The 279,034-nt window shown below is 49.5% G+C and overlaps 13 protein-coding genes and 2 non-coding genes across 29 annotated transcripts; 7 read left to right on the top strand and 8 right to left on the bottom strand.

Annotated features, from left to right (window-relative positions):
- Positions 1-439: 439 nt before the first annotated feature.
- On the top strand, positions 440-8,553 carry SLC29A2 (solute carrier family 29 member 2). 4 transcript variants are annotated; one of them, XM_044259748.1, is made up of 12 exons: positions 440-597; positions 843-924; positions 2,435-2,595; positions 2,836-2,975; positions 3,381-3,515; positions 4,154-4,251; positions 4,465-4,549; positions 5,122-5,258; positions 5,521-5,626; positions 5,747-5,832; positions 6,577-6,776; positions 7,469-8,553. In XM_044259748.1, the coding sequence occupies exons 1-12, from the start codon at positions 569-571 to the stop codon at positions 7,578-7,580; spliced, it is 1,371 nt and encodes a 456-aa protein (XP_044115683.1). In that variant the 5' UTR covers positions 440-568; the 3' UTR covers positions 7,581-8,553. The 4 variants fall into 4 exon arrangements, with proteins under 4 accessions (XP_044115683.1, XP_044115685.1, XP_044115682.1 ...); XM_044259750.1 differs by lacking the exon at positions 440-597 and having other exon boundaries at positions 761-924; positions 6,694-6,776; XM_044259747.1 differs by lacking the exon at positions 440-597 and having other exon boundaries at positions 761-924.
- Positions 8,554-15,547: 6,994 nt separating this feature from the next.
- On the bottom strand, positions 15,548-15,629 carry TRNAS-GCU. The gene has a single exon. It is a non-coding gene; the product is annotated as a tRNA-Ser (tRNA).
- A 468-nt stretch (positions 15,630-16,097) lies between these two features.
- Positions 16,098-18,358, top strand: B4GAT1 (beta-1,4-glucuronyltransferase 1). Its single transcript, XM_044259745.1, has 2 exons — positions 16,098-17,256; positions 17,498-18,358. Exons 1-2 carry the CDS (start codon positions 16,201-16,203, stop codon positions 17,687-17,689), a joined length of 1,248 nt encoding a protein of 415 aa, XP_044115680.1. The 5' UTR covers positions 16,098-16,200; the 3' UTR covers positions 17,690-18,358.
- Positions 18,359-18,664: 306 nt separating this feature from the next.
- Positions 18,665-25,814, top strand: BRMS1 (BRMS1 transcriptional repressor and anoikis regulator). 4 transcript variants are annotated; one of them, XM_044259742.1, is made up of 12 exons: positions 18,665-18,766; positions 21,456-21,601; positions 21,675-21,765; positions 21,917-22,044; positions 22,232-22,311; positions 22,405-22,501; positions 23,098-23,190; positions 23,343-23,379; positions 23,718-23,863; positions 24,286-24,350; positions 24,890-24,929; positions 25,269-25,814. In XM_044259742.1, the coding sequence occupies exons 2-12, from the start codon at positions 21,463-21,465 to the stop codon at positions 25,274-25,276; spliced, it is 924 nt and encodes a 307-aa protein (XP_044115677.1). In that variant the 5' UTR covers positions 18,665-18,766; positions 21,456-21,462; the 3' UTR covers positions 25,277-25,814. The 4 variants fall into 4 exon arrangements, with proteins under 4 accessions (XP_044115677.1, XP_044115676.1, XP_044115679.1 ...); XM_044259741.1 differs by having other exon boundaries at positions 23,325-23,379; XM_044259744.1 differs by lacking the exons at positions 23,343-23,379; positions 23,718-23,863.
- Positions 25,815-26,721: 907 nt separating this feature from the next.
- RIN1 (Ras and Rab interactor 1) lies at positions 26,722-33,029 on the top strand. Its single transcript, XM_044259740.1, has 10 exons — positions 26,722-26,918; positions 27,059-27,239; positions 27,359-27,473; positions 27,568-27,640; positions 27,787-27,878; positions 28,015-28,752; positions 28,929-29,234; positions 29,552-29,683; positions 29,828-29,979; positions 30,885-33,029. The coding sequence occupies exons 1-10, from the start codon at positions 26,833-26,835 to the stop codon at positions 31,377-31,379; spliced, it is 2,370 nt and encodes a 789-aa protein (XP_044115675.1). The 5' UTR covers positions 26,722-26,832; the 3' UTR covers positions 31,380-33,029.
- A 9,340-nt stretch (positions 33,030-42,369) lies between these two features.
- CD248 (CD248 molecule) lies at positions 42,370-44,967 on the top strand. The gene has a single exon (XM_044259739.1). The coding sequence runs from the start codon at positions 42,370-42,372 to the stop codon at positions 44,683-44,685; it is 2,316 nt and encodes a 771-aa protein (XP_044115674.1). The 3' UTR covers positions 44,686-44,967.
- Positions 44,968-49,934: 4,967 nt separating this feature from the next.
- LOC122914888 lies at positions 49,935-50,070 on the bottom strand. Its single transcript, XR_006385951.1, has one exon. It is a non-coding gene; the product is annotated as a small nucleolar RNA SNORA18 (small nucleolar RNA).
- A 6,990-nt stretch (positions 50,071-57,060) lies between these two features.
- TMEM151A (transmembrane protein 151A) lies at positions 57,061-61,799 on the bottom strand. 2 transcript variants are annotated; one of them, XM_044261192.1, is made up of 2 exons: positions 61,722-61,799; positions 57,061-59,511 (listed from the first exon to the last, which is right to left on the bottom strand). In XM_044261192.1, the coding sequence occupies exons 1-2, from the start codon at positions 61,794-61,796 to the stop codon at positions 58,180-58,182; spliced, it is 1,407 nt and encodes a 468-aa protein (XP_044117127.1). In that variant the 5' UTR covers positions 61,797-61,799; the 3' UTR covers positions 57,061-58,179. The 2 variants fall into 2 exon arrangements, 1 of the variants encoding a protein (XP_044117127.1); XR_006385797.1 differs by lacking the exon at positions 61,722-61,799 and adding an exon at positions 60,673-61,075 and having other exon boundaries at positions 59,435-59,511.
- Positions 61,800-64,230: 2,431 nt separating this feature from the next.
- YIF1A (Yip1 interacting factor homolog A, membrane trafficking protein) lies at positions 64,231-68,561 on the top strand. Its single transcript, XM_044259737.1, has 8 exons — positions 64,231-64,441; positions 65,139-65,350; positions 65,515-65,619; positions 65,759-65,837; positions 67,339-67,396; positions 67,564-67,719; positions 68,166-68,259; positions 68,357-68,561. The coding sequence occupies exons 1-8, from the start codon at positions 64,411-64,413 to the stop codon at positions 68,501-68,503; spliced, it is 882 nt and encodes a 293-aa protein (XP_044115672.1). The 5' UTR covers positions 64,231-64,410; the 3' UTR covers positions 68,504-68,561.
- A 369-nt stretch (positions 68,562-68,930) lies between these two features.
- Positions 68,931-74,706, bottom strand: CNIH2 (cornichon family AMPA receptor auxiliary protein 2). Its single transcript, XM_044259738.1, has 6 exons — positions 74,599-74,706; positions 70,857-70,925; positions 70,391-70,438; positions 70,029-70,141; positions 69,755-69,898; positions 68,931-69,573 (listed from the first exon to the last, which is right to left on the bottom strand). The coding sequence occupies exons 1-6, from the start codon at positions 74,677-74,679 to the stop codon at positions 69,546-69,548; spliced, it is 483 nt and encodes a 160-aa protein (XP_044115673.1). The 5' UTR covers positions 74,680-74,706; the 3' UTR covers positions 68,931-69,545.
- Positions 74,707-75,664: 958 nt separating this feature from the next.
- Positions 75,665-83,262, bottom strand: RAB1B (RAB1B, member RAS oncogene family). The gene is made up of 6 exons (XM_044259736.1): positions 83,158-83,262; positions 81,425-81,497; positions 81,044-81,139; positions 80,842-80,937; positions 77,244-77,375; positions 75,665-77,148 (listed from the first exon to the last, which is right to left on the bottom strand). Exons 1-6 carry the CDS (start codon positions 83,169-83,171, stop codon positions 76,954-76,956), a joined length of 606 nt encoding a protein of 201 aa, XP_044115671.1. The 5' UTR covers positions 83,172-83,262; the 3' UTR covers positions 75,665-76,953.
- Positions 83,263-83,985: 723 nt separating this feature from the next.
- On the bottom strand, positions 83,986-93,860 carry KLC2 (kinesin light chain 2). Of its 4 annotated transcripts, none has more exons than XM_044259734.1 (16): positions 93,811-93,860; positions 92,706-92,980; positions 89,990-90,220; positions 89,776-89,845; positions 88,967-89,189; positions 88,167-88,254; positions 87,966-88,067; positions 87,701-87,874; positions 87,494-87,593; positions 86,800-86,849; positions 86,626-86,693; positions 86,034-86,142; positions 85,772-85,930; positions 85,570-85,694; positions 85,303-85,360; positions 83,986-84,995 (listed from the first exon to the last, which is right to left on the bottom strand). In XM_044259734.1, exons 2-16 carry the CDS (start codon positions 92,931-92,933, stop codon positions 84,912-84,914), a joined length of 1,869 nt encoding a protein of 622 aa, XP_044115669.1. In that variant the 5' UTR covers positions 92,934-92,980; positions 93,811-93,860; the 3' UTR covers positions 83,986-84,911. The 4 variants fall into 4 exon arrangements, with proteins under 4 accessions (XP_044115669.1, XP_044115667.1, XP_044115670.1 ...); XM_044259732.1 differs by lacking the exon at positions 93,811-93,860 and adding an exon at positions 93,644-93,793; XM_044259735.1 differs by lacking the exon at positions 93,811-93,860 and adding an exon at positions 93,644-93,793 and having other exon boundaries at positions 92,706-92,943.
- An 11,564-nt stretch (positions 93,861-105,424) lies between these two features.
- Positions 105,425-247,308, bottom strand: PACS1 (phosphofurin acidic cluster sorting protein 1). 2 transcript variants are annotated; one of them, XM_044259730.1, is made up of 24 exons: positions 246,801-247,308; positions 144,098-144,185; positions 135,957-136,046; positions 134,668-134,793; positions 130,410-130,554; positions 130,042-130,133; positions 129,866-129,946; positions 126,921-126,980; positions 125,908-126,068; positions 125,451-125,544; positions 120,314-120,394; positions 118,858-118,973; positions 118,552-118,687; positions 117,239-117,343; positions 116,430-116,536; positions 115,569-115,723; positions 115,322-115,432; positions 114,454-114,556; positions 113,977-114,019; positions 112,044-112,086; positions 111,652-111,787; positions 108,768-108,994; positions 107,044-107,163; positions 105,425-106,893 (listed from the first exon to the last, which is right to left on the bottom strand). In XM_044259730.1, exons 1-24 carry the CDS (start codon positions 247,148-247,150, stop codon positions 106,778-106,780), a joined length of 2,886 nt encoding a protein of 961 aa, XP_044115665.1. In that variant the 5' UTR covers positions 247,151-247,308; the 3' UTR covers positions 105,425-106,777. The 2 variants fall into 2 exon arrangements, with proteins under 2 accessions (XP_044115665.1, XP_044115666.1); XM_044259731.1 differs by having other exon boundaries at positions 118,552-118,684.
- A 1,535-nt stretch (positions 247,309-248,843) lies between these two features.
- On the bottom strand, positions 248,844-263,225 carry SF3B2 (splicing factor 3b subunit 2). Of its 4 annotated transcripts, none has more exons than XM_044259728.1 (22): positions 263,048-263,225; positions 262,839-262,888; positions 262,458-262,535; positions 261,479-261,727; positions 261,014-261,064; positions 259,932-260,049; positions 259,538-259,638; positions 259,129-259,225; positions 258,830-258,921; positions 258,232-258,447; positions 257,941-258,078; positions 257,691-257,771; positions 257,248-257,475; positions 256,059-256,208; positions 255,297-255,386; positions 255,078-255,185; positions 254,218-254,325; positions 253,804-253,946; positions 253,619-253,720; positions 249,698-249,797; positions 249,422-249,607; positions 248,844-249,078 (listed from the first exon to the last, which is right to left on the bottom strand). In XM_044259728.1, the coding sequence occupies exons 1-22, from the start codon at positions 263,178-263,180 to the stop codon at positions 249,007-249,009; spliced, it is 2,691 nt and encodes an 896-aa protein (XP_044115663.1). In that variant the 5' UTR covers positions 263,181-263,225; the 3' UTR covers positions 248,844-249,006. The 4 variants fall into 4 exon arrangements, with proteins under 4 accessions (XP_044115663.1, XP_044115664.1, XP_044115662.1 ...); XM_044259729.1 differs by having other exon boundaries at positions 261,014-261,061; positions 262,839-262,885; XM_044259727.1 differs by having other exon boundaries at positions 261,014-261,061; positions 263,048-263,224.
- A 2,901-nt stretch (positions 263,226-266,126) lies between these two features.
- GAL3ST3 (galactose-3-O-sulfotransferase 3) lies at positions 266,127-274,769 on the top strand. The gene is made up of 3 exons (XM_044261190.1): positions 266,127-266,290; positions 269,800-270,036; positions 272,346-274,769. The coding sequence occupies exons 2-3, from the start codon at positions 269,912-269,914 to the stop codon at positions 273,514-273,516; spliced, it is 1,296 nt and encodes a 431-aa protein (XP_044117125.1). The 5' UTR covers positions 266,127-266,290; positions 269,800-269,911; the 3' UTR covers positions 273,517-274,769.
- Positions 274,770-279,034: the final 4,265 nt, after the last annotated feature.

Genomic DNA, 279,034 nt, shown 5'->3' with positions numbered 1-279,034 from the left:
CCGCGGGCTCCCGAGTTACCCGGCGCTGCGCGGGTCCCACACCACCTCGGAACTGGCGGAGGGACCGGGGCCGCTCGCCAGCTCGGGGCGGGGGCGGGGCGGGGCGGGGTACCTCCCCTACCGCCTCCCCCATCCCTCCCCCCGAGGTCCGTGACCCGCGCCCGCGCGGCGGGGAGGCCCCGGGGACCTTCTCAGGTCAGCTGCCTCTCAGCCGCCCGGGACCACGAGGGCAGTCCTGGGTCCTCGAGCTCCCGCGGGTCCAAAGCGGGAGTCCAGAGTCCGCGCTAGGAGGAGGTGGGGAGGGGTGGTGCGACCCTCTGTCCCCGCCCCGGAGGCGGAGCGAGGTCCGAGCCTGAGGAGCCTGACACCGTTGGAAATCGGTCCCGGCCTTCCTCCCCCGCTCCCGCCTCGCCCCCGCCCCCGCCCCTTTCGGGGAGACCCGACCCCCTCCCTCTGTCCGCCGCCCACAAGACCCAGTATTCCCGATCCTCCGACCCTCGGGCCCCGGCGTCTGTGCAGGTGCAGCGCGCCACCTCCCTCCCACCCCGGCGCATCCCTCTGGGCGGCCATGGCGCGAGGAGACGCCCCACAAGACAGGCGAGTTGGGGACCCGGTGGGGTGCGGACGGGGATCCGGGTGGCCGTGGCCAGCGCAGACCCGCTGCCTTCGGGCGCTCCGAGGCTCAAAGCAGACTGGATGGAACTACAATTCCCATCAGTCTCCTCCCTCAGCTACCTGAGCCAGGGTGATGGGGGTTGTAGTCCGCTCTGCGGAGGGGGCGGCCTGGCGGGGGGCGGGGAGGCGATGCGTCCTCGGGGTGACCTTCTGACTGATCCCCACAGCTACCACCTGGTCGGGATCAGCTTCTTTATCCTGGGCCTGGGCACGCTCCTTCCCTGGAACTTCTTCATTACGGCCATCCCGGTGAGACTCGGCTAGAGTGCCCAGCCTCATGGCCACAACCACCATCGCCTTGGACTCGAGGAGTACCAGGCGCTTTCCCACCGCGCCGCCTTTGACTCCTCATTATGCCTGTTTGCGCGTTTGTCCGCTGAAGCAAAGAGCCTCAGAGAGGGGAGGTGCCCCGCTCACAGATAGGAAACGTCAAGGTCAAGGGACGCCCAGCTCCTAGAGGGGCAAGGCCACCAACGGGGGCGGGAGCTGTGGGACTAGCCAAGAACTACCCACCCACCACCCCCATTTGTCATTATTCCCTGGCTAGTCATTCCTGGGCTAATCCACTCCCAAAGTGGGTTATCCAAGCCTTTGGTTTTCATTGAATAAAAACAAATTATATTCATTCATCCAACAAACAGTTAATAATGTGCATCTACTGTGAACCAGGCCCTGTTCTTGGCACTGGGGCTATAGGGGGAAACACAACAGAGGAAACCTCCACCCTCTTGGAACCCACATTCTCTCAAGGGAAGGCAGAAACGTGGGGTTTGTATTCTCTTTAGCACTGAGTTATGCATACATATTCAGTGCAGCAACTTTCCAGATGCCTTTTCAGCGTCTGGCTCTCTGCTGGGCCCTGGAGACCCAAAGTTAAATCAGCCCCTGGTCTTGAGAAAGACTTGGGTGCCAAAGAGCTATTAATAATTTAATAGGGCACCTGCCACTCCAGGCTTGGAGCAAAGTCCTTTGGGTCCCCGGCGGGGGTGGGGGAGGGAGTAATTCCTTCTGCTTCATAGAAGAGGTGATTTGTAACTTGGGAGAAGGGTAGGTAAAGCATGGGTGTTTGGGGGTTGGGAAGTAGCAGGAGGAAAGGGAGAAGGCATTCCAGGTGGAGAAGACAGCCTTGTAAAGGCACTCAGGCAGGGGAATGCCAACCTGTTCGGAGAAAGGGCCAGAGCCTGGGGTACTAGAGCTTAGCAGCATGGAGCAGGAGATGCAACCCAAAAGGGAGGCCAGGGTCTGGTTCTGAAGGGCTCCCACTGCTGTATCAATATCTTGGGGCTTTGCCCTGAAGGCAACAGGTGGGAACCATGAGGGCGGGGGGGGGGGGTGGAAGTTAAGCAGAAGCTTAAAGAATGTGTGTTCCAGAGGGAATACGGTTGGTCAGCACTTAGGCCGGGCCTGGCTTACAGTAGGCACTCAGTAAATCTTCAGGAGTCTGGAAGCTGCTGCAGGAATGGGGGTAGAGGCTGGAACCAGGGCTCTGCAGAGGAGGGGTGATTCAAAGATGGAGTAAGGCCCAAGTTGGGGGTTCGTAGGGCTTGGGCTCTGTCCCAGACATCAGCTGTTCAATTCAGGGAACATTCATCAAGCTCTGACTGTGTGCCAGGCGCTAGGATCAGTACAAGGACAGACAGCTCCCGCAGACGTTAACTGAGCAATGGCAAGCATGGGAGCAGACAGAGAGGAAAAGCTGGCGGGTTCCTCAGGGTAAGTTGGAGGGTGACCTGTACCCCCTCCCCTGGCATCCTGGCAGTACTTCCAGGGCCGGCTGGCAGGGGCCAACACCACCACCGGCACCCTGGACAGCAACCACACCGGCCCCGCAGACACCTTCAACTTCAACAACTGGGTGACGCTGCTCTCCCAGCTGCCCCTGCTGCTCTTCACTCTCCTCAACTCCTTCCTGTACCAGTGGTGAGAGGCCCCGCCCCTTGGGCTCCCCGCAGGCCGCCCCTCTGTGGTCCCTCTGCCGCTGCCCCTGCTAAGGAAGTTCCATCCATCCCTGGGCCCAGGGAAGACCTCCCATCCTTCCTCCACTGCCCCTGCATGCCCCCTCCAGCTCCCGCTGTCCAACCCTGGGCTCCATCTCTTGCCTGCCTCCCCCGCCGGGCTGAGGGTCCAGCCAATGCCCACTCCGCCCCTACCTATGAGCAGCGTCCCTGAGACGGTGCGGATTCTGGGCAGTCTGCTGGCCATCCTGCTGCTCTTTGCCCTGACGGCGGCGTTGGTCAAGGTGGACATGAGCCCTGGGCCCTTCTTCTCCATCACCATGGCATCTGTTTGGTTCATCAACTGTGAGCACCGCCTCCCCTCCCCACCTCCCCACCTCCCCACCCCTTGCACCCAGGGCTTCAGCCGAGCCTCTTCTTTGTAACTGAAAAGGCCCAACATATCCCAGAAGGAAAGACAGCAGCGGCTGCACTCCTATCCCTGAGGAGAAACTGAGCCCCAGAGGGAAGAGAAAAGTCACTTGTCCCAAACCCACAGTGACCTAAGATCAGGTCTCCTGGCCCCTAGTCCCTCAGACCTATGGCTGCACCTGAGAAGAATGAATGGGACGGTGTTACACCAGGATGCCCAGAGTCTGATGCCTGCCCGACCCAGTCCAGGGTCTCCTGTGTACCCTGCCACCGCCTCTTCCAGGGCGCCGCTAAGGCCTGCCTCATTGAGCGACAGCCCCCACTCTTCTCCCTCCACAGCCTTCTGTGCAGTTCTGCAGGGCAGCCTCTTCGGGCAGCTGGGCACCATGCCTTCCACCTACAGCACCCTCTTCCTCAGTGGCCAGGGCCTGGCTGGGATCTTCGCTGCCCTGGCCATGCTCATGTCCATGGCCAGTGAGTGGACTTGGGTGGTTGGGGGGGCGGAAGTGGCCTCTGGGATTCTGGGGAGCAGACAGAGTGTGCTAGGAGCGAGATGCCTTGGGTTCTGGGTAGAGATGGAGGTGATGGGAAGCTGGGGTTGGGTTTGGGGGTAGGGAGTGGGGCTCTTGGGCTCTATAGTGAGAGAATGATCCGGTGAGGGCTGGGTTAACTTGGGGCCTGGGGCAGGATTCCTGAGGCTGACGCTGGTAAGTGGCAGCAGCCTGGGGTTCAGGGTTAAGAGTCAGGTAAATTTGGTTGGAATCCTAATCCCACTGCTCCCCAGCCAGGGGCACTGGACACCTGTGTCAGTGTTCCCACCGAAATGCTTCTGTCCTCAGACTGTAGGGAGCATGCAGTAAAAATGAGCACACAATAAGTGCTCAACAAAAGTGACAGGAAGGAATGAAAGAAGCAAAGGGCTGGGCTAGGGTCCTGCATGGGCTCCTGAGTTTTGTCAGCCAGCAGAGCGGAAGAGGCCAGGAGGTGAATCTGAGAAGTGCATGATGGGAAGTGGGACAAGAGTCATTAGCCCCGCCCTTACCCCCCCCCCCCCGCCCATGGGAGCCAGCGGGACCAGCCCCCTCCACTCTGCAGCTGAAGTTTCTGCACAGGTGGCGTGGATGCCCAGACCTCCGCCCTGGGGTACTTCATCACACCCTGCGTGGGCATCTTCATGTCCATCGTGTGTTACCTGAGCCTGCCCCACCTGGTGAGCCTGGTACTGGGCTCGAGGCCCCACTTCAGAGCATCTCAGATACAGCTCTGAGTCTGAGGCCCTGCGAGAGGCCAGGGGAGGAGGAGGAAGGGACCTGATCCCCAGAGGAGTCAGCCACTGGGGGACTCCAGCCTCGCAGTCCACAGGGTGGAGAGGGAGCCAGACGCCTCCGCCACGCCAGGCAGGGCCAACGCTTTCCTTCTGCAGGAGTTTGCCCGCTACTACCTAGCCAAGAAACCGTCACAGGTGCCAGGGCAGGAGCTGGAGACCAAAGCTGAGCTCCTCCAGTCTGGTGAGTTCAGGACCCCCCTGAGTGGCAGTGCACGGCTCGGGGGGGGGGGGGGTTGTTGGGGGGAACCCAAGGGAGGCCGAAGCTACCTCCGCAGGGAAGCGTTTCCCCTCTGGGACACCTCCCCAGCTGGAGTCCTCAACCCTAGTAGACTCGTGTGAGCAGACCCAGAAGGAATCCAGTGGGAGCAGAGCCATCCTGTTGGTTTAGAGCGCCGTTTCCCCCCCTGTAACATGGGAAGACAGTGGAGCGCCAACACGCTAGTCCAAATGCATTTATTCGAATCCCGGCCTCGCGGCATCCAAGCTGGGTGACCTTAGGCAAGTCCCTTAACCCCTCTGAGCCTCCGTTTCTTTATCTGGAAAGGAGTAGCCAGGAGATAATCTGTTTAAGGTGCTTAACTCTGCCCGACACACGTATGTGCTTCATAAGAAGTAGCTTAGCATATTTCCCTGGTTAATTCTCTTTGCCTACATCCCGGGCTGGAGGAGAGCCACTTGTTTTAACTGCTGGGAATCCCTCTCCATGGAGCCTGGCTGCCACAGGCATGACCCTGACCTCCCCTCTTGCCCCAGATGAGAAGAACGGTATTCCCAACAGTCCCCAGAAGGTAGCCCTGACTCTGGATCTGGACGCTGAGAAGGAGCCAGAACTGGAGCCTGAGGAGCCCCAGAAGCCAGGAAAACCTTCAGTTTTCATTGTCTTCCAAAAGGTTTGGCTTGGATGTGGCCTCCAACCACCAGCCCTGGGGAAGAGAGAGCTGCTCTCTCCAGTCCTCTCTAAAGACCCTTAAAATGGAGTGGGACCTTCATGCTCCCCTGGTCCACTTCAAGGTGCCAGAGTCATAGTGGGTCAGGAACACAGCGAGGCCAGGCCTCGGGTGTCTTGCCTCCGGGGCCAGGGCTTGGAGGCTGGGGCTGCGTTTGGGGCCCTAGTTGGTCCCGCCCACTTACACCCCTGCCTCTGGCTCTCAGATCTGGTTGATGGCGCTGTGCCTTGTGCTTGTCTTCACTGTCACTCTGTCTGTGTTCCCTGCAATCACCGCCATGGTGACCAGCTCCACCAGTCCTGGGAAGTGGAGTGAGTGCTGGGAAGCAGAAGAGGGCAGGGCAGGGGAGAGGGAGGGAGGAGGGCAGAGGAATTAAGGGAGGAGGAGGGGGGAGGGAGGAGGGACCAGGATGAGCCCTGTTTCTCTCCCAGGTCGGTTCTTCAACCCCATCTGCTGCTTCCTTCTCTTCAACATCATGGACTGGGTAGGACGGAGCCTGACCTCCTACTTCCTGTGGGTGAGCATACCTGGGCTGGGGGCACCTGACTCTTCCAGGAAACAGCTGGGGATCAGAGGGTGTGAAAGAGCCCAGAAGGATGATCTCCCCAAAGTCGGACCAATCTAGGTCTGGCAACAGAACAGCTGGCCAAGAGGTAGTGAGCTCCTGGCCCCTGGAGGTATGCAAGTCAGGGCTTGGACAATGAGCTCCTTGAAAGCAGAAGTCATGTCCAGTTGACGTGTGTCCCCAGCATTCAGCCCAGAGATCCTTACCTGGAGGTTCCTGTCCCATGTGAAAGGTTGGACAAGATTCCGAGTGTCCGGATTGCTTTTAGCCAAGGTGCTACTTCTCTAAATGAAGTCTTCCAAGGAGATAGAATGAGGCAGACCAAAGAGGAGCTGCTCTGATCCCGGCTGGGCTGGGGTCTGGATCCCCAGCCTCCAATCTCATTCAGCAACCCCACCTGCCCTAGAGGGGTCCGTGGAACCCCCAGGCATCCTTGGAGGAGCCTAGCTGGGAAACCAAAGATGCCGTGTAAGGTCTCCCCCAGTTCTGCCACAGAGAGAGGAGCTCAGAAGGGACGGAGGGGGTTAGCCCCGGCCAGTCCTTGATTGCTGGGTGGCCTCGGCCCAGCCCTTCACCCTCCAGAGGCCTCCGTGCTGGGCCCTCCCCGGCACATGCAGAGTAGGAGGTCAGGGCAAGTGACAGAGTCCAGCCGGGGCGGGCTCCCAGGGACAGCCCTCAGCCCAGCTTCTGCCACAGCCGGACGAGGACAGCCGGCTGCTGCCTCTGCTTGTCGGCCTGCGAATCCTGTTCGTGCCACTCTTCATGCTGTGCCACGTGCCCGAGAGGTCCCGGCTGCCCATCCTCTTCCCACAGGATGCCTACTTCATCACTTTCATGCTGCTCTTCGCTGTATCCAACGGCTATCTGATGTCCCTCACCATGTGCCTGGCGCCCAGGTCTGGGGGCAGGAGGGAGGGCCTGGGGCTGGGGAGGTGGGCCGGCGGAGAGGGGGCCCATTCGGCTTCTAGGCAGCCCGGCCCTAGCTGTCTCTAGGCCTCACTGGTGCCCCCCTCCCCCACCACACTGTGCCACACTGAGCCTGCCTGGGGCAGGAGCTGGGGAGATGGAGCCTGAGAAGGTGGGGCCGGAGCGGGGAGCGGGGAGGGGGGGCGCATGGGGAGACACATTCCTGCCAATGAAATAGCCCGGGGACAACTTCCAGAGCCTCCCCTCTGGGCCTAGGCCCCAAAGCCTCTCCAAATTCTCAGTTGAACATGGAGCTAATGTCTTGATCCAGTGGGGGATCGTGGGCTATTTACTTTAGGGACAATAGAGTTGAGAATCCAGAGAGAGTAAAGGTGACAGGGAGGACAAGGCTGGGACGTTTTGTGGCGCTCGAAGGCAGTGGAATCTAGAATCCTCTAAAACTGGGCCTGCAGGGGCCCGAGAGATGTCCTTGGCAGGGACCTGGCTTGATAGATTGGGAAACTAAAGTCCAGAGAGAAGGGCCTAGTTACGGTGACCCCAGAGGTGGGGTCAGCTTAGACTAGAGTTCAGGTGCCCTGTTGTAAGGGGAGCAGAGGGCACTGGCGTTGGGTCAAGACTTGGCCTGGTGTCCCCTAAGAGTTCCTCCTCTTGTGTGTCCTAGGCAGGTGCTACCACACGAGAGGGAGGTGGCTGGCACGCTCATGACCTTCTTCTTGGCCCTGGGGCTCTCCTGTGGAGCCGCCTTTTCCTTCCTCTTCAAGGCTCTGCTCTGAAGTGTTCCGTCCAGGGCTCGCCCATAGCTCTCTCCTCGCTGCCCCTTCGGAGCTAAGACCCCAACGCAGGGGGAATGGCGAGCCAGGTTCAAGCCTCTGCTGGGCGGGGGCCCCTTGGTCTGGAGGTGCCAGGAGGAGGTGGGGTGCTGCTCTCCTTCCCCGGCTTGGGAGCTGCAAGGAAAAATTCACCAGCGGTCATTCTGACCCTCACCCAGGAATGGAGCCGACACACAGAGACGGACTGTTTAGAGATGCACAAGACCTCATCCCAAGGGCGCCAATCAGGGAAAAGAGGGCCAAGAGTATATCTGTTAATTTCAAGAAATGCACTTGCCAATCTGTGGGGATCGGAGGCCACCAGTGGGGTCTTGCCAAGGGTGTGGCTGGTGGGGCCCAGCCTCTGGCTGAGAGTGGAAGTGGGGAGTTCCTCGTCTCCCCAGGCTGCAGTAACCCCAGGATCAAATCTCTCAGACCCCAGGGCAGAGGATGCCAGGGAAGCTGAGGGCAGCAGGGAGAAGGAACAGACATTAGGGATCGGAGGGTACTCACGGGACCCTGTGGGCCCTAAACAGTGTTTTCATTGCCAACACCTAACTGTCTCCACTCCCCAGAGCCTGGCTGGGCCTCGGTCTCGGAGCTGCAGTGGGCTTTCACGGGTGCACGTCTCTTTACAGTGTGCAAAGCTCTTCTGTCCCCGAGTCACACTGAGACCTTTGGGGGGAGCCAGGCAGGGATCGTGCGCTCCCCGTGTGCAGGTGAGGAAACCAAGTCTCAGGGGGAAACGACTGGTCCGAGGCAGAGCCGGGACCCAGCCCCCACCCCTCCTCCCTGTAGGTGCTGTTCTTCTGCCCACTACCTGCTTCTCTTTCCTTCAAGAGGCTCAAGGCAGGAGTCCTAAGCACTTACTCCACATTTTGGCTGTTCCTCCCTCCAATCCTGCTCCTGGGTCTAATAACAACCTTCTTCATTTGTATAATTGGTTCACTGAGTCTTTATTTCCAAACGGCTTTCAGCTCTATTGGCTTTGATGAGCTGGGTTGGGTAGGGCTGATTGTACCCATCTGACAGATGGGATAACTGAGGCCCTGAGAGGGTGGAGATTCATGGGCATCCCTGTGCTGGGCCTTCTTGACCACATAGTGGCCTGTGCTCCTGGGCAGAGCACCTGGCTGCGTGAACTGCTACCGCTCTCCCCCTCCACTGGGGTCCTCGGCCTCCCCAGCCCTACCCCTTCTCAAAAATGGAGCCTCGGGGAGGTAGTCAGTGAATTTTCCGGAGGGATGGACAAGAGTCCTGCCTCATCACACGCCTGTACCATCCTGCCCGGCCCAGAGAAAAGCGAAACCATCAGAGGCACCAGCCTTTCTGCGCACATGCCCTCCCACCTGCCAGGAACGTTCACTGAGCAGCTATTAAATACCCGGCCCTGAGCCAGCACGGGTTCCCTGCTCAGAGGTGAGATAGGACCTTGGGGGCTGAACTGAAGCCACAGGGCAGAACCCGCAAGGGAGGGTTCATTCCTTTGACTACTGTTCACTGTGCCAGACTCTGGTGAGCCTGACACAAAGAGACAGGTCCCCGCCCCAAGGCCATGGGAAGTAGAATGTAACATGTAACGCGGGATGGGGTCTGTGAGGGCCCTTCAGAAGTATGGAGTGTAAGAGTCCAAAAACCGATGCCCTGGAAAGTCAAGGCGGCAGCTCTGAGGAAGTGTCCCCTCAGCGGGGCCTCAAAGGAAGGAAAAAACGAGTCGTAGTCTTTGTTGTGTCCCTCCCCCACTCCGCAAACGCACACAAGGCCCAGGTGGGGGAGGGGCGTCCCAGGCAGAGACAGCAGGGCGGTGGCATGGACACAGCATATTCAGGAAACTCAGGGAACAGTGGGGACTTCTGGTGGGGGGGAATTGGGGAGCCCCTAAGATGTGAGAGAGCCAGAGGGGAGAGGATGAGGCTGGAGCAGTGGGTGGAGGACCAATGATGAAGGACCTTAGCGATGAGGCGTAAATTGGGGGTTAGACAGAGGAGGGATCCAGGAGAGAAAAGGGTGGTTGCCTCTTCAGAGGCCGCTTAACCTAGGGATTAAGTGCGGGTGAGCTGACCCAGCATTCTTTTCTTTCTTTCTTTTTTTTTTAATAGAAACTATTTTGGGGGGTATTTTTTTTTTAATTTTTAGATTATTTATTTATTTATTTGACAGACAGACATCACAAGTAGGCAGAGAGGCAGGCAGAGAGAGAGGGAGATGCAGGCTCCGCTCCCCGCTGAGCAGAGAGCCTGATGTGGGACTCGATCCCAGGACCCTGAGATCATGACCTGAGCCCAAGGCAGAGGCTTAACCCACTGAGCCACCGGTTGTCCCGATGCATCATTTTTAAATCTATCTGACAACCTCTGCCTTTTCTTTTTTTTTTTTTAATTTTATTTATTTATTTGACAGATCACAAGTAGGCAGAGAGGCAGGCAGAGAGAGAGAGGGGGAAGCAGGCTCCCCCGCTGAGCAGAGAGCCCGACGCGGGGCTCGATCCTAGGACCCTGGGATCATGACCTGAGCAGAAGGCAGAGGCCTTAACCCACTGAGCCACCCAGGCGCCCCAACCTCTGCCTTTTCATTGGAAAGTTGAATCAATTCACAAACCAGGCCTCGTCCTCATAAAAGGGTGAGAATCTAGAGGGCAAGGATTGGCCTTTGAATGTTTGGGTCTCTCCACCAGCCCTATCTCAGGGCTTGCCACATAGCGCCCTCTACAGGTGTTTGCTGATGGCAGCAGGCTGCTTCTGAGGGCGAGCAGGCAGGACTGTCAGGCTGCGGATGTGGCGGGGACTGGGCATCAGGAGAGGAAGGGACAGACGCAGCCCATCGGCCTCAGTATGTTTCTGGCACCGAAAGCCGGCTGCATACTGACTGAATGGGCAGGTTGGGCTGAGTCTACCAGGAAGGAGGATGGGAAGAAGGAATTCCAATGTGACATCAAAAGGACATCTGAGGGATGAGTGTCCTCCCTCCACCACTCAGCCCAGCGTGGGCTTGCTCTCGAAGACTGTAGACCAGCACCGGTGGGTTCCCTGGGACTGTTGCCCGGCCTGCGAGGGTGGGTCTGGCAGGTCTGGGGACCTTTGAGTTCAAAAGGCAACAGTCTGGGGGCGCCTGCCTGGCTCAGTGGGTTGGGCCTCTGCCTTCAGCTCGGGTCATGATCCCAGGGTCCTAGAATCGAGCCCCGCGTCAGGCTCTCCGCTTGGCGGGGAGCCTGCTTCCTCCTCTCTCTCTGCCTGCCTCTCTGCCTACTGGTGATCTCTGTCTGTCAAATAAATAAAGAAAAAAAAAAAAAAAAGGCATCAGTCTGTGAAGGTGGAGAAGAAGGGGGCCCAGGACGTGAGTGGTCCTGTTCTCACCATTCCCAGACAGGCGGTCCGGCGCGGCCTCGTGGTCTGCACAAGATTCCTTTAGGACTACAAGCCCCGTTTGGTAGACGTCTGTCTGTACTCCATCCCCAACCTCTCCCCAGGACTCCACACACTGACGGGCAAGTCCCCATTCCCAGTGCTTGTCAGTGAAAGGACCTGGCTTTGAACCCAGAATGCTGGATCAGGGGCGCCTGGGGCACTCAGTGGTTTAAGCCTCTGCCTTCAGCTCAGGTCATGATCCCAGCGTCCTGGGATCGAGTCCCACATCAGGCTCTCTGCTCAGCGGGGAGCGGAGCCTGCATCTCCCTCTCTCTCTGCCTGCCTCTCTGCCTACTTGTGATGTCTGTCTGTCAAATAAATAAATAAATAATCTAAAAAATTTAAAAAAAATAGAAAAAAAAAAAGTCCCACATCAGGCTCTCTGCTCAGCAGGGAGCCTGCTTCCTCCTCTCTCTCTCTCTGCCTGCCTCTCTACTTACTTGTGGTCTCTGTCAAATAAATAAATAAATCTTTTTAAAAAAATGATGCAACCGTATGCTGTTTACCAGAAACTCACTTTAGAGCAAAAATCACAAATGAATTGAAAAATGAAAGAATGAGAAAAGGTATTCCATGCCAATAGTCATCAAAAGATAGCCAGAATGAATATACTAATATCAGATGAAGGAGAGTTCATGTCAAGAATTATTTAAGATGGGGCACCTGGGCGGCTCAGTGGGTTGAGCCTCTGCCTCGGACTCAGGTCATGATCCCAGTGTCCTCGGATAGAGCCCCACATCAGGCTCTCTGCTCAGCAGGGAGCCTGCTTCCCACCCCCCTTTGCCTGCCTCTCTGCCTACTTGTGATCTCTGCCTGTCAAATAAATAAATTAAATCTTTTTAAAAAAGAATTATTTAAGAGACAAAGGAGGATGTTATATATTCATAAAAGGGTATAATAATTATAAACATATGCACACCTAACAACAAAATCCCAAAAAGCATATGAAGCAAAAATGGATGAATTTGAAGGAAAAATACACATTTCTGTAAGAATAGTTGGACACACCAATGCCCCACCTTCAATGAGGGACACAACAACAGACAGAAGATCAAGGATGCAGAGGACCTGAGCCACCATCACTCCAACCACACACACCCAGAGCACTCACCTACAAACAGCAGAACATATGTACCTCCTTGAGCGCCCAAGAAAAATCTCCCAGAATAGATCGCCAAGTAGGACACCAAGCAAAACTGTGCTACGTTTTAAAAAATTGAAATCCTACAAAGTATCTTTTCTAATCACGATAGAATAAAACTAGAAACCAATAACAAAAAGAGAACAATTCCCAAATATGAACCAATTAACATATTTGGAACTAATGGGTTAAAAAAGAAGTTAAGGATATGGAAACAGCCCAAGAGTCCATTGATGGATGAACAGATAAAGAAGATGTGATACACACACACACACGGAGGAACATTACTCAGTCATAAAAAAGAATTTTTTTTTCTCTCATGAAAGAACCTAGAGCGTATTATGCTAAGTGAAATAAGTCAGAGAAAGACAAACACCGTATGATTTCACTCTTTTGTGGAATCTGAAAAACAAAACAAGCGAAAAAAACAAAAAGCAGACCCATAACAGAGACCAAAGAAGAAGGGGACGAGAGGATGAATGAAACAGGCAGAAGGGATGAAGAGGTACAAACTTCCACCTGCAGACAAATAAGTCATGGAGATGAAAAGTATGGCATAGGAAGTACAGTTAAGAACATTGTATAACAGGGCAACTGTGTGGCTCAGTGGGTTAAAGCCTCTGCCTTTGGCTCAGGTCATGATCCCAGGGTCCTGGGATCGAGCCCCGAATCTGGCTCTCTGCTCAGCAGGGAGCCTGCTTCCCCCTCTCTCTCTGCCTGCCTCTCTGCCTACTTGTGATCTCTCTCTCTCTCTCACTCTGTTAAATAAATAAATAAATAAATAAATCTCCCCTCGAAAGAAAGATAATCAAAAGAGCAATTGGAAAATGCCTTGACACAAAAGAAAATGAAAACACCACACACTGAAAGTTATGGGATGCAGCCCGAACAGTGCTGAAGGAAGTCTGTCAGTGTAAATGTCTACATGGAAGAGGAAGAAGGGGTCACCTGGCTGGCTCAGTCGATTGAGCCTGAAACGCTTGATCTCAGGGTCCTGAGTTCAAGCCCCACTGGGCAGAAGTTACTTTAAAAAAAAAAAAAAGAAAGAAAGAAAGAAGGAAGGAAAGAAAGATCTCAAATCAGTAATCTGACTTTATACCTCAAGCAAATAGAAAAGGAAAAGCAAATAACTATCAGAAGGAAAGAGACAATAAATATTAGGGTGAAGGGAAACACAGTGCGGGATAGAAAACAGAAAATCAATGAAACTAAAAGTTAGTTATTTGTCAACAAAATTGACAAATTTTTGACTAGACTAAGAAAAACAGAGGAACTTAAAATTATTAAAATCAGAAACAAAGGTGGGGTCATTACTACTGTTTATACAGAAATAAAAAGGATTATAAGAGAATACTATGGACAGTTGTATGCCAACAAGTGAGAAACCTAGATGAAATTAATAAGTCCTAGAAATACACAAACTACCAAAACTGATTCAAGAAGAAATAAGACATCTGAACATACAAGAAATAACAAGATGTGGGGCACCTGGGGGGTTCAGTCGGTTGAGCCGCTGTCTTCAGCTTGGGTCGTGATCCCGGGCTCCTGCGATTGGGGTCCCCTGTGGGCCTCCTTGCTCGGCGGGGAGCCTGCTTCTCCCTCCACCTCTGATCCTGGGTTCCTGGGATCAAGCCCTGCATCGGGATTTCTGATCAGTGGGGAGCCTGCTTCCCCCTCTCTCTCTACCTGCCTCTCTGCCTACTTGAGATCTCTGTCAAATAAATAAAATCTTAAAAAACAAAACAAAACACTCAGTGAACCAGGAATAGATGGGAACGTCCTCAATCTGATGACACACATTTATGAAAAATCCACAACTAATGTCATATTCGATGATAAAAGACTCACAGCCTCTCCCTAAGATAGGAAAAGGCCCACTTTTACCATTTCATCTGCTTAATTCTGCACTGGAAGTCCTAACTACGACAATTCAGCAAGAAAGAGAAATCAAAAGCATCTAAATTGGAAAGGAGGAAGTAAAACCATCCATGTTCACAAATGATAAAATACACATACAGAAAAAAAAAGTCCTAAAGAATACACATACACACACTTAGAGCTAATAACCAAATTCAGCAAAATTGGAGGTTCAAGATCAACACACAAAATTCCATTGTATTTCTTTCTTTTTTTATTTTTAAAGATTTTATTTATTTATTTGACAGACAGATCACAAGTAGGCAGAGAGGCAGGTAGAGAGAGAGGAAGGGAAGTAGGCTCCCTGCTGAGCAGAGCACCTGGACCCTGGGATCATGACCTGAGCTGAAAGCAGAGGCCTTAACCCACTGAGCCACCCATTGTATTTCTATACACACAATTCTGACACTAATTCTGATGTGCGGGCTTCCCCCTCACACCAAGCAACTCCCCACACTACCCAAGCGCCCTCCAACGCAACTCAATTCTGACACCATCTACCTAGAGACAGCAGCAGGTCCCACGGCTTGCTGGCGCAGTCCCACAAGACAGCAACCCCCACCCCCTCAGATGCCCATCGCAAGTTCTGGTTGTCACCTGTGCTCCTGATGGACTGGCAATACCTCAGAGGTTCCAGCCGCCACCCCCTCACTGGATTCGATCGATTTGCCTCCGCAAATCACAGCACTCAGGAAACTGTTTTACTGGCTGGGTTACAGATTTAACACAAAAGGGTATTAATCAGGAATGGCCAGATAGAAGAGATACATAGGAAATGTATGTGGAAAGCAGACCCCTTATTAATGGTTTTCCACTCTGGTCTTTTTTTTTTTTTTTAAGATTTTATTTATTTATTTATTTGAGAGAGATAGAGAGAGCACAAGCACAGGGAGCAGCAGGCAGAGAGCGGGAGAAGCAGGCTCCCCGCTGAGCTGAGCAGGGACCTGATGCGGGGCTCGATCCCAGGATCCCCCGATCATGACCCAAAGGCGGATGCTTCATGCCCCCAGCGCTGGTTTTTGAATCTCTCATGCTTCACTCCATCACACTGGGGAGCCAGGGTCGCTCCCTGGCCAGGCCCTCCTATCCAGATAGCCTGCTGGACCTTCCATGTAGCTTTCCTTGACCTTGACACTTCAGTGAGAGGGTCACTACTTTTCAGTCTCTCCTCAAGCTCCGGCCACTCGGGACACTGCAGAAGCTTCTTGCTCACTCATTCAACAAGCACGTAGTGATGGCGGCTGCGTGGCCAGCAACCCCGCCACTACCAAATGCCAAATTCCACCAATTTACACAGAACGGTGGCACCTTGTAAGGGGCTGCTCTAATCACCGCAGCTAATACATTGGCTCGCAATTTGGCATCCACCAGAATTCCAGTCCGGGTCTTCTACGTGCACCTGAACCCCGGGCCCTCTTCCCAGGAGTCAGAAAAGTACACCCCCTCATCTGCTGTAAAACGCGACCGACCGACGAGGATGGGATTCGAACCCACGCGTGCAAAGCACAATGGATTAGCAGTCCATCGCCTTAACCACTCGGCCACCTCGTCCCGCGTGAAGCGTACTTTTCCACATACTCTTATCTCTCATCTTCTCCGCAGTTTCCGCCCCACCCCCAGCCCCCATCTTCGGTGTGGATTTCCTAGGACCTGGCGGAGGGAGAGACAGCGGAAGGAAAACGACTTTGTGTGTTTCTTCCCGCCGGCCGCAGCCGCGAACCCGCGCCATCCTTCACCAAGCCGCGACCGAGAGCTCTGCCACGGTTTCCCGGCCCTAAGGCGTGGGCGAGTGCACGGGTGTTTCAGAAAGCGCCTGGTCCGGGGGGTCGCACACTGATCGGGAGGGAGGGGTGAGTATCCCTGGGAACCCGGCAGGCGCGGCCGCGGGCACGTTCAGGGTTCGCAGACCGCGGCGTGCGGGGGATGCAGTAGCTCCTCCCCGCGCGCAGGGGGCGAGCTGGCGCGCCCCAAGGCCCTCTCCGGCGGGGAAGCTGCGCGGGGCTCGGCTCGGCTCGGCTCGCTTCGGCTGCGCTCGGCAGGCTGCGGTAAATCCGGGCTTGCGGCGGCTGGCAAAGGCTGCGGCCCGGTGGTCCCCGCTGCGCGCCCTGGAGCCCCGAGAGCCATGCAGATGTCCTACGCCATCCGGTGCGCCTTCTACCAGCTGCTTCTGGCCGCGCTGATGCTGGTGGCGATGCTGCAGCTGCTCTACCTGTCGCTGTTGTCCGGGCTACATGGGCAGGAGGAGCAAGACCAGTATTTTGAGTTCTTTCCCCCGTCCCCGCGGTCCGTGGACCAGGTCAAGGCGCAGCTCCGCACCGCTCTGGCCTCTGGGGGCGTCCTGGACGCCAGTGGCGACTACCGCGTCTACAGGGGCCTACTGAAGACCACCATGGACCCCAATGATGTGATCCTGGCCACGCACGCCAGCGTGGACAACCTGCTGCACCTGTCGGGCCTTTTGGAGCGCTGGGAGGGCCCGCTCTCCGTGTCGGTGTTCGCGGCCACCAAGGAGGAGGCGCAGCTAGCCACGGTGCTGACCTACGCGCTGAGCAGCCACTGCCCCGATATGCGCGCCCGGGTCGCCATGCACCTTGTGTGCCCCTCGCGCTATGAGGCCGCTGTGCCTGATCCCCGGGAGCCGGGGGAGTTTGCCCTGCTGCGGTCCTGCCAGGAGGTCTTTGACAAGCTAGCCAGGGTGGCCCAGCCCGGGATCAACTATGCGCTGGGCACCAATGTCTCCTATCCCAATAACCTGCTGAGGAATCTGGCTCGGGAAGGGGCCAACTATGCCCTGGTAATCGATGTGGACATGGTGCCCAGTGAGGGGCTGTGGAGGGGCCTTCGGGAAATGCTGGATCAGAGCAAGCAGTGGGCGGGCACAGCACTGGTGGTGCCCGCCTTCGAGATCCGCCGAGCCCGCCGCATGCCCACGAACAAGAACGAGCTGTTGCAGCTCTACCAAGTGGGCGAGGTGCGGCCCTTCTATTATGGGCTGTGCACGCCCTGCCAAGCGCCCACCAACTACTCCCGCTGGGTCAACCTGCCAGAAGAGAGCTTGCTGAGGCCTGCCTATGTGGTGCCCTGGCAGGACCCCTGGGAACCATTCTACGTGGCCGGAGGCAAGGTGCCCACTTTCGACGAGCGCTTTCGCCAGTATGGCTTCAATCGGATCAGCCAGGTGCCCAAAGGGAGAGGGCAGGGGACATGGGGCAGGAGGAGTGGTGGGCTCTGGGAGCTATGAGTGGTCCTGGATGGAAAGGAGGCAATGAGGCGGGACACTCGTAGTTCACGAAGTGGTTGGATGGTGTGGAGGACCCAGGATGTCTCCGGAGGAGCGGGAATGCTGGAGAGGGGCTTTAGGGAGGTCAGTGGCGGCCCCAGCAGCCTCCAGCTTCACTGACCTGTCTCTCCCCCAACAGGCCTGTGAGCTGCACGTGGCAGGATTTGATTTCGAGGTGCTCAACGAAGGTTTCCTGGTTCATAAGGGCTTCAAGGAAGCTTTGAAGTTCCATCCCCAAAAGGAGGCCGAAAATCAGCACAATAAGATCCTTTACCGCCAGTTCAAACAGGAGTTGAAGGCCAAGTACCCCGACTCCCCTCGTCACTGCTGAGCCTTTCTCTCCCCTAGTCAGAGAAGTCTCAGCCTCTTCCCTCCTTAGGCTGTCCCTCAGGCCTGACAGGGGGAAGAAATGTCACTCCACTTTACAGTGGTAGCTGTGATGTTGGAACACTGGACTTGAATACGGGGTGCTGGGATCAAGTCCTGGCTTTACCACTAACTAGCTGTGTGGCCTTGAGCAAATCCCATTTCCTCTCTGAGCCTCAGTTATCCCGTCTGTAAAAAGGGAGGTGAACATACCTACCTCACAGAACTGCCGGGAGGCTCAGATGAGATGCTATATGTGAACCATTCTGTAAGCTTCGTACAAATGTGAAGTATTATTAATATTATTACAGTATTATTGTTATTATTATTATTAACAATCTGGGGTGGGTGGGCAGTAGGAGAGTGAAAAGTATGAATGGGGCAGAACTCAGAAGTCTGAGTACTTAACAACATGGACTTTTGGGGGAAGAAATCAGGTGAAGGCACTGAATTTAGTTCTTAGCTTTTGGGCAGAATCCTAAACTTCCTGATTCTTCCAGCCGCCTCCGCCCTCGGGACCTCTGGAGAAAGGAAGGGTCTGCAGGTTCTCTGCCCGACCTGTGCCCTCCAATAGGCTGGGCTGGGTTATTTGCCTACCACCGACCATGTGTAAATAAACGAGTGTTCACACCTACGGCTGCCTCCATGACTCTCCTGAACCCGGCGGGCAGGGGGTGGGGTCGTGGCTTCTTCCCTTCCACGCGAGGGATGGGGGGGGACCGGAGTGGGGGGGGGGAGGAGCTGCGGCCCAAGGGGCGCCGACCGCAAAGCAAGGAAACCACAAGGGTCTCGCGCGGCTGCTGAAGGCCTGCTTGAATGTCGGCCGGTTGCTATGGAGACCGACCCCGCGGTATCCCAGCATGCCTCGCCCCAGCTGTCCAATTGTGAGCTCGGCGACGGGCGCCTCCTGATAACGTATGCGGAAGTGCGGCGGGCCCCGCCTCCCGGAGTAGAGAGAAGGGCGCGACGTTTCCGGGAGCCCGGCGGCCGCGGGCACCTCTCAGGGAGTTTCAGACGTCAGCCCGGAGGCCCCTTCCCCGCGGTGCGTAATGCTCCTCAGGGCACCTAGTTCGGCGTCTCTGGCCAGTCGGTCGGAGCTGGCCCAGTGAGGGCCGAAGCGGAGACTTAACCGGCCGGACGCGTGCGGCGCCGCGGGCCCGCTGCTGGCCGCCGAAGAGCCAGTGACTCCCCCGCCCGCGGCGCCGGCGCGGACGGGAATGGAACGGGGCGGGAGGGTCCTGCCGCGCGGCCCCGCGGCGCGTAGGGGTCTGGATTGGCTTTCTCTAGGGAGAAGAAGCGGCCTTCCGTGGAGGTCTGCCCTGGAAATGCTCACTTTCTAAAAACATAAATTGCCTATGTTCGGCGCCTTACAATTTCCTTTTCCATCCTTTACCCCTTGCGATCTTGACAACACTCAGAGTAGCGGTGTTTATCCTCTTTTTGTGCCCGGGGTGAGGAGGGGAGGTTGTGATTTAATTTTGCTCACTCAGTAGAGTTAGAGACATCTGGAGACAAAAGTAAATATATATTTAACAATAAATATATATTTAACAATGAAGAGGAATTGCAAATTGGCCAAACTGCAGGAACTCAGCCTTGAGAACGGGGGAAAATGAGGCTGGTTTGGAGAACTGAGGTTTTCAGGTCAGATTCAGATCAGTTGTGAAACCCTTGAGGAATGCGACTAAGCCGCGCCTTGAGCCAGTTATTTTACATAAGTCGAATTGTGTTAAGAAAAGTTAACAGAATACTTCAGGTTTGCAACCACTGCAGGGTCCTGGGGCAACCAAGAAGTAAAAAGCCTGCCTGAAAAAGTGCTTTGTTTCGTTTGTATTTGTGGCAGCGGCATCGGCAGGAGAGGCCTACAGCCTGGTTAGGCAGACAAATGTGAAAATGGGCAATTGGAGAGGAAATGTAAACGCATAGGGCTTCCTGGAGGAAGTGGCATTTACACTGATCTAAAGGTCTACAGAACTGGACCCAGAGAGGTTGGAAGAACATCGCAGTGAAATCAAGCCTCCAGTAGGTGGAGAGATTAACTATTGGGAGGACCATTTAGTCTTCCTCTTAAATGATCTATTGGCAGCATTTGGCATAGTCACCGGCCTTCCGTCTGAAGTTATTTCTCCCCACGACTGAGTTTCTCTTCTTCCGCCTCTTGCTAATTTCCTTCTTTGCTGGGCTTTCATCACCTGCCCCTTTGGTGGCCCTGGGAGTCCATCCTGGACCTCTTCTCACTCCACACATTCTGCCCTGCTGGTTCCACTGGCTCTCCCATAGCCTGAAGAACTCTCTATATGCCAGTGACAGATATCTGCAGCCCACATTTCTCTCTGAGGCTTAGACTCATGTGCCCCTTCTCTCATTTTGGAGTCTGTGCACACACTGTTCATTCTTCTTGGAATGTTCCCTCCCCAGCCATCTCCAGTCCTCTGTCTGAGTTCTCCATGCTGATGCTGCGGCAAGAATCTCCCTCTGCAAACCTTCACTGTTGGAGCAAGCTCCGGGTTCCAGTTAGATGCCTCTCCCATATACCCCCCGCCCCCGTCTTAGCCCTTCTCACACCACAGTACTGTCCGCTGCTTTGCCTCGCCCAGGAAGCTGTAAATTCCTTGAAGTCAGAGACTGTCTCTGCCCTGTCATGCCCCATCGTGCCCAGCATCTCCTGTACTGTCTGAAGGAACCTGGCATGTGTTAGGTCTTTAATAAATCTTAGATGAGTATATAAAAGAAAGAATGACTAATAGAGGTGCCTGGGTGGCTCCGTGGGTTAAAGCCTCTGCCTTCGGCTCAGGTCATGATCCCAGGGTCCTGGGATCGAGCCCCGAAACGGGCTCTCTGCTCAGCAGGGAGCCTGCTTCCTCCTCTCTCTCTCTCTCTCTCTCTGCCTGCCTCTCTGCCTGCTTGTGATCTCTCTCTCTGTCAAGTAAATAAATAAAATCTATTAAAAGAAAGAAAGAAAGAAAGACTAATAGTGTTAAACTAAGGGAAGCAGGAAAAAATACTGGCATTGGGCACCAGAAGGTTATCTGCTGCCACAGGACTCACATCAGCCGAGGGTGACGATAGAGAAATGCAATGGAACATCTGGGAGATGAAAGGGTGGGAACAGCCAGAGCCTTGAAAAGCGTAGCTGTGAGGTAGGAAATGGGGAGTAGTTAAATGGAATGGGGCAAGGTTTTGCGTTTCTGCTATTTCTAAATATCTCTAAAGTTTCGTGGGCAGGAGCTGTCAAAAGGGGGCATTGGAGAAACAGTGGAGGTGGGGGTGCTGGTAGCCTGAGGCTCCAGAGAAAAGAGAAGAACATGGGGGGTGACCCAGAGCACAGGGAGACAGGAAGGGAATGGCAGGATGTTCTCAGGAAGAGAAGTGGAGGGCCTTTCCTGGGGGATGACCAACAGGAAGGGGCGGAGAGGAGGTTGGAAGGTTCTACTTGAGGATTGACTATGAGATGGTGGAGTCAAGGAGCTGCCCCAGTCCTAAATTCTGTGTGGGGCCTAAAACGCCCCAATCACAAGTGTGTGTCCAGTCCCCGAGGCAGTGGGGACCCCACCCTTGGTGTTTCCCATCTTAAAGACCATCGCCTTGGCGAGCATTCCCCACACTGGGATCAGCAATAATGTCCCAGGATGTGAGCATTTCCATGGTTCCGGGGCCTCAGGGAGATGTGCGCATGGGGCTTGGCTTGACTCCCCGCATGGCCACTTCGATGGCTCCCCTCCTTCTCCCAGAGCCCAGATGCCCGTCCAGCCTCCGAGCAAAGACACAGAAGAGATGGAAGCAGAGGGTGATTCGGCCGCCGAGATGAACGGGGAGGAGGAGGAGAGCGAGGAGGAGCGCAGCGGCAGCCAGACAGAGTCCGACGAGGAGAGCTCAGGTGAGTCCCCCAGTGTGCCCCCGCGTGCCCGCCCGCTGCGCAGCAGCCAGCGCTGACTGGCCTCTTGTCCCAGAGATGGACGAGGAGGACTACGAGCGGCGTCGCAGCGAGTGCGTCAACGAGATGCTGGACCTGGAGAAGCAGTTCTCGGAGCTAAAGGAGAAGTGAGCGTGGGGTGTCTGGGGCTGTGTCTCCACCCTGGGCGCGGGGGCGCGGAGGCAGCGGGCCGGCGCGGGGCAGGGGCGTCTGAGGACCTGCCGAGCGGGACCGGCCACGTGCTTGAGGGACACACATGCTCTGCCTTTTCCCTCCCAGGTTGTTCAGGGAACGGCTGAGTCAGCTGAGGGCGCGGCTGGAGGAAGTGGGGGCTGAGCGGGCTCCTGAGTACACAGAGCCTCTGGGGGGCCTGCAGCGGAGCCTCAAGATCCGCATTCAGGTGGCAGGTCTGTGGGCTGTCCTGTGCGCTGGGGCGGTCCCCGGGCCTCCCCTCTCTGCCTCTGCCTCTGCCCGAGCCCAAGGCTCTCTGCTCCCCGCTCTTCCCTTCCCTGCCAGGCCCGGCTCCTGGCTCCCTGTCTGGGACACCCAGGTCCCTGACCAAGCGGGACTTCCTGTCTCCCTTCCCCGCTGTAGGGATCTACAAGGGCTTCTGTCTGGACGTGATCCGGAACAAGTACGAGTGTGAGCTGCAGGGAGCCAGACAGCACCTGGAGGTGAATGTGCCGGGGTGGAGGGGGGGGTGGAGGACAGCGGCTGTGGCTTGTCCCCACCACCCCGCTGAGCCGGAGCGGCCCCACCCCTTCCAGAGTGAGAAGCTGCTGCTGTACGACACCCTGCAGGGGGAGCTGCAGGAGCGGATCCAGAGGCTGGAGGAGGACCGCCAGAGCCTGGACATCAGCTCCGGTGAGGCTGCCCTCGGCGCTGCTCTCTCTGTGCCATCTGCCCCCCGCACCCCTGCTCTGCCTGCCCAGGGAGCGGGGAGCATGCCAGAGAACTTGCTTCATGGGCTCACCGTGTGGCCCGAACGGAACCAGGCACAGAAAGGACCCTGCCCAGTGCCTGTTGCACCAGGGAGGCTCAGCAAGAGTGCCCCCCCCCACGCCTGCCTCGGCCCTGCTCTCTTTCTAGAACAGGAGGTGTCGTTCTGACACCTCCACACCTACAACAGCCACAGGGTCCCCCTATGTCCGCAGCGCCTCTGTTCATGGTGGGGGGGTCCTAGGGAGGCCGCAATGGTCATTGGGCAGCGCCCACTAAACAGATGAAGAAACTGGTCGGACAGAAGTACAGGGCCCCCCGGCCCCCCAGGCTCGCACAGCCATGCTGTCCTCGGGCCCTGACTCCGCTTCTAAGCCCCCCTGTCCCTAGCTCTCTCCACCAACCTGGGAGGGAGAGGAAGGGGAGGGGCTGGCCTGGCTCTTAGGAGGGACCCAGCTCCAAGGCCAGGGTGTGCTGGGCGGACCAGCACCTTGATCCTGACTCTGGCTTTGGGGGCGCAGAGTGGTGGGACGACAGACTGCACGCCCGCAGCAGCACCAAGACCTGGGACCCCCTGGCGGCCGGCAAGAGGAAGAAGGCTCCTCTCGTCTCCGGTATCCTTCCCCCGACGGCGGCCTGAATCCGACATCACTGGGGTTAGCTCCAGCCCGGGGAGGGGGTGGAGGCTCGCGGAAGGCGGAGTCACGCCTGGCACGTGAGCTGACTCCCGCTGTGGGAATTTTCTAAGGCCCTGGGTCTCTGCCAGGCTGTGCGGACCATCGAGAAAGAGCAGTGCCCCCTCCGTGAGTCCCTTAGCTTCCCGGGCGAAGTCTCCTTTGAGGCTCTTCTGGCTTTCCCACAACAGCCCGGGCAGGTCGCAGACTTTCCCATTGCCACGTGCCTCCCCCGCCTGCTCTCACTTTCCACCCGCTTCTCAGAAAGTCAGTGCTGCCTGCCTGTGCCTGGTCATGGCTTGCCTCACCTCCTCTGTGAAGCCTCTCCTGGTTTCCTCGCAATGGCGATAGCTTCTCTGTCTTCTGCACCCCTGCGTCCCAACCCGGGACACCCTCATCCCATACACAGTTGCCCCCTGCCCGCCCCTTCAGCCCAGGGCCTGCTGAGCCCTCATCCCTCCTGGCAGCGTCCGGCACATGCAGAACAGAATCTGCACGCCCTCCACCCCCACGCCCGGGTACTCCGGCCATCAGACGCTCGGGACCCGGCCGCCTGGTGATGGCTGTTGCATCAGGCAGGGAGGGAAGCATCCAGGCTGCAAGAACTTGAGGGGTGAATGGGGGGCAAGGGCGTGGGGACATCAGGTACAGAGCCCGGGAGGAGTGGGAGTGGGGGGGTGGGAGAGCACAGGAGGGTTGATTCCTGGATGGAAGGGACTGAGGTTTGTGTGTGTAGAAGGGACAGGAAGGGGACAGGGAATCGAGGGAGCAAGCTCCCTGCATGGCTGGGCTGGGTTTTCACCTCCTGACCTTTACACTGGAGGGACGATGAAGGGGGAGCAGAGGGGAGGTAGGGGTGAGGCTTAGTACCCCCCCACAGACTTGTGAAGAGGCCACAACAGGCCCAGCCTTAGGAACCTGGGAGCCAGGAGGTGGGAGGCAGAACCTGAGCTCTCACCAGGGTCCTCAGCCCCCTCCCCCCTGTGACACCTGTTCCCTCCACTGGGCTTCTTGCTTCCTTGACCCCTGTCACAGGTCCTTACATTGTGTACATGCTGCAGGAGATCGACATCCTGGAGGACTGGACGGCTATCAAAAAGGTGCGGCCAGGGCCCCTGCTTCCCCGCACGGGCCTCCATCCCTGACACCAGCTTTGGTCTCTGCGGTCTCACGACACCTGGGCTTCCTGAGGGCCTGGGAGCCCTGCTCGCCCTCAGCACCTCCTGCCTTCAGCCCAGGTTCCCTGGCATTGGCCTTTTTTAGAGAGAGAAGGAGAGAATGTGTTTGCACGTGCGAATGGTGTGGTGGGGGGAGCGGGGAGTGCAGAGGGAGAGCGAGAGAATCCCGAGCAGGCGACATGCCTAACAGAGCCCGATGTGGGCCTCGAGTTCTTGACCCTACTGAGCTGAAACCATGAGGCTGAACCGACTGACGGCTTAACCCAGGCGCTGGCCTGAGACTTCCCACAGGAGGGACCTTTCAATCTGTGTCAGCCCCTTTCTCCTTCCGGGGCAGGTTTTGATGGGATGGGAGGCACCGACCCGGCAGCGCCGCTACCCCAGAGAGACTAATGTGAAAGAAGGTGCTTGCCAAGCTGGAGGCAGGCTCTCAGGGGGCGCTTTTTTTCTTACCCACCCAGGCTAGAGCAGCTGTGTCCCCTCAGAAGAGAAAAGCAGATGGTAAGACCCACAGGAGTTATTCCGCCTCCTGCCCCCGCCCCCAGCCCAGCATCCTCGGAAAGAGCCCAGAGAGAGACAAGGGTTATGTCCGATCAGTGGCCCCCGTTAGAATGGTTGGCGTTTGGGGGTTTGGGCAGCCAGAGTCGGTAGGGCTGGGGGATGAAGCTTCCCCCCCAACCAGGCCTGGGTAGGGGGCGCAGGAATGCTGGGCCCATGCTGAGGGCTGTGGAGCTGCCCTGGGCCACCCCGAGGCCGGCCTCTCAGCCCCGACAGGCAGTGGCGACCCCTCTTGGTTCAGTTTATCACCTGCAGTGCTCTCCGCTTCTGGCATTCCCTCAGGACCGTGACCTTGCCATTCAGAGCCAGGGGGCCCCTCGGAGCAACTGGCCGCAAAGCCAGGATCCACATTTTCCTGCTGTGAGAAGGCAGACTGACAGGGTCTGTCCAGCCAGCTCCCCAGTACTGCTGGTGGATCTTCCCCTCCAGCCATCACTGGTCCGGACTCCTCTGCCCTCCTCGGGGGGCCTGCACAGCTGTGGCCCAGAGCTGCCCTAGCCAGGCAAGACTGTCTCCTCTGTCCCCAGCGAATGCACCGGCGCCCCCTCCCAGAGGGCAGCCTCCTCCTCGGTGCTCTCCCAGACAGAGGAGGTGGGGCTCCTCTTACACCAAAGCAGCATCCTTCCTGCTGACCTTGGACCAGTCACTGAGCCAGTGAGCTGGGCCCCATCTCATGGGAACTCTGAGCCAGACATCGTATTTTGGGGGGGCCTGTCTTTTCTGGCTGCTGTTGGAGGTGAGAAGGCATGTTCCCCAGGTCTTCTCAAGGAGGTTCTTGGTGTCTCCCAGATTTCAGGGACTGGAATTAAAACCTTTCCTGGGACCGCAGTGTGAGCTGTGTGTGTGTCTGATTTACCTTGCAAGAGAATCAGGGCTCCCCCAGGGAGTGCCTGAGTCAGGCGGGCTCTTCCTGGAGTCCCCGGTAGCTCCCCTCACTAGCAGGCAGGAGCCAACCTACTCTTGAGTTGGGGCAGAGGGAGGGAAAGCGGGGACTCGCCCACCACACCTCCCAGGGGTCTGGGAGTGAGGCCTGGCTGAACGGGACTCCTGAGCAAAGTTTGAAGCAACATGTGGCACAGGCAGACCATGTGTCCCCGCCTGTGCTTGGAGACTGGGTCATGTCTGCGCCTGCCCCAGTCACTTGGCAGGTCGGTAAGGCAGGCTGGGGGGGCCTGCACGTGTACGAGGCAGCTGGCAGCGGCACGGGGCGCTGACGACCTCACAGCCAAGCTCCCCCCCCCCCTTGAGCACCGAGTGTTAGAACCACCCCCAGAACCTCAGTTAAGCAAGGGGGTTAGTTTCCATGGAGACACAGCATCCTCTCTCCATGGCAACCTGAAGTCCCAACACCCAAGGTAGGCTCAGGAATGAGTCATCCGGGGCCAGTAGGGGGTGCCCCCCCCCACCCCCGCTGACCCAGGGCCTCGCACAGTTGAGCAATTGACCAGCAGACTTAAAGGTGCAGGGGTGTGGGGGGGTAAACTTGGGCCTGTGGGGGCCCAGATGGGCCCTGCTTAACCCCTTCCCGCCTGCTTGTGTGCTATGAGGAGGCCGGTAAGGCTTCCGGGCGCACCGTGGGGTGGGGGCTGGCCCCGCAGCTGGGGCTCTCGGAGTGGCGCTTGCACGGATGGGATCCCTGGCCCCTGAGACGGGGCCCAGAACTGAGGATTCCGGGCTTGGCCCAGGCCGAGTGGACACCCAAGAGTTAACTGGCGGGGCGTGACAGGGCGAACCGCCCTCAGGAAGTGTTACTCACCGCCGGGAATGTGAGCGCTCCTGCCTCGGGGGCTGGAATCTCTTCCTGAGTCCTGGGAGAAACGGCGAGAGACCCAAGGCGCGCTCAGCCATGGAAAGCCCCGGGGAGCCAGGAGCTGGGCCTCTCGGAGCCCCCGGCCTGTCCAACTTCGCACCTGCGCGCCCGGAGAGAGAAAAGTTAGTGAAGTTGGAGGGGCAGCCTGGTGGGGCAGGGGAGGGGTGGCAGAGCAGGGCCTGCCCCAGGGCCGAGGAGGGGGAGAGGGCGGAGCAAGGGTCCCACCGCCCGCCACCCCCTCAAGTCTGCCGCCCACCCCTAGGCCCGCGGAGGACCCCCCCTACGACGTGCCTGGAGCCGGCGGGCGGCCGGCGGGCGGGCCCCCGCGGCCGGGGCGCAGCGTGAGCCTGCGGGAGCGCCTGCTGCTCACGCGGCCCGTGTGGCTGCAGCTGCGGGCCAACGCCGCGGCCGCGCTGCACGTGCTGAGGACCGAGCCCCCCGGGGTGAGTCATGGCCCTGAACCCGGACTGGCCGGCGGGGGGCGGCGGCGGCGGCGGTTGTGGGGGAGAGAGAGAGAGGCCAGAGGCAGAGGTTCCGAGCCCCGGACCCCTGTCCCTTGCAGACGTTTCTGGTGCGGAAATCCAGCACTCGCGGCTGCCAAGCCCTGTGCGTGCGGCTGCCCGAAGCCGGCGGCCCCTCCTTTGTCTCCAGCCACTACATCCAGGAGAGCCCGGAGGGTGAGCGGGACTGGCCTGGGGGGAAGGGGCTGGAGCAGTCCGGGCCGGGCGCAGGGGTGTTGCCCAGAGAACAACCGCACTTCCCATCTCTCAGGCGTCTCCTTGGAGGGCTCAGAGCTCATGTTCCCAGACCTGGTCCAGCTCATCTGCGCCTACTGCCACAGCCGGTGAGCCTGGCCGCAGGGTGCCTTGGTGTCCTCTGGTCCCGGCTCCCTGGGACAGTCTGTTTTCCCAACCCCTGCAGGTCCTGTCAGCCTCCAGAGCCCTGAGCATCCCCTCACCCCTGGCTTTCTGTTTCCCTCTCTGGCCTCAGGGACATCCTCCTCCTCCCGCTCCAGCTCCCCAGAGCCATCTGCCAGGCAGCCACCCACAAGGAACTGGAAGCCATCTCCCATCTGGGCATTGGTAAGGGCTCTCCAGCTACCCATTGCACCGATGGACAAGCTGAGGGCAAGAAACAAAGTGAAGGCACGCGGGCACATGGCCTGAGCCTGTGCCTTCTTTTGGGCACCTGACGCCCCAACTGGTTTCTCCTCCCTAGAGTTCTGGAGCTCCTCCCTCAACACCAAGGCCCAGGCGGGCCCGTCTGAAGGCCAGCTACTGCCCCGGCTGAAGCCCCGGTCCCCACAAGAGCTGGACCAGGGCACGGGAGCCGCCCTGTGCTTCTTCAATCCCCTGTTCCCAGGGGACCTGGGCCCCACCAAGCGGGAAAAATTCAAGAGGAGCTTCAAAGTGCGTGTGTCCACAGAGACCTCCAGCCCTCTGTCACCGCCTGCTGTGCCACCTCCCCCGGTCCCCGTGCTGCCAGGTGCAGCCCCCAGCCAGACAGAAAGCTTCCCCCCTCACCAGCTTCTGCAAAGGGAGAGCTCAGTGGGGTACCGTGTGCCAGGGGGCCCCAGGCCCAGCCTCCCACCTCTGCCCTCCCTCCAGGAGGTAGACTGCGGCTCCCCCAGCAGTTCAGAAGAGGAGGGGGCGCCGGGGTCCCAGGGAAGCCCAGCGACCTCCCCTGGCCTGGGCCGCCGGCGGCCCCTGCTTCGGTCCATGAGCGCGGCCTTCTGCTCCCTGCTGGCGCCCGAGCGGCAGGTGGGCCGGGCCGCCGCGGCCCTGGTGCAGGACCGACACACGGCTGTGGGCCAGCTGGTACAGGACCTACTGACCCAGGTGCGGGCTGGCCCTGCACCCCGGGAGCTGCAGGGGGTCCGAGAGGCACTAAGCCGGGCACGGGCCATGCTGAGCGCGGAGCTGGGCCCTGAGAAGCTGCTGCCTCCTGAGAGACTGGGTGAGACCCGGGGCTCTCCGCTGGGCTCTCCGGAGCGCTCGTTCTTTCGGCGCCCCGCCTCTCTCCCACTCTTCTCCTGTCTCACGGAGATTACCCCAACTTGCATCCCTCCCTGCCTACAGCCCCCCTCCACGGGCATCCCAGTTCCCCTGACCCTGCCCGCCTCTTCCCTGCAGAACATGCCTTGGAGAAGTCGCTGCATCGCTCCGTGCTCAAGCCTCTCCGGCCCATCCTGGCGGCCCGCCTGCGGCGTCGGCTCTCCGCCAATGGCTCCCTGGGCCGCCTGGCTGAAGGCCTGCGCCTGGCCCGGGCCCAGGGCTCCGGAGCCTTTGGGGCCCACGTGAGCCTGCCCTCCCCGGCCGAGGTGGAGCAGGTTCGCCACAAGCTGCTGCAGCTGCTCCGAGCCTACTCGCCCAGCGCCCAGGTCAAGCGGCTCCTGCAGGCCTGCAAGCTGCTCTACACAGCGCTGAGGACCGAAGCGGGTACGCCCCCTCCTTTCGCTGCCCAGCGGCCCCTGCCCGGTCAGAGGCAGGCCCCCCAGAGATCCCATACTGGCACAGCAGACTGGGAAATGGGCCCAACCTCCCACAAACGGTGCAACTGAGGCCCAGAGAGTACAGAGTGTCCTCCACCCCAGACTCTCCGCTCCCCCACCCCGCCCCCGTCTGTGGTCACCGTAGAGACCGCCTCCCCCAAGGCCCAGCAGGTGGAGGGGAGGGTCACTGCCCGAGATACGGGGTGGACACCTAACCCCGGGGCCCGAGCAGAGTCTGAAGCTTCCTTCTCTACTGCCCCACAGGGGAGGCCGCGGGGGCAGATGAGTTCCTCCCTCTGCTGAGCCTTGTCCTGGCCCAGTGCGACCTTCCTGAGCTGCTGCTGGAAGCTGAGTACATGTGGGAGCTGCTGGAGCCCGCCCAGCTCACCGGAGAGGGTGAGGGAGCACCTCCGCGCGCCACCGCCCTGTGTCGGGGGGACTGGGCCGCTCAGGGGCTGCATAGCCCCCAGGAAGGGGGGGGGGCATGGCGAAGCCTCACCTGTCCTCAGCCCGAGCTGCATTCTTCCCCTTGTGTCCCAGGTGGTTACTACCTGACCAGCCTCTCCGCCAGCCTGGCCCTGCTGAGTGGCCTGGAGCAGGCCCACACCGCGCCCTTGAGCCCCTCCCAGGAGCTGCAGCGCTCCCTCAGCCTCTGGGAGCAGCGCCGCCTGCCGGCCGCCCACAGCCTCCAGGTACGGGGCCTCCCCGGCGGTCGCCTGAACTGCCCCGGCCCAGACACGGGGGGGGGGGGGGGGGGGGGGGCGGGGTTCTGGCGTCATCCTGCGCAGTCCCCTCTTCCTAGAGGGACCCAGCAGGGGAGAGGAGCAGCCCCCTGTGTGGACATCCACGCCTCGCCTTCCTCGAGAGGGCACGTTCCGTGTGCTCTAGGGGCTCAGCCCTGCAGCTTCAAAGAAACTCGGTCTTAGGACCGTATTATCCCATTTTACAGATGAGGAAACAGAGACGTGACATGGAGGGGGAAAGGGACGCAGGTGGCAAACTCACGCCCCAAATCCTGGCTTCTAGCGCCGCCCCCCCAACTCCGTGGGGCTCTGCCCTCCCCTGGAGTGAGGCTCCCCGCCCATGCTCCCCGCAGCCTCCTCTCCATCCAGCTCAGGGACCCTCCCCAGCCTCGAAGAGGACTTTAGACCCTGCAGCCAGATGCCGGCTTCACATCCTGCCTCAGCTACTTTCTGTTTGCAGGCGTGGGGCACCTTACAGAGCCGCTTTGTGCCTGGCTATCCTCCCCTATAAGCGGAGGCAACGGGAAGTGGCTCCTGGGGCCGATGTGTGGATGAGATGAGCGAATGCACGACGGGCGCTTGGGCCCGGGGAGGCTCCCAGGAGGGCTGGCAGGCTCTGGACAGCTGCTGGGGCCATCCTTGCTGCTGCCAGCGTGCAGCTCTAACCCACTAGCCAAGGCAGACCTCACCTTTCCGCAGCTCCATTTATCCAAAAAGCTTTCGTCACTCGGTTCTACCCCCGGATTTATACCCCGCGCCCCGTCCTTGCAGAGCCTACCCCGGGACCTCAAGCTTTATAGCCAGAGACGGAGCAGGCAGGACTGAGCTCTGGTTTCGCTTGTCTTCCTGCACAGTGCCTCCTCCGAGTAGCCCACCAGGACCCCAGCAGTGGCTGCACCTCCAAGACCCTGGCTGTGCCTCCAGGGGCCTCGATTGCCACCCTGAACCAGCTCTGTGCCACCAAGTTCCGAGTGACCCAGCCCGACACGTTTGGCCTGTTCCTGTACAAGGAGCAGGGCTACCACCGCCTGCCCCCCGGAGCCCTGGCCCACAGGCTCCCCGCAACCAGTTACCTTGTCTACCGAAGGGCAGAGCGGCCTGAGACCCAGGGGGCCTCGCCTGGGGCTACACCAGAGTTTGGCAGCGGGGAGCCAGAGGCGGGAGGCGGGGAGTTGGAGAAAGGGGGCCAGGGAGATGGGGACTTGGGGGTCGAAGCCGGTCCTGGGGATAGGCAGGGAGAGTCTGACACCAGTGCTGAGAGGGCCAAGGCAGGGATGGACCAGGCCAGGGGGGCCCCTGCTCAGCCGGGGGGGCCAGAGGCTGCGGGAAGCCAGGCAGCAGAGGAGTAGCCGGAAGTGATCAGAAGGGTCATTTGAGACAGAAAGCTGAGCCTGCTGGGAAGGCCTCTCCGAGCCGTCAGCCCCACCCCTGCAGGCTTCCCCACCCCAGCCACTCCTGAGTCGGCCACCGCCCCGTCCGATACTTCCCTCCTTGATCACACCTGCTGGGGTGGCGCCTGGCCTGGCCGCTACAGAACACTGGAATCAAGTTGAGTGGGTTTGAGGGATCCCAGACCCAGGGCTCAGGCCCCCTGCCTCTCGCCCTGCCCTCCCAGCTGGAGGCCAGCCAGCCTTCAGTGCCATATGTCCAACGGGGGACAAACCCAACAGGTGCCCGGCCACTGGCAGCCCCTCCCAGCTGCTGTCTTCAGGGCCGCGGAAGGCTTCACCTGTTCCTGGTGTGTCAGGAGAATACAGGGAGCCAGCCCGGGCCCAGAGCCCAGGCCAGCCGTAGCCCAGCTGGAGGACCAGCAGCTCCAGACTTCAATGTCCTGGAAAGAGAGGGTGCCCTGCCTTCTCCCACAAGTACCCCAGAGGCCAAATGGACGGTTTTGCTGCAAAGCAGAGCTCCGGCTAGAAGGAAGGAGAGAGTAGGAGGGGAGATGTTAGCGGACCGCTCCTCCCAGGGTCTGCTGTGTGCATCCCCTGAAGGCTCTCGCCCCGCCCCTCGGGGGACATCCGAGAGATCAGGTCTGGCCCAGGGAGCACCCAGGCCCCAGTCTTTCTTCAAGGTGGGATTTTCTGCCATGCAGTCTGGCATCCCAGGGGACTTGGACAGGGGAGTTGGGCTTCCGAAACAGAAGGGGTGCTTGGAAACCATTTTCTCTGCACTTAACTCTTCTGGACCTCACAAGAGCTCCGCGGAAGGCTGGGCATGGCTTATTACACACTGTTTGAGAAAGTGACTCCTAAGATACCCATCGCATAGCCGGCCATTACAGCCTCCCCGCCCAAACCAGGGTGTCAGGCTCCAACTACGTGCCCTCTCTTCTAAGCCACCAATAAATTAAACCTAAAGGTCCTACAACTCCAAGTGGGGGCCCAGGGCAGGGAGCCAACGGGAGCAAAGGAAATGCCAGTGACGACCACAGGGGGGTGCGCGTGGCCCAGGAAGTGGCCAGGCGGTAATTGCCAGGGGCGAGTGTGTCTCCAGGGCCAAAGCCCGAAGCGAGTTAGGCGGCCAGAGACCCTGGACTCCTGCAGCCACCAGGCAACCTGGGGTCAGCACAGGGCCCAGCGCTGCCAGCCTTCAGCTCCCAGGTTTCAGGCAGACTCCGGAGGAATCACTCCCTGGGAAAGAACTGTCCCCTGGTGGAAGGAGGACCCCAGCCAGGCTCTGGGGTCCTCCCTCAGGTGCTGACCACAAAGGGACATCATACCCCACGTGAGACAGACATGACAAGTGGAAGATAGAAATCCCGGACATTGGGATTTCCGACAGTCCAGAGACAGATGCACCAAATTTGGGCGTATCGCTCTCCGGCGTGTCACTAGAGCCACCAGCAGCTCTTGCCGCCCCACTTCCACCCCCCACTCCAAGCTTCCTGCTGGCAGGGAGTCTCCCCCTTTGTATGCCCCCCTCCCTATCTCACCCCCACCCCCCAGTGCCTTGCCGTGCGCTGGGCACTGCACCGGTGATCAATAAATGTTGTCCCCTGATTGGAGTTTGAGAAAAAAGAGTGAAGGGCAGTGAGGTGGGAAGCTGGGAGGTTAAGAGGGGGGCCTGGGTTTCTGGGAACCAAACAGGATGTCTTGAGTTCAGTTCCAGAGGAAAACCTAGAACAACTGGTTGCCAGGGGCGCTCAGAAAAACCTGGATGTGGAGCTGGCCTCACGGGAACTGGGTCTGACAGAAGCTTCTGAGCCCCTTCCTTTCGGCCCTCTGCAAACCCCTCCTAACCCCCCCCTTTTTTTTAAGATTTTATTTATTTACTTGACACAGAGAGAGAGAGATCACAAGTAGGCAGAGAGGCAGGCAGAGAAGGAGGGGAGGAAGCAGGCTCCCTGCAGAGCAGAGAGCCCTATGCAGGGCTCGATCCCAGGACCCTGAGACCGTGACCTGAGCCGAAGGCAGAGGCTTTAACCCACTGAGCCACCCAGGCGCCCCCTCCTAACCCCTTACTGTGCTCAGTCCCACTTCCAGGCTCTGGGAATTCAGTAACCCCCTCCCCTGCTCAGAGCACTACGGGGCCCTTCCCGCTACAGAGCCTTTTGAGTTTTCGTCTCAAGACATCGTGCTTGATCAGGGGCTGAAGCCAGGTAACAGTACGGTCAAGGGTCACCGTCCGGAGGTGGGGACTCCGAGCAGGGCAGGAAAGGATAGGCAGGTCTAAGACTGATCTCATTCCCATTTTACAGATGAGGAAATAGGCTTGCTCAGGGTAAGTGATTTAGTACAGGGCAAAGGGCTGGAACCCGGCTTCCGTGGAGCTTCGGGATTCTGCCCTCCTCCAAGACAGAAGCACGCATTTACTTATCCTCTCAGCAATAATTAACTGCGCCCGACGGACCAAGCATCAAGCACTCCCAGCCCCCGGTGGATGGAAAACAGCGTGATTGACAGGAAGAGCGCGCCCTGGGTGCCTCGGTATCTAACTCTGCCCCGCCCTCACGCCGCCTTCCACCTTGGCCTTCAGGAAGACGACGTCGGCGAGACGAGCCGCACCTGGCCAGCAGGCACCGCTGCAGAGCAGGGCGCGAAGGCCGGCGTTTGGCTCGCAAGCAGCCGCCAAGTCTTTTCCTCGGCCAGAAACGTTGCTCTTAGCGGCCCTAGAGTCGCAGCGTCTCTCTGTGTGAGTTTATGGTCTGTCTTCCCCACCAGAGCGGAGCCAAGTCAGCCTTGTTCGCCTCTAAATCTCGGGGGGCCAGAACAGTGCCTGGCCCGGAACTGGCACTTAGGAGATGGACGTGGAATGATTGATTCGTAAGACGCCGCCCGCCCGAACAGTTCCTCCGAGTTTGTGCGGCTGGGGCGGCGCAACCTCCATCGCGGCCGCCAGGGGGCGAGCACGCCCGTTCCCAGGCACATGGCCGGCCCCGTTCTTGCGGGAGGCCACCCAGGGACCCTGGGCACTCCGACCGCCTGCACCCGGCCTGGTGCCAGCGTGGGGAAGCCTCCCCTCAGTGGGGCCCTGGGCCCGTCCTGCCAGCAGAGGTTGGGATGGGGATGCGGGGAGCCAGGGCCTCTGGAGTGGCCCAAGAGGGGCCCTGGGAGGGGTGGGGAGAAGGCGGTCATTGAGACCCACACCATCACCCTCCCTCAGGTCCACACAGAACATTCGGTACCCAGCTGGAGTCTTGTGACCCATGCCCCCCACCCCCCCGCGGCACGCAGTTTAACACACACAAGCATCCTGACTCGCGTTTGCACTTGGAATTTGTGACACCCTGCGGGCCACGGTCTTGTACAGAGAACCTGGGTACCCCCAGCTGTAACAGGAACACTCAGAGTGTTGGAAACACCTGGAGACTTAGCCACTCCTGCCCTGCATGGCGGGACCCCGTCACATACACACACACACACAGGCCCCTCCTCTGAGCCGCACCCTGACAGCCATCCCTAGATCTGCCAGCTCAGAGACATTCCCTCGTCACCCTCCCAGCCTCTCAGGTTGAGAATGCGACTTGGTGACACACATCCACGGGCACAGGCTGACACGGAGACATGGTGAGTGCTACATATTAGGTGACACACACCCGCCCAGCTAGCACTGCCAAGTGCTCTGCTTAGTCGCGGCACGTGGGCTTGCTTCTCACGCTGCACAGGCATAGGAAGTGTCCACGCGCGCACACACGTGCACACACACGCACACACACACATTCTTTCACACTTCTGATCATGCTGAAGAGGTCCAAGTCCTGATCCCGACGAATCTCACTCCAGCCCGGGCCTATCCCTGCCACACTCAGTCATTCCAGGCCATGGTGGACCCGGTGGGGGCTGGAAGTTGCTGAGGAGACCCCCGTGGGGGGTGTGGCACCCCCACTGGCCTGGAGGGAAGCAGAGGTCCGGGGCGGGGCAGCCTGAGCTCATCAGATTCCAGCCTGAGTGATTCACGGGAAGCGCCCGGGAAGGATCTGCGAGGGTGGGGGGAATGACCCAGGGACTGGGGCTTTGGGGGCCCGGGTTGGCTTCAGACTGGAAAGGATCTTGGGTCCAAAGCAAGCCTCTAGTGCGGGAGGGGGCTTCCTGAAGGGTGGCCCAGCCTGAGGGGTGTCTGCAGGGTCTGGCCCCTGGGAGGGGCTCAGGACACGGAGCTGAGCCCGCAGGATGAGACAATCGGCCACTCCCTCCCTCCCCACCCCGGGGCCTGGGCCCCTGACCCTAAGCCTTCCCAGCCCCAGCAGCTGGGTGTCTTTAGCCTGGGTTAGGCCAAGGGTGGGGGGCAGGGATGGGGTGACCTTCACAGCCATCTTGGCCCCTGGGGCCTTCAGACCGGCAGCCGTATTGGACCCCAGAGACCCTGAAGGGCGGGAGCCGGCTGGCCCTGTCGGGGCTGACAGGGTTACAGACCCTCGCTGCCCTGCCAGGCGAGGCTTCTGCCAGAGAGCCGAGAACACAGTGCCAGGGATGTTTTCCTGCTGAGATGGAGCCCTCTGCTCCTGCCACCTCCTGAGCCCCCTGCCTCCCCGGAGGGGCTGATGCTCAGAGGACCCGCTCCTGCAGGGTGACAGGAAGACAGGATAGGGCTGGAGGCAGGACCGGGGTTGCAGGAAGTGCCTTTCTTGGAACTTGGTACCAAAATAGCCTGTTCTGTCCCTACTCTAGATCTCAGTGTCCCACGGGGGAGATAAGTGTCACCAAGGAGACCCTCACCAGGGAGGGGCCTGAGCTGACCTTAATCAGGCTTTGGCTCACCACCCCTCCCCTCTCCTACCCAGACCAGCCCCCACCAAGCCTGCCTCAGGCTCTGCTCTGCTTTGAAGTCCTAACATAAATATCATGTCTGCTTGGGTTCCCCTTCCCGGCCTGGTCACAGCCCCCAGACCTGGCTCCCACCCCAGCCAGCCCTGGGGGTGCGTACGGGGGGGCGGGGAGGGGAGGGAGGCCTGGACCACCCAGGGAAGGGGGCGAGCCAGAGACACTGGAACAGCAATGGGGAGACAGGGCAGGCACCAGAGGCAGAGAGGGAAGGTGCGGAAGTAGGCAGACAACAGAGAGACAGACCCGAAAAACCAACAAGGTGGCCATCCTGGGGACAGGAGAGGAGACAGAGAGACCCCAGAGGGTGACAGGAGCGCAGGGGGTGCCTGGCTGCAGAGAGGGAAGAGAGGATGAGAAATAGTGCCAAGGCCGGTGAGACTCCAGAGATCCCTGGGGCAGGGAGGGGGCAGGAAGAGAAGGGAAGCTTCCAGGGTGCGGGGGTGCAGACTGGGTGCAGACGCTGACACTGGGGTAGCAGAGGGAAGGACACGATGGAAAAAGAAACATCCTGGCAACAGAGTGAGGGAGCATCCTCACTTGTTGGGGCGCGAACGGGGTCCCCACTAGACAGGATTTGCAATGCTGAGGCCAGAACGCTCCCCAGCAAACTGTGACAGGTTGGTCACCCTCGGCAGCAGGCTTCTGCCAGATGCCCCAAGGACCACAGAGTTCCCACCCCCACAGCCAGAGAGCAGCAGAGGAAGGACAGGCACAGCAGAGGCCAGGGGAGCAGCCGTCCCTCCTGGGAACCCCAGGCTCGGGCAGGCCCTGCTCTGCCTCCACCCTGTGACCCAGGATCAGCCTTGTCCCTCTCCGCGCTGGGAGGACACTGAACAGAGGGCAGGGCTGGGCCCTTCCAGCTCTGCGCTGGGCTCCAAGATGCCCATCCTTGCGGGCAGATGTGGCCAGATGTTCAGGCCAGGCATCTGGCGGGAGAGGGACTGGGGCCCCAGCTGTGCCCAGGTTGGGCGATCCAGAGGAACCATACGTTGCTCCCCTCACAGCTGTGGGAGCAGGTGTGGGCCCGTGGGGACACGCACACATCACCCAGCTGCATGGGCCTCCAGCAAAGCCAGCCCCGGGCAGGCACATACACTCATGGACACACTGCCATGTACAGACACCCAGGTACACCCACGAGCACACCCAGTATCTTTCTGTGGGGGACGCCACCCTCCAGCCCCCTCCAGCTGACAGAATCCCGTACCCCCAGGGACCAGGCCTGGGCACACCACTTCTTCCTGGGCCCCACCTTCCCCAAGCCTCTCCCTCCCACCCTGTCCAGTCCCCAGCACCACCCCCCTTCCCGCCCCCGCTCTCCCATCCAGAAGCACAGAGGGTGCGGCCCCAGCACGTGGGGAGGGAAAGGCGGCCAAAATCGCTGCCCTCCCCCAAGACAGCCCTCCCTCCCCACTTCTGCCCTGGGACCTCGCCCACCTCCCGTCCATCCGTCCAGCAGCTCCCACTGGAGACCAGGCGCCTCCTGCCCACCAGTTGCCTGAAGGCTGGGGCGGTTTGGGAAGAATTTGGAAATGGAGGGAGGTGGGGGGATGGGGACCAAAGAAAAAGGAGGAAAGGAGGTGATTTGTACACAAAGCAATGTGCTGGCTCGGCAGCAGGCCGTGCCAAGGCTCCAGGACGCCCGCCCAGGGGGCGCCCCCCAATCCGATCAACACCCCCATCCTGGCTGCTCCACTGGGCTCTCTTCAGGCCAACCCCTCTGCAGGCCGCCTTCATCCCCACCCCCACGGGCCCACACATTGCGTCCAAAACCACTGTCTGGCTCGTCCCAGTAGCTGGAAGACCAGGCTCCTCCTGGGGAAGTGGGCTTCTGTTTTCAAGGGCGTCTGGAGGTGCGCTCTTGCCCTAAGGGCCACGGTCAGAGCCGAGAACTGCAGCCTCCGAAGCCACACTGGGACCCAAACTTGGTGTCCGGAGCTGTCTCCACCTCTGGGAGGGAGACGCAGCGGCCTTGGGCCCCCACCGAGAAGACAGACTATGGTACCAAGGGAGCATCACACGTGATCCCTGCCAGTGGTAATTCCCAGCGGTCCTGCCATCCTACAGATTCCGAGTCGCATTCTGAGACCGCCATCCATCGTGGTGTGGCTCACTGCGAATCAGCCGTTCTGCCTGAATCCCTGTGGCCAGCCATGCCTCTCCACATCTTCTCTCGTCCGCACACACATACACTTAGCCATCTGTCGGGCCAGCCCCTTCCTCCTTCCCCACCCAGCCATTATCCGTCTGTCCGCCCATCCGGGCTCCCACCCGTTCCCCACCTCCCCGTCCGTCCGTCCGTCCGTCCACGTGCGCGTTCCTGCGTTCCCGCACGCGGGCACCCTCTATCCGCCCACCCACCCATCCTCCAAGTGTTTACTGCATCCGTTAGCATTTCTCTGTGCTGGCGGGAAGCAGGAGGAGGCAGGCTGGACGCTACTGGCGGAAAGAGTAAGAGCCCCGCAACCAGCCCCTCTCTGTCCGCTCAGCCCGGGGTCCCCGATGTTGTGCCCACTGCCTGCCCGTCCCGACTAGGGTAGGAAGTTCCTAGGCTGCTCGACTCCAACTCTCCCAATCCGGACAGGGGAGCAGGGGAATGCCGGGCACCCAGGTGCGGCTCCAAGCCTCAACCTCTACCCACGAAGTGAACATTCTTCACTTTGTTGGGGTCGGAGGTGCCCCGCTCGTTTCCACTTCTGCCCCCTCCTGGCTCAGCCATCGTCAGCCCAGACAAACCATCTGGAATTTGGCCTTTGACCCTCTTCCTCCTGCTTCTCTTGCCTGCCCCCCAACCCCTCACCCCAACCGAGGCTGCAGTCCTGACCTCTGATCTGACCTGCCCACTCGCCAGCCAGACGGCTCGCAGCCTCCCCTCAGACGCCCCAGCACGGGCCACTGCCCGAATCATGACTGGGCCCGCCACACCCTTGGATCCGGCTCTGGCCAGCCCCTGAGGAGCCTCCAGAGGCTGCCTCCCCCAGCCCGGCCCGCCCTGCGGCCGGGTTCTCCAGCCAGCTCCCGCCCCTCTCCCAGACTATTGCAACAACCTCCAGTCCCCCCCTCCACCCACCACACACGAGCCCCAGGGAACTCCCATCATGCCTCCTTCCCTGGGTCCCCGCGACAGAGGCAAGTGCTTTAGGGGTAGCTGATTGCCTTCCAAGCTGGGCTGCTCCCCGCTTTCTGACATTCCCTCCTTGCTACCGATGGTCCCTCCAGAAGTCCCTCACTCCAGTGGGGTCCTTTGTAGTCTCCAAAGGCATCTGGAGCTGCCCACCCCAGCGCGCTGTCTAGGCTGTGCCTTCTTGCTGTCCTGCCTTCCTCGGTCCTCACCTCCCGGTGCCGTGCCCAGCTCTCCGACCACGCTTGAGAGCTCCTCAGAGCACCGCAGCCAAAAGAGAATTGGAACGAGAGTCAGATAGCCTCGGTTCTAGTCCCAGCCCTGCCACAGATGAGCTTGGAGACTCCCTGGGCCTCAGTGGCCCTACCCGCAAAAAGGTTTGCTGCTTTCCAGGGATCTCCCTGCTCTGAAATGGTCCGACTTCTGGGGAATGCTGGGGAGGCGTGGGGAGTAGGTGGGCTTTGGCTCCGGAGAGCATCCTGGATTCCCCCAGCAGGGCCCTGGGCCAGGTTCTTCATTTATCTGAGTCTCATTCATTCATTCACTCATTCATTCGTTTGACAAACCCTACTGAGCAGCATCGATGGGCCAGGAACTTTCCAGGCTCTGGGGATACAGTAGGGGACGAGACAATGATGATGCCCTCATGGAGCCCACAGTCTCCTAGGGCAAGAGTCTCCACGGAGGGCATAACTAACATTCAGCAAGGTCTTGAGACACTTTTGATTGTCACAACTGGAGGGATGCTACTGGCCTCTAGGAGGAAACCAGGCTTTCTGCTAAACATCTTACAATGCACAAGGCAGTCCCTACAAGAGGTGGGCTTGGACCTGGTGAGTTTCACATGCAGCCTTGAGGCCAGAGTAGTTGGAGCAGAGGGGTGAGTGAGAGTGGGGTAAGAAATCTGGGGGGGCAGACCACATCATCCTGAAGGCCATGGCCAAGATGTTGGCCTGTCTTCTCAGTGAGATGGAGGCCCAGAGGTTCTGAGCAGGGGAGTAACCAGATCTGTCTTGGGTTTTAAAGGGATCCCTCTTGGCAGGATGGAGAAGGCAAGACAGAGACCAGAGGAGAGGCTGTTGCAAGAATCTGGATGGAAGGGAACTGTGGCGCGGGCCAGAGGTGGGGGGCAAAAAAGGTGGCAAGAAGCAGTCAGATTGTGGCTCTATCCTGAAGGTGAAGTCAACAGGATATGCTGAGAGATTGGATGTGGGGTGTGGGAGAAAGAGGAGTCAAGGATGATCTCAAGGCTCTGGGCCTGAGCCAAGGGCAGGATGCACTGCCCCATAATGACCTTCCTCTCACGAGAAGGGGGATAATTCTATACATTTCACAGATGTAGACCTTAAAAGAAGGAACTGCCAGGGATGTAGCAAGCATTTCAAGAGCCCTGGTTCGCAGGGGGTAAGGTGATTAGCAAAACTGCTCTGGTCCCCACCCCCAGCCCAGAAGATTTGCTCAGAAGACTAAGGAACATTAGCCTCATGCCTTGCTGCTGACAAAGCACATTTTCAAACACCGTGAACTGTGATACAACAGCCTTGCTCAGCTGAAAGGCCCTGACCCATTACCCCATTTTGTAGATAAGACAAACGGAGACCCAGAGAGGGCCGGCGACTTCCCAGCAGTCACACAGCACAGCAGGGGCAGAGCACTGAGGGGCAGATCCTCTCTTCCACGTCCCCACCCCCGGATCAAACTTCTGCTAAGAGTGGAGAGGGTGTTCATGGGTTAATCTGACAGCCCGATCCCCAGGGACCATCCTGGATGATGGGCTCAGGGCACATGCCTCCAGAGGCCTCCAAGAGGGAAGGGCGGAGGGACCCTGGCCAGGCCCACGCAGCAGCCTCTGGGGGCAGGGAAGGCTCCACACATGTGACGCCTGTGTCACATACACATGTATGTGACATTGTGAGCTTCACGGCCGTACATGGCTTCTCGCCGGTCGTTCCCCTCCCAGGCAGCTCTGCTCCCCCACCCCGCAGTGCAGCCTGGCTCTAGCCTGCCCCCTCCCCCGCCCCTCTCCCCCGCCCCCCTCCCCCACGCACCCTGCCCTTGTGCAGCAGGAGCCCAGAGAAGCATTTCCTGTTTGGGGGCTGCCTCCTCCCCCTCGAAGCCCAGGTTCCCAGGGCCCCAGGCTGAGCAGAGGTGAAGGGAGGGCAGCCCCCTGCCCCTCCTCCTCCCCCCCAACCCGGTCCAGCTGGAGCCAGGAAGCTTGGGGGTGGGGGGAGGTTGAGGCAGGAGTTTCGTTCATGAATGAGGGTTTATGATGCCCCCGTGCGGCGCCTGCGTGATCAAGACGGGTTCCGTGCATGGGCCGCCCATGAACGTAAGGGGTGTCTCGTGCGAGGGCACGGAGAACCCCACAAGGACCCCACACCACTTGAGGATGTGCATCCACGGGGGGTTAGCGTGTCAGAGCGTGTACGAGTCTGGGACGACCGGATAGGATCAAGAGAGTGCCCTTACGTGGGGAGTCGAGCGTTCACACGCACACACACGTGTGTGATGTGAAGGCCATGAGTCAGAGCACGTTTCCACATGTATGACGAGCCGCTGGGCCCCGAGACAGTTCACAAGTACGATGAGGTTGGTGTGTCCAGACAGGATCTCGGGTGAGTCTCTGGGAAGGGACCTCAGCCCACCGCCAAGAGCCCCGACTGCTGGCACCTTCTGAAGGTCTACCAGCCTCCTCTCCCCAACTCCCAGCGGGCTAGCGGTGCCTCCCCCCGCCCGCCCCTCCGGCACCCCCCACCTCTGCCCCCCGCCCGACTGCTTCCTGCTCCAGCGGCCCCGGGGGAGCGGGAGCAGGGAGCTGGCAGCGGCCCCAACCCACTCCTTACAAGGCCTGAGCCCGGCCCCGGCCCGCCCCCGGCCCGCCTGCCAGAGGCCCTGGTCCCTCCCCCTGTCAAGAGCAGCCGCGAGCCGGCCCCGGGCCAGTCGGGGGGCATCGCGATGCTGCTGCGCCTGCTGCTGGCCTGGGCGGCCGCAGTGCCCACGCTGGGCCAGGCCCCCTGGGCGGCCGAGCCCCGGGCCATCTGCGGCCCCGGCAGCTGCTACGCGCTCTTCCCTCGGCGCCGCACCTTCTTGGAGGCTTGGCGGGCCTGCCGCGAGCTGGGGGGTGACCTGGCCACGCCGCGGACCCCCGAGGAGGCCCAGCGTGTGGACAGCCTGGTGGGCTCGGGCCCGGCCAGCCAGCTGCTGTGGATCGGCCTGCAGCGGCAGGCCCGCCAGTGCCAACCCCAGCGCCCGCTGCGTGGCTTCACGTGGACCACAGGAGACCAGGACACGGCCTTCACCAACTGGGCCCAGCCGGCCACAGGGGGGCCCTGCCCGGCCCAGCGCTGCGCCGCCCTTGAGGCAAGCGGCGAGCATCGCTGGCTCGAGGGGTCGTGCACGCTGGCCGTCGACGGCTACCTGTGCCAGTTCGGCTTCGAGGGCTCCTGCCGCGCGCTGCCGGACGAGGCGGGCCAGGCAGGCCCGGTGGTCTACACCACACCCTTCCACCTGGTGTCCACCGAGTTTGAGTGGCTGCCCTTCGGCTCCGTGGCGGCCGTGCCGTGCCAGGCTGGCAGAGAAACGTCCCTGCTCTGCGTGAAGCAGCCCGATGGTGGCGTGGGCTGGTCTCGGGCCGGGCCCTTGTGCCCCGCGCCCGGCTGCGGCCCGGACAACGGGGGCTGCGAACACGAATGCGTGGAGGAGGTGGACGGCCGCGTGTCCTGTCGCTGCCCCGAGGGCTTCCGGCTGGCGGCGGACGGGCAGAGCTGCGAGGACCCCTGTGCCCAGGCTCCGTGTGAACAGCAGTGTGAGCCCGGCGGGCCGCAGGGCTATAGCTGTCATTGTCGCCTGGGTTTCCGGCCGGCCGAGGACGAACCGCACCGCTGCGTGGACACAGATGAGTGCCAGATCGCTGGCGTGTGCCAGCAAATGTGCGTCAACTACGTCGGCGGTTTTGAGTGCTACTGCAGGGAGGGCCACGAGCTCGAGGCCGACGGCATCAGCTGCAGCCCGGCTGGGGCCAGGGGAGCCCACACGGCCCAGGACCTAGGGGACGAGCTGCTTGATGATGGGGAGGACGAAGAGGATGAACATGAGGCCTGGGATACCTTTGATGGCAGCTGGACGGAGGTGCCTGGGATCCCGTGGATGGAGGCCACGCAGCCGCCTGACTTCGGCCTGGCCTACAGACCTAGTTTCCCAGAGGAGGGAGAGCATCCGATGCCCTACCTGGACCCCACCTGGCCACCCCCGCTTAGTGCTCCCAGGGTCCCCTACCACTCCTCGGTGCTCTCTGTCACCCGACCCGTGGTGGTCTCTGCCACACGCCCCACACTGCCTTCTGCCCAGCGGCCCCCTATCATCTCTGCCACACGCCCACCCTGGGCCCCTGCCCCCGAGCCCCCCATGATCCCTGCCAGGCATCCAGTTTTGCCTCCTAACCACCAGTTCCCCATGATCTCAGCCAACCATCCAGATTTGCCCTCTGCCTACCAACCCCCCATTATCTCTGCCACTCGCCCAGCACAGCCCCCGGCTCACCAGCCCCCAATTATCTCAGCCAAATATCCTGAACTGTCCCCTGTGTTTCCAGACACCCCAGTCACTGATACCCAGACCACCGCTCATGTGCTTCAGATCCCTGCTAACCACACTCCTCTGGGCACCACTTCCAGGGGCCGTCAATCCCTTGTCACCCCAGATGTCCCGGTCCTCCAAGCCCAGGCCACCCACCTTCCCATTATCTCGACTGTCCAGCCCCCTCTGACCACTACCTCCAGATCCCCTTTGCTCCCTGCCCATCAAGTTCCTGGGTCTCCTGCCCCCGAGCCTCCAGCCCCCCACACTACCCTCACCTCAGAGCCCCCCCAGAGCCCCACTAACCAGACCTCATTCACCAGCCCTACACACCCCCATTCCAAACCCCCACAAGTCCCAAGGGAGGGTGCCTGGGACGCTAAGGTGGCCCCATGGCTGCCCTCAGCAGCCCCCACAGCAGCCCCGACAGCCCTGGGGGACTCCAGTCCGGCAGGCCACAGCCGGAGGGATGACCGGTGGCTGCTGGTGGCACTCCTAGTACCCACATGTGTCTTCTTGGTGGTCCTACTCGCATTGGGCATCGTGTACTGCACCCGCTGTGGTCCCCACGCACCCAACAAGCGAGTTACCGACTGCTATCGCTGGGTCACCCACGCCGGGAGCAAGGGCCCAACAGAACCAGTGCCCCACCGGGGCAGCCTCACAGGGGTGCAGACCTGCAGAACCAGCGTGTGATGGGGCGCAGCCCCCCCTCTGCGGGATGGGGGGAAGGTGCGTGCTTTGGACACATGGCCCAGGCTGCACCAGGGACCCACGGGGGCTGCCCAGCCGGACAGAGGGCTTCCTGCTCCCCCAGGCCCAGCCAGGCTCCTCTCTCGGTCAACTACCAGACTAGACTCTTGGGGATTCCGCTCCCCGACCCAGCACTCACGGCAGAGGAGATGCCAAGGCTCCCAGGACCTCAGGGGGTGGGTGCTGGGGTCTTCTTCAATAAACGGGGTGCCAACCTCACCCAAAGTTCCTGACCCCCATTGATGTCTGAGGGGAGGGCCTGGGAGGACTCAGCAAAAAAGAGGGGACCTTCCTTCAGCTTGTGTGAGCCCCAAGGAAATAAGGTAAGACACCTTAAAGGAGGGTATGCTTCAGAGATTCTCTGGTAAACAGGAGCCCAGAGAGGGCAGAGCCTTGCCCAAGTTCACACAGCTAGCCTGGGAGTGGGAGTTTTGGCAGGGAGAGAGTTTCATATTTGTTTTTCTTTTTAGCAAAACTCCAAGAAACTGGGGCTAAAAATGGGGGAGCGTTCTAGAACGAGGGCTTCTGATCAACGGCAGCCAAACTGGGATTTAGGAGTCAAAGTTAAGCTCTGGGTCTGGCAATTCTGGGGAGTGAAGGGTGAGCTTCTAACTGTCTTCTGGTACTTGCCATCCCATCCCCACAGGCTGCCCAGAAGTTGGCAGCTGGGGTCCAGCTGCCCACTCCGCTGGGTTATAGGTGCTCTGAAGGTGCCCGTCGTGGGAGTCACTGCCTAGCAGGCTGGGACGTGGAGAGCGCAGAACGTGGGGGAGACATCCTGTATCCAGCTCCCCTGGCAGGCTTCTGAGCAAGGCTTTAGCTGCATTTTGCCCTTCTCCATGCGGGTGATGCTGCTGGGACAGAGACCAGAGCTCGGGCAAGTTGCTCAATGCTGAGGTGTCCCACGAAACCAGAAGGGGATGGTCAAAGATCACAGCCTGCAGGAACCTGGCAAACTCTTTTCATCCTGGGCTCACTGCCTTGGGGATGGGGAGAGGTGGGACCTGCGCTGTGGCAGGGGGTGGGGGGGTGGGGGGAGGTTAAGGCTCCGGTTCCCACTGCCTCTGTAATTTTTTCAGTTGCAGTCTCGAAGGGGCCTCTAATTAGGACGGAGCAGAACCACCACGACCACCCAGACAGGAGAGGAGGGGTGGCCTAGAGGCCCCTTCCCTACTGGGTGCCTTATGCCACCCTCTAGCCCCAGGGCCTGGACCTGCGCCGGGCCGCAGGGGACCGGTAGAGGAGGGGTCAGAACTGGGGACGAACCGGGCGCTGTGGAGGGGGTGGAGGGAACGCTCTGCACCGCCCCCGGCCCCCGCTCTCATGTTCCCCTAACTCAAACCAGACGCCCCCGCCAGATCCTGCCCAAGCGTTTAACCTCAGCGAGGCCGCTGGAGAGATTCGATGCAGGAGAGTGGAGTCGCGGGCTGGCCTAGAGGCCTGAGTCTAAGAAGGAGGTGTGGAAGCAGCCTGGGGCGGGTAACAAAGCCTGCCAGGATGGCACAGACTGGAGCTCCCTCCTGGGACCCTGAGCAGGGTATCCAGAGCGCCGTCAGGGCAGGAAGGAGTTAAATGCACTGCTGTCGGAGGGAGGGGATGGGCGTGGAGAAGGGGGCCCAGAGCCGGCTCTTTGTCATCCCGTAATGAGCAACAGATGCGGAGCTGCGTGCGGGCCTAAACATACTGCCTCCCAAGGCAGAACCCCCGCCTGCGCCCAGGCTCTGCCCAGACCCGGAGCTGTGTCTTGGGCTCCGCCCACCGACCCTCAGACCCCTCCTCATCCAGGCGCGAACGTCGCCTGCAGGCAGATGCCGACACTGTCCGACAGATCCCTCCTAGCTACGAGCCACGCCCACCCACTACTGTCAACGCTAACCCTCGGGAGTTCTTCCGAAGCACCGCCCACCAAAGCCGCCAGCCACGCCCCCTGCCAGCTCAGAGATTCTCCAAGAACTATTGCCCCGCCCCTCCTCTCTATCAGCTCCGCCCACCAGGGGGGTCATAAGTCCCGCCTCCTTAGGGCGGCTAGCACAGACTGGCAGTTATTGGTTCCCGCTTCCAGAAACTATGAACACTTTCCTCTCACGCCGCGCTGTGTGCCCCGCCTAACAGAACCACAAGGTCCGCCCCTCCTCGGAGCCGGAGACTCAGCTCACGAGTGCAGGGGATCGCGCAGAGACCCTTTCTCCGTCCAGGAGAGCTGCGAACTCCGTCTTCCAGGAGCTAACGGGTTCCCCTTTAGCTCCTCTTCAGGCTCCGCCCCCGGGTACAAGTCCCGCCCATTCATAGCGGCTCAAATCGTAGGGCCGGCTCCAGGCCCGCCTCTCTTGGGAAAAGAGCTCCGCCCACGTCCGGCTAACACTTTCCCTTCTCACCGAGGTGATGGCCCACCTACAGAGTCCTCGGGTCCGCCCACTGAGAATACCCACAAGCTCCACCCCTGACGATCCCTTAAGTCCCGCCTACCCAGAGCGCCCCCGGTCGGGGGCGTGGCACAAAGGCATCCGCCCACGCGGAGAGCGTAACCCAACCTCTTCTCTCAGGCTCCACCTACTGTGAATGCATAGCCACGCCTACCTGTGGGTTCCGCCTTCTCGGCTTTCCTGGGCCCGGGACTCCCAAAGTCGCTGACCGCCTTCTGAATTTGCTCAGAACAGTGTGGATCCGAACTCCTTGTCCCTGACCGGGATGCCGCTGAACCCGGTCCTGGCACCCCGTCTCCTTCCCTGCTCACGGTTTCCGGTCGTCTAGATTGCAGGTTCTCCGGAGGGAGCTCTGGGATGAGGTCGAGAGCCCGACGGGCGACGTGAAGGAATGGGCCTTTGGCGCCACCTGCCTTCGGCGCCCGGGCTTGCAGCCACCGGCCCGTCTCCCAAAGCACATTAGGGCTCAATAAATACTTGCTTAATTCATTAAATGTTTGTATTATTCCGATTTTGGCTGCTTCGGCAAATATTTGCTCGCAGGAAAAACAGAAGATCCACTCGCATGGGCCCTCTGTCGTATTTGGAAGACCCCAAGGGGGCCTCTGTGAGCTGAAGCGGCCCCCCACCAGTCTTTACAGCAGCTGGGGGGGGGGGACTTTCGCTGTCCCCTACCCACGAATCCTGTTTCCCAGGGCTGAAAGCACAGACTCTTACCTGAATCCTTAAGGCTGGATCCTCCCCTCCCCCAGCTAGTGCTCCAAAGTGTGGACATCTTCCTTAGAGGGGTGCCTTTAGCAGGAGGGAGTGGGTTTGGGCTCACAGACCCTCCTGTCGAAGCTGACGCAGTGTCATCACTACGTTTGAAAATATTCCCCTGCTCACTCCCACACTAGACGGGGGTTCCATGAGTCAAGGACACTCCAGAGTTCAGTGTCAGGGGCGCAATGGAATGTTTTCAAACATTACTGGTGCAGCCTGGGGAGCTAAGGTTGAAGACGGGCAGCACTAACATCTACTGAGCTCCAGTAGGTACCAGCACCGCGCTGGACACCCTTCACTTCCTGCTTTAGACATTTGGTGGTGGAGTGCCCATCCCCATTCCCCCACCATACCCTCCTCCCCTTCCCCCAACTCAAAGCCTGGGGAATGAGATGCTTTCCAGATGAGATTTCCAGTTCTGGCATCCTGGGGACTATGAACAACGGGAGTAGGGTTCGGTGCTAAATCGTAATGAAAATAATCGTCTGCCTCATCCTGTTCTAAGGGCTTTGCATATCTTTACCCACTTGAGGTCAAGAAGGACCTTGCAGTGAGGGCCACTCTCACCATGATTTGCAAATGAGGAAGCTGAAGGCGCTTGCCTGAGTGCCTTGTGTCAACCCACCCACCCCACTTGATCAAGTTAGTAAGTGGAGGTTTGAACCCAGATGGATTCCATGATCTTCACCCCTAGAGCAGAGCCAGTCCATAATAATAGCCACGTCTCAGATTAGGAAATGCCCACCTTCCAGGGAACTTGGCTTTTGTTTGTTTGTTTGTTTGTTTGTTTTGGTCAATACTTTTTTTTTAAAGATTTTATTTATTTATTTGACAGACAGAGATCACAAGTAGGCAGAGAGAGAGAGGAGGAAGCAGGCTCCCTGCTGAGCAGAGAGACCGATGCGGGGCTCGATCCCAGGACCCTGAGCTGAGCTGAAGACAGAGGCTTTAACCCACTGAGCCACCCAGGCGCCCTGGTCAATACATTTTTATATAAGGAATTTTATGTGATTCCTTCCACACCTAATCACTTTAGTTCCTCCCAAGTCAGAATCATAATCTTCAAAATAATCCTTTAAAAAGAACTGTTTAATCCACAGTTGTCGGTCCACAATCCTTTTTAAATGGTTTTATTTATTTATTTATTTATTTGAGAGCGAGAGCATGAGAGGGGGGATGGTCAGAGGGAGAAGGGAGCCTGATGTGGGACTTGATCCTGGGACTCCAGGGTTATGACCTGACCCAAAGACAGTGGCTTCACCAACTGAGCCACCCAGGGGCCCCAGTCCACAATCCTTCATGGCGGGCTTCTTTGATCTCCACTTGAATATGGACATACTTAAGAAATTCTGTACCTGTAATCTGGTTCTCAATTCCAGACACTCTCTAAACATGAATAATGTCAATCACATTCATCCCTGAACTATCACACTCTGGAATTGTACAGATTATTGGGATATGCCAATAACTAAGATTGAAGGTATTTGACTGCAGGGCACCTAGGTGGCTCTGTCCGCTAAGTGTTGAGCTCTTGGTTCCAGCTTAAGGTCAGAGTCTCAGGTGTTGTGGGATCCAGCCCCCTGGGGAGGTCCCTGTCCCCCCTCTCCGCCTCTCTGCCTGTCCCCCCTCTCCGCCTGTGCCAGTTCTGGGCTCTCCTGGAAGTCTGCTAGAAGATTCTTTCCCTTTGCCCCTCCCCCTACTCATGCATGCATGCTCTCTCTGTCTCTTAAATAAAAAATGTGTGTGTGTTTTTTTTTTAAGATTTTATTTATTTATTTGGCAGACAGAGATCACAAGTAGGCAGAGAGGCAGGCAGAGAGAGAGGAAGGGAAGCAGGCTCCCTGCTGAGCAGAGAGCCAGATGTGGGGCTCGATCCCAGGACCCTGGGATCATGACCCAGCTGAAGGCAGAGGCTTTAACCCACTGAACCACCCAGGCGCCCCAAATAAAAAATATTTTTAAAAATATAATAAAATATTTGACAGGCCTTTCGCACAGCTTCTAGATAGATGTCTTGTTGTTCTTTCCCATAGATCTAACACATAGTTCTGTGAATAAAGGAAGCCACACATCTACATCTATTCTATGAGGCATTTCCAGCTATATAGGTCTACAGAAAAAGCCCCATGGGGTCGACCTCAACACGGGGAGCTTGCTTTCACTGAGGAGCCTGCAAGTCATACACTCCCCTTGTGCTTTGATAATGCTGGTTACACAAGGCATTACCTGTGACTTTATGAGATCCGGGTGAGGGGTCCAGATGAGGGGTCCAGGCGAGGCTCAGCTTTAGGGCATCCAGCTGTGACCAGCCTTTAGCATGGTTTTGGTGAGTTCAAGGATTTCTCCCTGGGAAGCCCCAGTGTGGTGCTCGATCTCCTGACTCAGATCAGGACCTGACCCCAAAATCAAGAGTCCAACGCTTAACAGACTGACCCACCCAGGCATCCCAAAGAGGTACTTCTAGTTTAATACCTCAGTAGTTATTTGAAAGAATAATACACATACACTGAAAGATGGAAGAATATTTTTATTCTTAAGTAATCACAATCACTTGCTAGTGGGATATGTGTGCATGTTGCGTACTGCACAATTTCTCAAAACTTGGAACCGGATTGGACAGCGCCACATTCATTTCCTGTTACACACTGACTCTCCCAATAGTACTTGCTTTTGCTGGTGGCAGCTGCCAAAAACCCAGATTCACAGAGATATTATGTTATCAAAAGGAACGCGTGCAATACAGTGGTGAAACTGTGAACTGCCTCCAGCTAGCCGTCTGAGAGATGTCCAGTATTTCTCTCAAAGTTTTATAGTATTTTGTGGCCTCCTGGGAGTTTGCTGCAGTGTGGCAGGCCCTACGTCGAAGGAAGGGTCTTGTTAGACAGCTGGATCCACTTGGAGAGCAGGGAGGAAGGTTCGGGATTGGCGATGTCTACACCCCTTCCCCTCTCTCCTTTCTTTACTTCACTGCGAGGTTGACCCCACGGTGGCTGATGATAGGGTGAAAACTGAACCTGATATGGGCCTGTGGGAGGCATGCAAAAGTCAGATTGGGAAGACGACGTCACATCTAGGATGGGTGATGGAAGCCAGGGAGGCAAAGAGCACGCAAACCTGAAATTTGGGGCTGCACTACCAGGCGGCCGAAAGGAACTATTCAGATCTTTTTTTTTTTAAAGATTTTATTTATTTATTTGACAGAGATCACAAGTAATCAGAGAGGCAGGCGAGAGAGCGGAGGAAGCAGGCTCCCTGCTGAGCAGAGAGCCCGATGCAGGGCTCGATCCCAGGACCCTGAGACCATGACCTGAGCCAAAGGCAAAGGCTTTAACCCACTGAGCCACCCAGGCACCCCGGAACTATTCAGATCTTGACAGATGGATTGTCTTAGGGGTGCTCAGGGAAAGGTCGGTTTTCTTGCTCTAACACAGACATCTGGTGGCAGCTTTTTCCAGAGGGTTCACTCTAGCCTGGACCGAACACTGACCCAAACTACGAAGAGTTAGACTTCCTTTGGAATACTACATGGGGAAGAATTGTAAGGGTTGGAGGAAAAAATCTATCCCACCTATGAGCTGCCGGGTCCACAGACTGGTGCTTCGCCAGCCCCCAGCGATTCTCCACTCTCTGTGGCCCCTGAAAACAGGCTGATCAAAGGAGCCCCCAAAAGGTTGCTTGAAATCGATGCTGCACCTGGATATTTTACAATTATCTTCACACTTCAAGGTCCTTACCTTTGTTATTTTTTAAAAAATATTTCATTTATTTGACAGAGCATGAGAGAGTACAAGCAGGGGGAGCTGCAGAGGGAGAGGGAGAAGCAGGCTCTCTCCACGAGCAGGGAGCCCATCATGGGGCTCAATCCCAGGACCCTAGGATCACAATCTGAGTTGAAGGCAGGCATTTAACCAACTAAGCCACCTGGGCACCCAAGTTTACTTTTTATTTTTTTTGAAGATTTTATTTATTTATTTATTCGTGAGAGAGCAAGAGTGAGTGAGCATGAGCAGGGGGAGGGGAAGAGGGAGAAGCATGTTGTGCTTTTATTTTTTTTAATATTTTATTTATTTAGTTGACAGACAGAGATCACAAGTAGGCAGAGAGGCAGGCAGAGAGAGAAAGGAGGAAGCAGGCTCCCCGCCGAGCAGAGAGCCTGATGCAGGGCTCGATCCCAAGACCCTGAGATCATGACCTGAGCCAAAGGCAGAGGCTTAAACCACTAAAACACCCAGGCGCCCTGCATGTTGTGCTTTTACAACACATACATTGAAATTCTTCCACTGAGGGGTGCCTGGGTGGCTCAGTCGGTTGAGCGTCTGCCTTTGATTTAGGTCATGATCTTAGGCTCCTGGGATTGAGCCCTGCATTAGACTCCCTGCTCATCGGGAACCTGCTTCTCCCTCACCCTTTGGCTGCCACTCTGCCTGCTTGTGCTCGCTCTCTCTCTGTGAAATAAAAAAAAAAAAAATTTTTTTTAAATCTTTGAAATTCTTCTCCTGAAAGAATTCAGTATTTTTATTTTGGTCTCTTTCATCTTACAAGTTTCAAAAATAGCAGTCAAAGAGAAGAAAAACACGCCTGTCTTTCAGAGTAGGACCCCGGGTTACTGAAAAACATTTGATCTGGGCCTCAGCTGACGTTCCGGACAGAAACTCCTCTTTGGAGCAGATGCCAGACATACGGCCTCTGGCCCATTGTGTGCCCTTATCAAGTTGGCCGGTCTGGCTTTCTTTCTTTCTGTGGAATCTGACTTCTAGGAGCCTTCACCCAGCAGGGCAATAGCGCTCCGTGCCCTCCCTGACGCAGGGATGTGTCCAGTTTCGGGCTGGATGCCTGACCCTCCTCACACGCTTTCTAGAAACACTCCGGCCACCTCAGCGATGACTTCTCTTGGGAGCTTCGGAGAAGAGATTGGCAGCATGGGTGACATAAGAGAGAGGATAAAACTCATGGAAAAGGCAGGGGCCAGCGAGCTGGGGGGAGCTCTTTGAAGGCCAGGGGTCCTGGGCCTCAATTCATGGGGGAGACACAAATCTTCAGGTGTGCTCTGGCTGGGAAGGCTGCTTGCGTTTCCCCAGGGGCCCTTCTTGGGTCCATTCATGTCCTTGGGATTGTAAGTCTCTACCTCAAACGAGGCCGAATAAGGCAAAGGCTCCTGTGGCTGGTTTGGGCTCTGGGCTAAGTGGGTCTATGACTCCGGCCTCAGGACACAGTAACCCCGGATGTCGGGGGTGTCAGTAGGAGCTCAGCAGTCATTCACTTAGCACATACCGCCTGGACGTCCATCGTGTGGCAGGCGCTGTGCCTTTAATTTTGTGCTGGCTATTGGCGAAACATGTGTCTGTCATTTGGAGTGTCTGTTCATAGTTAGTAATGATACTAATAATACTAGTACTAATGACGATTACAGCTAAAGGTATTGACCGGTGACTATAGTGGGGCCCTGTGTTAGGCATGGTATTATATGATCTTACTCAGTCCTTAGGACAACCCTCTGAAGTCAGTAGATTCGATTATTATCCCCCATTTGAGCTGAGAAGACTGAGACAGAGAGAGGGTAAGTGACTTGCCCAGGGCCACTCAGTTCATACTGGCAGTCTTTGTCCAACTCAAAGGTCTACATCTGCGACCACCTGCCTCCCAGAGCTTTAGTGCTAATAGAAGAGCAAATAATGCACTTGTACACACTTACGTAGAAATTAGTGCAAGGATAGCAGTGGGGTTGGTGGGGGATGGATTTAGACCATCAGGACTCACACACAAGCCAAGCCCCCAGGGGTGAGAGGAGCAAGGGAAGAGTGAGGGGAAGGAAGGGAGCTCCAGGAGGTGGGACAGTATGTGCCAAGGCTTTGAGGCAGGAAGGAGCTGGCCCTGTTCTAGGATCCGGCACCAGGTCCCTGTGGCTGGGGCTTTGTTAGGAAAGAGGGGCCTTGCGTCAGCTCTCCAGTGCCCGCATCTCACTGCCTCTAAGCTCAGTGTCATAAAATGACAAGGATTTCTTATTTCTCACCAATCTGTAGGTCAGCAATTTGGTCTGGGAACAGCCCGGTGATTCTTCTGCTAGTTGCACCCAGGGTGGGTTCTTGTGGATGTCTATGGTGATCTGTGATTCAGTTGGGTCGAACATATCCAAGATGGCCCCATTACCATATCTGGAAGCTGATGCTAATAACTAGCTCTTGACTGGGGGCCCTAGTCTTCCTGCGCACAAACTGTCATCCACCAGGAGGCGAGGCTGACCACAGCGAGGTGCTCTCGGGGCTCCAAGACACCAAGGGTAGAAGTTGCGAGGCCTCTCAAGACCCAACCTCTCCAGGTGCAAACATCACATCCACCATGTTCTATTGGTCAAAGCAAGTCACGAGGCTGGCCTGGATTTAAAGAGTGGCGAGATAGATGCCATCTCTTGAGGGAAGGCTGTGAAGAATTTGGAGCCATATTTAAGCTATCCTGGGTCAGAGGGCCCCAGTAAATGACCTGAGCAGGTCGTTCTGTCCACAGCTGGCTCACATCTGTCATGTCACCACCTGCTCTCAAACCAACATCATGAAGGGGTTGGTGTTCATATTGTAGACCGCTCTGTAGATGTCTATCAGTTAGGTGTGGCATTTGGCTCAGTGGCTGATTGCCTTTTTTTTTTTTTAAGATTTTATTTATTTATTTGACAGACAAAGATCACAAGTAGGCAGAGAAGGAGGCAGAGAGAGAGGAGGAAGCAGGCTCCCCGCTGAGCAGAGAGCCCGATGCGGGGCTTGACCCCAGGACACTGGGATCATGACCTGAGCCGAAGGCAGAGCTTTAACCCACTGAGCCACCCAGGTGCCCCTGATTGCCTTTCTGAAGATAATCACCAGGGTATCTCCTATCTGGCATCCCAATTGTACAATGTGATGTTGACAAGCTCCCGCTGTGATGTGGGTCTTCTATTTCCTCCCCTAGAAACTGAGTAGATTTTCTTAATAAACTTGACCAACAGAAAGGGGTAGAAGTGGCGTGTGTGGCTTCTAAGACTAGTTCATAATGAACAATAACAGCTTTTACCCTCATGATACACTTGTCCTTGGAACCAGCCACCATGTTACGAGGGAGCCCAAGCCACATGAGGACAGGTCTCTTTGGGTGTCCCAGTCAACAGACTTAGTTAGGCCCTCAGCCATCAGCCAGCACCAACTGCCCAACATATGAATTAATAAGACTTCAGATGATTCTGCTCCTGGCTTTAGAACCTTCCAGCAGAGGCCCTAGATGTCCCAAAGCAGAGTTTAAACCATCCCTGTTTGCCCTGTCTGAATTCTTGACCCACAGAAACCAGGAGGGATAATCATGATTATTAATGTTTTAAGCCACTAAGTTTGGGGGTTATTTGTTATGTGGTAGTAGATAATTAACATAGGATGCCAGTAACAGAAACAAGGGGGGGGGCGGAAACAGTAGCTTAAAACAAACTAGAAGTTTATTTCTCCCTTTTATTGAGAATCTGGAAGTAGGCAACCCAAGGATGATATGGAACCTCCTATGATGTCATCAGAAGCCCAGGGTCTTTTATCTTGTTGTTCTGCTAGCCTCAGCACAGGAGTACAGTTCTCAAGGTCACATCCTGACCCAACATTGCTACTGGAGTTCCAACCATCACATCTGCATTCAGGCTGAATACAGGATGAAACAAGAGGACAGAACTAGCCTTCACGGATACTATTTCTATTTTATGGAGCTGTCTTAAAAATCCTTTCCAACACCTTCTTCTTGTATCTCATATCCTAAAATTGAGTCACACTGTCACACTATATATGCAGGGGAGGCTAGAAATGTTGCCTATTAGCTGGGCTCATTGCCATCTGAAGTAAAACTGGGGTTCTGCTGTTAAGAAGGAGAGCATAGTGGATCATAGCTAGCAGGTAGTTCGTGACTGTGCGGTTAGTGCAGGAATATGGAAAAAGGAGACCTTCTCCATGGGCAGAAGTTGGATCCAGCTAACCACGTCCCCCCAGCCCCCAACACACACACACACACACACACACACACACACACACACACTGTCCCTGCAGCCTCCTTAAATGCTTGGGTACCATAGTTTTTTCAAGTTGCTTCTGAACAAAGAGCCAGCTTCACTTCCAAAGAAGCGAGGCAGCGATGTCCAGGGAAAGATTTGGTCTAACACCTCCCTCCCCACATGGCCAGCAGGCAGCTGGACTTTGCCTAAAATTCTAAGAGGTGGTCCTGACCTCGTCACTTACCTGCACAACCACATTTGTGGATCCAGATTGCCCCAGCTTACAGACAATTTCTGAGGTCTGGTATTGAAGGTCTTATCAACTGTTTCATGGCTGTTGGCTTCTCCCTCCTCTTCACGCCTTACTTCATGCCTTGCATCCAGGCCTTTGTGCGGGCAGCTCTCATGGCCCAGAAACCCCTCTGCCCTGTCTCTGTCCGGGCGAATCCCACCCCTTCCCAGGACCCTTCTAGAGCCACTAGTCCTTCTGGTGCTTTTGCACAGATTAGAGAAGGGTGCCTTGGTGCAGGAGGGTGCAGCTCCAAGCCGGGGCTGGAGGAGCCACCCACAGGTTGGCTTCCACCCACACTTGCCCTTCAGCCGGGTGCCCTGGCACAGTGAACATCCTGCACAGCCGTACATGGGAAGATGCCATTGCCAAGAGTAAGCGAGGCCCTTCCTTCGCCCTTGTTCTCGGTCTTCAGATCCCATGTGCTGGCGTGCGGCTGGCTGCTTCCCACCCTGTGTCCTCCCCCTGGCTCAGCACCCCCTCCCCCGAACACCAGTAGCCATCAGGGGCTCTGAACTGGCACCACAGACCATATCTCTTTCCTTCCACTCTGATCTGCCCAGCTGTGGAATGAAAACCCCCTCCGGGCTGGAAGATGGACCACTTAGACAATGCGTGACCCAGATACCAGTTGGCCTGTGGGAGTCAGCTGCTCAGAGCAACTCAAACCTGGGTCTTGGACCCTCAGCTGCGCAGGGTTGGGGGTTCCCTCTCAGCTTACCCTGTTCCTGGGAGCACTGGAGCGCAACCCGGCATCCCCTTCCAGAACCAAGCATTGAATCACTGACCCTGGGTGACCCATTGCACATGTAGTGTCCTTGGACACACCCCTTAGGAATGCACGTGAGAAGACCTTCCATTTCATACCTTTTTATTTTATCTGCATCTTCTCCGCCTCCTCCCTCCCCCACTGGCCCCTGAGAGGTGGTGGAAAGCCCAGTTGGAAGGGGACTCCTCTCTCCTCCCTGGAGGAGGGCTGGTGTCCACTGGGCTGGGCCCCACCGGTGGGAGAAGCAGGGGCCCCCGTGGCAGAGCAGGTGCATCGTCCAAGAGGCTGTGGCCAAGGCCGAAGTCCCTCAGATGCCCTGTGGCCCGGGCCCCGTGGGTCATCAGGAAGGTGAAAAGCGGAGAAGTCTGGGGGCGCAACGAGAGGGCAAAGCCTGGGGGAGCGTGTGGGTGGCTGATGGAGGCAGAGGTGACCTTGGGGGTCACAAGAGCAGAGACCAGGAGTTGTGGGATCAAGGTGGGGCCCTGAGAAGGAACCCCAGGTCATAGGGGAGCTGGATGTTGGGGGAGGGCACACCGGGGGAAAAACAGGAGGCCACGGGGGACAAGGCTGTGCTCCAAGAACCTGGCTCCCAGTACAGGGGCTGTGCCGCAGGGTCTGACTGGGGACTGGCCCTGAGCAAAGACCAGGGGGCAGGCAGGGGGGGGCGTGTCAGGGGAGGAGGACGGGGACTTGGGGCCAGTAGCCACAGCCAGCTCCTCAGCTTCGTGGAGGCTGGCCCGGCCAGGCATGGCCCCAAACCACCAATTTGTGCTTCTGGGTTGCTCGAGGGCTCCCAGTGTGGCCTCAGCCGTGCAGGGAAGAGCCTAGAGGCAGCCCTCGGCTGCATGCAACAGCTGTCCCCAGGACTCTTCCCCCGTCAGGCTTTCTGGAAGCATCCCCGCCACCCACTGCCCAACCTGAGAGGGGCCTAAGCTGGATCACCAGCCACTGCAGGGGGTGGAACGTCATGGCGGTGGCAGGGGCGGTGTTGGGACAGTCCACGGACTCCACTTCAGTGCTGTCCATTCACCCCCAAAATGACCCTGGGTCACTGCGCTTCAGTCTGTTTAAGGACTTTACCCACCCCACCCCCCGCCTCATGTGCTGGTCTGTTTTCCCCTCCGTCTCGGACAACAGCTGTTCAGGCATTGAAGGCCGTGGCAGGGTGGTGGGGAGGAGGCTGCTCCGGGAGGCCACGTGGGTCTCAGAGTGCCCCCTGCCCATCCCCCTGGCAGCCGCTGTCACCGTGGACGATGAGCACCGGGAAGTAAAGGGCGTCCTCGTAGCACGGGGGGCTTTCCAGGGGCTCTGTGTCCTCTCCACGGCGCCCCAGTGGCCCCCCGCTCAGGCTTCGGAAGACCCCTGGTGTGGCCCGACCCCCAGCTCCCAGGGAGAGGCGGCTGCGGCTGAAAGGCAGGCGGGGCCCGCTGGGCCGGGCCGGGGGCAGCGAGTTGCTGCTGAGGGAGCGGCGGCAGCGCTGGCAGCCCCGGAGGTAGGCGCCCGAGCCGGCGCCCATGACCACGGCCTCCGAGTAGCTGGGCACCAGCTGCCGGTTGGAGCAGATGTGCCACTCCAGCTCGGTGAAGTCCACCGTGGCCACGCGGGAGAGCGGGGGCCCGCTGGGCACCGCGCCGGGGGGCGGCGAGCTGGCCCCGAACAGCTTCTCCACCTGGTAGTGCACGTGGGCCGTGCCGTAGGCCGCCACGACGCGCAGCGGCCAGGACAGCGTGGCCGCCGACACCAGCCAGAAGACCCAGGCGCGGGCGTACCAGGGCGGGCTGCGGGGGTCCGCGAAGACCATGAGGGACTCGCGGAAGTCCACGTCCTTCAGGTGCATGCCCTCGCGGGCCTCCAGGTAGTCGTCCAGGCCCTCGTTGGCGCTGAAGAAGCGGGCCCTCTGGGTGAGGTACGAGGCCTCGGCCTCGGCGCTGCCGAAGCTGAAGCACTTGGTGAAGCGCAGCCGCGTGGCCGCGTGCTCGGCCAGGCCCACCAGCTCCTTGGAGACGTCGCGGACGCCGTGGGCCGAGTAGTCGAACTCGCCGCGCGCCGTTCGGCTGTCGGCCCGCTCGTGGTAGACCTGCGTGGTGGTGTAGGCGTCGCCGTTCCGGTAGCGGGTGATCTGGCGCGTGCGGCGCACGTAGTGGTAGCTGGTGGCCTTCCACCAGACGCACGGCGGCGCCTGCTGCAGCCGGCGGATCAGCGCCAGCACCGTGCCCGCGTCGGTGCGCGGGGCCTGGCAGGAGCGCACGTGGCAGTGCCAGCACTCGGCCAGGTAGAGGAGGTAGAGGAGGGAGACGAAGGCCAGCGGGATGTACAGGTAGCCGTCGGAGCAGGGGCTGGCCGGGTAGGTGGGGGGGGGGACCCCGGCCCCTCGGGCCAGAGCTGCCTCAGGCCCCAGGACCAGCCTGGGCACGGTGGCCAGGCGACACCAGGCCACCACGGCGCCGCAGGCATGGATGAGCAGCGTGAGGAGCAGGCACTTCCAGTGCGACTCTCGGCACAGGGAGCTTCCCAGGGACTGTTTCAAGGGCCGCTGCTGCAGGGCGGGCAGAGAGGGGAGAGGCGCGGGTCAGGACAGGTCATCGGTAACAACTGCCCCTCTGCCTGAGCCCTGGGAAGGAGCTGGGGCAGGTTCCCCACTCCATGGAGGGGGAAACAGAGGGTCTGAGGGACAGAGCCTCTTGCCCCAAACCTCACCCTTCCGGCTCTCCTGCAGTAGGGCTGCAGGATTCAAACTGGGGCCTCTCTCCCCGGAACTTGTCCTCTACTGTGCCCCATCATCTCTCGGTCAAGGCCACCCAGGACAAAACAGACCCATCTCTGCCAAGAGGAAGGAAGGGCCCCCTGACTGGCCATTGAGAAAATGGAGCTCTGGTCCCAGCTCTGCCCCTAATTTGCTGTGTGGTCTTGGCCATATTGCTCCCCTCTCTGGGCCTTGATTCCTGGACCTGTTAGTACAGGAGGCCAGAGTGGCAGGGGGCCTAAGGATGAAGAGCATGGGCTTTAGAGCTCCACAGCCCAGGACTCGGTGCTGGCTCTCCCACTTACTGGGCGACTTAGACAGCTCCCCCATCCTGTCTGGACCTCAGTCTCCTCATCTGTAAACTGGGGCTTTTGTGAGGTTTCAACAAGATCTTATGTGTAGCCATCTCGGCACGGGGTCTGGCCATGACAATAAATATTATTGCTGTTGCCCTGAGACTCCCTCTCTTCCCTTGGTTCCACTTAGAGACTTGGGAGAAGCTTTCAAGTAAGCGAGAAAGAGGAAGAGCTGGGAACGGAGGAGGTGTGAGTCGGGGGAGCAGATGGAGCGGCGTCCTCCGCTCCCCATCTGTGCTGTGACGGCGGGGGCGGAACACAGCTGCTGGGCAGCAGGGGCCACTCTTGGCCCGGAGGGTTTGGCCTCCCCTCCAGCCTGGCCCCCATCTCACCTCTAGCGTCCCGACAGAGACAGAAATGGGGGAAGGAGTGGGGAAGAGATGGAGAAGGAAAAGTTAAGGGGCCACCTCTTCAACCCCAGGACCACCAGGTCTTGAGAGACCCCAGAGGAGAGGAAATGCCCCCAGCCCAGCCCAGGGCAGTGTACCCTATCCCTGGTCACCCACCACATGAAAACATCCCCACCATGACCCGCAGGTCCAGTCAGAGGCACACACCCACACACCCACCCTCCAGCCCCTGTTAATCACAGACCTACCTACCACCGATGTGCACACGGCCGGCTCAGCCCAGATCCCGGACCTTCACGGGTGCCCACTCAATCATAACATGGCGCACAGGTGCCTGCACCCGCAACCCCCACCACCACGCACACGCGCACACAGACCCGCCCAGCACAGGACGCACACACGCGCATATACCCGTTACAAATTCACTGAAGCCCAGGTCCACACCAGAGCCTCGCCTGAGCGCGTGCACAGCCTCCAACCCCACCCCTACTGCAACCTGAAATCACACCCTAGACTCTACAGGAGAGACCCACCCACGACAGAACACGCTCACACATCCCTACATCACCCAGGCGAAGCACCCACCAGACCATCACCTGACTTTGGCTCACCCAAGGTGTGGGGAGCATGGACAAGCATTCACACACCCACAAGCACACTACATCCATCCAAACACATACACAGACCCACTGGCCACCTATCACCCCCACGACGGGCGCAGGGCCCCACACTTCTGCAGACCCTTTCCTTGGCTAGGTCTGGTGAGAGGCCAGTCTGGGGGGGTCCCACCCTGAAGGATGGGCCCTCGGGCCTCATCGCGGGGAGAGGGAGAAGGGGTACCAGAGGCCGCATCCTTTCCTCTTTCCCCTCCTCCCTCCGCTCCCTCCCCCCAACTCCCGGCTACTGCTGCTGCATTGCAGGCGTAGCCCGGGCACCTCGTGAGCCGCTTGGCTGGGCTGGGCGGGGGGCCTGACCCCCCGGGCCTTGGGGGTGAGGGGCAGCGCTGCGGAATGAGGGCGCGCAAGGGCCAGGCGCTGACGTCACAGGAGGGCGAGGAGGGACGAAGGGGCGTCCGGGGCGGTAGTCGCCCCCTCCTCCCTTCCCAGCCACCCCCCCCACCTCAACCCCTCCGCGAGCCCCTCCGCTCGCCAGACGCCAGCTACCCCAATGACGTCATTGGCAACTGGGGTTTGGGGACTTCCCTCCTCACCCCCTGTCCCGGTGTTTGCCCCTTCCGTAGTCCCCCTCACCCCCGCTCTAGCCCTGGCTCCGGCCCCCTAGCACACAGCGCCGGTACCTCCTCCCGCAGCGGCTCGCCGTCCGGGATGAACGCGGGCACCTCCCCGCTGTCGCCTCCGCCGCCCTCGGGCATGGTGTCCTGGGTGCTTGCGCGGCCCGGGCCCGGGCCCGGGGCATGATAGGGGGGAGCGCAGAGGGCTGCGGCGCGGCCCCGAGGGCGTCCGCTCGGCTCGGCTGCCGCGCAGGGAGTGCGCGGAGCTCTAGCCCGAGCGCGGCGGCGGCGGCGGTGGCGGCGGCGGCGGCAGCGTTGGCGGCCGCGGTGCCCGGCGCCCCGCCCTCCGCTGACCCCGCCCCCGCGGCACCCGCGGCGCCGCCGGCAGCGCCTGGTACCACGGGCACTGCCCGCCCCCCACCCAAGAACCCCAGGCGGGCCGACCCAAGCTTGGGTTCTCCTCCCGCCGCGCTTGCGCTTGCGACCTTGGCTGAGTCCTTGCTCTTGGGGCCTGTTTCCCCTGCTGTAAAATGAAAGGGGATGGATCCCAAAGGTGGGTAATACCTCCGGCGTCCTGTCTCTGAGGAATGGGCCTAGGCCTAAGCCCACCCAGATTCCACTCCGGAAGCCTTGATGGTAGGGAAAAAAACAGTTACAACTCAGAAAGGTGTGATATGCCTCACTCACTGGACAGAGGTGCTGGGTTCTGCTTGAGAGCAGGCAGGACACCCAGGGTCCTAAGCTCCATGACCTTGGGCCTGCACTCTCTACCCCAACCTCAGTTTTCTCATCTAAGAAATGGGAATAGAAAGGTGCAAACCGTCCATCGTGAGGTACGGGGGAGTGGGATATGTCCTTGGGAGGATGCCCTCCCAAGTAGTGGTGGACGCAGGGCTGCTCCCTGGCCCTTAGGGGTCTCAGACCTTCACACCTGCCCCTGGGTCTGGGCTACCCCCAAACTAAACAATTATTTGGTGGGATATAGGTGAGTTTGGGGTTGCTTTGTCACTTTTTCCCCCCAAAGGGCAACTCAAAAACCATTCAGTTCAACACTCCTACCCGTTTAAAGATGAGGTGATTGAAATGATAGAGTAAAGGAGTGACCCAGGGCTTCATCCGTTCATTTTTTATTTATTGGGCACAGAGGTTTGTTGGGTATCTTCTATATCCAAGTATTGTGTTTGGCACTCTGAAGACAAGGGGAGGAATGGAGAATGACACAGGTCCAGTCCTAATGGAATTTATATCCAGGACAGACTAGTGTACCCAGAGGGAGCCTGGAACCCAGCTTCTGGTCTCAACCCCCAGCCAGGTAAGTCCTCTGTTCCTTCTGTCTCTCTGAGAGGCACAAGTTAAACTGATTCTTAAAGAATAGGCTTTGGACAAATGGATATGTGGGGGAAGGGCATCCCAGGTAGAGGGGATTTCTGAGCAAAGACACTGCGATTAGATCACGTGGGCTGTGTTTAGAAAGCAGGAAAGTCACCTGGTGTAACTGGACACTGGGTTAGCTAGAGGCAGGTTGCAGAGGACCTGATTTTGCTCTCTAGAAAGTGGTGGCTGAAGGTGTGTGAGAGAAGAGGCCCCTGAAGGCCACTCTCACTCTGAGGAGGGTGAGAGTGGTCACAAACTGGGCAGAGAGAAAGGAACACACCCGGCCTCAGGAGGGAGGTTTGGTGTTGGGGGTGGGTAATCTCGCTTTAAGATGGACCGCAGGGCCAGCAATGACTCAGGAGTTTCAAGTGCAGCTTCAGGAGGTGGACCAGCGCACCTCCACACCCAAATTGGCTGGATCACGGGAAAATTGGGCCTGGTGCAGGGTTCTGTCCTGACTATACCGCCCAATCTCTGGGACTTCAGATCTTTTGGAGTTTTCAGTATGTGTAATGCGTGTGTGTGTGTGGGGGGGGGGCGGTCTTTCTGTCTGTCTTAAGAGGTCAGACCCTCCCAGCAGCAGGCCCCTAGGCTGTGCAGGGTAGCGGCAGCGGCCATAGGGCATTTCAGCACCGGATAAGGGACAGCGCCCGCGCGGGAAGGAGGGGCGGGAGGTAGGAGGAGGAGTCCCCTTCCTAGGTTCGCTGGGCCGCGCCGTCACTGCCCCGCCCGGCCTCCTACTAACACCTCGCGGGCTGCCCGGGCTCCGTGCCAGGACTTGGGGGGTAGCGTGGAGGATGGGAGAGGAAAGCTGGCATTGAGAGGGAGGGACAGGAGACCCAAGGGGCGGGACTTGGTAGAGCCCCACGGACCCATTCCGTCCTGGGGCAAGTCCCGCGAGCGAAACTCCGTTCCTGGACTCACGCCTCCGCCAGGTCTCCACCTGGTGTAGTCGTGGCACGGCGAGCGTCATGCGCCCCACTACGCAGGCGCGGAAATAATTCTCAACCCCCTCCTACCTTAACCCATCCATTGGCTGCTCTGGCCCCGAACTAGCAAACCCACCATCCAATCCGAGAGCGCCTTGAATTGCTCCGCCTCTCTCCCTCCCGGAAGTTGACTACTGCTGAAATCCAATTCGGCGAGGTCGGGTCAGCAGCCAATTGGGAGAGGGGAGGAACGAGCTAGCGCCGCCGAGGAGCCAATGGTAGGCGACGGAGGATAACGCTGAGGACATGGCGGCTGCGGTCGGAGAGTTCGCGGACGTGTCGGTCTGTTCCGTAACCCGGGCCGGCGCCCAGGCAGCAGAGCAGCTGGCTTATTAGTATTCGTACCCACGAGGCGGCGCAGCGGGCCCTTGGGGAGCGCCAGCATCGCGGCCATGGCTTATCACTCGGGCTACGGAGCCCACGGTGCGTGGGGCGCGGGGCGGGCGGGACGCGGCCCGACCGGCCGGAGGAGGGTCGGCGGCGCGGCCCGCTCACCCTAAGGGAGAGGGCCAGTCGTGACCGCTCCCCAGGGCGGCGGGTGTCTTTCGGGTTTCCGCCCTGCGGGACTCCACATCGCGTCCCGGACTTCGCCCTTTGGGTCCGATCCTGAGATCGGGCGGTGACAGCACAGCTGGGATTCCCTTGCCCGACCCAGGCACGAACGGGGTCTGCCTTCGGAACTTTCTTTACCTGTCATGGCCCTGTTGGGGCTCTCACCACAGCCCAGGGCCTTTGGGTACCCAGCTATCGCTTTTCCCACCCTTGTTCCTGCGGGGTGCCCTCGCAGTTAGTTATCTTCACCTAGGAACTTTCTCTCTCCCCCAAGGCTCAGTTCAGAGATCACTTCCCTCGAGAAGCCCGCCCCCCCAAACCTATAGGTGGGCAGCCGCTTCCAGGCGCTGCCTCAGCTCTTTCTTTGCCTACATTTAGTACCTCTGGAAAAGGAGCCCTCATCAAAGTTCTTTCTGGGTTACCTACCCCTATGCAGCCCGGATTTCACTAACCGATTGCTGGGTGGCCCCAGGACCCATACAGGGCTTCCCAGCCTGGGGATAGGGGTGGTGGTTTGGGCTCATGCTTGATATTCCTGTCACCTACTCCAGTACCTACAAACCCACAGGCTCCAAGCACAGGGCCCGGGCAGCTCCAGACCCCCCTCCCCTCTTCGATGACACAAGCGGTGCTTACTCCAGCCAGCCAGGGGAATATCCAGCTCCAGGAGCCGACGTGGCCTTCAATGTCAACCACTTGCTTGGGGACCCAATGGCCAACGTGGCTATGGCCTATGGCAGCTCCATCGCATCCCATGGGAAGGACATGGTGCACAAGGAGGTGTGGCCCGCCCCCAGGGCAAGGGTGGCAAGATTTGTGGCCAGGGATGGGGCATCACGGGATCCCGCCTAATTCTCCCAGCAGCCCTCAGGGAAGGAGCACACCGAGGAGCACCCTGAGGTTTGGTGTGCGGCTTGCCCACAGCCTCCTCTCTCCTCTCCCAGCTGCACCGTTTTGTGTCTGTGAACAAACTCAAGTATTTTTTTGCTGTGGACACAGCCTATGTGGCCAAGAAGCTGGGGCTACTGGTCTTCCCCTACACACACCAGGTGAGCTGCCTACCAGGTGAGCTGGTGGGGCCCTGCGCCTCCCTCTGCCCGTCCCAGGGTTTGGCCCCCAGATCTCAACCCCCTTCTTTCTTTTCTTTTTATCTTTTTCTCGTGCCCTGGCTGCTGCTGCCACCGCCAGAACTGGGAGGTGCAGTATAGTCGCGATGTGCCTCTGCCCCCGCGGCAAGATCTCAACGCCCCTGACCTCTATATCCCCAGTGAGTCTTTCTTTGACCTGGGCTGGGGGACCGTGGGGGACTTGTGCCTTGAGGCCCCAACAAGGAGAGAGACGCTCGTGCATTGATTCAGCATCTGCTCGGTGCTTTTGTGTGTGGTGGTTGCTAGACACCTAGTAGACAGAGCAGCAAGACCAGTAAGGAGCTTCCCGCGAGTGCCCTCAGGGCCTTCGGAGTTTTCCCTTTTGCGATCTTCTTGCCTTTTAACTGGGATCGTGTCCTTCCACAGCCTGGAGCTCAGGGCTTAGACCTGATCCTGCGGCTTCTGGGAATGGGACCTCAGGCTGGCTGCTTTTACTCTTACGTACCCAGGAATGACAACAGACTCCACCACAAAGGACTGTTGTGGAGATTCAGGGAGGTGATGTGCACTCAGCAGGGGGCACACTGAAAATAATAGTCAGTGTCACAGCGATTACTGGTCCCCCAAGTCCTCCAACATTGCCTTCTCAGAGGAAGCGGTCACTCCCTTCTGGGTTCCCATAACTGCCCATCCACGTGGCATGGGGTCAGGCTGCCCACCTTGGACAGTGGCTGGCAGGCTGGCCCTCTGACTCCTCTCTGTCCTGGGGCCTGCAAGAGGCGAAGCCCATGGTGGACATCCCGGAGGAGGGGTGAGTGGCCCCGCGCGGCCTGCAGGCGGGTTGCCCGGGCAGCCAGTTGGCTCAGTTGCTCCGGGCTGGCCCCGGTTCTTCTGTCCTCCAGTCCACTTCCTCCCAGAGCCACGTTGTAATGCAGGACTTGCCATCCCCATTTTACGTGTGGAAGTCAGGGCTCAGGGAGACAACTGTCTTTGAAGCCACATAGCTTATAGGTGGTAGAGCTCGTTTCCTGACTTCAGACCCTGTGCTTTCTGGTGGGTGTGTCAGTTCTGGTGCTTCGAGGGGGCAGAGAAGAGGGCCGAGGAGTTCCAGGCTGTGAAAGCCCAGCTCCCCCGGGCTCTGAGCTTTTGTGGAAACAGCAGAGGTAAACTGGGTGGGAGCCCTCTACATTGGTGGGACGGCCAAAGCCAGCGCCAGTGGCCAGACCCAAAATTACTGGCTGAGGTGAAGTCTTCCCCATGGCCGGACTCTGGGGAGAGTCTGGGTTGTCTCCAAGTCTGTATTTTAGTCCAGACTAAAGATCAGTCTGGCTCCTGCCAGTTGGTCTAGGATTAGTAATAGCCTTGGCCCATGATACGGTGTGATCCAAGCAGGAAACTTGAGTTAGTGAGTTTCCTAACACAGGGACAGGGAAGGAGGTGGCTTGGCGGTCCTGAGAGAAGGGTCAGGTAGCATTTACACAGGGAGAGAGGGCTGAGCAGGGAAAGGCATCCCAGGCAGGGTAGTAGGAGTGACTGTGGAGGCTGGGCCTATGCATATGTGGGGGCACGCAGGAAGGGATGTATGGGGAGGAGGTAGGGAGTGTAAATGGCCCCAAATACCTAGCCCGGGGGCTCTGATTGAGGAAACCAGGCGAATGACATCTTTCTGGCTCTTGGCAGCAATGGCCTTCATCACCTACGTGCTGTTGGCTGGGATGGCACTGGGCATTCAGAAAAGGTTAGTCCCCGACGCCCTCCCCATTCCCATCAGCTCCCCTTCCTGCTCTCCTCACCTCCCTAGGGGACCTGTGTGGCCGGTCCCAAGGCCAGCCCGTGTCCTCAGTCTCACACCTGCCACAGGACGGCTGGTTTCCAAACAGCCCTTTTCCCTGCACACGGTCACAGGTTCTCCCCGGAGGTGCTGGGTCTGTGTGCGAGCACAGCGCTGGTGTGGGTCGCGATGGAGGTGCTTGCCCTGCTCCTGGGCGTCTACCTGGCCACCGTCCGCAGTGACCTGAGCACCTTCCACCTGCTAGCCTACAGCGGCTACAAATACGTGGGGTGAGTGCCTACAGGCCAGGCCAGAAGCAGGCCTGGGAGAGGGGCCTGCTGCCGTGGGTCCCCAGCTGGTGTAGCTGTCGCCTTGAATTGTGTCTGCCCTCTCTGGGCCCTGGCTCTTCTGTTAGAGGAACCAGCTGCTTTTGGCATTGTGCTCGGGACCCGTGTACAGTTGCTCAGGTCAGGAGTGTAGGCGAGTCACCCTGGGAACACAGGGGAGAAGGGCCTTGTGCTGGGGGAGTGAAGGGGGTTTCACGTCCACATTCTACACTGAGTCCTAGGCCTTCTAGGTTCATTTTGAGTCCAGGAGCCTCGGGGGGATAGACTGGAGATAAAGGGCCCCAGTGGTGGTGGGTGGGGTCTAGGTGGGCGGTGGGGCCCGTCTGAGGCCCGGACCCTTCTCTTTCTCCTCTCCCCCTCCCCCATCCGCCCCCCCCCCGCCCCCACAGGATGATTCTCAGCGTGCTCACTGGGCTGCTCTTCGGCAGTGACGGCTACTACGTGGCCCTGGCCTGGAACTCGTCCGCGCTCATGTACTTCATCGTGAGTCTGGGGCTGCCCCTCGCGCTTCACCCCGGGGTCGGAACTGGGAACGAGCCTACCCCGCCCGGCCCGGCCTCAGCGCCCTCCTTTCTCTCAGGTGCGCTCTCTTCGAACAGCGGCCCTGGGCCCCGACACCGTGGGGGGCCCAGCTCCCCGGCAGCGCCTCCAGCTCTACCTGACCCTGGGAGCTGCGGCCTTCCAGCCCCTCATCATATACTGGCTGACCTTCCACCTGGTCCGGTGACCCCTGACCCCCACTGGCACTGATTTTTTTCCATATATTGAAGATTTGATTTCCTTGATTGTATTTGACCCTTGTTCCTGGGGACGGGGCTTGGGCGGGGGCTCGCCATTGCCCGGGTTTACCAGGCTCAGGGCACCCAGGGGAGGGCTTCCTGGAGTTGGTGGCCTTGGTACCAATTTGAGAGGGAGGTGGAAGGGTTTCAGCAGGAATGGCTCTTTGGCTGTGGCCAGGAAAGGGAGGAGAGAAGGGAGCGGCTGCTGACGACACCGTGAAGGCCTCTGATCCATCGGAGGGGTTTCCTAGAGGGTCCCGTGGGCGGGTGGTTTGAGCCTCTTTGTACTGGGGATTCAGCTGAGGGCCGCTCCCTCTAGAGTCCCTGTGCCCCATGTCCTCTTCAAGCCTTTCCGGAGCAGAACCGGGGCCCACGTGTTTGCAGTAGTTTATTCATATTTTCTCACAAATGGCCGGGGAGGGGGTGCCGGACTCCTCCAGGCAACATAGAAAATGGGTCCAAGAGACAGGACAGGCTGGGATTGGGGAGAGTGGGGATGGGGAAGGGGGAGGTCTGGAGAGAGAGCCTGGGGGAGGGGAGAGGGCAGACTAGGGGTGGGACTGCCCCCCTGCTGAGCCTGCTCATTCCCGGTGCGGGTACCCCCCCACCTGCAGGGGGAGCCTCAGGGTGGAGGTGGAGGGGGGCGGCCCAGAACTTCCAGGGTCAAGCCCTGCCCTTTGGCAGGGTCCATGTTCCCCCCCAGAAGTGGACAAGGCCGGAGGTTCCGCCCCTTCCAAGACTGACTGCCATGCCTACAGGCTGGCAGAGGAGCCCCTGCCCCATTTAGAGCTCTGCCCAGCCCTGGTCCAAGGGGAGGGGGCTCTGAAGGCGGGAAGTCCCCGCAGCAGCAGTTTGGAGGGGTGGAGAGGAGGCTGGGGGCACCAGTGCCCCCTCCCTCCCCAGGGATGAGGCCTCTGCGGCCTAGGGGTAGGGCTGGGGGTGCACAGGCGTCCGGTCCATTCTGGGCTTGCTCCCTGGCCGGCTTCCCCCTTAGAAACTCACCAACGTATAAACCATACTGCAGGAAGAGGAGGCAGTGAGCCGAATCCCGAGTAGGCCCGGGTACTGGCCGCCCACCCCCCCATACCCTGGGCTGCCCTCAGTCCTTAGGGGAAAAAGGCGGCAACTTGGGGCCCGGCCATTCCTGGAATTGGAGGCACATCCCTTCCCTGGCTTCTGACTGGCGGGCAGGGCCTCACCTGTACAGGTAATAGAAGAAGGAGAGCAGGTAGAAGGCGAGTTTGCACCAGGACTCCTTCTGGCAGTAGTTGAGGATGTCCGCATTCATGATGGAGACCGCATCATACATGACCTCAGAGCCGTCCGCCGGGCGGTGGAAGTACCTGGCGTGAGGGAGGGGCCTGAGCTCAGGCCACCTCAGAGCTCCCCCCATCTCTCCCCTGCTCTCCCGTCCCCCCCCTCCCCAAGGCAGCTTCCAGAGGCGGCCAAGCCTGGGGAGGCTGAGGCCCTCACCTCCAGAGGTGGTAGAAGAGGAGTGGGATGTTGAGGCCCAGGGTCACCCACTCTGCCGCGCACAGAAACATCAGACAGAAGAGGCCGTGGATGGAGTATTCCGGGACCACCAGCTGGGGAGGGAGGGTGAGAGGTCAGCTGCCCGGTGGGAGGGTACCCCGCACCTTCAAGGGCACAGAGGGGAGCCGGGGTTTGGGAGGTGCCCCCCACCGTAACCTCTGGGGACTAAAGAGGCCTCGAGCCTCCCACTCCCTCCCGGTGGCAGACCAGAGGGGCCCAGAGGGGCAAGGCCGCACTCCGGGGTCGCAGAGAGAAGGGCCAACCTGGGATAGGAGCCTCCTGCTACTGGCCCTGACACTGACCTTCCTCAGGAGGCAGCAGATGCGTTCGATGTTTTTTAAACGCTCGCGCTGTAGGGGGAGGAAAAGGTTGGCATGGGGGAGGCGGAGGAGCGGGCACTGGGGGTGCCCCCGCTGCCCTCCCTACATCCCCCGCCGACCCTCAAGTGGCCGCCAGGGGGCGCCAGAGCAGTCGCTGCGGCAGGGAAGCAGCCGCGCCGTCCCCATGGCAACCGTCACCATGGAGGGACCTTCACCCGCGTCTCCACGGCAACGGCCCAGAGCCTGGCAACGGCCGCCCCGCCAGGAGGAACCCGAGCCCTGAGCCCGCGCCAGGTGTTTGCTGGGGGCGGGGGCAGACAGGAAGGGCCACGGCCGGCGCCGGTCCCACCACGCAACCCTTTCTTCCCGTCCCCCATCCCCCTTCTCCTGGGACAGATGGAAAGACAGATGGACGGACACACCTCGGCACAGCACATGTATCACTTACTGCCCGCGCTGGGTTCCCCTGGTCGATGGGGTTCTTGAAGTCGGTCCGCAGCTCGTCAAAGGCTATGATCTGGGGGAGGAGTGTGTGCCTGTCAGGGTTGGGGCAGCAGCTGATGGCCCCCCACCCGTCCTTCCGTGACTCAGGAATTCATGCATGGGCACTGGACCAGATGGAACTTGATGCAAAGGTGGAGAAACTGAGGTTGAGGGAGGGGCGGGGCCTGGCCCAAGGTCACCCAACAATGGGGAATGGCATCCTGGTGTGCTATCGCCCAAGTCAAGCCATATTCACGACGCTTCCGTCCAAAACATCCCAAGAGATGGTGTCTTTTTCTGCCCTTTGCGGGCCACCGGGGCCCCAGAGGCCTCAGGCACAGCCCTCGCCTGGGTAGGCTCCCTTGTTTGGGAGAGCTGTGAAGAATGTTCCAGGGTGATGGGACTACTGGGGTGCCTGGTCCAGCACTGGGCGTGATGGGGGGCAGAGTTCAGGCTGGACTCTGAGTGGGTGACTGGTGAACAAGCGGGGGGAGGGCAGTCCGAGCAGCAGGAACAGCAGGTACAAAGACAGAAGGTTGAAAGAACAAGGAACATTGAGGAAGCTGCAGCTTCCATGGGGTCGAGTGACGGTGTGAGGTGAGCGGGAAGAAGGAAGGAATGTGAGAGATGGGCGGAGATGCTGTGACCCGGGCCCGATGTTTGGACTTTAACCCAAAATAAAGGGGAGCCATTGAGGGCTATAAGCAGCAGAGTAGGACGGTCAGGCTAACACTTGAGGTTGGATGGAGCGGGAAGCACACATTGGCGAACAGTCCCAGCGAAGACCTGTATGACAGCAGGCTTTACGCTTACTACCTCATTTACTGCTTGCAACAACCTGACGGTGTAGGTCCTGGTATTATCCTATCCGTCTTGCAGATAAGGAAACTGACACAGACAGGCTAAGTCACTTGTCCAAGGCCACACAGCTAGTCAGTGGTAAGCCAGGATTCTAACCCAGGTAGACTCCAGCATTAAAATTCTTAATGGCTTTATCCTAGGAAGGCCAGGCCAGTGAGGAAGTGGGGGAAGGGTGGCAGGTGCTGCTCATCGATGATGATAGGCATGGGGACAGCGGCAGTGAGAGTGGAGAGGTGTGGAGGGATTGCAGAGCTGTTTAGAAGCCAGACTCCAGTGGGCTGAATGGCAGGAGTCGAGGCACAGGGGCCCAAGTTGCCTTTGGGTGTTGGGGCACTTGGGAGATGGCAGTGTACTCCTTGGGATGGGGAACTCTTGGGAGGTACAGGTGTTCGGAGGGATGATAAGACAGACCTGGGTGGGGGGCAGTGGGAGCTGACATGGAAGGAGGTCTGGAAGAAGAGTCTTCTGGGGTCCCCTCCCCTCAGCACCAGACCAGACACAGGGCCCATCACCCCCACGTATCCCGGACCCCAGACGGCTTGGAAGGAGAGAACATGGGCTTCCTGGAGGGAGCCGGGGCCATCTGGAGCAGCACCCCCCTCCCCATGGACTCTGGGCAGCCACCTGCCTGCCAGGCACAGCAACAGGGTCCAGCAGGGAGCGGAAGGGTGCCGTCTGTCTGCCCCAGAGCTGGCACCACCAGCAGGCAGCGGGTGTCGCGCCTCCCACCCCCCAGGCTGCCTGGCTCTGACTCAGCCCCCTGGAACAAACAATCCCCCACGATGACAGCTGACACGCGTCACTCACCACCAGGGTTGCCTAGCGACTATTGGGGACTGGGCTCAGGGTCTGGGGTGGGATCTGGGGTCCTGCCCTGGAAGGTTCTGATTCTTACTAATTCGGATTGAGGACCACACCTCCTATACCTATGCCTATCCCACCCCCCTTAGTAGGTCATGCTCTGGGCACTCTGATGTATCTACAACAAACCCACTTTATCCACAAGGAAACAGACTCAGCATGAGTGACTTGCTAAGATCACCGAACTAAATAGCTTAGCTGAGTGAACACCAGACTTGACGCATAATACGTGCTCAATAAATATTTGCTGGGCCCTTTCCCGCAGCCTAGGAGCCTTACAAGGGCAAAGCCTGAGTCCTACTCATCCTTGACTCTCCTTCAGCTGCCCAGACCCCGGTTCTCAGGAAGCATTGACACTGGTGTGTTGGATGGAGGACTGCTCTGAGTAGCCCTTAAGAATAGGGACCCCCAGAGGGGCTGTGGGAGGTCTTTGGGTGGGGAGAGGCCTGAAAAGGGGCTACTAGATTTCCAGGAACTTTCTCCCAGGAACTGGTTAGGTCTGTGTTCCCAGCCTGTGACCCTCAATTTCTCCTGATTTTTGGGACCCCAGCTCTCCTGCCCCCAGGATTGTCCACAACTCTGGGATGAGACAGGAAGCTCAGAGAGATCAAGAGATCAAGATAAAGGGGGAGAAAAGAAAAAGCAACTAAGAGACCCACAGAGAGAGAGGGAGGGAGGGAGGGAGAGGCAAAACCAGGGAGAGGGCTGGAGACGGGAGGGGGGAATGTGTTGGAAGGAGCCTGCAGGGGCTCACTCCTTATGCAGGAGGGGTGCAGTGAGAGCCCATGGAACCCTGAGGTTGAGGAGGGGGTTGGGGGATGGAGAAGGGAGAGATTGGTCAAGAGCCAGACAGGCTCATGGGGGCAGGCAGCAGGTCCCAGGAAAAAGAGAGGAAGTGGGGAGACCAGGTGATAGCAGGTGAGGTAATGAGGAGGAAGGAAAGAGTGGGTTACAGGGGGGAGAGACTGCAGAGGGGTAAGGGAACCCCCCTAGAGGGCATGAAGATCAGGAAGATGTCCTGGAGCACAGGGTGCTGAAACGGACAGACCAGGCCGACCAAGACGACCAAGACGGGCAGTCCTCACTGAGGGGAGAGAGGTGGAGGGAGGGCAGTCAAGGGGGGGGGGCAAGCGTCCCAAACAATGAGCTGGAAGCTGAGTGATATAGCTCTTGGTGAGAGGAAGGGAGCCAGGCAGAGGGGACCACTGAGGAGAAGACCCCAGAGAGAATGAGGGAGAGGGACTCTAAGGGGAGTCGATTAGGATGAAGGATGAGAAATGGACACAGAAAGAGCAGGTGTGAAGCCAGGCCAGAGTGAGAGACAGACCAAAGGGGATACCAGACAAAGGGGGAAGTGGGAAGGAAGAGGAGGGAAAATGGGAAGTGGGGAGGAAACCTGATGAGGGGAAGCCCAGAAAGGAGGGGGCAGGGAAGCCCAAGGTGAGCTGGCGGTGGGGACGAGGTCTCTGGTCTGCTTAAGAGCCGATCGCTGCTGGGTCAGGGAGGTGAGTGAGAGGGAAGGGGTTAATGGACTCTGCGATCTGTGGGTCCTGTAAACAGATGCAGTTGCCATGGCAACCGGCTCCATCACTCCGGCTGGAAAAACCCACAGAGGGGGGGCAAGCAGACAGACAAACTGCCCGACAGACAAACGGGGGCGACTGGATTGGGGGGTGGTAGGAGGAAAGGAACAAGAATCCCAGAATTCTGCCCCACACCCCAAGGCGGCGTGGGGCAGGGGCAGGGGGTCAGAGACCAACTGACATACCCACAGACAGGCGGGGGCGGCGGAGGAAGGGGGCCCCAGGAAGGAAGCCGACAACGGGAGGGGGTATTCATGGGGGCGAACAGAAGCTGACCGAAGGGGTATAGCGGAGAGGAGGCTCCAAGTTTCCGCGGACCCCGAGCCCATCTGCTCGGCCCCCTCCCGCTCCGTGTGCCCCCGGCACCCCCCTACCCCGCCCCCAGCCCCAGCCCGGCCTTACGTGCCAGATGACAAAGAAGATGAGGGAGGCGCACAGCACCAGGGTGAGCATGTAGCAGAACGCGGCGAAGGTGAACGCCATGGCCCCCGCGCCGGGCGGCGGCCCGGGGGGCGCCAGCGCGGGGCCCGGGCGCAAGGGGACGCCCCCCGGTCCGCGTTCAGGGCCGGCCGGGCATGGCCCGCAGGCCTCGGGGGACGCGGGCGGCGCGGCCGGGACCGGGGCCGCGGGGCCGTGGGGCGCGCGGGGCGCGGGCCGGTGGGCTCGGGGGGCGCGTCCGCTGCCGGCTGCCCGGGCCGCGATCGCTCATCCTGCGATCCCTCGCCCGCGGCTCCCTCGCTCTCCAGCCCGCGAAGCCGGCGGGGCGGAGCCGGGGGCGGGGCCGCCGTGCGAGCGGCCTCGGGCGGGGCTGGGTCTCTGCGCGCCCCTCCGCCTGCACCGCCCGGCCGGGGCGCCACCCCCGCCCCAACCTCGGGGACACGTCGGCATGGACGCACATCTCTGGCATGCGCCCGCCCCCGCCCCCCGCGTCACACGAGTTGGGTCCACTCGGAGGAGCGCGCGACCGAGCGCGCGCACACACACCCCTACCCTCACATACAGTATTTTGCACACTAGCCTCCCTGGGAGGCCAGGCTGAGGTCCGAAGTGGGAGGAACTTGGGACCGTCCCGGGGGGGCGAGACACCTGGCTTGAACCCAGAGCAAAGACGGGAGAGGGGGCAGAAGGGGATGCGGGCCGGGCATGATGGGGCACGTCTGCAGCGCAACCTTACAGGCGGGACAGCCGTGCACCTGTGTGGGTGTCCGCGGCTGCTCACCAGGTACTCGCCCATGGCCGCCTGCCTCCCCTGCTGCTGGAACCGTGCTGGGCCCGTGGGGACACACCACAGAAGCGAAAGCAGGCAGCACTCCTGGCTTTAAGAAGTGGGTCAAGGACTTTCAACAGCAACCCTAGGACACACAGCCCAATCCAGGGACCCCTGTACCGCCAGCCAAGCCCAGGGCCCCAGTCCCACTCCCCCACCCCAAGACAGCTCCCACCACAGACCACACTCAGCCACCACAACTTCCTTGCAAAAACCCTCGGCTCACCCGAGGGCCAGTGGAAATTTATTTATTTTTTGTCCTTTCTGTCTTTCCCCAAGTGGCTTTTCCTTGCAAAATGCCTGACATAACACCAGAGGGGAACCTGGGAGTGGGGGCACCCCAGGGACTTAAATAGAAGCTGGAGGGCAGGGCACAGGTGGGACAGGCGAGAGACAGCACAAGGGACATGGCTTCTCAGGTAGAGACCAAAGGTTTGTTTTTTCTGCAGGAAGAAGCTGTGCCAGACGGCGGCGGTGGGGGTGGGGGTGGGGGGAGGCTAGGATCCTGGGTGGGAGGGGGTGAGGGGAGAGGCCCCGGACCCTGGGTCTGCACCGACATTCCCCGGAGGAGAAGCAGTGACAGGGTATGAGGACCTGCCCTCACAGGCTCCAAAGAACAGAAGGGGGAGAATAAGCCAGATGTGCTGCCTCAGAGAAAGGGAAGAGGTGCTGGCAGAGTAAGGGTTAAGGCTGGCGCCCAGCCTCTGGCACGGTGGGCCTTCCGCCTCTGCCTGCCATGGGGACAAAGGGGCTCGGTGGGCAGGCAGCACATGGCCCGGCTCTGGCAGGGCAGGCGGTGGCAGGAGCAGGACCCCTCTGGGCTCAAAGCACAGGCCCAGCATGGCTGTCCGCCCACCTGCTCTAGATGTGCTCAGACCCCACCGCGGCCGGTCGGCTGGAGCTGTGAGTATGGAAGGGGCGGGGAAGAGGCACGGGGAGGAGAGGAAAGGGTGGGCTGCTGGGCCCCTATGGCCCCCATGCCCTTCCTGAGGTCCAGCCCAGGGCCCTGGATCCCGGGTCCTGGATCCCCTGGTCCCATTCCTGGTCCCTAGCGCTCTCACTGCGGCCAGGGACTGTACAGGCCAGGGAGGCTCCCAGCTCTTGGAAAAGGGAGTGGGGAGAGAAGGAAAAAGGGTAAAGGAAAGAAACCCACTGCAGCATACATGGGTCGGGGGGACAAGGGAGGGAAACAGAGGAGCCCTCATCCCGAAGAAAGGTGTGTGGTGGGGTAGCTTTTGAAGTTACCTAGAGGCAGCAGCAGAGCAAGCCCACTTCCCCACCCCAGCCAAAGGTCCTGGGTATCCTCCTTGGGGGCTTTGACAAAACCAGGGCTCAGGGCAGCAGGCAGATGGGCCAGAGGGAGATGGGGAGCCCAGGACACCCCAAAGCCACAGACTCAAATGCCCCAGGAGAGGGAGGCCACCTCCTATCCCCTCCAGGGGCATCATCTGGAGAAGGTGCCCCCTCCTGTCCCACCCCACGTGCCCCTCCTAGCAACAGCCGCCACCAGCCGGCTTCACAGGGGTGCTGTCGATCTTGAGGTTGGGCCGCTCACCCCCCGAAGCTGCCCCAGGCCCCATCCGCTTTTTGATCTCAGCAGCCATGGTCATGAATGCCTGCTCGACATTGGTAGCGTTCTTGGCACTTGTCTCCAGGAAGGGGATGCCCAGAGAATCCGCAAACTCCTGACAAGGAGAGAAGAGAGAAGAAGAGGGGAGGGAGGCGTGAGGGGCAGCAGACCCCAGCCCACCCTGGGTGGCCCGACCCAGGCCCCACCCACCTTGGCCGTGGTGTTGTCCACCACTTTCTTGGTGGTGAGGTCGCTCTTGTTGCCCACCAGGAGCTTGTTGACGTTCTCGCTGGCATAGCGGTCGATCTCCTGCAGCCACTGCTTCACGTTGGCATAGGATTCCTAGAGGAGCCAGAATCAAAACACAGTTATTTTGCTCCCTACACCCACCCCTACTCAAGGCCGGGAGAGCAGGGGCTTCTGAAGGGGGCTTCCCTGGGCTCCCAAGAGAGACAGAACCCCAGAGCTCAGGGACCCAAAGGAAGCTGTCCCCTCTCCTCTAGGCTTGTATCTCCTTCCTGACCTGCTCCCTCTGAGACCCCCAAAGCCAAACCTGGCACAGCACCAGCTGTCTGCCAACAGCTGCGACACCGAACAGACTGGGCCTAAGGGCCAGCCAGCTCTGCTTCCTGCAGCCGGTCTCCCCGAGACACAAAAGGCCAAAAATACGGGGGGGAGCAAGTGACAACAGGAGAGACACCAGAGAGGACACAGAAAAGGAGGGGAACAAAATTCCCCACAGTGGCCTTAAAATCCCTGTAAGGTGTGAAGGCTTTCAGCCCAGTGGTAGGTGGAGGGTCCTTGCAGAGGAGACCCTGGCCCATGAGGGACAGGTGCATCCTGGGAACAGAGCCCCAGATGTTCATCCTGCTTCCGGCACTAACAGCCTCCTTGCTCAGACAGGCTCTCCTGACAGCTGGCCGCTCCCCACCCCCTACCCCGGCTCAGAGACAAAAACAGAACTTTTAGGAACGTGGTTGAGCTAGAGCCACACTTTCCCTTCTCAGGAGTCAAAAGCGTGGTTGACACCCACTGGGTTCAAATGTACACGTGCTGCCACGTCCCAGGCCGGGCCCTGTGGACAACGAAGGGACAAATACCTGGATCCTGCCCCAATGCACTCAGCGGACAGTGGAGGACTAGACAGGGACACACATACACAACGGCGAGACAGGGTGATGAGCGCTGCCGGAGCTCCAGGACCAGCTCCGCCTGGAGACTCCGGCTGACCTGTGTCCGAAGCGACGAACTGGCCTTGTGCGGAAGCAAGCGGAAGGGTGGCAAAGTGCAAGGCGAGGAGAGGACATACACCAGGTCGCGCTTCGGGACTGGTGCGGCACCTCTGGGGAGCAAGGAGAAGCTGAAGGCTGCTGAGACACAGGTCCTGAGCACAGAAGGAGGGGGAAAGGAGGCAGGCCCGAGAACGGAAGGTCTTAGCCGGGCTAAATCTGGACAACCAGGAGCCCCCAAAGGTTTTCTTAAGAAGAGAGCCGGAGAAGTACACCTGAGGCCTGGGAAGACAGGCGGGACAGGAGTGTAGAGGCCAGATCAGACTGGCAAGAAGATGGCGACCAGCTGGGAGGTGGCTGGGACGATCCAGGGAAGAGATATGCCCCGGGCCAGGCAGCGACGCCAGGAAGAGCACGGGATTTAGAGTCCGACCACGCTGGATGAGCCCCAGCTCTGCCACTTGCTGTGTGACCCTACACTGGTCACCTGACCCCTCCGAGCTCCAGCTTCCTCATTTTGATAAAACAGTAGCTCTCCCTGGGGCTGTTGTGCACCAGAGATAATGAATGCAGGCCTGTCTCGTAACAAGGGCTTAATTAGCAGGAGCTGCTCTCATCCTCATCACGGCTATTGTTACAAGGGAAAGGCCTTGAAAGAGAAGGTGGAGGGGGGAGAACACAGGGAAGGGAGGGGCAGGGAAGAGTTTTCTGGTCAGGCCAACAGGACCTCTGTTACAAAGATGGCGATGCGGGAGCCAGTTTAGCGCGAGAGGGGAGCCCAGCGCTAGACGTGCTGAGTTCTGAAGATGATGTGGAGCTCAGGAGAGGTTGCCTAGGGGCAGGGAAGGGTAAGCTCAGAAGCCAAGAACCTTGGGTTCAAACACTGGCTTTGCCTCTCCTAGCAAACGAGCTCGCTATGAGACCATGGGCAAGTTACCCAACACCTCCCCCAGCGTATTTCACCTGGAAAAAAGGGACCCCAGCGCTTAGTTCGCTGGGTGATACGATGAAGGTCAGAACTACTGCACAAAGTGCCAGCAAAGTAGAACACAGAGAAGATGCACAGTGACAGCTGTTTATACAGGAATGACAGAACAGAAGACAGAAGTCACGCCTGGACGCCTGGGTGGCTCAGTTGGTTAAGCAGCTGCCTTCGGCTCAGGTCATGATCCCAGCGTCCTGGGATCGAGTCCCACATCGGGCTCCTTGCTCAGCGGGGAGCCTGCTTCTCCCTCTGCCTCTGCCTGCCATTCTGTCTGCCTGTGCTCGCTCTCCCCCCCCCTCTGATAAATAAATAAAAATAAATAAAATCTTTAGAAGACAGAAGTCAAACCACAAAGTGGCCAGACCCACGCAGGAAAAGTCAGGAAGCGTTAAGATTGGGGGTGGGGAGGGGTACAGAGGGCAGGGACTGCGGCGGTGGTAGTACAGGGCAAACTGGTCCAAAGTCACTGAAAAGAGAAGCTAAAGCAGCAAGAGGCAGGAGAGCTGGAGACAGCAAACTTGCCAAGGAGAGGGAGGAGGAGGAAGGTAGAAGCCATGAGAGGTTGATCAGGGCCAGAACTGCAATGAGGTCATGGGACTGGGCAGCTAGAGGCCCCTGATGACCTCTGAGTAGTGCACAGTCCACCCACAACTTGTCCAGAAAGCATCGTGAGTTCCTGGTGAGCCCAAGGGCCCAGCTGCCCCTCGGAGCAGGAACTCCTCCAGGCCCAGGGCTGATGTAAACGTTTCCGTGTCCCCAGGGCCTGCTCCCCACTAACCAACGAGGTTTAGTAGAAAGAATAAAGCAAGTAGAATCAGAAGACCGAGGTTTCCTCTTTCTGCCACTTAACTAGCTACACGGCCCCAAGCAAGTCTCCTCACCGCTCTGACCCATTTTCTCACCTGTAAAATGGGAACCTGCTGCAGACTTCTTCAGAGTGTTAAGAGGCCGTGGCAAGTTGTATAAAGCGTAAAGGACGGTAGGACTGTCTCAGCCTGTTACCACCACCGCTGCCGCAGCAGACCCAGGGCTCCTACCCTCTGCTCATGATGCGCCCAGAGTGCTAGGCTCCCTCGCCCGTCTAAAGCCCTGCACTCGATTCTCCAGGTGTCTTCACACAGGAAGCCAGGGGCCCGGCACAGCAACCAACCAGCTCACTAAACCCCTTCAAAACACAGGTGCCTAGAAACTCTAAAATAAGGCACCAAGTTCAGCCAGGAGGTGTGAGGCCCGTTTCTGCCAACGCCCCTCACCGGGGCCTCAGAAGAATGCACTTCTGCAGCGGTTTCCCTCCCTGTGAAATGAGTCCAAGCACAGTCTCCCTTCCAGGCAGCATCGGAAGGGAGGATGGGAAGAGTAAAAGGAAACAAGAACCAAAGACCTGGAGCGCCTGGCTGGCTCAGTCAGTACAGCATGTGATTCTTGATTTCAGGGATCATGAGTTCAAGCCCCATGCTGGGTGTGCAGGTTACTTAAAAAAAATAAAATCCTAAAAAAAACAAGACAAAACCAAAAAACCCAAAACCCAGAACAAAACAAGAACCAAAGACCTAAAGCCGAGGAGGCAAAACTGGAGATGTGACCTGAGGAGTACCTGGTCGGTGACATCGTACACCACAATGATGCCGTGAGCCCCCCGGTAGTAGCTGGAAGTGATGGTCCGGAACCGCTCCTGACCAGCCGTGTCCCACTACAAGACAGCAGGAGAGAAGGGCAGGTCAGCGCCAGGCTACTTCCCCGGAGCCCCCACCCCTCCCAAGGCCTCTGTACCAGGGACTGGGAAGAGCGACACTCACGATCTGAAGTTTGATGGTTTTGCCATCCAGCTCGATGGTTCGGATCTTGAAGTCCACCCCGATGGTGCTGATGTAGCTCTCCGTGTATGTGTCATCCTGGAAAAGGACCAACAAAATGGCCTAGGTGAACAGGCCCAAAGCCCATTTAGAAAATCTCCCTCCAGCCCCCTGCCCCGGCCAAGCTTGTAACTGCTAAGCCCCCACTTTCAGCACCCCAACCTGCCAGCCCTGTGTCTTTGTTCAGTCAGAGATGTTACTAGAAGGTCCTGCGACTTCATCCTTGGTTCCAAGGTCTTGCAACCACTGTGCTCTGGGTTGCCCCCTCTCCCTCCTGCCACCAGCCAGGACCCCCAGTGGATGGTACGGAGGCTTCTTACTCACAGCAAACCGCAGAAGCAGGCATGACTTGCCCACGCCCGAATCACCAATCAAAAGCAGCTTAAACAGGTAGTCACTAGAGAGAAAGGACGGGAAGGCATGAAGGAAGGCAGGGAGCCCACCCGTACGCCATCCTACAGTCACAATTCCGGCTTTCTCCCACGCTGTGAGGCTTGCCTTGGTTCGGAGTATCTAGGTGCTCACAATATCCTCCCACAAGTCCTGGGAAGAATAGGGCTGACCACCCCCCATACTACAGCTGGCCCAAAGGTCTGAGTCTGAATTTCCACTTTACAGAGAAAGAAACTGAGGCACAGAGAGGGAGGCACATAATCTACCAAGGATCACCATCATTAGGAGAAAAAGCTGGGTGTCCTACCCTGACACCTGCCAGACTGTGGTCTCTGGGCCAGTAGGGGCTAGTTAGGAAACCCCCATCACTGCCCTGGGGCCGATCTGGCTTGGCAGGGGAGGTCCCAGAAATGGAAGCTAGGGCCCAACCTAGAACTTGTTAAGTGAGTATCTATGTAAAGAGCCTGGTAGGAAGCCTCTAAGGGGTGGCCAACGAGTAGCAACGACCGCAGTTAAAATGCACTGAGTTCCTACTTTGCACCTGGCCCTATGTTAAACACTGCAATGCATCATCTCATTTAAGCCCCTCACATCAGCCCTCTGCAGTGGACGGTGTTATTCCCAACTAATGAGGAAACCAGAGGTCAGAAGAGGGAAGTGACTTGCCCTAAGTTACACAGCTGTTAACTTTAAGACTGGAAACCAGGTTCAGACTCCAGAGTCTCTGGGAGAGCCTGCTGGTTCCCTTCTGGGTCCCTTACAATCCAGCTCAGAGCTTCTCCCTTCCCCAAGGAAATCTGAGGCCTGGATCTGGAGGAGAAATAGGAAGTGGCAGAAGAGGAAGACGACAACTGACACTGGGGGAAAACTGTCAGGAGAAGTCCGGGGCAGACATGTGGGCCACCTACCCGCAGGGGGAGTGACCAAGAAGTGAGGAGAGTCTGAGGTACAGAGAATCCCACTGGAAGGGGAGAAACAAATGCCACATTCATCTAAACTTCATCGGCAGCGTGACGGCGAAGGGAAGGGGTGTGACGGTGGCGCAGGGGGCCTGCACAAAGGTGAGGAGAAGGCGGGAAGGGACTGGCCTCCAGGAGCGCCAGGGCAGCAAGACCCAGCAAAGGCCGAAGCGGCAGCCCCTGAGGGGAGGACCTCCGGGACAGCGACCCAGGGCACTCCCTCGGGGCCTCCCGCGACTGCCCAGCCCCGGGAACCGGATTCCGGGAGAACGGGAAAAACAGAAAAGATTTACTGTCAGACCTAAAGGGCCCGAGTGTGGACAGGCTCCAAAACGCCGGGACCGTCGTCAGCACCCAGACCGCCACTGCAAGCAGCAGGTGGGGAAACTGAGGCCTGGAGAGACCGAGGCTGCGGGGTCACCTGACCAATAGGCCTGTTAGGGATCGGTGCTTCGGGCTGAAGTAGTGCCCCTTGGGGTCGCAGTGTCTGGGTCCCGGGTGCAAGAACTCGGGGTGCCGAGCCGGGGTCCTGGGGCCCCCCGGGGGGAGGGGCAGGACCCGGATGTGGGGGGGGGGTCAGCGGAAGAGGGACCCGGATGTGGGGGCACCGCTCCGTCCTGACCCAGGCCGGACAACCCCGGTAAGCGTACAGCCCCGTACTCGGGATCGAGGCTGCGCCGAACGGCGCGGGCGGGGCTCACTCACTATTCGGGGTTCATGGCGGCGGCGGTGGCCCGCTCGGTCGCTCCCAGTCAGCTCTGCTCCGCCTCCCGTTCCAAGATGGTGGCCGCTCCGCCCCAGAGGCCCCGCCCGCGACGCGCAGGCGCAAACATTCCCGACTGGGGCCTTGCCGCGTTGCTTCTCGGAACTTGTAGTCTCTTCACTTTGCCCGACCACACCCCTCACCCCCACGCCTGCTGTTGCGCAGGCGTAAACCCGAGGCCGCGTCTCCCAGCCCACGCCCCATCATCGCCGCGCATTGCCTTCTGGGGCTTGTAGTTCGCTCCCTATAGCCGTACCTAGGCTTGAGGACACCTGACGCGTCCCGACCTCAGTGAGAGGTCAGTTTAGGGCTGGGGTCGACACGTTTCATGTTTGTCTGGCAGAGGCAGTCATCCCTACCCTCGCAGTTCCCGGAGTTTTTAGCACCAGAAGTTCGCTTATTTGGGGTTCTTGGTGTGCTGGCACTCCTAACTCAGACGCAGCCCCCCGAGGGTGTCGTCACCCACACTTCATAGATGGAAAAGGTCTAGTCTCGGTAACTTGCTCAAGATAAAACAGCTCAGTAAGGGGCAGAGTTCAAAGCCCGCGGTCTCCGGAACTTAAGTGATGAAGGTTGTTAGAAAAAACTCAACCTGTGAGGCCCCCAAACAAATCCGGGAAAGGAGCAAACTACCTGGGCTCCAGCAGTGCCGAACCGGACGTGAGCGACACACACACGCTCGTTGGCTCTCGCTCGCATCCTCTCCCGACCTCACCCCCAATCTAGAGACGCTAGGGGCCCTTGGCCTCCGTCCCCCAAACAAGCCCGGCTCAGATTCAAACGGTCTTTATTTCTACAGCAACATTTGAAAATAGAGAGACCGCCTCACCCCCGCAACTGGGGCAGCCCCTCCTGCCACAGGGGCCATCACTGCCCCTAGCAAGAAGCCGCAGGCGAGGGGAGAGGCGTGGCAGGATGGCTCGACGGGCGGTGCCCGGGGCGGGGTCAGGCCGTGCCTGGGCGGAGCCGGGCGGGGAGGGGCAGTGCATAAGGCCGGGACGCTGGGCGGAACCCGGCGGTGAGAGGACGGGCAAGGGTAGGGCTCTCCGTCCTGGGGCATGGGGCGATCGATGATGGGGCGATGATGGGGCTCAACGCGCCCCTCAGAGGCCAGGAGGAGCGCGAGAAGGCCCAGGGAACCCTTTGGGGAGGCGCCGCCCCCCGAGATGTAGAGCCTGGAAGATACCACCGCGCGGAATGGGGGTGATTAAGGCCTGGGCGGTACCACTAGAGAAGGGCACGGTGAGGGCATAACCGGGCAGTACCGTGGACTGAGGGGAGGGGCGCGGCCAATAACTTATTTCTCTATATACAGAAGCAACGGCCGGGGGCTTGGGGGAAGAAGGGCAGGAGTGCTGAAGGGACCGCAGGTGCTTAGTGTTCTTGGCTCGGTGGGGCCTGGGGAGGGCGGGCCACTGAGTCTCTATCTTGGAGATTCTGGCCAGCCTCTCCCCTGGCCCTGAACCTAAAGAGGGGGCCCTGCTGGATGGAATAAATAAGGGCCGGAGCTGGAGCGGGCAGGCCCAGCCTCCAGGGCTCAGGCTGAGATGACAAGAGAGGAGGTTACCCTGAGATTGAACAGAAAAGACGGGGGTCCTTGGGAGAGACAGGTGGGGCAAGCAGCAGGCCCATGCGAAGGGCTGGGGGTGGGGGCAGTGCCGGGTGGAGGCTCTGGCAACTGGCTGCCCTTTCAGGATTAACCCACGAGGGAGCTTCGTCGGGAGAGGTCCATGGAGCTGCAGCTGAGGGTGCGGCTGTCCGAGAAGCCGGTAGCTCCAGGCTGTGGGCAGAGCGGGCAGGCAGCTCAGTGTCGCGCTGCTGCCCAGACGGGGCCCAATCAGCCAGAGTCCCTGGCCCTCCCGCCCACCCCCACAGTCACTGTGTCGGCCCTGGCCACTTGCAGGAGCTGGGTTTCCCTCATTTGTCTTCCCAGGGTCCAGCCCAAAGCCAGGCCCGGCACAGAGCTGGAAAGGTTTCGAAATGGACAGACGTGACCGACAAGCTCGGCCAGTACACAGGACATACAGTTTCTGGGCCCTGGGGCCTGGGCCTCCCTGCCCAGGACCCCCACACCCACCCAGCCATACCTGGACGGGCTCCTCCACGCTCTTGTTGAGGAAGTTGAGGGAACTGGCCCGCTTCATCCTGAGGAGAAAGGAACGCGTGGATTTGCCAAGGGTGGAACGGGGTGAGGGAGGAGGTGGGAAGGGGTCAGGTGGCGGCTGGAGACGGAGGCTGACGGGAGGGGAGCAGATGTGGTGGGTGGTGGAGCTTCCGGGAGATGAGGGAGTTCGCCTGGGTCGGGAGCTCATCTGGGGTTGGTGGGCTACCGGGTGGCTTCTTGGGAGGCTCACCTGGGGTTAGGAGGCTCCTGGGGGCCACCACCCTGCAACTTCTTCACCAGCATCTCACTGCTGCGCCGCAGGGCATCTCGGAGCTTCCCAAAGGAGCCGCTGCGCCGCAGGGAGCCACTACCGTCCTGCGGGGACGGACCAGTCTTTCTCTCTGCCACACTGAAGACCCCTCCTCCTGGCCCGGCCCGGCCCCCAGACTCACCCCGCTCCACTCAGCTGCAGGCCCTGCCTCCTCAAAGTCAGACTCAGGCCGCGCCCCGGCGCCCCCGGCCACATCTCGGCTGCCCCGGCGGTCTCCGCGCCCACCGCTGCCATCTTTCAGCAGTTCCACCACCTTGGTCTGGCTTGCGGGGTCCAGGCCCTGAGGGAGGAGCAGGGCCTATCAGCGGGAGCCCTGAATCCTGACGGGAACACACACGGCCACCCAGGTCCCTGCCCACAGCCCCCCATGCCCGTTGGCCCACCTGCTTGCGGCTGCGGCTGGCACAGTCCTCCAGTGTATGTGCAGCTTCTAGCTTGCCCTGGCGCCGGTACAGGGCCCCCAAGCTGCGCAGGGTGGTGTTGACTGTGGGGCTGTGGACGGGACAGCAGGGTGGTGTCCAACTCCGTGTTCCCCGGGGAACCAGGCCCATCCTAGCCTCCGGCCCACATGGGGCCCTGAGGAACCATCCCGCCGACCAGAATCTCTCCCCTCTTGTGTCCAGCCCTGTGCTAGGCCTACTTAGACTCTCCTGTCTTGGAATCACCCCAGGTGTCTAGGGTTGGGGACCTGGCCCCAGAGCCCTAAGTGGGATGTTGCCACCAGGACTAAAAGCTGGGAGACCCAAGGGCAAGATAATCGGGCTGTCCCAGTGCAGAAAGCCTTTTTGGGGCATGTGGCCTATGACTCAGTTCTCGAAAGACAAATTGACACAGATGGGTGTGTGTGTGTGTGTGTGTGTGTGTGCGCGCGCGCACGTGTGAGCATTACGCAGCGTCGAGCTTGGACTGGGCCCCCACCCAGGATGCTGTTTCCCCGCCGTCTGTTCAGTTCCAGCCGTGCCCTGCCGTCCTCACCTGTCTACTTTACAGGCCTTGTACCAGCTGCCATACTCCCCGTAGGGGGTGCTGTCCCGGCGCTTGTCCTGGAGGAAGGAATGGTCAGGCGAGGTGGCAGAAGTCCCTCCCCTCTACATATCCCTCAGCTCACCCTGCCTCCCCAGACCACCCCAGTCTTGCCCATAGAACTACCTTGCTCTCCTCCCGTTCTTCTGCATGCATCCAGATGGGCTTGTTGTCCCCTGGGGGGAGAAAGGGGGCCGTCACCAGCCTCCCATATAGGCTTCTCCTGGTTGAAACATAGGACTGGGGTCTGGGGAGGGGGTTGGGGGTACCCAAGAAGGATCAGGATTGGGCTTTGTTGAATGAATGAAGGTATGAATGAATGAATGAGTGAACGAAAAACAGACTCGAAACAATACTGACCCTCTTCTGGAACACGGAGAGGACATGGTACGGGCCTGTGTTTGAGGGGCTTGGGATAGAGGCCTGGGGGGAGCGGGTCCTTAAACGCCTCAAGTCCACAGCCTGGGACACATGCTGGGCCTGAAGGACAGGCCAGGCTGGTGACCCCAGAGCAGGAAATGACTGACCACTGGGGGCTGGAAGGTGGCTTCCCAGCCGGGAAAACATTCAGGGTGGTCCCTCACAGTGAGCAGGAATCCCCAGCGGAGGAAGGGGAAGACTCTGCTAAGGGCACACGCAGCGCCAGCAGGACCCGGGAGGCTGTGTGAGTTAGGCGCATGTGTTCACACGTGTGTACACACGGCTGGGAACCAGCCAGACCCCACAAGGGCCCGCCAAGCTCAAGTATTTGCCCTGGATGCTGATGGCCGGCCAGGCTTGCACTGTGTGAGCCGGGGGCACGTGGTGGTCTGAGCCTCACCATTGACAGAGCCAAACTCTTTCTCATGGGCGCGGGTGAGGATCTCCTTGTACAGGGTCTCTGCGTCCTGGTACTTGCCCTGCTTCAGGTAGCAGGAGGCCTGGAGGAAAGGGCCCAGAGAGTGAGCGGGGATATGGGGAGCTGACCCTTCTCCTTCCTTCCCCTTCACTCCTGCCCTCGCCCCGCCCCACTCCTGGCTCAGGGTACCAGGTTGTTCTTGGTCTTGGCCACGTTGGGGTCATCAGGCCCAAGGCGGGTGGCGTAGATCTCCAGGGCCCTGCGGTAGTAGTGCTCCACCTCCTCGGCTTTGCCCTGGTTCTGGCACAGCAGGGCCAGGTTGCTTAGCTGCTTGGCCACGTCCGGATGAAACTTGCCCAGGACCTGGGAGCAGGAGCCAGTGGCTGGGCTCAGGGCTGCCCTCAGCCCCTGCCTGCTAGGCCCTGCTGGCCTGCCCAGCCCTGCCTGCTCCCACCTTCTCTCGGATTTCCAGCGCCCGCTTGCACAGGGGCTCGGCCTCTTTGTACTTGCCCCGCTTGCCATACAGAACTGCCAGGTTGTTTAATGTTGCGGCCACCTGTCGGGGGGGCGGGGGCAGAATCGACACTCAGTGACCCAGGGCCCTGCCCAGGGCAGGGCAGGGGGCAGCCCCCACCTCGCAACCACTCTCACTCACAGCCGGGTGGTCTTTGCCCAGTGTCTTCTCACGGATGGCCAGGGCATCGTTGAGCAGGTGGGCAGCCTCTTTGTACTTGTTCTGGTCCCTGAGTGCAGGCAGAAGCACGGTGAGGGGTGTCCTCCAGCCCAAGGCCCTCCCCCTGTTGGTCCCAGATCCCCATGGTCACTCCTCTGGTATTTACTGATGAGTGGATATGATTATGACGCAGGGATTGGGGAGACCTGGTCAGCCTCTGCCCTCCAGGGGCTTGGGGGGGGACTTTGTGAACAGTTTACTCACAACTCACCAGGGCATCGAGTACTGGGATAGGATGTACCAGACTCCCCAGGATTCTACCCCACCTCCTCAGGCCCAGTGCACCTGTTGTCTACTCCCCAGGGCCTTTGCTCATACTGTTCTTTCCAGCGAGGAAAACTTTTCCAACCCTCTCATGTTCTGGGCAACTCCTCTTTCACCAAAGACCCTTTTTTTATTGTTTTTTTGTTTTAATTTTCTCCCCAAAGACCTGGGCTGCCTCCTTTGTGTCCTTAAGAGTCCTCAGGACCCTAGCTATGTCCCCATCCCTAGCTATGCCCAAGCCCTTCTCCTCCAATAAGCCCAGACTCAGGGAGGCCCTAGGCACCCCACAGGCCCAGGCCTCTCTGGGCATAAGCTCCTCATCTGCGGCCGGGCTGCCTGGTAGAGCCGAGCTGCCCGGTCCTGGCCCACAGCAGGGACCGGGGGTTTGTGACCCAGGGCTGGAGCCCTCAGGCAGCGTGCAGACTCCCACGGATGCTTGTGACCAGACGCGCCCTCACCGATAGACCAAAGCCAGGATGTTCAGCATGGTGGCGACGTCGGGGTGGTCGTGGCCTGAGGTCTTCTCCAGGTCCTCGAGCGCCTGCTTGCAGAGTGGCACGGCCACCTCGTAGCGGCCCTGGGAGGCGTACTGAATCACCAGGTTGTGCAGCGTGCGGAGCCGTGCTGGGATTTCATAGCCGCCGTGCTGGGCAGCCACATCCCCTCCTCCAGGGCTGGGGGCTGCAAGGCCAAGAGCAGACCAGATGTACCGACTGCCCCCCAGGGCGGGGCTGGCACATGCAAGCCATGCCTTTGACCTACCCTACAAGTCACTAGCTATTCTGCCTCAGTTTCCCCATCTGTAGAGTGGGTAGAGTCCTAGCCCCAATCCCTGAAGCTGTGTGTTGTAGAGCAAGCCGCCCAGCCCCCGAGCCGCAGCCTCCCATCCGCAGGAGGGAGACTTGGACATGGGGCCTCGACGCCATTAGCAAGCCGAGCACGGGCCTCGGGCTCAGCCCTGTGCATGCGTCCTCCTCAACCCTCAGAGGAGGCTGAGAGGGAGAGAAACCAGTGGTCCCAGGACGACTTGTGGCAGAGCACGACTTGAGCCCAGGCCAGGCTGCTCCAAAGCTCTCTACTGCGATACCTGTTCCTCAGAGCTTAGGGGGAGAGAAGCAACACGTGAGACCTGCCTGACGACTCCAGCATGCTGGGAAAGAACACGGTGGACTTTCAGTCACTGTTTCTGGTGACCGCTGGGTCCCAAGGACAAGGAGTTCCCACAGCCCCCCCTTCCCCTTCCCCAGAACCGGCCACCCCTCTGCACCTGGGCTCTGCTCCTCCTCGTTGGGGAACAGGTCATCCAGTGAGTCTTTGGGGACATCCCCCTTCTCCTCCTGAGGACAGAATGAGCGTCAGGGAAGGAGGGGCATGGCGGCCCAAGTGTCAGTGGCTGGGTCAGAGCCCAGTGGACTCCGTGTCCCTCCCTGCTCCCAGGCCCCCCGCACGATGGCCCTGCAGCGGCCGTGGTGGGGGCTCACACTGGGGGACGTGTCCTCATCCAGCTTGCGGATCTGGCTCATGAACAGCAGGTGCTGCTTCTCCTCCTCGAGCTGGGCCACGGCCTGCTCGCTGCGCTGCAGCTTCTGCTGGGTTCCGGCCAGCTCCTCTCGCAGCCACTGGTTCTCCTGCACTAGACGCCGCACCTGAGCCCGCAGCTTCTGCTTTTCTGACTCCACAGCCCCCAGGTGGCTCGACAGCGCCAGGATCACCTGTGGTACCAGCCAGCCAGGATGAGGGCTAGTCTCGTCCACCCCCAGCCTGGGCCTCCTGGGGTGCTGGGGCCTGGCCCTGCCTACAGGGCTGAGGGCCACCAAGTTCTCCTTTCGTCAAGGGAGTTTCCCCCGAAGGCCCCAAATAGACCCTAGTCCAGGACCTGAACCCAGGAGGTTTGGGACCACCCCCCCACCCCCCCCAGCTTCTTCCTGCTGGGGTCAGGCCCTGGGTTCCCAGGCTGGCTCTGCTGGACTCGGAGAAAGTCCATCCCCTCCGCTGGGCCTCTAGCTAGTCCTCTGCATTAAAACTCCCAGGTCCCACTTACTGACTTGATCACGAAGAGGGCTAGCTGGGGTTCTGCACTTTCCCTGAGCGAGCCGTTCTCTTCCTTTGTCTCTCCGGGGGGTTGTACCTAAGCTCTGCTGCCACAGCCACTATCGCAGTGCCCCCTACCCCAGGGCTAGCAATTTCCTAAGAACCCTGAGAAGTGGCTGAAGGGACACGGAAAGACCCCATCCTGATTTCTGCCAAGGTAAGCCCCTGGTCTTATGCAGCTCCTAGAAAGGAGAGGTGTATGTGTCCCAAGCCCCCTGGGAACCAGAGGGGAAGGGGACCCAGAGGCCTCAGCTTCAGCCCCTACCCGTCTTTCCAACCTCTAGGACTCTCTTCCTGAGCCTTTAAGTTCTTCCTGCCTTGGAGCCTCGCACAGGCTCTACTCTTTCTCCACCCTTCACAGCCAGGGTCATTCCTGCAGCCCCAGGAAAGAAGGGCACTTTCCCTCCATGCCATCCTCTTGCCCATCTGTGTCGGGGTCTGCGCACACTAGGAGGGGGACCCCTCTGTGTTTCTCTCCGTACCCGGCAGCCAACCGGCCAAGGAGGGAATGACCAGCACACCGCACTGCCACAGGGCCAGGCCGTCTGGGACCCCGCACTTTCTAGCTGACTAGCAAATGCGTAAGTGACAGGTGTTTTCACAACCGCTAGCTTTTTAAAAAATTCCCTAAACAGCCTGGAAGTATACACAGCAGATGGCATGAGCCCTATTTTAAAGACAAGGAAACCAAGATGATGCCACCTGCCTAGGATTTATGGAGCCAGACGGCATCTCAGCCAACACTCTGCCCTGGAGAAAGTGTGTACTCCTTGTCCACCCCTTGTCCGCCTCCTGAATTATCTCCATCACCATATCGTCCTGGCAGCCCCAGTGTCAAGAGGACCAAAACAGAACCCCTGATCATGTGGGCTTTCTTGCCCCCTTCACTTGCTGCAACCACACTCTGGGTTACACTGCCCTCCTCTCTCTCTCCCTCTCTCCCTTACTTCACGTCCAGGTCCTGCTGGACCCACCTCCAGAACATCCAGAACATCCAGTCCTTTCTCTCCTCCCTCGCAGCCACCTCTGTAGTCCAGGCTACCATTCCTCATTTGAATTCCGGCAGTGGCTTGCGAGCTACCTGCCACCTGCTTCCGCCCTTGATGCGCTCTATATGGTTCATTCTCCACCCCTCAGCCAAAGGGAGTTTTTATTTTAAGACTCTTTTATTAAAAGTAATTTCTACACCCAACAAGGGACTTGAACTCACAGTCTCAGAATCAAGAGTCACATGTTCTACTGAATCAGCCAGGCGCTCCCAAAGGAAGCTTTTAAAATCTAAGGCGGACTGTATCTTTTGACTACTGAAGCCCTCCAAAGGCTTCCTGCTTTTCTGAGAATACGACCCAAACTACTAAGCTGCAGCATGATCTGGCTCCTGCCTTGTCCACAGGCCTCTCCTGTCCCTCTCCTTCCCCGGGAAGCTCTGGTTAGACAGGTCTTCTCTCTTTTCTCCCACCACAAGATCTCTCCTATCTCAGGACCTTTGCACATGTAACCTCTTGCCTCCCTCCCTTTTCTGAAGGCCAGTTCATTTCTTCCTTCAGGTCCTGGCTTAAATGTCACTTCCTTAGAAGTCTTCCCTAACCCATAAAAAAGACCTCTGGGTTTAAGCTATCTCAAGATCTTGTTCTCTATGTAGAACTTAATCACAACATGTAGCAAATGTACGTGTGTTTCTGACTCTCTCCCGACTAGATTAGGGCAGAGATCTTGTCTCTTGTTGGACCTGTGTCTCTGGCACATAACAGATTGCCTGGCACATAGTGGGCACTTGATAATTTACCTGTAAAGGAATGAATAAGAAAACGAAGGGGGGGCGGTTCTTAAGGATCTCCTTTTTGTTCTCCTATGCTTTTGGCCTCCGCTACCCATCAGAGAAGTCAGGAACAGGGTTCTGCGTGGGGACTAAAGGATGATCAGGCTCTTCTGAGGCAAGGCACAGCTGGGGTTTTCAAAGCCGGTTCATTTTTCACCAGATATTTACCGTGGGTTCCAGAGGCTACATGGTTCCCTGTTCTGGTTCTGTTCCTACACTGCCAGGATTCCTCTGGAAGGCTCCATCCCTCCCGTAACCTCCCACCTCAGCATCCCACACCAGCCTACCTGGGCCTCCCCCAGACCCAGCTCGATGGCTTCCAGGGAGCGACGCAGGAGGACACATCGCTCCTGTGAGCCCGGCTCCGCCTCGCCAGCTTCATGAGCTACCAAGGGAGCGAGAAGGGCACGATGCTCCCCGCGTAGGGTCTCCAGGCCTTGGATGACGGCCTTGGTGCCCAGCACAATCTCATCCTGGCTCAGCTTCTCCTCCCGCGGAAGCACCATCGTAGCCATGGCGTGCCGCCTGTGAAGGCGAGGGGGCGGGCAGGCGAGTGCCGGGCCTGGGGCCACACCGCCGTCCGCCCCGAATTAGGTAAACACCTCCGGTCCCAGGACGCCTGGGTCCCCAGGGTGCCCGGGTCCCCCAGCCGGCAACCCATACCGTGCCCGCGCTCGGCCTACAGGGGGCGCGCCCACCTCGTCTCGGCCGGGGAGACGCAATGCGGTGAGGCCGGTGAGGCTGGACCCGGAGTCGGCCCAGACCACCGGCTCAGGCCGGCTGGGGACTTCCCCGGGGACTCCCCTAGCCAGGACAGGGAGCGCTGGAGAACGGTCCTACAGGGATCGTGGAGGCTCACTCCAGTGCAGGAGACCCCGGCGCCTCTAGGGGATGCAGACCCAACCCCTCGGGCAGCCCCTTCCCCAAAAGGCAGGCCGAGTCACAGAGCCCCTCCTCTAGGGAAGGCCGCCCCTTGGGAGACCCTTCCCCTAGAGGGCCTTGAGATACCGGCTTCTTCGTCTCCCCCCACCGAGGCCGCGCCCACAATGACCGCTCCCCATACGCCGGCGCGACGCCCCGCAAACCCCCCTCCCCTGAAAAGGCCGAGCTCCCGCCCCGGGCCACCCAGGACCGCGCCCCCTCCCAGCAGGCCGGCCTCGTTCTCCCACAGCCTGCGCCCACGACGACCCCTCCCCTAGGCGGACCCAGAGGCCCGTCTCCCGACCTGATCAGCCCGCGCGGACCTACGCCTTCGGCTCGGGCCGGGCTCCTGCTCAGGTTCCGGCTCCCGCCCCGCTTCACCCGGACCCGCAGCCGTGAGCGGGTCCCGCCGCCTCCATCCCGCCGGCCTTCCCAGCAGTCCCCGCGCCGCCTTAAAGGTGAAGCCTCTACCTCGGCGGCGTCGGAGGGGGCGAAACGCGCTCTTCTCTTCCCGCAGGCTGCCTTAAAGGAGCGCGCAGGCCGGAGTCTCTCAGGGCTGGGAGGGGGGACTGGGGCGGGGCCGTGCGATGTGGGGGGCGGGGTCATTGCCGGGGCGGGGCGGGGGCTCCCGGAGGCTCCGGTTCCCGAAGGCCACCATCCCTACCCCCGCGGCCTCGAATTCCTCGACTGTACACCGCCCCGAGGCCGCAGGGGTGTGCAAAGGCTCGGGAGATCCTAACCCTGAATGCACCCAGTGCCACGGCCAGAGAGGACAGCGGTAGAAACCGAGGCGCAAGAAGAAGGCCTGGCCTCCTCCGAATACAGAACCAGACTTTTGACATTTATTGACATTTATCGAGGTAGTTGCCACTTCCTGAGCGCTTATTGTATGTCGGACGCTTTGATGCTTTAAGGGCATGTACTCATTTAATGCCCACAAAGACCCAATGAACCGAGCACTGCTGTTACCCGTGTCTTCCAGGTCTGATCCCAGGCCCCTTTGTCTCTACAGACTAGTTATGCCCCTCGCCCAACTTTCAGAACTGTTTATGACCCTGTGGGATTCGCAGTAGTTTAGGGCTGCTTCCTAGGGGAAGGGCTTCTTGGCCCTAATGGAGAAAAAGTTGACGAACGGCAGCTGGGCATCTGTGGAAACAGAGTCTTATCCCTGTGGGTGAATGGCCACAAGTGATGTCTGTTGACCACCTGCCCAAGGCAAAGTGATTCTGGGCTCAGAGTAAATGTCACCTCCTCAGAGAGCCTTCTCTGATCCCTGACTTCCCATAGAGCCCCCTCCCACACCTGTTTCTCTCTGTAGAACTTAGTTCTTCTAATATTTTTCTTGTTGGTTTTCTGTCTCCTCCCTAGAATGCAGCCCAAGACCTGCTTGTCATGTTCACTTCCGCAGTAGCCCCTGGCCAGCCACACAAAAACAATTAGTAAATGTTGGTTTAAAAAAAAATGTGGGGGCACCTGGGTGGCTCAGTCGTTAATCGTTAACCACTGCCCCTAGGTTGATATCACTAGTGGGCGACAGCAGGGTAACCCCCTGAGGTACAAACCCTGCATAACAAAGCCTGGCACTGGTCCCAGAGATCTGGGATGTTCCTTATGAGTCAGGGTGTATTCAGACCCAGAGTCCCCCAGGTTCAGTGTCCCGGTGGATGCCAGAATCCCCTTGGCATCATCTCTGCCAGGGAGAGGTCCTACATTCCTAGGTCAAGGATGTCCTTTGACAGGGAGCTCACCACATTCTGCTGTGAGACTGATCTAAAGGTTAGGAAGTTCTCCTTAGCTCGGAAATTACCTTCCAAACTCAAGTTCCATCTTCAGGAAGAATAGCTTCTTCTCTTTTCCTAGTGGAGATATTTGAAGACCTCTGTGGTCCCCCACCCAGTCTTCTCCTTGCCTGTCCTGACAAACCTATCCCTTTACCTTCCTTGCTCCAGTTTCCTGACCCTTCTCCATTCCAGTTTCATTTTTCGGGGTGTATTTTAGGTTCAATCCGGAGACTGCTCAGAATGTGGTGCTCAGTCAGTCCAGGGCTCAGGGATCCAGCCAGGGAGTGAACTTCATGGATCACAGAGGGATAGTCCGCACTTAAGGACAGTGCCGCCTGCCCACTGTGAAGTTGCAGGCCAGGCTAAGTTTGAGAGCCACCACACTGGGTCTGCTCAGGGTAAGCTTGTCGGCTAAAACCCTAGACTGTGTGCCTCCCAGTTCCATTCTGCCAGGTTCTTCTAAGTTCTGAGCTCCTGCCCATTATTTTTTTCCCCCAGTGATTTTTAAAGGTAGCTAGTAGGGCGCCTGGGTGGCTCAGTGGGTTAAGCCGCTGCCTTCGGCTCAGGTCATGATCTCAGGGTCCTGGGATCGAGTCCCATATCGGGCTCTCTGCTCAGCAGGGAGCCTGCTTCCCTCTCTCTCTCTCTCTGCCTGCCTCTCCGTCTACTTGTGATTTCTCTCTGTCAAATAAATAAATAAATAAAATCTTTAAAAAAAAAAAAAAAAGGTAGCTAGTATAGTTCTACAATGCAAAATTCAAAAGGCACCTACAAGTTACAATGCCCTATACTTCTTTCTTTCTGATGGCTGTCCTCAGCCCTTCAGCCCTTCTCCCCAGGATCTCCTACTGTTACCAGTTTCCTGTGTTCATCCATTAGATTTTGTCCCTTAGTGTTGAACTTGGGTTTGCCCTTGTCAGTCTTCCTCCAGGCCCCAGCAGGTTGAAGTCTTTAGTGTTTGGGGGTCTGTCTTCCTTTAGCCCTCCTATAGGCCTTTTCTCTCAGAAGAGGGCTGGCTGCGGTGTGATAATCGGTGTGATAATTTCACGATATGAAAACCTCATATCGTGGGACGCCTGGGTGGCTCAGTTGGTTAAGCAGCTGCCTTCAGCTCAGGTCATGATCCCAGCGTCCTGGAATCGAGTCCCACATCGGGCTCCTTGCTCCGCAGGAAGCCTGCTTCTCCCTCTGACTCTGCCTGCCACTCTGTCTGCCTGTGCTCGCTCTCACTCCCTCTCTCTCTGACAAATAAATAAATAAAATCTTTAAAAAAAAAGAAAAAAGAAAACCTCATATTGTGACTGCATTCCCAACTTGACAGCAAGTTCCTGGAGAGGAAACAGGAATCTGGAGCTCAGGGCCCCTTTGTCATTCTTATTGAGGCTCAACTTGGGAATGTCTTGTGAAAGAGGCTTCATTGGAAGATTCTTCTAGAGATTGGGATTCGGTGGTGCCACGTGGGTCCTGGGTATCTCTTATTATTTTAAGCCTTCACTGGTGCCCCGTGCTGTGCCTGGGTTGAGAGCCACCACTTAAATGTTTTTGTTCTACAAGTAAGGAAACTGAAGCCGGGAGAGGGGAAGGCAGCCGCACGTGCAGAGAGAGCGTGCTGTAGCCTGGGAGCTCAGGCTCCCAGTGACCACCACGTCCTTCTCTCATCTATAGTCCAGCTTATTTTGCTGCATTGTGTAGGGGAGACAGACCACATAGAGTAGCGGTCAAGAGAACTGAGGTCCGATTGCTTGTATACACCCTCAACACAGCCTCACGCAGGTCCACCTGGAAGCCCTGAACGGACACTTGTCTGCCACATGCACGTGGAGGTGTGCCCGTGTTTACAGGCCCACGTAGGACCATATGACACACACCCAAGCACAAACACACGGCCACAACCCCTGCCTTTTTCCCTTGTGCTCTCTCAGTCTAATAGCGCACATTCTTTTTGTCATCTTTTTCCAGGTAAATGGAAAGAGCATTTTTCAGTCTCCATTTATGACTTCTGCTGGATTCCTGCTCCGGCTTTTCTGCTCTCCGCAGGGTTCTGGGCTTTCTTTGTGATTCTCTTTGGCCATCCTGCCCTGCTCCTCCCTGTGTGCTGAGTAGGGGTAGGGGGGGGTCTGCCCCGCTGGGTTCTCAGGCTCTTATCTTGCTTTAAAGCGCTTAATCTTGCATGTGTCCAACCTTTTCAGCCACTTGGCTTCTAATCTTGTCCCTGAGGGTTCTACTGTGCATCTCCCAGGAGAAGAGACTGTTACTTCATCCTGCTCTGTTCTGCATTTCCCCTGCAGCTGCTGGTCTCCTGCCAGTCTGCTGACGGGTGCTCTGTTAGCGGAGGAAAAGGGAGGAGTCTATGCCCAGTGGTGATTCAGCTCCTTATGCCATTTTCTGCAGAGCTTGTTTGCCCCCGCCTGTCCCATGCCTGGGGAGGTTGTTTTTGCTACTTTTAATGTTTTCTTCCTTAAAATCACTCCTCCTGCTCCCACCCCTTCCCCTTGGATCCTCAGAAGCACCCATTCCACTGAAATCTGCTTTCTTAAATTTTTCTTTTTCCTTTGGCTAGCGTCACTACTTTTCTTGGAAATGTTTGGGGGGCACTTTTGCCAAGCATATCTTCCACCTGGAAATGTCAGCAGGTTCATGACATGCTCAAGATTGGAGGCTCCTTCAAGATCGTGTCTCCTTTACGTGATGAGCAGCTCACTGCTTCCTGAGGAACTCGTTCTACTGTGAACACCCCTGGTTGTCCATTCTTTCTGCCCGAGTCAAGAGTCCGGACTGCTTAGAGCTCCCACAAGAGGCTCCTGATTGCTATCCTGGTAGCCACTTGGCAAACCGGTACCCTCTCTTCCTTGTGACCTCCTAGCCAGACTAGAGGTGTCCTCACCCTGCTCAGTGAGAGGGCACACGGGCTTTGGGGTCATCCTCAGCTAGGTTCAATGCCATATTTCTCCATCTGCTATCCATCTATTTATCCATCTCCTATCTGCTATAGGGCTTTGCACATGCTCTGTAACTTCACCTGTTTCCTCATTTGTAAAATAAAGCTCCTCATACTTACCTCTTTGGGTCCTTGCGGAAATAGAATAAAACAGCAGAGTTAAGATCTTAACATTAGGCCTTCTAGATAACAGACACTGTTACTGGTAGTTATTTAGGATGATTATCACCACCAGCCTTACTGTTGGATCGACCCGGTGCTAGTGGACGGAGAGTGGGGAGAAAGCATATGAAATATGGGGCAGTCTCTTAAGGTGTTGGAAGGAGAACACATTCGGGATGAAAGCGAGCAGAAAAAGAGGCAGCAAATGGAAAGGCGTGTCTGGATACAAGGGCTAAGCTGTCTGGTGCTGGCAGTAGATGCCCTACATGGTCAGGATGGAGAGAGCTCCGCCCAGCCAGGGGTGTTCTCGCCTTCTCTGTCCAGTGAGTTCCCCTGTGTGTTCAGGACGGCCCAGTCTCCGTCTAACCCCGATCACTGCCCTGAGCTCCGTCCAGGCCTATTTTTCAACTCCAATTGGACACTAACCTCTGAGCAGCACAGAGCATCCTTGCCCTGAACTCACCATCTCCTGCCCAAATCTCTTCCAGGAATGTCCCACCCTCTGCTGGTTCACCTAGAGCAGCCAGCCCCTCTCCTTGGCTCTATCTCTTTTGACCCAATTTCCTCCCCAACCACCTACCCCTACTGATTTTACCTCTTAAATTGAATGAAAATTTCCATTCTCCTGCAGCTCTCCTCCCTTTACCATCGTCTAGGTCTCGGTCACATCTTTCCTCAGTTGCTGCAACACCCTTCCAGCTCTTCTGATCTTCAGTCTTGTTTCCTCCAATCTGTGTCACAAGGTGATCTTGCTAAATTCCCTCATCTCACTACCCTGGCTCTCCACTGATCTCGGGAAAAAGTGCACAGCCCTCACCCAGGCAGACAGTGAGGATAACCACAGCTATAGGGCTCCGTAGTGCCCTGGCTGTCTTTCTCTTCTGCCCTGTCGTGCCCCATGCCCACTGCTTTGCAGTCTTGTTAGCTACCCAAGGGGCTCGGAACAAGGCAGACTCTCTCTTATCTCCCATTTTTGCTATTGCCTGTGTCCGGAACATCCACTGCGTCAGGCATCTTTAAGATGCTGCTCAGGTGTTGTCTCCTTTGTGACATCTTCCCCAGGCGGGATTAGATGTCCTTCTGGCATATTCCTGTGCAACGTGTCGTGCTTTGTGGCAATTGTCCGTCTGTCTCCCTTGCTCACCTCGGAGTTCCTATATAGGTAAGAACCCAACCATGTTTTCATCATGTACCAGGATAGGACATTAATACGTGTAGGATGTACGGATGGTTGGGAATTTGGGATCTGAGTGGGGCCTTGAGAAATGGTCTGGAGTCAGATGACCTGGGTTAGAAATCTGGTTCCTTCTCAACAGGTCTATGTGCATTGGACAAGTGGCAACCCCGCACTCATCCTTTTAGCTAGCTTTTTAGTATTTGTCATGTGCCAGAGTGATGGGTGCTGGAGGTGTAGGCTGAGTCCCTGTTCCCCCAGAGCTCTCATTCTGATGTGGTACAAAGACATTTATGGCCGGGGACGTTGAATGCTGTGACTACAGAAAGGGCTCAGGTACAGGCTAACTTAACAGCAGCGCTTTGGGCGGGGCAGTTGGGAAAGCCTAGGTGATGTGTAGGCTGCATCCTAAAGGCAAAGGGAGTAGCTCTGTGGGGGCGGACAGACCATTTAAGGTGGGAAGAACCGTGTGTTTGAGCCCCGAGCAGGGAAGAGGAGTGTGATCACTGCAGGATCAGGTGTGGCTCAAGGGCGAAGATCGTAGGGCTGGAGAAAGCAGCTAAAAGGGAAGTGAGGGGTAGTGGGGCCAAATGTGTAGGCCTGATGGGTCACGGGGTGGGTGCCTGGAGGTAGCCGCTGAAGGGCCCTAGCAAGGCAGGGAGGTACTCTGGCTTACGTTTGGGAACAATGTCTGAGAGGCGGAATGAACAAGAGTCATTGTGGTGACACAGGACAACTCGGTGGCTTCTGCCTTGAGTAGGATGGATGCTGTGTCATTATCAAAACTGGGGCGGATGGAGGGAAATCAAGAGTTCTCTTTGAGCCACACTGGGTTTGGGAGGTCCGTGAGTATTCAAGTCATGTAAATGCTTAGAAATGAGAGTTTATTGGCGGCTGGGTGTCTCAGTCGGTTAACCGTCTGCCTTGGGCTCAGGTCACGATCCCAGGGTCCTGGGATCTAGTCCTGCATCAGGCTCCCTGCTCAGTGGGGAGTCTGCTTCTTTGCCTGCTGCTCCCCGTGCTTGTGCTCTCAATCCCTCTCCGAGAAATAAATAAATAAAATCTTAAAAAAAGAAACGAGAGTTTAGATTTGGGATGGGGGTGGGGCTGGGAGTGGGGAGCTCTCTGAATTGGGGCTTCCTCCTTGGTAAAAAGGAAGTATCAGCTGAAGTGATTTCCTGGGGCAGCTTGAAGGCGTCTGGGGCAGAAGCCGCACAAAGCATTCTTGCAGCAGCCTGGCCAGAAGGAAATGCTCACAGACGGTGTTGAGAGGGTCATCCATGCCATAGTCTCTGGACACAGCAGTGGATGGTGAGGGATGGAGTTTAAAAACATGGATTTAGAAGTCTGCTGTCTAGAAGATACCTGCACTCCAGAACCCAAATAATGCATACAGTGGAAAATCTGTATTTTATCTAGGCTGTGCTTAGTAGCTAGAGCACGTAGGGAAGGGGGTGTGAGCTTACTAGCCAACACCACCTCAGTCAGATGATCAAGACTGACAAATCAAGTTGAAGGCAGGTCCCCTTGATGTGATGTGCTGGCAAATTGCAGTCTACAAAATACGTGACCAGTACACCTCAAAGCTGTCAAGGTTATCAAAAATAGAGAAAGTTTAAGAAAATGCCATAGCTTGGGGCGCCTGGGTGGCTCAGTGGGTTAAACCTCTGCCTTCAGCTCAGGTCATGATCTCAGGGTCCTGGGATCCAGCCCCGCATCGGATTCTCTGCTTAGCGTGGAGCCTGCTTCCTTCTCTCTGCCTGCCTCTCTGCCTACTTGTGATCTCTGTCAAATAAATAAATAAATTCTTAAAAAAAAAAAGAAAGAAAGAAAGAAAGAAAGAAAGAAAGAAAGAAAATGTCATAGCTCCAAATATTAAATGTAGTGTGGTATCCTGGATGGGATACTAGAATGCATAAAAGGACTTTAGGGGTGCTGGGTGGTTCAGTCTGTTAAACGTTAAACATTAAACATCTGTCTTCACTGAGGTCATGATCCAGGGGTTCTGGAATCCAGCCCCACATCTGGCACCCTGCTCAGTGGGGAGCCTGATTCTCTTCCTCTGCAGCAACCCCCGCTCGTGCTCTCTCACTTTCTCTCTCAAATAAAACAAAACAAAACAAAACTTTAAAAAAAAAAAACCCTGACTTTAAGGAAAAACTAAGGAACTGCAGTTAAATATGGACTTTAGTTTATAATAATGTATCAATGTTGGTCCGTTAGTTGTAAGAAATGTGCCACACTAGTGTAACATGTTAGCAACAGGAGAAACCTGGCACGGGGGTGTTGTACAGCAACTCTTTGTTCCATCTTTGCAACTTTTCTGTAAATCTAAAACTATTCTAAAATCCGTGTTTGTTTAAATTAACAATAAAACAATCTGGCATTGGTATACGAGTTAGACAGAAGTTCTTCCACCTTCTGCACCAAAATGCTACTCTTGGCCTTAGAGAATGTTTCTGGCAGCCCCATGGACAGTTCTGCTCTGGGGCAACCTTGACTCTCCTTGACTGGGCAAAGCTGTCTCAATGTGTAAATCTGAGTTGCTCCATGTTTGGAATTCTGGAGATCATTGCTACACAACCCTTTCCCTCTTCTTAGGAGTCTATCTTCTTACTCCAGGGCCTGTGGGAAGTCAGGTATCTTGTGGGCTGAGGCACTGAAGTGTCTGAGAAGTGCTTGGGACTGGGGACTCCACTGCCGCAGCGCAAGGCCTCTTCACTCATTCTGTTGACAGACAGTCACTGTGGACCTACGACGAGCCAAGAAGGATCCTGGGTACCAAAGTTAGAGCAGGTTAAAAAAAATAACCCCCATTTCCTTGGAGCTTACATTCCAGTGAGGAGAAAGAGACAAATGGATAATTAAGTGCTAAGGAATGATGGGATGCCTGGGTGGCTCAGTTGGTTAAGCAGCTGCCTTCGGCTCAGGTCATGATCCCAGCGTCCTGGGATCGAGTCCCACATCGGGCTCCTTGCTTGGCAGGGAGCCTGCTTCTCCCTCTGCCTCTGCCTGCCTCTCTGTCTGCCTGTGCTCGCTCTCTCCCTCTCTCTCTGACAAATAAATAAATAAAATCTTTAAAAAAAAAAAAAGTGCTAAGGAATGAGAAGTGCTAACAAGGAAAACTAAAGAAGGGGGAGAGAAAAGGAAGGTGCTATGTGAGACAGGTAGAGCAGGGAAGGCTTCTCTGTCACCTTTAAGCCAAGACTGCAATGGGGGAGCAAGCCATATACCTGGGGGGGGGGGCGCGGGCAGGATGGGCAGGGGGAACAGCTTATGCAAAGACCCTGAGGCAGAGCATGGCTGTGTCTGAGGAATGCAGAGGGGGTCAGTGGGGGAGGGGCAGAATGAGAGGAGAGATCAATCAGCCCTCAGGAGGTCGGATCACGCAGGCCTTGTGAGTTATGGTGAGGGCTTTAAATTATATTCCTAGTGGGATGGAAGCCATCGGACAGTACAAATTGGTAATTTAACGCGATATGATTAACATTTTAAAAAGCTCTCTCTGGCTATTGTGTGGAGAACAGACTACAGGAAGAGTAGGTGGAAGCACAGATAATTAGGAGGCTATGAACATATCCACAGACGGGATAACAGCATCAGCACTGCTGGGTTCCCAGTCTGTCTTGGGAAAGTTGGTAGGATTTGCTGGTGGACTGGATGTTGGGGACGAGGGACAGATGAGTCAGTGGCGGTTCCAAAGGTTTTGGCCTCAGCTCCTGAAGAGTGGGGCGGCGGGGCGGGCCGGGGCGCGGGGGGAATCTGTGCACAGAGCAGTAATTCACACTGCAGGGCTGAGTGTGGGGGGAGAGAAGGCCGGGTGCGTGAGCCCCGCACTGCCCAGTGTTCCACAGCTGGGAAGCTGGAGAGACAGTAAGGGAAGCCAAAAAAGGGCAGTCAGAGGAGTGGAAGGAGAGCAGAGGGCTGTCCACAGGCCAAGTGGGGGGTCAAGAAAGAAAACTGACCCTTGGATGTGGCACCTGAGGTCACTGGTGACCTCGGTAAGGGAACTTCTGATGGACTGTTGAGGAAAAAAGCCTGAAGGAGTAGAAGCGGAGGCAGGATATAGGAACAGCTTCGAAAGACTTTCACTTTCCAGGGAGCAGAGACGTGGCAGTCAGAGGGAATCTAGAAGCAGGGAAGTTGTTTTTGACAGGAGAGCTGTTACTTAGTGTGGGCATGCGGATGGCAGGCGGACAGGAAAGAGCCAAAGATCCGGTAGAGATGAAGGCAGGAGAAAGGGGGCAACCGCAAGAGTGAAGCCCCCAGAGGCGGGCGGAGGGGCGGCCCTGGATGCGGAGTCAGAGCCCGCAGGCTGGGAGCGCGGGTCTCTTCCTCCCCCTCATCTTCCCGTCACCTGCTCCGTCCTCTCAGTTTTGAGCTGGACCTGAGTCGGCTTGTGCCCCACACCCCTCCAGCTGGGGACTTCCACCGCTCCTGGGTCTCCCCTCCCCCCTGCACTGCCTGCACCCTCTCCCTTGGCCTCCGGCCCCCAGGCCTCTCATGGAGCTTCCAGTCTGTCCTGAGGCAACACTCACATCCTCTCTAGCTCATCTTAAACACAATTTGACTTCTGGCGTTTCCTCTCCCCAACCAGATTGTACACCTTGTTCGGTAACTAACGTGCAGATTGCATTTCTGGGACACTGTCACAGACCTCGCTGGACTTTCCCCCTTGGGAGATGGGCATTATCTCCACGTTTCAGGCTCAGAGAGCTTGGTGCAGGGCTACACTGCCGAGTCCCAGAGCCTCCCTCCCTTAGGTCACTGGACCACAGGGCTCGGGGAGCCAGTATGGCCTGGCCTGCTTGGTCATCCACTCCTCTGTGGTTGTGTCCTGCGGGGCAAGGACGCCAAGCCCTTCAGTCCCCTTCCCCACACAAGCCCCAACCTCTGGGCACTTCTTCACCAGAGGAAGTGGTGTGCAGGCCTCCATCCGGGAGTGTGTGAAGAACCAGGCATCCGGGGAGCAGGGGCTATGACTGTTTTCCATCTCTGAGTTAAGGGCAGGTAGGAAAGCCAACTCAACGACGGACCCCAGCTCCACCCCTCCACCTGGGCCTCAGACTTCACCAGCTTCCAGAAACTATGGCAGGACATCGGCCTGGCAGAGGGAAAGAAGCCAAGTTCTTTTTTCTTTTAAAAGATTATTTATTTATTTATTTGACAGAGAGAGAGAGAGATCACAAATAGGCAGAGAGGCAGGCAGAGAGAGAGAGAGGAGGAAGCAGGCTCCCTGCTGAGCAGAGAGCCCGATGCGGGACTTGATCCCAGGACCCTGAGATCATGACCTGAGCCGAAGGCAGCGGCTTAACCCACTGAGCCACCCAGGCACCCAAGAAGCCAAGTTCTAATCTTTAATCAGAAGAGCAGAAACTCGGGCGCCTGGGTGGCTCAGTGGTTTAAGCCACTGCCTTCGGCTCGGGTCATGGTCTCGAGTCCTACATCGGGCTCTCTGCTCAGCGGGGAGCCTGCTTCCTCCTCTCTCTCTGCCTACTTGTGATCTCTCTCTCTGTCAAATAAATGAACAAAAAAATCTTTAAAAAAAAAAAGAAGAGCAGAAACTGGGGTGCCTGGGTGGCTCAGTGGGTTAAAGCCTCTGCCTTCGGCTCAGGTCATAATCCCGGGGTCCTGGGATCGAGCCCTGCATTCGGCTCTGCTCGGCAGGGAGCCTGCTTCCTGCCTCTCTACCTACTTGTGATCTCTGCCTGTCAAATGAATAAATAAAATCTTAAAAAAAAAAAGAAGAGCAGAAATTGCCCTTGACATATCATTGTCTTGGGAGGTGGGATTTGGGGATGGTGAGTCCTAGAGAAAAAGAAGAGATTTTGGTGTGAGCAGAGCGTTACTTCTGTTTCTGACCTCTGCGTGCCTCATACTGGGCAAGACACCTTCATGCCTATTTCTCTAATTAAGGAAATGAGAATACGCTTCTTGCCAGCCATTTGAAAGGAGTCGACTGTGTTATGGAGGGGAGAGGGTCGTACAGATCCTGAGTCACAGTGAGAGGCATAGAAGCCCAAGCCTTGCTAGTTGGTAAGAAATCACCAGTTTATTGAATGAAAAACCCAACATCCACTCAGTCCCTCAAGCCCCACCCCTCTCCTGCCCCGAGAGAGCAGCTCAGCCCAGGAGACGCTCCGGACAGCAGGGCTGAGCAGGGGTAAGGGCTGGAGGAGTTTGGGGAGGTATGGAGAATGAGAAAAACACTTTTCAAAATGAAGTTCTGTGCAAAAACTTCTAGAAGGGGTGAGAGAGGGCAACGGTAAAGCTCCGAAGGTGTGCGGTGGGGCGGGGGGGGCACGGAGGGCTGCGGCTGGGATGGTGGCCCTGTGTGCTCAGCTTCTCCTGAGAATGCTGATGGCCAAGGCTGAGGGGTTGGCTCAGACCCCCATGGCGAGAGGGCAGAATTGGGGCCCACTGGACAAACACCCGGCTGGGAAGGCGGGCTCTCTGCCTAGGCGTGAGGAGGGGACGGACACACTAGGGAGTGCGACACAAATGGACACGGAAGGCACAGGGAGATGCAGGGTCACAGACAATATGCCGGTGGGGGGGGTCTCTCTCCCAACTGTCCCAGTCTGGAGTTCAGGAAGAGGCAGCACTGTGCTGGTGGGGGAAGGGGAGAGGCAGAGGGAGGAGAGTCACCAACAAGGGGTAAGCCACAAGGACAGGGGTTGGTGCCCAAGCAAGTCACATGGAACCACCAAGAGACTGGCTGTGCAGAGAACCAAAGAAACATTCAAGGGTGCTTGTGACATTTAGGGGGGAACCTGGGGGTAAGTGAGGTGGTCGTGCATGAGGGAGACTGGGAAGGCCCCTCCACCCCAGAGAAACATGGCATCACCATAAAAAAGCTGTCCTGGTGATGAGGGAGGGGTGGGGCTGCCTCTGTGACTGTGGAGGGGAGGGGGGGGGTTCTTGGGTTCAGGGTACCCCTCTGACCCCCAGTGGGAGAACCCACAGCGTGGGAAGTGGCCGTGGGCTCCACTTGAGGAGGACAGGCAGGGCAGCTGGCAGAGATGGGGAGGGCTGGACTCCCTGCTGGGGGCCAGGGTCCCAGGCTTCCTATTTCCAGGAAGGAACTGGTGCCACGTGGGGAGATTAGAAGTCAGTGAAGGAATGCTCAGGCCTCAATTCCAGGGATGGGTGCCAGAAGGCAAAATCGACATGCCTTGGGCCTGGAGCAGGAAGGAGAGGACTGAGCAGGAGGGAGGGGAGCAGTGTCCCCACTGGCAGTGTCCTTCAGGACTGGGCAAAAAAGACGCAGACTCCCGGACCAGGAAAGGGGATGCTGGGCCGGGGCCTGCTGGCCTCCCCCTGCCCGCAGGCGGTGAGGCTGGTGGCAGTGCCAGGAGGGAGAGTGGCCAGGAGATAATGCCCTCAGGTGGCCTTGCTGCCACTGAACAGTCCCACTGGAAAGTGCTTGACATGGGTGGGCCACTGGGCCGCCAGCTGGAAGAACTTGATGTCACTCCACTCGACTCCGTCGATGGACACTGGGGTGACAGGGGAAGGACGGGTTGACCAGGGCTGCTAAGGCCACCTCCCCAGGGTCCCTTGGGGAGGGCCATCGCCTCCCTCCCCCCAGAGTCCCCGGCCCCTCTTCTTCCCACCCCGCCCGGCAACTTCCGCCCATCTCCCCATACCTCTCAGCATGGTCTGCTGCTGCTTGGCGGAGCAGATGAGGCGGCTGATGCCCTCGATGACCTGGCTCTTGGAATCTACCTCCTTTTCTCGAGGTTTCTTGCTCAGGAAGATGGTGGGAACTGGAAGGCAAGCAAAACCACCTCCATCACAGCCCTTGGAAAAGCAGCCACCCCTCTCCTCTCCCTCATCCCCACCAGCCCCTCTTCCTGTGGGAAGGGGAGGGGATTTGCAGCCAGCCATCCCTTCTCCGCGCTCCCTAGCTCGGGGGATGCAGGAGGCGCAAACCAGATCTTTGTTCTGCCCCCTCCCAGCACAAGCCTCTCCCTGAGCCTTGGTATCTTTAACTGTGTAACAAGGACCTGAACTAGTTAGTTTCTGAGGTCCCTTCTGGCTTGAATGTTCTAGGTAGCCTGTGGGGCAAGGTGCCCGTGTCCTTGGGCTCTCCCTCCTACACGCTCACATGCACATAGGGCTGAGTCTGCTGTGGCTAGGAGGGCCTCATGGCAGGGTCTGCAACGGCTCTGGCCCAGGGCTTTCAGGGCATCGAGGGGCGCATCGCGGCAGGCTTGCCCGGGCTGCGTCTCGGAGGTGCCTCTGTTGTTTGGCTTTAGGTCTGCTGCAGCCCCTGCTTGCCCCCGTGCGGAGCACTATGAAGCAGAGGCATGAACAGAAAGAGGCCTAGCTGCTTTGGGAGTGCTGAGGAGGGAGGGTCCGGCAGTTAAACGAACCTGACAGCTGGCTGGCGGTGGGCTGTGAGGGCCCGAGTCCCCCGGCAGGCTTGCCCGCTGCGGCCGGCGCATAGCAGAGCACACAGCGGCAAGCTCTGCCCGGCACTGGCCTGGCCGGGGGCGTTCCTGCCTTACTCTCTCAGAGCAGAGGGCCCGGGGACACCCCCCAACTCTGCCTCTAGTGCCTGAAACCACCCCTCTTATCCAAAATGGGCTGTACTACTCTTAATTCTTTTTAAAAAATATTTTATTTATTTGAAAGAGAGCAGGAGTGGAGAGAGGGAGAAGGAGACTCCCTGCTGAGCAGGGAGACCAACATGGGACCCGATCCGAGGACCCTGAGATCATGACCTGATCTGAAGGCAGACACTTTTTCTTTTTTTAAAGATTTTATTTATTTATTTGACAGAGAGAGAGAGATCACAGGTAGGCAGAGAGACAGGAAGAGAGAGAGAGGAAGGGAAGCAGACTCCCTGCTGAGCAGAGAGCCTGATGCGGGGCTCGATATCATGACCTGAGCCGAAGGCAGCGCCCCTGAAGGCAGACACTTAACTGACTGAGCCACGCAGGCGCCTTTAACTCCTCTTAACTCTTAAACAACTAGGCCCTTTTGCTCATGTGGGCTTGAGAGACTTCCAGGATTGGGTGCAAATGCCTGCTTCATGGGGACGCAGTGATGTCCTCCTCTGTCACGTGGTCCCCCTAGAGGGCAGTGGCTGGAAAGGCTCCATTCGTTGTGGCAGCGCTAACTGCCCCAGCCCCTACGGCGCTGAGGTTCAGCAGGCAGGGACCGATTACTCACTGGGGACATTCATTTCCTTGATTACAGAAGGACTGGCCTCATCTGGCAAGGTGAGCTAAGACCCTTGCAGAACCCTGGGCTGGACCACATGATAGATGGGCTGCTCTGCCCTCATCCAGAGGGCTCCCCGACCCTGAGAGGAGTCAGTGAACCCTGGTGGCCCCGATCGTCCCTGGCCTCAGATGTCACCTACCTTTCTTGTTCTTCTCTTTGGTGACTACAGTCATTGCCATGGTGCCGGAAAGCTGGGCCTCCCCACCATGGGGCAGGCGGGAAACCTGCACTGAGCGGAAGACGCTCTTGAGGGTGTTCTTGGAGCTGGCATCCCTCTTGTCACCTTCCCTCCTCCGCTCGCCAGGGTGGCCCAGCCAGTAGTCCACCTGGAGGCCAATCACGTCCCCATATGGGCTGTTGGGGCTCCTGAGGAGGGGAACAGTAACGGAGAGTAGGCTCTGCCCTCAGTTCCCAACTACATGGCCAGCCTCAGGGGTCAGCAGGGGACTGCCAGGCTCTGGGCGGGGTGAGGGGAGGTGGCGGGCTAGTGGTCCTGGGTTCCCTCCGGTCCCACAGAATTGGTTTCTGTGGGAAGAGAGTGATGGAATGATCGGAAGACAAAGCCAGGAGAGGGTGAAGACCTGAGGCACTGTGAGGGAACCAAACACAAAGTCACAGGGGTGGAGAGGAGCGGAGAGGAAGGAGGCTTGCCGCAGGAGGTGTGCACACATACTTACACACGCTCCTGCACATACTCGTGCACACACATGCAAGGACACACCCGGCAAGCAGAGCCCAGGCGAGACCCAACCAAGGGCCAGAGAGACAAAGTGGGCAGAGGCGCAAGCACCTTGGCCGGCTCCGCCACAGCCCCAGGAGGCTGAGCCGGTGGCTGCCGACCCGCAGCTTTCTCTTATTTATGGCACTTCTAGCTCAGGGGTAATTTTAGCTCCATGGGGAGAAAAGGCTGATGTTTTCTAGAAAGGAGGTGTCAGACACAATAGGTACACAGGCTACAAAAGTCATCTGACATTTCTCTTTCTGCCTGGTTCTAGCTGTTCCACTAAAAACCAGCTTTAATGGGATGGGAAAGGAGGTCGAGGTTAAGGGCTGGTCTGCAGACCCTTTGGGAAGCCTGGAACCATGAAGCATTACTGGCCGTGTGCGATTTCCTCCTTTCCTGAACTGTCCCTTCCATAGATCAGCAGAGACCACGAAGGGAAGTGAAAAGGGAAGGAGGGGAGGAGAGGGTGAGGGAGGGTACAGGCTGGGATCCAAGGTGCAACTGAGGCTTCTCGACATCTGAGAACATTCACGTTCTTCAGGGACCACGACCCTGTCACTGGTGTTTCTGGACAAACCACCAGCCAGTGCCTACCCTCTCTGCTGCTGAGGACCCTCCCCAGAAGAAACAGGAAGAGGCCAGGCAGAGAAAAGAGGAATAGGGAGGAAGAAGGTGCAGGGGCCCATTTGTGTTCCTGCCCCACGCCTGCCCTTTTCTCACCTCATGGCCTGTTCCCCTCAGGCCCCTTCTGGGACGGCTCTGCTCCACCCTCCCCTTCAGCGCCTCCTGCTCCGGCCTGGCACGACAGCTGCCTCCTGAGAGGCCACCCTGAGCACCTGGTCTAAACTCTGGATACTTAAGACCCTAAAGAAATTCTTTCCCCTTGCAGAACCATCCTCTACTGGTTTTTCATAGTGCTCACTGCAATCTACAGTTTGAATTTTTTGCGGCTCTGGCATTGCCAGGGCCCAGCAGCCTAAGCTCTAAGACTAGGACTAGCCTTTCTTATTTGCTGCTACAGCTCCAGTGCCCCAAATGGCCACTGTAATGACAGACAGCCAGCCAGACAGACTGCCTGCCTGAAAGAAGGCAGCAGCTCCCGCGTGCCAGGTACCAACAACACAAGCTCTTCCTGAAGCCTCACGAAACTCTGACATGGCCATTTCACTCCACTCCCGGAGTCCGAAATGAAGCTTAGTAAACTAAACTTTAGAAACTTTAGTTTGGCTCCTAAACCTTTTCAGAGGCCCATTTGTGTACTTGCTTGTAAAATCCATTTTTAGCAAGAACCCTGCTAAGACAGTTAGCAAGAGCCCCACCCTCCATCTGATCCCCTGGGGCGACTGGTCAGGGTCCTCATCCCCTACCGCCCCCCAGGAGATGTCTGACACCATGACTTGTCTCAGCAAGAGTCCTGTCAGGACTGTTCAGAAGCCCCCCGTACCCCTGGCTTTTCCTCTTAGTAATTTTCCACCCACGCTCACTCCCAGGGTAGAAATCTCCACATGGAGCTGAGCCACCCACCCTGCAAAATCCACAGCAGTGCCCCCTACACCTGTCTCAATGGTCATGCCCTGATGTGGTCTCCCTCACTGTGTCTTTTTTTTTTTTTTTTAAAGATTTTATTTATTTATTTGGGGTGGGGGAAGCATGCAAGTGGGGGGAGGGCCAGAGGCAGAGGAAGAGAGAGAATTCCAAGCTGGCTCTGTGCTGAGCGTGGATCCTGGACATGGGGCTCGATCCCACGATCCTGAGACCATGACCTGGGCTGAAATCAAGAGTCAGAGGCTTAACCAACTGAGTCACCCAGGTGCCCCTCCCTCACTGCGCTTTAACAAGTGTCACTGAGTAATCTGGTCTTTAGCACAAGCTAGTACAGTGGACTAACACAGAGCCATGACTCAAACCGGGCTGTGCAGGTCTCCCACGGCCGCACTCCACCACACCTGCCAGTCCCCCAGCAAGACCCCTGCACAGCACTTTACAGGCTGGGAAGAGCCCCCCTGCCACTTGTCTCATTCGCTTCTACCCTGGGAGACAGATGGGGAAGAAAGTATCCCGCACTGTACAGAGTAGTTCCACGTGCCTGGCTAGCACCCTAAGTCTCTGAATTGGGACTCCAAAGCTCTCGCCACTGTCCTGCTCTCGACACTCAGTAAGCCATCGTCGTCATGCAATGCTGTAGGCAGGCGGGGATGGAGGGGTAGGGGAGAGGGGTGCTAAGGGGGAGTCGATCAGGTTCCTGGGCCCTGATGGAGGGGTCTGGAAGGAAGGAGAGGTATGGGCAAGAGCCCCTTACCCCACAACGGCGAGGGCACTGCTCATGGAGGGGGATGAAGGAGGGGTGGCTGTGGTATCTCGGCTCAGGCCTGAGCTGGAAGGCGGTGATGTGGAGGGCACGGTGAGGCTGACCACAGGCGAGTCGTCCCCATCGCCTGTCAGGGGGACAGACACAGTTGGCCAGAGGAAGCCACCCCCGACCAGTTAATGACAAGGGGTCTCAGCTGCTGCTGAGCTAAGCCTGGACAGCTCCCCACTGCCCCCTGCTACCACTTCACCTGGGAAGTGAGGGTGCCCAAACTCTGACTTAACCTTAGGACACCCAGAGGCTTCACCTTCTGGCCTGCCGGACTAGAGGAGGCCGAGAAGGCATTGCCTCACTCCACAGGAGCATAAGGGCCCCAGGCTCACCTGCTGTGGAGGGAGAGTCTTCAACCAGACCCACCTTCACCACCTGGGAGAAAGAAGAGACGCTGCATTAGGTCCTCTGACTAAAGCTGTACGCATTTTGGTCCATTTGGAAGCCAGTGATTAGACACAACAGCCATTACTATATATCATGCTTTAAACATCTTTGCAAATCCAGAGCAGCCCAGATCTGACGAGAGAATATGGGTAAGACAGTGATCCCAGGCACCCCCCACCCCCCGTTCTCTACCTCAAGGCAGTGTACTAATTTCAGCTTCCCAAAGAATTTTAGATTTCTCATAGAGAAGTCTGGGAAGGAGAGAGGGGGCCCTCCAGCAGCCAGCAAAGGCACAGCTAGAAACAGACTATTTGAATGTCACAGCTGTGGCTTGAAGTGACAGGTGACTCCTGATGAAGTAGCAGGCCCAGGGCCTAGCACCTGGCAGAGGTGCTAGGGAGTGCTATGAGGTCACGGAAACGGGACCCCAGGGACTGACGGGGAGTCTCGATCGCGATCACGATCAAGTGCGGATGGTTCCCTCAAGGCTACTCAGAACACAGGGCTGCTATTCACTGGCTTGTCCCAAACTCTCTCTGCATTCTTATTGTAGTTCCTGGAAAGTAACATCCTAACATTCTCAACTTCCTGGATACAATTCCCCTTGCTCCCCTGGTATTATATGAGGCTGCCCTTCCTTTGTTTATTTCAATTGAAAAAAAAATTTTTTTTTTCACATCTCTCTCTGTCTGTGAGGCTAGAGTGGGCAGCAACCCACAGCTCCATGAAGAAGCAAATCAAATCATCAACCTAGGCTACAGGCTGTGGTCTAGAGCTTCCAACATGGCTTCTGGGAGTAGCCCCAGGGGCTAACAGGGACTAAGTGGACTGTTCAGACAGGAGGTCTTAGCAAGGCACAAGAAGGGGCAACCGAATTTCTCCAGGCTCAGGGATTTCCCACGATCACTCAAGACATCCAGAACCCGGGTTGAGCATAGAAGAGGCCCTTCACATTTGCATATGCCCCCTACCCAAAGCTAGGAGATTAGAGGAAAAAAGACAAGCTGATTTTGAAGAGAAATTCGATTGTCTCACACACGGAAATCTGAAATTTCAGTCATGCTTTTGTGGTATGCTTTGGTCACCCAGGGTGTCACCTCTGTCACCTCTGGGGTCCCTCTTTTGGTTGGGTCTCTGCCTTATGGCTCACTACTGCCAAATGAAAAGACAGCACCACCTGACATCACCAAGAGGTTTCCCTTTTATTTCCAAAATCAACTCATGTAGAGATTCTCCTTTGACTAAATAGGAGGGAAAAGAAGGAATCTTCGTTTCAAAGGTACATCTGACCCTGGACACAGAAATACCTACTTCTTGGACTTCTCTTCAGAATATCATCTACCATTATTTCATTTCAGAGGCAGCTTGCTTTTCCCTGGAGCCTACAGAACTATGCTCTGGACGTCATGCCCCAGGCCAAGGCACCAGGTTCAGGACTTGGTGTAATAAAAAGGAGATACGAGTGGTGATCTGGGGACAGCCCATGATTCGGGAAAGGAGAACACCGAAAGGAGCAGCTCAGTGCATATCCCAGCCCGGGGTTTCTCCACCTGGGCACTGCTGACACTGGGGCCAGATCAGTCTGTCTGTCATAGGGGCTGTCCTGAGCACTGTGGCAAGTTCAGCAGCACCCCTGCTCCCTAACCACTAGATGCCAGTAGAACCCCAACTTCAGCTGTGACAACCAAAAAACGCCTGCAGACACTGCCAGACCTCTCCTGGGGGCAAAACTGCTTCTGGATGAGAACCACTCTCTAGATGAATTTTGGGTGTGTGTGTATGTGTGTGTGTGCACGCACGCGCGCACATGAGGGCACTGAGGGACAGGAAGGCCAGGAGAACGGGTGTGGTACAGAGGAGCGGGGAGTCAGTACTCACACCAATGAAGGGGATAAACTTCTGATAGGAGTCTTCATCAGGGCTGTTGGGAGACAAAGGGAAGCCTTACAGTTAGTGGGTCATCTGCATGGAGAGCCGGGGATACAAGCTTTTCATATTTTACTGTGGTCTCAAGGGAGTCCAGACACTACAGGACACTTTCCATCGCATCTCAGGATGGCACGAGGAACCTCAGATGGAGGCAAACCCCCCAGTTTTGCATGCTGCACCACGCGTGAATGTCAGCACCTAGGATGGGCTTCTCTATACCGAGGGGGTATCCATTTGGGTGGGGAGGCCCAGGTTAGGGAGGGGAGTGCCTGGATGGGAGGTAGTCAAAACCCTGTCTCTTTTGCTCTTGGCTGCCTACGAAGGGAAATGGGTGGGGAGACGGAAAATACAGAAAAGCGAAGAAAACTCAAGATTTATCTAGCCCACCCACCCTGTTTCCAAGAAATCCCCTGAAGTCAAACTTACAACTTATGCCTGCAGGTCAGCATGGCCTCAGCCACAGGGAGCTGGTGCGTCACCCCCGCCCCGTTGACATACTGCATGACCCGACCTACCACGTCCAGTTGCTCTGGAGAAAAGACAAGAGATAACTACCAACTTACTTCAGCAGGCAAACCTGAAAACCCTCTTAAAGAGACCCCTTCTGGAGACCCATCAGAAGACCCTAGCAGTTGCGGTAGAGAAAGCGTTCCGAGGGTCCTCCGGCTTTGAATATAAGAAATGATGAACCAAAGAGCTGCTCTCTCCCTTCCGACCTCTGCACTTCCTCAGTTTTGCTCTTTCTCAGGCTGATCACGCTCCCACATCACATCTGTTTCGCTCAAACCAATCTCGTAATCTAGAGGAACCCCTCCACTCCAACTCTCTGCCCATCACTTACTTCAAGGTCTGGCGATGCATTTACTGCTCTCCAGCCTTGCAGGGTTCAAGCTCGCTCTAAGCCCTGCCACTCCTACTCTGTATTTCAGACAAGGTCAGCACAGTGTTACTCGCTTATCAACAGATTGCTTAGTAACTATCCTCTGCTTCTTATATTTGGGTTCTACCACTAGAGATGTCCTCCTCACCAACTCCTCATGCCCGTCCTCATTTCTACATGTACAGGAGCAGAGCAGAAAGCAGAGCCTGAAAACATCCAGAGTGAAGAAGGGCTGCCCATAATGGGCCTCCCCATAACAAATATTTGCTGAAAAAATAAACATGCAAGGGACTGGGGGTGGCAGAGGTGCAGGGAGGAAGAGAAGCACACTCCTGCGGCCTTCTCCTCTGGCCAAGACTGGCTCTCCGTGGACCAGGTGGCATCCTGCCTCAACCCCTTGCAGAGGGCCATTACCTGACACTGGGGGCTCCGAGCGACTGAAGAGATCTCTCCAGCCAGAATCCAGGAAGGTACTGCTGTATCTGCTGTCAACTGAGCCCAAGTATTTGGCGACAGGGTGAGAACCTGGGAGATGGAAACCAGAGAAGGCAAACTGGTTAAGGCGTAGAATGATGGCCTGGCCTTCGGTCTCCCTAACTGTCCCTTCGTAGGGCCCAGCCCCAACATGCTGCTTCAGGAATGAAATCTGCCCCATCTTTACCGAGGGGAATGATGAGAAAGCGCATGTAGCCGAGCCAGTCAGAGGTCTTGCTGGCCAGCGACTTGACAAAGAACCGGAGGATGGAGCTCAGGTAGCTCTGGCCTCCCACGGCTGCCACCTTCACCGGTCTCGGCATGGACGAGTTGCAGTTGCAGCTGGGGAGCAAGGGAAGAGTCACAACCACATCCGGGAGGTTCACCAGCGTCCTGCTCGGAGGAGGGGCCCAAGCTCTGACTTTACTTGATCTCAACAACCCGCAGGGAAAAAATTAGCCAGTAAACATAATTCCCAGAGAAGCCATAAACTACAGTGCTTCTGCAATTAGGAGAGAAATCTAGGATCAAAGAGGGCAGGTAATCATCTAGAAGAAAGAATTAGCTTAGGCTAATGGGAGGCAATTTGGCAGTGGGCATGAGCCCAGACACCTGCAAGGCCCGAAGTTCTCGTTCCCATCGGCAGGGACTCCTGGCCCCTCTGGGGAGGTCCTGAGGAGGGAAAGCCCTGACTCTGGATGCCACATGGCACAGCACAGTTAGAGGGGTGAGAGTAAAATGCCTTTGTAAAACTCTGGTTCTCTCTTCCTGATCTTCTTCATCCTGGGTCTAACAAGACGATGTGGCGGGCGGGTCAAGGAGAGTCCAGGTGGGGAGGCAGGGAGAGCAGGAAAATGACGTTTTCACATCCTGACCTCTGGGACCAGCAGGGTCATCAGAGGACCATTGCCTGCCATTGCCCAACCACACAGTGACCAAGGATTTTTGGTCTGATGAGGCCAGGCGGTCCTGTCACTGCTTAGAAGTCAGGGTGGGAGGAAGAGGTGAGAGGGAATCCCAAAGGGCAGGAGATAAGTAGAACCCTTACTAGCGCTGGATACGGGTGAGCAGGGCGGACAGCACGGCCTGGACCTCTACGGTGGAACAGGTACACACGACAGGCTTCCGTTGGTCTTGGAGCAGTTCTGCCACATACTGGGGGGCAGGGAGGGAAAGGGCAGGGACACAGGTGAGGCCACGCAGCAGGGACAACAGCTCCCCCACAGGCACCAAGAGAGCAAGGCCCAGCTAGAGGTGCAGGGCCCCAGCCTCTGTCCTTCAGACCAGAGCTGGGCCGAGAAGGTCAGGGTTCCGGCCGCCAGTGACGAGAAGGTGGGGCTAGAGCCCATGCAGACATGCTAACCAGGCAACGTGGAAAGGCTAAGGAATCTTTAGATTCCAATGCTGTCTCTGTAGGATATTTCCCAGGAGGCGGGGCTATTAGGAAAGAGGGATTCTGGCACCAGGATCTAACTGGGTGGACAGCAGTGACTGGGAGCCCAAGCGGATTGGCTCTGCCTCTTCTGAACTGCCTTCATGGGACCCACGGGCCACCTCGGGCATGTTACAGCACTTCGTACCTCTCAAGATACCATTATTCTGCTATGCTGACAGGAAAACCACACATAACCATCCTGGAAGGAAGGTAGGATCAGTTGCTTTTCTACAGATGAGGAAACTGAGGTACAGAAAATAAGGGACGTGAGATCCCACAGGCCAGAATGTGACAGAAGTAGGACAGGATGAGTTCAGGGAAGAGGGGCCAGAGATGTGGAGGTCACTTTCCTTTTTCTCCATGTCCTGCGTCTTGTTCCCCAGAACCCTTCCTCCCCAGCCCTGCCATCTGTAATGCTTTACCTGGCCCTGCCAGTCAGCAGTGTTGACAAGGATGACATTTTCTGGGAGGGCTGCATCTGATACCAGGATCTGATTCAGCTGGTCATATACCACCTTTCTTGGGATCTGCAGGGACAGAAGTGCCTGTGAGGCATCCCAGGCAGTGTAAGGGCAGGGAAGGGAGCAGTGGGGTAGATCTCTGGCGCAAGGGCATTCAGAGAAAACAGACTAGGAATTTCTGGAGGAGACCCAGTATCCCACTGGTCAGAGCAAAACGGAAAGGAGGAGGATAAAGAGTGAGCAGAGTCCTTAAGGAACACGCACTCGGACACCAGGAACAAAGCCACAGCAGCTGTCCTGACAGAGGGAGAAGCGCCGTGAGCCTCCCTTAAGGGTAACAATACAGCATGCAGTACCGGGAGAGGAGGGGGAGGTAACAGTTAGCAGGTGCTCCCAGAAATGAACACGAGGGCAGTGGGGAGAGAACCAAGGAGAACAGCAGTGAGTGCGGTGTGGGGAGCCCCACTGTCGCAGAGGACAAAAGGTACTTTAGGAACAGGGACTGGCAAGAAGGGCGACACCTCGCCCCAGGCACAGTCTATTCTGGTCTCTAGCTCACTTTCAGCTCCGTGACAGCATTGAACTCGGGAAGCCACACCGACACAAACTCTCCTCTCACTGATATTTATCAGGTAAATGAACAGGCTTGCTGTTCTCTAGAGGAGGAGGAGCTGTGTGAGCTAAGTCACTTCAGAAAGGCTCCTTCCCCAAGCCCCCTGCACCACTGGCCTTTAGGAAGAGGACGGAATTCCTGAGGCCCAGTCTCTTCTGCTTCTCTTCCAGCCTCCTCTTAGGTCTCTCAATCAAAGTATTTTAATACTGCTGATTTGTCACCTTGAAGTCACAATCACTGGCCCACAGTAGTGCTCAAGTTATCTGAGCCCAGGTGGGAGACGTCCAGTGGGATTTTGACGGCTGCTGTCCTCTAGAAGGACTGGCTCACCACACGGTCTCCAGACTGATGTCTGATGGGGGCAGAGGAGGCAGAGAAAACAAGGTGTGGAAATGCCACCTGGGCTGATGCAGGCTGCGACGAAGCCGGTGTCTCCTGCTCCCCCCTCTGCTGCCCGAAGAGCAGCTACCAAGGCAATCCCACGTGAGGAGTGGCGCATGGTAGACTTCTCTGATGTAGATCTGTCTTCAAGACTTTTACTCAGGGCACTTCAAAGTATTCCTCCTTTTTTCTCTACCTAACCACCCCAGGAAGATGACAAAACAGAAGCCAAGGGCTGAGGACGCTCAGAGGGTCCCGGCCTGGAGGGGTGAGAGGGTACCTGTGTGCTGTGGCCCAGGTCGGGCGACCGCTCGCTGTCAGAGCTGTTGGTCCTCTCGCTCAGGGGCTTGGAGAGCTGCCGCTCCTTCAGGGGGGTGCTCCTCTTCTGCCGCGGTGTGAGCACCCCGTCCATTCTGCTGCCGGAGACATGGGAAGGAGGTAGTTACTAGCCTCTGCAATCCAAGGCCACGGCTAGTCCCACTCTTCCCTAGGCCAGGAGCCTCTGCTAAGCATGGTCACAGCCTGGCACTATTTGATTGGTTTAATTCTACTCCCTGTTTTAGGACTTTCTTCTCATCTTGAGTACCTGGGGGAAGCAGAACCTTGGAGATCTGTTTTGCTGGATTTCATGGGAGTTTTGACCTTCTCTGGCACAACCAGACTCGTGCTCACATCGCCAAACATGTCCTGGTCAGTGATTTCCTGCCATGGAAGAAAGGAAACAGCAAGGGTTACTTCCCTGTCAGGGACCACCCAGGAGTCTCATCTGTTTTGACCGGGCCCATCACCATGACAGGGAGAGTCGGTCTCTTGGTCTTTTTTCCTTGGAAGCACAGGGTTCCACAGCTCCTACCTCACCAGAGGAGGAAGACTTCTGTTTAACTTAACTGAGCGTATCCACTGTGCTGGAGACCGTCTCTTGCTAGTCAGTGTGCATTTATGAACTATGTGTCAACGCACAAACCCGGACTGATGCTCTGGCTTTAGGCAGGAAGGAGAATTTTAACCAGCAAGTGAAATGACTGGCGTTTCATTTCGGAAACGGCCACTCTGCAGCATGAACCACAGCTGGGCAAGAGTGGAAGCTGGGTTCTCGGATTTCTGGTGGACTATAAAGTGCAAGTGGGAAGTTTTAGATTATCCTGCATCAGGCCTAACATTGGGTTATACACCAGATCTTCAAGGCACCATCATTTATATAGGAAACCTAAGTCTGAACTAATTCTTCCTTGGACTCCATTCAACTACCAGGTCCCACCGTGAGGCTAATGCATAGTCCAGCCCCAGACAGTATTGGTAAGGTTCTCTGCTCCCTCCCGCCCTGTGTTCGCGTCCAGTCCCACTGGGTGAACTTCTGCATATGCTGAGAGGCCCAGTTTAGATGTCCCTCTCTAGTCGGAATCACTCTGTCCTTCCCTCGGCCTCCACAGAGCCTCTGCACAGGTGTACACAGCATGGCTTTCCTCCTGGAGGGTGGCATCTTGACGCCAGACACCATGACGTTCTCACCTTTGCATCTTCATTGCTCAGCACATGTAGCTGCCCAGAAAACGTGTGTGGGGTTAATGTCTAAACTGGGCACCCCGGGCAATTCATTCTGTTTCTCTAGGGCTTGGCCTGCCCTCCTGGGCAGCTCCCGTCTCTTAGGGGAAACACCTGACCAATGGTCACTTGGAAATTTAACGTGTAGCCTGCCTGCTCACTCTAAGAGCAACACTGGAGGAATGATTTTTGAGAGGAAGATACCGGTTGTCATCTCTCAGAAGTAAATAAGGGTGACAGAGAGTGAGAAGTTATCTGAATTAGCATTTAATCAGATCGAGTTAAAGAACAGAACGGGGACATTTTTGGTTTGCTAATTTAGGGAATGACCTGTTCTCCAGGGTAGGTTACATTTCATGGGTAAGGATTCCAGGAAGGAAGAGAACACAGGACATTCACAAGTCCACAGATACAAGATCCCAGGGTGGTCCTAAAGGTCTTTTGGTTTTATTTCTAAAGGTATAAAAACTATGTTAAATGGGGGACCGAGCCACACATACCAGAGTGTCTGTTTCAGTCAAGCTGTCATCTTGGTTTTTAATCCAGGCAGATTTGACTTTTTCTAGAGCAGCCAATTCCATCTGCAAAAATTATAATAATTAGTCATCACCAATCCAAGTAACTACCATTCTAACTGGTTTTCTAGGTTCCCGAGGAGTTTAAAATACTCCCACTTAATATGAAGACCTCATAAAATCTTTGGAATTTTCGTCTTATAAGGAGTATGTTTTTGTGAAAACTAAGTATCAGAAGGGTCAGTTATTTTTATAATCATTAAATTACACAGTGAGATGTAGAACCCAGCATTTCTGACTCTCACAAGATGTCACAGAAAAGAGAAGCTCAAAGTTTAGATGGCTTTGTATGGGATGCACAGGGTCTCTGACTCTGGATGCAGTAAATGCCCTTTGCCCAGGAGGAACATTTGGGGCCTCTTCTACTTGTCAGAATTTGTTGAGAAGAAAGGAGAATCTCACAGTTCAGGTCTTTGACTTTGAGACTAAAGACGTCCATGGCAGCCAAATTTATTTTGCTTGGTAGAAACATCTAGAATATCCTCAAAAAAATTAATATACTAAGCAAAATGCCAAGCCATTTAGGTGTGAATGAATTCTCCCTTTGTCCCCAAGTCTTACTAACATTTCTAATAAACGTTAAAAATTTACTTCATAAATACTCATACATAAAATTAGATTTTTCACATTTGCTAATACTGTTTCTGGCTGTGCAATGTCAATGTCAAAGTCATGAGAATTTGAGGATTGTGGGTCTTAGAGACAGGGAAGGTATTGGCCTTAGTGAATCTCTTCGGAAACCAGGGAGTCAGGAAAGATCGAAGATATCCTACACTTCATCCCAATTACTCAAAGTCCCTCTTCTGAGTAAATTATAAATAGTACTGAGAAACGGGAGGCATGTAAGTTCAAGGGGCCACTTGGCAAACTAATGAACAAGCAGGCCCATGTTTTCTCCACCTCGCCCCCGATGACACTTTGGCCCAGATCCTTCTTCATTGTGGGGGATGTTGTCCCGTATGCCGCAGGATGTTAAACAGCCTCCCAGCCTCTCCTCGCCGGATGCCAGCAGCAGCAGCACCACCCCTGCCAGGTCTGATCATCAAAATGTCTAGTCACTGCCAGAGCTGAATGTTCCTTGGAAGGAGGCAAAAATCACCCCTGGTAGAGAGCCACTGTCCAAAACCATCTGCAAGATCAACCCAACACACTTGATCTGACTGTGACTCCAGACCTGGAGTCGCTTTGCCTCCGATTACACAGCTAGTTCACTGCACATTATTTATGTGAACAACCAATGCCAACAGAGTCCAGAACTGTGAAAAAGTCCTGGTCAGATTTGAGATAGAAGATGGGGACGCTCGGGTGGCTCAGTCAATTAAGTGTCCAGTTCTTGATTTTGGCTCAGGTCAGGACCCTAGGGTCGTGAGATGGAGCCCTGCGTGGAGCTCTGTGCTCAGTGGCGGGCGCTGGGCAGGTGTTCTGCTTGATAGTCTCTCCCTCCCTCCATGCCACCCTTCCCCCGTTGCAGATGTGCTCTTTCTCTCTCTCTCAAATAAACCAATCTTTTTTTTTTTAAGATTTTATTTATTTATTTGACACAGAGAGAGAGAGAGAGAGAGAGATCACAAGTAGGCAGAGAGGCAGGCAGAGAGAGAGAGGAGGAAGCAGGCTCCCAGCTGAGCAGAGACCCTGATGTGGGGCTCGATCCCAGGACCCTGGGACCATGACCTGAGCCGAAGGCAGAGGGTTTAACCCACTAAGCCACCCAGGCGCCCCTCTCAAATAAATAAATCTTAAAAAAAAAGACTGAAGATGATTTCACTTCATTTTGGATCTCAGTATGACAAATGAGTTAAACCCATTCAAGGAGAATGAACTGGGGCATTAACATCATTTTGCTGGAGGGCTTTAAAGAGCACATCCTGTTATTAAGCCTTCTGATAGGTACAGAATTGTTTCCGTGGTTAAGCTGCAACAACTTTCACTTGGGTTGGCATTAGAGGGAACCTGCTGGCTATTTCCTGACTCTTCTAGATGTTCCAAACAATCCCATTAGAAGCAAACTCCCAATTCTCCAAATTTCTACTTCTATAAATACAAAGGGCTTTTCTCACCCCAGAGCCCTGGACCACCAGCTGTGCCGTAGCTGCATCTAACTGTGTAGTACTGGAGGCAGATGCCAGCAGCCCAAGGCACTGCGCCCGTGGGGTGATGCTGGCTGCTGCAGGAGGAGGACATGCTCCTGTGGAGATGTGGGAAGCAGAGTGGAGTGGTATTTTAGGCTATCAATTTTATGAAGTACTAGTCTCAAATGCCATCATCTACAGTGCAATGGAAATAACTTCCAGCAGCAGGCAGTCTTGGCTGAAAGGCTATATCTCTCGACCTCCCTAACTAAAGCACTGTCAGCACCTACTGTTATCAGCTTGGAAAACCAAATTATGTTGCTACTGTGGGCTCCCAGTCTTGGGAAAATTCAACAACTGTACTAATTTTTAAAAAATTATTTGAGAGAGAGAGAGAGAGAGAAAACAAGCATGCTCGAGTGAGCAAAGGCAGGGGCAGAGGGAGAGGGAGAAAATCCCAAGCAGACAGACTCCACACTGAGTGTGGAGCCCCATGTGGGGCTCGATCTTATGACCTTGAGATCATGACCTGAGCTGAAAGCTTAACTGACAGAGCCACCCAGATGCCCCAACAACTGTAATAATTTGTATCAACAGAAATACCTTCTGGTTCTAGTGATAAACTGAATCCTCTGAAATTTCGGGAACGAAAAAGAAGATTAAGAAAAACAACTATGAAACAACACTAGGAAGTCAGAGAGAGAGGATAAAGGTCAGGTTGCATGTGCACACCTGCCCACGTATGCACAATCTCAGTGTTCTTCCCCTAATATACTGGGAAGTTCTCTGTAAAAGCACGGTTCACTCTGTCATTCCCGAAGGGCCTTTCACACTAAAGGATTCCAAAATTCCACATCCACATCGAAACATATGGGCCTCTTCAAAATAGAAATATCACAGAGAATCAGCAAAGCAAGTCTGAAATCTGGCCAGCAGAACGAGGATTTGAAGGACTCATGACAAAGACAGCTAGATCCCAACAGGTTCAGGAGGGCAGAACTGAAACGGCTCTAACTGACGGTCAGGAGAGAAGAGCCACGGCAGCTTCTGTTCACCGCACGCTCGCCGAGTAGTAAATCCATCCACCCATCAACCCACCGCCACACGGCGGACTGAGCCACATTCTCTCATCGTATATGTGCACTGCCTTACAAGGTGTGTGCTTTTAACAAGTACTTTGTAGATGAAGAAACGAAGGCCTGACAACGGCCCCACATCACACAGTCAGTAGAATGATGGAGTCGAGATTCAAACTCAGAAGTCTGCCTCCAGACCACGTGCTCTCAACCCAGTCCCACTTTGCCCAGATGAATGTTCTGCGTAGACAGGGACCCTTAGGCCATTATATTGTTAAGACTGATACTCAATTGTCCTAACTTTGAGCTAACTGGGCTGCTGGGACAACTAAGGCACCTGGAGGCTCAGAACATCAGTGGTTTCCCCTTTAAATCACGTTAGTCACGTAACTGAGACTAAAGCAGAACCTGCAGACACGTTCTATCAACCCAGAAATACCTTCATTAGTATAAATGATAACAATCCCTAGCATTTACCGAGCATTCATTACAAGTCAGTGTTTTGGGGCATTATATCAGTTAAAAATTTAATTGCATTTTGTTACGTACTCCTCGTTCCACACTCCTAGGACACTAGGAAACAGCTCTCCTTCGGCCCAGTCCCAGGTTCCTCTCTAGAAGAGTCAGCCCTTGTATTTATAATTAAGATGGAATCTGGCTGTAGGGGCCAGTGATCTATGTGGACACTGACAATTCAGCAGGGCCATTCAGCAGGACCCCCTGCCACCCCCCTCCCCAAGAAAGAATAGCTAAAAGCCACGTAAACAGCAAGGTAAGGCCTCAGCTCCAGGTCACAGAGCGCAGGGTCTGTAAGTGGCATGCCAGAGGCTTCTCTGTCCGAGGGATTCTGCTTGTTTTCCACCCCACATTTTCTCACTAATGCCACCTGGGGCCACTGTTCTAGGGCCAGACAGTGCCCACAGTGCCTTACCAGAAGAGGGATAAGGTGGGCGGCAGCCCCACCTGGTGGCAGCAAGTAGTAAGGCAGCCCGTACGCTGCCCACGAGCAGCCCCAGGGTCTGCAGACACACTGGGGACAGGCGGCAGCCTTTCCACAGTCACAGGGCTTTTCAGGCGATGGAGGGCCTCACGTGTCTCACACAGCATTTCCTCACAAGTAATACCTATTTTCAAGGTGAGCTCTGTACGCCCTCTCTTAAAGCGGGAAGAATAGGAGGACTTAAAGGATCCAGTTTCTTTGATCTACAGAAAAGACACTGTGCTTGCAACCATAAACTGCACTAAAACCATGCACACCTCCTTCCTTTAGTTGTAACAACGGGAAGAACAGCTCCCCAGGGCCTGACATAGATACAGCATCAACCCAGGCTCCAACCTCTGATCCACTGCCACAGGTAGAGCTTTCCCAAGCAGGGACAGAGCATGGTCCAGGATGACGCTGGGCTCTTGGGTACTACAGGAGAGAGCAACTCTTTCTTCTCAGTCACCAGCCGAAATGGAAATCTGCCCGTCAAATTTGTAATTTGTAATTCTTTGTAAGTACTGCCCGCGTCTTTGAATAAAGCCTATGTGGCATCTTTGATTAGACCTTGTGGGCTTCCTGCCTCTTTGCATTCTTTCTCTACCTGGAAAGCACCATTACTTATCACCGCAAGATGCCATATTCCCAGCAACCATGTGATGCATGTTGAGGGAGAAATTTAATACTGTGTGTTCTGGGAGGGAAGGCTCCTTCTTGTGGCAGGAACTGACCAAAAAGGACACCCAAATAGCCACAGCAATGCCCATGAGAACCAAGCTCCCAGGAGGACCGGTCAGGATACCCAAGGTTGAAACAAAAGGAGAGCCCGCTCTTTCAGCACCACAAGGTGAGCCAGCAGCACAGTGCCCAGAGTGTTATGCCCCAACACTCCCCGGCCCCTCTCCCCGACCCCCACAGCCATTGGTCTTGCTCACAGGGCTGGTGGTGTCTTTGCCGAGGCTGCCCTTGCTGTTGAGGCTGCCAATCTCCGTCTGTGAGCTGGACTGCGACATCCCCTCAAAGAAGGGCCTGCGGCAAAGAAGCACAGCCAGGGTCAGTGGCCACCAGGGCCCAGGGCAGCAGCTCGTGAGGGCTGGGTCGTGATGGTGTGCACGAAAGGCTGACAACCCGGGCTTGAAGGACATGCCCACTGAGGAAGGACATGGCAGCGGGTGGCCCAGCAGGGCCTGGATCAAAGGACTCGAGATTATCAGGACTTTTGTCAGCTAGAGGCAAAAACAGTGATCTCTATCTGGACAGCTGGAGGTTCCATGAGGGTGAGGAGCCAAGATACCCCGATAATGGAGGGGGCGGGAGGGAGGGCGTCTAGGAGGTCACTCTGGCTCAGAGAGACGCAGGGAGACAACCTGGTGGAAGAGGTTTGGGCCTCACTTGAGCTTGGGCTTCGGAGTACTAAGGATGCTCTCGGTCTCCTCCATTTCAGGGCCACTGTCGCTGGGATTATACATCTCCAGACTATCATACAGTTCGTCCAAGTCCTCTTCCACCTCTCGTATCTGCTCTCGGGATACATGTTCCAGGCCAAAACCTACCTATGGGGGAAAAAGATCTTTGAGTCTGGGGTTACGTCTGTTAACAGCTATGGTAGATGGGCAACTCTTTCCTCCTAGATGGGTACCAACTGGCTTCCTTAACTCATCCTCCTTAAGGGACAGGCCATAGCTTCACACTCATTGGGGTAACCTTGGTGTCCTCTCTGTGACCCAATCCTGAGAGCAGGGATGTGGTGAGACCACCTCTTCTTTTCAGTGTCTCCCTGCCACTGCATGCTACGGGCCTGGCACAAGGAAGAAACGTGGAAGTGCTAAAGGACCTCTGCCGGAGAACAGGTGCGAGGGAACCCAGAAGACTGGGACCCCCTGCAGGCTGGTCCTGTTCTCCTGAGGAGCCCACAGAAGGACAAAGAAACCTCTGAACAATCTTCCTCTGCATCTCTTCTCCAGCGCACTGAGAAGCCAAGCCTACGAAAACTGGCACCAGGCTGGTCAGAGCCCAGGGAGGACACTGCTTCTCTATCCGTGACTGATTCTTGGTTACTTAGTGGCCAACCACTGAGGACACTCAACTACCTCACAGGTCGTTGTGCACCATGATCCCCCCCTCTGACAGGAGGGAAAACCAAACAACCACCAGACGTTACTAATGCCCCATGCCAGAAGGGTGGCGTTAGCCGACAGTCCAGTATAACCACACTCCCCCTCCCTGCAGGTACCGCGAATCCTTTCTTTCTCTTTTTATGTAGCTTAAAGCCCTTCTTTAGCTATTCTCTCATTTGGGGGTCCTGTAGTCCCGACTCCCAGGGGCAGGCAAAAATGCACCCCAGGAACGAGGGTGAAACTCAGGGAATTCTACTCACCATCAACCTCGGGAGTAAGGGGTCGTACCTCATCTGAAACTTTAAACCGCTTCAGGAGGGCCACAAACTTCTGCTTGATGTTAGGTTGCTGTGGGAACAAATGGCACAGAAGTTCTCAACAACACCCACCCATGCACGACGACCAGTTTAAGCCAACGGAGTGATCCAGAGCCCACTCTTTCCTTTGCAAAGCACTGTGGGAAGACATGAAGATGGGAAAACAGCTTCTATCCTCCGGCATGTAAAACCCCCCAGGGAAGCAGGCACGCGCGTGGTTAATGCGGAGCGGACCCCAGGGCTGTGGGCGGCGAGTGTGGGCACCTCCCACACCCCTCCAAGTCCTCCCTTTCTCCAGTCCTTCAGATACGTGGTGCTGCTTGATGACTTCCGGCTGCATCCACACAGGCACCTCCAGCCCAGCATTCCCAAGAATTTATCACCAGCTCCCCGTGTTCCCATCCTGGGTACCATTATCACAACCCCCGATCACAGGAATCTGAACCCAGAGTGTCTCCCTCCCCTTTCTCCTCATAGACCAGTGTTTACTAACCCCGACTCTCTTCTTCCTCTGCAATACCACTGCTGTCCTTCAGGCCTTTCTCCCCACAGCCCTGTGGGTCACTTCGACGGCCTTCAACCGCCACACCCTCAGCCTCACACTCCCAGCTAGCTTCCGGTCTTGTTCTCTCCAGAGCCCACAGTGATCCTTACAAACGCAAACCTCATCATGCTACTGCCCGAATCAGGGGTCTTCACTGGCCCCCAGTGCCCAGGGAAGAAAGCTGCGGCATTAAGCGTGGGTCTGTCTGAGGACTGCCCTGCCTGCCCCTTAGCCCCACCTCACCACTGAACACCTCCCCCGTCTATTCAAGTGGAAACTGCTGATAGTTCTGTAAAGAGCGGCATTGCCGCAGTACTCCTGGGAGTCTTTACAGAGCGTATCCTGTGCCCTGTCTGCACAATCTCTTGGCACTCCTGCCCAGAGTCGGCCACTTTCCCCTGCGCACCATCGCTGTCCCTTACGCCAAGGTCTATCTTCTAGCACCTACTCTACTGTGTTGCAGCAGCTGGTTTAGATGCTGTCTGTGTTGAGACATCGTGATCTCCTTGATGGCACGGACTAGGCCTTTCTTTTCTCTATGTCTCTAACTCCAGGCGCAATGACTGGTCCGAAGTACTTCTGCCTGACAGACTTGCCATCTGGGGATGGAAGAGACTAACTTGCGAGTAAGACTGAGCCAGGCCTTCAAAAAAAAAGCAGGGGTTCCAAAGGTAGAAAGGGTATCCACAGCAGAGAAAAAACGCAGCAAATCAATTAGTGTATCTAGAACAAAGTATTCTTGGTAGGGAGAGAAGAATGCATGTGTACAAAAGGAGACAGAAACTAAAGAACCATTCCAAGTCTTTGGTACTCTGACTGGAGAGAGCCTGCAGCTAAAACAAAAACAAAAACAAAAAACAAAGAACAACCTTTCAAGAAGAGGATATTAATAGGAGCACTGAATTCTGGTCATGTAATAGGGTAAAGCTATGGTTCATCCGAGACCACAGGGAAAGGTGACTTAAAAAGCTCCAGCAGGTCTCTCCACCGTTACGGAGCCCGAAGAACTTAACGGAAGAAGCTACAACACAAAGGGCTCCTCCAACCTCTCCCCATTGTAAGTACAACAGCACAAGATGTCTGAGGCCCTGGGGACATGCCCTACCCAGGCCACTTTGGAGTGCCAAGCAGGGATTAGACACCTGAGGACAACAAACCAGTTCTCACCTCTCTAGTCATTCATTATTTAATGGGGGAAATCAAGGCCACAGTCTTGAGGACTTTAAGGCCAGTAATGCCTAAGGAGGCAAGGAGAAAGGACAGTGTGGTTTCACCGTGAATGCCAGGCTCAGGGGCAACACATCTGCAAGGTCTGGTTGACATTTATTTCATTCCTGCAGGTGATGGAAATCTCTGCTCTTGGGGTCCCTAAGCTAGTTCTACTCTAGACAATCAGGATATGCGGGGGAAAAATGAAATTGGGTTTCTAGCACTTTTGACTCTCCCACACTTTAGCACAGGAACTCCAGCATCAAAGTTAACCTAGACCGAGAAACAGACTCTGTCTGAACTATAGAGAACAAACTGATGGTTACCAGAGGGAGGGGGCAGGGGGATGGGTGAAACAGGAGAAGGGGATTAAGACTGCACATATCACGATGAGCACGGAGTCATGTACAGAACTGCTGAATCACTATATTACACACCCGAAACTAATGTAACACTGTAGGTTAACCATACTGCAATTAAAATGAAATTACATTTAATTTAAAAAGCAAAAACAAAAATAAAAATAAAAAACAACAACCCAAAGTTAACCTAGAAATCCAGGTATTAAGTGTCTTAGTCCAGGATTCTAATTTCACCAAAAATAGTGACTCCTGAGGACATCTTATGTAGGAGACACAATTCAAAGGCATTTGGCTTCTAAGACTATGGATCCATTAAGGCAGGAATGATACTCAATGTAATTAGACCTTACCAAACCCAGTTCTAAGTACTAGCCTATTATTTCTGGGTTAAAATGATTAAAAATGGTGATAGCCCTAGAAAAGACTGTGTTGTCTATGTAGTAGGTAGGACGTAATTTGAAGTAGTCACCTGGAGAGGGGACGAGGGGTGCCCGAGGCATTCTGCTTCTTGAGGAAGCATTACCTGTTGCAAAGTCTAAAACAAGGTTTCTCAACCTATTTTCTATCCCGAGATAACCTGAAAAATATAACACGCTCCTATAAGTAACACTGCTTCTCTACAACAGTGACTCTTAATTACATGGTGGCGCTGGTGGAGTGGATAAAGGGATGTATCAGAACCTCCAGAACCTTCATGTGCATATTTTAAAAAAGACCTCAGGAAGTTTCAATACACCACTCCCCTCCTACTTTCAAAATTAAAATCTCAGCTAAAACATTCCCCGGACCTTTGAGGCTCACCCTTGTGATGGCAGAGGTCGAGGTTAGTTTCCTCCGGGTCTTCTTTACTTTCCGTAGATCTTCATCTTCATAGAACAGGTCCTAAGGGGGTAGGTGGATGGAATGAAGTTGGGAAATCCCAGAGGGGTCTGAAATTATTTCTCAGACGCTACACGTGAGGGGCTGTGGAAAGTTACCTGCCCATGCAATGGATCATCACTGCCTTCCTGCTCTGATGAAAAACTCTCTTCCTCTTCCTCAGAATAATTGTCAATATCAGGAGAACGATCTGGAAAGAGACACCTTAGTAAGACAACCTTGCGATCTGAAGATCTGGCCCAAGAGAGCTGGGTTGGCTGCAGTCATGGCTCCCGTCAGGTGGAAATATGGCTGGGGTAGAGGAGAGAGCCACAGCCATTGTAGGTCACATTTTATTCTCAGGGATCTCTACACTTTTTTCATAGAAATGTTTTAGGCCTGTCTTGTTCAGCTTTCCCAGGATGGGGAGCCGATGATGGGCTTGTTCTTGACCCACAGGGCTCTCCCGATACTACATACATCTTACCAGACAGCTTGGACTTGATTCCTTCATGGTCAATGGGCTGGCTGGACAGAGAGTAGATCTTTATTTCTGCCACAGGCACGGAGACGTCCTTCACGTTGCTGTGCAGGCCGAGCACCAGGGCACCCTCACTAGGGTGCTGCATCACCTGAGGCCACAGGGCAGCAATGCAGACGCCTTACTAAGGGAGGTGAGTCGTCTATTTTCATAAATCCAAGTGGATGTGCAAGCCAATGGGAATGGATTGTGCTGATACATTTTCTTTCTCACTACCTTTCAAATCCAAGGTTACTGTTCTCCTCTTACCTTCAAGGTCTTACTTGAATTGTCAGCCTGGTCAGGCCCTGTCACTGGTCAGGCCCTGTGCTTAAAAACGAAGATCAAGACTCAAGACTAAAATGATGGCTAATCTCCAGGACTACATTTTAGTGTTAGTCCTTGACAGAGAACTAGTTCTCCTGGCTGGTTGGGGCCAGACTGCAGACGGTAGTTACCTGTGTCTGGCAATGGGGAAAAGGACCTACAGGACCTGAGAAAACGGAAGGGCTTGACACAGGTGGGGAATTGTGGTGTCCATAATACTTCACTTCCTACAGTTCTTCATACTGATTCAAAGCACGAAGAGGAAAGACAGATGGGCTGGGACTGTCTCACGTATTCTATTTATTAAGGTCACAAAATTTTCCTATTCAACATAGTAAAGTAGATGTAAGTTAAAACTGATTTGTGGGCCGGCTGCGTGGGGGCTGGGCAGGTGGCAGTCGCTGAGCTCTGCACAGGGGGAAAGCCTCCTGGCACCAGCCACATGGGGAATGGGAAGCCACCAGATTCTCCAGACAGGACTGTGATGGATGTCAACTATTTCATGTGGCCAGATTTGAGGAGCAAGCTAATGCTTTTCAGGAGCAGGAAATCAATAGAAAATCCCTGCTGACATGTTGACAGGACTTTAGTTAAATGGGGCCTGCTCTGAAAATCTACAAGTATCATGTAAAACCTCTGCAGACAAAGCATTTAAAGAACAACTCTTCGTAGTATAGTCAAACTGAGCTCTTACACCTCAAAAAATATATGACATAATTTCCTTTCCTGTGATGAAACTCTGCAAACATAATACATACACGTGTATATGTAAAGAATTTCAGTCAAATGAAATGCCATTCTACTGGTTAGATGAGGCAATCCATTGGCTGACCGGAATCAGCCAGGAGGAGCACTGATACCTTGTAGACAGGACAGTTTTCCTGTGGAGCTTGTCGGATAGAGAGCTTTGACAGGACTGAACACCCCTCCCCACTAAAGGGATTTTCTTCACAGACTGCTTTCCCAAAATCCTTGAAAAAGGACTGAACTGAATGATCTTTTGGTTACAGATGTAGGGAGATTACAAACAAGAAAACTTGGGGAAGAGGAGAGGAGAGAGATAGCAGTCTTCCTTGAATTCCTCTGCTCCTGAGAGCTTGTGTTATTTGGGTGGAAATGACAACACCCCTTTTCACAGAGGCTCCTTCACTTGACCTTATTAAGGCTTCGCTGGGACACGCACTGTGATGCGTGAGGTGAATGTGCGTCACGGCCCCTGCCGAAGCAGAACCTCTGGAAACAGAAACTCTGCTGTGTTTGGGAGGATATCCATCCATATTCGGCTTCTTTCACAGGGGGTAATGAATGGATTTTCTGCAGAGATGTACTTTCAGATCGGCTCTTTATTTCCACAGAAGGAAGCATTTTTTCCCTTTATGGTTGCTATCTATACTAATTTGTTTCTGAAGGATATGCAGGAAGTTATAGATCAGAAAGCCTTGTTACTGTACTATATATATATATATATATATATATATATATATACAGACACATACAGAATACACACGCACGCACACACACACATACGCCTTCATGATGGTGTAATTTTTTTTAAGGTTTTTTTTTTTTGACAGAGAGAGATCACAAGTAGGCAGAGAGGCAGGCAGAGAGAGAGAGAGAAGCAGGCTTCCTCCTGAGCAGAAAGCTGGATGCAGGGCTCGATCCCAGGACCCTGAGATCAAGACTGAGCAGAAGGCAGAGGCTTAATCCACTGAGCCACCCAGGTGCCCCTAAGATTTTATTTTTAAGTGCTCTCTACACCCAACGTGGGGTGTGAATATATAACCCCAAGACTATTGCAGCCTCCACTGACTGAATTAGCCAGGTGCCACAATGTGTAATTTTTAAAAACTGCCCTCGTGCTTTGTTTGATTCTTGATTTGAGTACTTGTTTTTAAGAACTTGAAATGGTGGGCTTGCTAAATACATATCTGTTCAAAAAGATATTTGATTGAATTCCCAGTATCAATGCCTTGTTGAATTGGTGCTTTATAGTCACAATAAAGCATTGCTTCAGCTTAAAAACATAATAAAAAGTAAAACTGATTTGGGACCCCTTTTTTCTTTCCCTGTTTCAGGGTTGAGAGGATTCACCTGGCACACAAGGGAATTATACAAATGAGCAAACACACTGAGGATAATGGAAGCCTACTTTCATTCTGTTGGAGGGAATTAGAGCTGTGGAAAGGGGAAAGGCTACAATAAGCCCAATGGTGTTGGGCTGGAATTAATTGGAATGTGAGCTCATGATCGGACAGACAGACACAGACAGGGAAACGGGCATGATGCATGTATGTACATATGTATGAGGGCATATACACACATGAAGATATATTTTCTAGTTCTATCTGTTGAGAGGGAGTAGAAGTAATGACACCCTACTTGGGAAAATGAATACTTCTGGTACCCACATGTTGGTTTCTAAATACCATGCTCCACTGAAAGGAAACAGGACCCTTCAGAGAATCAGTTCATTCCAAGGCTGGGTCAGGAAAAGTACAAGATGATATTTTGTACCAGAAAGTAAAGAAATATATAAAGAATGGTGGGACATATAAAAAGAAAGATATAGGAACCAGCTTGGAGGGGCTCTCACTGGCCAAATCTGAGATAATCTGAGCATCAAAATAACTAATGACAGTTACAGATTAAGCCCCTGAATTAAACAGGAATCCATAGGTCCATAATTAATACCAAAAATGAACCAATCAATAAATGGTGAAGAAGAGAAAGCTCTGTCTTACGACAGAAAGCAAACTCATAATACAGCAGGAATGACGGGATTATAAAGTCACTGTCTGGCAAGCATCAAAATAATAATTGAATCACGCAAGAATCATGAGTAGATGCTAAACTTAGTTGGTGAACATATGAGGAGAGAAAAGGTTGTTACATAAACATCACAAAACATCTGCCTATAACATATTTTTTCATTGGTAAATACAAAAAATGTATTTAATTTGGGTTGGAAATGCTGACAGACATCATCTTAATCAAGGAAGAGAAGCTAACCTCACCGGAAATGGAACAAATTGACGTGCAGCACTGCCCGCCGTGCACTGGGAGGAACACAGCATTACTTCTGTGGTAATTCTGCCAAAAATGTCAGAAGACATCCGACAAACCCAAACTAAGGAATATTCTCTAAGGTAACCAGCCTGGATTCTTTCTTTCTTTCCCTCTCTTTCTTTCTTTCTTAGCCTGTACTCTTAAAAAAAAAGTCAAGGGAATGAAAGACAAGGGAAATCTGAGGGACTGTTGAAAACTGAAGACCAAAAAGGCACGACAACTAAATGAACACGTGATCCTAGATTAAAGTCTGTGCCTGTCAAGGACATGACTGAGACACTTGGCACAGCGTGAATGGGGACTGTGGGCAGGACGGTGATCCTGTACCAGTGTTAATGTGCTTATCTTTAGGGCGGGCATGGTGCTGAGCACACAGGAGAGTATTCTTATTTTTAGGAAATTAATCGTTTCTCGGCCTTTTGGCTAAGATCAAGTGTAGGAAATTAACACACTGTAGTGTTAACATGTAATAGGGCATCATGTCTGCAACTTACTCTCAGTGGTTCAGAGAATATGCAGGAATGTTTATACAGGGAGAGGAAAATAAGGCAAATGTGGTTAACATGTTAGCACTGAAGAATCCAAGGGAAGGGTATATGGGAGTTCTTTATACTATTCTTACAACTTTTCTGTAAGTTTGAATTTTCTTTTAAACTGAAAGAAAAACATTCTGTGAGGGAGAAAGTACCTCCTGAGGTATAGAACTGACTTGTAAATAAAATAGAACACACAGGTAGTAGGCTGGGAAGATCGTTTGCTGAGCTCAACTGGCTGGGCCTAGTGTCTCTCTTGGCTCTCCGACTTAAGGGCTGGAGACAGTTCTTCTTACCTCTGCCATGTTGATGAGTCCCACAGCCAGGGTCTTATAGCCCAGGATGGTCCGGTTCTTGTAGCGCTTTCTCCTTTGCAACATGATCTGTAGCTTGTTGGCATCTCGCTTCAGGAAATGAGGATACTGCCAAGTACAAAAGAGTCAAATACTGTTAATAAGTAACTGGGTCTTGGGGCACCTGGGTAGCTCAGTCGGTTGAGTGCCTGCCTTTGGCTCAGGTCACGATCCCAAGGTTTTGGGATCAAGCCCTACATCTGGCTCCCTGCTCCGTGGAAGCCTGCTTCTCCCTCTCCCTCTTTCTCTGCCCCTCCCCCTGCTTGTGCTCTCTCTCTCAAATAAATAAATAAAATCTTAAAAAAAAAAAAAAACCCAAAATGCAACTGGGTCCTTGGTGGGCTCTGGTCCTGCTGGAGGATACACAGTGCAACTTTACTGGGCCTCACTGTCTCCTGGCTTTACAAGGCTGGGAAGCAGGGGTGAATGAACCACCATTAAGGTGCTGCTCAGGGTCTGGTTCTGCTTAGTGCCTGACTTTCACTATGCAGCTCTACAGTACACATATATTCAGAAAACTGCCTTCTGGTGGCTCAGTCAATTAAGCATCTGCCTTTGGCTCAGTTCATGATCCTGGGACCCTGGGATTGAGCCCTTTGTTGGCTCCCTGCTCAGGGGGGAGTCGGCTTGTCCCTCTCCTGGTCCCTCCACCCCACCTGCCCCCCCAGCTCGTGCTTTCTCTCTCACTTTTTCTCCAATAAATACAATCTTGAAAAGAAAAGAAAAGAAGAGAAAATGAAAGAAAAGAAAAGAGAAGAAAATTGCCTCTTTCCTTGCCATGTGACCAAGCATTTCTCCATGTGCTTCAATTTGGGCTCCTGGGATTACAATGAGAGAGAGACATACTAAAAAGGGATAAGGAGGAGAAGGGAAGAACTGATTACAACATGGGGGGCAGAGTGAGACTGAAAGGGCAAAATTCAGCTGGGGTGTGGACTGCAGATTACCAGGGAGAGGTAAGGGGGCTGAGGGCAGGCTGAGAAAGGATGGGTAGGCTAACAGCCTTATCCAAGGAAAAGGAAAAGAACTTGCGTCTCAGCATCCTCACTGTGGCTGGCTAAGTCATTGCTTTGGCCCTCCAGGCTTGCTATAGATGAATGAATGCTCAATTCATTGGATGACTTTAATTCATTGTGCTATGGCTGCTCTTGGATAAAACAAGTCTCCAGATTAAACGACTATTTAGGAACAAGACTGGACATTAGTGACCTAAGATTGAGTTAGATTCTCACCTGGAGAGAAAAGGTTAATTGGAGTTCTGTTTCCACCAGTCCACTAGCTGGAAGGATGATCTCATTGGAGCGAAGAATCCTTTTTGAACCCTGAAAACCAAGAAAAAATAGGCCCAATGTATATCATCAAAAAATCACACCAAAAGAAATACTAAGTTTGTAAACGACTTCTAAACTCTATCAATATTCTTACCAAATACTTCCTTGGTTTTTGTTAGATGCATCAAAATCAAGCCACATCATAGATATGATTTTACAGGTTATTATATTGTGTGTTCATGAAAGGTTTTCACATAAAAGTGAGGAATTTTTGCACGCAGAGCTCTCCTGAAGAAGAACCAGGCAGGTAGCAGTACCCCCCGCCCATGCTCACCTCTGCCTCCCTTCTTCCTCTCAATTTGACACTTCACCTGTACTGTCTTGTCTTTGGGCCTTTATTTTCACATGCTCCCCTCCCCCTTCTTGGATGCTCATTCATGCTTCTACACATACCTAAGGCACTCATTTTTCAGGTCTCAGTTTAATTTTTCCCAGGAACCTTTCCTTTTAGCCCTACCCCTTCTAACCTAACATGAGGCTAGCTATCCTAGCATTTTTAGCTCTAAAAATAAAGTTGGGCCAAACTATTCCAAAAGTGTAAAAAGATACCAGCAGGAGGGCCTAAGGAATGCCAGTAAATTTGTATAGATTAATTTTTTAAAAAAAAATTATTTAAACACAGTGAAATGCCCAGATCTCCAGTACACGGATCAATGAGCTGATAAATGCATTTATGTGTGTAACAAGCCACAACTGCCTCAGGACCTCTACCATTTCCATTGCTCCAGGAAAACTCTGTGATCCTTCCCGAACAATTCTACACTGCCCTTTCTGGTAAGCACTGTTCTGATTTCTTTCAGCAAAGGTTAGTTTTGCCAATTCTAAAATTCCATATACATGGTCATATGGTATGCACTATTTTAGCTGGGCTTCTTTAAACATCATCTTTTGAGGTTCACATAGGGTGCTGCATCTAATAGTAGTTCATTCCTTCTTACTGCCAAGTGGAATCCCATTCTATGAATACACCACCCTTTGTCCATCCTACTGTTGTTGAACATTCGCACTTGGGTCGTTTATAGTTTTTGTCTATTATGGCTAACACTGCCATTCTTGTTACAAGTCTGTGTAAAAAAGCACGTTTTACTTTTTCTTGGGCAAACACCTAGGAGAGGAATTGCTGGGTCTCAGGGTAGATGTATGTTTAATTTTATGAGAAACTGCCAGACCAATTTCCAAAGTGTTGGTACGATTCCCACCCCCAGCAGCAGTGTATGAGAGCTCCAGTGACCCCGTGTCTTCACCGGCACTTGGTATGACCAGGCTTCGGTTCATGGATTCTAGTGGAGACAGACAGTAGAATATCGCTGTGGTTGCGATTTGCATTTCCCTGAGGACTACTACTGTTAAGCACCTTCCCATTTGTTTACTGATCATTTGTATACTGCCATTTATGAGATGCCTGGTCAAGTATTTTCATCCAGGTTTGTTCAACTTGTTTTTGAGTTGTAAGAGGTTCGTTTTGTTTTGTTTTTTATGTATACAAGTCACTTGTCAGATATATGTACGGTAAATATTTTCTTGCTTACTTATTTTCTTAATGGTATCTATTAATGAAGTATTTGTGATCAAGTGTATTTTATTACTTTTTTATGGTTAATGTATTCTGGGTCCTAGCTAAGACATCTCTGCCTACTTTAAGATTGTGAAGTTACTCTGCTAACTTCAGTTACTCTACTAACTGTGTTGGAGCAGATATTCTCCTGTTTCCCTTTAAAAATTTTGCAATTTTAGGGATTCCTGGGTGGCTCAGTGGGTTAAAGCCTCTGCCTTTGGCCGGATCACGATTCCGAGCACCACATTGGGCTCTCTGTTCAGCGGGGAGCCTGCTTCCCTTCCTCTCTCTCTGCCTGCCTCTCTGCCTACTTGTGATCTCTGTCTGTCAAATAAATAAATAAAATCTTTAAAGCCAGGCAGAGGCTTAACCCACTGAGCCACCCAGGTACCCCTTTAAAAAAATTAAAAAAAAATTATAATCTTAGTGTTTTATTTTTTTGCGGTAGTTATTATTTTTTTAATTTAATTTTTTTCAGTGTTCCAAAATTCACTGTTTATGTACCACACCCAGTACTCCATGCAATACGTGCCTTCCATAATACCCACATATATTTTGGTTTTATATCCATTTCTAATTTTGTTTTTACAAAATGCAAACTTTATTTAATGCAGGAAGGAAAATCTAAATACAATAGTTCGCAATGTTTTTGTAACAAGAATAGTGTACCATACCAATGAAATATAATAAAGGAAATTCTGCCTCACCTGTTAGATAACACTTTCGTAGTAACCACTATTATGAACAACAATCTTGACAAAATTTTCACCTGACTTTATTGATTTGATTTTTAAATATCTCTGTAAAATGAATCTCAGAAATGTTGAAAGAATTCAAAATGTGGTTGATATATAGCAGTGGTTCCAACTAGAGGTAGGAAACATTTGGCAATATTTAGAGATATTTTGGGTGGTTGTGACTGGCGTGTGCGTGCGTGCGTGCGTGCGTGTAAAGTATTTCTAGAGGGTAGAGGCCAGGTTGTTGCTGACCATCCTATGGTGCACAAACAGACCCCATGTCTAGTGCCACTGAGAAACCCTCTAGCTGAAACCTCATCTCCACTGAAGACATGGCTTCTTGGGTAACTATCTCAAATGGTGGCTGTTTTTCTCCCATAAGAGAAGGGGACTTCTCTTATGGGACACACCGCTGGACTGGAAATGGGGAAGGTGTCCTCCTTGTTTTCATCACTAGCTCTAGAACATTCTCCCTTCCATCTCTCTAAAAATCCTATTCTGGACTGATGCTCTGAGTTCATATTAACCTCTATTCCCTGCTGTTGCTGGGATCTTTACCTGTAGTCATCCTTGCTCACTTCCTGATTTTAGCTCCTCATTCACTCTTCTCCCCGTAGTACACCAGCCGTAACTCTCCGTGGTTTCAATATATGCTCTTTCCTACATCTTGGCTGCCTCAATCCCCTAATCTCTCTTTTCCGATGATTTTGTCCTCACACTTGTTCTAGCTACTCACCCAAATGTTCTTTCTCCAGATCTTCCATTACCAATAACTACAACCAATACCTAATCTCAGTTTCATGCTCCCCACTCTCTGATTACCGCCTATCTTTTCAGCTCATTTTCTCTGGTTTGTCAACAACAATAATCCTTTAGACCCACCAGGGCCTACAATCCAAGGCTGCTTCCACTGTTTCAATTTTCCCCAGGGTCCTGTTGTCTATCTTTCCTCCTTACCCAGCTTAAATGCCATAGGCAATCTGTATAAACATGTTCTTGCACACACCCTTAACTCCTGTGCTCTGCTGCTAGTCTGCCATATTCACTTGGTAAAAATTACAACCCTATTTAAACCCAACTGCAGGGCGCCTGGGTGGCTCAGTCAGTTACGTGTCTGCCTTCAGCTCAGGTCATGATTCCAGGATCCTGGGACTGAGTCCCACATCAGGGCCCTTTCTCAGTAGGTAGTCTGCTTCTCTCTCACCCTCTGTCCCTCCCCTGGCTCCTTCCTGCTCTCTCTCTCTCAAATAAATTCATAAAATCTGAAAAAAAAAATCCAAACTGCACCAGCTAAACATGCCCAGAAAGAATCATATAATCAGGTGAACTGGTCTGTCTTAATACATGACCCCAAATCAGCAGTGTGCTGACAAGGCAGCCTGGCAATTACTCTGTATGGTCTCAAGTATTTTCACTTTTCTGCTCTACTTGATGATGGTTTTATATCTTCTCATTTTCATATAAATGGAATCATACAATATGTGGCCTTTTGTGCCTGCCTTTCATTTACCACAATGTTTTCAAGGTTCACCCGTGTTGTAGCATGGATATATTTTATTTTTGTTCATTGCCTAAAAAGATCCCATTGTACTGATACGCCACCTTTTACACATCCATTCCTCAGTTAATAGACTTGGTTTGTTTCCAATTTTTAGGTATTATGAATAGATGCTGTAATGAGCATTTATGTGCAAGATTTTACATGGCCATGTTTTCATTTCTCTTGGGTAACTTCTAGGAGTGGAATTGTTGGGTCATCTGGTAACTAACACTATGTCACACCTTTTCAGGAACTGCAAGTCTGTTTCTAAGATGGCTGTATCATTTTACATTCTCAACAGCAGTATGAAGGAGAGGGCATACTCTTACCTTTCTGCAGTATGAAGGAGAGAGCATACCTTTCTGCAAGCCTCTCTTTTTAAAAATTAATTAATTGGTTAATTATTTTCGTTTTATTAACATATAATGTATTATTTGCCTCAGAGGTACAGGTTTGTGTAAATCATTAGTCTTACACATTTCACAGCACTCACCATAGCACACATCCTCCCCAATGTCCATAACTCAGCCACCCCATCCCTCCCACCTTACCTCCCAGCAACCCTCAATTCATTTCGTGAGTCTCTTATGGTTTGTCTCCCTCCTGATTCCACCTTGTTTCATTTTTTTCCTCCTTACCCCCCATTAACCCCCGCCCTGCCTCTCAAATTCCTCATATCAGAGAGGAATTATCATATGATAATTTTCTTTGATTGACTTATTTAATGTTTGGCTAATATAAGACAACAGGATTCCCCTTTCTGCTTCCCTACTCAAGTTGTTGCAAAATATGATTTTGGTTGAGTATATGAAAAAAATCCAGGGGTGCCTGGGTGGCTCAGTGGGTTAAGCCTTTGCCTTTGGCTCAGGTCATGATCTCAGGGTCCTGGGATTGAGTCCCTGTTGGGCTCTCTGCTCAGCAGGAAGCCTGCTTCCCCCTCCCCCAACCTTTTCTCTGTATCTCTGCCTACTTGTGATTTCTGTCAAATAAATAAATAAAATCTTAAAAAAAAATCTAGACTCAAGAAGATATGAGGTTAAAAAAAGGAGGAGGCTTTTGTAACATTGTTATATATTAAAATTAACAGAAAAAGGACAACAGTGGGAAAACTGGGAAATCTGAATAGTCTTTTTTTTTTTTTAAAGATTTTATTTACTTATTTATTTGACAGAGAGACAGTGAGAGAGGAAACACAAGCAGGGCGAGTGGAAGAGAGAGAAGCAGGCTTCCCGATCAGCAGGGAACCTGATGTGGGCCTTGATCCCAGGACCCTGAGCCAAAGGCAGATGCTTAACGACTGAGCCACCCAGGTGCTCCATGAATAAAGCTTTTAATTTAATTAATAATATTGTACCAATGTAATTTCTTAGTTTTGATACATGTACCATGGCTAAGAAAGATGTTAACATTGGGAAAAGCTGGGCAAAGGGAATACAGGAACTCTATGTACTATCCCTGCATCTCCTGCAAATTTAAAATTATCTCAAAATAAAATGTTAAAAATAAAAATCCAATCCATTGGTCTATTTTGTTCTTTGAATGGATCTTTTACCTAGCATGATTTTGTAACATCATGCATTCGTCATTTGGAAAACACTGAGTCACTGAGTTAGGCTAATGCTTCAAATGTCATATACTTTTTATTATATAATTTAAAAGATTGTTATCATTACTATCACCACTGATCTCTTCAGAAAATTCCTTAAGAAATGGGAAGCTGTGAAGCTTATAATGACAAACACATTTTACAAAATTCTAATTTTCACTTGAAAGATCAAATTTTATTTGTCATTGGCCAAAAATATGTCTCAGTTGTTTCCCTTGAAGTGATAGGTTCACTTTGCTCATTTTCAAGAAAATACCTTCCAAGTAGCTGAGTCTGATTAACTAGTTTGTTTATGAGGTCTGCTTTCACTTAAAAATGGTGTTCCATTAAAAAAGCAGTTTGTTTGTTTGTTTGTTTATCTATTTATTTATTTGAGAGAGCGCCTGCACATGAGAAGGTGGGGCGGCAAAGGGAGAGGGAGAGAGAGAATCTTCAGCAGGCTCCCTGTCCAGTGCAGAGCCTTAGCGCAGGCCTCCATCTCATGACCCAAGATCATGACCTGAGCCGAAATTAAGAGTCAGACAATTAAATGACTGGCCATCCACATGCGCCCCAAAGCAGCTATTTTACTTCACAACTGAATTGCAGAAGTATTGGTTCAAGACAAGAGCATACTTCACAATGAAGCAGAAGTGCTTTATGCATGTTTGGGGCACCTGGGAGGCTCAGCTGGTTAAGTGTCCAACTCTTGATTTCAACTCATGATCTCATGAGCTGATCATGATCTCAGGGTTATGAGATCAACCCCTGCGTCGGGCTCCACAATCAGCAGAAAGTCCACTTGAGAGTTGCTCTCCCTCTGTCCTCACCCCCCAACCCGTCCCCATGCACTCTCTCTCAAATAAATAAATACATCTTAAAAAAAGGGCTTTATGCATGTTTCCCTCTGTTTTATCCTCTCACTGCTGTAATCCCTGTGTGTAGAGCAATGCTTTGCATATAATAGATGCTCAATAAAAATGTATTAAATGAATGAAAAAATGAATAAACGAGTCACTGGATAAACGAATGTGATAACATCTGTAATTACTTCCAGCTGCCTGGAAGTAAAGCAATAAAAAATTAAGGATATTTATAGTTTTGGGGTATAATTTTAAATTTTACAGAATGTTAAATATTTAATCAGGAAATAAAGGAAATTATTTCTTTTGGCAAAGGCATTTGACTGCGGGGATGGCAAAAGCAGTGGGGAACCTTCCAAACCATACTAACAGTGTTTGCATTGGAAAGCAACAGCTTTTAGCAAAGCAACAATTCCTGAAAACTGGAACCCTGCCCATGACCTAGAAATGGGTGCAAAAGCGGGACATGAAGCAAAGACATTGGAAGTCTCTACTTACACATCATTACCCCATACTTGCTTTCTCAATGTAGGGTGCCTGGGAATGTTTCACAGAACTGGGAGGAATTATGTACAAAGATGAACAGGGAGTCAGAATATAAAGTGAGACATGCAGATATTCATAAGGAGTAATTAAAAATGCCTTAAGTTTTGAGGACGAAATTAAGATAATGTATTTGTCTCAGAAAGAGAGCTGAGGACCTCAGGGCATGGTACACGCACTGTGAGTGCTATAGACGTGGAGTCCGGTGAAGCCAGTACTGGAACAATACACCGCTGCACCACAGCTGTCTAGCTAATACAATCTGCTGGCTGGTAGGGCGTGACCATACAGTTCACTATTTTCAATGAGTAAGAATTCACTAAATACACCACTCTTCAGTTGAGGAATCCAGTCATTATTTAACAACTCCAGAATCTCAGTGAGCTCTAGGGAGTCATCACTAGGAAGGACTTACCAGTTAAGGAAGGCCTCATCGTGGAGTTTGATGACTATATATAAATTACTTGCTCTTTAGTTTCTTGTACCACTTCTGCCACCTGGCAATTAGCTGGCAACAGGTAAATTCCTTAACATTCCCACAGTGCAGTTCTCCCTTCTTTTCTGAACTTCAGGAATGCTTAAGAGTATGAATGTTTGTTATATTTTGGGTTCCTTGAAGATACCAAGTAAGTATAAGCAATTTAATGGGTGGATTACCCAGAAGTTAAATTATTCCAGTAAATTTTTCATTGCCAAGTCAGAAACAATAATCTATAAATTTCTTCTACCTTATAGAAAACCTCCAAAGTGCTTCTTCAACCCATGCATTTCCTTGGACCCAGAAACCCGAAGAGAAACACTGAAACAGGCATTGGCCACCACAGCAATTTCTGAATCATTTATCACACACTTAACCATCTGTATCACCTGATCGTCAGACTAATCCTGTTCGATACGCAAGGCAGGAAGGACCAAGTTTTAAACTTTCAGATAAAGAAACTAAGGTTTAAAGAAACTGAGCGGTTTAACTAAGAGACAGAACTGGGACTCATTAGTTCTCATGAACTCAGTCATTTTACACTACTGTTTCTTGCTTGGCTGAGGAGGAAGGGAAGGAGGGAAGAGGCAGCCCCCCAGCAGTATTTCTGGAGTCCCAACAGCAGGCAAAAGTGTGGTGAAAAAATAATGAATACTGTTTTTCTGAAAATAAATAAATTGAAAAAAAAAAAAAGTTATCCAGCTTCCTTGGACCCTGAACAAACGATCTTGGTCAACTCACCTGTAGCTTCACAGCAATGACCACTGAGTTAAGGTCTTTGTCCATTTCTTTCAGCATGACAAGTTTCTTCAGGGTCAAGCTGAACAGCCTAGAAAAATTTTGAGAAAGGCAATCCAGTCAAACATAAGGAACTTAGGAGAAAAGTGATAGATGATGTTGGGGAAACACTGCTTTACCTAAGGAAAGAATGTCAGATGCCAATCTGTGTCCGCCTTTAGTGAAAGAGCATCCTTCTATTTAATTCTGATACTTGAGAATTGTCAAAAGATACAATATTCCATGAACTGCTGTGGATATTCAATTATCTCAAGTTAAACTTACACACTTTTCTACTTCTGATACATGGGGAGCAATTTCTGCAGGGAGATGGGTAGGTATACCAAGGGCAGGTATGGATGTGTGAGGATGTCGGAAGGATTAAGAAACTTGACCAAGATCACACAAAAGAGGCCGAGTCAAGATGCAAATTTAGGCCTGTCTTAGCCCAGAACCCAATTCAAGTTACTACAAGGTACTTTATTAGAAAGTTCGAAGAAATTATTTTAATTCCAAGTAAATATTTTCAACATATATTTCAATATAACAGAAATGCTCCAAGGAAATAAGATACATTTCTCCTTAAACCCACACTCACACACAGTTGACTGTAACAGTCCCAGACGGTTCTGAGGTAACTAAGCCTGAGTCTGGCAAGATGTTCTGACTGGAGGTGTTATAATTCATAAGAGGCTAAGGTAGATTCCGATCCTATGTTTTGTTGTTGCCCTATGTTTTATTGGTTGAGTATTTCTTATGCAGTTAAAATACAGAATCCAAGGCCTAAACAGAAGGGTCCTTCCCTGATCACACTCCTGTTTTAAGAATTCCAAGTGCTGGTGAAGCTGTGGCATAACCTGAAGTCCCCCATGTGGCTGGTAAGAGTGTAAAATCATACAATTACTCAAGAAAACCATTTGGTAGTTTATTAGTAGACATTAATTATATTCCTATTCCCATGCCCAGCTACTCCCAAGAGAACCCAACAACAGAGTCTGAGATCATGAGCTGAGCTGAAGGTAGCTGCCTAACTGACTGAGCCACCCAGGTACCCCACTTCTAGCTGTTCTAGCATCCTATAAGGATAGAAAGAAGGAAAGTGAAGGTGAGAAGGGAAAAGCTGAGTTGGAAGGCAGCTGTCATCGTGCAAGCAGTAGACTATTAGTGGTTTAGAGGGTGGTAGAAGCATGGCAGCAGCAGAGGTGGTAAAAAATGGTTTGAATTTTGGATACATTACTGAAGATACACGTCAGCTCCTGGGTTTTTGGCCTGATCCTCTGGAAAGGTGGGGAAAACTCTGGGTAAAGCAGGTTTGAGGAGTTTAAGGTTAAGACTTCAATTCTGGACACTCTAAGTTTGTCTATTTGACTTCTCAGTAGACACGCTGAGTAGAGTTAGATATCAAGTTTGTCTCCAGACTGAAAACATCAATATGCAGGTGTGGCGTACAAATGGAATTTAAAATCACAAGGCTGCATGAGAGGATCCATAGAACGAGGACGTACACAAAGAGAAGAAGGGTTAAGCTCACGAATATGTCACCATTAAAGACAGAAGTGAAGGTGATGAACTAGCAAAGGTGATCAAGAAGGATCAACCAGGGAGGCAGGGGGAACACCGAGTAAATGTGATATTCTAGAAGCCAAGAGAGAACGGTTGGCTGGATCAAATGCTGCTGTGGGGTCAAGACAAAGACTGAGAAGAGATGACTGAATTTAGTCACATGGGCCTAAACAAGAGCAGTTCGACTGAAGAGTGAAGATGAAGGCCTAAATGGAATGAATTTGAGAGAGGATGGGAGGCAAGGCACTAGAGAGAGCAAATATAAAGACACAAATCTGTGGGACCCCCTGGGTGGCTCAGTCAGTTAACTGTCTGCCTTTGGCTCAGGTCATGATCCTGGGGTCCTGGGATCAAGTCTCACATAGGGTTCTTTGCTCAGGGGGGAGCCTGCTTCTCCCTCTGTCTGCTGCTCCCCCTGCTTATGCTCACTCTTTCTCACTCTGAAAAATATAAAATACAATCTTAAAAAAAAAAGGCACAAATATGTTTCAATCCTAGTTCCATCCCAATATCCCCAGTAGTAAACTTCCTGTCCAACAGAAAATACAGTACAAGCCATAGGTGTAACTTTCTTTCCGGTGGCCTGTAATTTTGCTATGTGCTTGGAAGAGGGTACGCAACTGACCAGACCCAGTACAAACCTGGGCACTAGGTCTCTAATGAGCTTCCCTGGTAACATTTCTTCTTTTTTTTTTTTTTTAATTTTTTTTTAAGATTTTATTTATTTATTTGACAGAGAGAAATCACAAGTAGGCAGAGAGGCAGGCAGAGAGAGAGAGAGGGAAGCAGGCTCCCTGCTGAGCAGAGAGCCCGATGCGGGACTCGATCCCAGGACCCTGAGATCATGACCTGAGCCGAAGGCAGCAGCTTAACCCACTGAGCCACCCAGGCGCCCCCTGGTAACATTTCTTAGTTCACAATTCACTGTATATTGTGCGACTTCACTGGGAGAAAATTCTTAAAAGCTTACACCTGGTTTTGCCCATGTACCCTCTCTCTTCACTGACTTCACTTTTGTACCCCTCTGAAGAAATAAATCATAGCTGTGACTATGACTGTGTATTCTGAGTCTTGTGAGTCTTCTCAGGAATCATCGCACCCAGTGGTGGTCCTGTAGAACCCCAACACAGAGTGGGTGGGAAGGGATAATTACAAAAGGGTACTAATATTGGGGTGATGGATATGTTAATTTTCTTAACTGTGGTGATGGTTTCACAAGTATGTATTTTTGTCAAAACTTGTCAAATTGTACACTTTAAATATGTGCACTTTATTGTATGTCAATACGTCAATAAAACTTTTTTTTAAAAAAATATTTTATTTATTTGAGAGAGAGAGAGAGAGAATGCACACGGGCATGAGACAGTATAGGCAGGGGAGAGGGGCAGAGGGAGAAGGAGAAGCAAACCCCCTGCTGAGCAAGAAGCCTGACACGGGGCTTGATCTCAGGATCCTGGGATCATGACCTGAGCTGAAAGAAGACTCTTAACCAACTGAGCCACCCAGATGCCCCTAAACTGTTTCTTCTTTAAATATTTTATTTATTTATTTGAGAGTGAGAGAAAGCATGACAGGGAAAGGGCCAGAGGGAGAAGCAGACTCCCTGCTAAGCAGGGAGCCTGACATGGGACTCAATCCCAGACTCCAGAGTCATGACCTAAACCGAAGGCAGTCATTTAGCCAACTGAGCCACCCAGGTGCCCTGTTCCTTCTTCTTCTTCTTTTTTTTAAAGATTTTATTTATTTATTTGACAGAGAGAGATCACAAGCAGGCAGAGAGGCAGAGAGAGAGGAGGAAGCAGGCTCTCTGCTGAGCAGAGAGCCCAATACGGGGCTCGATTCCAGGACCCTGAGACCATGACCTGAGCCGAAGGCAGAGGCTTAACCCACTGAGCTACCCAGGCGCCCCGGGATTTTTCATTTCTTTAAGTGAGAAAGAAATAAACTATCTTACATAAGTATCTTCTTTTGAATTTCTTATTTATGCAGGTAAACTTATTTTTTTTTTAAAGATTTTTAAATATTTATTTATTTTGACAGACAGAGATCACAAGTAGGCAGAGAGGCAGTCAGAGAAAGAGGGGGAAGCAGGCTCCCCACTGAGCAGAAAGCCCAATTCGGGGCCCGATCTGACCAGGACCCCAGCCGAAAGCAGAGGGTTTAACCCACTGAGCCGCCCACGTGCCTGATTATTTATGTAGGTAAACTTATTTTTAAGTGATATACCGCAAACAGATTCTCCAGGTGTTAGGGTTCATCCCCCAGCTCTCAAATACTTTTGAGAGAATCAGTTGAATTATTCCCAAAGTTACTTTATCTATTTAAAGTTTGTTTATTTATTTTTTTTGCAATCTTTACATCCAGTGTGGGGCTCGAACTCATGACCCCAAGACCAAGAGTCGCATACTCAGGACACCTGGATGGCTCAGTCAGTTAGATGTCTGCCTACAGCTCAGGTCATGATCCCAGGGTCCTGGGATTGAGTCCCACGTTGGGCTCCTTGCTCACTGGGGAGCCTGCTTCTCCCCCTGCTTGTGCTCTCTCTCCCTCTCTCTGTAACAAATAAATAAAATCTAAAAAAAAAAAAAAAAAAAAAAAAAGAGTCACATGTTCTTCAGACTGAGTCAGCCAGATGCCCCCAAAAGTCCATTTTAAAGGGTGATGCCTTATCAAGAAATCCTAGCTTTCATCCTTATGGAAGGAAGGCAAGATATCTCAAAAGTTGAAAGAAAAAAAGGTTCTTTTCATGATCCTTTGAAGAACCAAATTCCTAGACTTCGGCATTTCAGAAAGCTCACTAGGAATCCCTGTGATACAGTGGGTTGGAAGCCAGTTTCATGGTCCACCTCGGGAACACGTGAACTGGGTGAGGGTTCTTCTGTACCTACCTCCCTACTTGTCTCCTCATCTAGGGATGAGAAAAGAGGACAGTTCTAGGTAAAAGTCTTTAACCAAAGGAGGTTTCAATGGAACCGTGTGGCTGGGGTTCCCCAAGAATCCACCTCTGGTATGTCAGTGAAAGGCCAGACAGAGAAAGATGCACATCTGTGTGCTAGAACTCAAAGAAGTCAACAGTCTGCTTTTCATAATGTGTATCATAAAGATTGTTGGAATCCAATGCACTTATAAAGGAGGATCCCAAGTTATTCAGCCCCAAAATAATCTTCCCTTCTGCAAAGGCACTTTGAAAATATACTGGTAATCGGACTCATTTATTGTCATTTTTTAAGACTCCATTTGGAAATGCTAGTGAAGTCTAGCAATAATAATAATAAAACAATGAAACATCAAATCAAGGTCCCCTGATTACTCAAAGTGTTTCTTCCTTCTTCATCTTGGTCTTTTCCTGATTCCACCCCTGTCTTTCCTTGCTGGGCAAACTTTGGTGACCTTTGTGTCTCAATTTTCTCACATAAAATGAAGATAACGACAGTGCCTATTTAATAACATGTGCTATGGTTTAACTGAGAGAATGGAAGGCAAAACAGGGCCTGGCATATGGTGAGATGCTGTAACTGCTACACTTCAACAGTCATCGTCATCATGATCATTCTTATTTGTTCACTGTTTAAGCCTGTGTTTGATCTCCTTTTTTGGGGAGATTGACTTTGTTCCAATAAAGGTAGTGATGCAACTGCCATTCTAAACAGGGAGGGAGCTCCTGCTGGCCTCTACTCTCACTCCCTGTGTCCCAGTCATTTCCTTTCCACTTGATACGCCCTCAAGTCCTTGAAGAGAACACCCTCGCTGTGGTCATCAACAGTTAGGACCATCGGAGCTGACACTGATGGAGTCTATAATTGGCTTAAAGACTTTCTTTTTGCACAGCAAGATTTCCATCAACCACTTACTGTATATATCTTCACTGTACTTAGCTCTACACTAGAAGCTATAAGGTACTTAGAAAAATGAGGCACATTCTCTGCTTCTGAGCAGTTTATAATCTAGTTGAGAGGACAGGATTTAAGTATATCAAACAATTATCTAACAAATGTAATGGTGCATACAAAATTAAGTACTACATTACGTGAGAGCTTCTTCCTTAGCTCACAGCTTCAGTGAGGACATACCATTTGAGCCCAAGTAAATTCTCTCAAGAAATTTTCTTTAGATCCCAACTGACTGAATCTGAGAGAGTAAGACTGTCTACTTGCAAGTAAAGTTAGTTGAGAGAGAATGATATAAAAATATAACAAGAGTCTTTTGAAACCTTCTAAATTATTCTATTTTGTGCTTCACTATAAGATGAAGGAGAAACAGCCTTAAATGTCATCTACAAATGGTCCCCAACCTGTACTTCACAGCTGCTTCAAACTTACTCCATGCCAAGCAGAACTAGAGAGACTCGCCAAAAGAAAAACAGTCATAGTCCACCCCTACTCCCCAAACTCCTTTCAACCAGGGTATCCATGAAGAGTAAAGTGGCCACATTTTGGACAGGAAAGATGGAAGAAAGGAGAAATGAAGATCCAGATGGAATAAAACACTGCACACTTGGCCTCTGAATCACACTGACAGTCCTTTTGGGACCAGAAGACAAGTGACCTGGATGTTTTTTGCTCCTACGAAGAAATGACTATGTTATATGAACAAATCAATTTTTTCTCCCCTTTAGTTCTTTAATCACAAAATAGGAAGAAGAAGCTCTACCTTCTCTCTGCAAAAGCATTTATCAGGACAAAGAGCAAATCAAAAGAAAAAAACTTAAGGAAAAGTTTTCCTTTGTGAGAGTAATCTTCATTTTTACAATTGCTTCAGTTTTAACAGGGCACTTGTAGATGTCTGGATGAACTTCAGTGACAATAACACAAAAGGTAAATGTCTGAGCTGTGTAATTTTACCGCTTAAGAAGTGACTTGAATATGTAGACATTGAAGTTATAATTTTACATAAAATAGCATAGACTGTGAAACAATGAATTAAGGCAGTATTATTTTAAAATTAGTAAGTCAGGGCATCTGGGTGGCTTAGTTAGTTGATTGTCAGACTCTTGATTTTAGCTTAGGTTATGATCTCAGGGCTGTGAGACCGAGCCGCAGGCAGGTCTCTGTGCTGAGCATGGAGCCTGCTCGGGATTCTCTTTCTCCTTTTCCCTCGGACCCTTTCCCTGCACATGGGCACGAAAGACCTTTCTCTCAACAAACAAACAAACAAACAACATTAGTAATGAAAAGGCTTGTAAGATGTAGAGAGGAATGGATTTTACAACGATTGGGTAAAAGGAAAAAAGACTTCCTGGGATGCTTGGGTGGCTCAGTTGGTTGAGTGTCTGCCTTCAGCTCAGGTCATGATCCCAGCGTCGTGGGATCGAGTCCCACACTGGGCTCCTTGCTCAGTGGGGAGCCTGCTTTTGCCTCTGCCTGCTATTCTCCTTGCTTCTGATTGCTCTCTGACAAATACAAAAATAAAATCTTAAAAAAAAAAAAAAGGAAAAGGAAAAAAAGGATTCCTGTCCATAACCGTCTCACAAAGAAATCAGATGGAACTAGGCATTGTTCAGATGGGGAAACACAAGAGAATGAGAAAAAACTCAGATCCAAACAAAAAACATAACCTAGGAATAGGCTTTGGCATGTTTTATTCCCTAGCCATAGGATGTGACTTTCTGTGAAGCAGAGGTACGAAAGTCTATAAGTAAACCCCTAATTTTCAGTTATTTAGCATACGTTTACTTTGGCACAATATAAAAAGTATATATATATTTATTTATTACATATGTACACAATCTTGTTGATATGTGCAAGTAGTTGGTATCTGTATATATGTAATGTATATGTATATGCATATATGTGTGTATGTATGTACATACGTACACATACACATATGCACATATATACATATTACATACATACACACATATGCATATACATATACATTACATATATACAGATACCAACTACTTGCACATATCAACAAGATTATAACATTTTCCCCCCTTCCTACAATTTCCTTAATGACAATCTTCTTGAGGGGAAAGGAAGGTGGGGTCTCACTACTAAAACTACACACAGAAATTCTAATGTCTGCAGCTCCTTCAGTAATTTCGAACAGACTTACATGTGAGTTTATCATCTGTAAAACAGAACTAGTATGTGCACTAACAAGTGTGAAAAGTACCTACGCACAGAGCCTGGTGTATCAGAAGTGTTGAGAAAGGCTGAGTGCCTTCCTTAACCTTTGCTCAAAAAAACCCTACATACCATCAGCATCTGACATGTACTAGTCACTTAAATTATAGTCCTTCAATATGACAGCCCCTTAATCCATGTGTTTCAGGGATAGAGGCAGAAGAGGTGTGTGGGAAGAACAAAACAAAAACCCTCCAAATTTCGGTCCAGCCAAAAATAAGTGATCTGAGTCAGGGGCAAGAACCAATAAAATACATTAAAACAAAAATATATCTGAGGGAGACTCCCAAGACAAGCATGGTTGAATATTAGGGGATTGTTAATACATTTTATCACAATAATTTTGGAAAAAATGTAATTACCTTATGAGATACTAAAAAGGTGTTTGATAAATTCAACATACATTCCTAACTTTATTTATTTTTTAAAAAAATTTCTTTATTTTAGAGAAAGTGTGAGTAAGAGAGCGTGTGTCAGGGGAAGGATAAAGGGAGAGAAACTTCAAGCGGACTCCCCACTGAGTGTGGAGCTGAGGCTGGATTTTATAGCTCATGAAATCATGATCTGAGTTGAAACCAAGAGTTCTGCTTTCAACCAACAGAGCCACCCAAGTGCCCCTATGTTCCTAATTTTAAAAAAGACCCTTGGGGGCACCTGGCTGACTTGGTCTTTAGAGCATGGGACTCTTGATCTCAGGGTTGTGAGTTCAAGCCTTATGCTGGGTGTAGAGATTCCTTAAAAACTTTTTTAATTTAAAAATTAATTTTAACATCAATAGAAAAATACTTCCTGAACATAAAGTTAAAAAACATACTTTCCATAAATAGTGAGCATCAGGAGTAAAGATGAGAGACCACAGTATTCCTTCTGAAGACAGGAGTGATACAAAGGTCTATCTCTGCTATTCCTGAAAGCTGGCTGAAATAATTAGAAATAACTGATACTGGGGCACCTGGGTGGCTTAGGCAGTTAAGCATCCCACTCTTGGTTTCAACTCAGTTCAAGATCTCAGGATTGAGAGACTGAGCCCCACATTGGGATCTGCACTCCACACAAAGTCTGCTTGAGATCCTCTCCCTCTGCCCACACCCCCCCAGCCCCCCACCCCCACCGTGCTCACTGTCTCTCTAAAATAAATAAATAAAATAAAATAATTTTTTAAAAAAAGAAAGAAATGATATCAATGCTGAGAGGAGGACAAAGAACAATTCCCATTTGCTGATATATGACTGTACTAGAACCCAAGAGAGTCAACCAAAAAACTAGTAGAATCATTATGAAAATATCAAAATAAATATATAGAAGTGTCCTTAATGCAAATAATAATCAATAATTAAATATAATTAAAAAGTAAGTAGAGAGGCACACTGCAGTATTCAAGGGGGAAATGATTTTGTAATTAACTTCAAAATACTTCAGAAAGAATTTTAATAATTGTTCAATCTAGGAGATGAATATACATGGGGGTTCATTAGATCCTTCTCCCTACTTCTCTGTGGGTTTAAAAAATTTCATAGTAAAGAAAGAAAGAAAGAAAAGGAAAGGAAAGGAAAGAAAAAAAAAGAGACAGGGAGGGAGGGAAGATGGAAAGGAAAGAGGAAGGAAGGGAGGAAGAAGACAGATGCCAAGAAACTTTGGGGAAAAAAAGAGTAAAGGAAGAGGGCTTTATCCAATAGGATATTAACATGTATTCTAAAGCCCCAATAGTGAAAACATCGAGGTATTGGGGAAAAAATAAACAAAGAGATCAACAGAAGGAACAGAGTCCAAAATTAGATCCAAGTATAAACAAAAACTTAATGTATGCAAGAAACAGATGAGTTATTCAACTAATAAATAGTACCGGAAAATTGGCTATTTGAATAAAAACAACGATGGCTCTCTATCTCACCCCTTACAGTATTGTATGCACAGATAAAATATATTTTAGAAGTGACGGGTAATTAAAACACTTTCAGGAAACAAAAACTGACAGTTTACTAGCAAAAGACTCTCATCAATGTGTATTCTTTATCTACTGCTATGTAACAAAGCAAATGGCTTAAAATAATACACATTTATTATCTCACAGTTTCTGTGTGTCAGAAATTCGGAAGCATCTGAGTTGGATGGTTCTGGCTCAGGGTTTCTCATGAGGCTGCAGTCAGGATGTTGGCCAGGGCTGCAATTCAGCTGGCCCACAGCTGCAGGATCTGCTTCCCAGGTGGCTCTTTACATGTACTGGCAGTTGACAGGTGGCCACAGTTCCTCTCCCAGGGCTGAGTCACAATCTCATGACATAGCAGCTGGCTTCCCCACACAGTGAATGTTCCAAGAAAGAGCAAGGCAGAAGGCACAATGCATTTTATGACCCAGCCTCAGAAGTCACATTCCATCATTTCCCGAATGTCCTCCTGGTTTAGGTCAGCCCTATTCAGTGTGGGAGGGAACCACCGAAGAGTGTCGATCCCAGGAAGGGGAATCGCTGTGGGTGCCTTGGAAGGTGGTTTGAACATTAGTGCTACTTCTTAAGGATAACTGTAAAAATAAGAAAATGGTCCTAAAAGATCAAGGAAAGGAAAAGAAATGGTAGACAAAGAAAACTGTAAAACTGTAGATAAATTAAGACAAACATGGCTAATATGAAACAAGAATGCCTATGCTTGATTTACAAACTATAAATATTACAGCATGGACATGACAGGAACTGACTCAAGTCAGAATTTTTAAAGTTCCCTGAATTGTTTCAGAGGGAAAAAATGGAAAACTAACATTAAACTCTTTCTTTTTAAAAAAGATTTTATTTGGGACGCCTGGGTGGCTCAGTTGGTTGGACGACTGCCTTCGGCTCAGGGCGTGATCCTGGAGTCCCGGGATCGAGTCCCACATCGGGCTCCCAGCTCCATGGGAAGTCTGCTTCGCTCTCTGACCTTCTCCTCGCTCATGCTCTCTCTCACTGTCTCTCTCTCTCAAATAAATAAATAAAAAATCTTTAAAAAAAAAAAAAGATTTTATTTATTTATCTGTCAGAAGAGAGAGAGAGAGAGAGAGCATGCACAGATGGGGGAGTGGCAGGCAGAGAAGAAGCAGGCTGCCCACTGAGTAGGGAGCTGGATTTGGGACTAGATCCCAGGACCCAGGGATCATGACCTGAGCCGAAGGCAGTCGCTTAACCGACTAGGCCATCCAGGCGTCCCCTAACATTAAACTCTTCTAAGTTTTTACATTCAAAGTTTGAGAGTAATCACCAAGAAAGTAAAAATGGAATACCTGTCTTTCAAACTTGTAGTTTATATGAAATGTGAGGAAAAACCCTCCACCAATTCAGAAGGAAAAAAAGAAAAAGGCTTAAAAAAAAGAATAACATTAATGAAACATTATATATCAAAACTAAGGAGATTTTTTAAAAAGATTTTATTTATTTATTTGATAGAGTGATCAGAAGTAGGCAGAGAGGCAGGCAGAGAGAGAGGGGGAAGCAGTCTCCCTGCTGAGCAGAGAGCCCAACGCGGGGCTTGATCACAGGACCCCGAGATCATGACCTGAGCTGAAGGCAGAGACTTAACCCATTGAGCCACCCAGGTGCCCCAAAACTAAGGAGATTCTTAGAGGAAATTTTATTTCATTATTATTTTTTGAAGGAAACAATACTCTTACATGGTTATATTAGATTATATTAGATAAGAAGAAATGCTGAAATTAATGAACGAAGCAGCCATTAGGACATTTATAGAAAAAGAACAGTTAAATACATCCAAACATCTGGGGGCACTTGGGTGGCCTAGTCGGTTGAGTGTCAGACTCTTGATTTCGGCTCAGGTCATGATCTCAGGGCAGTGAGATCGAGCCTAGCGTTGAGCTCTGTGTGGTGTTCTGTACTCTACTGGGAGTCTGCTTGAGATTCTCTCTCTCTCTCCCCATGTCTGTCCCCTGCTTCCATTCTCTTTCTAAAATAAAAAAATAAAATCTTAAAATAAAAAATTAAAGCCAAACACCTAAAAGAAAATGGAAAGGATAAGACACATTTCATAAAATAGAAAATAAAATCCAAGTTTTAGTAATAAAATTTAGAAATCTGGAATTGTTTTTAAAAGGACATACTCCAGATAAAGCAGAAATTCACAAGGGCATTCCACAAACCACTTATGCAAATTAAGTTGGAACTGTAGATGAAAAAGGCAGATTCCTAAAAGAAAAACAACATAACATATATGACTAGGGAAGACACTGAGCAGTAATTTTTAGCTCTTCTATGAAAGAAAACACCTAGTCTAGGTAATTTTTTAGAGGTGAATTCTATCAAACATTCAAGAAGAGATAATTTTAACCTTATATACATTTTCCAGAGGATCAAAAAAGGGAAGACTTTCCAATTCATTTCATAAAATTAATATAGATCCTTACTACCCAAGATAGAAAAATTAAAGGCCAATTTATTTATTTAAAAGATTTTATTTATTTATTTGAGAGAGAGCGAGTGAAAGAGCATGAGAAGGGAGGTCAGAGGGAGAAGCAGACTCCCCATGGAGCTGGGAGCCCAATAAGGGACTCGATCCTAGGACTCCAGGATCATGACCTGAGCTGAAGGCAGTCGCTTAACCAACTGAGCCACCCAGGCGCCCTAAAAGCCAATTTAATTTACAATTAAATTAAATTAAATTAAATGCAAAATTTCAAAACAAAATATCAGCAAACTACACCTAGTAATGTATTCTAAAAAATACACCATGACCCATTTGGGTTAAATACACAAATACCAGAATGCCTTAGCATGAGAAAACCTAATGTAGCGGTCCCTGGGTGACTCAGTTGGGCCTCCGATTCGATTTTGGCTCAGGTCATGACCTCAGGGTCAGGCTCTGTGCTGCGACTCGAGCTTGCTTAGGATTCTCTCTCTCACCTGCTATACCCAACCCCTGCTCTCCCTCCCTCCCTCTTTTAAGTCTTAAAACAAAAAACAAAAAACAAAAAAAAAGAAAGAAAGAAGAAATATTCCTTGACATAAAGGATATGCACCAAAAATCCACAGTGAAAACCTTAATGGTGAAGTATCGGAACATTTTTTTTTTAAAAATTTTTAAAAAGATTTTATTTATTTTATTTGGCAGAGATTACAAGCAGGCAGAGAGGCAGGCAGAGAGAGAGAGGATGAAGCAGGCTCCCTGCTGAGCAGAGAGCCCTACTCGGGGCTCGATCCCAGGACCCTGGGATCATGACCTGAGCCGAAGGCAGAGGCTTTAAACCACTGAGCCACCCAGGCGCCCCCGGAACATTTTCTTTTTTAAAAATTTATTTTATAGAGAGAGTGCGCATGTGGGGTTTGAGAGAAAATCTTAAATAGACTCGGCGCTTAGTGCACCTGAGTGCAGAGCCCAACCCATGACTGGACATGGCTGAGATCACAACCTGAGGGGAAACCAAGAGCCAGACCCTTAAGTGACTGCAGCACTGAGGCGACCCTAGAATATTTTCTTTAAAACTAAGAATATAGGGGTGCCTGGGTGGCTCAGTGGGTTAAAGCCTCTGCCTTCGGCTCAGGTCATGAACCCAGGGTCCTGGGATGGAGCCCCACATCCGGCTCTGCTCAGCTGGGAGCCTGCTTCCCCCCCACCTACCCCCAACCCCCGCTGCTTCTCTACTTGTGATCTCTCTCTCTGTCAAATAAATAAAATCTTTTTTTTTTTTTTTAAAGATTTTATTTATTTGACAGAGATCACAAGTAGGCAGAGAGGCAGGCAGAGAGAGAGAGAGAGAGAGGAGGAAGCAGGCTCCCTGCTGAGCAGAGAGCCCGATGCGGGACTCGATCCCAGGACTCTGAGATCATGACCTGAGCCGAAGGCAGCGGCTTAACCCACTGAGCCACCCAGGTGCCCCAAATAAATAAAATCTTAAAAAAAAAAAATTTAAATCCAAGAATATGACAAGGTATCCACATTCCCATTTCTATTCAAGGGTATACTGTTATATGTTAGCTCAGTAAGAGAGGGAAAAAAAACCCAGAAACAAAAACACAAAAATGTAAGAATTAAAATGGAAGAAACAAAAGTCATTATTTGCAGGCTGATATATGATATTTGGGAAATCTGGAAGAATTCCCAGTAGGACTGATGAGAGTTTAACCAGGTTGCTAGATTTCCAAAAATCAACTGTATTTCTGAACACCAGAAACAAAGAAATAAAACACATTTTTTAAAAAAGATACTATACACAAAGTAACAAAACAAACAAACAAACAAACAAAAAAAGACACCTGAGATAAAACAGCAATAGTAAGAGGTAACAACTACTGAGCATTTACTGTGTAGCTCCAGGAAATAGAAACTCTAGTTAGCTTTGTTTTGCAGATGAGGAAATGAAGGCACAGAGAAGCTGATTTACCTAAGACCACACAGTTAGCAGCTAAAGGAGGATTTAAACCCAAGCAGTCTGGTTCCAGCACCTTTGGTCTTAACCACTACTTTAAACTGCCTTCCTTTGCAAGATACCAAGGCCTCATGGAGTTGTAGGATATGTTCTACATGCATAAGTGTTTTGAGACATTAAACAAATAAAAGAAATGCTATGCTCATGCATAAGGGAAATTCTAGCATCATGATCTTAATTCCCTTCCAAATTGATAAACAAAATACAAGACTGATCAAAATTCCATCAGAATTTTCCATAGATGTTAATTCTAACATTTATAAGGAAGAAGGCCAAAAAAACCCAAGACATTCTTCTTTTTTTTCTTTTAAGATTTTATTTATTTATTTGACAGAGAGAAAGAGAGCACACAAGCAGGGTGGGTGGCAGAAAGGGAGAAGCAGGCTCCATACAGACTCAATGCCAGGATCCTGGGATCCTGACCTGAGCCAAAGGCATTCCGAACCAAGACATTCTTGAAGAAGAAACACAAGGTGGGTAAATTAGCCTGTCAGATAAACAGATTTATCAAAAAGCAGTATTAGTTGAGGTAGTGTTAGCGAAATAATATAAAGGTCAAGGGAACAGACCAGGGTGCCTAGAAAAAATGCTATAATTATACAGAAACTTTATAATAAGAGCAGTATTTCAACAACTGGGAAAAGAATAACTACAGAAGGGGGAAATCGAATCCACACTTCACACTACATATACGAAATAATCTCTAGGTGGATCGAATGTGAAATATAAAACTATATGAGAAATACGGGACATTATCTTTCCTACTCTGAGGCAATGATGGATTTCTTTTTTTTTTTTAAGATTTTATTTATTTATCAGAGAGAGAGAGGGAGGGAGCGAGCACAGGCAGACAGAATGGCAGGCAGAGGCAGAGGGAGAAGCAGGCTCCCTGCAGAGCAAGGAGCCCGATGTGGGACTCCATCCCAGGACGCCGGGATCATGACCTGAGCCGAAGGCAGCTGCTTAACCAACTGAGCCACCCAGGCGTCCCAATGATGGATTTCTTACACAGGACCCTGAAAATAGGGCGCCTGGGTGGCTCAGTGGGTTAAGCCTCTGCCTTCGGCTCAGGTCATGATCTCAGGGTCCTGGGATTGAGGACCGCCATCAGGCTTTCTACTCAGCAGGTAGCCTGCTTCTCCCTTCCTCTGCCTGTCTCTCTGCCTACTTGTGATCTCTCTCTCTCTGCCAAATAAATAAATAAATAAAATCTTAAAAAAAAAAAAAAAGACACTGAAAACACCGAGAACTATAACTCCATACTAAAATTAGGAATTCTTCTTCATCAGGAGCTATCATAAAGAGTTAAAACACCAGTCATGAACTCGGAGAAGACATCTGAAACTCATAATATTGACAAAGGGTCTAGAATATAAAGAATTATATTCAATAAGTAAAAGACTCACAAATAGAAATGTGGGCACAAAACATGAACAGATGTTTTATATTTCCAGAAGAGGAAACATTAATGGCTAATAAATACACAAAAATATGCTCAACCTCATTATGAATCAGGGAAATGCAAATTGAAATCAAAATATCATTTACACCCACAAAACTGGCAAAACTAAATGTGGGTGAAGATGTGGTGCATTGGGAACTCATATGCCACTGGTGGGAGTATGACTGGTACAATCACTTAGAAAACTACTAGGCATCATTTCATGAAGAGGAACATGTGTAAAATCTGTGGTCAAGCACTTTCTCTCCTAGAGAAACTCTGACCCTTGTGTACCAGAAGACATACAAAAGCATTCAGAGCGCTCATGAACCTATACAACCTTGGGTAAACTACTTCATCTTCCTACACCTCTGTTTTGTCATCAGCAAAATGAGGCCTGTAATATCAACCTGACAGTTGTGAAATTCATATATACAAAAGCCCTGAGAACAGTGCCTGGCCCACAGGAAGTTCTCTATAAATTAGGTATTGCTTGTATTATGCTTATCAGAACCCAAATGTACCCGGTGTGAAAGACCACATAGATAAACTGGTGTGTACTTAAACAATCAAGGACTGGGGCTCCTGGGTGGGTGGCTCAATCCTTAAGTGTCTGCCTCTGGCTCAGGTCATGCGCCCAGCTTCCTGGGATCGAGTCCCGCATCGGGCTCCCTGCACAGAGGAGAGCCTGCTTCTCCCTCTTCCACTCCCCCTGCTTGTGTTCCCTCTCTCGCTGTGTCTCTTTGTCAAATAAATAAATAAATAAAATCTTTTAAAAACAAACCAAAAAACCTCCCAAACAAACAAACACAAAATCAAGTGCTATCCAGCAGTGAAAATGAACGAACTAAGCTTACACTTCAACATGCATTAATCTCAAAACACACCACTGACTGAGAAACAAGCTGCAGAAGCACATATAGTACGACACTACGACAAATCCAAAACCAAGCAAAGATGAACTACTAATTATCTAGGAATATACATATAGGTAAAGCTATAAAGAGCATGTGGCTGAAACATAAAATGAATTTGGGATATGACGGAAACAAAGAAAGCAAGCACGTCTGGAGCACAGGGAGTGAGGGGAGCAGCAAGATGTGAGGGCGAGAAAAGCAAATGGAGGCTGGGCTATGAGGCAGAGAACTTTACTTGATGGTGGGAAGCCAATGAAGAATTATAAACCAGGGGATGATGTAAAATGATTTATGCAAGATCATCCTACCGTTATGTGAATAATGGCCTACAGAAAAGGGAGGATAGAAACAGGAAGACCAGTTAAGAGGCTGCTGCAGTGGTACAGGTAGGACAGGAAGGTCTGATCTGTAGTAGTAGTGGGAGGGATGGGTAGAAGGGTGTTCAGGAACATTTTGGTAGAACTGATAGATCTTGCTGATGGACTGAATGCAGGCTATGGAGGAAAAGGAAGCTCAAACATGTTTATAGGTTTTTGGCTTGAGTAACTGAGTGTATGGATGGCATTACTGTTTATTGAGATGAGGGAGACAAGAGGAAGTTTAGGGGTGAATAAGGCAGAAAAGTCAGAAGGTTATTTCGTTTATTAATATCTGAGTGGAAAAATTAAAGTAGGCAACTGGCCATACGAGCCTTGAGCTCAAGGGAAAGATGAGGCTACAGACAGAGATTCAGGAGTCATGGCATAAAGATGGTATTTAGAGGAATGGGAATGGTTGAGATCTTCCAGAGAAAAGTTCAGATAAAAAAGAGACAAGGCCAAAGATAGAACCGTGGCCATGCCGATGCATGCATACAAATCTGGCAGAAGAAAAAGCTTCCAGTGAGGTAGGAAGAGGATGTGCCCTCACAAACCTTGAGAAGAAGTGCTTAGGATGATGTGTCAAACACTGCTGGGAAGTAGAATAAACGGAAGACAGAAAATGGGGCGCCTAGGTGGCTTAGGTATTAAGCATCTGCCTTTGACTCAGGTCATGATCCTGGGGTCCTGGGATCGAGCCCTGCATCAGGCTCCCTGCTCAGCAGGAAGTCTACTTCTCCCTCTCACACTCCCCCTGCCTCTGTCTGTCTCTCTGTCAAATAAATAAATTAAAAAATAAAAAAAATCAGAAGACAGAAAATGGATATCCGGTGACCACAATACTAGGCATTTCAAAGAGTAATAAGAACAAAAGCCTGACTGAGGGACTTTTCTCCATAGAAAAATAAGCAGTTGCTGATGAGGAGGAGGATAGGGGAACAAGAGTTCAAGCTGGAAAAAAAGTAATGTAGTACAGAAGAAGGAACTTGGTTTCCATACTGACTAGTATGTGAATCTAACACTTCTCATTTTCTAACATTCAGCTGCTTCTTAAGATGTTGGAACCAAATGGTCTTGTCTAAGGTCCTGTGGTTCTCAGTATTCCCCTCTAAAAAGAGATGTTTATCTGAGAATACAAGGAAAAGAGGTGATTGGGATCTGAATGGAATAACAACAAAATATAAAAGAATTTTTTAGAAGTAGCTCTATAGTGTGCCTGGGTGGCTCAATCCGTTAAGCGTCTGACTCTTGATCTCAGCTCAGGTCTTGATCTCGGGGTCATGAGTTCAAGCTCCATGTTAGGCTCCACTCTGGGTGTGGAGCTTACTTAAAAAAAAAAAGCTCTGGTGGGCCTCTAGAATTATATACAAGGAAAATGATATAGCATAAAAGTACCCAGAAAGTTTCAACTATGTGCTACCATATCATTATCCCAGGACCACTGTACTATTTTTGAAATCACAAAGGTGAGGAGTTGATCCTTCTGTGATGAGACTTGACCGACAGACTGAACAGCACATGAGGAAGAAATCTTTAACTTTGACATTCAAAAGAAGCCCAGCAACACCAATCGGCTAAAAATGAAGAACTTTGTTCCATTCCCAATTATGACAGTAATTCAGCCATCCAAATCCTACTGCTCCACACAAACTAAAGAGCCAGAAAGGAAAGCCCAAACTCTTACTTGTGCTCGTTTCCCTTTTTCATTTGCCTTTTCTTTCCTTTATTCCTCTGTCCCAACATTTAGCCTCTGGCAGATTCTTATATTTAAATGAACAAAACAAGAAACCCGTGTGATTTAGACTCAAGAGGTCTTTCTTTACAGAGAATGAATATTTTCAAAAGTAGGTCATGTTGGGGACTGAAACAGCTTGCCTTTTACCTTTAAATGATACTTTTGTAAGTACTGTATAACCAGCTGGTTTCTTTTTTTCCAGAGATAATTCTATCTTTTTCTTATCTCCCTATCCATCCCACCTGAAGGCAGTACCCATATTTTGCTCCAGAAACAAACAGCCGCTGACTGATGGAGACAGCAGGATAATCCTTAGGCCTTCTTCATAAAGGACTTTACAGAGAGGAACTACCATTATCTTACTGTTTGAAACCATAGGGCTTCTTTTTTTTTTTTAATTTAAGAATTTTTATTTATTTGAGAGAGAGAGAGAGAGAGAGAGAAGTAGACTCCCTGCTGAGCAGAAAGCCTGATGCAGGGCTCAATCACAAGACCTGGAAATCATGACCTGAGCAGAAGGCAGACGCTTAACTGACTCAGTCACCTAGGCACCCCGAAACTACAGGGCTTTAAACAAGAATATGTTCCAAATCATAGCTATCTATTCAAAGACCTTTCACCTTGAAAAGAATGCTGAGATGTGAATGAACATCTTTTTAAAGTCCACTGTTGGGACCATAACACATGGCGTACAAATTTTAGACTGAAGATCTGAATAATCATTTACCTTTAGATCAGAAGTGTTAGCGGAAATAACTAAAAAATAAAATAAATAAAATAAAATAACCCTGGTCTCAAAGTAATTATAAATGTTAGATGGGACAGAGATACTGAGTAAGAAGAGTATCAGGTCAGGCTCTACCAATACCTATTTTCAAATAAGTTATAATCAATCAATCAATATGAAAAATCATATTAAAATTCAGTAAAATTTACTTATATTAATTTTAGTATTGTTTTAGTCATTCTCTAGTGGCAAATTTAATGCACATATTTATAAGTTTGCCTAATACCCTGATAAACAGACACACACACACACACACTCTCTCTCTCTCTTTCATTTTTTTCTAAGGGCTCCAAATAAAAAAGGGTCATTTTATTATGCTTTTCAGGATTATTTACATCTAAAATGTTATTCTGGACTCCTTCCACCCTAAATTAACTGCCTACAAAAATTTAAGGTTCTTTACTTGGCTTTATACAATGGATGTACAAGTCTAAGAAAATATTTTTGGTTTCTGCAAAAAATAACTCTCCCATTGACAACTTCAAATATACCTTATTTTATTTTATTTTTTTAAAAGATTTTATTTGTTTATTTGATAGACAGAGACTGCAAGTAGGCAGAGAGGCAGGCAGAGAGAGGAGGGAAGCAGGCTCCCTGCTGAGCAAAGAGCCTGATGCTGCAGTTGATCCCAGGATCCTGAGGTCATGACCTGAGCTGAAGGCAGTAGCTTAACCCTCTGAGCCACCCAGGTTCCCCAAAGCTCTACTTTCTTATTTGGCTGAGATTTCAAGTGGAAATTTATTCACTGTCCCAACAGAATTAGATTAATACTATAATTATATTATTACTATTGTCTACAACATACACATTCTGATTTTCTACTTGAGTTTAAAACCATGGATTTATTCACTTTTTTCCCAATTGCCCAGGAAGAAATTATTTTCTAATACAGGGAGAACTAAGATTCCATCTAATCAAATTATAAGCCCCTCTTGATAATCTTAAAAAAAAAATTTTTTTTTTTTTAAGATTTTGTTTGAGAGAGAGCGAAAGATGGAGAGAGAACACAGCAGGGGGAACAGAGCTGGAGGGAGAAGCAGACTCCCTGTTGAGCAAGGAGCCCATTGCCAGGGCTTGATCCTGGGACTTCCCAGGACCCTGATCCTGCCCTGAGCCAAAGGCAGATGCTTAACCAACTAAGGCACTGAGGCATCCCTCCCTCTTGATCATCTCTAACTACTTTTCCTTTCTCCCCTACGGGGCCATCCTTCACCCTAGGTCATGTAAATCGTGTGTGTGTGGCGCGTGAGCGTATGAATGCACACCTTTATTCACTATAGCACTCCTTGGTGCCTTTCCACTCATTAGTGGAATATACCTATACCGGTATATTTTCTATTTCAGAGTCTAATGGGATTTCTTTAAGTCTTGGCCATACACACATACAAGGAAGATTAACAGGAACAGCACTTACTCTGCCTTACACTATTCTAAATGTTATGTGTATTAACTTATTTAATCCTATTCTATGAAGAGTATTATCATCTACATTATAAGAATGAACAAACTGAGAGAGATTAAGAGAGACTACTAAACGGGAGGACCAGAATATGAACCCAAGCACGTAGGTTCCAGAGTGATGTTCCTAGACACTACCCAAGACTGCCTCTGAGGTAATGTGACAATGTTCTATAGTGGTGAGGCTACAGGAGAATTTTTTTTTTTAAAGATTTTATTTATTCATATGACAGAGATCACAAGTAGGCAGAGGCAGGCAGAGAGAGGAGAAAGCAGGCTCCCCGCCGAGCAGAGAGCCCAATGCGGGGCTCGATCCCAGGACGTGGAGACCATGACCCAAGTGGAAGGCAGAGGCTCAACCCACAGAGCCACCCAGGTGCCCCTACAGGAGAATTTTAAAAACTGTTTTCTATATATCCCATATTTGCTACAATGATCAGAGATTAATTTTGTAACCTCAAAATATTTTTTAAAAAAGATTTTATTTATTTATTTGACAGAGAGAGATCACAAGTAGGCAGAGAGGCAGGCAGAGAGAAAAGGGGAAGCAGGCTCCCTGCCGAGCAGAGAGCCCGATGTGGGGCTCGATCCCAGGACCCTGGGATCATGACCTGAGCCGAAGGCAGAGGCTTTAACCCACTGAGCCACCCAGGCACCCCCAAAATATTCTTTTAAATAGAAAGAAAAAAGCATCAATTTGTGAGGGTACAACACAATGATAGCAAGCAGAGAACACTATGAGCCAGGCACTGCTTGTAATATGTGATTTATATACATTAGTTTAATCCTCAAAACAATTATCTTTATTTCTAGAAATAAATACTGCCCAAGGTCGTACTGCTAGCATGTGGCAGCCAAGATTGCCTAGCTTGAGTCTGTGATCTTAACTAGGTTGTGCTGCCTGAATTAGATATAAAACTGTGGAGCTAAGCCCCAGGCTGACTCCCTGCTAGAGTGCACTAATGCCAAGAAAAGAGGTGTTGCACATCCTGTCACCCAAACCAGAGAGAAAGACAATTAAAAAACTTTCCTTTGCCCCTAAATTGCTGGATCTATTGCTACCCATTAGTTCGGGTCATCCCAAATCCTACCTGCCCTTCGGATTTCCCACTAGTAAGTGAGCTTTGGCCCTTCCCTGAGGCCGCACTGCTTCCTCCTCTTACAGTACCCATGCTGTGCTTCCCTGAATCACAGTCACCCCCGCACTAAATGTGTCTTATTCTTACTTGAATCCTAACTTCTAGCACAGCGGTTTGAAAGAGAACAGGAAATGTTCAGTTTGTTTAGTTAAACTGTATTCTTTACCATTCACTGCAAATATATTTAAAGAAAAGATTTTTAAGGGAAAAAAAAATCGGCTTCACCATACTAAGTATAAAAAAACCCGAGTGTTTTCATTCTAATAGACTCCTTAATTGGACAATACTAGCTCAGATTAGAGGGCATTTAAATTATCCCTTTCTAAACAGTGTCACAAATGCAGAATATTTTTTTCCCTTTGCTACTGGATAAACTGGGCATGCTGCCAAATCTTTTTCTAATTAGGTCCTGTGGTTAATTTCTTAATCTGTCAGCATTTCCTTGCATCTTATTAAAAGTAAATAGAGTTGGACTTTTTCCATTGCTTTTGTGAAACTGAGGTAATCTTTCTGTGGCAGCCTCACAGGAATAGACTCATTATTAAATAGCTGCTATCCTTTATCTATCAGATGAGCAAATACCACCAACATGACCTCAAACAAACAAACAAACAAAAACCCTGTAGCACTGTGGGCAAGGCTATGGGAAAATGGGCATTCATACCTTGCTCGTAGGAACCTGACATACCTCTACTGAGGGCAATTTCTACCTCACCTGCAAATGCATATAATCTTTGACTTAGGGTTTCTACTCTAGGAATTGATTGTACAGATACACATAATTTCTAATAGCAATAGATTGGAAAACCTAAAATATCCACTAACAGGGGAGTATTAAACAAATTATGGTATATTTAGAGGATGACAATTATGCAGGTTTAAAAACAAATGAAGAAGCTATCCTGATAATGATATGAAAAAATCTCCAAGATAAATTAAGTGAAAAAGAGTACAGAAGAGTACACAGCATGCTGGCATTTAGGTAAAGCAGGAGAAAAATGAAAATATACATTTAATGTTTGCTAGTGCATGCATAAAGTAATTCTGGAAGAATTAACACACCAACAGTGCTTACCAGAATGGGGTAAGGATGAAAACTGGGAAATGCACTGAGGTGGTAATTTTAGAAACCTCATGATGATTGCTACATAGCAGGCTTATACACTAACAGTCCAGATTAGGAGAAAGAGGCCTCTAGGAAAGAAATTTTTGGGTAAAAAGGGCTAATCCAGGTAATAAGAAGTATACATGAGGTATCGGGAAAACCTGAGGGTATCAAAAAGGCATATTATTCTGCTGAGAAGAAAAAAGAAAAATGATAGATCCTAGGGATGAAAACCAGGAAGTTATAAAAGAAACAATCCAAACATGAGGCAAAGTAAAATATGATATGATTTTAAGTAAAATTTATGAAAAAAGAAGCCTTGTGATCTTTATCCTCCTCTGAAAATAGAAAATGTCATCTTAGTACTACTACAAATACTTAGATTTGTAGGACTATATTCACAATAATTATAGAGTAATAAATAAATGTTATTTATTGTCTTTCAGTTTTTAGGTAGAAGGAGAAAATCTAACTACAGGTAATGGCACTAATGGAGCCAGAAATAGTGGTATAACTAAAATATTTAAGTCACAAAAATTAGTAACAAAAACAACTTTGAGAATGGTTCCCAAACACAGGTAGGAGGAGGAAGGAAGAAAATAAAGGGCTGCACATTAAATTCTCAACTTTCACATCAGAAAGTCAATAGATCTTTCGTAGTTCAACAGAAAGAGGTAAAAATAAATGTGTAGTCATGTCTCATGGGAGGGGCTCTCCCCAGTTCAAGGGGTGATTCTTGGTCTAAGCAAAAGATGCCAGTCTTATTTTAACAACAAAAAGAACTACAAAGATATCTTAATCTGTATCAAGTAATCATACTAGTAACAACATGGTATTATTTTAAAACTATTATATATAGTGTAAGATAAAAGACATAGATAATTATGTTAATGTTAAGGTCTTTATCATAAAAGAAATGCAAATAAAAAACAAGGAAGTTAAAAACCCCGATATCAAAATTATTTCTATTTATTTATTTTTATTTCTTAAAGATTTTATTTATTTGAGAGAAAGAGAATAAGAGAGAGAGAGGAGAGAGAGAGAAAGCACACTAGAGGGGGAGGGGCAGGCAGAGGGAGAAGGTGACTACCTGCTGAGCAGGGACTCCATCCCTAGACTCCAGGATCATGACCTGAGGCAGTTGCTTAACCAACTGAGCCACCCAGGCACCCAAAATTCTTTTTTTTTTTTTTAAAGATTTTATTTATTTGAGAAAGAGTGAGCAAGCAGGGGGTAGGGAGAGGGAGATGGAGAAGCAGACTCCACACTGAGTGGGGAGCCCACTGTATGGCTCGATCCCAGGACCCTGGGATCATGACCTGAGCAGAAGGCAGAGGTTTAACTGACTGAGCCAGTCAGGCTCCCCTTATGATTGCTTTATTTATTTATTTATTTATTTGTCAGAGAGAGAGAGAGCGAGCACAGGCAGACAGAGAGGCAGGCAGAGGCAGAGGGAGAAGCAGGCTCCCCGCTGAGCAAGGAGCCCGATGTGGGACTCGATCCCAGGATGCTGGGATCATGACCTGAGCCGAAGGCAGCTGCTTAAGCAACTGAGCCACCCAGGCATCCCGACGATTGCTTTTTTAAAACAAAAGAGTATTCCTAAATTCTGAACCCTGAAAAGGCCTAGAAGCAATAAGCATCCCTATTACCCCAACTGTGGTCTCTAAATACCATTTCCCATTAAAGGAGAGTAACTGATTGTAAACCTGAGGCAGGAAATGTACAAGATAAGCCCAGAAAATCTTCTAATACCAGAAAGGAAGAAAGATACTAACAACTACTAGGATTGTATCAAAATGCCATGGAAGCCGCCTTGAAAGAAATCTCAAAGGCCGAAGATGAGACAATTTGAACATTCAAAATAATGATGGTAACAGATGGAAAATCACCAAGTATATAAAAATCCATGAGTTTATAACACACATATACATCAACTTTGAAGGTAGCCAGGGAACAAACTCATTCTGAAAACAGGGAAATAAAGGGAAGGAGTCAAACCCTCATTTATAGCATGTTAGCTAACTCTACTCATGGTTAGACAATGACTGCTGCAACTCTCATCACGACATCCTCAACCTCTGTCACACACCAACAAGAGGCAGAATATAAGAACTTGCTTTCTCAGGTCTCAATTTTATCACAATTTCTTTTTTGGGGGGGTGCACCTGCGTGGCTCAGTGGATTAAGCCTCTGCCTTCAGCTGAGGTCATGATCCCAGGGTCCTGGGATTGAGCCTTGCATTGGACTCTCTGCTCAGCAGGGAGCCTGCTCTCCGCCCCCCCACCCCCGCCCCCTACCTGCTTCTCTGCCTGCTTGTGATCTCTCTCTCTGTCAAATAAATAAATAAGATCTTTAAAAAAATTTTTTTCTTTCTTTTTTTTTTAAAGTAGGGTCCACACTCAATGTGGGGCTTGAAAACTCATGAACCTGAGATCAAGAGTTCCATGCTCGACCACCAACTGCACCAGCCAGGTGTCCCAGGTCTCAGTTTTTTAAATTTAGTTTTTATTTGTATCAGGATAATAAGTATATATTATTTTATACAGTAAATCATACTATAAGGCTTAATCAACAAAACAGTTTCCTTCTTCATCCTTTCTTACCTCCTAGTTGTTAGGAACACGAGAGAGTAGTAACCTGAAAGAGTGGGATGCCTACTGGGTACTAACTCTTCCACATTTCAGACTTTTTTTTTTTTCAATTAAAGATTTTATCTATTTACTTGAGAGACAGAGCGAGAGGGCACATAAACAAGGAGAGGGGCAGAGGGAGGAAACAGATTCCCTGCCGAGCAGAGAACCCGATGTGGGGCTTGATTCCAGGACCCCAGGATCATGACCTGAGCCGAACGCAGACGGTCTGCCCAACCAACTGAGCCACTCTGGTGCCCCTTCACATTTCAGACTTTCAACTAATACTCCTAATTTCAGGCCCAATGTATATCTCACATTCAGAGAAACCTAAAACTTATCTCAGAACATTGCCTACTTACGGCTGAAAATGGGTTTGCTTTTCATTAGCTTCCTCTACTGCCAATACTTAGTAAAGCAAGGAAAGTTGAAATCTAAATTACTTGTCATATAGGTACCTGCTTTTCAGCTTTCAAAATTTGTAAGTAATATTCTGGCCCTACTGCTATCTCCTCTTCCTTTCTCTTCATCCTCATAGGTTTATGCTTTTTTTTTTTTTTAAGATTTTATTTATTTATTTGACAGAGACAGAGATCACAAGTAGGCAGATAGGCAGGCAGAGAAAGGGGTGGGGAGCAGGCTCGCTGCTGAGCAGAGAGCCCGATGCGGGGCTTGATCCCAGGACCTCGAGATCATGACCTGAGCCGAAGGCAGAGGCCCAACCCACTGGGCCACCCAGGCGCTCCTAGGTTTATGCTTTTTATTTTATTTTTTAAGATTTTATTAATTTATTTGAGACAGAAAGAGCGTGTGCATGCAAGTATGAGCAAGAGGGGAGAGGCAGAGAGAAAGGGGGAAGCAGACTCCTCACTGAGCAGTGAGCCCAACATGGTGCTCAATCCCAAAACACTGGGATCCTGACCTGAGTCAAAGGCAGACACTTAACCAACTGAGCCACCCAGGCACCCTTACATCTTTCATTTTTGGGAAAATTCCTTGACTATAATTTTAATGGGGTTAGGGAAAGAGCAAATACCATTTATCACATCTCTTCCTCTTTTCTAAAAGTCCCTCCCAGCACAGTTATGCTCATCTGTCATTGGCCAAAACTGGTAACATGCTACATAGCTGAGGAGACAGCAAAATTATCAGGACGAAGCAAAACCACCAGGATAGGACCAGTCTTCTTAGAAGAATATGACTGCAAAGAGAAACCTGACGTCTGAACAAAATAGAAGTTCTGAAAAAGAACAAGTAACCTAAAGGATAATCATCTAGTGAATGGATACTGAATAGCCTTCTTTAAACAGTGTAAACCACCAACTTTATTAGGTAATTTATGCATGATAAACGTGAAATTTACATACATTATACCAGTGTAACCATCACCACCATAAAGAACATTTCCATCACTCCTAAAAGTTCCTTTGTTCCCCTTTGCAACCTATCTCCTTTGTACTTCACGCCCCTGACAACCAACGATCTGCCTTCTTGTCACTATACATTTGTTTGTATCTTCTAGATTTTTAAATAATCATATAATATGTACACCTTTGTTTCTGGTTTCTTTCATATACCATAATGTTTCTGAGATTAATACATGTTGTGGTATGTATCAACAGTTCCTTTTTATTGATGAGTAATATTTCATTGTATTGGTATCCCACAATTTGCTTATTCATTCACCTGCTAATGGGACCCTTGGATTGTTTCCAGTCTTTGGCTATGATGAATAAAGCTGATATGAATACAGATCTTCCTCAACTTATGATGGACTTATATTTAGATAGGCCCAACTGTAGGTTGAATTCAATTGTAAGTTAAAAATACCGTAAGTCAAAATGTATTTAATATATCTAACTTACCAAACATCATAGCTTAGCTTAACTTACCTTTAAGGTGCTCAGAACACTTACGGGGCACTGGGGTAGCTCAGATAGTTAACGTCTGCCTTCCATTCAGGTCGTAATCCCAGGATCCTGGGATGGAGCCCCACAATGAGCTCCCTGCTCAGCAGGACTCTGCTTTTCCCTCTAGCCTCTGTCTCTCCACCACCACTTATCTCTCTCTCTCTCAAATGAATAAATAAAATCTTAAAAAAAACACAAACACATCAGCCTACAGTTGGGTAAAATCACTGAATATAAAGCCTATTTTATATGACTATTCCATGTAATTTATCAAATGCTTTACTAAGTAAGAGTGAAAAACAGAATGGCTGTATGAGTACAGAAGATTATAAGTGTATCTGGTGTTTATCCTTATTTTTCCTTGTGATTATGTAGCTGACTGGGAGCTGCTGCTTGCTGCCACTGCCCAGCATCATGAGAGAGTATTATACTGCATGTTGCTAGCCCAGAAGATCAAACTTCAAAATTTGAAGAATGGTTTATACTGAATGCACATCACTTTCAAGTCATTGTAAGGTCCAAAAGTCCCAAGTCAAACCATAGTAAGTCAGAGACCATCTTAAATAGAGAAATCTTTGTGCGGACTTTTGTTTTCTTTTCTCTCAGGTAAATATCTAAGAAGGAATTACTAGGTCCTATGATAAGTATATGTTTAATACTAAAAGAAACTGCCAACTGTTTCCAAACTATCCATACCACTTTATATTCTCAACCAAAGAGTATGAAAGAAAGTTCAACTTGTTCCGTATTTGTCAATTTTGGCTATGCTACTGGGTGTACACTGGTAGTTATTATGGTTTTAGACTGTTTTTCCCTGATGACTAATAATGAAAGTATCTTTTCATGTAACTTCTGGCCATTAGTATATCTTGTCTTGTGAAGTATCCATTCCCATCTTTTTGCCCATTTTGAAAAACAGGCTTACCATCTTATTGTTGGATTAGAACTTCTTTACAGTCCTTGTCAGATACATATATTGCCTATATTTTGTACCATACCTTGGTATGCCTTTTCCTTTTCTTTTCTTTTTTAAGATTTTATTTATTTATTTGACAGACAGAGATCACAAGTAGGCAGAGAAGCAGGCAGAGAGAGGAGGAAGCAGGTTCCCTGCTAAGCAGAGAGCCCGATGTGGGGCTCGATCCCAGGACCCTGGGATCATGACCTGAGCCGAAGGCAGAGGCTTTAACCCACTGAGCCACCCAGGTGCCCCAACCTTTTCCTTTTCTTAATAGTGTTTTCGAAGAACATTTTAAATTTTTATAAACTCTAATTTAGCATTCATTTATTTTGATTTATACTTTTTGTGCCCTATTTTTTAAATTTTTATTTTTTAAAAGATTATTTGTTTATTTGACAGATAGATCACAAGTAGGCAGAGAGGCAGGCAGAGAGAGGAAGGGAAGCAGGCTCCCTGCTGAGCAGAAAGCCCGATGCAGGCTCGATCCCAGGACCCTAGGACCATGACCTGAGCCAAAAGCAGAGGCATTAACCCACTGAGCCACCCAGGTGCCCCTTTTTGTGCCCTATTTAGGAAAATTTTCCATACCCAAAGGTCATAAATATTTTGTTTTTCTTCCAGAAGGTTTATAGTTTTAACTCTTACTTTTAGGTCTCTGATCCATTTGTAGTTATTTTTTGCATAGGATATAATGTAAGGGCTAATGCTGATTTTCTTTCACATAAAAATTCAGTTGGTCCTGCACCATTTGCGGAAAAGACTTTCCTTTCTCCATTGATTGCTTTGACATTGTTGCTGCAAACTGCCTGTCTATACATGTGTAGGGCTGTATGTATGTAGACCTATTTCTGAACTCTATTTGGTCTCATTTTATGTACATGTCTGTTCTTTGCTAAGCCATAATTTTATGGTAGTACAAGTAAGTACTCCCACCTTGCTCTTTTAAAAACTGGATTTTCCTATTCTAAGTGTTTTGCATTTCTATATACATTTTAGAGTTGGCGTATCAGTTTCTACAACAAAAAGCAAAATTTTAAGGGGTGCCTGGGTGGCTTAGTTGGTTAAGTGTCTGCCTTTGGCTCAGGTCATGATCTCAGGGTCCTGGGATCGAGTCCCATGCTGGGATCCCTGCTCAGAGGGAGTCTCCTTCTCCCTCTCTCTGCCTCTGCCCCTGCCCCTGCTTGTGCTCTTTCTCTCTCGCTCGCTCTCAAATAACAAAATAAATCTTTAAATTTTTTTGAGTTTGTGTTAAACCCATAGATTAATTTATAGAAAATTAGTATCTTTATGATACTGAGATTTTCAATCCATGTGCCCATTTCAGTCTTCTTCAATTTCTCTCAGAAATGTTCTATAGTTTTCAGTATACAAGCTCTGCACACATTTTGTTAAATTTATCCCTAAGTATTTCATGTATCTGGATGATAAGGTAAATGGAACTATACTTTCCCCCCAATTATTTGTTGCTAGTATATAAACAATGATTTGGTTTTGGGTAAACCGACCTTGTATCCTACAACTTTGTTAAACTCACTTATTAGTTAGAAGCTTTTTGGTAATTTTTAAAAATGAATTTCTATATATATGATCATTCTATCTGCAAATAGTAATCATTTTATTTATCTTTTATAAATCTTAGCTTTTGGTGTGCCTACGTGGCTCAACTGGTTAAGCGTCTGCCTTCAGCTCAGGTCATGATCCCAGAGTCCTGGGATGGAGCCCCATGTTGGGCTCTCTGCTCGGCAGGGAATTTTCTCCTGCCCCTTCTCTCTTTCTCAAATAAAAAATCTAAAAAAAAAAAAAAAAAAAAAAAAGTAAAAACCCAAGTCTGCTTTTTTCATCTTTTTCTTGCCTTACTGCATGGACTACAGCTTCCAGTACATTGTTGAATATATGCAGTTAAAGTAGACGTCTGTGCTTTGCTACCAATCCTATGAATAAAGGCTTTTTTCTCTTTATTAACTGTTAATATGGTAAATTACACTGATTGATTATTGCAGATCTAATCAACCTCGCATTAATGAGATGAACCTTACTTGGTCACATTATTATACTCCTGTACATGTTTTTAGATTTTATTTGCTAATATTTTGTTATGTATTTTTGCAGCCATGTTAATGAAAGATATTGGTCTGTGGTTTTTTGTTTTTGTACTGTCTTTGCTTTACTTTGGTATCCAAGTAACACCAGCCTCACAAAATTCGCTATGAAGTATGTGTAACTGGTATTATGGTCAACAGAATAAAACAGTCAATTCGTCTGCACCTGGAGTTTGATTCGTGAAATGGTTTTTAATTACAAATTCAATTCATTTGGTAGGTATAGGGCTATTCACTACTCAAATTTCCATTTCTTCTTGTGTCAGCTTTGGTCATTTGTGACCTTAAAGAAATTTGTTCCAGGGCACCTGGCTGGCTCAGTCAGTGAAGCACCCTACTCTTGATCTTGGGGTTACAAATTTGAGCCCCATGGTGAGTGTAGAGATTACTTAGATTTTTTTTTTTTAAAGTTTGTTCCTTTCAACTGATCATTTATTGACACTAAATTGTTCATAACACTCCCTTATTATCCTTCTAATGTCTAGCAACTGTGCGGTGGTGCCCCCTCTTTCATTCCTAATACTTATAATCTGTGTCTTCCATTTTTCTTGATCACCATAATTAGCGGCTTATTGATTTTATCTTTTCTAATAATCAACATTTGGTTCAACTGATTTTTTCCTTATATTTATATTCTTTCTCTCAATAATTTCTGTTAGACTCTCTTCACCCTTTTCTACTTACTTAAGGTTTTCTTTTCCTTTTCAAGAATTTCTAAGGGGCGCCTGGGTGGCTCAGTGGTTAAATCCTCTGCCTTCGGCTCAGGTCATGATCTCAGGGTCCTGGGATCGAGCCCCACATCGGGCTCTCTGCTCAGCGGGGAACCTGCTTCCTCCTCTCTCTCTGCCTACTTGTGATCTCTGCCTGTCAAATAAATAAATAAAATATTAAAAAAAAAAAAAGAATGTCTAAGTTAAAACTTTTATAATTAACTTTAGATCTTTCTTCTTTTCTAATATAAGTATTTAATCTTGTAAATTTCCCTAAACAGTGCTTTAGGTACATCCCACAAATTTTGATGCGTTACTTTTTTTTTTTTTTAAGATTTTATTTATTTGACAAAGAGGGAGAGATCACAAGTAGTCAGAGAGGCAGGCAGAGAGAGAGAAGGAAGCAGGCTCTCTGCTGAGCAGAGAGCCCAATGTGGGGCTCGATCCCAGGACCCTGAGATGACCTGAGCCAAAAGGCAGAGGCCCGAGCCACTGAGCCATCCAAGTGCCCGATGTGTTACATTTTTATTATTATTCAGTTCAAAATATTTCTTAACTTCCTTTGTGATTTCTTCTTTGATCCCTAGGTTGTTTAAAAATCAATTTCTATATATTTGGAGCTTTTCTAGATGTCTTTAAAATTCATGATTTCTAATTTCATTCTTTTGGAGTCAGAGAATATCTATGTAAGTTATCACTCTTTTTAATTCTACTGAGATTTGTCTTATGGTCCAGCACTTGGTTAAGACTTGGTTAATGTTTCATATGCATGTAAAAATGGAACATATTCTGTATAACGCTCAGTAACAATTACGTTAAGCTGGTTATAATGTCATTCAGATCTTTTATGTTTCTACTCATTTTTATTTCATTTTACAATCAGTTAATGAGAAAAGAATGTTAAAATCTGCAATAATGATTATGGATTTGTCTATATTTCCCTTTATATCAGTTTCTGTTTCAGTATTTTGAAGCTCTATTATGGGTATAAACATTAAAGATTTTTATTTCTCCTTAATGTACTGACTCTTTTATCATATAGGGTCCTTCTTTATCTCTAGTAATATTCCTTGTCTTGACGTCTATTTTGTTTGATGTTAATACAGCCACTTCAACTTTCTTATGCTTATTGTTTACATAGTTTATCTTTTTCCATCCTTTCACTTTCAACCTGTGTCTTTGTATTTAAAATCAATCTTGTCATAGACAGGTAAAATGCGAGAATCTTACTATAGTAGATTTCCATTTACCCCAAACTATAGTAGTGTTACTGTTGTTGTGCTGCAACTCTATACACATTAGAAACCCAACATCACAGTGTTATAATGTTTACTGTAATGTCATATATCTTTTAGAGAAATTAGAGAAGAAAATACAGACTTTACTTTACCTATTTCTAGTGTTCTTCATTTTTTCCTATAGATCTGACCTACCATGTAGTGTCATTTCCCTACATTCCAAAAATTTCCTTTAGTCTAAGTCTGCTGGTGACAAATTTTCTCAGTTTCTATCTGGAAATGTCTTTATTTTTAATTTCTGAAAGATTCTTTCTCTGGATTTTGAATTCCTCATTAGTAGGTTTTTTCTTTCAGTATCTGAATATCTAGCTTCCATTATTTCTGATAACTTAGCCATATCCGTAACACTGATGCTTCGCATGTAATGTGTTATTTTTCTCTATCTGCTTTCAAGATTTCTTTTCTAACCTTTGGTTTTAGCAGTTGGACCATGATGTTCTCATAACTGCTTTTCTTTGTGTTTATTCTGCTCAGAGTACACTGAACTTCTTGGATCTGTAATTAATATTTTCTACCAAATTTGGGGAGCTTGGGGTTATTAATGTCTTCAAATATTGGTTTTGGCCCATTTCACCCCTCTCCTTCTAAATTTTTTAAATTTATTTGAGAGAGAGCAAGAGAGAGAAAGAGAGAGCATGAGCAGGGGGAGGGGCAGTGGGAGAGGGACAAGCAGGTTCCCTACTGAGCAGGAAGCCAGATGCAGGGCTCAATCCCAGGACCCTGGGATAATGACCTGAGTTGAAGGCAGATTCCTAATCTACTAAACCACCCAGGTACCCCTCCATCTAGAATTTCAATTACAGCTATATCATACTGTTTCATATTGTCCTGTAAGTCTCTGAGGTTCTGTTCACTTTTTTTCAATATTTTCATTTCTCTCTTCTTTGAACTGGGTAATTTCTTTCTTTTTTTCTTGTCCTTTATTTTCTTTCTTTCTAGATTTTATGTTAAAGAGAAAGAGAGAGGGAGAGCAGAGAGGGAAGGTGAGAGGGAGAAGAAAACTCCCTGCTGAGCAGAGAGTTCAATGTGAATCTTGATTCCAGGACCCCAGGATCATGACCTAAACCGAAGGCAGACACTTAATGACTGATCCACCCCGGCACCATTTGAACTGGGTAATTTCTATTCTATTTTCAAAGCCAGATTCTTTTGTCTGTTTTTTAAAATTAATTAATTTACTTATTTTCTTTTTATGCAATCTCTATGCCCAACATGGGGTTTGAACTCACAACCCTGAGATCAAGAGTTGCATGGTCTACTGACTGAGCCAGCCAGACACCCTTTATTATTTCAAAACTACTGTTGAGCACATCTAATGAGTTCTTATTTCAGTTACTGTTTTAACTGAGCCCTAAAAGTTCCTTTTTCAGTTCCCATTTCTTTGTTCTAATTTATCTACTCAATTATTCTTCCTTTAATTCTCTGATCATATTCTCCTATATTTCTTTGATCATATCTATAACAGCTGCTTTGAAGTCTTTGCCTGCAAAATCTAACATCTATACCCATTTAAGAGAGTCAGAGTCAGTTTCTACTGATTGACTTTCTTCCCGAGTATGAGTTACACTTTCTTGTTTCTTTACGTGTCTAGTAATTATAGGTTGAAAACTGGACCCTATAGATAAGATGTTGCAGCAATTCTAGATTCTGCCGTGTCCTTTTGCGGATTGTTGCTTTTTCATTCTAGTAAGCAGTTAACTTGCCTAGATTCAAACTATAAATTTGTTTCTCTTGCGGTATACAACATCTGACAAATTTGCTCAGTTCTTAAGGCTTCAAACTACTGTGTTTTCAGCCCAGCTCCCTAGGGTCTCCTTTGCATCTGTGTAATTTGGCAGAGAGCCAAAGATTTGGGCCATTTATATGCAGATTTGAGGGCTTATGCTCTCTGTGATTTTGTGGTTTCCCTCTAATTTTCCAAAGGCTCAGGGTCTGTTTTCTGACACCCCAAGCTAGTAAGACTTCAGTCTTCTCCTGCCCAAGTAATGCACAGTTTAGCAATCTGTTTAGTTTAAAAAACAAAAATTAAACTTACAGATTTCAGCTAGTATAAGTCTGTCTTTCAAGGACTGATTCCCCTCTTGACTCTGCCTGCTTATTTGGTTGGTGGTTGTTGTTTTTAAAGATTGTATTTGCTTATTTGTCAGAGAGAGAGCGAGAGAGAGCACAAGCAGCGGGAGCAGAGGGAGAAGCAGGGGGAGAGGCAGGGGGAGAAGCAGACTCTCCACTGAGCAAGGAGCTGGACCCTGGGATCATGACCTGAGCCGAAGGCTGATGCTTAACTGACTGAGCCACCCAGGCACCCCGTTTGGTTGCTTTTTATTTTTGTTTTGTTTTGCTGGGTCCCTTGGGGTCTTCCCTGCACATATGGAGCTCAAAAATCGTGATGGTTAATTTTACATGTCAACTTGACTGGGCTAGGGGATGCCTAGATAGTTAGTGAAACATTAATTCTGAGTGTGTGAGTGAGGGTGTCTCCAAAAGACATTGGCATTTAAATTGGTGACTGAGCAAGGCAGATGGCCCTCCTCAGTGAGAGAGGGTATCATCCAATCCACAGAGGGCCTAATAGAACAAAAAGGTGGAGGAAAGGCTAATCTGCTTTCTCTCTGCTTGAGCTGGAACATCCAACTTCTTCTGCCTTTGGCTATCAGCACGGCTGGTTCTTGGGGTCTTGGGCATGGATAGGAACTTACACAACATAAGCCCTCAAATTCTTAAGACCTCTGGCCCCAGACTGAATTGCACCACCAGATTTCCTGGCTCTCCAACGGCCAGACTACAGGCCATGGAACTTCTTAGGCTCCAGAATTATGTGAGCCAATTCCTACAGTAAATCACATTATATATATCTGTACCGATCCTACTGATTCTGTCTCTCTGAAGAACCCTAATACGACAGTCAACCAGGAATTCGGCAGAATTTCTACTCATATGTTGGACCTCACCCTTTCTGAATCTCCAGCTGTTCTTCCACCCCCGACCCCTCTTCCTGGTCACCTCTCACCTGCAGGCTGCAGTCTTGTCTTCCCTGTCCTTCAGCCATAGCCACCAGGGGACCTGGAACATGCCCTTTGGCAAAAGAAAAAAAAATGGGGGTGGGGGGAGGAAAAAAAAAAGCAAGCCACCAACTTGCAAGTCTTGCTCTTTGCAGATTACAATTTTTCAAGAGTCAACTCTCCTCCAGCTTCTGCTTTTGGATGTTTTTAGTATTTTCTTATATTTTGTTCAGATTTTCTAATTGTTATCTTCGGGAGGGTTTGAGCAACAACTTCATTCCACCTCCTTAGTAGAAATTTCCCTAAACTAACTGAGAATAATTTACAATTAAATACACTTTTCATGTTTTTTATAATACCCTACCTTTAAAGGCACAGTGCTACATGCAAGAGATTTATAAGAACAAAGTTTTAAAACAAGAGCAATAACATTTCAATGGTAAAGTCCTGATTGTCTTAAAAATTTATTAAGTCAAACAGTCCACATGTAATAAAGTCAAAGGCAGAAAGGGGGACGCCTGGGTGGCTCAGTTGGTTAAGCAGCTGCCTTCGGCTCAGGTCATGATCCCAGGGTCTTGGGATCGAGTCCCACATCGGGCTCCTTGTTCGGCAGGGAGCCTGCTTCTCCCTCTGCTTCTGCCTGCCTCTTTGTCTGCCTGTGCTCGCTCGCTCTCTCTCCCTCTGTCTCTGGCAAATAAATAAATAAAATCTTTAAAAAAAGAAAAAAAAAAGGCAGAAAGGGCTTGGGACTGTTTTTTCTATTTCAATGAAAAGGAAACAACATAAAATGAAAGAAAAACAGGCCAGGCCCCAAATTAAAGAAGCTAGAAACTGGAATTCTGCACCTAGAAAAGAATCTTCTTCCTGCCTAGGACTCAACACAACTCAGTCTGTTCTACATTTAGTAATTGGAGGACATGGGGGAAAATAGAGCTCTTCTTTGTTTTAGTTTTGTTTTACTTTATTTTTATAATCTCAATGGATATTTTCGCAGGGAGAAGAAAGAGAGAGCATGGACTGAATAGCTATACTACAGATTACTGGATTCCAACTGTTGTATGGAAGAATTACTATATATCTCTAATAAAGTAAGATAGTTGCAGACGATCTGCTATGTGCAATGCACTCTGTATAGTGGGGACAGAGAAATGGGATGAGGGAAAAGCAAACAAATATGAGTAGTAGTAGTAGTAGCAAAGATTTTTATAACGGAGTCAAGAGGCACGTTTAAAGAAGGAAAACGATAGACGAGAAGGAAGACAGGAGAAGGAAGACAGGAGGTGCAATGGAGGCAAAGTTAAGTGCTGCTTGTAAGACTCGAGTACCTGATTCAGTAAGCCTCCCCAAACTCCAAACCAGTTAGTTTTATAGTGTGAGCTGCTTTTAAAAATGTGTGTGTGTGTGTTTATAAGGTATTACTGGTATGCTACAGAAAAAAAAATATCTCATTCATTTTGGAAATATATGAGAGAGTGAAAGAAACATCCCCATAAACCTCTAAAGAGGATCACTGTTCAAAGTCTAGGGAAAAAATATCTGAAATACGACCACCAACCTTTCAGCATGGATTTTTGTGCTTCAATCTCCCTCTTTTTAACCAAATGGGTCATGTTATGCATATCTTACAACTCATATTAATTAGGTGGGTGTCTTTGTATGTTAGTTATCTTCCTGGACTATCTCTCCCAGGGTGTGCAGCCAGGATGTCTACTCAGTCGACTTTTTTTTTTAAATTCTTTTTTGTTTGTTTGTTTTTAAAGATTTTATTTATTTATTTGAGGGGGGGGGGAATAAGTAGGGGAGGAGCAGAGGGAAAAGCAGAATCCCCACTGAGCAGGGAGCCTGATGTGGGGCTCAATTCCAGGACCCAGAGATCATGACCAGAGCTGAAGGCAGAGGCTTCACCAGCTGAGCCAACCAAGTACCCCACTTGTTCTTATTTTTAAAACCTGACTTCCTAGGGATTGTTGCTATGTCTATAAGTTTAATGATAAGCCAATGATTGGCTAAAGGTTGTGCTCTCACATCTTAAGCCATCCAGGCTTCCAACCTCTATCCAAGGATCTGTGTAGGGATTATAGAACACAAAGTTCAAGGTGTGCCCCAACTTCTACTTCTTCTTGCATTTCCTCTGTATATTCATTCAGTTTCCCAGCCAAGGAGAGAGAGAGAATACAGATAACCTGGGACTTCCGTAGTCTTGCCTCCATGCGTGTGAAGGTTTCCAGTCAGTCGACTGCCTGGCGAGCTCTGTGAACCTTTTGTAGCTGTGTCATTTCCACAGTCTCTGTTAAATTCTTGGCTAGTCCACCAGTCTGCTGCTTCACCCAACTGGGACAGCTATTTAGGTATCAGTACCAGAACTGCCTTATTCACTTGCCACTAAGATCCTAACTTTTCCTGACAATACTAACAGGCATTGGCTTTCCACCTTCTGCTCCAAATCGAGTCAGCCTCCTCTGGCAGCCAAGTTGCTAGTTTTCATAGTCTGCTCCACCTGAGACAACTACTACACCAGGGGGAAGGGTAGTCCCAGGCAAGAACATCAAAAACTCCCTCTGTTATTACCCAAAGTTTAGCAGTTTCTTATGGATGAATGAGTCTCAATTTGTTGTTTGCATTTGTTCTATTTCCAGAGTCCTTAAATTTTTTTTTTTTTAACTTTGTCCAGTTCATTGTTGTTTTGGGGGAGAGATCTGCCAACTTCCTCCTTCCATCTACCAAAGTCCTGCCTCTGTCTTCAGCTACTTTTGAATCTTTTCATCCTCAAGTGTACCACTTGGTCTCATGACAGAAAACTACACTAGAAACCAAATGCGAAATCATAAAGAAAAATGAACTTTCTTCATGTCCTTTTGTCTCTACACTATTATACCATGTACTTCTAGGTCCTGAAAGAGTGAAATGTAACTTTAAAAGATGGCTATACAACTCTACCTGGCCTAAAAGTAAACCAGCTCTCTGTGTTTCAAGTCCTATCTAGGTACCATGAGCAGGTTTCAACTTGACTCTTTTACAAAAGAAAGCTGCTTGGCTATTTTTTGTTTTCCTTTCCTACAAGCTATGTGTTCTCTCTATTGGCTGGCATCTGAAGTCACCCAAAAGCTACTGAAAGCTGGTTACCCAATCTATAGTGAAGACGGACCACACTGATAGCCTCCTATGTTTATTTGTATAAATAACAAACCCGGTATTTATTTGGCCTTGTTTAGTAGATCTTGTTCTCTTCCTCAACAGGATAGATTTTTTTTTTTTTAGAAATGACTCATACTGCTGTACCTTATCCTACTAAAACTGTAAAATATCACATGGTTTGCTCTGGTCATTCAGTAAACATATTATTATTACTTTTGTTAGTTTTCCCATTCTTTGATAAGAACCCAACTCAAGAGAGAGCTAAATATAACCAACTATCAGTAAGAGGCAAACTAGAACCAAAGTTCAAGACTTTCTAATTTGCTTCCATGATAATGCAACTTCCCAAATTAAAAGCATTTTTCAATATTATTGCTATGTGGATATTACTGAGTTTTTGAAAAAAAAAAAAAATTCCATACAACCCATCCTAAATTAATTGCAAATGACTTTGGAGCTTCTTAAAATGCTTTTTCCTCACAAAAGTCTTCAACAGTAAGTGGCTTCCCAAACTGAGTGTTACACATTGTATCAGGGCAAACATTACAGCAACTAATTTCTCATTCACTTCTTCCCTTAGGTGGGTGGTACAAGATAACAGGCCTACACAAAAGAGAAGAGCAGTAACTGTAGGAAGAAGGATTCTGAGGCCACCACCTCCAGGGCTGCTGGGTGCCCGCAGCAAGGCCTCAGCTGTAAAACATCCCAGGACCAAACGTCCACCCGCTTTCTGCTCAGCGGCGGTTCCAGAAGGTCCTCCCAGCCAGTTGGCCTCACTTACGCTGGAGTAAGAAATAAGCCACCTGAGGAATGAGGAAGGTGGAAATGCCTCAGATAATGTCTCTTTCAGACAGCAAGACGTTTTAAATAATCCACACTGAAGACTCTGGAAGCCAGTAGTCCATTACAAGTAGAGTTAACTGATAAGGTAGGATTGATTACAAGAAGGTAATTCAATTCCAAGCCTCTTGACAACACCGTAATCTAATACTGCTTGGGAGGGAAATCACTCTTTTTGTTTGGCATTTTCATTAACAGAACCACCTGACTACAGTTTAAAAAACTCCATCAGGAAAAAGAAAGACTCTTACCGTCTTTACTCCATATAATGACCTGACCTATCCATAAATAAAACAATTTCTAATCAAACCATACAGTTAGAGTCAAAGTAGCTAAACTTTGGTTTGTGAGTCATTTTATTTTCTCAGCGATGGCATGCCAGATACAAATATCATTCATGGATTCAGGTTTTTTCCAGTGAAGGAGGCTAACATGGAGTGGACGAATGTAAAAACCCTGGACATCAGTCGGAACAATGCAGTGGCCAGGGCTGTGCTAATGGTATGGGCATGTCAGATGGCAGCTTGCTTGAGCTCTACTCCACTCTTTTCAGGAGTTCCGTTCCCATTTGGCTTTAACTAACAGCTCTGAATTACAGAAATCATCCTGTTGGGATGCCTGGGTGGTTCAGTTGGTTAAGCATCTGCCTTCGGCTCAGGTCATGATCTTGAGTCCTGAGATCAAGTTCTCATCAGGCTCCCTGGTCAGTGAGCTGGGAGCCTACTGCTCGCTCTCTGCCTACTGCTCCCCCTGCCTCTCTCTCTGTCTGACAAATAAATAAGAACAATCTTAAAAAAAAAGAAGAAGAAAGCATCAGGTTTATATCTGATAGAAATTATCTGCTTTCTCTTTTTAAAATAAGATGTGATTCATAACAAATAAATACATTCTACCTGGATTATAGAAATAGATTCTATCTGTGGCACCTGGATGACTCAGTTGGTTGAGCATCCTACTCTTGGTTTCAGCTCAGGTCATGATCTTGGGGTCCTGAGATTGAGTCCAGTGTTGGGCTCTGTGCTGGGGGGGTGCGGGGGGCAGTTCTGCTTGAGATTCTCTCTCCCTCTTGCCCACTTGTGCATGCACGCACACACTCTCTCTCTCTCTCGAAATAGATAAATCTTAAAAAAATAAAAAAAAGGAATCTGCCTATATACAGCATTTTAAAAATCTTTTCAATATTAATAATATTAGAGATGAGAAAACACTTTCTAAATCCAACCAGAGAGAACTTAAAGATATAAAAATAATATTGCATTACATATATTACAAGTTCAAGATAAATACATTTTCAGGCTTTATAAAATGGAATCATATTGCTGTATAACAGACAAAAAATACATAATATAACAAAATACATGACTGTGATGAATTTATTCTTTGCAGCATTTGTTTATAACAGTAAAAAAGTCAAAACAATTTAAATTTCTTTCCTAAACGAAATCCATGAAGTACCTGTCCAAACATTCCTCTCATACTTGAGGAAAAAGTTCTTAACTATAGGTCAGTAAAAAATCATGTTTTGTGTTCTAGATCAGAACCTTCAGTATCACTTGAGAAACTTGTTAAAAGTGCAGAATCCCAGACCTACTAAATCAGAATCTGCATGTTAACAGATCTGCAGTTACTCCTGTGCACATTAAAGCTCGAGAAACAATGAATAGAAGGATGCCCAAATCTTGCAGCTGATACTGAAATCTTAATCTCTTTCTAACACAAGAGGTTCTATTTCTAAATAAGAAAGAGTGAGGAGTGGCCCTCTACCAAAGTCCAAAGGACAGCCTGATACTGGCCAGCATTTCTGTCACCCTTTTAGTCAATGGCCTGGATAAGGACATGACAGAGATGCTTATTAACTTGCAGGTGGCACAAGGCAAGAGGTCGCTAGTGCAAGAAGTAACAAAGTCAAACCACCTTGACAGGCTGAACATTTAAAACTATGATAAGTACATAAACAGTTTTACATTCAGGCTAAAAAACTGAATAATGAATGAATAAGATGTGTGATGGTTTGCTTGGCAGCGAAACATATGAAAAATCCTGGGAATATACCCACAAGTACGTCAGGAATTTAATATAGTGGGATTTAAAATTTGCAGGAGAAAATGAATAATAAATAGCACTGGAGTAACTGGGTAGCTAACTGGGAAAAAAATAAATCTGAGCTGGTACCTTACATCTTACATCAAAATTAATTCTGGAAGGATCAAAGATTTAAACATAAAAACAAATTCACTAAAATATTAGAAGAAAATATTTACAAAATAACAGAGTGGAGTGAAGCTTTCTTAAGCATGAACAAAATCCAAAAGCATATAAAATCCAGAGGCCACTAAAAACTTTTGATAAATTTTACCGCATTAAGAAAAACCTGCACGGTAAACACCACTGTAAATGAAGCCTGAAGAAAAATGACAACTCATATCAAAGACAGAGAGCTATTTTCTTTAATGCTGAAAAACTCAACATCATTAAGGAAGAAAGACCAACAAGCCAAAGAAAGCTTAGCTGGGGCTGAGAGCGGCCCTCCAATAGCTGAAGGGCCTTCTTGTAAGTGAAAAAAATTGAGTCATCTGTTTCTATAAATGGTTGAATCAGGATCAGGGGTGGAAATTCCCAGGAGTTAAATGTCAGCTGAATATACAAAAGAACTTTCTAAGAATTAGCAAAGTCCATAAACGGATTCAGGCCAAGGCTAAACAGCCAACTTAAAAGAAGTTTTTGGAAGGAGGGGACCACATTAGATGGGAAACTAAACTACATGATCACTAAGGTTCTGTCAAACTCTAAAATTATGCAGTTCTACCCTAAAGATTATATTGGCTCTAAAAAGTTAAGAGCATGAAATCAGATAATGAAACTCCAAAAAAGTATCAAATTCCAGAAGATGGGAAACCATGATACTCATCACTCATAACTTTTACTATTAGTGCAGTGTTCTGGGGGGAGGGTGAGAGGATATGAATGATAATTCTTGACTCATGATTCCTGTACTGAGGAGTATTATGAGTTTTTTCATGGTAGTGGGGTTGGACAATACTGTTTCACTCACTGTCCTCCCCTAGGCTCCTCCATTATTGAAAACGAAAGCAGAGTTTTGAAAGAGAGTGAATTAGTGTTGACGGGTTAAGTATTAAGTCTCAGTAGTATGTTTTTTGTTGTATAAAACTCATAACCGCTAACCCATGGGAGCTACCCAGGTATCAATGTCACTTTTGCTACAGTCTTATTATGAGCTAAAGAGCACAAACAAATAAATGATACAAAGAATTCAACTTATAAATGGGCTATATTACAGAAACTAGTTCACAAGTCAGTTGGATGGAATCTGAAACAGCACTAAGAATGTGGAGAGCAGGAGAGAAGGAAAGCCTTCTTTCTTCAGAAGAAAGAAGGCTTTCCTTTTGAGGGACCAGGAGGAGGGTGGGTCCCTCAGTCAGGACATCAGTGCACACTCAACCCACGATGGATCTGATATGGAGCATCAGCACTTTTTCCAAGCAGATAATACCAATGGAACAGTAGTAGTTTATAAAGTGAAATGAAACTGAAGAAGTGTTCTATTTTCCTGGAATTTTAATCTTTAAGACAAAGGCTAAGAAGGTTAACAAAAATTTGTAAAGATTCTGAAAACTTTTAATGTATCTCAAAGTTCTAGATGTTGGCAAAAGTCTTTTTTGAGGTATCTAATTTCACTTCAAAATTTAGTGCTTCCTTTTTCCTTAATAAGTACATACTGCTAAATACTTTTAATCCATGATTGGGGTAAGATTTTAGTTCAAAAGTATAATGAAAAAACATGAATGGGGAGAAGAAATAAGATACTTCTGAGGTAAGAGAACAAAGAACGTAAGAAATAAGAGCCCAAAGAGTAGATAAGAAGGATTATCTCAAGTAAAATTATCCAAAATGCATGACAGAACGGAAAGTACATAAAGGCTGCGGTAGGGAGGGAATTCTCCAGGAAAGAGAAAGGGGAAGATGACACTGTGACCAAATTTCTGTACAGGCCATCAGGGGGCACCATGAGTCCAAGACAACTTTGCTATTGCCAGGGTATAGGGAGAAGAATCTAATGGACTTTCACATTTATAGGCTATTCCCAAATTGGGAATATTACATTAAACCGTAAAGCATTAGAAATGCTTTCAGTGGGGGTTGCCTGGGAGGCTTAGTGGGTTAAAGCCGCTGCCTTTGGCTCAGGTCATGATCCCAGAGTCCTGGGATGGAGCCCTGCATTGGGCTCTCTGCTCAGAGGGGAGCCTGCTTCCCAACCCTCTCTGCCTGCCTCCCTGCCTACTTGTGATCTCTGTCTGTCAAATAAATAAATAAAATCTTAAAAAAAAAAAAAAAGTGAAAAGAAAAAAATGCTTTCACCGGTTAACAGAGGGGGAAAAAACATTAAAAACAAAATTAGTTATCTTCCATTTGTTCCCATATTTGCTTATCCAAATCAGAAAGAACAATGACTAGTAGTATCATTTGGCATCCAGAAGTAAGGAAGGCCAGGGAAAGCTGAAGAAATTTCTTCATGGAGTTCCCACTACTCTGGACTGAGGAGGGAGTCAGGATGGTCAAGGCAGCACAGAGTATGGCTGAGGCCCCGCAGACGCAGGCTGTGGTGCAGGGGAATTAAGCCAGTAGGAATTTCAGGCTAGGGCAGAGACAAGAGACCTGAAGCAGTGACAATTTATATACACCTTAGGAATAAATATATTTTATGGATATGTTGAAGCTAGTTTTCATATCTCTGAGAAATGGAATAAACATGGGGTATATGTTATATGTCAGAGGCATCGAAAAAGAAGGAAGTCAAATGTCTTGCTCAGTATCACATTTAACCAGGAAAAGTGTAACTGGTGTAACTGTTTCACTGGTCCAGTGACATCCCTCAGACATAGATTCATGACTTCTTCAAAAAGCAGAAAGCATTGTTTTTAGGTACATCTAACAAAGAAGTCTGCTAAATATCTTAACCTAGATGATACACACAAGCAAATTTGTTTCTTTAGAAGCTACTTTGTGTGGTCCTCATACCGCAGACCTGCTGGCGGGAGGTATTTAAGACACCCCTTGACCTATACTATGAACCATGAGCCTTACTAGCTGCTCTAATGACTGTACCAGGGGTAGCAAGTGTCAGTCAACAGTGAGGCCTCCAGCAGCCACTGGAGAACCCAAGGAGGAGAGATGGCTGAGGGAAGCACGGAAAGAAGAGAGGCGACAGTACAAAAGCGGAGAACGAACTGGTGGAGTAGTTCACTCTACACAGAGTGCACTCAGATTGTCATTTGATGAGATCCCTGGTCATAGCCACTTTCATCTGTCCCTGCAGTAGAATTCATCTGTGCAATTTTAATAATACTGGCTTAAAATTTACGTACCAAAACCAAAAATGTTAGAAATATGGTTTTTACATTGACACTTGGTGTGTAGGAGTTGATGAGGAGGTTTCAGAATTGTGGGGGTCAGCTCTGTTCTGAGACCGGGGGCAGGCACTGCCAGGGCGTCTGCCGTTCCTAAGTCATTTCATTTACTCCTCACAAAACATCAGTAAGGTATGTGTCATTACCTCCACTCTATAAATGACAGAACACATACAGAAAAGAAAAATGACTCACCTAAGATCTCAAAACCAGTGAGTGGCAGAGCCAGATTAAAACTGAAGGCTGTCTGAAACGACAGTTGCCTTCCTCTCAGTGCCAAACAAAAAGCAATTCCTCCAGCCAGCAGTCAATGGGCCACTCTGCACTGTGAGAGGCACTGCCTTCATTCATTCATTCAAAATATATTTGCTGGGGCACCTGGGTGGCTCAGTCGGTTAAGCAACTGCCTTTGGCTCAGGTTATGATCCCAGGGTCTTCAGACAGAGGCCCACATCTGCCTCTCTGCTCAGCAGGGAGCCTGCTTCTCCCTCCCCCTCTGTCTGCCACTCCTCTTGCTTGATCTCTCTCTCTAATAAATAAAATCTTTGAGAAACAAACCCCACAAAGAACAAAATATATTTACTAACTGCCACCACATGCTGCAGCACTGTTGCAAACACAGATACAGCCGTGAATGAGCCAAAGTCTGGGGCCCTACTCTCAGAAGCTAGCTGCGAAGCTGGGGGGAAGCAGTGCTGCAGTGAATACATGTAATAAACAAGCAACATAATATCAGAGAGTAACAATGACTACCAAAGAGTGAGACACAGACAGGAGAGAGGGGAGAGACCTAATTCAAACTGAATAGTTAGAGAAGGGTATATTGAGGAAGGAATGGAGAACTGAATGGGAAGGCAAGAACCGGCCATGCAAACAGTGAGGGGCAGAACATTCAGGCTAAGAGAATGGCAAGCAAACGCCCTGAGGAAGAAAGAGGTTTGGGTGAAACAAAAAATCATCCTGATGCACCCGGGTGATGCAGCTGGTTCAGAGTCTGACTCTTGGTTTTGATTCAGGTCACGATCTCAGGATTGTGGGATCGAGCCCTGTGTTGGGCTCCAGGGCTCCATGCTCACTGGGGAGGCTCTCTCTCGCTCTCCCTCTGCCCCCACCCCAATCAATCAATCAATCAATCCATCTTTTAAAAATAGACCCATTTGGCTGGAGCATAATCAGAGAGAGAATAAGAGAGGAGGTTAGACAAATACACAGAGATAGGTCATACTTGTCTTGAAATGAAGGTAAAGGGTTAGCATTTTATTCTGTGATTGGAAATGATCAGAGTTTTTTTTTTAAGCAGGTGACATGCTCTGACTAGTGTCTGTCAAAGGTTACTCTGGCAGCTAATGAACTGGAGAGAGGCCAGTGGGAAGGCCACTGCGGGACCAATGATGGTGGAGCAGCAGGTGGCACTGGAAAGACAGGGACAGCTTTAATATATACTCTGGAGTTAGAATGGCTAGCACTTGTTGAGGGACTGGATGTAGAGACCATGAAAAAGGAAAGAAGCAATAACTTGGGTTTTGGCTTAAGCAATGGGGTGGGTGTTGGTGGTGGTGCCCCTTTACTGTGGTGAATAAAGACTGGAAAAGAGTCTTTTTTTTTTTTTTTAATAGGAAAAGGATCAAATAAAGAGGTCTGTTTTAGCAACGCTAATTTGAGATACCAGAGACTGAGATGGAGCTATCAGGTAGTCAATGAGTACAGAAATTTAGAGACCAGTGAAAAAATCAAACTGGAGATATAAATTTAAGAGATATCTAAAAACCTAATGTATTTCTTCTTCTTCTTCTTCTTTTTTTTTTTTTTAAGATTTATTTATTTATTGGGGCACCTGGGTGGCTCAGTCCTTAAGCGTCTGCCTTCGGCTCAGGTCGTGATCCCAGGGTCCTGGGATAAAGCCCCGCATTGGGCTGGCTCCCTGTTCAGTGGGAAGCCTGCTTCTCCCTCTCCCACTCCCTGTGTTCCCTCTCTCGCTGTGTCTCTCTCTGTCAAATAATAAATAAAATCTTAAAAAAAAACACATATCCATAATATCATTTTCACATTTAAAATAACTGACAATAACTTTCTCAATATCATCAAATAATCAGTCAGTATTCACATTTCCCAGATTGTCTCACATTATTTCCCTCATTTTGTTTGAGAGAATCAGACCCACATATTACAATTGGCTCATTCACCTTTTAAATCTCTTTTTATCCATAGGTATCCCTTCCATCCTTTTCCCCTCCCTTATAATTTATTTGTTGAAGAAACTGATTTTTTTTTGTCCTATAAAACACCTACAGTTTGGACTATACTGGTTGCATCCCTAAAAAATATTTACCATGTTTTTCTGATCCTTGCATTCCCTACAACTTTGTAGTAAGATCTAGAGGTTTTAAAAAATTCAGGTTCTATTTTAGTTGGCAAGGCCACTTTACTATCAGGAGATAGATACAATGTCTCATTCTCTTTTTGTCTCACTTTTCGAAAACATAGTCTTTTCCTGAACTAAGTGAAAATAAAAGCAATTATTATGGTGCATAAGACTCATTTAGTTAAGAGAAGTATAGGACATCAATCCCCGTTAAACAGAATGCTTCTGGACTAGATCTGTTGCTGTAAAGGAAGAGCACTTCTTAAGTCACTGTCTGAAATTTTAGATGGCTCTAACTGCTGTATCCACATATCACTTATTTGGAGTTATACAGTGAACATAAACGGCCATGCTCATCTTCTGTACATGTCAGAGCTCCTTGATTGTATTTTTAGCTCCTGAGAGAAGAAGTTAGAGTCTTACACCCCTACTCAATCCCTACCACAGACAGCTCTGCGCACAGACAGCACTCGTGAATGATGATGACCATGCAATTCTCTGCGGAGGAAAGGCCCTTCTCTACCCTTCATGCAGTCCAGCTTCTTTTATTAGTCCTTTACAGCTTTCTTCCAGAGTCCACAGCTTCCACATTTTACCATCCAGAGAACAGGCAGATAGACATATGAACAGTGTATCAATGGAAGGTTACAATAACTCCAAAATCACTGGTCATTTAGAAAAACCTGCTGAGTTAAGTAGTATTTCTACTTCAATGCCTCCTCCTTCCTTCAGGGAAATATGCGAGTCTAGACGTTAGGAGTCTTTGAGAGAAAGGGCTACGGACATTCCATAGACAAGGAACCAGAGGGCCAAGGTGACCTTCCTGCTCTCTTTGGCAGAACAAGTCCCTGCTTGACAAGAAATAAGTTATCACGAAAGAGAGTAAGAATCAGTTTAGTTAAAGAGAGAAACCATGAGGGGCGCCCGGCTGGCTTAGCAGACATCATGCAACTCTTGATCTCAGGAGTCGTGAGTTCAAGCCCCACACGCGGTGTAGAGATTACTTAAAAATGAAATCTTGAAACAAAACAAAAACAGAGAGAGGAGACAGAGAGAAGCCATGAAATTTGGGCTGGGAAAGAAGAGAACTTTACATTCTAACCTCGCCAAAGTCCAGTGGAGAAGCATGTTATTACTATGCTTTGCAGAGGAAGTTAGAGTCATTAGCAGAAGGACTGGGGCCTCTCCTTCTTCCCACTTTGATAAAACCCTCCACCACCTGCAGGAAAGTGTTGCACTAATAGCTACAGGGCCCTCTGTTGCCAGTCACCTCCCACTCATCTCTGTGCTTGGCTGGTTCTTTACTGCCTCCAGAAATAAAAGTTAGAACACAGTACTTGCTAGGCCAGTAACCACTACCTGGTAACATCAAGTCCAGAAGCACAGGCCTCTGCTTACAAACTGTATAACCTTCAGGGAAAGAAGAGAGCTCTCCCTCATTCCTGTCCCCAGCCCCGGACAAGCACAGATTAAATTAAGAATTCTCAAAATTCCCAATGGTGTCAAAAGCATTTAAAGTTGCCAGGTCAAAGATTCATTTTTGCAGCAGACAACCACAAAGGATTTCAGTGTTACATACAGTGGAAATGATTTTAAGAAATTCTAAATATGGACAGATCAGTAATTTAAAGTCTTTTTCTAATGGCTAATACTTTGTCAGTTCAATATCTGACTCTAAGTCAGGCTCCAATTAAGGAAAGCAAGACCCAGTTTTCTGGTTCCACTGGGATTTACTCATGCAGGGATTACCTGTCTGCCAGTTATGAATCTGTTTCCAGTCAATACTGTGCTGGAATCTGTGGTGACTAATATGTTTCGGGACAAGGAAACACCCAGATTAGTAGGAGTCAAGGGCAAACAAAAGCCCAAAACAAGGAACTCTCACTCCTGGTCTGGTGCTTTCCCTAGTAGGCCACTGCCGCTGTCTTGGACCAACTGTGTGAAGCCTACAAATCAATCTACCTGGGTTCTGGTTTCCTCTTCCACAAAATCAAAAGACCAGCTGGTCTTTAAGAGATACCTCTATCCCTAAGATTCTACCATTCTTTTGACAAATATTATGAGCAAATCACATGCTAAGCACAGTAGGGCACATAAAGAATCAGAAACAGACTTGGAGGAGCTGCTGGCAGAAGACATGTACAAAAAAGATCATGCAAAGAAGAGAAAGTCATGACAGAACGGCTGAATATAATAAGGGTCTAAAATAACCCATGATATAGTGTTCAGTGAACAAAGGAAGTCACAGAAGAGAATGTACAATAGAAAATTAGTTCTGTATGTGTAGATGCATGGTTATATATATACCCTTTGTAAACTATGGAAGGGAATTAGGATAGCTAACTACCAACAACAGTTATCCCAGGGGAAGACTCCCAAGAATTCTCCAATTTTTACTTTAAAAATTACTACTTATTTAATCTTTTCTCCTAGTGTGTTTTACTTCTGCAATCAGAAAGAAAAACTGAAAAGAAAGCAAAAGAAGAAATTCAAAGCTGGCAATTTACCGGGGCAATAACATCAATAATCCTGTATTATCATCTCTCTCCTCTATTTAGATGGAAAGTTAATTTTCTTTTTTTTTTTTTTTTAAGATTTTATTTATTTATTTGACAGAGAGAGATCACAAGCAGGCAGAGAGGCAGGCAGAGAGAGAGGAGGAAGCAGGCTCCCTGCTGAGCAGAGAGCCCGATGCGGGCCTCGATCCCAGGAACCTGAGATCATGACCTGAGCCGAAGGCAGCGGCTTAACCCACTGAGCCACCCAGGCGCCCAAGTTAATTTTCTTTTATTGCTACTTATATATGGCAGAGATTTCTTTTTTTTTTTTTTTTTAAAGATTTTATTTATTTGTCAGAGAGAGAGAGGGAGAGAGAGCGAGCACAGGCAGACAGAATGGCAGGCAGAGGCAGAGGGAGGAGCAGGCTCCCTGCCAAGCAAGGAGCCCGATGCGGGACTCGATCCCAGGACGCTGGGATCATGACCTGAGCCGAAGGCAGCTGCTCAACCAACTGAGCCACCCAGGCGTCCCTATGGCAGAGATTTCTGTATTGAACTATGAAACCACTGTTGATAGAAATCACAAAACAGAGCACAAAAAAACAGAACCCTACTGGTAAGTACGAACACTAACACAGAAAGAGGCAAATAATCTGAAAAATAAGTACTAAGGTTGACAAGATATTTCAAACAAAAGTGAATCATTTTCTTCTTGAATTACTTGGATACCTAAACTATCTCAGTTTTCCATTTTGTTTTACTTACATAGGCATACTTAGATTTTAGTTAGAATGAGACCAGAGACAAAAGACAGACTGGTAACTCTACTCCAATGAGTGACTAACGCACACTCTCATTCACTTTGAATTACTTAATGTGACTTAGCTCTCTGACCCTGAAAATCACTCTGAATCTAAAACACCTTCAAGGGACGCCTGGGTGGCTCAGTTGGTTAAGTGTCTGCCTTTGGCTCAGGTCATGATCCTGGGGTCATGGGATTGAGTCCCACACTGGGCTCCTTGCTCAGCAGGGAGCCTGCTTCTCCCTCTGCCTGTCTCTCTCTCTCTCTCTCTCTGGTAAACAAATGAATAAAATCTTTAAGGAAAAAAACAAAATACCCTCAAAATAAATGATGGAATAAAATTATTTCTAAGATCCCTTCAGTTATTTGGTTCATATTTTCTTGAATATGGGATCAAATTCCGTTAAGCAACAAGTTAGTGTCTCAAAATATTTCAAATACTAGGATTTCATTACGTCAAATGATGCAAAAAATAGAAATTTAACTGCAACAAGATTTGGGTCTATGTATTAATGAAACGATGCTGCATTTTAAGAAGAATTTATCATACAGCAAAGTTCATAGCAGCAGTACTCACAATAGCCCGAAGGTGGAAACAACCTAAATGTCCATCAGGAAGAAAGAAAGAAACAGTCCCTCTTTCTCAGGTGGATATTCTGGTGACAATCTGTGCCACCTGAAGTCACAACAGACTACCTGAGACCATGAGGAGCCAACCACGACAAGTGAATGCACTGAGGACGGCAGGGCAGGAAGGTGGAATGAACTGGGGTCCTCAATGTCTTTGCTGAGCTGCTAAATTAACCCGCATTGGAGTCAAATGTTATCCTGAAATACCATCTGTGTGTTCAAAGTCATAGAGTTGGTGTTTCTATTTCTTGAAGGTGAAAATATTCTAATTGGTGGCATTTATTAATTTACAAAGTTTTGCACCCCGCAACACTCTTGAATGCCAGTTTGATCTCTAAAATGAAAACAAACAGAAAAGCAAAACAAATTACCCTGTTCTTGTCGTTAAAACATGAGAAAGGCTTTAGAACAGTTAAAGAACTAAGGTTATGAAAAAAAGTACAGTGCAGTGGCTGCACACATTCAGCAATTCAAAAGTAAACCTGGACCCAGGAGCTGGCCTCAATGAATGACTGCGTTTCATTTTAGGAATACTAATTGGAAAATAATGACTGAAAATTCAGTCTCCATGTTCACAACAAGCTTATGAGGTAGAGATATTATTGTCACTTTACAAATGAGGACACTAAAGCACAGAGAAGCTAAGTGACTCACCCGCCTGAAGTCACCTACCTCTTCTGTGCAGTTTGTCGTCCTGGAATTCTTGCCTCTTTTCACTGAGCAAACTCCTACCGTGTTAGGAGTTAACCAACTAAACCTGGAATCTTTCAGGTTTTAATTTAAATAAACATGACTTCCCTAGAAAAAGGCTTCTTTGATGCGTCCAGACAAGGTCCAAAGCCCGTTAGACCCTCCACCGCATTCTGTGCTCTACCGCGGCACTGTGTACGCTCTACACTGTGTCCATGACTATTTAAGTATCTGTCTGCCCCACCAGGCTGTACACGCCCGGAGAACAGTTCTGTCTTGTCTACCACTGTAGGGTATTCGCGAAGTTGTAGGGAATCCCTTGCCCTTAAGGGGCTCACAGTCCGACAGAGAGATAGAGTGGGAAGTAACCAGTTCCTATAATGTAATGTGGAGGCAGAAAGGTGTGCATAAGACCCCATGAAAACACAAGATGGGGGATGAGGAAGGCTTCCTGCAGAAGATGTCCCTTGAACTGAGCTCGGAAGGGCAGTAAGAGGAGAAAAAGCAGAAAGGAGCAAGGTGTTCTAAGCACACAGAGCTCAGGTATGTGCAGAGAGGTGAGAGAGGCCATGAAACTCCGGGGAAACGACCACTAGTTCACCATGGCTGCAGTTTATACCAGGTAGCAAAAAATGAAACTTGAGAGAGGAAGATCCAGTTCCATATTTAAAGATGGCAAAATGCTGTACAGACCCCTAAGGATCATGGAACAACAATGGATCCGTTGGAGGCGCTCACTCTACGCCAGCCACCACGCTGAACACTTCACATGTATAATTTTATTTCACCTTCACAGCCACCCTGACTATGATTATCCCCATGAGGACATAAGACCGTAAGTAAATGGCAAGACAGACCTTGAACCACAGCCATAATATATGATTCCAAAGCCCGTGCTCTCAACTACAGACTAGTACTTGTCTAACGTAGTATACACCGATATGATCTTACATAGTCAAAGGTAGCTCAAATAATTATCTTGATTCTACTAGGAAAGTTGGCTATTTAGTGGAACCCCATTCCTTTTTCATTAAGCACATACAAATCATAAACACAAATATTTCATATATTGGTTTTACTTAAAATAGATAATTAGTATTCAAGGGACTTTTACAGATAAAATCAAAGGAAAATTATTCAAAGATATAAAATGCAGCATCCTGATTGATAACCCAGAGATATAGTTTGTTTTTTCTTTTTAAGTAATCTCTATGCCCAATGTGGGGCTCAAACTCATGACCCCAAGATTGAGACACACATTCTCCAACTGAGCCAGCCAGGTACCTTGACTGATGATCCAATACAGTCTCTAGAACTATGTTACCTCTACACCATCAAAAATTACGCTAAGCAACCATTAGAACTTCTTGGTCAAAACTAACCTTCCTAAGTGGGATTAAAATCATTCATTAAACAACTGAATCAATTATTCAGAACAGATGGAAAGGGAAAAAGAATTTAATAGAGGAAAGATGGTATGATACAAAAAATCTCTTTACCCTACCATCAACTGCTTTAAGCATGGTAAAATGACAATATGATTGAACGTGTTTATAAGACAAGATAAACACTCTGTGTGCCAATTTAAGTTAAAACAGAGCTAGAAAATGTACCACTTAGGCAAAGTCTTGGTTCAAAGAACTCAGTGTTTCAGGAAACCAGTTACCAGCAAAACTGCAAATGTACTAAGTCACAGTGGATGGGTTTTTAATAAACAAGTAAAACAAACTACTGGGAGATCTTTGCTTTTTAAAATGTTTTGTAATATGTAATAGGAGTCCACAGACTGATAATAATCATTAAACACTTACTAGTGCCAGGAGTTTTAAGAACACAATCTCATTTCATTCTTACAAGGTCATTCTCACAACCACATTTTCAGATGAGCAAACTAAGGCACACAGAGTTTAGAGAAGGCGTCCAAGGGAGTATCAGCAGGAAGTGGTAGAGCGGGGACTCACAAGGCTTGTCTGCCACCACGGTGCACACCCCTTCCACAACGCAGCAATGTCTTTAATGAGCTAACAGTTGCCTAGTTTACTCACCAGTCAACCCTATCATTTAGAGACTGTGGGCAGGTTAAAGGACTTTTGCTAATGTCCCCTGGCTAGTTTACATCACAAGTGAAAGTGAACCCCATGTTTCCCCTCTTCAGGCAAGCACATTCTGTATTCATCTTCACTCATACCAAATCTTAAAAATATTAAAAATTTCCCCATAGCTACATTCAAAATAGATAAAACAAGAAGGATACAAATGCTTGTTACTGTGCACTGAGGTGTGGATGCATTATGTTTTAGTGGAGGATAGGAAAAGAAGAGTCTCGAACATTTCCTCTACATTACGCAACTAGCTAATAGAAGATAAGAGGATTTTATGCATTCCTTTGACTACCATCATGTTTTCAGCCTCCTGCTTTTCAGTAGGGCACAGAAAACATTAAAGCAGGAGCCGGCAAAACTTATTCTATAAAGGGCCTTAATATTTGAGGCCTTGTGGGCTATGTGGTCTCTGTTGCAAATACTCTGTAGTTTAAAGGAGAAAAAAAGCCACCGATAATATATAGATAAGCATGGCTGTGTTCCAATAAGGTTTAACTTCTGGATACATAAATTTGAATTTCATATAATTTTCACATCACAAAATATTATCATCCTTTTGATTTTTTAAAACTACTTAAAAAGGTACAATTTGTGGGCTACAGAAAAAGGCAGTGGGGTGGAGGGCCATCTCTCCACACTGCATTAAACTAAAGAAGCACTTTCACTCAGAAGAGATCAAAGGAAAAGCAGCCAGCAACACAGCAAGGCTATGGCCTTTTTCTTGACTCAGTTCTGATGCCACTGAATCAGGAGGCCTTCTGGATCATCCCCACTCCCGCTTGGGAGAGGTGTTCCACTTTTGTGTTCTCACTGAAACTTGGGTTTATCTCTATTCTAGCACTTACCATAACATACTATGATTGATTATTCAATCATCTGTTTCTCCCCAAGCATGAGGGCAAGCAATGTTTTCGTTTGCTTCTTAATTTGTATTCCGGACATAAAGGCTCCCCCCGCCCCCCAAAAAAAGTGTGTGTGGGGGAAGGATAAAAGAGGAACAAGCTCAGAAATTCTTATCTTTATATAGACAGTAGATATCAGTGCAAGATCTTGACAGTGGTTCAATGGCACGCACCTGAAGAGTTTAATCAGCGGTTCACCTACTTTTTGCATATGTTGTTTATGTCTAGTAAATATGCACCAACTCCTCAATCTATTCTCTTTACCTACACCTGCACAAGGTCAGGCATCTGATTAACTTGTTTAGACCAATCTGGATGAGAAAGATGTAGGCATAAGTTTAAAATGACTCCAGAGTCAGGGTGCCCTGGGTGGATAAGTCGGTTAAGCAGCTGCCTTTGGCTCAGGTCATGATCAGGGTCCTGGCTTATCGGGGAGCCTGCTTCTCCCTCTGCCTGACATTCCATTCTCTCTGCCTGTTATCTCTCAAATAAACAAATAAAACCTTTAAAAAATATAAATAAGGGGCGCCTGGGTGGCTCAGTGGGTTAAAGCCTCTGCCTTCGGCTCAGGTCATGATCCTAGGGTCCAGGGATCGAGACCCACGTTGGGCTCTCTGCTTAGCGGGGAGCCTGCTTCCCTTCCTCTCTCTCTCTGCCTGCCTCTCTACCTACTTGTGATCTCTGTCAGATAAATAAATAAAATCTTAAAAATATCTATATCTATATCTGTATCTATATCTATATCTAAAAATAAATAAATGAAATGACCCCAGGGTCTCCAGAAAATCTTCAGGGTACCTTGGGGTTCTGCAGAGCAAAACAGAAAAACTGCTGTCCTACAAACTAGCCTCCTTAAACTCAACACCCAGAAAACAGATAATCATGTCAAAAAATGGGCAGAAGACATGAATAGACACTTCTCCAATGAAGACATACAAATGACTAGCAGACACATGAAAAAATGTTCATCATTATTAGCCATCAGGGAAATTCAAATCAAATACCACATTGAGATATCACCTTACACCAGTTAGGATGGCCAAAATGAACAGGACAGGAAACAAGTGTTGGAGAGGATGTGGTGAAAGGGGAACCCTCTCTTCCACTGCTGGTGGGAATGCAAGTTGATGCAGCCACTTTGGAAAACAGTGTGGAGAAGATTCCTCAAAAAATTAAAAATAGAGCTACCCTATGACCCTTCAATTGTACTACTGGGTATTTACCCCAAAGATACAGATGTAGTGAAAAGAAGGGCCATACGTACCTCAATGTTCAGAATAGCAACGACCACAATAGCCAAGCTGTGGAAGGAGCCGAGATGCCCTTCAATAGAAGAATGGATAAAGAAGATGTGGCCCATATACACAATGGAGTATTATGCCTCCATCAGAAAGGATGAATACCAAACTTCTGTATCAACATGGACAGGATCAGAGGAAATTATGCTAAGTGAAATAAGTCAAGCAGAGAAAGTCAATTATATGGTTTCACTTACTTGTGGAGCATAAGGAATAACATGGAGGACATTAGGAGAAGGAAAGGAAAAGTGAATTGGGGGAAATTGTAGGGAGAGATGAACTATGAGAGACTGTGGACTCTGAGAAGCAAACTGAGGGCTTGAGAGGGGCGGGGAGTGGTGAGCCTGGTGGTGGGTATTAAAAAGAGTATACATATTGCGTGGAGCACTGGGTACTGTTCATAAACAATGAATCTTGGAACATTGAAAAAATAAAATTTTTAAAAAATCAATGATGGTTTCAAATCATTTAAGGAAAATATGAAATCCACATTACCATATATAATAGAAAAATAAACATGGAAAAGTCTACCTCATTATTATCACAGCAATAAACACATTTCAGTCATGCAAAGTTGGATGGCTGCTGGGTCCTTAACCTTTTCCATGCCATGAGTCCCCTTGGTAGAATGGAGAAGCCAGCAAACCCCTTCTCAGAACAATGCTTATGGATACATAAAATAATACATATACTTTTAAAAAAAGAAATTAAATTAAATTAAAATTAAAAAGTTACAATAACAATTTACCCCTACTACCTCCCCTGTCCCATCCTGACTTCTTTCCCTGCTTTATTTTTTCTGCTTAGCATTTGTCACTAACAACACTATATACTACTTGTGTTCCCTTATTTGGTAGCTGTTACCACAAATAGAACCTAATTTTCATAAGAGCAGGGAAGTTTATTTATTTAGTTCACCCCACTATTCCCAAAACCTACAAAATGTCTGGTATACAGTAATACCTAGTGTATATTTGTTGAATTATGAAAATACCTGTCTCCTAAGAGTAATACTCTAGGACAAACCAAAGGCAATTCTACTAGAATCTATCATTCTTAAGAAAGATAATATATAATATTTCATATTTACAAATGCCTTCTTGGTAGACACTGGAACCCTCTTATAAGCACAATCTCATTCATCCACAATAAACTTAATATCTAATGACCAAAGGCAAAGAAATGACTTAAGGTAGAGAAGGCAAATGCTTCAAGCTTAGTCAGTGAACAAAACCCATGGGCTATGTCTGTTTATTAACCTTGCCCCTTCACTTTACCCATTGCCTTTTGAAGCTATTTGCTGCACTGCTCAAAGTACAGAACCATTCTCACTGAAGGTATCTAGTTATACACTAAAAATAAGAGACACTTTCATGAGATCTGAACTTCCATGGGATCCAAGCAGACTCGTTCATAACAAATAGCTACACACTCTTTTGCAACCAAGTTCTGGAATTTCCAACTTCTTGCCAAGGCAAAAAAAAAAAAACATTTTTTTTTTTTTAAAGATCGTATTTATTTATTTGACAGAGAGAGAGAGAGAGAGAACACAAGCAGGGGGAGTGGGAGAGGGAGAAGCAGCTTCAGCTGAGCAGGGAGCCCAATGCGGGACTCAATCCCAGGACCCTGGGAACATGACCTGAGCCAAAGGTAGATGCTTAACAATCGAGCCACTCAGGTGCCCCCTAGGCAATTAAATAGAGAAAATGGTTTTCTTTTTAAAATTAATCGTAACCAACCAATCTATAAAATTCACCTTAATCACAATAAATTAAAAGGTTAACAAGAATGTAAACCCTCAGACATGATAGGTTACCTACATAGTTTTCTCACATAATCCTAAGAGGAAGGAAGTTCAAAGCCAAGACAACTAAATCCAATAGAGAAACATAATAATTTATACCAACTGCAGTGCCTTCACTCCACAGTGTGATAACCGGAAAGGCAAACCAAAACCAAATAGGAAAAGGGGGGTAGGGAAAATGAGGTTAACAATGAGGTCAGTTAATATGAAAGAAAACAGTATCCTCAGACTGTTTCATAACTAAGAAAGCAGTCAAACCTAACAGGAAGGCAGTTTTGGCTTTCCTTGAGTAGGTAAAACAAATGTCAGACTGCTCTCCACCCCCACTATTTGCCCAAAAGCAGCGCTGAGAAAATGCGCTTATATCATGAGGGGTTTTGAGGCACTCAAACCCATTTGCTTAAAATATAACTTTCTAATTCTGCTTAAACATCAGAATTTTTCATATTTGTGCATCTGCCTAGATACAGGGGGAAAAATGTGAAGAAGCAGATTTTCTGTGTGTTTGCTAATAAACTAACAACAGCTGGTCATCAACAGAGGATGACTGAATGTTCCATAGCAATGATGTGCATTAACTGGATATCGAATTTTAAAAAAATAAAGAGAATGGGGTGCCTGGGTGGCTCCATCAGTTAAGCATCTGCCCGGGCTGGGGTCCTGCGATCAAACCTACATTAGGATCCCTGTTCAGGGGGATTCTGCTTTTCCTTCTCCCTTTGTTCTCTTTGTCAAATAAATAAATAAAATCTTTTTAATAAATGAAGAGGGAAAACATTTTTCACATATGCTTAACTCCAGCTCAATGGGAAAATATTAACCTAGAACAACCATTATAACCAATAGCTGATTTTTTTATATTGATCAGCTCTAATCCTTAACAATGTATGCTTCTTTTGAACTAACTTGGTAATTAAAAACTGTAAGATAATTTTCTGACTACTTATAGTACTTTGGTTTATAATCACACATAAAAAGAAAGCCCTGAAGACACAAGACTAAATAATACCAACACTCACAGAGAACTTACATCCAACCTTTTCTTCTAAAGCAAAGGTGTCATATAGTGTTGTTCTAATATTAAAACATCCTTGAAGTACTCCATACCCCAATAAGTTTTAAAAAATAGTATAAAGCGGGGCGCCTGGGTGGCTCAGTGGGTTAAAGCCTCTGCCTTCAGCTCAGGTCATGATCCCGGGGTCGTGGGATCGAGCCCCGCATCAGGCTCTCTGCTCAGCAGGGAGCCTGCTTCCCTTCCTCTCTCTCTGCCTGCCTCTGCCTACTTGTGATCTCTGTCTGTCAAATAAATAAATAAAATCTTTTAAAAAATTTTTAAAAAAATAAAAAATAGTATAAAGAATTATACAGCTGAAAAAAAGAAAAAAAACCCTAAAATCACAAATTACTTACATTAATCTAAATCCACTTTTTGATAGAGTGAAAATTAGAAATAAACTAGGTACTTATTTAGTGGGGTTAGTTAATTAAACTGTGTTTGGTCCATTCTGTAGAAAACTACACAGCCATTAAAAAAGAATTAGAGGGGTTCCTGGGTGGCTCAATGGGTTGAGCCTCTGCCTTTGGCTCAGGTCATGATTTCAGGGTCCTGGGATCAAGCCCCGCATTGGGCTCTCTGCTCAGGGGGAGCCAGCTCCCCTCCCCTCTACCCAACCTGCCTCTCTGCCTACTTGTGATTTCTCTGTCAAATAAATAAATAAAATCTTAAAAAAAAAAAAAAAGAATTAGAGAGGCTTCTAAGTACAGAAATGGAAAAATTTCCCAAGATACCCTGTTCAGGAAAAGAGTAAGCTGATCAGCTCACACAGATTCTGCTTATGTAAAATATTTCTGTGAATCTGTATATACTGTATGTAAATGCTCAGGAAAAGATCTAGAATACATGCTAATTTTTTTTCTTTTTTAAAGATTTATTTATTTGAGAGAGAGAGCAGAGGGAGGGGCAGAGGGTGACGGAGAGAAAGAATCCTCAAGGAGGCTCCCAGCTGAGTGTGGAGCCTGACAGAGGGCCTAAATCTCAGGACCCTGAGATCACGATCTGAGCTGAAATCAAGAGTCAGACACTTAACCGAGTAAGCCACCCAGGTGTCCCCATTCCAAACTGTTAATAGTGATTTTTTTCTGAGGAGTAGGGAGAAGTGAGCGAGCTTTGCCAAGATTTTCACATTATGCTCTGTTTATGGCTTAAATACTTTATAAGGCTGTATTCATATCTCACTTGTGTATTAAAAGTCTTAAAAAGGGGGGCGCCTCGGTGGCTCAGTGGGTTAAAGCCTCTGCCTTTGGCTCAGGTCATGATCCCAGGGTTCTGGGATCGAGCCCAACATCCGGCTCCCTGCTTAGCAAGGAGCCTGCTTCCTCCTCTCTCTGCCTGCCTCTCTGCCTACTTGTGATCTCTACCTGTCAAATAAATAAATAAAATCTTTTTAAAAAATTTATTTATTTGACTGAGAAAGAGATCATAAGTAGGCAGAGGGGCAGGCAGAGAGAGAGAGGGGGAAGCAGGCTTCCCGCTGAACAGGGAGCCTGATGTGGTGCTCGACCCCAGGAACCTGGGATCATGACCTGAGCCAAAGGCAGAGGCTTTAACTCAATGAGCCACCCAGACACCCCAATAAATAAAATCTTAAAAAAAACAAAAAAAAGAAGTCTTAAAAAGGAAGAAAGGGCTAGATGATTCTATGAACTAAAGGAAATCAAAACAAAAGATAAAAACTTGCTGGATACGAAGGTATATTAATGACTGAGCAAGAATATTAGGCAGTCTTCTATTCACTACAACTCAATATAGATAGCCTTCAATTCAGCTGTTATTGATAGTAACAAGATGAATCATAAAGAATAAGATTTCTAGGGGCGCCTGGGTGGCTCAGTGAATTAAAGCCTCTGCCTTCAGTTTGGGTTGTGGTCCCGGGGTCCTGGGATCCAGCCTGACATCAGGCTCTCTGCTCCGCAGAGAGCCTGCTTCCTCCTCTCTCTCTGCCTGCCTCCCTGCCTACTTGTGATCTCTCTCTGTATGAAATAAATAAATAAAATCTTAAAAAAAAAAAAAAAAAAAAGAATAAGATTTCTGGGGGCACCTGGGTGGCTCAGTCATTAAGGTCTGCCCTCGGCTCAGGTCATGATCCCAGGGTCCTGAGATCGAGACCCGCATCAGGCTCTCTCTTGGCGGGGAGCCTACTTCTCCCTCTGTCACTCCCCCTGCTTGTGTTCCCTCTCTTGCTGTGTCTCTCTGTCAAATAAATAAATAAAATCTTAAAAAAAAAAGAATAAGATTTCTGAAGTGATCAAAATAAACAATTCATGATGACAGATGTTAACCAAATTTACCGTGGTGACCGTTTTTGCAACACACACAAATATCAATTATGTTATATACCTGAAACTAGTATGTCAATTATGTCTCCCTAAAAAACAATACAAGTCAGATCTAAAAGAACTGAGAGTTTAAAATGTATGCTTCTTATGTCTTCCTATCAAGCTAAATGAACTGTACACACTTTTTCTTTTCTTTTTTTTTTTTTTTTAAAGATTTTATTTATTTATTTGACAGAGAGAGTGAGAAAGGGAACACAAGCAGGGGGAGTGGGAGAGGGAGAAGCAGGCTCCCCACCAAGCAGAGAGCCTGATTCAGGGTTCAATCCCAGGACCCTGGGATTATGACCTAAGCCAAAGGCAGACGCTTAACGACTGAGCCACCCAGGTGCCCCAACATTTTCTTTTCTTGTTTTATTACAAAACAGCCATGCTTCAACTGAAAGTACTTATTCTTTGGTACTGAAATCCAATTAGCCTTAAAGGCCAATTTCAATAGCATCTCTGAAAATAGCCAATAGCACTGCAATTAAAAAGATATTACATGGTTTTTGTACAAACTTATTTCTCAGTATGTTGTTACTGTGGAAAAATGAAGGGAGGGAATTTTGGGAGGTTGGAGGAAATTGATCAAGACCTAATCTCCCTCTTTTTTAGTGAATAAATAGAACATTGTTGGAAAAAAATAAAAATATAAAGATGCTCTGCTAGCTAGAGGTAAGAGCACAGACCCAAAGAATGTTGGTACTGATTCAGAAACAGGAAAGCCAGCATGTCTAAGATGAGTCAGCAGATGGCTAGATCATCCTGAAACTTAAAGTCATCTGCCCAAAAAGTAGGGAGGTAAGTAAGACAAAAGAAATAAAAAATGCACTTAAATGTAGAGACCAGAAGTTTTTTTAATGTTATTGAGATATAGTTTATATGCAATCAAGTGGGCCCATTTTAACTGTATATTCTGGTAAGTTTTGACAAATCTGTATACCTGTATAATCACCATCATATTCAAGATATAGAACATTTCCCAAATCCCCCAAATTTTCTTATATTATTTCTTATATGTCTCATCCTAATCAAACTACTGCCATCCCTGGCCCCAATTAAACTTTTTTTTTTTAAGTAAGTAAGTGTGTATATATGTATGTATTTATTTGTCAGAGAAAGAGAGAGCATGCACAAGCAGGCAAAGCGGCAGGCAGAAGCAGAGGGAGAAACAAGCTTCACACTGGGAAAGGAGCCCAGCTCAGGGCTCAGTCCCAGGACCCTGGGATCATGACCTGAGCGGAAGGCAGATACTTAACTGACTGAGCCACCCAGGTGTCCCTAGATAAACATTTTTGACACTACAGATTAGATTTGTCTTTTCTAGAATTTCATATAAATCGCTCTTCTGTGTAAGGCTTCCTTTCACTTAGCATAATATTTTCAAGATTCATTCATGTTACACCATATATCACTACTTCATCCCTTTTTATGACCAATTAATATTCTATTATTTGTTTTTTTAAAAGATTTTATTTATTTATTTGACAGAGAGATCACAAGTAGGCAGTGAGGCAGGGGGCGGGGGTGGGGGGGAGCAGACTCCCCGCGGAGCAGAGAGCTGGATGCGGGGCTTGATCCTGACCCTGAGACCATGACCCAAGCTGAAAGCAGAGGTTTAACCCACTGAGCCACCCAGGCACCCCGAAATAATATTCTATTGTATGGACCACAATTTGTTTATCTGTCCATCTATTCATGAACATTTGGGTTGTTTCCAGTTTGGGATTATAATGACTAAATCTGCTGTGAATATGCAAGGCACCAGCTACTCTGATAGCTTTCATTTTCTAACTCAGCACTGTCCATACACTCTCAGTTCATCATAGCTTCAACCCTTACACTGGCCTTAATAATTACGAGAAAAGCAATCAGTCATTCAACAAATACATATTAAAGACCTGCTGTATGACAGAAACTGTTCAGGCACTATAGTTATAACAATAAACAAGACAGTATAATCCCTCTTCTGTACAATTTGTAATCTTTTTTGGAGGGGGAATGAGTGGGAAAGAGGAAACAAAAACAAAAATAATTTTGGACAGGAAATGTAACAGAAAAGTTAAAATAATATATTAACAGTGTATCTAATCCAAATTTAGCAAGCAGAGAAGGCCTATCTGAGCAGAGATCTGAATGACACAAAGGAAAGGCCATATAACTATCTGAGATCACAGCACTCCAGGCAAAGAGAACTCCAAGTGCAAAGCCCTAAGGAGAGAATGAACTTTTTTCCAAAAAACGAGAAAAGACCAGTGTGATAGAAATGTAGTGAACTAGGTTAGGTGAAAGGGTAAGAGGTGAGGCTAGAGAGGCAGGCAGAGGCCAAGTCAAACAGAATCCTATATGCCATAATACTAAAGTTGGGTTTTACTGGAGGGTATTAAGCGGGAGCGTAAAATAATCAGATTTGCATTTCAAAAAGATCACACTGGCTGTGTAGAGAAAGAGTGGAAGCAGATCAGGTAGGCGGCTACAATGCAGGTGGTGATGGCTTGAACTACAGGAAAGTGAAAGAAATACAAGACGGGGATGGTTTCAAGACATCCTTGAAGCAGCAGAATCAATGGCTCAGAGGGGCGCCTGGATGGCTCAGTGGGTTAAGTCTCTGCCTTCGGCTCAGGTCATGATCTCAGGGTCCTGGAATCGAGCCCCACATCGGGCTCTTTACTCGGCAGGGGGCCTGCGTCCCCCTCTCTCTCTGCCTGCCTCTCTGCCTAATTGTGATCTCTGTCAAATAAGTAAATAAAATCTTAAAAAACCAAACAAACAAAAAAACCAACCAGAATCAATGGCTCTTATTAATGTGTTGGATGTGGTAGGGACAAAAAAGAAGAATCTAGGATAAGTCCGGGGTTAGGCTTGGGCAACTAGGTGGGTGATAGTGCCATTTACTGAAATGGGAGGGGCACCTCTGGGGCTCAGTGGGTTAAGTAGCTGTTGATCTTAAGTAGCTCAGGTCTTGATCTCAGGGTCATGAGTTCAAGACCCATATCAGGCTCCACTCTGGGTGTGCAACCTACTTAAAAAATAAAAAGAAAGAAAGAAAGAAATGGGGAACATTGGAGGAGAAATAGGTTTGGAGTTGTGGGGAGAATCAAGAGTTCTTTGCTAATTATACTAAATTTGTGATGTCAACTGACCATCCAAATGCAGATGTTAAATAGGCACTTGGACATGTGAGTTTGTGGTTAAGAGGAAAAGTCAGGCTGGATACACAGTATAATGGAATAATATCTGAAACTAAGACGTACATACAGTTTTGCTTCTGAAAGCAGTATACATATACGTCAGTACGCCAGGGTCACACCAGATAAATAGGACCCCAAATACAATTTCACTTGGAATCAGAAGTGAGGGTGGGTAGGAAGGGATAAACTGTATATTTGAACACACACATGCATAAAGAGTAAAATTCTGAATTTACACAATTTTTCAAGATCAGATATAAGATTTCAAAGAAACTATAGTTGTAGTGGGCAGTCTTTGAACTACAGGCACCCCAGAGGTACACTTTCATCTTTCTCTTGGAGTATTTCAGGAAAAAAGCTGGAACAGCATCAGAATACATAATAATTAGCCAGTAAATATTTAACATACAGATTAGATCACTGTGTCTATAGTTGTGGAGATTACAAGAGCAGTACAGTTGTTAAGGACATGGACTGTGCATACAGTCTTGAGTCCAGGAGATCTAGGTTCAGTTCCTACCCCTGCTACCTATTAGCTGTGGAGACAATAACCCTCATAGGTTCAGTATAGGACTAAATGACAGAATGAATACTCAGAGTGCACTCAGTCACAGTCTCTGATTAAACAGTAACTCCCGGGATGCCTGGGTGGCTCAGTTGTTTAAGCCACTGCCTTCGGCTCGGGTCATGGTCCCAGGGTCCTGGGATCGAGTCCCGCATCGGGCTCCTTGCTCGATAGGGAGTCCGCTTCTCTCGCTGCCTCTGCCAGACACTCTGCCTACTTGTGTGTGCTCTCTCTCTTGAACTCTCTCTCTCTCTAACAAATAAATAAATTAAATCTTTAAAAAAATAAAAATAAAAAAAATAAATAGTAACTCCCAGTAGTGCCTCTCTCCAGGGTCTCACTGGCTAAAAAAAATCAACAAAGCATGAATCTCTAAAAGAACAATAATATAAACTACATTTAAAAATGCTAAATATGATTGGTAAGACTGGTCACAAAGCATTGAGATTTGGGCTGAAGATTAATACAGAGAAATAGGAAAGCTTTTACCTTTTATTTACTTTTATTTTTATTTGAGGGGGAATAATGAAAGAAAATAAAGAGGGAAACTAATGTAGAAAAGATGAGAACTACCACTTGCTGAGAATTCCTGCTCATCAGCCCTTTTTCTCTCTCTGTCTCTTTTTTTAAGATTTTATTTTATTTGTCAGAAAGAGAAAGAGAGTGAGCACAAGCAGGGGAAGCGGCAGACAGACGGAGAAACAGGTTCCCACTGAGCAAGGAGCCTGATGTGGGACTCAATCCCTGGGATCATAATCCGAGTCCAAGGCAGACACTTAACTGACTGAGCCACCCACGTCTCCCTCATTAGTCCTTTCTTGAAAACAACTTATGCTATAATTCATGTTATACAATTCATTCGATTAAACTGTAGAATTCAATTGTTAGTATATTCACAGAGTTGTGGAATCATTACCATAATCTGTTTTAGAACATTTTCATCATCCCAGAAAGAAACCCTATACCCTTTAGCAGTCACTCCCCATTTCCCCTCTACCCCATAAGTCCTTGGCAACCACTAATCTGTTTTCTGTCTCAATGGACTTTCCTATTCTGGATGTTTCATGTAAATGCAATCATATAATATGTGACTGGCTGCTTTCACTTACTATGTTTCCAGAGCTCATCTATATTGTACATTAGTCATTACTTCATTTTTGTTGCCAAATAAATTCTACCGTACAGATACACTACATTTGATTTAACTATCCATCAGTTGATGGACACATAGGTTACTTCTACTTTTTAGCTATTACGAGTAATGCTACGATGAACACTCATATACAAATTTTGTATAGACTTGTGTTTTCATTTCTCTTGGGTACACAAGTGGTCCCCCCCCTCACCTGTGAATCTGATTTCTGTGATTTCAGTTAACTGCAGTCAGCCATGGTCTCAAAAGTGGACGATCCTCCTCCTGGTGTACTGTCGGAAGGTTAACAGCAATCCAACACTACATCACAGTAACTATGTCATTCATCTCCCTTCATCTCCTCATGTAGGCATTTATCACTACATCATCACAGGAAGAAAGGTGAGTAAGATTTTGGGAGAGAGAGAGACCACATTCATGTAACTTTTATTATAGTATATTGTTATAACTGTTCTATTTATTATTAGTTTTTGTTGTTACTGTGCCTAATTTATAAAATTAAACTTTATCATAGGTATATATATATATAGGAAAACCAGTGTACACAAGGTTTGGTACACCCCGCGGTTTCAGGCATCCACTGGGGGTCCTGGAATACCCCCACGGATAAGGGGGTACAGCTGTACCTAGAAGTGCAATTGCTGGGTCTTACAGCTAAATTCTGCTTTTTCTTTAGAGGAATAGCCCAAACTGTTAGAGTTAATACAGTCAGCTCCAAATAGTCAAATGACAGTAACTAATTACCTAGCATCTGAAGTTACTATCAATGCTCAGACTTTCACATTGTTTATGATTTTTAAGTTTGTATAAAAAGTGCAGAAACACTAAACTACCTCTGAGACTAATAATATACTATATATTAACTGATTTTAAATCTTAAAAAAAAAGGCTGTAGGAAAATGTAAGCATGCAGAAAATAGAAGATCAATAGGCCAGTAAAACAGAATGCTCTTTGAAAAAACCAAAGAGCTTCACGGGACAAACTGGATACAAAAGCCAACATTATGGACACTCAGAAGAGAAACAAGAAAAAGAGGTACTTAGTACCAACTGAGTGCACCTATGTGTTGAGGATGAGGTGTATGAATGAGAAAGCTGTATAAGCAAGTGAAATGTTTTGCCAACTCTTCTAGCCTCTCAGGGTAACTTTGGAAGACTCTCTTCTGCATTTTACGCCCTCTCACGTTATCAAAGGTCAAAGAAACCATGGAAATTTCTTTTATACTGATTAATTTCATCAATTTATTTTTCCCTTTGTAATGTAGCTATTAGAAAATTTTAAAGTCCATATACCTGCGAATATACTAAAAACAATGGATTGTATATTTTTAATGAGCAAATTGCATGGTATATGAATCAGACCTCAGTAAAACTGGTTTTAAAGTACATGTGTGCGACTCTTAACTACAGGAAACAAACTGAGCTTTGCTGTAGGAGAGGTGAGTGGGGAGATGGCATAAGTGGGTGATGGGCCTTAAGGAGGGCACAGATACAATGAGCACTAGGTGTTATATGTAACCAATTAAAAATAAATAAATAAATACATGTGTGGCTGGCGCTGTATTTCTCTTTGACAGGGTCAGTTTCTCCGTTCATGAAGCTACCATAAGTCAGTTACAGTAGTAATGAGAAAGGAAGAAAAAAGAGAAAATCACATTTATATCTGGTTTAGATAATAAACTTTGTGATGAAAAAAAAATAGCCTCTGTGATGGACCTATTTAAAAAAACAAGGTAAAATTATAAAGCTATTTAAAAAGAGAACCATCTACTGAAGAAATTAACTTCAATAATTATAATGGATAGTTATCAGAGTATTAGAAAATATCCTATGTGAGGATGGAAAAGGAAAATGTAATAAAAACCAAAAAAATACAATGTGAAGGCCAAGACTACCTTCAGAAATACCAAGAAAGTTCCACAACTAACACTAGTAGATGTTCAACTGATGTTAGATGGAAGGACAGAAAAGAATAGCTGGGTGAACGAATAAACAAATTTTTAATAGAAAGATGAAGGGAAGGATAATAAGAAAGAAAAAAGATATTTAATAACTTTTAAAAGCCTCAACTACACAATTATAGAAACTATTGATAGTCAGTTCAACTTACATGTCAGCAGGTCACCTGTCTGAGGAAGTTTACAACCCATGGACCACACACATCAGAGACAAAGAGAGACACACAGAATCAACCAAAAAGAGAAGAATCACAGAGAGTGTGCACCGGATTTTGAGTATTTTTGTGGAGTGTGCTAAGTAAAGACATGCCATTAAAATCAGGAGGCATATGGTAAGAGCTCTGGTAGCTTATCAAAGGATCAGAAAGCAATAAGCCGGGGCGCCTGGGTGGCTCAGTGGGTTAAGCCGCTGCCTTCGGCTCAGGTCATGATCTCAGGGTCCTGGGATCAAGTCCGGCATCGGGCTCTCTGCTCGGCAGGGAGCCTGCTTCCTCCTCTCTCTCTCTGCCTGCCTCTCTGCCTACTTGTGATCTCTCTCTGTCAAATAAATAAATAAATAAAATCTTAAAAAAAGAAAGCAATAAGCCATGCAGTAAGTGCTTTTTGATTATTTCAAGACCATGAATCATCAATGAGACCAGGGCAGGAAAAGGCTACTCCCTCTATCTCCATGCTGTTAGAGAAATCAATTATACTCTCATAAATGTGTCTGAGCACAGGGAAAAGAACCAGTTCAGTTTAAAGTGTATGGCAACCAAGACGAACTTAATTTAATGTTATATGTATCCTCCTGAGAGGGAAAAATAAATGTTGGCTGACGAAGTAGGGAATTCCCTGGAGTCATAACTGATCAAAGCACTTGTGCCATTTATATAGTAAGAACTTCACAAACGCTGCACCAGTAACTACAATTTTGTAAACAGAGTATTACTGCTGGCTAACAACCTCCTTTATCACTTATTAATGGCCAGTGGTAGGCTCTGACAGGAGCAGTTCTGACTTAACACCAGGAACTGCCTTTGGAGAAAGCTAGAGCTAAGGAGAGAGAGCCAAAGGTTCAACTCAACTTGAAGAAAAGAAATAAGGGGGAAAAAAAGTAACTTTTGATGGAGTATGAAGAGAAAAATAATTGGTTGTTAAAACAACACAGGTGAATGTGTGAAAGGTAAAGGTTGAGGAGAGGGACTGGCATAACCACAGCTGAAGGACTAAAGCCAAGAGGGGACAACGAGGGCTTACCCCAGAGTGTAAAAGAACCGCCTTCTTCCTGCCGTACGTGAGATTGTTGTCATACTACCGTGTTATATGCTACTGTGCAAGAAACAATGGATATACTTATTGAAAGATGTGAAAAAATATACATGACCATCCCAAAGAGGCTTTCCTAGATACATATATACAACCCTACAGTCCTCACACTGCCTCCTGGGCTAAACTGAGCTTCATGAGGTCAAGACACAGGCTTGTATCCCCTGAATCTAGCATGATGCTTGGTATCTCACCTGAAACATAATGTTATTTGTTCTAGTAAAAGAAACGACAATTGTTACAGACTGAGTCGTGTAACCCCCTCCCCAAATTCATACGATGAAGTCCTAACTCCAAAGTGACTATATCTGGAGACAGGGCCTTTAGGGAGATAAAGTTAAATGAAGTCATAAAAATGTGACCCTAATCCAATAGGATTGGTGTCCTTATAAGAGATACCAAAGATCAGTATCTCTGAGTTTGCACAGAGGAAAGGCCACATTGAGGACACAGTGAGCAGGTGGCTCTCTAGGGGCGCCTGGGTGGCTCACTGGGTTAAGCCTCTGCCTTCAGCTCAGGTTATGATCTCAGGGTCCTGGGATCGAGCCCCATGTTGGGCTCTCTGCTCAGCAGGGGGCCTATTTCTCTCCCCACCCCACCCTACCGCCACCTGCCTCTCTGCCTACTTGTGATCATTCTCTCCCTGTCCATAAATAAATAAAATCCTTTATTTATTTATGTATTTATTTATGTATTTATTTAACAGAGAGAGAGAGAGATCACAAGTAGGCAGAGAGGCAGGCAGAGAGAGGAAGGGAGGCAGGCTCCCTGCTGAGCAGAGAGCCCGATGCGGGACTCGATCCCAGGACCCTAAGATCATGGACCTGAGCCGAAGGCAGCGGCTTAACCCACTCAGCCACCCAGGTGCCCAAAATCTTTTTTTTTTTTTAAAGAAAAAAAAAGTGGCTCTCTGCAAGTCAGGAAGAAAGGTCTTACCAGAAACCAGCCTTGACAGCACCTTGACCTTAGACTTCCAGTCTCCAGAACTAGGAGAAAATAACGTCTGCTGTTTTATTATGGCAGCCCAGGCTGACTAATACCCACTCAAACCAGAATATGGGTGTTCTCCTGGTCTCACTGATATAGCTGTCAAGATGTACCGAGGCAGCTCCTTAGGAGGAGACTATAAGAAGGTGCCATACGTAGGACATTAAGGCAAGGTCAATACTTGTCCTTCAAAAACAGAATTAGAGTCCTTATAAGTGGGTAGACTAGGATAGGTCCCACAAGGTAGAGAGCAAGCTAGTTACCCAGATGCAAGAGCCATACAACATGAGGCAGACTGTTGTACTTCTGACATTTTCTGTACTGATTTCCCTATTGGTCTTGGTACTGAAACATTTCCTGGAGCTCTCTAGCCAACCTCAGTTATGCCAAAGCAGAACCAAGAGAAGAAGTTTTTCTTTTTGCATATTAAAGAGCAAAATAAGGATGCCTGTGGCTCATTCGGTTGAGCATCTGCCTTCGGCTCAGGTCATGTTCCACATCGGGCTCCTTGCTTGGCAGGAAGCCTGCTTTTCCTTCTGCCTGCAGCTCCCCCTGCTTGTGCTCGCTCACTTGCTCTCTCAGTGATGAATGAGTAAATAAATAAAATCTTTAAAAAAAAAAAATAAAGGGGAAAACAGTATCCTTGAGCTCAAGGTGGTATGGTGGTAACAGTCATGTAGGTAAGAAGATAACAAGTTGAAGGTGAAATGCAGTGTCCCAGCCACTTCACTCCTTCAACAAGTATTTACCAAGCACTTACTATACAACTGACCCCTGTCTAACCACTAGGGATGCAACAGCAAAACCCCTTGCCCTCACGGAGGAGCTTCCATTCTAGCTGGGAGAGGGAAGGAGACAGTAAACGATAAGCATATATGTAAGCATAATATATATAACATATAAGGAAATGATCAGCGTGTTAGAAGTTGATAAGTGCTGGGCACCTGGGTGGCTCAGTTGGTCAGGAGTCTGCCTTCGGCTCAGGTCACGATCCCAGGGTCCTGGGATTGAGCCCCACATCGGGCTCCCTTCTCATTGGGGAGCCTGCTTCTCCCTTTCCCTCTGCTCCTACCCCCCTGCATGTGCTCGCTCTCTCTCTTGCTCTCTCTCAAATAAATAAACAAATAAAATCTTAAAAGAAAAAGTTGACAAGTGCTATGGACAATAAGAGGCAAGAATGATGGGGGGAAGGGGCTCAGGGCCGATGTTACTGGGAAAGCGACCCTCAGGCAAACACTTGGAGGAACAGCAAGAATGAACTGTGCCTCTACCGGTAGAGGCAGGACGAAGAAGCAGGTCATGTCTGACACTTTCCAGGAAGGGCAAGACTCCCATATGACAGAATGCAGTGACCTACAAGGAAACAGTAGGTGGTCAAATTAATAAGAGGGGCAGGGAGTCCTACCACATAAGCTCTCGTACATCACTTAGAAAGACTCGTGAGTTCTACTTTGAATTAAAAGAGAAAAGGTACTTCAACATCTGTCCATCAGTGAAATTTGGGAGGTAAGATTGTGGAATCTTTATGCATTTTGTTTTATCCTGCACAATTTTAGCCCCTGACAAGATACTCAGATGAAGCCTCAAGACAATGGCTACAACACTATATATAATCTAGAAATGTAGTTTGGTAGAATAAACACACTTATTTAAATAAAAAGACTGCAAACTCACTACATTCTTCGGAAATGCAGAGAGAACCACAGTTTTGTACATGGCAAAGCTGATATACAAAAAAAAGACTTACCATGTTTTTAAAGGCAGCCTGAAATGAAATAGGAAGAAAACCAGATGAACTCCACATGACCGCAGCCCCAAGAAAATACTGCCTTTCTACAGCACTCAGGCAAAGCGAGCCAGAACATGGGTCTCAGAGCAAGAGGAAAAATGGGACATGCTCTCAGAAACACACATATGAGACATTCTCACCTAGACTACTCCTTTCCACCAGGCCTGTTCTTGTTCCATTTTAAATAAAAAGGCTTTTGTCTAAATGTAAGCTTACAACCCATATCAGGCTCTTACCAACGATGCTTACAGGCACACTTCCTGCTGGGAAGAATACTACAGCAGTTTATGACGGGATAAAATGAAACATCTGTCCATAATTCCATAATGCCCATCAAACTTCCCAGTGCTGAGATTCAATACAAATGCCTTCTTCTGAATATCACATTATTTGTGATCCACACTAATGGTAATATAGCTGTATAGGGCACAGAGTTTGGGGCAGGCAGAGAAACATGGAAGAATTATTTATTTTAAAATCATTATTGAAAATATGAGGTAGCAACAGTATTAAAGAATATTCTGGAGAGAAAAAGACACTCCAAAATCCACTATCTTAAAACAATGATTTCATGTTTGTACTATCTTACAGTCTTTGTCTACATTCACATGTATTTTAGAGATGCAGTGTCCATCTCATCAATAAAGCAAGTTTCTAAACTTTGCTGGGGAAAAACTATAACACATTTACATAATAGGATTGTTGCTATCTACAATTAACCATTTTACTCCCCTAAAAGGCTCCAAATGTGTCTAATGCAGAAGAGAAGCAAAAAGACTAAGACAATAATTATCTGTCCAACAACTATTTACTGAGGGCCTACTAAGTGTCTAGCTTTAATCCAGGCCCTGGGAATAGAGTAGTGAACAACAGATATGGTATCTCTGACTTAACAGAGTTTAAGTTCTAGTTGGGGGAAGAAAAACAATAAATAATTTAATGATCAACAGAAAAAGAAATTCTTAGAGAAACTTACTTTCTCAAGCTATAGAGTGACTGATACAGACAGAGCAAAACAAATTCCAAAGCTTCTGATTCACAACAATGGCTGTTCCTAATCGATACACTGAACACAGTTTTCTGACAGTACTAAACCCAGAAACCAGATTCTTCTAGATCAGGGGTAAGCAAACATTTCCTATAAAAGCCAGACAGTAAATATTTTGGGGTTTTGCAGGCTATAGGGTCTCTGTTGCAACTACCCAACTGCATCATTACAGGGTGAAAGCAGCCACAGACAACATGAAATGAACAGATGTAGCTGTTTGCCAATAAAACTTTACTTATAAACACCAGCTGAGAGTAAGACTTGGCCTGCAAGTTCTATATGGCTCAAAAGAGCACTCAAACACTGTTAACAAATAAGTGAAACCATATGATAATTCACTTTCTCTGCTTGACTTATTTCATTCAGCATAATCTCTTCCAGTCCCGTCCACGTTGCTACAAAAGTTGGGTATTCGTCCTTTCTGAGGACAAGGGGTGTTAGAGAGGAGAAGGGACTTGGGGTAAATTGGAAGGGGAGGTGAATCACGAGAGACTATGGACTCTGAAAAACAATCTGAGGGGTTTGAAGTGGCGGGGGGTGGGGTGGGAGGTTGGGGGTACCAGGTGGTGGGTATTATAGAGGGCACAGATTGCATGGAGCACTGGGTGTGGTGAAAAAATAATGAATACTGTTTTTCTGAAAATAAATAAATTGAAAAAATTAAAAAAAAAAAACCACTGTTAACAAGAAATAGAGAGAAGATACACATGCAACCCTCATGTTGGTGGAAAATTCCATTGAGTTTTCTTTTGCAATGACTCATTTTGTCACTTCCTTTCCACTTCCATTGCCACATCCCCAAATCAGATTTTTATTACCTTTCACTTACGCACATTCCCCTGCTTTTGCATATGCTGTTCCTTTAATCTGCATTCCCTACCTCCCATTCACCACCTATTAAAAATCTTCTCTGTTAAGTACAGCTCAGTTGACTGCAAATTAGATAATATTAAGGACTTACTGTTAGTTATTTTAGGAATGGTAACAGCATTTAGGTTGTGTATTTTTTATAAGTGTCCCTGTCTTTTAGACAGACATATTGAAATTGTTGTAGAAGAGATGCTGTGATGTCTGGGATTTGCTTCAAAATAATCTGGGGGTGAAAGTGGGGGAAGGGGAGATACAGCTGAAACAACCCAGAGCTGATAATGAAGCCGAATGATGAGTTCACAGAGATTCATTATACATTTTCTCTATTTTTGCATATTTTTGAAATTTTCCAGACAAAAAGTTCAAAGAATTCCAGTTCAAACGCCTGATTCTACAGAGGAATTAATGTCTTTTCTCCTGTACCATGTCAGCATGTACCTCTATTTATTACTTATTTTAATCTGCTTTGTACTGGTATTAGCCATTTACACCAAGACTCTTTATGGACAGGCTCATATCATATTCATCTCTGTAGCTTTCCCAGCATGCTTTCCATATAATTGACATCTGATATTGTCTGCTGAAGTTATCTGAAAAAAGACCAAAAACGAAGAGACTAGAAAGAAAAACAGTAACAGGAGCACCTTTCATTCCTGATCAGAATTAAATCTGAAAGACTTTTATCATATCAACTGCACCATTTACATAGAGCTCTTGGGCTATCTCTAGCTTTGAACTTCAATAAGCCAAACTAAAAGTAGAAAATAGCAACCATTCCCTTCAAGATTCTGGGAGCCAGTGGAGGGGAGGGGGAAGACAAGATGTTTGTTCCTAAAAAGGAGGCAGCATTATTATTCTCCACTACTGACTTCAAGGCCACCAGTATTTTCAATTATCATCATCATCACCATCATCATCATAATGGTGGCCCACAGGTGAATCACAGTGGTTATCAGCTCAATGGTTTCAGTAGAATCACACTTCTGTTCTGTTCATTATGTATCTATTACTTAGCTATGTGACAAATCCTGTAACATAAAAGAGAAAACAATCTTCCTTCAGCCATTCAACGATACTAATTATCACATATTACCTAGGTTGATTCTATTTGAAAGAGATTAAGGAAGTTCCAACCAAGCAGCTCTGGCTTAGATTTTAAAGGTCTAAAGTGCCTCCAAAAGACGAGCAAAGTCACACTCATAAAAGGTTCTCTCAACCCATGTTATATAAAATGAAAATAAAAACTCTGCTTCTGAAAAATGGCGTTTGAAAAAAAAAAACACCACAACTTAATGCATCAAGTGAGAATACCCAGGGGATCCTGGCAGAATGAAATCGCATTTTCTGGGTCTACCACACACAGCAAACACTGAGCAAGACCCAGCACTCTCAAGTGACCATCTACCTCAGAGCTTTGCCTAAAAGCTCCAATCCTATCAGTGGACTCACACACTTGCCTGTCTCTAAGTGTCTCCAATCTCTTGTTAGGCAATTTTACTGAATGCAAAAACACTCATTTCCCTGAAAAAAGCCACCAATGTACCTCCCCATTACCATTTTTCCAACTTCCTTATCTCCTCTGATGGCACATCTAAGACTCTAGGAATATGAATACTATTCTCTGTTCCTCATTCCTGACCACTTTTTTAGAAGATTTTATTTATTTATTTGAGAGAGAGAGAGAGTGTGCGCATAAGGGGGATGTGGGGGAGGAAGAGGGAAAAACCGACTCCCCATTGAGCAGGGAGCCCAATGCAGGACTGGATCCCAGGACCCTGGGATCACAGGCCAAGCCGAAGGCATACGCTTAACTGACAGAGCAACCCAGGCGACGTCTTTCTTTTTTCTTTTTTTGAGAGAGTGCACCCATGAGGGTACGGAAGGGAAGAGGAAGAAAGAGAATCTATTTATTTATTTATTTATTTACTATTCTTCCTACAGTATTTTTTTTATTTTTCAAGTTTTCTTATTATGATCAGTTAGCCAACATATAGTAGTACATCGTTACTTTTTGATGTAGTGTTCAATGATTCATTAGTTGTGTATAACACACAGTGCTCATCACGCTCATCACAACATGTGCCCTCCTTAATATCCACCATGCAGTTACCCCATGCCCCCACCCCCCTCCCTTCTGTAACACTCAGTTTGTCTCCTGGAGAGAGAATCTTAGGCAGGCTCCACACCCAGCACAGAGTCCAAGGCAGGGCTTAATCTCAAAATCATGAGATCATAACCCAGGCCAAAATCAAGAGTCAGACACTCAAGTGACTGAGCCACTCAGGTGCCCCAGGGACAATTTTTCCTTTAAACCCTGTCCCTAGGGCGCCTGGGTGGCTCAATGGGTTAAGCCGCTGCCCTCAGCTCAGGTCATGATCTCAGGGTCCTCGGATCAAGTCCCGCATCAGGCTCTCTGCTCAGCAGGGAACCTGCTTCCCCCCACCCATCTCTGCCTGCCTCTCTGTCTACTTGTGATCTCTCTCTGTCAAATAAATAAATTAAATCTTTTAAAATAAATAAATAAATAAACCCTGTCCCTCTCTATTCCTATTCCCTGAGTCTAGTCTTCTGTCCCTTCATAATTACATAACTAAATCAGAAAATAGAGTATGTGCAGCCATTAAAAAGGACAAAGTAGAACAAAATCTCCTGACTTATAGGAACTTACACAAGGTGCTCAGTAAGAAAAGCAAGATGCAAAAAGTCAATTTTAATATGATTCTATTCTTAAAACAATATCCCCAATCCATGGTATGTATGTGTATATACATTTCTATATTATACAAGAATAGAAAAGATATAGAAGGATAAAGATACGTTACACGGTAGGGAATGATTCAAAATGAGAAAATAAAGAGAAAAGGGAAATGAGGCAAGCAAAAGAGAAAACAACAGATTTCAGTAAATAGTACATATATATGATATGATCCCTTTTATGTACCTACGCAAAAGTACATATACATTTTTTAAAAGTTTTAAATAAAATGGGGGTGGCTGGGTAGCCCAGTCAGTTAAGAATCTGCCTTTGGCTCAGGTCGTGATCCAGAGGTCCTGGGATTGAGCCCCAAATCAGGCTCCCTGCTCAGTGGGAAGCCCAATTCTCCCTCTCTCCACCTCCCCCACCCCGTTCCTGCTCTCTTAGGCTTGCTCTCTTTCTAATAAATAAATAAATAAAATCTTTAAAAAAAAAAAAAAGGCTTTAGGGGCACCTGGGTTGCTCAGGTCATGATCCCATGGTCCTGGGATCGAACCCCGCATCGCGGGCTCTCTGCTCAGCAGGGAGCCTGCTTCCCCCCCTCTCTATGCCTGCCTCTGCCTACTTCTGATCTCTATCAAATAAATAAATAAAATCTTTTAAAAAAGAAAGTTTTAAACAAAATGAATGAAAAGTACTAAACAAATTCAACTGTACACATGAAAGGACTTCCTACTCATTCAGAAAAATATTTTTAAATACCATGGTGGTTTTAAAACATGTCTACAGGGCACCTGGCTGGCTTGGTCAGCAGAGCATGCAAGTCTTGATCCTGGGGTTGTGAGTTCAAGCCCTATGTTGAGTTTAGTAAAGATTACTTAAAAATGAAAAAAAAATTTTTTTAAATGTCTACAAATTCTTTGACAGTCCTTTCATGAAAAGATAGAAATGAATTCCATTGCCCTTAAATATGGGCTGGGCTTAGGGACTCACTTCTAATGAACAGAATGCAATGGAAATGATACTGTGTGACTTCACAGGCTAAGTAAGAAAAAACAACTTGGCTTCCACCCAGCTTTCTCTCTTGTGATGCTTCCCCTTGGACCCCGGCCACTATGATGTGAAGAAGACAAGAGCCACCATGACAGGCTGCCTATAGGTGTTCTAGCCACAGCCCTGGCTGAGGGCCCAGCCAACAAGCTAGCATCAGGCACCAGACATGGCAGTGAAAGGGCCTACATATGAGTCCAGCCACCCCATTTTAAGCCATTCCGCTCCTTGAGTGGAGCAGAGAATTCTTCCCAAGCTTTGCCTAAATTGCAGATCTGTGTGCTAAATAATACTGCTCATATTTAAAGTGACTAAGTTTTGGAGTGGCTTTTTTACACAACAGTAGATCACTGGAACAAATACTATTTAAGATTTTATAGAGTAAATTGGGCCACTTCTCACTTTCCACCTCTTTGTCTTAGGAGTCATGTTAATTAAGTTTACCACTTGTCTACCTGCTTTCCTGCTTCTACCTGCTAGTGCTCAAGGACACAAAATGCTCAAGTGGGGTGCAAACATGGCAAATGGAGAAGGCTGGGCAGTTGGGAGGTCAGTTACAATGAGCAAATAACTTAATTAAAGAACAACTAAATATTCTGAGAATAATGAAAGCAAGCTTTCTCATTCTTGAAAAAGATACTTACAAACATAAAAAGAGATAAGGTTGGAGAGAAACCCAAGGTATAATATTGGAATAAAAGATATTAGTTTGAACTCATAGTTTTTAAGTATATACACAGAAATAGATATATAAAGAAACGAGAGAGAGAGAAGAGTGCTGTATAAGCATACTTGTATTTCCTGGCTCTTTCTTCTAAGAGCATCTAGAAGCAATGGTATCCTACAGCAGTGAGCATAACAAATTCCCAAATCTTGGTTTCTGAATACCATCCTCCATGAAAAGAACCAGGACTCTTTAGAGAAATGGCTGATTCCAGGGCTAGGGCAGGGAAAATGCAAGATGACTCTGGAACTAGAAAATTAGGAACTGTGTGGGTGGCTCAGTCAGTTAAGTGTGTGCCTTCCCCTCAGGTCCTGAACCCAGGGTCCTGCAATTGAGCCCCATGCTGGGCTCCCTGCTCAGCGGAGAGCCTGCTTTTCCCTCTCCCTCTGCCTACCACTCTCCCTGTTTGTTCTCTCTCTCCCTCTCTAATCAATCAATCAATAAATCTTTAAAAAAAATTAAGATGTGTTCAAAGAATGATAAGGACACCTAAAAGGGAAATAGCTTGAAAGGGCTCCCACTGACCATAACTGGAGTAATCTGAGCATCAATATAAATACTACTACTAACAAATTACAACCCAACGAGTAAACCACAAATATAGGAGTCCATACTGAAGAAAGGGAGGAAGGGAGGGGATGAGAAAGCTCATCCTTACAGTAGAAGGCCAATTTATAAATGCAGAAGGAATAATGGAAACAAACAAAAATCATCATTTGGAAACATACTGTGGTTACTGATTTAGGCAGGACACTGATGCTGGTCGCTTCAAGTCTGATGAGGAATAAGATACTGGCAAAACCTCACATTGTCTCCACACAGAATACCTGTCAGTTACAAAAAGCAAAGCAACAAGTGTATAGTGAAGAAAAGTAGAGATACATGACACCACCTTCCATCAACAAGTTATTGCTGTAGTGGCCATGCCAGGAGAACCCCAATGGGGCACATCCAGACTATTTAGGAGGCTTCATCTTTGTGACTATGCTCATTGTCCTTACAGACTCACAAACTGACTTACATGGCATTTTGTTAATACTTTAAGACAATAAATTTCTAAGTTGTTTCATATTAATCAAGGTTAATATCACCGGTAATGGGATTGCTTCATATCATGTGTGCCTTGATGTGAAGTACTGAGAACATTACAGCATCATTTCTGTGATATTTTTGCCAAGAAAACACGACCTGAGTCCCGTCATGAGGAAATATTAATGGATTCGACCTGCAGCTCATCCTCCTGAATACAGGCGTGTTGAGGACATGAATGACAGTAAAAGACCAAGGGGTTACTCCTGGAGGACATGGAAAGACACGACAATGTCTCCAGTGGAGTCCACTGCATGTTCCACGCTGGAATGCTGGAGCAAAATGGAAAAGGAAACATTGCTGGGGCAGCTGGCAAAATGGGACCAGGGCCTATGGACTGGGGAGTAGGGTTTCATCAGTGCTAATTATCTAACTTAGAAAGACATGTCGTAGTTACTTGGGAGTGCCCTTGACTGGGGGAAATACACACAGAAATAGTAAGGGGTCATAGGGCAACACGTATGCAACTCGTTCTCAAATGACTCAGAAAAACTAGTTTAGAGAAAGATAATCTAATGGAGAAGATGTGGTAAAGCACTAACAGTCTGGGAACCTGGCTGAGGTGAGAGGAATGTGGAAGCTTCTCCCAGCCACAGACTGGAAGAAAATAATACACTCATTTTACTGTCACAGATAAAACATTTTTTTACAAATACTAGGCTTGCGGGGCGCCTAGGTGGCTCAGTCATTAAGCATCTGTGTCCAGCTCAGGTCATGATCCCAGGGTACTGGAATCAAGCTCCGCATCAGGCTCCCTGCTCAGCGGGAAGCCTGCTTCCTCCTCTCCCACACCCCCTGTTCCCTCTCTCACTCTCTCTGCCAAATAAATGAATAAAATCTTAAAACAAAAACAAATATAAGTTTTGTGGCAACCCTGTATCAAACAAGTCTACTGGTGCCATTTTCCAAAAACATTTGCTCACTCTGTGTCTCTGTGTCACATAATTCTCTTAATATTTCAAACTCTTTCATCATTATTGTATTTGTTATGGTGATCTGCAATCAGTGATTATGATTTTTGTTAAAAGGCTCAGAAACAGAGAGCCTGCTTCTCCCTCTTCCTCTGACTCTCTCCCAGTACTCGTGTTCTCACCTGCTCTGCTCTCTCTCTCCCTCAAATAAATAAATAATCTTTTTAAAAAAAAAGAACTACTATAGGGTTAAAAAAAAAAAGAAAAAAGAAACTGTCATTTTACCAAAAGTGGTTGTATTAGTTTACATTCCCACTTACTATGGCAGACAGATTCTTTTTTTTAAAGATTTTTTTAAAGACATCCCAAGTAGGCAGAGAGGCAGGCACAGAGAGAAAGGGGGGGAAGCAAACTCCCCATTGAGCAGATAGCCCAATGCGGGGCTCGATCCCAGGACCCTGGGATCATGACCTCAGCTGAAGGCAGAGGCTTTAACCCACTGAGCCACCCAGGCACCTCTATAGAAGACAGATTCTAAAGGTGGCCCCAATACCCCCATGGCTCCTGGTATCTATTCCCACTGTAATTCCCTCCCCTTGAGTATGGGTGGGATTTGCTCCTTCCTAATAGACTGTGACAACAGTGACAGGATATACATGATCATGTGTATGTGATTATGTTACATCAGACTGTAATGTCCATCTCGTGAGGATACTCTCTCCTTGCTGGCTTTGGAGAAGCCAGTCACAATGTTGTAAGCTGCCTATGGAGAGGGCTGTGTGGCAGGGAGCTGAGGGCAGCTTTAAGTTCACAGCCAGCAAAAAGTATTGTCCTCAGTCTGGTAGCCTGAGAACTGAATGCTGCCAATAACCATGTGAGCTTGGTAACTCAAGCCTGTCATGAAACCACAACCCCAGCTCACACCTTGGTTGAAAAATCTTGTTGAGGACTCAGTTTGCTGCACCTAGGCTTCTAACTCACTGAAACTGTGAGATAATAAATATCTGTTGTTTTAAGCTGCAAAATTTGTGACACTATTGTGAACACAGCAGTAGGAACAAAGACTAGCAATGTCCAAGAGTTCCCATTGCACCATATCTCCACCATTACTTAGCTGTTAGTTTTGAAAAAATTTTAGCCGGGTTCATGAGTGTGAAATTGTAACTCCCTCTGGTTTAATTTTGCATTTCTTTAATGACTAATGACATGGGACTACCTGCTGACTGGCCATTTGGATATCTTCTTTTGTGAAGAATCTGTTTAAATCTTGGCTATTTTATAAATTGGTATGTTTGTTTTTTAATTTGCTTATAGCAATTATTTATATATTACAGATCAGGTCCTCTCAGATACATATGTGTGTGTATAGGAGTGTGTGGACGTGTGCATGCATGTCTATCTGATATATATAGGTCTATCTCAGAGATAATGCAGATTTAGTTCCAAACCCCCTTCTGAAACAAATATTCCAATAAATTGAGTCAAATGAATATTTTGGTTTCCCAGTGCATTTAAAAGTTGTATTTATAGGCTACTAAGTGTGCAATAGCATTGTCTTAAAAAAAACAACATATACACCTTAAAAATACTTCATTGCTAAAATAATGCTAATCATCATCTGAGATTTCTTTTTAAATTTTATTTATTTATTTATTTTTGCGTGTGTGGGCGCACGAGGGAGAGAGCAAGAGTGCGTGCGAGATCTCAAGCAGGTGAGCACAAGGGGGTTAGGGCAGAGGGAGAAGGAGACTCCCCATTGAGCAAGGAGCCCGATGTGGAACTGGATCCCAGGACCCTGGAATCATGACCCAAGCCGAAGGCAGACGCTTAAACCATTGAGCCACCCAGGCGCCTCAAAATGGCGGTTTCTTATAAAGTTAAACATATAGCTACTCTAAGACCTACCATTCTACTTCTACATATTTACCTCCAAAGAAATGAAAATGTCCATACAAAACCTGTACAGGAAAGTTCATAGCAGCTTTATTCATAAAGAACAAAACTATAAACAACCTATATATCCATCAACAGGAGAACAAATTGTTGGTAAACTGATCAACAAACTGTAGTTTCTTTTTCTTTTTCCAAAATTTTTTTAAGCAGACTCCATGCTCAATGTGGGGCTGAAACTCAAGAGTCACATGATCCACTGACTGAGCCTGCTAAGTGCCCCTGTAGTCTCTTTTTCAGTGATGTCCTATTTAGCAACAAAAAGAACGAACTACTAACATACACAACATGAATGAATCTGACAAAAGAAGGCCAACGAAGAATACATACTACTGTAAATCATTCCATTTATTTGAGGTTCAAGAATAGACAACTAATTCTGGTGATATAAACCAGAAGAGTTACTGCCTATCTCTCATAGGCAGTATGGGGACTGACTGGAAGTGATCAGTATATTCTATATCTTAATTCAGGTGTTGGTTACATGAATGTAAGTATTTGTGAAAACTCACCAAACTATAAACCCAAGTTCTGTGCATTTCACTCTTAAATTTTACTTCAATAGAAGAAACATTTAAGTACACATTAATAGGAAATGAAGAGAGTTTAGCACGGTAGCTTAGAGAATAGATTCTGTGACCCCACTGCCAGGGTTTGGACTTTGGCTATGTTACTTTTTTGGGCAAGTTGCCTAACCTCTCTACCTGTCTGGTAATTAAATGAGTTAACACATGGACGGCAATTAGAACAGCACCTAATATATATCAGGCACTTAATTAATGTTAGCTATTATTAAGCAAAACTAAAAAGATAGTGATTAATGTCAGGAAAAATTAAAAGTTGGCCAGGAAAGGAAAATCACAGTTTATTACATGACTGAACAGTGACTAGCCTTTCTATGGGCATAATAATAAAAACCAAAATTCAATTTTATTGGGAGAATGTGGTGATGGTAGCCAATCTTCCACATATGGAATTCACCAGGTAATATCCAAAGACTGTTTGAGGGAAACAAGGAAACACTCCTTGTAGAACTTACTTGACTTTCCAAAACATAAGTATAACACTGATTAAAAATAAATACAACAACAAGAAAAAAGACTATTGGGGGAAGTGGACTATTAAAAAATAAAACCATGGGAAGGAAAATAGCCATGTGCTGAAACTCAAGTGAAGCCAAAATGCAGCTAAAAGGAGCACCGGCCAGTCTGTGTAAGAGGCCACAGTCTAGAGGGAGCACTAACCAGAGGGGAATCACACTGAAATTCAGTATCATTTGAGTATTAAGTATATCTCCATTTAAAATTGCAGAGATAGTATCCTTCCTCTCTCACAACTACATTCCAGGGTCTTGTCACTCTTTTAGGGTGACATTAGCCAGGCATTTCTGAATCCATTGGCTAGAAGGCCACATAGTGAATTAATGTGAACAAGTGTTTAATTATAATAATGTATCACTTACATTCACATGGACACTTTCACTGAGGAACTAAAACTTGCTTAGATTTTACCATAATCTTCAAAGCATTTCTAAGCAGTAAGATAATGAAGGAGATGGAAAGTGAGTGGTTTGCCTACTTTCACTTTGAAAACCAGAATTAAGATATAGAAATCCCAACAAGGTGGTGCTCTTATTATCTTCCTATAAACACACAAGCTTTTAGAAAACAGACACTACCTTCCATCAACAAGTTATTGCTATAGTGGCCATGCCAGGAGAACCCCAAGGGGGCACATCCAAACTATTTAGGAGGCTTCATCTTTGTGACTATGCTTGTTGTCCCTGCAAACTCACAAACTGACATCAGTGGCATTTTGTTAGTACTTTAAGACAAAGAACCTATAAATTGTTTCATCTGTTCTTCCCTACAACCTTGAGGAGTCAGCTGGGTAGTTATTTTTATTTCTTTCCATTCTGATGAAAGACTGAAGCTTAAAAGGTAACTAACCCCAAATTACAGAGTTTTTATTAAAGGAAGATTTAATTCTTCTGGCTCCAAATACAGTGTTCAATCCACTCTCCACAACAGAAGTTTATGACAATGAATCATTTGCTAATTTTTAAAATCTAGATTACAAATGGCAACATCCGAAACCGTTGGCTTACCTTAGGTTTCTTCCTAAAGCAAACAAAAAGCAAACACTTGAGAACATTCCAGCACCTTTACATACATTTATGGACTATGATAATTGTAATAAAGGAAAAATGTCTTTAATAAGTGCATCTTAATATGGCAATGATGGTACTAATGCCTCTAAAGTGCTTTCTCACTTGTCACAATGATTGGGGACTTTAGTGACATTCAACGATGGATAAACCAGGAATGCAAGATATCCTACAACTCCCAATTCCTCTGAGTCCTGCACAATTAAGAAATTACTAGCTTCCTGCATGTTTCCAACATTCATGTAAGTGAAAACATTCCATCCAACGGCAGAACCAGGTTTTGTAGGGCCTAAAGTTTATTCTAATTGGAGGGTCCTGCATAATAAAAATCACACAAATTCACAATTACAAAATTAGGTCTAGAATCCTAAAATATCAAATATGTAGGAATACATCTGAAGAAAGATATACCATATTTCTATACTATTAAGTGCAAAATCAATTAAAGATGTAAGTAAATGGAGGGGCATACCACATTCATTAATTGAAAGATTCAATATTTTAAGGACTTCAGTTCTCTCCAAAGTAATCTACAGAGCCAATATAATCCTAACACAATAAAGTAAATTGAAAAGCTGGTTCTAAAATTTCTAAGGAAATGCAAAGAACAAAGGCTAGTCAAGGCAACCAAGAACACACACACACAGCTGGAAGACTTAATACCATCGGGTAATAGGCCTACTATAAAGATACAGTTACAGGGGCGCCTGGATGGCTCAGTCGGTTAAGTATCTGCCTTCAGCTCAGATCATGATGGGGGGGTCCTGGGACTGGGCTTCCTGCTCAGCAGGGAGTCTACTTCTGACCACCCCACCCCCGACTTGTGCTCTTGCTATTGTGAACACTCTCTAATGAATATATTTAAAAATCTTTAAAAAATAAATAAATAAACAGGCGCCTGAGTGGCTCAATCTGTTAAGCGTCTGCCTCCGGCTCAGGTCATGATCTTAGGGTTATGGGATCGAACCCCACATCCAGCTCCCTACTTGTCGGGAAGCCTGCTTCTCCCTCTCCCCCTGCTTGTGTTCTCTGTCAAATAAAATAATAAAATCTTAAAAAAAAAATAAAGATTAGTAATAGAGACAGGGTACATTAGTGCAAGCATGGACAAACTCACTGATGTACAAAACAGAAAGTCTAAAATAGATGCACATGTGAAATATGTGATTTACAATCAAGGTGACAATGCAAAGCAGTAGAAAAAAGATGATCTTTTCAAATAAATGGTGTATGGTTAATTGAATATCCATATGGAGGGAAATGTATCTTTTTTTTTTTTTTTAAGACTTTATTTGTTTGTCAGAGAGAGAGGGAGAGAGAACGAGCATAGGCAGATAGAATGGCAGGCAGAGGCAGAGGGAGAAGCAGGCTCCCTGCCGAGCAAGGAGCCCGATGTGGGACTCCATCCCAGGACGCTGGGATCATGACCTGAGCCGAAGGCAGCTGCGCCCCTGGAGGGAAATGTATCTTAACCTGTCACACCACACACAAATAGCAATTCCAGATGGACTGTAGATCTAAATGTGAAAAGTAAAACAACACATTTTTAAAAGAAAATATTAGTGAACACCCTCGTGATATTCATGATATTGAAGTAGGCTAAGATTTCTTGAAGAGGACATAAAAGGCACTGAACATAAAGGAGGAAACTGAGAAACTGGACTAAATTAAGATTAAGAATGTCTATTCATCAGGGGCACCTGGGTGGCTCAGTCGGTTAAGTGTCTGCCTTCAGTTCAGGTCAATATCCCACAGTCCTGGGATCAAGCCCCATAACAGGATCTCTGCTGAGCTTCTCTCTCTCGGCCTGCTGCTCCCCCGTTTGTGCTCTCTTTCACTTTCTCTGACAAATAAATAAATGGAATCTTTAAAAAAAAATTCTGTTCACCAAAGACACCATTAAAAGAATAAAAAGGCAAAATAAATAAGTAAGTAAAAAGGCAATCCATGGGGTATAAGAGTATGTTTGTAAGAAAAAGAACTCCAGGGGCACCTGTAGGAAGATAGTGGATTAAGCCTATGCCTCCAGCTCAGATCATGATCTCAGGGTTCTGGGATCGAGCCCCGCGTCGGGCTCTCTGCTCAGCAGGGAGCCGGCTTCTCCCTCCTCTCTCTCCGCCTACTTGTGATCTCTCTCTCTGTGAAATAATCTTTAAAAAAAAAAAAAGAAAGAAAGAAAGAAAAAGAACTCCTACAAGTCAGTAAGAAACAGAGAGACAACCCAGTAGAAAAATGGGCAAAGGACCTGAACAGACAATTCATAAAAGAGAATATGAAATATTAATAAGCTTATGAAAAGATACTCCACATTATGAGGGAAATGCAAATTAAAACCACTGGAGAAACCATTTTAACTCCAACCAGAAGGACTAAAACAAAAAAGACAAAAGAATACCACCTGTTGGTGGAGATGTGGTACAACTGGAACTCTCGTACTGCTGAGAATATACATACCCGATGATCTGGCGATTCCATTCCTGCTTATGCTCAAAAGAGAGGAAATGAAATATATCAGAGTGCTGATATCCACCAACCACGTACAAGCATGTTCATAGCAGCACTATCCATAATCACCCCAAACTGGAAATCTCCCATGACCATCACCATGTGAAATTAACTGTGATGAATTTACACAGGGAACACTGCATGGTAAGAATATATGAACTGCAACTACCTGTAACGATGTGGATGAATCACTCAACAGCCTACTGAGCAAAGTCAGATACAAGAGTATGCACGTATGAAGTAAAAGGGCAGGCAAAACTCGACTAACACTGCTATGAAGTTAGGATTCTTTCATTTTTGGTGGGGTAGGGGTGGTTTAGTGATTAGAAGGGGCAAGGCAATGTTTTGGGTTGTTGACAATGTTCTGTTTCCTGCTGTGTGTGCTAGTTATGGGGGGTAGAAATTCATCAACTGCACTTATTATGTGTACTTTTCTAAGTATATATTGTACCCCAACAAAAAGTTGCTTGTTGGGGCATCTGGGTGGCTCCATGGGTTAAAGCCTCTGCCTTCGGCTCAGGTCATGGTCTTAGGATCCTGGGATGGAGCCCAGCATCCTGGCTCTCTGCTCAGCAAGGAATCTGCTTCCTCTTCTCTCTCACTACTTGTAATCTCTGTCTATCAAATAAATAAATAATATCTTTAAAAAGTCGCTTGTTGTTTTTCTTTTTAATTAGGTATAGGGCTATGAGGGAGCCTGTACACATGAAAGGCCTTAAGCTTAAGTTTCATTAGCTTCATAATTAACTTGCCTTTGGTCTCACCAGACATATATGCAAGTAAATAAAAAACAGTTTATAATTATCTAAGCCTACATCTAAATAGAGAGAAATTTAAGTACCTTTCTCATCATATAATATATATGGAATTTTCCAGGAATGTAACTATGTTTTGTGCATAACTTCATGATTTATTCAGAATTCTAGAAAATCATATCACCAGTGGCACTGCCACATATCACCTGACTCACCCACACAGTGAGACCTGTATCAGTCTCTATTTATAAGTGTCATACTCACAGAGGGAAACCTACATGTACCTGCAAGTACCTGACAGCTACACTTCTGACGGGCCTTGCCATTTACAAATGTCTTCTGAGAATTCACATATAGTAATACATCTTGTATTACAAACAGCCTTCCTGCTGTTTTTCCTTCATACTGTAGTTAAGATATCGTAGACAGGATGGTAAAGCTTTATTATCTGGGAATTTCATCTTGGGATAGAAAAAGGGCCATAAATTTTAATTCCTGAACTCAATAACTATTCTTTTATGCAACTCACATTATCCAAATCACAAGTTAAGTAACATATTTACTTAAAACATAAAAAGATAATGAAAAAGAAAACCCAGATGCCATTTCAGGAGCAATTACCTAAATATATCATAAACTTGACCTAGACACGCTGAACAGAGCAAGAGGGAAAGAGGAGTCCAAACTATAAGATCTAACTAAGCACTTTTCCTTTTAAATCACTAAGATCCAGTTTGGCATTCACAAGCAAAGGGCTCCATTATTTTCCTGCTCTCTTTCAAAAATAGCTCCACCTTCAAGATTATACAAATTAGATCATTCTGCAGCAGGGTTCCTCCTTACAGAGCAGCTCCTAGGAAGCACAGGCAGGCTGTCTGCTGCAGCAAACTATTCATTTAAAAAACAAAACAAAACAAAACATGTTTTTGACTTTTCCGTTTTACTGGGTGACAGAGAACATGTGCTATAGGTATTAATGGCTTCTGCCACAGATCTCCCTTACCAAAACATATCAAATAAATAGGGGTCACAGAGAATATACCAGACCCAGCAAATATGAGAGCAGAAGAATCAGGGATGTTGAGACTCAGCTGCTCGCATAGCTTCCTCATGGCCCACAGCACAAAAAGAAATTAACCTAAATTAGTAACACAATCAGTTGCCAACCTGTAGATTATTCATTCCATCACCCAGTAAACTCCCAAGGAAACTTATTCCCAATTAATTCCAAATGGCAAAAGTGGAAGCAAACTCCCTTCAAGAACCTTGACAAGTTCTGTTATACAGATTTCATTCTTTTTTTTTTTTTAAAAGATTTTATTTATTTATTTGACAGAGAGAGACACAGCAAGAAAGGGAACACAAGCAGGGGGAGTGGGAGAGGGAGAAGCAGGCTTCCTGCTGAGCAGGGAGCCTGACGTGGGGCTTGATCTCAGGAGCCTGAGATCACGACCTGAGCTGAAGGCAGAGGCTTAACCCACTGAGCCATCCAGGCGCCCCAACAGATCTCATTCTTATATAATGTCACTTAAGATAAAGTAATGACAACAGTAATAAATTTCTTTGTAAAAATCAGAAAACCGACATAACGAAGTTAAATAAAATTTTCAAGTCATCTTTGAATCCTTTGGCTCTGTCATACCCTAAATACAAACTATAAGTAAATCCTTTAGGCTTGAAAATAGACCTAGAATCTGAAGAATTCTCTTCTCTTCCTCCTCTACGACCCTGTTCTAAGTCAGCATTAGCTCCCAAGACATTATCACAACACTTGTACCTGAACTCCTTGCTTCCAACCTATCCTTCTTTATAAGCTATTTTACACACAGCGGCCAGTGAGTATGTTAATATGAAAGTCGTTATCATGACTGACTCTCACTCAGAACCCCCAATGGCTTCCCGTCTCACTCAATGTCAAAGTTAAGTCTTAAAATGACCATGAGATCTGGGTCCCATTTGCTTCTGTGACTTCACTCACTCCTCATTCATTGGCTCCAGCCTACTGGCCTCCTAGATGTTCCTGGAACCTACCAGTACTTGCTGTTCCCTCTGCTGGCTTGGCTAAACGTGTGCCCCACAAGGACTGCTTCCCTTCTCCAAGGTCTTGTTGACTACCTTATTTAAAACTGTAACTCTCTGGGTACCTGGGTGGCTCAGTGGGTTAAACCGCTGCCTTTGGCTCAGGTCATGATCTCAGGGTCCTGGGATCGAGGCCCGCATCGGGCTCTCTGCTCAGCAGGGAGTCTGCTTCCTCCTCTCTCTCTGCCTGCCTCTCTGCCTGCTTGTCATCTCTCTCTGTCAAATAAATAAATAAAATCTTTAAAAAAAAAAAAACAAAAAACTGTAACTCTCTCTGCTCCACTTATCCCCTCTTACTACTTTCTTTTTCCCATCTAACACACTCTATCATTGGCTCATTCATTTGCTTATGCTCTGCTGCCCACCCACCCCTAGAAGGTAGCCTCCACAAGAGCTGGGATATTGTCTCTGTTATTGGCTGTTCTCTCCTCGGTGTCTAAAATGTGACCAGCTTGCGATGTATACTCAACAGTTATTTGCTGACTAAGTGACTCTTAGGTAGAGAAGAGTTAAACGAGACTTATCCAAATCCACATGATGAAGTAAAGCCAATTAAGAAACCAAATTCTAAGGTCAAAACATTTTTGGCCCACGGTTTTAAAGAGATTATAGCCATTTGCTGACTTTTTTCCTGCAGATATAAGAATAGGAGGAAATACCTGAACAAGCATCAAACAAAACAAAGCAAAACAAAACAAAACCTAAATAGAGCCATCATTCCAAACAGTCATTTTTCTTTAAAAATGTTCTCTTAAATGGACCCAAATAAGATGAAACTTCACCAACTGAGACATGGCATTCATTCATCAGTAAGGCTGCCTGAGAATCGGGCCCTTCCCAAACATAAGTAAACTTACCACTTGGCCTAAGCCCAAAGCATGCCAAACTAATTTTATGCCAAATCTTAGTTTAAGAAACCATATCCCGTTTCTAGCCCAAATTCATTTCCCAATGAAAGGATATTTTCCTTTTTCTCCATGGAGAGAAAAGCTGACTGAAAAGATTAAGGAGTAATATTTATATTATAGCTATCCTTTTTTATGTTTTTTTTTAAGAAAAGATAAAGGGGATTATCTACAAGTAATAAAAATAAAGTGATAATGACATTACATACACTTAATGAACAATTCTCCCCATTAAAGGCAAGGGTATAAACAATTTATTGCACATTTTGGTGGCAGAGAGGAAATACAATTAAATCCATTAATAGCTACAAGAGTTTTTATGTTCCCAGAGGACCTTGGTTTCCAGAGTTGCTTATTCATTTTTATCCACAGCAAAAATGGTGCGTGGCAGAGATGGCAAATGTTGTAGACTACTTTCCATGTATTTTAGTTTTGAGGAGACAGTCTTATTAAACAATAGACTTAAGATAGATTACACTGCCACATTCCATTGGATATGAGCTAAAAGTGCCAAACAAAAGCCTACTTGTGAAGACAATGTAAATGATGACTAATGTAAATCAGGTCTATCATGGGTCAACAAATATTATACCATCAAATTCACAGCTTCACTGACATTACCCAGAGATGTTATGGTAATGATTTCTATGAATATAGATGCTCAAACATTTTACATTGTTTCTCTCCATAACAAATCAGAAAGGCAAAAAAGGAAAAAAAAAAAAAAAAAGGTGTACTCACTTAAAAAAATTTTTTTTTAAAGATTCTTATTTGTTTATTTGACCGAGGAGAGAGATCACAAGCAGGCAGAGAGGCAGGCAGAAAGAGAGGGGTAAGCAGGCTGCCTGCAGCACAGAGCCCCCAAGGTGGGGCTCAATCTGAGGACCCTGAGATCATGACCTGAGCCGAAGGCAGAGGCTTAACCACTGAAACACCCAGGTGCCCCTGTAGTCACTTTTTAAAAACAGGGAAAATGGTGATTTGCCTAGCGGTAATCAAAACACATCTAACCAAACAGTAAATATAGGCTTTATTTACTGATCCACAATTCTCCAAACCAAATGCAAAATTTGACTTGTATCTCTAACTGCATCTTCAATAGGGTTTTTGACTCCCTAAGACTTTGGAAGATTAAACCCCTACCCAAACTCACAACAATCCCAAGCAAACCAAGAAGTATGTAAAATGTTCCCTCCTAGTTCCAGAACACCACAGCTGTGAATTCTATGTATTCTGATGATACTATCCATTACTCTCAGCCCTCATTTCCAGAGTCCATTCATTCTTATCATATTTGATTACCTGGGTTTTTTTAGCCCATGGTCTATTTCAAGCAATAAAGCAGAAAGAAGGCATATTGACAGCAATAGGGAGAAATAAAGACAAAAAAAAGCAAACACATGAATTTAAAGTATGTAACACATACCAGTCTATACTCTTCATTTTAAGCCCTGATGTTCACCATGAAGATACCATTCATCATGGTAATCCACACTCGAGAAGTTAATCTGTGTTTTACATATTCTTAAAGAAGAACCAGAAACATTTAAACATATTTGTAGATTTCCAACTAAAATGGGGCAGGGGCATCTGTGTGGCTCAGTCAGTTAAGCATCCAACTCTTGATTTCAGCTCACGTCATGATCTGAGAGTTGTGAAATTGAGCCCCACAGTGGGCTCCGTGCTCAGCTGAGAGTCTGCTTGGGATTCTCTCTCTCCCTCTCCCTCTGCCCCTATTCCCCACTTTCTCTCCCTCTCTAAAAATAAAAATAATAAAATAAAATGGGACAGTGAAGTCTTGGTGTTAATTAAAGGAGAAAATTAACATACATACACACACACACATACACACACACACACATTCAAATGTTTCATGATAGGCCTTAAATGTATTATCAGGTTTCTCCTATAAAAATAAAATAGGATTTTTCCATGGTTCAAGACGTAAAAAGGAAAGCTTAAGGAGATAAGAGAAAAATATCAATTCCATTTAAACCCTCATTTTCTTAGGAGTCACTTAGCTTTTATTAGTAATAAATGGCTAGCTGTAAACCAGTTTAGTTGCTCTTCTGGCTGCCAAACCAGAGCTAAAGAAGTCAGCAGGTAGAATAGGGAAGCTGTCAAGTCAAATTGGCTCAAAACAAAGTTGTGGTTTGCAGGCGGAGCCTGAACCATCTCTTCCGTTCATATAAGCTGGCAGGATGTAGAAACAGGATCCCGATCCAGCCACTGCTTCAGAAAACCAAAATACTTTACTCTGACTTTAAGCTTTGGCGTTTGGCAGGATCTGTGTCTAAAGTGAACCCAAGACCTTAGGAAGGTCCCACTGAGCAAATTATATATCAACCAAGTTGCCCTGACTCCAGAAAGAAAGCACTGTTTAGAGGGGTGTCAGCGAGAGACAGAGAAGCTGGACTAGCAGTAAACACAGCAAAAGAACAGTAGTAACAACTATTATTTTGAAGTGTTTTCTGTGTACCACGTAAGCATTTACTTGTATTAGTCTCATTTAATCCTCATAATTAATGAGAGGTAGGGACAGTTAGGCCCGTTTTGCAGATGAGAAAATTAAAGCATTAGAGAAGTTAAATAATTTGCCCAAATCACTAAATGGTAAACGACAGATTCGGGATTCAAATCCTGGCTAATGGGCTCCAGAACGGGCAGTTATAGCCATTCTGATGTTAAGTTTGGTATCTATAATTTGGTAATAGAGCAGCATTCTATAATTCCAGTGTGACAAAGCATAAACATTAAATATTATTTGTCAACTACAAGAACCAGCCAGGGCTTGAGGACCATCAAGTTTAAAGAGAGAAATCGTTCTGGTGTCAGATAATCATGAGTCATGAGACAAATCCCAACTCTACCTACCTCTAAAAACACAGTTTTTAAGGCTACATAGCCTTAAAAAAGTGCATTCATCTCACTCGGCCTTGATTTCCCTTTCTAGGAAAGGGGTCTCAGTACTTGCCTCTGAAGGTTACTGTGACACACAGTAAATGCTCAATTAGTCTGGTTCACTTCATTCAGGTATCAGCTCAAATGTCACTCCCCCAGAGACCTTCTCTGCCTCCCCCACCCCCCGGCCAGAAGAGCCCTTCCATCAACTTTCTCAATTCCCTCATTACGCTTTATTTTTCATCATGGCAGTCACTCATCACCCCTTTATTTATACTGTAAACATATAAAATAAATACCTATTTATTTATACTTATATTACCTAAATATAACTATTTGTTTATTATCTGTCTCCCTCTACCTGAACATATACTCTAGGAGAGAATGAATTTTGTCAACTTATTTGCCACCGTTCCCCCAGCACCTACAGCAATGCTTGGCACACAGAAATAGTCAATAAGTATTTGCTGAATGTAAGAACTGTGTATAACAAATACTCATTCAACAAGCATTATAAATAAAAAAGGCACTATTCCTTTAATAAACGTATTCATTGAGTACCTGTAAGGTAACTAGTAAATGAACAGGATTATTTCAGATGACAGTAACAAATTGCGAAGATTTATAAACTCCTAGAATGTAATAGGCAGGGAAGGGTAGCTTTCCAAGGTGGTAGATTAACTGAGAGCTGAATGATACTCACAAGCCAGCCACATGATGATGTGGGGACAAAGCACCATTCCAGGTGCAAGTGCCAAAGCCCAAAGGCAGAGGTGACCATGTCTAGGCTCAGCTTCCCAGAACCAAGCAAGCACCGTGGAGAATGACAGAAGATAAGGTCAAAGACAAAGGAAGGGGTCACATCTTGAAGTCTTTCCCAAGGCACGAAAGGGGTTTTATTCTATGTATGATGAAAAGTTATTTGATAGTGTCACTTATCTTCACCCATTAGAATATATACTTGGGAGCTCAAGGAGACCAGCTGGTCTACAAACATTTGCTAAATGAATGACCTGGGAAGATTATGAAGAAGGGAGTGACATAATCTGATTTTCTTTTGAAACATCACCCTGACCTGCTACTAGTGGTTACACTCCAGGAGGAAACTAGGGTGGCAAAAGATGGGTAGAATTACAAACAGTAGAATGCAATGTGGTTTGAGAGGTACTGTAATACAAAGAAACGGAAGGATAAAGCTGCTCTGTAAACCTTGAAGACATTTGGTGATTTTAAACAGGAGACAGGAAAAGGTCAGTGAGGAGGAACAAATAAATGACAACTAATATCCTAAACTTTTTGTGTTTTCTATACTATTTTTTTAAAAAATTGGTACAAAGATTCTCTACCTCACCTATGAAAAAAGGAACAAAAGGAAAACTCAAGAGAGAGAGAGACACACACATACGCAGACACAAAATGTTTTGGAGAACAACTGTAAGGAAAAAACACCTTTTTATGTCTAAGCACAACAATCCGTATAAATTTCCTCAGGGACAATTCATAAGTCAGTTACATCCACAATGTGACCTGGTGGAAATCTTGCTCACAGGAAGATTTTGAGAGGCAAAATCACAGTCCACAAAGAGAGGAACAGGTATATTCCTCTAGTAGGAATCAAGTTTTAAAACATTCCCTTCATATCTACCTTTATCTCTATTGAGTCACTAAAAAACACATAAATTACAGCATAATTTCTAAGATACTCATCACAGTTCTAAAATTTTTTTTTTTGGCAAAAATATACTATGGATATTACCTAGTGTCATGTTCACAGAACTAGAAGTACTGTAAATGCTGAACGGATTTATCTGGGAGTTGGCAAGGACCATTGACCCCAAAGAGAAAAAAGGAAGGACAGTATTCAGGGTCAGAAAAATATGTGAAGCTACAGCTAAACTCAGAGATTCTTACCTTGAGTGTATCTTAAAACACTTTTTACTATCTAAAAGAATCTATGTAAATATTAAACAAATAAATAAATAAATGTGCCATTTTCAATACTACTTTGTCACCCACCTACCACAAGGGAAACAGTGTCTAGAACATTCCCCACTCACCACATTTACTATCAATAAAAAGGAACAAGCAATTCTAGAACCAAGAAAGGAAGGTAATGAGTGGATTAAAACTTTAGTTCCCCCAGGTCTTCATCCATTCAATATGTACTTTTTTTACAGCCTTATTGCAATATAAAAATTGTAAAGTTCACTCCTTCAAGGTATACAATTAAGTAGAGTAGATATGTATTTTTAAATATATACATATATTTTTTAAAGATTTTATTTATTTATTTGACAGAGATCACAAGTAGGCAGAGAGGCAGGCAGAGAGAGGGGGAAGCAGGCTCCCCACTGAGCAGAGAGCCCGATGCAGGGCTCGATCCCAGGACCCTGGGATCATGACCTGAGCTGAAGGCAGAGGCTTTAACCCACTGAGCCACCCAGGTGCCCCTTAAATATATATTTTTAAAACAACATTCACCGGTCTGTTCTGCAATGCATGTTTATTATATAAAGTTGGAAATCATCACAAAAAAATAAGGACCAAAATTAATACCACATATAATCTAAACATCTAAAGTCATTTTGGTTTTTTTAAACATTTTTATTTATTTGAGAGTGAGAGTGACAGCAAGAGAGAGAGAGAGAACAAGTCAGAGGGAGGGGTAAAGGGAAAGGGAGAAGCAGACTCACCACTGAGCAGGAAGCCAGACAGAGGGCTGGATCCCAGGACCCCAGGATCATGACCTGAGCCAAAGGCAGACGCTTAAGCGACTGAGCCACCCAGGCGCCCCTAAAAGCCATTTTAGAATTAATGCCTCCAGACAGTTTTCTCAATAGGTATTGACTAAGACCTAAAACTGTGGGAAACAAATGGTAGGCAAGCACCAGGAAACAAATTCCCTACATAAGAAGTGAGCAGATTAAAAGGTAAAAACATTTAAAGGGGAACAACTAACAGAAGAAAACTAAGAGGTCCTTGAAATAGTGCAAAAAGGGACATTTAAAAATGATCTGGGGGCGCCTGGCTGGCTCAGTGGGTTAAAGCCTCTGCCTTCAGCTCGGGTCATGGTCGCAGGGTGCTGGGATTGAGCCCCGCATCAGGCTCTCTGCTCATCAGGGAGCATGCTTCCCCCTCTCTCTCTGCCTGCCTCTCTGTCTACTTGCAATCTCCGTCAAATGAATAAATAAAATCTTTAAAAAAAAAATCTGGAAGTGGACAAAAGTATTCAACTTAAATAAATAAAGAGAAACCACAGATATTAATACGAGAAATATTATGGTTAGGCAATTTTCTCTTTAGTGTTATCTAGGGATGCCTCAGTGGCTCAGTTGGTTAAGCGTCAGTCTTCAGCTCAGGTCACAATGCCGGGGTCCTGGAATCAAGTCCTGTATTGGGCTACCCACAGACCCTGCTTCTCCCTCTGCCTGCCAATCTCCTTGCTTGTGTGTTCTCTCTGACCAACAAATAAATAAATAATAGTGTTATCTAAAAGAACTTTCTGTGGTCCTGAATATTCTAGATCTGCCTTGTCTAATACGGAAGCCACTAATCACACGAGACTAGTATGACACAAAATGTGGCTAATACAACTAAGAAAGAGAATTTTTAATTTTATTCAATTTTAATGAATCTTAAATAGCCACACACAACTAGTGGTTACTGTATTAGATAGCACAGCTTTAAAGATAAAACAGCTTACGATGTCAAGATTTAACTGGATGTCAAATGGAATGCTTTCACAAACTGTTTTCTGGAAGATATATAAGCTAAGTAACAATTTATCTTCATTTCCTGGCCTTCTCTACTGCTCTTCTACTCTACTTCTCTACCCAAGGTAGAGGTCACACATAGGTCTGTCTAAGCGGCTCCCTGAGCTGTGACTGTAGCTCTTCTCTGGTTTATAAGGTAAAAGAGAATGCATCAGGCTTTCTAACCAGACAACAGCCCTGTGAATGGCAGGAAGAGGAAAATACTCTAGAGTTGGTGTCTAGGCATTAACATCTTGATTCTCTAAAACCATCCGAAGCTATGCTGCTTACTCTTCCAACTAGGCCTGGAGAAGGGTGAATTCTGTCTGCACTTGCCAATCTAAAACCAAACCATCTCACTCAATCCAGCCCAAGGGGCTGCTGAAAGACATTCTAAGACCAACTTCAAACTCTTTTCTCAAGAGCCCTAATACCACTCTGAACCCACACTGGAAAAAGACCAATTCTTATGAGCATTGCCACAGCTACCTTGGATGCCTAAAGTACTCCCAGAATGTGATGCCACAGATGCAAGCCAAGCCAATTTCAAATTTCAGAGGACGCACTAAACCCTCAAGTCCAGGCCAAAACAAAACAAGCTTCCTGGGTTGAAGCAGGGAGAAGACACAGCCCATATTCTTACTTGTACCTCCCTCAGGCACACTGAGGCAAACACGCACAGTAACAGTAGCAGCTCATTGGCTCAGCTAAGAAATTGGAAAACTAGTTTAAAAAGAAATCACATAACCACTAAGGTACCCAAAAGATCTGTAAATCAATACATGTAAAACAGACTCTGTGAAAGTCATTCTCTTTCTGACTTAAGGAATCTGAGCTTCCGCAGGGACAATGGATAATATTACCCTGATAGAGAGGATATTCTATTACAACACTCACAATGTGAAACTCAAATCTTCTAAGATACGAATATGCTTTTAAGACTTTTAATGCTAGGGAAATAGCAGAAATTTCACCACGTCTCTCATATTTGATCAATTTCATTTACTTCCTATCTACATTTAAGAAGTACTTCCTCCTACAGACCTATATGTTCTATTTCGTATTTATTTCAGTCACATTTTAGAATGAATGGCAAGTAAAAGTATTCCCAATCAATGGATTAAAAAACCAAGGTTTGGAAGAGGTTGTCTTGGCATATAATAAGAATAGAAGGATAATATATCCTGGCTTGCCTACTGCTTTTGTGGTTAGAGGGGCAACTCTCCCTAAGTGTCCTGATGAAAGTAACACTTCTGCTGCAGACTAATCATGTCAACCTAGCCATGGCCACCTCCTTTGGTTCTAATAGTTTTATCGAATAAGGCTTAACTTTGGAACCCAATTTAAAAAAAAAATGTGGTCTAAGGAGAAATGTGACTGACAACTGAACTCCTTCCCTAAGTGCTCACACAGGTAAGGACATGCAAATGTACTTTGTACTCAAAGACAAATGTGATACAGTTTGTAAGTGATACAGCAGAGCACATTTTATCTCCCAATAATTGGTTTTATGCTACTGAGGAAATTTTGTACACCTGTGAAATTTAATAATTTTTCTGCCTCCCCTACTGAAGTAGCTCAAAAAAAGAAAAGAACTCTCTTTTCTCAAAAAGAGAAAAGAACATCAGGAAAAACGTCACCATACAAGGACCAAAGAGAAGGGATCAACAATCAAACTCTAAAGCTCTTCCCTTAACATCAAGCAACATGCCACCTGCTTATAATGTCACCACACCACTAGCCAATCCATGGGCCATAGTAGAGGAAGCACTACTTAGTATGGAGAGAAAACAATGCCAACTTCCAAAGCTGTGAATTTCATGAACAGTAATAGACCTATACCGGCTTGAAACAGAATCTTAAAAGCCAACTGTATTTCCCAGTGATTACCTCTGGAGAGCAAAAACAGAGACAAGGCTGGGGGCTTTTTCCTTTAAAATGTCCATCTTTCTGTACTTCTTGAATTTCTAATCATGGACATGTATTAATCTTTTAATTTAAAAAAATGCTGGTAAAAATGTCAATGAATCAAACAATTTAGTTATTTTAAAGCCAACTGTAAGTATTCTCTTCAACCATAAAAAGTTAAAAATATATATATATATAAAGCCTTAAATCCACAATCATGTTTACATTTCTTAAGTGCACATATGTTACATGCTTGTGTCTCATTTAAGTTACAAGAGACAAGAATGTTAATCCTAGGCTATATACTGAATGCTGCATACAGAGTACACATTGCCAATATATTCTAAACAACATGAATAAGCAAATAAGGAGATCTCAAATTAACCAGATGACTCTAGTAATTGGAAGGGCCAATAGCAGGATATTTTCTCCCCACAGGGTGTTATTTTCCATCCTGCAGATAAAACAGCATGCTCCAAAGAACACAAGTGTCCCACAAGGGGCTGGGAGGCACAAGGGTGATAGCTGAAAAACAAAGTTAGCAGGACTCTGACAATCTCAAGGATTGGTTAGTCGACAAGACATAACCGCATGATCTCAGGAGGTCGAAAACAACAAGCAACCTAAAGCCTCTCACACCAAGTTAGTGTAGTAATTACCCATTTACTCAGGATGGTAGGCTGTTTCTTGGGCTAGTAATTTATTACGTGGACTTTTTAGTGACCAATAGGTGTGGAAAAAAAAATCAATGTCAATCAGTGATTTTATTTATCTCCCTCTGTTGCACAGCAGCTTCTTCCCTGTTGGCTCAACGCCTCGTCAATCTAACAAGCTAGAAAAGGCAGTTGTCCAACTGTCACCAGTCAAACACAGCGACAGATATGAAGGAAGCATGTATTACTAACACTGAACCAATGCAGGAAGGGGTACAGTGTTTTTATGTTTGAAAGAGGTAGATTAAAATACTTGGACTATAGATGGACCTACCTAGAAAGAGAGAAGCCTGCTAAGGACCATTACACACTAAACTCCCACTTGAGTTTGGTGTTGTGCTGGGCACTGGCCAAAGCAAACTAAGCTAATGTGGCTTCTGATTACCCTAAAGGAAAGACAAAAGAAAAAAAAAGTGTAAGTCAGTGAAGTGAATGCTGAAACAAAAAGTAAGAGGGGTAGAGCATGAATGGAACAATTAGCATTATCTTAAAATAGTTTCAGATGTATACTCCGCAAACAGCAATTCCATCCCTACATATAAAGAAACCAAAAGAAACTTTTGCAAGGAACACCAGGAGTCCTGGACAAAAATATTTAAAGCGTTACTATTCCCGTTAACAAACAAAAAAGCAACATAAATATTCACCAAAAGGAGAATTATGATGTACTCATACAATGAAATTCTATCCATTAGTGAAAATATTTAAAGTAGAGCCACTATTTTCCACAGACGAGTCTCACCAGCTGAATGTTCAGTCAAAACCCACGAACACAACTGAGTTATCCACAGAACACATAGTGTGACGGCACTTATATAAACTTCAAAAACACTCAAAACTAAAACATACTGTTTAGAGGTGCACTCATGCATTAAAAATATTTTTAAAAGACAAGGGAAATAATAAACACACAATTCAGGATAGTGTTTGCCTAGGGGAAGTTGGGAGTATGGTCAGGACGGGGCACCCTGAGGCCTTCAACATAATTTATAATGCTCAATTTTTTAAGGTGAGTCAAGTATAGACATGTACTTTTCATCATTTTTGTAAAATACCCTATCTAGGAGGGTGTGTGTGTGTGTGTGTGTGTATGTAATTTTGTAAGCAAGAAATGATTCAAAATAAAGGGAGGGGGAGATAAACAGAGCCAAGCCTGGAACTAGACGATACTTCTAACCCCCACTTAAACCTCCATCTACCCAAGCCTGGGCTAACAGAATAAGGAGCGAGTCCAAAACTCCAAGGCAACAGAATGGGTTCAGTTTAGAGGTGACAAAAAGATCACCTCCAGGCACTTTCCTGGGCTTACTAGGTGAAACCAGCTCCACAGTGTCCGTTCACGGGGTAAACTGTAAAACACTGCGCACTGTCCCCAAAGAGTTGGAAAAAGAAAAACTGCTTTCCCAATACAGAAAGAGAGAACATCACAAACTCACGCATATTTTACCAATGAAAGGAAAGTCCCCAGATGGTTCCAACAGACAGAGGAATGGACTGAATTTAAGTAACAAGGCAGTAATTATATGTAGTCTTCCAGGGCTAGGAGAATTTGTGACTAGCTACTGGGGAGGAAGGAGGGGATGAAAAATACACTTAAAGACACACTCAACAGGACTTTTACAAGAGCACAGAGGCCAGGACAGAATGTGTGTAATCTGAAGCCCAAATGAACGTGTGCGTATTGAAGACTAGAAGCCTTAAGGATTACTCTATGGGCTTTACCTGGCAGAAGGTGACAAGGAGTCTGGCACACGCTTAGTATATTGGGAAATAATAATATCAAAAGACATCTATACCGCATCGTTGTAACATATGTACAGCCCACGGGCACCAACGAGCCGGGGAAAGGCGTCTGTGACATTCGCAGGGAAACTGACCGTCAGGAAGGCCGGATTCGGTCAGATCGACGAAGAGAAGGCCCCGGGCGGCGAGTCCAGAAGGCCCCAATCGGGGAGGGGAAAAGGGTGGTCCCGGGCCAAGGCAGAAGGTGGGGCTGCCAGGAGAGGGCGGGGTCCCCGCAGGAGGCGTCCCGGGAGGCCCGGCAGGAGCCAGGCCCGGCAGCCAGAGGGTATCCAGGGAGGGGGCGCTCCCTTGGGCGCTGGGACGGGGAGGAATGAGAAGCCGGGGGCCTGTCACAGACCCGGCCCTGCGGCCCCGAGGGCCCGGTCCCCCCGCCCGCCGCTCACCTGGGCACGCAGCTGGACGAGCTCCGGTCCACCTCCCAGGTGGCGTACAGGTTCATCTGCACTGGGGCGGGGGTGCGGCCTGGCCCCGGGCCGCCGGGAGGCGCGGAGCCCGAGGCCACCGCGACGGCCATGGAGGTGGAGGTGGACGAGGACGAGGAGGAGGCGGCCGCCGCCGAGGTGGACGAGGACGACGAGGTGGCCTGGGCCAGCTTGGGGGGCGTCGGCTGCTGAGGCGTCGGCTGCTGCGGCGGCTGCTGCTGTTGCGGGGACTGGGCGACCCCAGAGCCCCGCTGGCCGCTGCCGCCCCCGGCGCCTCCGGGACCACCGCCCGCCCCTCCGCGTTCAGCCATGGCCCGGCCGGAGGTGGGGGGCGCGGGGGTTACGGGGATCCGGGCGACGCCGAGAGGACGCCCAGGCTTCTCCCACCGCGGCGGCGAGGGATCCACTCGTCTCCTCAGCCCGCCCGCCCGAGCGCGCGAGCGAGCGAGCGAGCGAGCGAGCGAGAGGCTGCACGCACGCGCGGGGCCTCTCGGCGCGCGGTCCTCGCGCTCGCCCGCCGCTGCCTGTTGCGGCTCGCGCCGCCTAGACACTGGGTGGGCGTGTTCGGGGGGGCGGGGAGCTCTGGCTGGCGCCGGCCCCACCCAGCGCCGAGGGGCGGGGCCCGGGCTCGCGCTCGCGCCCCTGGCGAGCCTGTGGGCGCGCTCCCCTCGTTCCCCTCGCTCCCTAGCTGCCCCCGCTCCCCTCGCTCCCGAACCCGGCCGGACCTGCCCTCAAATCCGCGGCGCGGAGGGCAGTCAGCCGGCCCGGCCCTCCCCTCCCCCGTCGCCCTCTCGACTGCAACAGCCGGGCCAGCGGAAACTCCGCTTTTCCGGGGCGCGGCCCCGGCCAGAAGGGGGCTGCCGCGGGAGCGCGCCTTGGGCCCTTTGGATCCCCAGAGCCGAGGCAAAAGCGGCCGCCGGCCAAAGCCCGCGTCACGCCAGCCCACCTGGCCCCCACCCCGCTGTGCTGCCCCGGGATTTCTTCATGACATACGAAAGGGAGCCGTGGCGACCTCAGGGGACGGCCCGCTCGCCTGTGGGCCGTGAAGTTTCTTTCCCTGCTTTTCTCCACCATAGACGTATGGGCTCACGGATCTACAGTCCGAAAGGCCCTGGCAAGGGTGAGATATGAAGCTAAGCCCTGGCCCACCCGGAGCCACCCTTCCTCCTTTTCTGACCTACAGCTCCCCTCCCCCAAAGCAGCATTCTGGAGTTCCAAGGCCCCCCATCCCTGCCCTCAATTTCTTTCACCTGTAATGTTTCCCCTGCTTCACTGTTTAATCTCTAACATCCTACTCCTCCCAAGACCTAGCTCAGTCAACGCCCTCCCACACTACCCACCCCCCCATCCATCACCTCCAAAAACCATCTTGAAGCCTCGACATCTGCACCTTGGTTGGTGCACTTAGGGCAACAGCAGTAGGACTTCTCAGCACCCAGCAAATGCCCGTTGGGCCCCTGAAGTCCAACCTTGTCTCACCTGTTGGGCCGATTTCTAGGGACCAGAGGACTTACACAGAGAAAGCAAGCCTACCTCCACAAACCCACCCACACCTAGATACTGGGTGACTGAAACCACTCAGTTCATGTGAGCGCAAAACAATCTCGATTTTGAGTTGTGTTCTCTCCCAGGTATGGACTCAGGACTCTTCAGGCCACAGGTCTATTAGGAAGGCCTGACCTGGCCTACTTCCCAAGCCCACTGCACTTCCTCAGCCCAGCCAGGGTGTTAAGCTGGCTATTTTTAGTCCCCAAGGACAAAGTAGTAAGGTCAAACCAGACCTAAAGGTACTTCCCGGGGAGCCCTTTTACAAAAGCAAGCCGTGGTAACACACAATTTCAGCATGGCCTTGAATTTATCACCGGTCTCAACTGCAACGTCTGATCCAGGTGCATGCCCCAGGTCACTGAGGCAGCCCTGAAGTTGCAGAAAAAGCCTGTTTTAGTCCTTTTGACGAGGGGATTAAAAGACGAAGGAGGATCAGAAGTGTTACATATGCATCTCTTTCCTTGGGAAACAGCTTTATTTACAAAACAGGTCTAAAATAAGAACATGAAATGACAAGCCCACAAATGGGAATTGTGGGAGAGCTGGCTCTTAGGGACCATGTGTGAAGCCCAAACATCCAGACAGAGGCCTAAAGGAGGACCAGGTGTGTGAGGGGGACCTAAAATTTGAACTCCTTGTATTTTTTACTTCCCCCGCGGCTATCCTGGGGCTGAGCTTTCCGTTTCTTTTGCTGAAGGAGAGAAAGAGAAACAGGTTACAACGGGTGAAACAACCCACTAATCCCCAAGACAAGGGTGGGCAGCCTGACTCAGACACATAGGTCTGTGGAAAGAGTGCTAAAACTGGATTCTCTGACTTGGATGAGTTCCCCTCCTTGTGCCTTAGTTTCATCGTCCTTAAAGAGGGCAGCCCACCGGAGGATTTCTAAGGTTTTCGGGACCGGGGACGCTCAGGGCAGCAGACACTGAGTGCACCCCCATTCTCATATTAGAGGACAACATGCCACTGAAAAAGGAGGCCCTGGTACTTTGTCCCTGGCTCACACCCGGCTGGGTCCCCCTGTGACCTCCTACCTTTTGTTTGGCAGCATGCTCGGCCACCATGTCACTGAAGTCTTCCTTCTCCACCTGTGCCTGCTGCTCCCGCACATGCTCCTCATACTTCTGGGTCATGGCCATGGGATCCAGCTCCAACTCTTCAGGTGCCAGAGCCACTTCCACACCCTGTAGCTCGGGAGCCGGGCCCTTCCGGCTCATCACCTGGAAAAGGGATCAGAGTCTTGTCATCTACAGAGAGTCTTACAAGACTTCGTTTCTGCCCCCTTTCCCAGCCCCCAAAAGAGTGCTCACTGTCGACATGTCATAGATGTGGGTTGATCCCATCATGGCTCCCCCAACAGTGGCCGTTCTCTTCTCTGGTAACACAGTGAACAGCTGAGGTGTCTCGCTTCTGCAAAGGACAATGCAGTCAGGCCCAAAAAGGAAGGGACAAAAGGGTCTCCAGTAGGGGAAGAAAAGAGAACACAAGCAGCACCTCCGCCCAGCTCCCAAAGAGACTGCCAGTCACCCAGAGGAAACACGATGCCTAGGCTGCCCCTGCAGGTAGTAGAGACCCAGAAGAGGAAACAACTTGGTTGATGGGGAGTGGGGTGGAACAGTGCTGATTCTGGGGAAAATAGCCTTGAAGGAATACAGGGACTGAGTTAAAGGATCCCCTGAACCAAGTTTAGGCGATCAGAGACCAAGATTCCCCATGTGAAGAAGGGCTAAGGGTCAGGCTAAAAGTTCCCCAAGAACTCTGGTACAGAGAAGATGACAGGAGAAAAGAGACAACAGCTCCTGCCCAAAGCTGAACCTGGAGGTCTAACATAGAGAACTCAAACTTCCAGTACTTCCGATAGCACAAGAACTAGCCGAGCCAGTCTTGCCATGTACTTCAATGATTCCACTCAAAACACAAAAGCAAACCTAGCAATATCAACCTGGACCTCCCCTCACCTCTCCCTCTGGAGAAGTAACCATTTATTCTTTTTTTTTTCCCCAATTTATTTGACAGACAGAGATCACAGGTAGGAAGAGAGGCAGGCAGAGAGATAGGGGAAGAAGCAGGCTCCCCGCTGAGCAGAGAGCCCGATGCAGGGCTTGATCCCAGGACCCCGGGATCATGACCTGAGCTGAAAGCAGAAGCTTTATTAACCCACTGAGCCCCCCAGGCACTCCAGTAACCATCTACTCTCACACAACAGCCAGTTACCACCTTAGAACAGTTTAGATCTGGTCATTCCTTTGCTCAAAAACCTCTGAGGCTTGCTTATTTGAATAAACCCAACCTCCCTACGTGATCTAAAGGGTCATAATCTGGTCCCTGTTCACTATGCTCCAACCACAAGACCCTTCTTTCTTTTCTTCCTTGTGTAGATATGCCAAGCTTGAGCCTTCTGCAGAAGGGGTAACGGACGAGATTTACCCTCCCACCTGCAACAATCAAAAAAATTAGAAAGTGGGCAAAACACATGAAACAAAGATTTCAGGTCACTGGACGGGGGTAACAAAGCAGAATAACTTGTGAGACAGGAAACAAACGAGGCGTGTCCTTCAGTGACACTGCCTACTGCACTGAGAGAGTCTGCAGGCCACACAAGGAGGGGGAAGCCATGTAGAGCCCAGAGGACTCTAGCTGACTGAGTTGAAGGGATGAAACTGAAAGGCCACAGAGACCAAGGCGGCTAGAGGTCACAGGGCAGAGTCCTAGAGAAGAGAGAGCAGCACAGAAACTTGAGCTCCAGAGACCGACAGAGGGTCCTCCTCAGTATTGATGTGAGTGAACTGCCAGAGCAGGGGACAGAACCACCCAAAGGCACTGGTGGTAACAGTGTTTGCTTCCCACATGGGCCAGGGAATAGCACCTAACTCACTAGCCTGATTAAAAATCCTCCTGATTAACAGGGCATTCGGTGGAATGTACAGAACGTCTGTGCCTGGTAGTGGAGAGGACCGCATACCGCTTCAGTCCTGCCTCAGGAACCTGAAATGCAAGACCTGAGAATCAAACTGTTTCCAAGTACCTTAACTGTGTGCCTAGACAAACCCGAGCAAGGCTTGCAGGAATACAAAGAACCTAGAACCCCCCACCCAATGAGGTAAATTTCACCAAGTCTGGCTTCCAGTCAAAAATTAACAAGCATGTGGGGTGCCTGGGTGGCACAGTCGGTTAAGTGTCCAACTCTTGGTTTTGGCTCAGGTCATGATCTCAGGGCTAGGAGATCAAGGCCCCCATTAAGATCTGCGCTCAGCACGGAGTCTGCTTGGGATTCTCTCTCTCTGTCCCTCTGCTCCTCCTGCTTGTGCTCGCTCTCTCTCTCAAATAAATAAATCTTAAAAAAAAAAAAAAGTAAATACAAAGAGAAAAGAAATTTTCAAAAGGAACAGAGCATCAGGGAGCAGGAGGGCAGCTTTGAGAGATCTAATACATACATAATTGGAGTTACAAAGGAGAAGAAGAGAAAGCAAAGGTACCAGAAGACATATTTGGAGAGGGGCACCTGGGTGGCTCAGTTGGTTAAGCACCCAACTCTTGATTCTGGCTCAGAGTTGTGAGAGCAAGCCCCATGCTGGGCCTGGAGCCTCCCTCATGGACCCCGCTAGGGATTGTCTCCTTTTGCCTCACCCCTGCCGCAAAATAAAAGTAGTGAAAGTAAACTACTGCCAACCTAGAATCCTATCCCCGATCAAAATAAAAAATCTTTCAAAAGGACATTTAAGTAAAACCAAAAAATTTTTAAATAAAATAAATCTTTCAAAAGGACAAACGAAGAAACTTTCAGGCTGCCAATACTGGAAGAATTTATGACCATAAGATCCACAAGAAATGCTGAAGGATGCCTTTCAGGTGGCAGGAAAATGCCACCAGATGGAAACCTGGATGTACATAAAGAAATGAAAGTTCACTGAGAATGGTATTTATATGAGTTAATATAGGACAAATTATTTAAATCACTCTAAAAGATTTTTTTTTAAAAAAGGACACATTTAAACAAAAATAACCACATATGGGGCGCCTGGGTGGCTGAGTGGGTTAAGCCTCTGCCTTCGGCTCAGGTCATGATCTCGGGGTCCTGGGATCGAGCCCCGCATCTAGGCTCTCTGCTCAGCAGGGAGCCTGCTTCCTCCTCTCTCTCTGCCTGCCTCTCTGCCTGCTTGTGATCTCACTCTGTCAAATAAATAAATAATATCTTTAAAAATAAATAAATAAATAAAATAACCACATAACGTAGGATTTACAATATGTAAAAGTAAAAAGAATGATGACCACACAAAGGCTGGGAAGAGAAAAACGGAGTACACTGCTGTTAGGTACTCACTCCTCTCTGCAAGCGGCATGATCACTTGAAGGTAGATTGTGATAAAGACCCATACTATAAACCCTACAGCAACCACTAAAAATAACAAAACAAGGGTGCCTGGGTGGCTCAGTCACTAAGCGTCTGCCTTCGGCTCCGGTCATGATCTCACGGTCCTCAGGGACTGAGCCCCCCATAGGGCTCCCTGCTTGGCAGTAAGCCTGCTTCTCCCTCTCCCACTCCCCATGCTTGGGTTCCCTCTCTTGCTGTCTCTCTCTGTCAAATAAATAAATAAAATCTTGAGGAAAATAAAGTAAAATAAAATTAAAAAAAAAAATAACAAAACAGAACTTTACAGTTAATAAGTCAACAAAGGAGATAAAATGGAATCATAAAAAAAAAAAATGTTCAATTAATCTAAAATGTACCAAATAGAAAAACGGAACACAATCCAGAATGGGCAAAGAAATAGCCTCAGGACAAAGGAGTCAATTCATCAAGAAGCCTTAACAATCCTACACAGTTACATACCTAGTAAGGGAGTTTCCATTGCAAGACTCGAGGAAACCCCTGTCTGTCTTAGGCACTTCTGGTTCCTTCTGCCTCAGATTACCTTGCGGTTAGATCTTTCCTAACATTCAGCTCTCAGCTCAAATACCTCAGTGAGACCTTCCCAAAGACCTCCCCGCCACCCAGTTCCCTCCACATCCCATTACCTGGTTGAGTTTGCGTCACCTTCCTACCCCTATCTGAAATCACCTTGTTCTCTGATGATCTGCTTACCTGGTGTTTTTCAGTGCCTAAAGCCGTGCCTAGCAGAGTCCATAACTGGTTCACAAGGTGGGGAAAGCGGGGCACAAGTCAGCTGGCCAACCCAGAGGCTGAAGGGAAGAGGAAGACCTTCCCTCTCAGCTGTGCCTGGTTCTCTCACCCATCCATCGCTTCCTCAATCTTCTTCTTCCTCAGCTCAATGAGCTCAGGGGTCTCCATTCCAGCCGGCACCGACGAGAACCCTCCAGGAGTGATGAGGCCACTGCGAAGAGAGAAACAAGCTCTGGAGTAATGAGAAAGCCCCCAGCGACAGACCACTTCAGAGGCAGGCTCAGCTCGCCCCACCTGTCCGCAGGGGTAATGAAACCGGTCTCATCTGGTTTGTCCTCATCACTTTCTTCTTCTTCCTCTTCTTCTGAAGACTCTTCATCAGACGGCTCCAGCTCCCCCCAAGGGGTCCTATCAATCTCCTCTTCCTCAGTCTTGGTCTGAAAGAGATCATTCATTCATTCAGCAAATGTTTACTGTGTACCCACGATGCGTCAAGTTGTTGTGAACTGAAGGGATATAAAAGTAAACAGACAATAATCTCTGCCCAGAGAGAGCTCACATTCTATTGGGGAACTTACTGCAGTCACGTTTCGGGAAAATGCATGCCCTTTTTCAGACTCTGAAACTTCCAAACACCTGGCTCCCTGACAATGACTATAAACTACCTCCACACTTCACAAGCTGAAGTAAGACAGTCATGGCCTATACCTGAAATTCAGCAGCATTGGTTCCAAACACGTCCCCGTAGAGTGGTTTCCCAGTCTCATCTACTGGGGGTTTGCCCCAGCCACCAGCATGGTACCCAAAGGAACAGCTCTGCAAGAGACCGAACGCAAGTCAGTTCCACTGCTAAGCGCCAGAGCAAACGCTGGAGCCCTGGAGAGACATCACGCTACACAGTACAGAACTAGCGCTTGGTAACTCTGAAAATTATAATTTCAGGGAAGAATTAAATGTTATAAAGCATTACAGAGCAAAAGTAGTAAGCGAGAAAAATCCAGAGGCAACAGGATGGGGAAATGGGAGGCAGAGAGTTGACTAATAAACCTCGGCCTTCACGATAGATTCCACGTTGCCTGAAGGTCAAAAACACGACTCTTAGCTTCTTACCGATTTTTCCTAACTTTAAGAAGCTTTTAAAATCTATTTCTCTAAAGGGACAGAAATTTTTACCTGAAGTTTAACAATTACTTCTTTTTTACCGTAATGACTTTGCTATCAAAGTTTTTTTTTAAATCAATGCTTCATATTTCAAAATAAAAGCGTAATGCCATTCTTGAGATAAAATTATTTCTATCTGTCCAGCCGCGTATAAAGCGAAGAGATATCTGGAAACACATTCACCAAATTTTAAATCTGGCTATTTCTGAGTGGTGAAATTATAGGCCATTTGTTTTCATCTTTGGACTCATCAATTCTCACTGTTTTATAACAAACAAAAACTTATTTTTTGGAAAAAAAAAAGAGAGAGAAAGAGATATGGTAGGATGGGATAAGAGAAGGAGAAAAAAAAAAATCATCCTCTAGTCAAAAAGCAGAGGCAACTAAGAATGAAAGCCAGTGCTCACCTCGGGGATGGGCGAGTTCAGCCCAGGAATTTTCAGGTTGGGGTACGACGGGGGTGGTCCATATCGCTGCATGGCAATCAGCCACGGGGGAGGGACCTTGTGAGCATTCTGCCGGAAAAAGAGAACAGGATACCATTTGCCCAACCTTGTCCTTCGTCTCTCTTCTGCCCCAATTCCCATCCTCTTCTTGGCCTCCCCAGTCAGGTAACTGGCACTCACTGGTCCGACCGGCATCCCCAAAGAAATCCTTAGCTCATCAGACAGATCTCCTGGCTTCTTCTCCTTCAGTCGCGTCTCAAACTCCTTCCCCTGAGGAAAAAGCAGAGCACACTGTATTATGAATGCCAAACACACACTGGGAATTCAATGGCAAGAGGCTAGGGGAACAAAGATGAGAAGTCCCAATCCACTCCAGACACAAAATCCCACTGAGAGCTGCCCTAGTGCCTGTTGATGCTCATCAATCCTTTCCCCGGCTGGAGTAGGAAAAGGAATAAAGGCCAGAAAGGAGGAGGGAAGCAGGACTCCCAGTGCCGACATTAACCCACCAGAAGAACACGGCCAGATTCAGGACCTGCTTTCTCATCTGTGAAATGAGGGCACTTGACAGGATGATCGCCAAGACCCTTCCACCCCCACAATTTCCTGATATCCTGGTGACGGCCATTTCAAGGATCAGGAGGAAAAAATAAAGACTTTTCTCCCACCCTCAGTATTAACTGTTTTCCTAAAAGCATCTACCGCTTGGTGCCTCTGCCTCTTATCCAGTCATCCAGTCATCATTTTAAACACGGACTGAACTCCTCCTCAAAAAAAAACCTACCTCATTTTAAGATTTCAAATTCCACTCCCTCCAAGGAGAGTTAAGAGCTAAGGCTGAGGAGAGGAGCCACTGTACCATCTTGGAAAGCTTTTCCAACTAAGAGTTACACAGCTATGACCGAAGGCCCAGTCTCTTCTTCCCCGCCCCTACACCCAAACCTCATAGTACAGGTCCCCGTGGATGGTCAGCTTTGGCTTGGTCTGCCACTTGAAGAAAGCATCGTGCAGTTTCTGGTAGTCAATGTCGATCTTCCCCATCTTTGGCCGAACCTTCTCTCGCATTTTGGACTTCATGGTCTTCTGTTCTTCCTGTGAAAAATGCCAGAAGACAGATTATAAAAAATATTCACCAAGTTCGGCTCTTTATAGATCTGGCTCCCTCCTGCCAAAAGAAATACAGGGAGGGGCGCCTGAGTGGTTCAGTTAGTTAAGCACCTGCCTTCGCCTCAAATCATGATCCCAGAGTCCTGGGATCGAGCCCTGCACTGGGCTCTGCTCAGCAGGGTGTCCGGTTCTCCCTCTCCCTCTCCCCGTCCCCCTCCACACATGCTGTCTCTCATTTTCTCACTCTCAAATAAATTAGTATTTAAAAAATAAAAGAAAAGAAAGGGAAACCTCATTTTTCTCATTCCAGAAGTCACCAAAATCCTTCCTGCTCAAACCCTTCAAAATTACATAATCCCAGTTGAACAAAATAGATGTGTCATATAAAATCATCTTCAGCTACGAACACCGATGGTTTTTCAAACCATCTGATCAAGAGACTGACCTCACCAGCTGCCTCTGGACAGAACTGGGTGACTGGAGTCTAACTGAGAGACAGTTTTCATCATGTATTTTTGTACCTCCTGAATTTTCTGCAGTATACACAAGTATTCTCTACTCAAAGTATTTCACTTAAAAATTCAAATCTAAGAAGTTACACAACCACCCTGAATCTCCAGCCACAAAGTGCATCAGGCTCACACTGGGAACAGGGAACCGCACACACAGCTAAAAGCCACCTGCAGGAAAAAGAGTCACCGTGTGCAGTTCAAAGAATTGGCCTAGTGCAGGCAGAGGAAGGATGAGGAGACAAGGGGGGAAACGGAGCCATGTGGAATCAGAAATCTCAGCATGGGGCAGGAGAGCCAACTCTGAACATCAAGGTCAGGTCTGCCTTCATGAGCTGTTGTCTTCCCCCCGCCCTTCCCGCTCTCTGTCATAGGCAGTGGTGACTTCTGGAGAATGGATAATTAGACAATTAACAAGAAGGCAGACTTTGGGAACCACATTCCCGATTTTGAAACAGGCTACTATTAAAGCCGTGGAGCTGCAGGGCGGATCTGGGCCCTGGCTGGTCCCCTACCTTCTCCTGCAGGGCTTCCCGCATCTCCTGGATGCCTGTGCGTTTGATGAAGTCTGGCAGCTCAAACGGGGGCTTCTCGATGCCTCGTTTGCCCTGTAGGTACTTGCGCTTAAAACACCAGTGGCGTGGTACAGGCACAGAATTCCGAGTGGCCTTGAGGTGAACCAAGAGCTTGGGGTCCTGTGCGGTGACATCGTGCATCTCCACGACATCGGGCCGAGCCACAAGCTGGAAAACACAGCTACGTGCCACTAGAAAGCCCTAACCTCTCAGATCTGAGACTCTCTCTTTCATTCCTCAGAGACCATGTGCCTATGTCACCCAGGCCTCCTTCAAAACCCTCCTCCCTACCCCACAAAACAAAACCCTTGTGCATCTCTAGGAGCTTTTCATGCGGTCTCCCAGCCAGGCTCTAGGATCTGCTAGATCCACTCCAAGCTCACCTGCTTGAGCTCAGCCACAGTGAAACGATTCATTCGGCGCAACTTCTTCTTGGACAACTTGGGGGCCTCGGGCTTCTTTTCCTAGAACAAAACCATCATTTCTTTTCAGCAAGCCTGTAAGGTGTGAATCACACTGCCTGGCTCACCCCAAAGGCATTCTCCTTTGCAGGAGCTCACCACGGCCCCCTGCCCACTGCACCTCAGCCACCCATCCCAAGCCCCCTCCCCCACAGAAGCTTGCGGGCCTCACCTGTTCATCGTCACTGCTATCGTCATCGCTGTCCTTGTGCTCCTCCTCAAAGCCCTTCTTCTTGGGGGCTGTGGAGTTCTCCAGTTTGTCAAGTTTCTCTGGCTCCTTCTCCTTCTCCTTCTTCACGTCGTCGGTGAGCTGGGAAGGCAGACGACGTGGAAACCCAAGCCCTTTGTCCCTCTCTAGTTCTGAACCCAGCACCAAAGAGACGCCCTCCCTTACCCTGTCTTTCCCCATCCCTGCCCGTTCCCTGCTCAGCTGTGCCCCTTCCCAATGTGCTGCTCCTTGTACCTTGAAAGCCTCAAAAATCCTCTTGAAGAAGATGAAGTTGGGCTCATAAATTTCCGGTTCTTCAGTCACATACTCAATTTCAACATCAGCTGCCGGAGAGTCAGAGCCGCGGGACCGGGTTGACTCTTTCTCTCGGTCCCCAGAGCTCTCAGAGGATGCCACCCGAACCCGCTGGGGCTTTTTCTTCTTCTTTCGGTTCCGCCGCTTCCGGTTTTTCTTGCAAGAGAAGGAAAACCAACTGGGTCAGAGAATCCAAGCATCATGCCCGCCCCTAATCTCCTCATCCTGTTTCCCCAAGTGACAGAGGAAAGAGGCCTTGAAATCAGACTCCAAAGTTCTGCTCCTCTCAAGCTGTGTGCCTATCAGTAAATTCCCGCACCTCTCAGAACCTAAATGTCTGCAGCTGTAAAACGCTGGCATGCACAGTACTCTCAACTCCAAAGACTTGTGATAATTAAACGCGAAATATCTGTAAGACACCTGGGACAAGAACTGGCACAAATAGCAGCTATTACTTATTGAACACCTTGCGCCAGTATGACTTTAGTGCCCAAATACCGTCTCCTAACATTCCTTCCAGACTCTGCTCCATCCCTACCTCTTTCTTGGATACAGACACGGTGTCCTCCTCAGTCTCTGACGCTGACTGGCCCAGGGATGAGCGAGTGTCTGTTTCCATTTCCTCTTCCTCTGTAAGGGAGAAAGGCGGCCATCAGTCTCCTCACACTGGTACCACACCACTCGCCCACAGTAACTCCTTTTTTTTTTTTTTTTTTTTTTTTACCAAGGGCCAGTTTCCCTCTCAAAGGATGGGACAGAGAAGGGATGGAGGAGTGCAGACTCGGCCTCAGCCTCTCCAGGTTCTGCCCTGCAGCCCTCGGGCCCCAACACACTCACCGTGCTGAGAGTTCATCTCTTCCTGGCGGCTCTCCTTCAGCTGCAGGATCTTTTCCAAAGCCTGGGGGATCTTGGGTCCCACAGAGGGGTCATCCATCTGCCAGAAGCGACCCAGACAGAGAAGTTAATCTCAGATTTCTACCTCTTGTACAAGAAAGACTGCCAGGTAGGTGATGTAAACAGCAGAGAGCAACAATCCGAAAGGGACACAATCATCCCTCAGCCCCCTTCAGAGTGAACCTCAGAACCCTGCCCTGGAAACGTCTCCCAAACCCTACTTCCTGCTCTACCTAAATACGCTTTAACTAGATATGGCTCTCCCCTACCCCCCATCCCTGGAAACCTCGTATCTTCTCTCAGAATCCTTCTCCACACTCTTCAGTCCCTAGAAAGAAATCACCAATCTCACCTCTCTATTCTCATCTCCAGGGGGTGGTGGGGGACCACGAGGCCGGGGAACCGGGGCTCCCATGGGCAAAACAGTGGGAGTGGGGCCCACTGGAGCAGCAACTGTGAGAAGAAAGAAATTCAAAGTCAGAAGAGACAAAACACGCATCTTAAAAATTACCTTTCTTGCTAAAGATCACTGTGATGGTCACCCTTAGGGAGAGGGGGTGGCTAGAAGGGAGCCCGGGAGAGATTTTGAGGTACGAGTATCATTCTGGTTCTTGGTCCTCATGCTGGTTGTATGAGTTACTCAGTTTACGACCGTTCATTGAACTTACGCACTCCACAGGACATGTACTTACGAGTAGGCTTTTTCAAACAGTCTTTTCCCTTCCCTTCCATTTCCAGGGTCTTACCTCGGGGACCCAAAGGCGTGCGAACGCCAATCTGGCCCATGTCTTGTGGGGGCCGAGGGACTGGGGTGCCCATCTTGGCAATCTCCTGCTGCCGTTCCTGCTCCAGGAGCACGGCTGCCTGTAAGAGAGACGTGGGAGTGAAGACACAGCTTGGAAATCCATTGGGCAGGCAGCCTCTGGCAAACACAGGCTTTTAGCCAATAGGCCCAAGAAGAACAATCAGGTACCACCAGAGTTCGGACATCCTCATCACCTCCACCCTTCCAGGCTACCGATCCAAGCGCAGGAGGCCTCTCATCACAAAAGAAAACCCCTGGAAATAACACCAAAAAACCCCAGGGAACTCCTGGTTTCTAACAGAGAATTTAACATTTAGCTACACAAAGCCTTCTATTTTTTTAACAAGAGTTTTCTTCCCCAAGAGATTAAGTTATTTCTCAGGAACAATGAATTCTTCTCTTATTCCCGCTCTTCAAGATCTAGCACAATCTAGGCAAAAACAGCACTTCATAAATAATTTCGCGTCTATTCCTATTAATGTTTCCTTTCTAATACTCCCAGTAACACACTAGGGAACAATTGACAAAATGCCCCTCTGGGACTGAATGCCTTCTGTATCATTCTCTAACTACATCTACCATGTTTAGTCTAAATCCAATACAACCGACTAAATAAATCCAGGCTCTCCCCGTGGGTACCTAAAACAATTATCACGTAAGACTAACAGGAGTCACCACACTTCTTCTGTAATGGGCTAAACAATAAACATCTTAAACTTTATGGGTCATTGCAAAGGCCTTAGTATGTTCTGGTTTGCTTTTTTTTTTTTTTTCCCCCCCTTAACAATCCTTTAAAGATAGAAACACCATTCTTAACTTGCAGGCCATGCTAAATCAGGTCACAGTCTGTAGTTTATCCATCCCAGGGCTCCAGAGAAGATGGGATTATTTGGAAGATACTGGAACTTAAGGATGAGGTAACCTCCACGGAAAATTTGCAAGGCACATCTTGTTCTGGACACTAAGCACTAGGAATGAGAATCCATGGACTGGACCATAAGGCCAAAGGCTAGGGGGCATTACCCGCTTCTGCTGCTCCAAGAGCTCATGTTCCTTCAGTGAATGATCTCCCTGCTTAAAAAAGAAAACAAGTTCCCATCAGCACCACCATCCCTGAGGCCAGGCTGTCATAACTCTGCTTCCTGGGGTCCTCTTCCATTTGAGGGCCTATGTTCTAGTCTTGGGTCCAGACCTTCCCAAAAAGCTCGGCCCCAGGGTGCCTGGGTGGCTCAGTTGGTTAAGCGTCTGCCTTTGGCTCAGGTCATGATCCCAGGGTCCAGGGATCAAGTCCCACATCAGGCTTCCTGCTCAGCAGGGAGTCTGCTTCCCCTTCTCCCTCTGCCTCTGCCCTCCCCTCCTGCTCATGCTAATAAATAAAATATTTAAAAAAAAGAGGAGGTGGAGGAGCCTTAGCCTCAGCCTCTCTGAAGCTCCACTGCCCCTTTAGCACCCTGTTGAGACCCACACCAAAGCTGCCATCTGCCCCACCTGCTTAGCACGTTCCTCTTGCTGCATCAGCAAAGCCGCCTGCTGCTGCGCCAGCTTCAGCCGCTCCTCCTCTGACAGAGCCACAGGCTCACCCACCCGGAGAGGAGGTGGTGGTCCCAAGTTTGGTGGGCGGGGTCCAACTGCCATTGGAAAGCCAAGGCCAAGGCCTGGTGGAGGTGGTGGGGGCGGTGGAGGAGGTTGCAGCGGGGGGAGTCCCATGGGTGGTGGTGGCATGGGAATCCCAGAAAGCTGTGGAAAAAAAAGTGAACGTAAACTAGGAAACGTTTACCTACTGCAGACATTTGCTGAAGATCAACTATGAGCCAGGTGCTAGGATTCAAAGTCAAATGACATCTAATTCTCGCATGTAAGAAAAAAATACTCTATAACAATACCGAAAGAAGAGGATGCTAATTTGGGGGAACCAACCAAGGAAACTATTGACTTTCTCCCCAGAAAAATGTGAACACAGATTTTGCATACAATTTCAGGAAATTCGAGGACACCTCTAAAGGCCACCTGGGAACTCCTCGTCCCACACAGAGAAGTCAATAGTTCCCAGGTCAGAGCCATTGTCCTAGAGAAAAATTCAAATCCTGGCTCAGAAAGGACATGAAAGTTGAGAAGACTTAAGTAAACTGGAGCCAGTGTGTCCCAATGACTCACTAAATGTAAAAGCTATGAAATCAAACCAGGGAATGAGCCTTAATGTCTAACTGAACAAAATGGGAACTGTGCCCTGGGAAGGCAAAAAAGAGTTCGTCCCAGCTGAAGGAGAATCAAGTCAGGCTTCCAGATTACGTAAGCTGCACCTTAAACGATAGGTAGAATTTGGAAAAGCAGACACTGGGAAAGGTGATAAGGACCAGGACCAAAGGAGAAGTGAAGAGCTGCCATTTCTCCCTGTCCGATCTGTTAGTTGCATCTCCAATACACTGGATGAGAGAGATCATCTTATAAAGTAGAACCACCCCCTTACCTGTGCAGACATGGGAGGGGGAGCAGCTTTGTCCCCATCTTCACCTCTCAGAACTGGTCGATTCAGCACGATGCCAGTCTGCAAAACAGAAAGGCCTCCAGGTCAGTCCAAGAGGAGCTGTTCCACCAAACGACATTCACTCCTATTCATTCAACAAAATTTACCCAGTGCCTGTCTGCCAGAGCTTGAGCTAGTTACCGGAGAGGACCGACGCAGACAGAAACGATTACAACTGGTCAGATAATGACAAAAACAAGCGGGAACAGCAAACCCCTGCTTGCTGTGTAGAGCTACATAAAGAACCAAGACCGAGTAGTGAGGGGCCATGAAGGCCTTCTCTAAAAACTCGGCCTACCCCGACGTCCCGCCACCAACACGTACCTGGCGGGTGTAGGTCTGCAGCCTCTCCACCAACTCCTCGCGACTCCCTGCTGGGCAAAGCACAAGATCAACAGGGTCCGTCAGGATCAAGTCAGGCCTCAGCGATCCGCCTCCGCCCCTCCCCCCGCCGCCGGGTCTCCGGGGTAACCAGGCTCCGCTTCTCCCTCAGGCCTGCGCTGCCCCGGCTCTTGACCTCTAGAGTTTCTCACCTTGGATCGGAGCTCCGATCTCTGCCAATTTGGCTTGCAGCTCCTGGGCAGCCCAAGCGCCATAGTGCCCAGGGGGTGGCGGCGGCGGCAGCTGCAACTCTCCTTTGGGAGGCTCGGGATGCTCGGCCGCCATCTTAGCCGCAGGAAGGCGCGCGACCAACCCGGAAGTTCGAGCCAGACTTGGGGCCCACTTCCCGGAACTTCCGGCAGCGCAGCACGCCACGTCCGCTGGAGGATTGGCAGGCCATACACACTGAGGCCCAGCCCCTGCGGATCTCCAAGGGTTCCCAGGGGACCTGGCCGCGAGGCCTTCTGGGACTTGTAGTACGCAGGTCCCCTGCTCTGGCGGTCCGACTCTGGGAGGACTGTACCGGGCTCAAGCACCGGGAACACTGGGGGCTGGAGCGGGGGCGGGGCTGCGGAGAACGATGGTCCCGCCCGAAAGGCGTGCTCTCCGCGTCTGACCCGCCGGAGCGCAGAGCTCCAGCCTTCTGACCCGACTTCCAGCTCAGGCGTGAGAGGTCCGGGCGCTTACGTTCCTCAGGGAGTCCTGAAGGACTCATTCCGCCGGCGGCCGCGCGTTACGGGCGCCAAGCGGGAGGTTGCAGCCGATGCCTGCGATAAAACAGTATCTGATTGTCTGCCCGCCCACCCCCGGCCCACGCATGGATGAATGGGCTGAAAGAGGATCGGAGCCGAAGAGAAGCGGGCTGAGCTCCAGCTGCCGACCTGGGGGAAGGGCCACACTAAAGCCCCTTTTTCCACCTATCAGGCCGGCTCAAATGTCTCCGCTAGGCTTTCTCCCGCTTTCCTTTCCTTCTTTGGAGCTCCCATAACACGTACAAACATCTACCGTTTGTTTTAAAGCCCTTCTTGCTCCTTTGCCCCCACCTCCTCCCCAAGAACGTGAGCAGAGACCTGGGCTTTTGAGACCTGGGCTTTTTACTGTCTGGCAGCACCTGGCTCTCAAGAGGCGCTCAGTAATGATTCATGGGGGGCGGGGGAGGAGGGGACAAACGAAACGGCCATTCGGGCGACAGGCTTTGCATTCTTTTTAGTCCCGAAAATGAACTCAGGACCTTTTCTTCCCTTGTCCCCACCAGACTACTGGCGGCGTGGACGCTGCCTCCCTTGCCCCACCACCGCCACCACCACCACCAGCAGCGGTCTGTGCGCCGAGGGAGGGATGAGAAGCCCCCCCTTCTGTCCAGCTTCCACCTCTCCCTATCCTGACCCGTCAGTTCTGTTTCTCTCGGCACCTCTGCCACTAGCTCTGAGATCCCCCTCCCATTCTAGCCCTGTTCTTTCACTGATAGGCTCACTGCGTGTGTGTGTGTGTGTGTGTGTGTGTGTGTTGGGTGAGAGAGCTAGGAAACTCAAGTAAAGCCTCATTTTCCCCCACACACCCACACCCTTCCTATCCTCTTTCTAGCATGCTCCATTTCACTGACTGCCCCCCCCACCAGGAGAAGTAGCCAAGAGCAGGGAAAAAAGATGGGATGCCAGGTCTACGATAGGTGGGTTTAGGAGAAACAGAGAAGGACTGTGCCGGGAAGTTTTGCTCACATCCTAGCCCTAGCTAGAAAATTCCCTTCCCTCCTGCCCAAGCCTCAATCCTTCCTCTTCCCCTCACCATCCCAGTCTCCAGATACTCCCAAAGGAGAAGCCAAACCCAGAGAGGACAGAAGAAATAGCAGTGCTGCCCTCCCCTCCAGCTTGTCGGCACACTCAGGAAAAACCATTCCTGACCCAGAAGAAGCATCTATCTGCTCCGTGTAACTGGAGAGCTGCTGGCAGGTCATCTGTCGGTGCAGGGCCCTAGGCAGGTGTATACGCTGGGGAAGGTGATAGGGGTCGCTGAGGCAAGATAAACTAAAGTCTGATGGGTGAAGAGGTAATGTAGTTGCGGTCAGAAAGGGACAAGTGGGGCCTTATCCTAACAGCCCTGGGACGCAGGCCGGACAGGACCTCCCATTGTGCAGAGGGGAAAGAGGGGCAGAGAGAAGCTGACATTCCCAAGAGGCCAAACTGGGACCACAAGCATTTCTCCTGACTGCAAGAGCCCCCATTCCCTTCTACCTCTTAACAAGGACCCTCATACAATAGCTACCTGTGTGGGACTAGAGTGTAATCCAATCCTTTCCAGTCCTGGTTTGGGCTGCTATTCCAGCTCCAGCATCCTTGCCATACTCAGCTAAGAGGGGAGGAGAAAGCAGGGGTCCATGAAAACCAATGAATTACATGTGGGGCCGTTGGTGTCTGGCATTATTTTGGGAGGTACTGCTGCCCATCTCCCAGGGGGTAGGAACTAAGGCCTAGGAAGGCAGAAAATTCAGGAGCACCCCCCCCCAACACACATACCCATGGGAATTTACACAGAACCTTCACATGTATCATCTCTGCAACTCCAAGAACACCTCTCTATCGGAGAGCTGAAAGTATTCAGGCCCAGGGACTGGCTCTTGACTCTGGGACTTAATTAAGTTCAATAAGGGCTGAACTTGGGTTCATTAATTCCCAAAACAAAGTGCTAAAGCTCTGGTCAGGAGTGAGTGGGTCCGGAGTCCTGCTGGAGAGAAGGAGTAGGTCAGCAGCAGGAGCTGGAAGGAAAGTGTCCCCAGGAATGCCAGGGCAGAATGGGACCAGACCCCAGCTGGAGCTGTGCTTCTCTACTGGAGGTGGACAGAGGAGAAGGAGAGGAGGGAAGGAGCATGTGGGTGCTTGTAGAAGTACCTGTGTCTCTAACTCCCCCAGGACCCACCAGCCCAACGTCAGCCTGTGCAGCCAAGAATGTCCATCAATGTCAGAGTATCCAGAGACCTTCTGGGCCTCAGTTTCCCCTTCTGTAGAGTGAGGGCAAGGAGCTGACCACATTGGTGTCCAGTCTCTGTAAGGTTGCCAGCTGATAGCCGCATCCAAAAAGGCCACACGAAGATCGTTCCTGGGCAGTCCACGAGTCAGAGCTGCCCCCTCCCCTTCCCGCTTCCCTTCCCCTCCCCCTCCGCTCTCGGCTGCCGGGCCCCCGCCCCCGCCCCGCCTCCGGTGTGCGATGGGGGGCGGGCGGCGGGCAGAGCGGAGAAGAGCGGAGCCGCCACCTGATCCCATCCAGGCGCGGAGAGGCGAGCGAACCGGCACTCGGTGCTCTGGGCCCCCGGCGCCCTCCGATCCGCATTGGATTTCCGGACAAGGGTTGGGAGATAGCGGCGACCACCCCCCACCCGGGTCGGAGGCAGAGCCCGCGGCGTGAGTACTGCAGTGGCCTGCGTGGGGCTGGGGGACGGAGGTGGACCGGACCAGGACAGAGATCGGAGCTCGAGGGTGGGCGGGAGAGTGTCGTGGGGGCCTAGTGCCGGGAGAGCATGGTGGGGGGGGGGGGGGCGGGGGCGTGCGCTCTGCCCCCTGGAGAGCAAAGGAGGCCCGGGGTGAGAGGGGGAATCTGGCCTATCCCCTATGGTGACCAGATCCGGATGACGGGATCTCTGGAGCGGGTGGGGGATGAAATTGAGGGGATGGGGGCTGGAGGGGCCATAGTGATGGAGAGAGGGGGATGAGGGGAATTCGGAGACAGGGATGACGTGGGAGTGGATGGCAGGGAGAGGGGGCTAGGGGGACCTGGCAGCAGGCTGGGAGGAAAAGGGAAGGAAAAGAAAGAGAGGTGGAAAGATAATATGATCTCCTGGGCCACTTATTTGCAACCCCCTGAGTCCTTGGCCCCTTCCTTTCTAGTGCCCTGGACTGTTTCCCTCCCTACTCACTGGGCTGTGCCATCCTTAAGGAAGGATGGAGTCTGCAGGTCATCCAACGGTCAGGTCTGGTGGTCCAGGCCAGGACACCCTCCTCCTCTAAAAGCACCCATATTGGCCCTAGGGCTGGGATGGAGAGAGAAAAGGGCTCATTTGGGAGTGGGTGGGTGTCCAGGCCAGTTTTCAAAGCTCTGGCTAGCTAGACCATTTTCCCCCCCTTTGGTTCCCTGGAGAAAGGAAAGCAATTTGCAAAACCAGGCAGCAGCCTGAGGTAAATTTTTCTGACTAAAATTAGCACTGATATTCTGATGAGGCTGGGCATCCTGACCTGTCTGGGACGGCTGGGGAAAACTCTCCATGGAGAAGACACAGGGGATGCAGAGGGAGTAGTTTGAAGCATGCAATGGGCTGGAGCCAGGACCGCAGGAGACCACCACCCACCCCGTGCCAGCCTGGAGATTACAGAGGTTAAAGCCAGCCCCAACCAGCCCCCTTCCCTGGATGCCAGTGCTCAGACTCCAGCTGCATAGGCGGCATCATGGAGAGAACTTGCCAAGGGAAGGGAGGCCTCCTCCAGTGTCCAAGCAGCACCCTCTCTCAGGACCTGGAATGTTTAGCCTGGCCGAGTGCCCACCCAGAGGAGACAAGGTTACTGCTTTCAAATACCTGAAGGTCTGTCATGGAGAAAAATGACCCGTGTGGTCTAGGAGGGCAGCACTAGCAATTGTGAGGAGTGGAAGGTGGAAGAGGCAAGCTGAGGAGGGCATTAACGGTGGTGGGCTGATCCTCGCTGTCCCAGAAACAACTTTGGGACAGCCGAGGCTGCTCAGAAACGGACCAGGCTGTATCTGAAGGTGGTGAGCATCCTGTCACTGATGGTGGCCAAGCAGAAACTGGTGCCTACCCTGGAGGGCTGTTGTCCAGGGAGTGCTGATGATTCCCTATTCCAAGCGGGACCTCAGCCTGGAGTCTGGCTGGCTGGGTCCCCAGGGCTAAGCCATGGATGGGAGTGGGATGGAGAGGACCACCTGGCACTCTGTCCTCCTTCTCTGTGTGGCCTGGTTGAAGCATTCCCCAGGGAAAGTCGCAGTGTAGCTCCCTCCAGGCTTGACCTCCTTGGGTGACCCAGTGAGTCCACTGAAAATAGGGTAGTTTTAGTGAGTGTGGCACAGATGAGAATAGGGTGACACCCCCCCCAACTCTGCCTCCTCGAGAAACTCCCACCTTGTCACCAAATCCTCAAGGCAGGATGAGTGGCAGAGGCTATCGGCTCTGACTTGCTCTTGCCGGCTTCCTTACTCAGGCAAAGCCAGCCCTTCTCTGCCCCCAGCAATCCTTGAAAACACAGCAGGCCGTTAGGCTTTCTCTGCTCTGCCCTTGATTGGCCCTGTGTAGCTGTACCCTTCACCTCCCTTGGCTCCAGGCAGATTAAGTGTGTCTGCAGGCTGGTGGAGGAAACCAGGTGATGGGGCCTGGAAAAAAAAGAAAGGCATAACCAGGACATCTTTCTACCCAAACAGGTTTAAATGTAATCCAGGATTAACGAGGGGCCGGGGGGAGGTAGCAGTAAAGAAAAGGGACTGGAAACCAAGCTCCAAGCCCCAGGGGAAAGTGATGGTCAAAAGTTTTTACATTACCTCATCCCTCCTGGGACCCAGGTGTCCTAGTTCCATATACGTGCAAATGCCCGTAGAGTTCCCGGCTCATTCTCCCCTTTCAAGAGGTGTGTATGTGAGGCTGAACCTGAACCCTGACCTGGAGACCAAGGCCCCTGAGATAGAGACCCTTACCCTAGTGGGGGGACAGGCATTGTTGCCGAAGCTGACTTTCCACTAGCGCTGCCAAGGGCCGGGCTGCCCTGGAGCCCAGGCATCCGTGTGGGGACAGGTGCCTGGCCGGAAACCAGGCCCTCCCTCTCGCTTCTGCCTCTCACTCCTGCCACTCACCTGGGATAGGCCCACCTTCTCCTGGAGAGTCTCTGCAGGACAACAAGCAGGACCGCCTCTGTATTCCCACACTCCCACCCCTCTCCTAGGCTGCCACGTCACGGCCTTGGCCAGGCACCTCTCCCTGCAGAGTCAGCGGATGGGTGGCCAGGGTTTCAGGTGTCTGGGGATGAAATCCAGATAGGGTTCTGGGATTTCAAGTCCTTCCTTTCTTTCCCTCATGGATTTATTGGTCTTGGGTCCTCAGGGCAGGTGCCCAGCGAGGAAGGCTCAGGGCTCAGAAGCAAGCGGAACTGCCAGAGTCTAGAACAGGGATGGGGAAATCAGTTCTCTGTGGAAACAGCACACATAACACCAAGGGGGATGGGCTTTGAAACCAGAAAGAGCAGGTCTGAATCCTGATTCTGCCAACAGCTGTGTGACCATGGGACAAGGAGCACCATCACTTCGAGACTCAGTTTCCTTGTCTGCAAAATGGGGAATCACACCTATGTTAGAGGGTGGTGGGGATTCAATGGAAGTAAGTATGTAAGAGTGTGGTACATGCTGTAAGCCCGCAGTAGTAATCCCTTGCCCGTGTCAAGAGACTCAAGAAGCTACAGGTCTAGTCAGTGTCTTCTGGGTTCAGACTCTGGGGAGTCAAGGCGAGCTCTTGGCTGAAGCAGCCAGGCAAGGAGCCCTGGAGGAGGGAAACCTTGAATTGAGACTTCTGTGCTTTAACCCAAGCCCTGGTGCTAAGGTAAGCCTACTGGGGAGATAGATACAAATGACCACAGGACAAAGACAATTAGGGCCCAGGCAGGGAAGCCAAGCCCGGGCTCAAGGGAGGAGTGGCTACAGCTTGAAGGGCTGGCCACACCCCCGAGCCTGTAATTCCACCCAAGACTAAGTTATCTGGAGCAGGGTGGAGATAGGGTCTTGGTAATGGGAGGTAGGAATCCGATCTTCTCTGGCTTCTCTGTTCACCCCACCCTCTGGAGCTCTTCTCTGCAGCAGTCCTGCTGGGGCACACAGCCCATCTCCTCTGCCTGCCGCAAACCTGTTTGCCTCCTTCTTCTGCCAGGCCTCTCAGGAATACTGGCCCTGCTACCAGATCCCCAGGAGCCCCCATGAGTACCGGCGAAGGGAGTCCTGGATAGCGAGGCCCTGGCTGGTCCAGGGTTGGGTACCCCATCATGCCACCCATCCTCCAGCACGTGCAGCAGGCCACCAAGATGATGAGCCGAAGGAAAGTCCTGCTGCTGGTGCTAGGGTGCAGCACCCTAAGCCTCCTCATCCACCAGGGGGCACAGCTCAGCTGGTAAGGGGGTGGGGCCTGGGCACGCGGCGGGACACTGGCAAGTTGCATTCTTGCCTGGTTGGCAACAGAACTGGGACCTTTCCTTCCCATTCCTTCTATCTGCCAAAAGAGTCTGTCTTCTGCTGGACTTTGCTCCTTCACTCTATTCTAAAAGTGCTTTCTATACATTCTCTTTATTTTTATTTGTTTTAAAGATTTTATTTATTTATTTGACAGAGAGAGAAAGATCATAAGTAGGCAGAGGCAGGCAGAAAGAGAGAAGGAAGCAGGCTCCTCGCTGAGCAGAGAGCCTGATGCGGTGCTTGTTCCCAGAACCCTGGGATCATGACCTGAGCCGAAGGCAGAGGCTTTAACCCACTGAGCCACCCAGGCACCCTCTATATGTTCTCTTTAGATCCACACAACCTCCCTGGGCAGGCACTGGTCTTCACTGAAAGGTTGCTTGAAAGCACAGAGTTAGTCAGTGACTAAACTGGGATTCTAATCCAGTCCAAGTCCTTCCCACGGCATCATAGTCTGAGTGCCTCCCCCAAAGGACTGCAGACAAGTTCTCATTGTTTCTGCTCTGCTGGGCAAATCCCCTTGTTTCTCTGAGCCTGTTTCCCCGTCTATAGAATGGGAATGATGACATGGGTGACCCAGTCAGCCATCCTGATACAGGATACCATGTGACAACGAATAGGACCCCTTGCCCTACTCCTGGCTCTGTGAACCCGGCAAATCCCTGCATTCTTCAGGGCCTCAACTTTCCCATTTCCTACGTGATCTGCCCTTGAGAAAGGTGTGAATGGGCTCAGTTCTCCTTGTTGGAGGATTTGCTGGTCTTCAAGAGGGGCATCTGGGTAGATATTACCCTGAGCCCAAACCAACCACAGATAGGAAATCTCAGTGGTGTTCTCAAGGGTGCTTAGAGTAGTCCTCATTACACGATGGCGAGGCTAGAAAAGAAATGAGAGTAACTCAGAGTCTGAAGGGAACTTACAGGCCATCTGTAATCCCCAACACCTTTGTTGCAGGAACAAGGAAACAAATGAAAGCTTCATGAAGGCTAAGAGTATTCTCCGTTTTTCATACTAGCAAAATTCCTGAGCCTAGAATAGTGCCTGGCACATAACAGATGCTCAAAAGAATAAACTGAATGAACTGAATGAACGAGGCTCCAGGGAACACAACAGAATCATATAGCAAATAGGTTGTCTCAAAGCCCATGCTGTGGGGACTCCTCCTCCATGAGGACCCAGAGAAAGAGTAAAGGTGAGAAAGAAGACAGAGAACAAGAGAATATAGTGACTTTATCTGAGTTGCCAGAAAACGTAAATGAATTTTCTTCTGGTCCTCAGTTTCTTCATGTGTAGAGTAGACTTTCTCAAGGATCTCCAAGGGCCTCTGTCCTTATATTCGTTATCTTATTTCTGTGTAGCCAGATTACCTCAAAACTTTGGTTTTGAACACATCAAACATTTACTATCTTGCTCCTATGGGTCAGGCATCCACGTGTGGCTTAGCTGGGGATCTCTGGCTCAAGGTCACCAGGAGTTGCAATCAAGCTGGCTGCTGAGGATGCAGTCTCATCTGAATGTCTGACTGGAAGTCCTCCCCTTCCCATCGCCCTCATGTGGTTGCTGGCAGCATTGAGTTCTTCAAGCAGGCTGATAGACTGAGGGCCCAGTACCTCCTGGACTGTTGCCACCTGGTACCTCCACACAGGGCTGCTCACAGAACGGCAGCTTGCTTCTCCCTGCCTGAGTTATCCCAGAGAGAGAGAGAGAGAGGAGAGAGACACCAAGATAGAAGCCATAGTCTTTATTATTTTTTTAAGATTTTATTTATTTATTTGGCAGAGATCAAAGTAGGCAGGGAAGCAGGCAGAGAACGGAAACGGGGAAGCTGACTCCCTGCTGAGCAGAGAGCCCAATGTGGGGCTCGATCCCAGGACCCTGGCTGGGATCATGACCTCTGCCAAAGGCAGAAGTTTAATCCACTGTCACCCAGGCGCCCCATAGAAGCCATAGTCTTTCTAATGTAATCTCACGAGTGACATTTCTACCTTCATTTCTACCTATTGTGTTCCCTAGTGGCAACAGTAAATCCTGCTCACACTCAGGGGGAGGGAAATGCACAAGAGAGTGAATACCAGAGGCCAGCAGGGATCACTGGGAGTCATCTTAGAGGCTGCCTGCCATACCGTCTACTGGTCCGTGCATGTGGCCCATCTTACCGTACTGGGGGGGGGGCAGGGGTCGAGACGCGCCCCTCACACACTTCCTCCCCCCCCCCCGCACACTCCCCCCGCCCCCCGGACTTGACAGGTACCCCAAGCTGTTTCCTCTGAGCTGCCCGCCTCTGCGGGACTCACCGCCCCGCCCCAAGCACATGACCGTGGCCTTCCTCAAGACGCACAAGACTGCAGGCACCACCGTCCAGAACATCCTGTTCCGCTTCGCCGAGCGCCACAACCTGACCGTGGCGCTGCCGCACCCGAGCTGCGAGCACCAGTTCTGCTACCCACGCAACTTCTCGGCACACTTCGTGCACCCAGCCACGCGGCCACCGCACGTGCTAGCCAGCCACCTGCGCTTCGACCGCGCGGAGCTCGAGCGCCTCATGCCGCCCGGCACCGTCTACGTCACCATCCTGCGCGAGCCGGCCGCCATGTTCGAGTCGCTCTTCAGCTACTACAACCAGTACTGCCCGGCCTTCCGGCGCGTGCCCAACGCGTCGCTCGAGGCCTTCCTGCGCGCGCCCGAGGCCTACTACCGCGCGGGCGAGCACTTCGCCATGTTCGCGCACAACACGTTGGCCTACGACCTGGGCGGCGACAACGAGCGCAGCCCGCGCGACGACGCCGCCTACCTGGCGGGCCTCATCCGTCAGGTGGAAGAGGTCTTCTCGCTCGTCATGATCGCCGAGTACTTCGACGAGTCGCTGGTGCTGCTGCGGCGGCTCCTGGCCTGGGACCTGGACGACGTGCTCTACGCCAAGCTGAACGCGCGCGCCACCAGCTCGCGCCTCGCCGCCATCCCCGCGGCGCTTGCGCGGGCCGCGCGCGCCTGGAACGCGCTCGACGCGGGCCTCTACGACCACTTCAACGCCACGTTCTGGCGCCGCGTGGCGAGCGCCGGCCGAGCCTGCGTGGAGCGCGAGGCGCGGGAGCTGCGCGAGGCCCGGGAGCGCCTGCTGCGGCGCTGCTTCGGCGAGGAGCCCGTGCTGCGGCCCGCCGCGCAGATCCGCACCAAGCAGCTGCAGCCGTGGCAGCCCAGCCGCAAGGTGGACATCATGGGCTACGACCTGCCCAGCGGCGGCGCCGGGCCGGCCACCGAGGCCTGCCTCAAGCTGGCCATGCCCGAGGTGCAGTACTCGAGCTACCTGCTGCGCAAGCAGAAGCGCCGGGGCGGCGTGCGGGCCCGGCCCGAACCGGTCCTGGACAATCCTCCGCCCCGGCCCATCCGGGCGCTGCCCCGCGGCCCCCCTGGCCACTGAGCTCTCCAGTGTCTGGGTCCTACCCTGCCCACGGGGAGTCCTGCCGGGCACTGCCCGCAGCTCCTGCCTCGCCAGGGCCCCTACTGCTCAGTCCTTGGGGCATCATCTCCCAATCTGAGCCTGCCTCCCCAGGGTGACTTGAACCCCGCCTTCGTGGAGGGTGCTGATAGGCCCGATCGAGCCCCGGGCCACCCTTTTCTCCTTCCTGACCGGTTGGTGACTTTAACCAGAGGTCTGGGACCTGTCCGGAACTGCCCACCCTGCCTTTTTCTGTGGGTTGAGCCCTCCGCCCCGACCAGTCTTTTCCAAGTGGGTGAGCCCAGGCCTCACGCAGAGTGGGGCTGAGCCCTGGGAAGGGCTGTTTGGCGGGTCAGCTTCCCGGGGCTCCTGCTCCTCCTCCCCGGGGATCAGAGACCCCCACACCATCTGTCTTCCAGGTTCCACCCTCCCCACAGACCTAAGCTGCTCCCAGACTCCAGAACCAAGAGTTCTTGGGTTGGGCTTTTTGTTTGGTTGATTTCCTTTTTTTTTTTTTTTTTTTAATAAAATATCTTTAAAAGGCACAAGTTGTATGTCACTCATTGAAAGCCAGATATCCCACGTTTGAGAATGAGGCCGATGCCCCCAAAATAGCCCCTGTGACTGTCACCACGAGGAACCGGGCCCAGGCTCAATCAGCCTCCTCCCCTGTCGTTCCCAGGGGCTCACAACTCTGATTAACACCCCCTTGACTGACTGGGCTTCCCCACGCAGACTGGCCCCCTCAGCTCCACTCTTTCCCTTTGAGAAAATCTAAATCGTCCCTTTTCATTCAATTCAGCCCCATTTATGGAGCATTATCTCCAACTCGGGGACATGGGTGAACAAGGCAGTTAGGGTTCAAGGAGCTCATGGGGCGCACAGTGAGACGTTGGAACTGGAGCAGGACCTGAACACTGAAGGAAGGACCGAGCTGGGGGGAGGGAAACCAGCTCCGGCTGAGCAGGGAGAGGCTGGATGGACAATCATATCCCATAAGGAGGTGCTCAATTCCCCGGCCCCTTTCTGAGTCGCCAGCTTCACCTCTGGCCTTTCCCACAAGGAGAAGACACCCTGACTCCGATGAGGACCATTCCCTGACCCCCAGTGTTCTTGAGCACAGCAGGACATCCAGCACTTGCAAATGAAACTCTCAAAACTAGCAGAGAATCAGGACTGTTTGTTACTTTATTCAGAGCTATGTTGACATATCTGGAGAAGTAATAAAAATAACAACTAACAGAGTATGCTGTGTACCAGCCACTGTTTAAGGGCTTTACATACATTAACTTATGAGATGGGCACCATCTAGGGGTGATGGAACTGAAACTTGGACAGATGAAGTGACACTCGGGGTCACACAGCCAGGACTTGAATTCAGACTGTAGCTTCCGAGTCACACTGCTGTTTTTGAAAAAAGAAGTTCCCATGCCTTAGGCTAGGCTGACTTCCAGGACCTTGCCCTAAAAGAATGTAAAGTGAAGAAACCACGGCATCACTGTCAGCTTCTCTTTATTTTATTTTTAACAGAAACCTGTTTCGATGATGGAGATTGCAATGGTTAGTTGACAGCTTGGATGACAGTCCCTGGGCTGGAAGAGAGGCTATTTTTATAGCACCCCACTTTTTACCAGTAGAGGTCTCGAAAAGGCAAAAGGCATAATTAGAGAACCACAAAGTCATAATTAGGTTTCTGGTGTTAAGCGGCAGTAAAGAATTGTACTAGACTCAAAGTCATCTATCCAAAGAAAAGCAAGTGCTGGCCCCCCTGGCCAAGATGTCTGTCTGCCACTGTCCTCCTCCAGGCCTAGCCTCTAGTCATACCTTTGCCAAGAACATCCTTCACCTTGTCCTGGGTCCTCCTGGAAAACTCAGACTTGCCTTTAAGTTCTGCCTTGATAGGGGTGCCTGGGTGGCTCCGTTGGTTAAGCGTCTGGCTTCGGCTCAGATCATGATCCCAGGGTCCTGAGATTGAGCCCCACATCAGGCTCCTTACTCAGTGGGGAGATTGCTTCTCCCTCTGCTTGTGCTCTCTCTCTCTGTCAAATAAATAAGTAAAATCTTTAAGGAAAAAAGAAAGATCTGCCTTGATAGACCTCTCCTGCTTTCCTAGCTCCCCCGGCTGGTGGGCCTTCTTTGATAAACTTTGCCCCACTTGAGCAGAGAGCACAATTCTGGACTCAGAAAAATCTGGATTCAAGAATTAACTGGAATCCTCTGGAATCATTAGGGCCTGGGACAGGGTTTCTCTGCAGAAGCAAAGACAGACCCTAAGTAGGCACCAAACCAAATATTATTAGCCTTCAGTGACTAAGAGGCAGGGGGTGTGGGGTGGGGGACGGGGAGTGGACTCTGGGGCTCCTTGGTTCAAATACCTCCAGCTTCAGCTACAGGGAAACAGACTCCAGCTTCTGGGTCCCCAGTGCCTTGCAAAGAGGCTTCTTCCAACACGCATGTGCTGCTGTCCACTCTGTGCCCACTCTATACCTTTCCAGAGCTGGGCAGTGGGTGGAGTGTTGTCACCGCCTCAAGGAGCTCACAATAAAGTCTGGGACAGATGTGGAAGCAGTTACCTGGGTAACTTAATGAATGACTTAATGAAAGCAATTACTTGCATCCATGCTTTGGAGTTCAAATCATGACTCTGCCACCTACTGGTTACATGACCTTGGTCTTAGCCTTTGAGTCTCACTTTTCTCACTTATGAAAAAGAACCATTCAGGGGCACCTGGGTGGCTCAGTGGGTTAAGCCTCTGTCTTTGGCTCAGGTCATGATCTCAGGGTCCTGGGATTGAGCCCCACATCAGGCTCTCTGGTCAGCGGGGAGCCTGCTTCCCCCTCTCTCTCTCTCTGCCTGCTGCCCTGCCTGCTTGTGATCTTTCTCTCTCTGTCCAATAAATAAATAAAATCTTAAAAACAATTGAACCATTCCTAAAACAAAAAAAGAATCATTTCTGTCCTGAACTCTGTGACAGTATTGGAGATAAGGCACTTGGCACAGTGCCCAGTGTGTGGAAATGTTTCCAAAGTAGCAGGTCTGGTGTCATCAGGGCTCCACCAGTACAGACACCCTCCGTGTTTTAAGTGTTACAGGTCAGCACATCTATTCCAAGGGTTTACTGGCAGATAGAAGAAAACCATTTTGAGGTAAGGGTGCTTTTTTCCTTCCTTGCCCAAAGGCACTGTATGGGCAAGCAGCAGCCTGGCTGGTTATGATTATAGAAAGATGGCCAAAATGACTCCGGGGGCATCTGGAGAGGCTCCCTGGGGAAGAAAGGTCCCAGCTGAGAACAGGTACAGGGGAGAGTGCTCCAGAGGGAGAGAACCACACATGCCTCCCAGGTTAGAAAGCTGGGGCCTCTGGGAGCCCAGGATTGCTGGGCTACCTGGATGAGAAAAGCACATCGGGGGTCCCAGCTGAGAAAGGCCCTGAATGTCCCACTGGGAAGTTGAGATCATCCTGTGTGGGATGTTGGAGTGAACGGAAGGGCTGTGATGACGTCAGGGGAGGCCGGGCTGTCCCCACAGCGGGTCTCTCACCGTCTGGCGCGTCAGCACACCAGGTGGGGACTCTGTTGTAGATGAAGAGGAGTCACTGAGGCAGGCAGGAGAAAGGTCTCCAGTTGCAAAGGCTCCTGGGAGAAGCCACAAGGATAAGAACAGGGACACCAGTTCCTGAGCACTTACGATGGGCTGGGGGCCTTTCTCTGTGCCTGTGTATTTTCACTCACCTGACTCTTCCACTGCCCCTGTGAAGGAGGTATTACTCTTTAACTCCTTTCCACAGAAGAGGAAACTGAGATACAAAAAAGTGTGGTGCCCAGGCTCACCGGGCCAGGAGAGGCTGAATCAGGACAGAACCCAGAGTGCTCAGACTCCCAAGCCCCAGTCCCTGTCATTGGAATCCATTGTCCCACCCCATCAAACTCAGGAATCTGAGTAGGGTCTGTTCAAGCACCTCCTTGTAGAAGCCTCCAGAGAGCAGGCTTGAGTGGGAGAGAGAGGTAGAGAGCCTGAGCACTTTGGGGGCCTGAGGTGAAGCTGGCGATCTGCCAACATGATTGGGCAGCTTCTCAGGCTGTGTCAGAGGAGCAGGGAGGGACTGGCAGGGCAGGAGCCCCTGAGGAGCGGGGGCAGCCCCTGGTGACATCCAGCTGAGGGGAAGTAAGGGACAAAGGGATATAACGAGGGAAGGGGAGAATGGCAGCCCCTTTTTCAACCTCGGAGACCTGAGATTGGCTCCTCCGACCCAGAAGGGCTGCAGGAATCTGAGGACCCCCGCTGCCCATGCCCTCTCCCCTCCAAAAGATCCCCCTGCACCCTCCAGTGGGCAAAAGACAAGACAAGACCAGCCTCCTTGTCCTGCTCTCCCTCCCATAAAACCTCATAGGCTTTTCACAACACTCAGGCAAGAGGGGAAAAGGACTCAGAGCCTAGTACCCCATTACAGATGGGAAGACTGAGTCCCAGAGAGGGGATGTGACTTCCAGCATGGCCTTGAGCCAGGGCAGAGATAGGAGTGGGTACTCTCCCATGAGCTGGAGCCACAAGAGGCAGGATCCTGGGTCCTCTATCCCAACTTTGTTTCCAGCCTAGAGCTCCCCTCCTGGGTGTTCCCCAAACTCATCAAACCCATTAAGTTCAAAAACAGACATCTCACCTTTTTCTCAAACTAGCTTCTCCAATATTCTCAGTTTCAGGAACCGGCAGCCCATTCAAGCAGATGCTCAAGCATCTTGGTGTCTCCTTAAGGTCTCCCTCGCCCTTTCCCCAGCACCTCCTGTCACTATATCCTGGAGACTCTGACTTCTGACTAGTTGGCATCTACCCACATCTCCTTCCCTACAACACCTGCGTCGGTCCAAGATATCACATCAGTTTCTTTACATCAGTTTTTCTATGGTTACATCCATGACCCTACTTAACTGATCTTGCCTTGGACTCTCCATGGCAAACACAGTCTCCTCTCTGTGTCCAGGGGATTCCTTCTTAAAGCAGCCTGATCTTATCATTCCCCCGTTTGAAACACCGCCCCCTCCTTACCAGCCCACAAGACCTGGCCTCATCTGATCCTCATCCCCCACCAAACAACTTTTCAGCTACATCTCCAATTGCTTCTCTACCCCCCATCATGTTCCAGCCACACTAGATTCTATACAACATTTTCTGAATGCAATAGTATGGCAAGTCTGGCTCTTACTGGCTCCTGAACGGTGAACTTTGCCAGCCAGTTGTTGAACACAATACAATCATATTAAAAATTAAAATTAAAATATTTATTCTGTAGACTTATCAAATATATTCTATTAAGAGCAAAGTTAATAAATACAACTCATTACTTTCCAATCAGTTTACGAGATTTTTTTTTAAAGATTTTATTTATTTATTTGACAGACAGAGATCACAAGTAGGCAGAGAAGCAGGCAGACAGAGAGGAAGGGAAGCAGGCCCCCTGCTGAGCAGAGAGCCCGATGTGGGACTCGATCCCAGGACCCTGAGA

The sequence above is a fragment of the Neovison vison genome, chromosome 7 (genome assembly GCF_020171115.1).
Source record: "Neovison vison isolate M4711 chromosome 7, ASM_NN_V1, whole genome shotgun sequence".
In the NCBI taxonomy this organism is placed as follows: Eukaryota; Metazoa; Chordata; class Mammalia; order Carnivora; family Mustelidae; genus Neogale; species Neogale vison.
The sequence above is the reverse complement of the archived record's forward strand: the minus strand, read 5'-3'. Positions and strand labels throughout refer to the sequence as shown.

What these genes read in the sequence shown, in the direction of transcription:
- SLC29A2 (XM_044259747.1), top strand. Translation starts at nt 805, where the DNA reads ATGCGTCCTCGGGGTGACCTTCTGACTGATCCCCACAGCTACCACCTG. An exon ending in AACTCCTTCCTGTACCAGTG is followed by an intron (nt 2,596 to 2,835) that starts GTGAGAGGCCCC and finishes ACCTATGAGCAG; the next exon opens with CGTCCCTGAGACGGTGCGGA. An exon ending in CATGCTCATGTCCATGGCCA is followed by an intron (nt 3,516 to 4,153) that starts GTGAGTGGACTT and finishes GTTTCTGCACAG; the next exon opens with GTGGCGTGGATGCCCAGACC.
- B4GAT1 (XM_044259745.1), top strand. Translation starts at nt 16,201, where the DNA reads ATGCAGATGTCCTACGCCATCCGGTGCGCCTTCTACCAGCTGCTTCTG. An exon ending in GCTTCAATCGGATCAGCCAG is followed by an intron (nt 17,257 to 17,497) that starts GTGCCCAAAGGG and finishes CTCCCCCAACAG; the next exon opens with GCCTGTGAGCTGCACGTGGC.
- BRMS1 (XM_044259741.1), top strand. Translation starts at nt 21,463, where the DNA reads ATGCCCGTCCAGCCTCCGAGCAAAGACACAGAAGAGATGGAAGCAGAG. An exon ending in GTCCGACGAGGAGAGCTCAG is followed by an intron (nt 21,602 to 21,674) that starts GTGAGTCCCCCA and finishes CTCTTGTCCCAG; the next exon opens with AGATGGACGAGGAGGACTAC. An exon ending in GAGCCTGGACATCAGCTCCG is followed by an intron (nt 22,502 to 23,097) that starts GTGAGGCTGCCC and finishes TTGGGGGCGCAG; the next exon opens with AGTGGTGGGACGACAGACTG.
- RIN1 (XM_044259740.1), top strand. Translation starts at nt 26,833, where the DNA reads ATGGAAAGCCCCGGGGAGCCAGGAGCTGGGCCTCTCGGAGCCCCCGGC. An exon ending in GCGCGCCCGGAGAGAGAAAA is followed by an intron (nt 26,919 to 27,058) that starts GTTAGTGAAGTT and finishes GCCCACCCCTAG; the next exon opens with GCCCGCGGAGGACCCCCCCT. An exon ending in AGCGCTGAGGACCGAAGCGG is followed by an intron (nt 29,235 to 29,551) that starts GTACGCCCCCTC and finishes ACTGCCCCACAG; the next exon opens with GGGAGGCCGCGGGGGCAGAT.
- CD248 (XM_044259739.1), top strand. Translation starts at nt 42,370, where the DNA reads ATGCTGCTGCGCCTGCTGCTGGCCTGGGCGGCCGCAGTGCCCACGCTG.
- TMEM151A (XM_044261192.1), bottom strand. Translation starts at nt 61,796, where the DNA reads ATGCCCGAGGGCGGCGGAGGCGACAGCGGGGAGGTGCCCGCGTTCATC. An exon ending in GCGAGCCGCTGCGGGAGGAG is followed by an intron (nt 59,512 to 61,721) that starts GTACCGGCGCTG and finishes CCCGCCCTGCAG; the next exon opens with CAGCGGCCCTTGAAACAGTC.
- YIF1A (XM_044259737.1), top strand. Translation starts at nt 64,411, where the DNA reads ATGGCTTATCACTCGGGCTACGGAGCCCACG. An exon ending in CCCTGACCTCTATATCCCCA is followed by an intron (nt 65,838 to 67,338) that starts GTGAGTCTTTCT and finishes GGCTCTTGGCAG; the next exon opens with CAATGGCCTTCATCACCTAC. An exon ending in AGCGGCTACAAATACGTGGG is followed by an intron (nt 67,720 to 68,165) that starts GTGAGTGCCTAC and finishes CCGCCCCCACAG; the next exon opens with GATGATTCTCAGCGTGCTCA.
- CNIH2 (XM_044259738.1), bottom strand. Translation starts at nt 74,679, where the DNA reads ATGGCGTTCACCTTCGCCGCGTTCTGCTACATGCTCACCCTGGTGCTG. An exon ending in TCTTCTTTGTCATCTGGCAC is followed by an intron (nt 70,926 to 74,598) that starts GTAAGGCCGGGC and finishes CTCCTCCCCCAG; the next exon opens with ATCATAGCCTTTGACGAGCT. An exon ending in TTCTTCTATTACCTGTACAG is followed by an intron (nt 69,574 to 69,754) that starts GTGAGGCCCTGC and finishes CTCTTCCTGCAG; the next exon opens with TATGGTTTATACGTTGGTGA.
- RAB1B (XM_044259736.1), bottom strand. An exon ending in GCCTGCTTCTGCGGTTTGCT is followed by an intron (nt 81,140 to 81,424) that starts GTGAGTAAGAAG and finishes GTCCTTTTCCAG; the next exon opens with GATGACACATACACGGAGAG. An exon ending in AAACCATCAAACTTCAGATC is followed by an intron (nt 80,938 to 81,043) that starts GTGAGTGTCGCT and finishes GCTGTCTTGTAG; the next exon opens with TGGGACACGGCTGGTCAGGA.
- KLC2 (XM_044259734.1), bottom strand. Translation starts at nt 92,933, where the DNA reads ATGGCTACGATGGTGCTTCCGCGGGAGGAGAAGCTGAGCCAGGATGAG. An exon ending in TGGGCAAAGACCACCCGGCT is followed by an intron (nt 88,068 to 88,166) that starts GTGAGTGAGAGT and finishes CCCCCCCGACAG; the next exon opens with GTGGCCGCAACATTAAACAA. An exon ending in AAGAACGGGAGGAGAGCAAG is followed by an intron (nt 86,694 to 86,799) that starts GTAGTTCTATGG and finishes TCCTTCCTCCAG; the next exon opens with GACAAGCGCCGGGACAGCAC.
- PACS1 (XM_044259730.1), bottom strand. Translation starts at nt 247,150, where the DNA reads ATGGCTGAACGCGGAGGGGCGGGCGGTGGTCCCGGAGGCGCCGGGGGC. An exon ending in CTGACCTGCAGGCATAAGTT is followed by an intron (nt 114,020 to 114,453) that starts GTAAGTTTGACT and finishes GTCTCCCAACAG; the next exon opens with CCCTGATGAAGACTCCTATC. An exon ending in CAAAGAGAAGAACAAGAAAG is followed by an intron (nt 107,164 to 108,767) that starts GTAGGTGACATC and finishes CTTGCCTTCCAG; the next exon opens with TTCCCACCATCTTCCTGAGC.
- SF3B2 (XM_044259728.1), bottom strand. Translation starts at nt 263,180, where the DNA reads ATGGCGGCCGAGCATCCCGAGCCTCCCAAAGGAGAGTTGCAGCTGCCG. An exon ending in GGGAAGCCCTGCAGGAGAAG is followed by an intron (nt 256,209 to 257,247) that starts GTAGGGGACCAG and finishes CATTTTTCACAG; the next exon opens with GAAGAACAGAAGACCATGAA. An exon ending in TTCATTACCCCTGCGGACAG is followed by an intron (nt 253,721 to 253,803) that starts GTGGGGCGAGCT and finishes CTCTCTTCGCAG; the next exon opens with TGGCCTCATCACTCCTGGAG.
- GAL3ST3 (XM_044261190.1), top strand. Translation starts at nt 269,912, where the DNA reads ATGCCACCCATCCTCCAGCACGTGCAGCAGGCCACCAAGATGATGAGC. An exon ending in CAGGGGGCACAGCTCAGCTG is followed by an intron (nt 270,037 to 272,345) that starts GTAAGGGGGTGG and finishes CGGACTTGACAG; the next exon opens with GTACCCCAAGCTGTTTCCTC.